Source organism: Balaenoptera acutorostrata, chromosome 3 (assembly GCF_949987535.1).
Source record: "Balaenoptera acutorostrata chromosome 3, mBalAcu1.1, whole genome shotgun sequence".
In the NCBI taxonomy this organism is placed as follows: domain Eukaryota; kingdom Metazoa; phylum Chordata; class Mammalia; order Artiodactyla; family Balaenopteridae; genus Balaenoptera; species Balaenoptera acutorostrata.
In genome coordinates, this window is record NC_080066.1 from 144,067,110 (window position 1) to 144,354,477 (window position 287,368).

Here is a 287,368-nt window from a genome sequence, read left to right on the forward strand (position 1 = left end):
TTTCGGTTTGAGTGTGGGAGTAGCTTTTATTGATAGCCATGGATTTATTCAGCAGGACTGTAAATCTAGAAGGTCTTGTCTGTGCCCTTCACCACTATCTTCCCAGCAAGAGGCATCAGAACGGCACTGCCAGGGGGAGGTCCCCACGAAAGTTTCATCAATGAAAAGAGAATATCAACTCCATGAGTTCAAGAGGCTTTGCTGTTTTGTTTACTGCTTTATCCTCGGTGCTTGTCACAAGGTAAGCACGAAATAAATATTTGTTTACTGAGTGGATGATGAGTGAATGGATGAATTGGGTATTTAAAAATCACCCGATCAAGGCAGGAAGCCTTTTTAGAAGGTTGTAATTGGGGTAGAAATTAGGCAAAGCCTGAATTCAAGATCCATTCATTCTCTTATTGAGCACTACTGTATGCCAGGTACAATGACAGATGTTTGAGGGACAGAAATGAATCATACATGACCTCTGTCTTCAAGAGGGTCACAAGAGACTCACAGGCCCAAAATGCCACTGGAATTTAACCTCACAACAAGCCAATGAGGTCAGTACTATTATTTGACCCATTTTATAATTGAGAAAACAGGGGCATAGAGAGGTTAAGTAATTTGCCTGAGATCACACAGCTAGGAAATGGTCAAGGTAGGCTTCAAACCCAGGCATTCTGGTCCAGAGTTGGAGTTCTTAGCTACCACTCTATGTTAGAGACATAAGGAAGGGTAGAGAATTGCCATCTTTACTGTTTATAAAAACCCCAGAAGTTTGCTTCGTCAGGAGAAGCAGAGACCTGCAGACAGCAAAACCTTTTCAGTTCCAGGGTCCTGAAGACTTTGAAAATCTGAAGACTGTCTGGACACTCTTTCTAGAAAAACACACAGTTGCAAATGTAGTCCTGGGGTTTTGTGGGTACCCAGAAACCTATCCATAGACCCATCAGGCCTGTGAACTTCAGATTAATGGGTCGAAGTTTCTCAATTTGGCCTGGAGGTGGGGATGGGGATGGGAGGTGGGTTTGAAGAATGGGATCAAGGTTTTTGTTCTGAGGTCGGGGCCAGACTCAGCTGAGCAGGGCGACAGGCTGCTCAGGCCACCATGACTGCCTGCTGCCTTGCTCAGTGCTCCAGGGATGAAAGCACCCGCTTCAAACTCTGAGTCATCTGGTGCTATTTCTTTGCATATTTTTACAAGAAAAGAGACTTTATTTGGAATGATTTGCCAATGTATTATAAATCAAGAGACAAACAAAACAGACTTCAAGGCACTACAGAAACTTAGTTTCAGGAGCTATAAAAATAAACTACTTCCAATGTCCTCATAGGACATATAAATTCAACTCCAGAGAAAAGAACAGATGAAATCAATTCACTTTTCAAGATGTTATAAATCTAGCTAATACAATGCATAGTTATTTTCTTCTTTAAAAAATTACATCAAGGTAATACATGACCAGGATTAAAAAGTAAAACCGGGACTTCCCAGGTGGTGCAGTGGTTAAAAATCTGCCTGCCAATGCAGGGGACACGAGTTCGAGCCCTGGGAGGGGAGGATCCCACATGCCGCGGAGCAACTAAGCCTGTGCGCTGCAACTACTGAGCCTGCGTGCCACAACTACTGAAGCCCGCACACCTAGAGCCCGTGCTCCACAACAAGAGGAGCCACCGTACTGAGAAGCCCGTGAACCGCAACAAAGAGTGGCCCTTGCTCGCTACAACTTGACAAAGCCTGTGCGCAGCAACGAAGACCCAGCGCAGCCAAAAAATAAAAATAAATAAATAAATAAAAAGCAAAACCTTTGGAAAATCTGGCAATGAAAAGCTACAGCTACATCTCTCCCCATCATGAATCCCAAACCCTAAAGGTGAGTACTTTTACCTGTTATGTTTTTACTGCCTCTGGGGGCTACCTCTTGATCTCTAAATAATATGCTTGACGTCTGATGTTCTGCTGTCATAGCAAGGATTTAGATTATGTCACCACTTCTATGACACCCCTCCCATGTCTTTAGAGTTAAATTACTATTTTCCCCTGTATTGCATTGGTTAACATTGTAACTTTGACAAATACATACTTAAATCTCTACCTCTTGCTCATTCAAATTCTGACATCTCCCTTGTTCCCCTGTTTTACAGATGAGAAAATGGAGGCTTGGACAAAAACAGAAATATAGATCAGTGGAGCAGGATAGAAAGCCCAGAGATAAACCCTGCACATATGGTCACCTTATTTTTGATAAAGAGGCAAGAATATACAATGGAGAAAAGACAGCCTCTTCAACAAGTGGTGCTGGGAAAACTGGACAGCTACATGTAAAAGAATGAAATTAGAACACTCCCTAACACCATACACAAAAGTAAACTCAAAATGGATTAAAGACCTAAATGTAAGGCCAAACACTTTAAAACTCTTAGAGGAAACCATGGGCAGAACACCCTATGACATAAATCACAGCAAGATCCTTTTTGACCCAGCTCCTAGAGAAATGGAAATAAAAACAAAAATAAACAAATGGGAACTAATGAAACTTAAAAGCTTTTGCACAGCAAAGGAAACCATAAGCAAGACGAAAAGACAACCCTCAGAATGGGAGAAAATATTTGCAAACGAAGCAACTGACAAAAGATTAATCTCCAAAATATACAAGCAGCTCATGCAGCTCAATATCAAAAAAACAAACAACCCAATCCAAAAATGGGCAGAAGACCTAAATAGACATTTCTCCAAAGAAGATATACAGATTGCCAACAAACACATGAAAGAATGCTCAACATCACTAATCATTAGAGAAATGCAAATCAAAACTACAATGAGATATCACCTCACACCCCTCAGAATGGCCATCATCAAAAAAATCTACAAACAATAAATGTTGGAGAAGGTGTGGAGAAAAGGGAACCCTCTTGCACTGTTGGTGGGAATGTAAATTGATACAGCCACTATGGAGAACAGTATGGAGGTTCCTTAAAGAACTAAAAATAGAACTACCATACGACACAGCAATCCCACTACTGGGCATATACTCTGAGAAAACCATAATTCAAAAAGAGACATGTACCACAATGTTCATTGCAGCACTATTTACAATCGCCAGGACATGGAAGCAACCTAAGTGTCCAACAACAGATGAATGGATAAAGATGTGGTACATATATACAATGGAATGTTACTCAGCCATAAAAAGAAACGAAATTGAGTTATTTGTAGTGAGGTGGATGGACCTAGAGTCTGTCATACAGAGTGAAGTAAGTCAGAAAGAGAAAAACAAATACCGTATGCTAACACATATATATGGAATCTAAAAAAAAAAAAAAAAAAAAGGTTCTGATGAACCTAGGAGCAGGGCAGGAATGAAGATGCAGACGTAGAGAATGGACTTGAGGACACAGGGAGGGGGAAGGGTAAGCTGAGACGAAGTGAGAGAGTGGCAAGGACATATATACACTACCAAATGTAAAATAGATAGCTAGTGGGAAGCAGCTGCATAGCACAGGGAGATCAGCTCGGTGCTTTGTGACCACCTAGAGGGGTGGGATAGGGAGGGAGGGAGGGAGGGTGGGAGGGAGATGCAAGAGGGAGGGGATATGGGGATATATGTATACGTATAGCTGATTCACTTTGTTATACAGCAGAAACTAACACAACATTGTAAAGCAATTATACTCCAATAAAGATGTTAAAAAAAGAAAAAGAAAATGGAGGCTTGAGAGGATCATCACTTGCCCAAGGCCACACAGTTTGTAAGCAGAGGAGCTAAGTACAAGCCCAGGTCAGCCCCCATGCCTGGCTATGGTACTGTGGTCCTAGAAACACTTTTGCCTGGCACCTGTCACTGAAGTGGGGTCACCTGCTATTTTTACACCTATTACTATGCAAAGAGAGCTGAATCCCCAAGGACTCAGCTCGCTGGCTAGTTAAAATACAGTATTAGCTAGTGGAGGAGAGGTGTTTATAGAGAAGATTGCAGAGTCCAGTGATTCAGTCCTGGAGATATGGGGCCCTTTGAGTTCCCTTGTTCTCTTGCTTCAGGGAAGCAGGATTAGACGAGTTAGTCCTGATATTTTACAGTGATAGGGATGGTTAGGTAGAAGCCAGCTCAGAGGTTCCCAGTTCAGCAGTGTTCTTCAACAGGTATTGAGGTCAGTAGCTATTTGTTTAGTGCCCCACCCAAAATCTGGGAACACACAGGTGGTCTCAATGGGGTCACACTTATTTGAGTGTCTCTCTCTGTTGCACTGTGGAAGGCTGGATTTGTTCTCCTTGCTCCTGGATAGTTTAAAGCACAAAGTAGATCTGGGCACACCTGATAATAGTTATTGCTTCAGGTATCTCAGTTGATGCACTACTTTATCAGAACAAAGAGCCCGAGGCCCACGCCAGCATCTACGCAATGGTGTGTGCGCTGGTAAACGCCTAACAACTGTCTCTCCTGGGGTTGGGGGGGGGGGCACTGATATGTAGCCAATTTCTGTGGTGTAAACACTCCCACCATAGTTGATTTCAATGTGATTTCACTGAACATGGAGCTGGAAAGAGATGCACAGTAGCAATTCAAAGTATTTCCTTAGAGACGTAATAGATACAAGTAACCTCAGAAGCATACATAATAGTAAAATATAATAAAATATTAGGAAGTGAGGATTTTTGAGTATTACTTTTGAAAACATATAATCGACTTGATTGTAAGTTTTTAAATCTAATTTTTAATAATGGCTATGTTTAATGACTGGCTCACAAAATTCCTGAAAATTCAACAGCCGGCTCTTGTGAGCTGGTACAAACCAGCTCCAGCACGACACTGCTCCTCACACAGCTTAGGGGTCTGCTCCCTGCACTAAAGCAAGGAGTGAGGAGGCTGGGACCTATTATAAGACTATGATATCATACGTGACCAGCTTGGAAACCATAAAATACCTGGGAGGTGGGCTCTGGTCACACGCAGAGAGAGGCCAGGGTAGGCTGAAATCTCAGAGATTTGAGACTAGTTGGGCTGATATTCAGTACACTCCGATGTGCAAAAAAAGCCAGGCTTCTATGTCTGTGACTACGCTTATCTTCCTCGAAGGCCCCTGTTTTCTCTGCTGCGGGCAGAGGACTTCCACTGGTCCATGAAACGTAATTCAAGGGAACTCACATTCTTTTAGTTTAGAACAGTCTCTTCCAGGTTCTCCCAGCCCCTCTTGAATTTAAGGTCTAGTCTTTCAGATTTCTCCCCATCTACCTTGCATCTTTAGCAAAGATGGTATTAGTTTGCTAGTGCTGCTGTAACAAAATACCACAGACTGGGTGGCGTAAACAGCAGAAATTTCTTGTCTCATAGTTCTGGAGGCTAGAAGTACCAGGTCAGGTGTCAGCAAAGTTGGTTCCTTTCAAGGGCCGGGAGGGAATGATCTGTTCCAGGCCCCTCTCCTTGACTAGTAAAAGGCCACGTTTTCCCTGTGTCTCTTCACATGGTGTTCTCCCTGTGTGCATCTGTCTCCAAATGTCCCCTTTCTATAAGGATCCAAGTCATATGGGCTAGTGGCTCACTCTCCCCCAGTATGACCTCATCCTAACTAATTATATCTGCAACCACCCTGTTTCCAAATAAGGTCACATTCTGAGGTCCTAGGGGTTAGGAATTCAATGTATGAATGGGGGGGGGGCGGGGGTGGGAAGACAATTCAACCCATAACAAATTGTGTTTGGCTGTAGAAGCATCTGAGTGGAAGGGGAGATGCACATGACCTCATGGGGGTGGAGGGGCTGGGAGCAGTCCTCCATGTCCTTCTTGGTCTTCACTGCAGAGTGGCTGGTTGGGTGTGGTTTCTGAACATCCAGTGTCTCCCAAGTGCTCATTCAGGAGAAGCTGGTCTCACTGGGTTCTTTTGCCTCCTGTGTCTATAGTCTCTCTAGTCACTTGGTTCTCACATTTTGTGGCCTCTCGTTGTCCCTCAACGTTCTGTAATCCAATGGCCTGTGTCCTTACTCAACCCTTGGCTGCCTCTGTAGTCCCACTGCAAGGCTCAGGGCTCTGTGAGACCACCTTGCAGCCCACCTACCTCACCACCATCTTCAGCCTGGGAGGCCCATGTTGGACGTGGACCTTTCCTAAGGTGCCTGAGGAAAGGAGGCGTAGCCCCATTGCCCTGGGAGCCTCCTAGATCTACCCAACAGGGTTTCAGGCCTGAAACCTAAGTGGGGAGTGGGACATGTCCCCACACACACCCTATTTGCCTTTCTTCCTCCTCTTACTACCACTTTCCCACACTGAAGGTGCTATCTACTTTTCCCCTAGATGAGTTGGTACTTAAGTATTCTTTTCTTACATTTTGTAGTAAAAGTCAATGTAGAGAACTCCAAGCACTACTTTTGATAGTTAAAGGCAGCTCTTAAAATTTAGTGGAAAAATGATCTCCTAAAACAAACTCTTTCAAAATCAGTGGCCTCAGTTTTTTTTTAAATTAATTAATTAATTAATCTATTGGCTGAGTTGGGTCTTTGTTGCTGCACACGGGCTTTTCTCTAGTTGCAGCGAGCAGGGGCTACTCTTTGTTGCAGTGTGCAGTCTTCTTATTGCAGTGACTTCTCTTGTTGCGGAGCATGGGCTCTAGGCGCATGGGCTTCAGTAGTTGTGGCGCATGGGCTCAGTAGCTGTGGCATGCAGGCTCTAGAGCATAGGCTCAGTAATTGTGGCTCACGGGCTTAGTTGCTCCACGGCATGTGGAATCTTCCCGGACCAGGGCTGGAACCCGTGTCCCCTGCATTGGCAGGCGGATTCTTAACCACTGCACCACCAGGGAAGCCCGAAGCAGGCAGATTCTTAACCGCTGTGCCACCAGGGAAGTCCTGGCCTCAGTTTTTTGATCATGCATTCCCCCCCATAGCAATAAAAAAACCCCGAATATGTACATATATATATATATATATATATATATATATATATATATGTTTGGTATATATGTGTGTCATATGTGTATGTCTTAAAATTATATACACTTAATACTGTACTAATTAATACATTACATGCTTTATAAAGCATCCATCCAAAAACAGACATTTTAAAAGATAAGATAAAAATGAAAATAGAAGTAAGCACTAATATTCTTTCTGCAACGTGGCCACACCCCACTTTGGAAGCCACTGTTGCCTTGCAAGGGATTAAAAAGCAAACAAACAAGAATTTGGCGGCCAAAGCTGAGCAATGACCTGGTTGTCTTCACTGGCATCTCTTTCCCTGAAGCATGGAAACCCGTTGATTAAATGGGTGGAGAGCCACAGAACATCATGATTTAAGTGGAAAGAAAAACATACCAGTTTAATATATATTCAGAAGTATCATTCCCATTACATGGAACCATGGACTGGCACTGATCACCAAGGCCTGAGAGCCAAACAAACTGCCTCTTTGTTGCATACAACATTCCCTTTGTCATCACTCGAAGACCGACGAGTTAACGTCTCCTACCCTCCCTGGAGCCACTGGACAGCCAAGTGCTTGTCAGCAAACGTGTGGGCACCCAAACCTGTATATGCATGTTGGGGGATGGGAGCTGCCAGGAGTGCTAAATTGCATGTGCTGAGAACAAAAAAAGGGCGTGGAATCTGAATCAGAGCTTAGTGATGACTATGCGTCCCAGAGGCTGGCCAAATCACCCTTTTGAATAATGTATTGCATTACGTGGAAGTCTCCAAGTCAGAATACTAGTCCTGATTGTAGGGACAGAAACATACAATCCTTCCAAGTATAGCATTTCTCACGGGGACCGTTTGACAACTCAGGAAGTCAGGGGAATGGATTAAAATAATGGTGTCCTTGCACTTCAATAAAAACCTGAGACAAATATTATGGGTACTTTTGGAGATTTCTAGTCACTGGTCACTTCTCCACGGTTTGCGATGTTGGGTTACGCTGGCATAACTGCAGTGGGGTCAGGTAGGAAGGGCAGAAAGGTCTTGAATTTGGGCTTGAATTCTAGTTTGAATCCTGGCTAGTGTTTATAAGTTTGGTGACCTTGGACAAGTTAACTTTGTGAAGCCTATCCATAAAATGGTCCAATACTAAACAAAATGATGTATACAAAGTGTCTATTATACCACATGGCATACAGTAGGCATTTAACAATCTAGATAACAGTTAGCTGATAATAGGTAAAGGCTAGACATTAAAAGTTTTCCCCCCAAATTTCCTAGCATCTTCTGCCTGGCTGATGCCTGTCCCTCCAACCAAAACTCTGAGGTTTTCTTTCTTCCCTCCTCCCTCCCTCCTTCCTTTCTCTCTTTCTTTCTTTCTTTCCTTCATTCCTTCTTTCTTTCTTTCCTAACAACTTCAACTTTTAATAATGGAAACAACTTGCTGTTTCAGAAACAATTTTAGGGAAGAAAAATCTTCCCCATAAAAATAAACTTAAATTCATCATAATTATAAATATTATAATTTTTTACTTCTGCAATTTAAAATGCTCCCCTGCAATACTACACCTTCATTTAACCTCATTCTTTAACCATCATATATTGAAGAGAAGACAGTATTATAGCAAAGCTTAGATAGTTTAACATAAGAATTTGTACAATGATTTTTTTTAAAAAACTTTGGCCTCTGAAGCATCATTTAAAGTGGCCTGTTATTTAAAAACAAAATTTCTCGGGCTGTTTAGCTTTCTAATTAACTTTAAAATTAATTCAGCTTTTGCATATAAAAATGTTCTACATTGTCATTAGGAAAATTACCAAAGAGTTTCTTGCCATATTTATCTACACTCTTGTCAATTACCAATTCCCATGAGGCAGCCCCTCTCCACTGCCATAGCATTTATACCCCAGTTTGATGCCCTCCCTGCTACATTTACATTTTTAATAGGAAGCTCTTGAAAACCAGACCATTGTCAAAATCAAAAGTATGTCTCCAGTACTGAGACTTCAGGCTGTGTGACAGATGGTAGAAAGAAATATTTATATGGAGGCTGTGGGCAGGAGAGGAGACACTTCCCATTGTTGATTGTAGTTGGACTTGCGGTAGCTGCCAGTGGGCCATGCAGGCACGGACCTGGCAAAGTCTCCATCAGTCCTGACGGGTCTTCCTTACAGCCAACAGCTGTGGCCATTAGTTACTCCTTTGGGTCCCAGGATTTTTCTCAGACAGCTTGGTCTCCCTCACAGCCTCCCCCAGGAAGTGTGCTTGGTTCTCCCCGGAGACTCACAGCTAAGAAGGACAGTGCTGAATGGTGGGAGCTGGCTTTCAAGGAAGTGGGGCAGCAAACTGGCAGTAGATGCTGGGGTGGCAGGATAGGAGGAGGAAGTTGAGGATTTGAAATAATCTTCCTGGGTGTTTCTAGAAGGACAGCTCCACTGGGAACATCACAGTGAGGGGCTTAGACAGCCAAGGGCATCTGGTGACATGAGAAAGGAGGCACCTGCTCTTAATTCTGCCATCTTCACGAAAGCCTACCTTGCTTATTTTTACTAAAATGTTTCAAAAGTAAAATGTAGAAAAAGACAAATTAAAAAAAAAAAAAAATCCGGGCAGGTGGTATGGTCTGCCCCTACAAATTTGTCTTCAGGTCTCTTCCTGAGCTCTCAGAGTAGACCCCGGTCGGCTCTGCTGGTGTGGGAAACACTGCCACCTGCTGGACCGTTTGAGAATGTCAGTGGGCCTTGCCCTTCGAACTCAGTCCCAAACTTTACTGGTGCCGGAACTTGGGCACCTCAGCAGGGGCACCCAGGACCCAAGACCTGTGGCTGCCTTTTCGAGGGGCTCCAGGGAGGAATTACTCAACTGGCCAGAATATAGAGATAATTAGTTAGACCTTGTTTTTAACCTTTAAGAGGACTGTATTAAATTAAATTCCAATACTTGCCTCCTGAAAAAATCCCTGCAATTATGTTACCTCCATGGAAATGATAACAATCAAATAACATTGGAGTAGATGAACAAAACTGTCCTTTTCCCTAGCTTCACCCTTAACCGGCTATGACACATGGGTGAAAGCCTCAATTCAATAGTAATATCTACCCTACCCCATAAGGTTGTTATAAGGATGAAAAAATCCTGGCATGTAGTAAATGCTCAATAAATGGTGACTCTTACTATTCTTAATTTGGTTCCAAAATTCTATGAAATCTAGAAAAGTGGTAACATATTTATTAACCCATTATTAGCCCAATGCTTTTGTCAGAGCATGTGTTTTAGATAAGCCACTTTGCTCCCTTCAGCTGGGTCCAGCCCTAAGTGAGACAAGGATCATGGGAGTATTCTGTCCTAGTCCTACCCTCTCTGTTATTCCAAGGTTACCCTGCCCCACCATCCTGGTTTTCCTGAAAAACAAAACAAAACAAACACTCCCCAACACACATGCACACCAAGAATTCTGACCAGAATGTGCCCAGAAGAACTTCAGTTGACACAGCGGAGGAGGAGAAAGGCTACAAGGATTTTTGGGGGGAGGTGGGTGTCTTTGGAGGCTACTTTGTCTTCAGCACTTCCATCCCCTATTTCTGGCCTTAGAATTTTAATTTAAGCCACTGATTAAAGCTCAGATGTGATTCAGCAACACATGGGGAGGAAACACCTTTTAAACATATTGAAGCAAAACAAAACGAAGAATAGGAAGGCCATCTAAGGGAAAAGCCCTCTGTCTTGGGGGCGCGAGTGGGGAGTAGAGCAAGGAGTATGAGAAGTGAGAAGACCTTCTGTAGGAAACTCTTAGCTAAGCACCTGCTATGACAGTGGGAGTGAGGAACAGAGGAGAGGAGAGAGAAGGAAGAAGAGAGAAAGTGAGAATAAAGTTCCGTAGGGCTTGTTAATGACCCCTGAGCCCGTTTTTCCTTCCACAAACACTTCCTACCCCCCAACTCTGAGCTAGACTTGAGGTTGGGGTCGTGAGGCATAGCCAGACGCGGCTCCTCTGGAAGGGACACCCAGGGCCTGTGACTGCTCCTTGGAGGTCCAAAGCTTTGCAGGATTGCTTCTGAGCCTCAGACCTTGATGGTAGACTTCATCAAACACCCTCCTGGCCTCGGTGAGAATGGGCAATGCTCCATTCACACTCAGGTTTCTCCTTTGTTGACACCAGCACGATCTACACAGAACATGTGACAGAATTGTTCATGTGTTTCCAGCTGCTGTCGGGGGTGGGGGGGGACATTTTGTTTTGGAGCATCCCAGCCTTAGAATCGATTGACCTAAACATTGTCAGATGTGTACTCAGAACAAATAAAATTGTATTCTGTGTAAATATAAGAGCACAACTGATCACTACAGAATCCATTAACCGTATCTTGTATTCATGGTTGATAGACTAAAGACCACCCTCAGATTCAACCAATCAAGACTCAGCAATGCCCAACACAGGTCGTCAGAGCTCAGTGACTGAGTCGTGGGCTTAGCGGCTGTGCCATTTTATAACCAAATAAGATTAATTGAGCAAGTCAATCATTTGTATCTGGTAACAGCAGTTAAAACGTGAGATCACAACCTTATGAGAGCAAAAATTGAACCAAGTCATTCAAAAGATAAAGCAATTTGCTTATGTGTAATTTCTTCCTTGGGTAGTTATACTAAAAGTGAGCGGTGGGGTAGGGAGTATGGTCTGCAGGTTCATTAGGTGTGTGACATGTGCTTTATTTCTATGCCAATCTAGAACCATAGAAACATAAGCATAAATTGGATGATCTTTATGTCCACTGTGGAGCAGGATCCTGCCATGTGATTTTAAGGCAATTTTTTGTATGCTGTTTATGATCACCTTGGGGCCACACAATTATCCAAAGTAATAGAGTGTAACTAGTAAAGCAGTCTTTTTCCAAGTAGAGCATTCTGAAGGACTCTGCAAGTTATAAATTAGCCAAAACACTGTCTTCAGACTTGGAGAGCTTTAGAGTTCCTTGTAGCATAATGACAGAATAAACCCATGGATGTCAAAATCTCAATGTAGAGTATGGAAGAATCTGCTGTGTTCCCTAAAATTCCTTTTCCTGGCCTCCATTGTATTTAGGTGTGGCCATGTGACTGGATTCTGGTCAATGAACTGTGTGAGTGGGAGAGACCAAAGTAGTTAAGAAATGGGTCAATATCACTGGATACAAGGTCAGTATACAAAAGTCACTTGTAGTATAACTGATTCACTTTGTTATAAAGCAGAAACTGACACACCATTGTAAAGCAATTATACTCTAATAAAGATGTTAAAGAAAAAAAGTCACTTGTATTTCTTTATACTAGCACCAAAAAATTTGAAAGCAAAATTTCAAAAAAACAATTCCATTATCAATAACACAAAAAACATCACCTAGGAATAAACATAACAAAAGATGTGCAAGACCTCTACACACAAAACTATAAAACATTACCAAGATAAATTGAAGAAGGAAGAAAGAGGAGTTATATACCATGTTCATAGATTGGAAGAATATTGTAAAGTTGTTAACTCTTCCCAGTTTTACCTGTAGATTCAATTCAATCCCAAGCAAAATCCCCACAGATTTATATGTGTGTGTGAAAACTGGCAAGCAAATTGTGAAATGCAAAGTACCAAGAACAGCAAAGACAATCTTGAGTAAGAACAAAGTTAGAGGATGTAAATTACTGATTTGTAAACTATCACATCATAATTAAAACTATGTGTGATGAATTGGGTGATTGGGATTGACATGTATACACTGATGTGTATAAAATTGATGACTAGTAAGAACCTGCTGTATAAAAAAATAAAATAAAATTCAAAAATTAAAAAAAATAAAACTATGTGGTATCAGTAAAAGGATACACAAAGGGACTAAAATAATAAAATAGAGTCCCCCAAATTGACCCACACTTGTGTAATTAACTGATTTGCAACAAAGATACACTGTAATACAGCAGGGGAATGATGGTCTTTTCAGTAAATAGTGCTGACCCCCTGGGTATTCAAATGAGAAAAACCTTGACTCCTATATCATACCAAACACAGAAATAAATTACAGCTAAATTATAGACATAAATGTGAAAAGTAAAACAATAAAGTTTCCAAAAGATAACAAAGGAAACATGGAAGAATATCTTTGTGACCCTGGGATAGGCAATGATTTCTTTTTTTTTTTTTTTTTTTTTTATTTTATAAATTTATTTATTTATTTATTTATTTTGGGGTGTGTTGGGTCCTCGTTGCTGTGCGTGGGCTTTCTCTAGTTGCGGCGAGCGGGGGCCACTCTTCATCGCGGTGCGCGGGCCTCTCACTGTCGCGGCCTCTCTTGTTGCGGAGCACAGGCTCCAGACGCGCAGGCTCAGTAGTTGTGGCTCACGGGCCTAGTTGCTCCGCGGCATGTGGGATCTTCCCAGACCAGGGCTCGAACCCGTGTCCCCTGCATTGGCAGGCAGATTCTCAACCACTGCGCCACCAGGGAAGCCCGGCAATGATTTCTTTAACAGGACACAAAAAGTCCCGCCCATTAAAGAAAAGATTGTACTCCATATTTCATTACAATTTTTTTATTAAAAAAAAACAAATACCGTATGTTAACACATATATATGGAATCTAAATTTAAAAAAAAATGGTTCTGATGAAACTAGGGACAGGACAGGAATAAAGACGCAGATGAAGAGAATGGACTTGAGGACACAGGGAGGGGGAAGGGTAAGCTGGGACAAAGTGAGAGAGTGGCATGGACATATATACACTACCAAATGTAAAATAGATGGCTAGTGGGAAGTAGCTGCATAGCACAGGGAGATCAGCTCTGTGCTTTGTGACCACCTAGAGGGGTGGGATAGGGAGGGTGGGAGGGAGATGCAAGAGGGTGGGGATATGGGGGTATATGTATATGTATAGCTGATTCACTTTGTTATAAAGCAGAAACTAACACACCATTGTAAAGCAATTATATTCCAATAAAGATGTTAAAAAAAAAACCATGAAGCGAGTGAAAAGGCAAGCCACAGAGTGTGAGAATATAATTGCAATCCATATAACTGACAAAGAATTCATATCCAGAATAAGAAAAAGACAGAATACCCAAAAGAGAAGTTGACCAAAGACTTGAACAGGAAGTTCTCAAAAGAGAATACTGAAGAGGCCAATGAGCCTTTAAAAGGTGTTCAATACCATTAGTTTTTAGGAAAATGCAAATTAAAACCACAATGAGATACCGCTGCACTCACACCAGAATGGCTAAATGAGAAAGACAAGACAGTACCAAGTGGTGACGGGTATATGGAGCAGCTGGAAGTCTCATGAAATGCTGATGGGCGTGTAAATTTGTATAACCACTTTGGAAAACTGGCAATACCTCGTGAAGTTTAATGTGTGCATGCTTTCTGACCCAGCAATTTTACTGCTAGGTATATACCCAACAGAAACGTATAGATAGGGACTTCCCTGGTGGTCCAGTAGCTAAGACTCCACACTCCCAATGTGGGGGACCTGGGTTTGATCCCTGGTCAGGGAACTAGATCCCACATGCATGCTGCAACTAAGAGTTTGCACGTTTCAATGAAGATCCCGCATGCCACAACTAAGACCCGGCACAGCCAAATAAATAAATAAATATTTTTTAAAAAGAAATGTATAGATATGTACACCAAAAGACACTTCATAATAGCTTGTTGATAATAGTCCAAAACTGAAAACAATCCAAATGCCCATCAGCAGTAGAATGTATAAATTGTGGTATATTCGTGAATGGAATATTATACAGTAACAAAAGAGAATGAACTACTGCTTCAAGCCACAATGTGGATGAATCTCACAGACATGATATTGTATAAAAGAAGTAAGTGGAACTTCCCTATGCTCTCTTTCCTCATCTGCCAAGTAAACAGCAAAGACTCCAAGGACCAGAAGAGGGTGGAGCCACAGAATAGAGGGGGCTTGGGGAACCCTGAATGATCATGTGAAAGCTTACCTGGTCAGGAACACCCACTTAACACCTACTTTTTGTGTTAAGTCACTGAGAATTTGGGGTTCATCCAGTTCAGCAGCCAGCATTACTTCTCCTCGGTGGTACACAGAGCAATACAATTAAGTGATAACAGGTGGTACCATCAGAATGTACTGGAGAAGCTCATTAGGAGAGGCCACCAGGAGCTGGTGCTGTTGGGAAAGACCTTTTCCCAACTACAAGAGCTGCAAGTGGAGGGTGGGGCTTGGGTAAATCAAGGGAGAAATCATTCTGGGTAGGGGCAGAGGCTCAGGGGCTGATACTGACGGAGGACAGATGGAGAGCATTCTGTTCCTGCAGGTGGAAGATAGGGCCAGCTTTTGCAGGTGCCCCTGTCATCCGCTGAAGGATCTGGGAACAAAAGGGTCAAGGGCTCCTCTTTCCTCAGTAGATCGTCAGCCCCTGATTTGAAATGACGTTATGTGCTCAGCCTACACATTCAAAGCAGTTACAAGTGAGATGTATGTAATTCCTTTCCTCTGACAACATGCTTCACTGTGTTCTGTCTGTTTCATAATTATCTACTTTTAAAAGAATTTATGGAGGCTGAGGAATAGCTGAACACTTCTTTCTTTGAACTCCCAGATGTTCTGACCAGATTCCACCCTCCGGTCCATGTTCCCAGCCATTCACCAGATCTGTCTGGTAATTTTCTAATCCTCCCCGGGACATTCCTATTTCCTTCTGAGAAATAAGAAAACAACAATGCTTCCCTAAGGGTGATGTGCTTCGGCCCGGAGGCCTGGAATCTCCATTTTAGGAAAAATGTTTACAAGGGTATAAAAGCTCTGAAAGGAAACGGCCTGTGGTTCTCCTGGGAAAGAATATGAGACCCCATCATGAGGATTTGCCATAGAATTCCGCTGCATTCCTCATCAGGACGGGGCTGTCTAGGAAGTTCATTTTGATTAAAAAATACATCAGAGCGGAAGCATGTGTGTGCATGGGCGTGTGAAACAGATCTGAGAAAAAGACAGGCAAAAATAAAGTGGAGGAGATAAGTAGAGAGGTCAAAGGCAAACACTTCTCTTTCCTTCCAAAAAGATCTCTTCAGGGTGCTTGAATTTTTTATTATGGAAATATTCAAAATAGAGAAAATAGAGAAAATAGTGTAATGAACCACCATGTACTCTTCATCCAACTTCAACAATTATCAACATTTTGTTAATCTTTTTCACTTATCTGCTCCTCTCCTTTCCTTGCATTAGAGCTGGGATTGGCGAAAACCATGGGCCAAATCCAACTTGCCTCCTCTTTTTGTAAAAAAAGTTTTATTGGAACACAGCCATGCCCATTCGTTTCTGTATTGTCTATACCTGCTTTTGCATCACACCAGCAAGGGTGAGTAGTTGTGACAGAAATCATGTGGGCCACATGCTTAAAATATTTGCTATCTGGCCTTTCACAGAAAAAATTTGCTGACCCCACGGTAAAGCATTTTAAAGCAAATACTAGTCAGCATATCATTTCATCTGTAAATGCTTCAATATGAACCTCTAACAGATAAGAGCTTTATTAAAGCCATATCTATAATAGAATTATCATATCTAACAAAATTAATAACTCTTTAATTTCACCTAATACCCAATCTGTGTTTAAAATTCCTCTGTTATCTTAAAAAAAAGGCTTTTTACAGTTGGATTTTTCACATCATAATCTAAATAAGTTCACACACTGCATTTGGTTAATATGTCTCTTAAGTATCTTTTAATCCATTGTCAGTTTTCCCTTACACCCCTCCCTTGTCTTCTTCACATTTATTTGTTGAAGAAACCAGACCACTTGTCCTATAAAATCCCCACTTTCCGGATATGGCTGGTTAAATCCTCAATGCATCATTTAACATGAACACAGTGCAGTTTTTTAAATAGGGAAGACCTTTTTAAAAACAAAAATTGAAGAAGAAGAAAAAAAAAATGAAAAAAAAAAACAAAAATTGAAGTATAGTTGAGTTACAATGTTGTGTTAGTTTCAGGTATACAGCTAAGTGATTCAGTTATATATATCTCTATCTCTATATTTCTTTTTTCACATTTTTTTCCATTGCAGGTTATTACAAAATATTGAATATAGTTCCCTGTGCTATACAGTAGGTCCTTGTTGTTTATCTATTTTATATATAGTAGTATGTATCTGTTAATCCCTAACTCCTAATTTATGCCTCCCTACACTTTCCCCTTCAGTAATCATAAGTTTGTTTTCCATGCCTGTGAATCTGTTTCTGTTTTTTTTTTTTTAATTAATTAATTAATTAATTATTTTTGGCTGTGTTGGGTCTTCGTTGCTGCTCGCGGGCTTTCTCTATTTGCGGCGAGTGGGGGCTACTCTTTGTTGCGGTGCACAGGCTTCTCATTGCGGTGGCTTCTGTTGATGCTGAGCAGCGGCTCTAGGCACACGGGCTTCAGTAGTTGTGGCACATGGGCTCAGTAGTCGTGGCTCGTGGGCTCTAGTACGCAGGCTCAGTAGTTGTGGCGCATGGGCTTAGTTGCTCTGTGGCATGTGGGATCTTCCCAGACCAGGGCTCAAACCCATGTTCCCTGCACTGGCAGGCAGATTCTTAACCACTGCGCCACCAGGGAAGTCCCTCTGTTTCTGTTTTGTAAATAAGTTCATTTGTATCATTTTTTTTTAGATTCCCCATAGAAGTGATATCATATGATATTTGTCTTTTTCTGTGTGACTTACTTCACTTAGTATGATAATCCCTAGGTCCATCCATGTTGCTGCAAATGGCATTATTTCATTCTTTTTCATGGCTGAGTAGTACGACCACAGTGCATTTTTGTGTCAGGCTACATGAGGTAGTCGAGCTTTTGGCCGTCCTCTGGTTTCCAGACCTGGCTAGGCATCCCGGTCTGACCTCCAGCAGTGGAACCACTGCTTTGAGGGTAAGAGTGTGCCTCCTTCCTTCCGCAAGCTCCACGTGTTCCTGGTGAAGCTGCTGTTTTAGTCCATTTGGGCTGCTGTATGTATATGTATAGCTGATTCACTTTGTTATACGGCAGAAACTAACACACCATTGTAAAGCAATCATACTCCAGTAAAGATGTTAAGACAAGAAAATATTAACACCATCATCAGATGGTGCTGGTTGGTTAAAAAAAAAAAAAAAAAAAACCCACAGACTAGGTGGATTATAAACAACAGAAATGTATTTCTCATACTTCTGGAGGCTGGAAGTCCAGGATCAGGGTGCCAGCACGGTCGTGTTTGGGTGCGAGCCCTCTTCCTTGTTCGTATCTGATGCCTTCTTGCTGTGTCCTCACAGGGTGGAAGCAGGCAAGGGATCTCTGTGGGATAGCTTTTATAAGGCACTAATCCCATTTATGAGGGCTCCTTATTCATGACTTAAACACCTCCCAAAGGCCCCACTTCCTAATACCATCATCTTGGGGGGTCAGGATGGGAACGTATGAACTTTGAGGAGACACAAACATTCAGACCCTGGCAGCTGCCTGTCACAGCTCCCTGGCTTCCCCCTCACTACAGCCCAAGAGGTGGTCATGAGACCCCGCCCAGCCAACTAGAGCCCTTTCCTGGGAAGTTCTTTTCTTCCTTAGCATTGCCAAACTGGCATGATCTCAGCCTAGAGCTACCCGTAGCCATGCTGAGCTTGGCCTAGTAACAAAGTCTGAATCACTAAAGGATGGTGAGGCTCCTGATAACAGCAGTCACTTGATTCTGTCCCCATCCAACCCATGGATACATGTCTGAGACCTAAGGAGAGAGAGGGTTGGGAGTAAAAATAGAATTATTTTAGTAAAATCTCTGTAAAACTGTAGCTCAAGGGCAGCACAGTGAAGAGGAGAGAATTATCTTCCTGCCACTTCATCACAGAGCATCTCCCAGCTTTGGTCCAGTGAGTTCTTCAGAAGCAATACTTGGAAAGTAGAGGTGATGCCATGTGGGAGACTTTGGTGCTTGGCCAGGGGCACTGACCCCTGGTGACATAGTGGTACCTAGCAGGAGACATGGTATCTTAACATCCATAAGCAGTACCCAGTGAAAGACAGCCAAACAGCACATAGGGAAGTTCTTAAACGCACGCGAGAACTATCCCTCTTCTCCCAATTCACAAACATACTCTTTATTTTCCTATGGGAGAGGGAAACAGCTAATTTACAGAATTGCAAGTCCAGGTCTTTGGCAGAAGAGGCAAGAGAGCAGCGAAATCCAAGTATCCCTGTTGCTGTGTCCCCTTTTGTACTCATGGGCTGAGGTGGGAAACTCAGGTGTACTTGCGTAACCTCAATAAAGCTGGGCCACCTCACCCTCAGTGTTTTAGTTATCTATTGCTGCAAAACAAATTACCCCAGAACTTAGACATTTAAAATTAACAGTCAGGGCTTCCCTGGTGGCACAGTGGTTGAGAATCTGCCTGCCAATGCAGGGGACACGGGTTTGAGCCCTGGTCTGGGAAGATCCCACGTGCCGCGGAGCAGCTGGGCCCGTGAGCCACAATTACTGAGCCTGCGCGTCTGGAGCCTGTGCTCCACAAGGAGAGGCCGCGATAGTGAGAGGCCTGCGCACTGCGATGAAGAGTGGTCCCCGCTTGCCGCAACTAGAGAAAGCCCTCGCACAGAAACGAAGACCCAACACAGCCATAAATAAAAAAAAAAATAAAAAAATAACAGTCAATGTTTACTATCTCACACAGGTCAAGAATTTGGGAGTGGCTTAGCTGAGTGGTTCTGGCCTGGGGGTCTCTCATGAGGTTGCTGCAAACAGTCAGCCAAGGCTATAGGCTCCACTTCTTGGCTGTGGCTGGGGGATGCACTTCCAGGAAGTCTCACTCACGTGTTGGCTCTTGGTGGGGTGGGAGTGGGAGCTGGTTCTTGCCCACATGGACTTCCTCATAGGACTGCTTGAGTATCCTCACAACATGGCAGCTGACTTACCTGGGGTAAGTGACCCACAGAGTGAAGTAGAAGCTACAATGTCTTTTTTTTTTTTTTAAAGAGCTCCTGACTTATTTTATTTATTCTTTTGGCTGTGTTGGGTCTTCGTTTCTATGCGAGGGCTTTCTCTAGTTGTGGCAAGCGGGGACCACTCTTCATCGCGGTGCGCGGGCCCCTCACTGTCGCGGCCTCTCTCGTTGCGGGGCACAGGCTCCAGACGCGCAGGCTCAGTAGTTGTGGCTCACGGGCCCAGCTGCTCCGCGGCATGTGGGATCCTCCCAGACCAGGGCTCGAACCGTGTGCCCTGCATTGGCAGGCAGACTCTCAACCACTGCGCCACCGGGGAAGCCCCTACAATGTCTTTTAGGATACAACCTCATATGGTCCACTCTTTCCTTTCTACAATATCCTACTGTTACACAGTTTATCCCTATTCAGTGTGGGAGGGAACGATACAAGAGCTTGAATACCAGGAGACAAGGCTCACTGGGGACCTTCTCAGAAGCTGGCTAGTGCAGCCAGCCTTGGTATGGTACCATATTCAAAAGAAGTACCAGTTTCACATCCAAAAGCACTGAAAAGCAATTAGAGTCTTGACTGAAGTCTCTAGAAGAGGCAAGGAAAAAGGACTTACATTGCCCAGTGCCCAGCAAAAGTTCTAAAGTTCCTCTTCACTCATCTATTTCCCCAAAGTTATCACTCATCACACCAAAATCTCTCTTCTTCCAAACTCACTCAAATCCTCCCATCTCTCCTGTCACCCCCTCCCCACCTCAACTATGTAGCTTAAGTCAACTTCTCTCAAGTCTCAACTCTCCTCTTTGCCTTGAAGCCCCAGGAACCAGATAGGCAGCCGCAAAGACTCTCGAAGCCCCAGGAACCAGATAGGCAGCCGCAAAGACTCTCGAGTGGGGCCCAGAGGGTGGAGGAAGAGGGAAGGCTGGGAAGAATGGTGCGTTAACATTTTGTGTCTGTATCACATTTATACCCTAAGTGCCTAATACAGTGCCTAGAACATAGTAGATGCTCAATGTGCAGATGAATTAAAGGATGGTGGCATTTAAAAATTCTAAATGAAAATTATTTATTCAGTGGTATTCAAAGCTAATGCTATAGCAACACATTACCATATGGAACACAAAAATGACATAGTATTACCTTCTGTAAAAATGTTCATGATAGCGCTTCCTGGTGGTGCAGTGGTTAGGAATCCACCTGCCAATGCAGGGGACATGGGTTCGAGCCCTGGTCCGGGAAGATCCCGCATGCCGCAGAGCAACTAAGCCCGCGCGCCACAACTACTGAGCCTGTGCTCTAGAGCCTGCATGCCACAACTACTGAAGCCCGCACGCTTAGAGCCTGTGCTCTGCAATAAGAGAAGCCACCTCAATGAGAAGCCCGCACACCGCAATGAATAGTAGCCCCCACCTGCTGCAACTAGAGAAAGCCTGCGCACAGCAACAAAAACCCAAAGCAGCCAAAAATAAAAGTAAATAAATAAATTTTTAAAAATGTTCATGATAAGGGTATGAAATGTTGCTATTGATATTTTTCTATGTATGTATTTTTTTTGGTTCTCCTCTGAATAATCCTCTTGAAATCAGAATCTGTGTTTTATTCATCTTTATGTCCCCAAAACCTGGCAATGCCTGGCTTGGGGTTGTCAGGAGTTTTGTCAATAATTTGTTTAACACTTACAATGTATACCAGACATTTTTTCAGAACCAATACATGTATTAACTCAATTAATTCTCATAGTTACCTAATGAGGTAGGTTATATTATTATCATCCCCATTTTTCAGATGAGAAAAATGAGATACAAAGAGGTTAGGTAACTTGCTGGAGGGCAAAGACAAGAGCTGGGATGTGGACCAGAGCAGTCTCGTTCTAGAGTCTGGGACCACCCTCCCTACTACATCTACAGGGTTTGTGGAATTGAATTCAAGTTGAGTGAAGAGATCAGTTAGACCTCTTCCAGGAAAGCCTGTACATTTTCATCAGACACATCTAGAAAAACACTGGGGAAGTCCTGGAAACCACTAGTGTGCTTTAAGGTGACTTATGGATGGAAGAGAGGAAGTTGCAATGCCTCTGAGGGTGGTTGGTTTAGAGAAGGATGAACTATGTCCAAAAAAAAAAAACCAAAACAAAACAAAAAAAGCAATGAACACACAGAGGATTTTTTAGGGCCATGAAGATACTCTGCATGATACTATAATGATGGATACATGTTATTATACATTTGTCCAAACCCATAGGATGTGCAACACCAATGGACTTTGTGTAATTATGTTGTGTCAATGTGGGTTCATCACTTGTAACAAATACACCACTCTGGTGGGGGGGCTGTTGATAATGGGGGAGGCTATGCATTTGTGGAGGCAGGAGGTATATGGGAACTCTCTGTACCATCCTTCCAATTTGGCTGTGAACCTAAAACTGCCCTTAAAAATAAAATAAAATTTAAAAAACATGATCAGCAGAAAAAACTCAATGACTACGAATAAAACCAAGCAGCTGCGTTCATGTTAACCCCAAAACGGAAACCCAGGTGGATCTGGAGCCTTTTGATCTGTGGCCCTGGTCAGCTGTGATGGAGAGCTGGGCAAGTACTTGGTGGATGCAGGGTCCATCACAAGCTGTAATAGCTCTGGTCATCACAAACCTCTGGTTTTTTGAATTTGTGTTCGGTCTCATACGGATATTAATGTTTGAGCAAAATTTTAGAAATCACCACAGAAACCAGGAAGCAACACTCTTATTTGGGAAACCAGCTAATGGAAAGTTTTATAAAATAAGAAAGAAGCTTATGTTTCAGCAGTGGGATTTGTGGCATCTCTCCCATGTTACGCAGTTAATGTCTACCTCATTTGGTACCACATAATAATTTTAGCCTTCAGAATTGGAAACTGCAGAACTATTGGAGAAGTTTAAAAAGAATGGGAACATAATGATTTCCCAAATAAGTAAAGACTGCGCAGCTGAAGCAAAAGGAAGCCGACTTATGGAAATGAGAGGCGGTGTGACACCAGGGAGGGGCTAGGCTGGCATCAGGACACATGGGTTTGAATTTCAGTTCTGCTATTTACTCACTCAGTGTCTTTCCACGGGGCACTTAACCTCACTGAGTCCTACTTTCCTCATCTGGAAGTTGAGAGGGTTGCCCTAGATAATCCTTAAGGACCTGCCCAGCCAGAAGTCTGAATCCACAAGAAACATGGTGTGGTGAAGGTCGTGGCGTTAGTTTCCATGTGGTTCATATACATAGTGAAGCCCACACGAAGTGTTCAGTTTGGAGAGGCAGCTTGCACACTCGGCGACATGGAATCATCTGCAAAGGAAGTGGCCTTTTGATGTGCGCCACAGCATGCCGTTTCTGGGTATATATCCCAAAGAACTGCAGGCAGAGGCTCGAGCAGATATTTGCACACCCATGTTCACAGCAGCATTAGTCATAATGGCCAAAAGGTGGAAGCAACCCAAATATCCATCAACAGATGAATGGAGAAACAAAATGTGACTATATATATATATACACACACACATATATATATGTGATTCAGCCATAAAAAGGAATGAAATTTTGATATATGCTAAAACTCAGATGAGACGAAAGCATTACACCAGAAAAAATAATCCAGACACAAAAGGGCAAATATTGTATGATTCCACTTATATGAGGTACCGAAGACAGGCTAATTCATAGACAGAAAGTAGAATAGAGGTTACCAGGGGCTGGGGGTGGGGGGGGGAAGAAAAAAGTGGGATTTATTGTTTAATAGATACAGAGTTTTTGTTGGAGACAATGAAAAGTTGTAGGTATGGCCAGTCCTGATGTCTGAGTGATTCCCTGGGCCCAGCAAAGGGACCTAGTTTCTGGAGCCTTGAAGACAAAGGGTTACACCCCAAAATATGGTCTCGTTTTCCACTCTGTCTTCATCGGCCGAGCAGCTGCCAAGAACAAAGGCCGCATGTCCCGATACCTGGCAACGAAATGCGGTATTGCCTCACGAATTGGTGCCCACGAGTGTATTTGGGGAAGAGCTTCCAGAACAAGTGGAGGGAGAACAGTATGGAGGTTCCTTAAAAAACTACAAATAGAACTACCATACGACCCAGCAATCCCACTACTGGGCATATACCCTGAGAAAACCATCATTCAAAAAGAGTCGTGTACCACAATGTTCACTGCAGCTCTATTTACAATAGCCAGGACATGGAAGCAACCTAAGTGTCCATCATAGGATGAATGGATAAAGAAGATGTGGCACATGTATACAATGGAATATTACTCAGCCATAAAAAGAAACGAAATGGAGTTATTTGTAGTGAGGTGGATGGACCTAGAGTCTGTCATACAGAGTGAAGTAAGTCAGAAAGAGAAAAACAAATACAGTATGCTAATGCACATATATGGAATCTAAGGGAAAAAAACAAAGGTCATGAAGAACCTAGTGGCAAGACGGGAATAAAGACACAGACCTACTAGAGAATGGACTTGAGGATATGGGGAGGGGGAAGGGTAAGATGTGACAAAGTGAGAGAGTGGCATGGACATATATACACTACCAAACGTAAAATAGATAGCTAGTGGGAAGCAACCGCACAGCACAGGGAGATCAGCTCTGTGCTTTGTGACCACCTAGAGGGGTGGGATAGGGAGGGTGGGAGGGAGGGAGACGCAAGAGAGAAGAGATATGGGAACATATGTATATGTATAACTGATTCACTTTGTTATAAAGCAGAAACTAACACACCATTTAAAGCAATTATACTCCAATAAAGATGTTAAAAAAAAAAAAAAAAAAGAACAAGTGGAGGAGCAGCTGTCTTTCTATGAGACTGGAGAGAGTCCATGAGAGAATCTGGATACCGTGAAGGAGGCAATGGTTCAGGCAGAGGGAGCAGCTGCTAAGATTACTAGGAAGCTAGTCAGGAGAAGAAATGCTTGAAGAAGGAAGGGACGACTGGCCGCCATGGCCCTGGCATCTTCAGAAAACAGTAGTGGTATCCAGGGGGAGTGTGAGGGGACAAGTGAAAGACACAAAAAGAAGACAAAGCAAAAGCCCCAGAAGACTCCTCAGGAGGATGAGATGGAACATCCGTCTGTCTCTTTCTCCAAACCCAAGAAAAAGAAATGTTTTTTCAAGGAGGAAGTGCTCAGGAGTGATCTTGAAGAGACAGCTGGCAGTGGAAGTCTTCCCAAGAGGAAGAAATCTTTCCCCAAAAAGGAACCAGTTAGCGACCGACCCTGAAGGGTCAGGAAACAAGAGTGCCCCCAAGAAAAAGAAGACATTCTCTTCCAGGGAGGAGCCACTCAGCCGCTGAAGAGGCTGCTGGCAGCAAGGGCAGCAGCTCCAAGAAAAAGAAAACATTCCAAAAGCTATCCCAGGGAGATGAGGATGGACATTTCCCTGCTGGGGCATAACCCACAGAGGTATCTCCCAACCCATCCCCTATATCCCAATAAAAACAAATACACAAGAGTAAAAAAAGAAAAAGTTTTAGATATATATAGTGATGATGGTTACACAACCTTGGGAATGTATTTAATGCTACTGAATTGTATGCTTACAAATGTTTAAAGAGAGGGACTTCCCTGGTGGTCCAGTGGCTAAGACTCCATGCTCCCAATGCAGGGGGCCCGGGTTTGATCCCTGGTCAGGGAACTAGATCCCACATGCCACAACTAAGAGTTTGCATACCGCAACTAAGAGTTCACGTGTCGCAACTAAGACCCAGCTCAGCCAAACAAATAAAAAACAACAAAGAAACAAAAGCAAAACCAAAAAAAACCCCCCACAAATGTTTAAAAAGATAAATATTGTGTTATGTATTGGTTTGGCCAAAAAGTTCGTTCGGATTTTTCCATACGATGGTAGGGAAAACCCAGCGAACTTTTTGGCCAACCCAATATATTTTACCACAATAAAAATAAATGTTTTAAGTGAGTGCTCTGTGTGCTTCTGTTAAAAACATTTTTTTTGCATGTAAATTGGCTCTCTGTAAAGTGCAAGAGAAAGGTGAGAAAATGGAAAGGGTGGTAGCTGCTTAGTATCGTAATCCGACTGGAAAGCATGATGACTGAAATGTTTATGTGTGTGCCAGTGCTTGTGTGCGTTTGGGAAGGTGTGAGGAGGAACCAGATTTAAGAAAGGCATGGATTTAAGAGAAAGTCAGAAAGGCAAGAGGGAGCCAAAGACTGAATGCAGGGAGCAAATTTTCCCCCAACAGGATCGCTATCTCCAGACTCCCCAGATCACACAGAGGCCCAGTTTGCTCCTGACTCAGCAGCTGTGGCTGAGAAAAAGTTTGTCTGTAATCCTTCTCCAAGGGAAGCTTCACGACTATTCTTCCAGAGCTCTTCTGCTTTCATCAGCCAAGTCAGGTTTTCAGATGGGCACGTTTCCTTCCACAGGTAACAGAGTCTGAACAGAATTGGGAGGTGACCTCCCTTCTCTGCTTAGGGCCACCATTGCTCACCTGTGCTCTGTGACTTAGTTCCCACTCTGTAATACACAGCTCACACTCACTGTTACCTTCAAGAGCAGGAATTCCTTAACTGTGCATAGTGCTCGATAGTTTAGAGAACACTCTGGAAGCCTGCCCCCGAGAACGACAGCTTCTTGGAGGCACGCATTCTTTTCTGTTTTGTTCTCTGCTGCATTCCCAGCCCAAGAAACAGTGGGGCCACACAGCAGATGCACCATCAACAGTGCCTGAATATGTGACGAGGTGGGGGGGTCTCAGTGCAATGCTGGGAGGTATTTTCTCCAGATGAGAAAACTGAGAAACAGCAAGACTGAGTAAATGACCCAACGATCTGGGATTAACACAGGTTTTTTGGCTCCAAGTCTAGTGAATAAGAAGTACATCAAAAAAAAATGTATGTTTTTATTTATTTATTTTTAATTTTTTAAATTGAAGTATAGTTGATTTACAATGTTGTATTAGTTGCAGGTGTACAGCAAAGTGGCTCAGTTATACATTCATATATATATTTTTTTTTCAGATTCTTTTCGCTTACAGTTTATTACAAAATGCTGAGTATAGTACCCTGTGCTATACAGTAGGTCCTTGTTGGTTGTCTATTTTATATACAGTGGCATGTATATGTTAATCCCAAACTCCTAATTTATCCCTCCCCACCCCTTTCCCCTTTGGTAACCATAAGTTCGTTTTCTATGTCTGTGGGTCTATTTCTGTTTTGTATGTACATTTACTTGTATCATTTCTGGGGGTGGGGGAGGGCTGCGTTAGGTCTTCGTTGCTGTGCGCGGGCTTTCTCTAGTTGCAGCGAGCGGGGGCTACTCTTCGTTGCGGTGCGCGGGCTTCTAATTGTGGTGGCTTCTCTTTGTTGTGGAGCACAGGCTCTAGGCGCCCAGCTTCAGTAGTTGCGGCACACAGGCTTAGTTGCTCCGCGGCATGTGGGATCTTCCCGGACCAGGGCTCGAACCCGTGTCCCCTGCATTGGCAGGCGGATTCTTAACCACTGCGCCACCAGGGAAGTCCCTGTATCAATTTTTTTTTAGATTCCACATATAAGCAATATCATATGATATTTGTCTTTCTCTGGCTTACTTCACTTAGTATGATAATTTCTAAGTCCCTCCATGTTGCTGCAAATGGCATAATTTCATTCCTTTTTATGGCTGAGTAGTATCCTGTTTTATAAATATATATGTGTGTGGGTGTATATATATATATATATCTCACATCTTTATCCATTCATCTGTCAATGGACATTTAGGCTGCTTCTGTGTCTTGGCTATTGCAAATAGTTCTGCTATGAACATTGGAGTGCATGTATCTTTTTGAATTATGGTTTTCTCCTAAATATATGTTTTTAAATGCTCATGAAGGTGCATGAAGCAAATACTTTGAGCCCTTTGGATGATGCTGTTTTCTCCCATTATTCTCCTCCTTCCCATTTTTCCTTGCTTCCTGTTTTCCTTCCCCCTATTATATCAGCTTCATTCTTATTCTTACCCAGCATCCAGCTCTTGGCTCTTCCAACTGTGTGAGAATACCTCGTGGGGCCTTACCCTCCTCTCCAAATGGCTTGTTGGAGAATTCCTTCCAACCACTCACGTTCCTGCCCTAGGAGGAGTGGAGTCCTGGCCAACACAACCTGCTCTGTCCTAATAGCTTCCCAGCAATTCTGTTGCTCCCCTTAGAGACCAGGTCTGGCCTCTGCCCGGCTGGCCCGCTGGTCAGAGTAATTAAAGCATTCGTTGTGTGGGGCAGAATTCCAGGCTCTTGCAGTCTTTCTTCTCATATAGGACTCCAAGTCCTTAGTAAAAATCCCTGTGTGTTTACCAGTAACAGGACAAATCGATGTCATGTGCCTCCTAATATAATGCTCTGAAAAGAGCACGGCATCCTTTTTGTGGTATTCCTGCCTCAAATACATAAATCATGAGGAAGCATCAGACAAACCCAAATTGAGGGGCATGCCCTAATGAGACTGGCCTGTGCTCTTCAAAAATGTCAAGGTCATGAAAGACATGGAAAGCCTGAGGAGCTGCCCTAGACTGAAAGAGACTAAAGGGACATGGCAAGTGAATGCAACCATGATTCTAAATAGGGTCTGTGGAGTAGTTGGTATTCTTTTTTTAAAAAATAAATTTATTTATTTTATTTATTTTTTTATTTTTGGCTGCGCTGGGTCTTCATTGTTGCGCGTGGGCCCTCTCCAGTTGCAGGGAGCGGGGACCACTCCTCGCTGGGTATGTGGGCCTCTCATTGGGGTGGCCTCTCTCTCTGCGGTGCCCGGGCTCCAGGCACGCAGGCTTCAGCAGTTGTGGCTCACCAGCTCCAGAGTGCAGGCTCAACAGCTGTGGCGCACAGACCCAGCTGCTCCGCGGCATGTGGGGTCCTCCCGGACCAGGGCTCGAACCCGTGTCCCCTGCATTGGCAGGCGGACTCTCAACCACTGAACCACCAGGAAAGTCCTAGATTGTATTCTTGAATCAGTGTCAATTTCCTGATTGTCATGGTTGTACTGTGGTTATGTTGGAGTGTGTCCTTGAACTTGGGAAACACACACTCAAGTCGTTAAGTGGAGAACAGTCACTCTGCCTCTGAAAGCAGGATAACAGCAAAGTGGGTGGGAGGTTGGGTTTTAAAATCCAACATACCTGACCTCCATCGCAGGCCAAGTCTCAGTTTCTTCATTTGTAAAGTGGAACTAATACTATACTTACTTCAGAGGATATTTTAAGAATTCGATGAGATAATGTTGGTAAAGAGCTTACCTTGATACCTGGCACAAGGAAGCCCTCCATAACCTCTAGCTATCTTTATTGCCAGCACATGTTTCAAGGGGATGATGAACTGTCATTGCACTAAACACTGGCTGTCCAGCTTTGTGGCTGAGACTCTCTCGGGTTCCCTCCTGGCTGCTCTGCTTTGAGACCATGTCACCGTCATCATAGGCATTGTTGTCTTTGGGACCAGCCACTAGCTGGAATTATTTTCTTAGGCCTGAATTCAGATTCCCAAGCTAAAGTGTTGAAGTCTGAAGGAAAGCTCTGGCACAGAGCCCTTGCTTCACAATCAGGGTTTCCTGTTCCTTGTGGCAGCAGGCTGGGGCGAGCTTCTATCTCTTCCTGAACAGCCTGGGGCTTGATTGAATTTCCTCTCGGCCTCCAGAGGGCATGACTCTGGATCCGGAGGTGGCCCATCTAAATCTTCTCATTTCAGAAGTTCTGGAAAGCAGCCAGGTAATCCGGCCAGTGTCCCTTAAATGTAGGCAGGTGGGGATTGAAGGTGCATGTGGGTGGCCAGACCCTGAGGGTCAGGTGTGTAGCTGCTGGGAGGGGAAGTGGCTTCTCTCTAAGCCGGACATTGGAGGGTGTGGTTTGGGCCCTACTCTGCCTCATGGCTTAAAGCACCTGCTCAGGAAGTCACTGGGGGTGGGGGTGTCCGTCGATTAGGGAGGGTGTGCTCAGCTTTCACAGACTTGATAGCAAAGCCTTCCTTGCAATTTTAGTCTTCACCCTCTTTAGAGACCCTATCCATCTTGGTCTTTCAAGTATTGAATCGTTTAGATTAAAATTTTGAACTAAGTCTTGAAGCAAATATATTTATTTATTATCTCAAGATTTCTGATGGTTAGGAATTCAGACCAAACACAGGATGACTATTCTCTGCCCCATGATATCAGGGGCTTCAGATGGCAGATGTTGATGAAGGCTGGGGGTTGGAGTCATTCAAAGGCGCCTGCAGTCACATGTCTGATGATTGACACTGGTTGCCAGCTGGGAACCTCACTGAGGCCATTGGTGGGCTTCCTCACAACATGGTGGCTCCTTTCCAAAGGCAAGTACCCAGAGAAAAAGGGAGAGCAAGGTGAAAGCCGCATTGCCTTTTATGACCTGGTGTGTTAGTCAGAGTACTTGAGAGAAAAATAAAATAAAACAGTAGGAGAGATATATATACAATTGACCCCTGAACAACATGGGTTTGAACTGCAAGGGTCCAAGGATTTATACAAGGATTTTTTTCAAGAGTAAATACTACAGTACGACACCATCCTCAGTTGATTGAATCCTTGGATGCGGAACCGTGGATACAGAGGAACTGCAGATTTTCAACTATGTGGAAGATCAGCACCCCTAATCCGTGCATTGTTCAAGGGTCAACTGTATATATATATTTATTTTTAGGAACAGGTTCATGTGATTATGGAGGCTGCAAGTCCAAATCTGCAAAGTGGGCCAGTAGACTGGAGACCCAGAGAAGAGCCAATGCCACAGTTCAAGGCCAAAAGTCGTCTGCTGCAGAATTCCCCCTTGCTTGGAGGAGGTCCGTCTTTTGTTCCATTCAAGCCTTCAACTGATTGGATGAGGCCCACCCATGGAGGGCAATCTGCTTTACTCAAAGTCTACAGACTTAAATGTTAATCTCATCCCCCAAAAATCCTCACAGAAACATCCATAATAGTGTTTGACCAAATATCTGGGCACTGTTGCCCAGCCAATTTGACACATAGAATTAACCATTACACCTAATTTCAGAAGTCACATAGCATACTTCTACCACATTCTGTTGGTCAAGGCAGTTACAAAGGTCTAGCCAAATACAAGGGAAGGGAACACCAAACACCCCCCTCTGCCAACTCAATAGAGTAATATCAATGTCATGTTGTAAAAAGCATATGCATGTGGCATGTGGTATACACTGGTGTGGCATCTTTGGAAAATATGATGTAACAAATGCCCAACTGTGATGTAAGGGAAAAGGAAACCAATTTATAATAAAATATTATGTCTTTCAAAATGTAAATTCTCAGTTGTGGCTGCACTCAGAGTTATAGTAGAGAAGTCAGGTGTCCTGCACCTGTACACAGCATCACTTTGAATGTGAGCACCACAGTTACAGACTGCTACAGTTATGTCCCATGGGAAACTCAAAAAACATGAGTGGAGCTGCTGTGGGTGGTGTGATTTTCCAAAATGGTGAATGCTCTAAAATTCTACACAAGGCAAAATGCAATTTTCCCTCTGTTTACATGGTAGTTGTATTCCTGGGGCAGGGGGGTGGGTGGTGGGAAATTTAGGCATATAAAAGTTTGCAAAAATCCCATTGTGTTTATATGTAGAGTAGGGTTAGGTTTCAAGGCTCAAAACACTATAAATAGATTGTTTTGCCTATAGGAATGTGTCAGGGGACACTCAGACATCATGGGGAATATAAGACAATTCCTGTAGAACTTTCCAGCACATTGCAGGAGGACTTCTGGCCTCCCTGATCTTTCCCTACTAAAAGCCAATAGTGCCCTCTCCAGCACTGAGACCACCAAAAACAGCCACTGTGCCTTTTTAAAACTCCTCCTGGAGGGCAGTAGCAACCCTATTGAGAAGCAGTGCTATAAAGGAAGGGAACAGAGAAATTCCAAAGATTCCTGTGGAGAAAGTCTGGGGAGTATAGAAATGAATCAACCCGTGACAAAATGGAGGCTGGAAGGCAAAAAGCCTCATGCCACATCTGATAGGTAAGACCACCCTGTGTGTGTGTATGTGAGCGTAGGTGGGTGGAAGGATCCCAACCCGTCCCAGAGACCACAGTGGAGGCCCCACCCTGCTCCTCCAGGGATCCAGCACCAGCCAGGTTCAGCCAGAAGAGAGTCCTTTTCTACATGTCCACTGTCATCTGCATCAAGGGACCCTAAGCTTGTAGGACGTTTCCCACACTTGGAGTGAAGCAAGGGAAAAAGGAACTGAATGGCCAACAGTGTTCTCTTTTTGATCACTACACCCCAATAGTTGGGTCTCTCCTTGGTTAGGCATGAAAGAGAAACCTTAGACCTTGCTGGGACTATCTGATAAAAACAAGAAACTTCAAGGTGTCCTCATTTTTTTTTTTTTTAACAAACAAAGCATCATTCAGGAACCCCTATGTTATACCTAGTGTATCTTTTAAAGTCCTACCCCTGGGCCTTTGCACCTGTCAGGTGCCCGGTTGCAAAGTCATCTTCCCTTCTGGAAGCCCATGTAAAGCCTGTTTATCCTCAGTCTCACTTCCTTCATGAAGCCTGGGGTTCCCAACCCAACCCAAGGAGACCTCTTGTCCTCCCCCACATCACTCTGTCTCTTATGGACCCGTCAGACTCACGGGACTCACATGTGCTACATGCATGTTTCATTAGGCTCTTCTCTCTCACTGGATACTTTCTTAAGGACAGGACTGAGGCCGATGCCCCTGTTTCTTTGTATCTCCCCAGAGCACCTAACCCAGTGCCTTGATCAAAGTACAAATATTTTAGACTAATTCAACAGGAATGAAACTTTATAAATCCTGCCACTTGAAATATGGTGGCTTTAACCTCCTGAGGTCAAACTAAACTTTCACATCCCTGGGAATTAATTGCTGACATTTTCAGAGCTTCCCATCTTCCTGTGAGAGGCTGAACTTTAATGGCTACTTGAAACAATAGGGCATTGATTTTGTTTAAGTGGCTGTTGAGAAGGGCTGCAGGGAAGGGAAAGCTGCAAAGGTCTGAGTCGGGAAGGCAGGGGCAGCTGAGGAAGGGAGTAAATTGTCCTTGGCCTTTAAGAGGTGTGGCCCTGAATCCCTCTCAATGAGGGAAGGCAGCGTGAGAGTCTCTTCAATCATCATCCTCAAACTTTATGACCTGTTCTCTTGTCACACTTCATGTCTAAATAGTCCTGTAAGTCATTTCAGACACTCCCAGGGCCCCTGTATGGAGCTTCTCTGCCCCCAAACGGTGAGAATTTTCAGAAACCCACTGAATTACAAGAACTTCTTCATTTTAGTTTTCAGTTGATTGGGAGGTTTTTTGGTATCACAGGTTTTGGATTTGCTGTTTCTAGAGTGTCTGTGTTCTTGTCCTGCGACCTCATTCAATCCTCAGGTCAGGCCTCCCTGCATTACAGTCTCATAGCAGCCTGAACTTCCCCTTCTTAGCATTTGTACAAGTGTGCTAAAAACTCTGTTTTTAATGATCTGTTTAATGCCTCCTTCTCCTGCTGAGCTGCATGCCCTATGAGGGCAAGTGGCCAGGACTTTCAGGTCCACCACTGTGCTGTTGGTTCCTGGCACAGAGCATAGTGGGGCTCGGTTAGTATGCATTGAGTGGGGAAAGAATCTGGCAGTTCCTCAAAAAGTTAAACACAGAGTTGCCATACGATGCAGCAATTCCACTCCTAGGTATTAACCCAAGAGAATTGAAAACACGTGTCCACACAGAAACTTGTATACAAATGTTCATAAAGGCAATATTCATAATAGCCCCAAAGTGGAAATACCCAAATGTCCATCAACTCATGCACACATGAATAGAACGTGGTCCATCCATACCGTGGAATATCATTCAACCATAAAAAGCAATGAAGTACTATTACAACCTTGAAAACATTATGCTAAGTGAAATAAGCCAAACACACATAAGGCCAAAACACACAAGGCCAAGCCAAAAGGCCACATATTATATGAATTCACTTGTATGAAATGTCCAGAATAGGCAAATCCATAAAGACAGAAGGTAGATTAATGGCTGCTAGGGGCGGGGGGAGGAGGTAATGGGCAGAGACTTCGCATGAGGTTTCTTTTTGTCATGATGGAAATCCTTTGGAATTAGAGAGGGGTGATAGTTGCACAGTACAGGAAATATACTAAAAAACATTGAATTGTAAACTTTCAAGGGGTGAATTTCATGTTTTTTATGTTGTGTGAATTATATCCCAATTTTTAAAAATACCGCCTTAAAATAGACATATTTATTTATTTTGGCCGCACCTTGAAGGACCTTAGTTCCCCAACCAGGGATCGAACCCACGTCCCCTGCAATGGAAGCGCGGAGTCCTAACCATTGCACCGCCAGGGAAGTCCCAATATACATATGTATTGAGTGAACAATTCATCCCTGAAACAAACTCAAGGGGCTCTGGATCAACTGTACGCCTTTCTGGACTTTCCTGCTGGCTGTGGTTCCCAAGGAAAGTTGGTCTCTAAGGGGTGAGATATTGGCACTCTGTGTGAGAAAAGGGTGTGGCTGTGGTTTATCTGTGTGCATTGGCTGCCAGCACTCTTGTTGGATATTGTCCATCACTGACATTTTTATTAACTTCAAGAGAGGAAGTTGGAGAGGGAGGCTTCCACCCTTTTTTCTTGTAACTGATTTCCTAGGTGTGTCAGATGAACAAAAACATTCTCGATATCGAGGCCAAGTACATCAGCTTCATCGCAGGGGGGCAGGGGCAGGTGGCAAATACTCCAGTTAGACTTCGGATGCATTTTATTGCAGGCTGTGGAAGTTTACTTAAGAGGTGAGAGAAAACCAATTGGTGCCACGTGGGGTCATGGTTTAGAGCTGTCACGGATCCAGAGAAATGTGCTATGTCTGTAGTTCAAACCCTGGTGGAGTGGGCGTAAGGAGAGGGACAGACATTCCGCGTGTGAATATACTCAGGGGCCCTTCAGTTTGGATGAACAAGGGAAATTTTCAGGGTTTGTTCTTGCAGATGGATTTCCTCTGAATGAGAAGGGGGGACGGATCCTTTACCAGGTTATTCCTTCTTATCGAGAAGCAAAAACATCCTGAGAAAAATCAATGTGGAAAAGGGAAAAACCATTTTTGCAGGAGAGACACAGGAATTCTTTGCTCTCAACAGGCCCTGGCCGGGGCCTCTTAGAGGTCAAGACTGACCTGCAGTTATGTGCTTTTTTTAAGGTTCCTAGTATATTAAAATGTGAAGAAATGCCCCCCTCAAAAGGTTGCTGAGAACTGCGGTATATTTTAAATGTTTACATTTGACAGATTAATACTTTTACTGCAGAAAAATAGAATAAAAGTAATTATGCTTTTGCAAGATAATGCCAGGACATATTTTAAATATATGACATGAAGTGCTCTATAGGCAGTGATGGAACTCGGATTTAGAGTTTTACCCCGAACGTCAACTTCTCTCAACCCTGTCATCTAGAGATAACATCCAAAGCCAGAGTAGGGGGCCCTTTGTGAATCATGAGACCACAGCCCAGTGCCCTCTATACTCCACCCTCACCCCTAAATAGGCCCCATGGGCCCCAGCAGCTACTGTAGTTCACTTGGGTTGGAGTGAGATGGTACATACTCAAAAGCTGTGTTTGTGCTGAAGCCAGTTCTTATTAAGACCTTTCTCTTCAGTCAATAAGCAGTTTGCTCTTGAGACCTTAGTATTCTTTCTGGCCAATTCCATATGCTTGTTGGCTGCTGCCCTGCAGTGCCTGGGATTTTGTGGATTTTATTTTTGTTTAATTTGAGTCAAAAGCAGTAGCTTATTACAAGGGCAAAGGCAATAATTATTCATTTTCCAACTATAAACAACCAAGTGTCAAGCAGGGTCACACTTCAGCCCCCCTAGGTCTCACTTGTTGACCTGGCTCCTGTGAAGGACGTCTTTGAGGCCTCAGTCTGCTCTGGACCCCTCATGCACATCTTTTCCTGAAGCCTCAAACCCAGATGGCCACAGCCGCCAGTGACTTGGTAGTGACACTGTGAGCTCAAGGACCCACTGGGGACTCACCTGGAGAAATTTGGGAAAGAGAATTTGGCTTCATTAGAACATCTTTAAACAAGGTGGCTGGGTGGGGAGGGGGGTGGAATTCCCTGGTGATCCAGTGGTTAGGACTTGGCGCTTTCACTGCTGGGGCCCGGATTTGATCTCTGGTCAGGGAACTAAGATCCCGCAAGCCATGTGTTATGCTCACCACCCCCCCAAAAAAAGAGTGAGGGGACACATGGCATTTCGGATCATTGTAGAGAGCAAGCTCCCTGAAGGAGTCACTTGGATACTAAATCTCTGTGTGGGGTACCAGTTGTGAACTACCTTGCCATTCCCCAGTTGTGGCAGTCAGGGAACATTCCAGAACACCTATCACGTACCAGGTATGAATCAAACACTTGTCATGGCATCATCTCTTTTCATCTTCACCATAATCCAATGATATCAGTACTACTCTCATGCCCATTTTACAGATGAGGAAACGAAGGGTAGATTGGCTAAGCAACTTGCCCCAAATCACACAGCTAATGAGTAGCAGAGCTAGGGTGTGAAGACTGGTCCGTCTCACTCCAGAGGTCAGGCTCTCAGAAGCTCTATTTCTGGGTTTCTAGAGAACTTTCCTTTTCCAAGCCAACTTTATGTTCTCCAGGGCCTTTGTGTGAACAGAGAGCCAACTTTACACCCCACAGGGCAGTGAAAAGGAGAATCCTACAGCGTGACTGTGAATTCAAACAACAAGGACACACGAAGCTCTGAACCTTGGGAGGAGGGAGACCACAAGCCTCTCTGGGAAGAGTTGTGAGCAGGAAGAGGTGTCTGCGCCCTGTGGAGACCAGCCTCCTCAGCAGGTCACCCAAGGTTTCCTCTCAACAGAGACAGAAAGAGATTCAGGAGTCTTGCAGCAGGAAGGAAGCTTGATGAGTATTCACCCTCTCCTGTTCCTCAAAGGGAAACAGGTCTGGAAGATTAAGTAAGGCACACCCTTTCTGCAAGCACAACCTGGGTCTCCTGGCTCCCACACCATCTAGAAGATGGGCCACTTTCTACATTAGGAAGCCCAGGGCCTGAGAGGTGATGTAATTGACCATGACAGGGACCCAGCCTTGAGCCCCTTGAGGTCTGCCACCTGCTAAAGTAACAGTGGACTGTGGATGGGGGGAGGTCTTCAACCCTTTTTAGGATGAATGAATCATATGCATTTTTGTGAGAATAAGAATTATCTGGGGGCACATGTTAAAAATGACTCCAATCTGACTGCAGGTCTTGCCCTTGATATAGTGTTCTCACTGCTGATCCAGAAAGTTCCCAGTCTATTATCACCAACTTTTCATGGACTAAATGGTGTTCTTTTTAGATATGTTTCCTGCAGGTCCGGACCTGTCTGGATTTTGAGCACACTTTTACCCACTGCCTTCTTGCCTTTATTTTCTATGGTGTAGGCTGTGTCCTCTAGGGGGCAGAAATGAGCCACTTGTTCTTTGGGGCTGAGCCTAGAGATGTCTCAGAACTTTAAAAGTAAAAATACCCAAAGGTGTTTAGAAAGGAAGCAGATCGTACACATGCTTTTCTCACTAGATTGAAGTGTGATCTAGAGTCCTCTAGGAGACAGAATACTGGTAGGAACTCAGGCTCTGAATTCAAACAGACTCAAGTTCATGGATCTAACGTACTACACCATGACTACAATTCACAATACTGTACTGTGTATTTGAAATTTGCCAAGAGAGTAGATCTTAAATGTTCTCAACACACACACACACACACACACACACACACACACACACACGGGAACTATGTGAGGTGATGGATGCATTAACTAACCTTATTGTGGTAATTATTTCATGATATATATGAATATCAAATAACGCACCAAACACCTTAAATTTCCAGTGTTATTTGTCAATTATATCTCACTAAAACACAAAAAAAAGAGAAAAAACACAAAAAACAAAAAACCAGACCCAAGTTTACATCCAGTGGTCAGCCATCTACTGTCTTTGTAACCACAGCAGGCTATTTAAATTCATCAAGCCTCAGTTTCCTGTTTTGTAAAATAGGAATAATAATAATACCCTCTTAATAGGATTGCTGTGAGCTTTATATCACAACTGCTAAAAAAAGTTTGCTCTCATTATTACCTCAACTGTTACTGCTGCTTTCTTACCAGCATATGATTTTTAAGTCTGACGGGAAGGTGAAACCCACTTTCTTCAATAGTTGGCTAAAGCTCCCTAAGGAGGCATTCAGCCCATTCTTTTCCAGGTTCTGTCCTAGGATGACATTTTCACATCCTGGAAACCAATAATATGAACAACACAGAGGCCACACTGGACAGAAGGAAACATGTTGGCTTCCTCAATAAAATCAAACCAGCTTCCTCCAAGAGGGGACATGGACACTGTCTGCATAGGAAGGGTGGCTGGCTCTCTTGTTTCTATCCCCCAAGATTCACCTTCCCCCAGAGATTTCTCCGTAATCTCACTGGGCCCACCACAGGCAAGGAAAGCTGCACCCCTTCTCCACCCCCATGAGAATTTTGCCTCTACCGCCCACCTCAGTGGATCTGAGTTTGATTTTATTGAGGGTGTCAGTAAGTTCCTTTACCCTGAGACTTGGGGATTCTCTCCTTTTTAGCTTCATCCTGAGATTTCAGGATCCTTAGTGCCTAATTGGAAATAACAATGATAATGATCATAGCAGCTACCATTTTATGTGCCAAGTGCATATGGATTCTCTCATTCTGCTACAGCCCAGGGGGTTAGTTCCTGTGACCACCTCATTTTACAAATGGAGAACCTGAGGTACTGGGACATTAGGTAACTTCCTCAAATCCTCTTTTTTTCTTTTCTTTTTTAAAAATATTTATTTATGTACTTGGCTGTGCTGGGTCTTAGTTGCGGCACGCGAGATCTTCCTTACTGCATGCAAGATCTTCATTGCGGCATGCGGGATCTTTTAGTTGTGGCATGTGGGATCTTTTAGTTGCGGCATGCAGGATCTAGTTCCCTGACCAGGGATCGAACCCGGGCCCCCTGAATTGGGAATGCGGAGTCTTAACCACTGAACCACCAGGGAAGTCCCTTTTTTTTCTTTTTTTAATTGAAGTATAGTTGATTTACAATGTTGTGTTTGTTTCAGATGTACAGCAAAGTGATTCAGTTTTATGTATATATTATTTTTCAGATTCTTTTCCATTATAGGTTATTATAAAATATTGAATATAGTCCCCTGTGCTATACAGTAGGATCTTGTTGCTTATCTATTTTATATATAGTAGTGTATATCTGTTAATCTCAAACTCCTAATTTATCTCTCTCCCACTTCTTTCCCCTTTGATACCATAAGTTTATTTTCTATGTCTGTGAATCTATTTCTGTTTTGTAAATAAGTTCATTTGTATCATTTTTTTTAGATTCCACATATAAGTGATATCATATGATATTTGTCTTTCTCTGTCTGACTTACTTCACTTAGTATGATAATCTCTAGGTCCATCCATGTTGCTGCAAATGGCATCATTTCATTCTTTTTTTATGGCTGAGTAATATTCCATTGCATATATGTACCGCATCTTCTTTATCCATTCATCCATTGATGGACATTTAAGTTGCTTCCATGTCTTGGCTATTGTAAATAGTGCTGCTGTGAACATTGGGGTGCATGTATATTTTTGAATTAGAGTTTTCTCTGGATATATGCTGAGGAATGGGACTGCTGGATCACACGGTAACTCTGTTTTTAGTTTTTAAAGGAACATCTATACTATTTTCTATAGTGGCTGCACCAATTTATATTACTACCAACAGGGTAGGTGGGTTCCTTTTTCTCCACACCCTCTCCAGCATTTATTATTTGTAGACTTTTTGACGATGGCTATTCTGACCGGTGTGAGGTGATATCTCATTGCAGTTTTGATTTGCATTTCTCTAATAATTAGCAATGTTGAGCATCTTTTCATGTGCCTATTGGCCATCTGTATTTCTTCTCTGGAGAAATGTCTATTTAGGTCTTCTGCCCATCTCAAAGCCTCTTGGGTAGTCTGACTACAGAGCTGAATTCCAAGTCACTTGACCATGAAGGGAATTGAATAAACACAGAAACTGCGTCCCCACCCCTGATGACACCAGTTTCATCAGAAAGTTTGACTGCAGCCTGGGCTCCCTCTGGCTGGCCCCTGAGTCAGGTCAAAGTGTCAGTGACATCAAGGAAGAGTTGTCCTGAAGGGAGAGAGCCAGCATCGCACAGCCATACTCTCTTCTGGCACATACTCTCCCATATACTTCCCTCACCCACCCCCAACAGCAAGTTCCCTCCCTGCTTGAGACCCTGGGAGACATCCAGTTCCATGACACCTTGCAAAGGCTCGTAGAGGAGGAAGAAGGAGTGTGTAGCTCCCTTCACGTGCAGTCAGCTTGCAAATGTCTGACACAGGCGGGAAGAGGAACACCTCTGAGGTCCTCCCTTGTCAGGCAAACTGAGCCCTGGGCCTAAGCACAAATGCTGTTCCCTTCTGTCTTACCTTTTCACCTCCCTATTTTTTCACCACTGTGAAAGCAACACTCACCAGGGCATGTAAAGACACCGTCCCTGCCCTGGAGACTCAGAATCTGTCGCCATCGCTATGAGGTGAGAAGGAAATTGCAGTGTTGAGGTTTCTTGCTCCTTCCTCACTGAGAGAGAAGAACCCCAACTGTCAACAAACCCCAAACCAATCAACCAAATGATGCTGAGAGGTTGCTGGGCAGCAGGGCTGTGTCTGTGGCAAAAAAGATCACGAGATGGCCTGGTCAGAGAAACCAAGGTGACAAAGGACAGAGGATGAAAAGAAGAGGAGAAAGCTTGAGAAGGGGGATGCTTGCAACTCAAAGGGAGTGAGGCCAGGGTGTGTAGATTCCCCAGGTCCCCAGGCTACTAGGGCAGGCAGGGCCAGCCAGTGAGGAGGAAAGAAAAATGGTGGGTGGGGAGGGATCAGAAAAGAGGGCTTCTATGACCCAACAGGCAAAAAGGAGGACCTTGGAAAGAAAAGTAAAAGTTCCAGAGGACCAACAGGATTAGGACATTAAATATCCAGTCCCGCTGACAGAACTGTATGTATATAAATTGTGCCTCATAAACCTGACTTAAAAATAAGCTGAGGGGTGCTTCCCTGGTGGCGCAGTGGTTGAGAGTCTGCCTGCCAATGCAGGGGACATGGGTTCGAGCCCTGGTCTGGGAAGATCCCACATGCCGCGGAGCAACTGGGCCCGTGAGCCACAATTACTGAGCCTGCGCGTCTGGAGCCTGTGCTCCGCAACAAGAGAGGCCGCGATAGTGAGAGGCCCGCGCACCGCGATGAAGAGTGGTCCCTGCTTGCTGCAACTAGAGAAAGCCCTCGCGGAGAAACGAAGACCCAACACAGCCATAAATAAAATAAATAAATTTTTAATAAATAAATAAATAAAATGTACACATTAAAAAAAACCGCTGGGGAAGGTGTCAAAAATTATATACTACAACTCAGCCACATTAAAAAAAGAGAACAATTTAGGCTCTTTATTTCTTAGAACCAATATAAGCTTCTTCACAAACTCTTATTCCCATTAATATTAGGTGGGAGAATTTAAACTTGCCAGTTAAAGGAAAATGAGTCTCTTCCACTTTAAAATCATTTTATTAAATTTGTTCAGCCACTTTTGGATAAATATTCAGTCCAGTCCCTGCCTGGACTATTACACACTCTCCAGGTGTGCCCCCTCCTGCCCCTCCCCCATCTGTCCCCACTCTGTGTGTAACTCTCGGACAATGGAGAGGGTGACTGGTCTGGGTGCTGGACCCTGTGTTGTGCTCTGGTCCTCAGTGACCTCTACAGAGATGCCGTTCACCCACCAGGTCTGCTGACATCCATGGTTGAGGTCCTGGCTGGCAGGGCCTGCTGGTTCACCCGGCTCAAGGGTCCTGTCTCAGTTCTGCTGGTTCTGTGCATACAAACCTGCACCTGTTCGATGTCTCTGCATGTTTTCCATTTCCCAAGGCAGGTCCACAGGATCGCAACTCTCAAGGTCCTCTGCGTTCCCTAGCAGCCTTAGGAGCTTCCGGGTTTCTCCCACACTCAAGCTAAGGGGAATTGGGGTAAGGCAGGGCGGGGGGCAGGGGACATCTCAAGTCCCTCTCCCAGACTAAACATATCATGCAGTCGTCTCTGCTGCACTGGAGCTGCCCTAGGTGGACATAGGGCCACACCCTATGGGACGTGGGTGACTGCCCCAGGGCTCCAGTGGAGGAGCGGGGCATAAATCTTTTGTGTTTCTGGCCTGTTCTCAACCTCTGTGGAGGTTTTCTACCGTTGGCACCAAGGTTTGACAAGGGTGGAAGAGCACGGGCTTCTGGCCTCCCATCCCTCCTGTTCCCCCTCCAAGCACCAGAACGCTTTGTACTTCCTCTTTCTGTTTTTCAGGGACTTCCTTTTCGTTGTATCTTCCTTCTTCCCTGCCCTCTGGGTTTTGTTCTAGACGGTATCCACCTTTCTCCTTCCCTAGGACAGTAAGCCCCGTGGTGTAGTGAGAGAATTTTGCTCACTCATAAGGAAAGTGCCTTGGAAAATGTTTCAAAAACAGTACCTCCATTACTGTAGGATTTTAGGAACAAGGTAGTCATTTCCAAGGGAGGGTTTTTTTTTTTTGGCCGTGATGCACGTCTTTCGGGATCTTAGTTCCCTAACCAGGGATTGAACCTACGCCCTTCGCAATGAAAGAGCTGAGTCTTAACCACTGGACTGCCAGGGAATTCCCACCAAGGGAGTGTTTTTGCCGGCATGTTAAGGGACAGTGTTTTTTTTTTTAATTAATTAATCAATTAATATTTATTTATTTATTTGGCTGTGTTGGGTCTTAGTTGCGGCACTCAGGATCTTCACTGCAGCTCATGGGCTTCTCTCTAGTTGTGGCGCACATGCTCCAGAGCATGCAGGCTTAGTTGCCCCATGGCATGTGGGATCTTATTTCCCCCACCAGGGGTCGAACCCACGTCCCCTGCATTGGAAGGCGCATTCTTAACCACCGGACCACCAGGGAAGTCCCAAGGGATGGTGTTTTAAATGATACACGCTTTCTAAAAATGGGGGAATTCTCATCCACTCAGATAAACAACACACAGTTATCTTTCCCAAAGTCACCTCCTTCTGTTTTCCCCCAAGCCTGTTCCTCCTTCTATGTTTCTAATCTACCCAGACACCCAAGTCGGAGATTGAGAGACTCGTAGACCCTTTGTTTCACATCCAGTCTATCACTGTACCTTCTTCCTCCTTCAACTGGAAGAATGGCTGTTTCTGTCCTCTCTCCCATCCCCACCGCTACTGCTGACGTTCAGGCCCTTGTGTTTCTCACCTGGGTTGTTGGAAGGATTCTGATCAATCTTTCTATGCCCAGACTTGTTTACTTGCTTTCCTCTACCCATCCTTCTTGCCACTGGCATGAGCTTTCCCAGTACATATCAGACTGTGTCATGCCTCCACTTAAAACACTTCTGTGGTTCCCCATGCCTGTATCACATGGCCCCTGCCCATCTCTCAAGACTCATCTCCTTCTGCTAAGTACACAACCTCTGTTTCAGCCACACCAAACAGCTTGAAGTGGACTGGCTATGCCGTGCTGGTCAAAAGCTGTGTGACTTTGCACATGCTGTTCCCTCTGGCAGGAACGTCTCTTCCCACCTTCTTATCACGCAACATTCAGCTCAAAGATTTCCTTCTCCTTGAAGACTTTCTGGTTCCCCAAGCAAGAACTCTATGCTTTCAATCATCATGGTACCGACTTGCCTCTCTTAGGACACTTGCCACACAGAATTGTATCACAGCGCTAGGCTGTGAACTCCTTGGGGCCAGTGATGGGTTATAGTAATCTTTGTTTCTCCAGCATGTAGCACAGTGTCTGGCCCAAGCTAGTTGAATGAATGAATAACACTGAGCATCAGCCCTGGAGTGGGAAGAGACCTTGAAGGTCACTAGGTTCAATGTTTGCATTTTCCAGATGATTCTCAGAGAGGTTAAGTCACCAGGTTGACCTCACACAGCTCACTGATAACATAACCAGACCTGGTCCTTTGAATCCGAAAATTGAATTTTCTTACTATTTTGCAGGGCCTCTAGACACAGCAGGCTGTGGGTAGGGGCTGGTGAGAAGACAGCAGAAGCAAAAAATTAACTCAGGGCCTGGTATAACTTATTCTCGAGCAAGAAAAGGGGTCAATCCCACAAAGGGTTTTTGTAAAACCCTTGTTACTCTCACTTGTGCAATTGGAGCGACGTACACAATATCTGCATGAGCAGCTGGCACCTGAGGTTACAATAACAATGCTGTGGAAGAAATTTAAATAGAATCCTCACTTGTTCACTACTGATTTGTTTGAGGCCCAGACAATTTATCTAGCCTGATTACACTACCATCATCACAGGGATTTCTTTTTTTTTTTTTTTTTGCTTTATTTCTTTCAAAACAGAGTCTGAATTTTATGGTTAAAAAAACCCAGAAAAACAGCCATATAACCCTCACCTTGTTTCCTCCCAGAGACAGCGGGGGTGATAGAGTGTGGGCTTTTTGAGCCCAGGTTGAAGCTTGAATCTGGGGTTTATTTACGGCATGACTTAGGACAAGCCACTTAACTGCTCTGCGCCTCAGCTTTTATGTTTGTGAAAATAGAGGTCATGCTAGTTCTCCCCATGGTTGTCATGGGAATGGAAAAAAGGCACTAGGGCAGCAGCCAGCAGAGTGGGTGAAGCCTGGCCCTAGAGCCAGAGCACGTGGGTTGGAATTCTGGCTCCACCCTTGCAAGGTGTGCGACCTCTGACAGGTGACTGTCCTCTCTGTGACTCAGTTTCCTCTCTTTGTGAGTCGTTAGGACCCGTGTGGTGCTTGACAGTACCTGGCACATAGTAAGCACCAGGTAAGTGCAAGCTGGTGAAAGCGCTGGGCCCGGTGCCCGGCATTTAATACATGGGAGCAGCTCCTTCCTCCTCGCACACCCAGAGGGACCCCGGTCTGTGCATCCATCTGGGGGTGCACAGGACCTTGGCCCTGCTCTTCAGCCCACCCTGTATCAACTCATGATAAATCTGGAGGAACCAAGCCCTCCGTTTTCTCTGTTGAGCCAGTGACAAGTGACTCTTTCTCCTGGTCACTGGAGTCTCCACATGTGAACCCCCGGCCCAGATATAGGGAGTCTGCTCACCCCCATCCCCACCACAACAGGCGCAAGCCCAGTCTTGGGCCGAAGTCCCTGCTCCCAGGTCAGGACAGCATGGTCGCCTGCCCAGCTTGACACAGGGTGCTTTGTTCAGTTCTGCGGCCTGGGCCCCAGCTCCCGAAACCTCCCTGAGACCTGTTTGTACCTGTTGTCTCTTGGGTTTATTAGTCTCAGCTCACTTGCTAGACTCTCAGCTCTGCGTGCCAACCCACTCATCTCTCCCATGCGGACACACCCCTGGGCCCTGACAGGGAAGCTCAGCCCCAGGCCCCAGTCACAGCCCGGGAGCCAGTGGAGGGAGGCCGGTGGGACAGGGGCTAGAACCTGAATTCAGAAGAGAAGGAGCCTGAATCCTGCTGCTGCTGGGAAGTTGGAAACACAGACAGCAAAGGTCTGCAGGTCCGGCTTCTGTGTCTCTGAGAAATCCCTCCGCCCTGTGATAGTTCTAGGCCCAGCACCCCAGAAACGGAAGAGACCGTAGAACTCTTCTGGGCCCGCTCTTTTTTTTTTTTTTTTTTTAATTTATTATTTATTTATTTTTGGCTGTGTTGGGTTTTCGTTTCTGTGCGAGGGCTTTCTCCAGTTGCGGCGAGTGGGGGCCACTCTTCATCGCGGTGCGCGGGCCTCTCACTATTGCGGCCTCTCTTGTTGCGGAGCACAGGCTCCAGACGCGCAGGCTCAGTAATTGTGGCTCACGGGCCCAGCTGCTCCGCGGCATGTGGGATCTTCCCGGACCAGGGCTCGAACCCGCGTCCCCTGCATTGGCAGGCAGACTCTCAACCACTGCGCCACCAGGGAAGCCCCCTGGGCCCGCTCTTGACTTACCTGAAGCAGGAGCCCGCGCTATGGCACCCAGGCAGGTGGTCTTCCAGGCCCTGCGTGAACGTGCTCCGTGACAGAGCGCTCACTCCCTTTCCACCTGCACGTGCCATGGCTCAGCCCGCCGCTGGCTGGAAATGTGGCTTCTGGAATTTTGACCCAGGGCTCCTAGTCTCTCTTCTGTGTGATGGTTGGTTTGAGCAGTTATCCTACCCACTCCATCCCCCCAGCTTCTCCAGGCTCAACACCCTGATGGTTCCTCACATAACATGATTTCCAGACCCCTCCCCATCCTGCCTGTGATCACTGGACTTCTCTCATGCCCACAGAAAAGCATCGTAACAATAACAAGGAAGAGAGCAAATATTTCGGGCCCTATTGTGTGGCAGGTATGGTGCGGAGGTGGGGCGCACAGGTATCACATCTGGCTTCTGTCCTCAGGGAGCTGACCATAGAGGTGAGAAAGAGATAACCTACCCTCACGTTTGCAGGCCAGTGGAGGGCACCTGCCATATGCCTACATATGAAACATTTAACGGTTGGGGGAGGGGGGTGGGTACCTTAAAGATACAAAGTTTCTTTTTGAGGTAATGAAAATGTGTAAAAATGATTGTGGTGAAGGCTGCACACATCTGTGAAGCTACTAAAAACCATTGAATTGTACACTTTCAATGGGTGATTTGTATGGTATGGGAATTACCTCTCAATAAAGTTAAGATTTTAAAAGTTTAACAGTTAAATAAAATGTGTCCTATCTTTCTACCTGGAAAGGTATTCCTTCATAAGGACCAGACCCAGAAGGCCAGCTTTGAAGTTAGAGTTCCTGGCATCCTTGGATCCTGCGTGGGAATGTGACCGCACAGGGAGAGCCGGTCTGGCCCTCACGTCTCCCCCCACCCCTCCTTCCTACCTCAGCTCTTCCCGCACCTTGAGAGGCTTCATGAGCACGCAGGTGACTCTTCAGCTCACAAGTTCCAGCTCCATCCACAGTCCCCTGTCAGCCACCCTTGCAGCTAGGGGTGTGCACACTGGTGGTGGCATCTGCTCTAGGGAGGCCAGACCCAGGGAAGACGTCATCACACGCCCAAGTTGGCTGGTGGCCTTTTTTTTTTAATTTTTATTACAGAATAGTTGATTTACAATGTTGTGTTCGTTTCAGGTGCACAGCAAAGTGAATCAGCTATACATATACATATATCCACTCTTTTTTAGATTCTTTTCCCCTATAGGCCATTACAGAGTATTGAGTAGAGTTCCCTGTGCTATACAGTAGGTTCTTATTAGTTACTTATTTTATGTATAGTAGTGTGGACCTAGAGATTGTCATACTGAGTGAAGTATGTCAGACAGAGAAAGACAAATATCATATGATACCGCTTATATGTGGAATATAAAAAAATGGTACAAAGGACTTGTTTACAAAACAGAAATGGAGTTACAGATGTAGACAACAAACTTATGATTACCAGGGGGGCAAGAGGGGAGGGATAAATTGGGAGATTGGGGCTGGCGGCCTTTGGACCAGGGGATTCCAGAGCCTGGTCCAGAGCAGTGCTATACAATAGATCATTCTGTGAAGTTGGAAATGCTCTGTATCTGTACCGTCTGATATGGCAGTCACTAGCCTCGGGTGGCAGTTGAGCACTTGAAATGTGGCTAGTGCACCTGAGGAACGGAATTATTTATTTAAAAAAATTTTTTTTTAATTTATGTATTTATCTTTAAAAATTTATTTATTTTTGGCCGCTTTGGGTCTTTGTTGCTGTGCGCTGGCTTTCTCTCTAGTTGTGCTGAGCGGGGGCTAATCTTCGTTGTGGTGCGTGGGCTTCTCATTGTGGTGGCTTCTCTTGTTGTGGAGCACGGGTTCTAGGCGCGCGGGCTTCAGTAGTTGTGGCACGTGGGCTCAGTAGTTGTGGTTCACAGGCTCTAGAGCGCAGGCTCAGTAGTTGTGGCGCACGGGCTTAGTTGCTCCGCGGCATGTGGGATCTTCCCGGACCAGGGCTGGAACCTGTGTCCCCTGCATTGGCAGGTGGATTCTTAACCACTGCGCCACCAGGGACGTCCCAGGAATGGAATTTTCCAATTGAAAAATTGTCATTAAGTAACATTTAAATTGCCATACGTGCCTAACGGCTACCATAGGTCTAGAAAGTATGTGGAGGTGGGACTCTGAATGGACTTGTCCTGTTGTCTCCATCCCACAGGGAGGGGGCAGGCAGGAGGAGCATCAGAATCGGGCTCTCAGGTCTCAGGAAGATACTGGAGAAAGAGATGAGATTTGTTCTGAGAAGGAGGGGACTTCCCTGGTGGTCCAGTGGTTAAGAATCCGCCTTCCAATGCAGGGGACGGGGGTTCGATCCCTGGTCGGGGAACTAAGATCCCACAGGCCGTGGGGCAACTAAGCCTGTGTTCTCTAGAGCCTGCACGCCACAACTAGAGAGCCCCGCACACCGCAATGAAGATCCTGCGAGCCACAACTAAGACCCAACACAGCCAAATAAATAAATAAATAAATAAAAGAAACCGCCATATAAGGCCACTTATCCCTGGCCAGCGAGCTCTCCAGATCTCTGAGGAGAGAGGCAGATGGCTGTGGGCTGGGGGAAGGGGAGTGACTCAAGGGCACCCCCAGACAAGTCCTGAGATTTTTGCGGGGACCTGTTTCACATGAGAGGCCTGCTTTGGTAGTTCAGGCCTGCTAGGACTGTGGGTATTGGCAGACGGAGAAGACTCTGTTATTTTTTTCTTGCAAGGCCATGTGAACAGGGCAGGCCGTGTGCATAGTTTCCATGGCATAATGGGACTAGAAAGCCCTGTGTGTCTGTGGGGGAGGGGTGAGGAGGGGCCCTCAGCCGGGCCTCAGTCAGAACTGGGCACAAGCCCAGGAGGCACGTTCCCTCGAAATTCCTGCAGGGAGGGTCCTGAGACATGAGGCGGGGAGCACCACGCCTGGCTGCTGAGCCTTTGGAAGCTTGTTCGGTTGCTGATGGGGGTGAGAGTGTTGGCTCTTCCAGATGCCTGGACATGAGGTAGAGGAAAGATAATGGCCGAGAACTGGGCCAGGCGGAGGCTCAGGCAGAACACAGGAGCCGGATTCACTGGGAGGCAAAGCAGAGGCAGGCGAAGGAGGGCAGCCTGTCTGCACTTGGCTGCGGGGCTCCCACCTGCAGAACAGAAGCTGCCTGCAGGCTGGCTGGGGCCCAGCCCTGGGGAGGAAGTGAATAGGATCATTTGCCCAGAGCGATTCTAGGCAGGTTCCCTGAACACTTTCGCTGCTGGAGAAAGGATGTCTCTAAAGAAAAGAGGCCACCCTGCCAGCCCTCGAAAACTGGGGATGCAGAGAAGTCAGGGATGCAGAGCATGGGCTGGCATTAATTAAGCATCTCTGTACTAGGTACCAGGCTCTGTGCTAAGCGTTGTGCACTTCTGATCTCATTTGGAACAATATAGATTAATAATCATTGTGATAGCTGATATTTCTTGAGTGCTTACCAAGGGACCAGACATCAGTCCATTTAATCTTTACAACCCCTTGTCTCTGGAGTGAGGGAAGATATGCCTCATCTATAATTTTGCCCCAAGTCGCTCAGCCAGAAAATGTCCCAGTTGGAATTTGAACCCAGACACTGACCTCACACCCCTGCTCTTAAACCACTGACTTTCCTGACAGTTGTTCTGGATGTAATGTAGATTTGGGGATGCTCTATCCTGGGGCCTTTGAAATGATCCCTTAGCTCTGAATTATCCAGCTTGTCCCAAAGCTCCTGCTTCCTTCTCTCTCCTGGCTCTTTGGGGTCTCAAAGCCTGGAGTCTCAAAGGTTCCCTGTCCTTAGACAGTGGCTGTCCCTTCACTTGCTCTGGGTTTGTTGTGACGTGCAGGCCGGCTGCCCTGGGCCACGGAGGTTGCCCTAGACAATCCCGCCTTTCTGAGGGGCGAGCTGGCCTCGGGTCTCAGGCCGCAGCCGGCACACACAATGCCCTCTCTCTCCGCCAGGGCAGAAAGGCGTATTATTGCGGTCGGGTGACTTGGGCCCCGCTGGGGTGATGTTTATGGTCTGTACATCCCCCACCAGGCGCCTCCCCACGCCAGCCAGCTGGCCAGAAGCTCCAGGGAGGGGGCACGGGGCACTCAGGGCCTGGGGAGTCCCTTCCTCTTGAGGCTCCTGCCTTGCCTCCCAGATCAGACTTGTCCCTTGCCCTCCATCCCCTCCTGTAGATCCTTTCCCAGACTATGTCTCACACTCCCAAGTCTGTGATGCTCTAATTTCAGTTACTTCTGGGAAAGCACATAGCATCGTGCCTGGTACCACAGGCCCCCACAAATGTGACTTTCTTTTCTGTGTTCCTTTTCTGGCTTTTCACGTTTGCACTTTATGCAGGTTGGAGATCACTTTGTCATCAGGAATTTTGACAAAGACCCTGAAAACAAGTGTGTTCTTAATAGCAGTAGCAGCCACAGTTTACAAAGCCATCAACATGTGCCAGGCACGGGGCCAAACCCATATCCTCATGACAGCCCTGGGAGGCTGTGCTCTTTCCAGTCCCACGTGAAGTGTGAGAAGAGGAGGCTCAGGGGACTGGAGTGACTTGCCCAAGGTGGCAAAGCTAGTATGTGGTGCCCCTGGGAGTGAAGCTCAGCACTGAGTTCAAGCACGAGCAATTGACCATTGTTACAGCGCCTGGATTTGTTTCCCAGGGCTCCAAAAACTAGGTGGCCTAGAACAACAGACATTTATTGTCTCACCGTTGTGGAGGCTAGAAGTCGGAGATCAAGGCACCGATAGGGTTGGCTCCTTCTGAGGGCTGTGAGGGAGATTCTGCTCCCCTCCTCTCCCCCAGCTGCTGGTGGCTTGCTGGCAACCTCTGGTGCTCCTTGGCTTGGAGATGCATCAGCCCAATGTCTGCCTTCATCTTAACCTGGTGTCCTCCTCATGTGTGTGTCTGTCTCTGCATCCAAATTTTCTCTTATTGTTAGGACACCAGTTGTGTTAGATTAGGGCCCACCTTAAAGACATTTTTATTTGACCATATGCAAAGACCTTGTTTCCAGGGCTTCCCTGGTGGCGCAGTGGTTAAGAATCCGCCTGCAGGGGACACGGGTTCGAGCCCTGGTCCGGGAAGATCCCACATGCCGCGGAGCAACTAAGCCCGTGTGCCACAACTACTGAGCCTGCACTCTAGAGCCCGTGAGCCACAACTACTGAGCCCAAGTGCTGCAGCACTGAAGCCTGTGTGCCTAGAACCCATGCTCCACAGCAAGAGAAGCCACCGCAATGAGAAGCCCGCACACTGCAACGAAGAGTAGCCCCTGCTCACCACAACTAGAGAAAGCCCGTGCACAGCAACGAAGACGCAACGCAGCCAAAAATAAATAAATAACTAAATAATTAAAAAAAAAAAAAAGACCTTGTTTCCAGATGAAGTCACATTCACAGGTACAGGGGGTTAGGACTTCAATACCTTTTGGAAGGACACAATTCAACTCATAACAGTGTCTTTCCCTGCTCAGTACCTTGGTGGCTCAGACTTTCTTCAGAGGAGGTAATGCTTCCCTCAGCTCCATGGGCATGAGAAGCCTCTTTCTAGGACCACTTTCACTTGCTCACACGGTGTACACACACACACACACACACACACACACAGATGGCAATTGTCATGTCGACTAAAAAAAATGTACAACCTAGAAGTTGAGAATTGCATCTTTTCTTTTCAGCTGATAGAACAGTGGCTGGACTGCCACATTAATATCTGGATCCCATGGAGAGATGGGCACATCCAGCCAAGGCACGGCATGGAGGGCGCCAGGTGCCGCAGCAGGATGGACAGGAGACAGCCAGCAGTGCAGACACTCAGCTCTCTGAGTCCAGCAGATCTGTTCTGAAAACATCCCCCATTTCCCCAACAACCCCTCCCAGACTCATCCCCCTTCGCCTCCCTTTGCTTGGCCTCCAGTCTCCCTGTAGAACAGGGGCAGAGACAGGGGCCCATCTCTGAGCTCTAGCATTTGGCCCAGAAGCGATTATTTATGGAGCACCGAGGGCAGAGGGAGGCAGCTGGCCAGCTTGCGAGCTGTGATGTGAATTCTTCCATCTGTACCTCCATCTCCACCCAAGTTTTCCCACCTGGTTAGCTCCTACTCCTGCTGGGTCTCAGGTAATAAGCCCCCACTCATCAGGTATAGGTGGGGCAAGGGGAGGCCCCAGCTGGGGGTGGGATGGTGCTTCCTGGGCCCCTGGCGTGGGGAATACTGTCTCTGCAGACTTTTGGCCCCCGGGGGCTCTTCTAGTACCTGAGCCTTCTCTCCCAGCTCCTCCCCGGGCTCCACCCCGGCTTGCCCCAGCCTTCAACCCTCCTCCTCCTCCTCCCACTCCCCATGGAGGCTCCACTTTCTGTCTCCTCAGTGTCTCACCCACCTCCATGATCGATTTCCTCCTGTCAGGCCTCCCAGGCCACAGTGAACACACTCACACACGCTTTGCACAGTTGTACACGCACATGCTCACACCCACCCACATGCTCACACCCACCCACACAAGCTCACACAGTTCACACATACCCAGACACACTTACACACCCACATGTGCACACACACTCTCACACAGGCTTGCATACTCACACATGTGCACATCTTCACATATGCCCACACATTCACACACACCTATACTTTCCCTCACACACACTCACACACTCACATACACACACGGCCTCCTGCATTCTCCTAGAACCTCCCTGCTAAGGGCTCTGCTACGCCCTGAGCAGGGGCTTCCTTGAGTCTGCTCCTTAGTGGCTGCTTATAAATGGGTCCCCTGGGATAAAGCACCCATCGGTCTCACTGGAAGAAAGAAAACTGAGACAGAAAGAGAGGTTCAGCCTTCAGATCAAACCTAGAAGTCTGCTTGACTTTTGGGTTAAATCCCAGCTCCACCATTTCACGGCTGTGTGGACTGAGGTACTTATTTCTCTGAGTCTCAATTTTTTTATTTGGAAAATGGGGATAATGTTCTCCATTTCACAGAGTTGTGCTAAAACTAGAAAATGAATTAGAAAGATATAGCCTGGCATAAAAGAAGCATTTGTTATTATTTATTTCAAAATTCAGTTGTATTTACCTTTAAAAATAAGTATGTCACATGATTCAAAATTCAAAAGGCAGAAAAGGATATACATCAAAGTCCCCCTCTCATCCTATTTCCGAACCACTTAGCCTCCTTCCACACAACCACAGAATCATTGTTCTGTGCCTCACTTTTCTCACTTAACAATATATCTTGGAGAATGTTCCATATCAGTACATAAAGGGCTTCCCCATTGTTTTACGGCTGCATTGAATTACATTATGTGGAGGTACCATGATTTATTTAACCACTTCTCAATGGAGGAGACATTTAGGTTGTTTCCAATCTTTTCCTATTTCAAACAAACCTGCAGTGAAGAATCTTGTACAGACATCATTTCCCACAGGTGTGAGTGTATCCATTAATACAGCAAATATCGTCAAATTGACAATAAAAGCCACTTTTCCTGGCACGTGGGTCACTCCTCCTCTTTCACAGGCTCTCACTTCTATAACCAAAAAGTCTTTTTTTTTTTTTTAAATTAATTTATTTTCTTTATTTTTTTGGTTGCATAGGGTCTTAGTTGCGGCACATGGGGTCCCTTTGTTGAGGCATGCGGGATCTTTTGTTGTGGCGCATAGGAGTACAAGTGACATAAGTTGGGGGTGGAAGGGGACATATTGGTGGAAAGATAGGTAAGGGCCCTAGTAAACTCATTTTAAGGAGCTAGGAGACTATTGAAAATTGACCTGACCAGCAATCAAGTGAGCTTTAAGTACATTGTTTAAGGTTACAAAGATAACCGGTAGAATAACTGAAAATTGTCATGACTAAAAACAAGAGGATTGGGGAGAAGGGTGGCGGTTGGTTAGTGGGTTAAATCCTCATCTTTCTTAGGCAGTAGTCAGAGATATCTGAGGTTGAGAAATCAAAGTTGAGCAGCAAATTCCTTGGTGGTAGGGTGATGACCATCTAAAAGCAGAGAAGTGTAAAGCCAGCTGTCCTGGAAAGGAAGACCAGAGTAGGGCAGGGAAGTGTTGCTATTCCCTATAATCCCTATTATACCACATTAAAATGATGGGCAGGTTTTACTTTCACAAAACTTACAAGAAATTCTTTCTCAGTTTTCCACCTTTTCTGTAAAGGGCATGAATGATGACGATAATGAATGATAAGAGAATATAGGAAAAGCTTAATTAATTGATTAATTAATTGTAAATTTTTGGTTGTGGTAGAAACACATGACAAAACCTACCATCTTAACCATTTTTAAGTTTACAGCTCAATAGTGTTAATTATAGTCACATTGTTGTGCAATAGACCTCTAGAACACTTTCCTCTTGTGAAACTGAAACTCTATACCTCTTGTACAACAGCTGCTCATTTCCCCTCCCCCAACCCCCAGCAACCACCATTTTTTCTGTTTTTATGAATTTGACTACTTCAGATATCTCATATAAGTGAAATCATACAATATTTGTCTTATTTCACTTAGCATAATGTCCTCAAATTTCATCCATGCTGTAGTATGTGACGGGGTTTCCCTCATTTTTAAGGCTGAATAATATTCCATTGTATGTATGTATCACATTTTCTTTATCTATCATCTGTGGATGAACCCTTGAGTTGCTTCCACCTTTTAGATATTGCAGATAATGCTGCAATGAACATGGATGGATGTGTGAGCTTGATTTATTTCTAAAAAAGGATACCCCAACTAGATGCAGAAACTATGGTCAGAGAAGACCCATAAATTGTTTAAGTCCCTCTTGGACTAGAGCAAGCCCAGGGCATGCACTCTTGGGTTCCTGCCTTCACTCTCCTGACAGCTAAGGAGTTGGTCAAAGCTCGACTTCTTGAGATGGTCTGTAAGCTAGAGGAAGCATGAATGGCATGACAGGTACATGGAAAGGAGCCAAGTTGGCATCAGTCTGGCACATAGTCCTCTTTGCCACCCATCCACCTCTACGGTACTTCTCACTGTTGGTGTTCTCCCGGCCCCACCCATACCTACCCAGTGCCCTAATCTGGCTTCTGGTGCCTGTGAGCAGATGTGATCAGAGTTCATTTCAAAAGCATTTGATTAATTATCTTACTTTCCCACAAGCTCACTTTTTTTCTTTGAGTCTTAGGCCTGTGTCTTGATGTAAATTTGCAGGGCTGGTTGAGGGCTCTCCTGGGTTATCAGGACCCATTCACCTAGTCCCTTGACCGTCCTGGGAGAGCAGATCCCTTTCTGGGCTGGAGGCTGTGGGTGGAGCCGTGTCACTGGTGCTGGCTAGCTTGGATGGTTTCCCACTGTGTTAGGTGACAGATTGTTCTTGGACAGGAAATTATTTAAGTTCAGCTTTTCCTCTGATGACCTGGGAGGCACTCAGTCAACACATGTGGAACTGAAATCCCGCAGGGACCTGGCCATTAATGGAGATGTGAGCTGGGGTCCTCAGGCAGGGCATGAGATACTTCCTACAGTGGGAGAAGAGTGTGGGGTATGGGGTATGGGGTCTCCAAAATCATGGAGTGGAGGCAGGGAGTTCCCTATGGGGCTACTGGGAGGCGTGGAAGTAATTTCCTTCCTCACTGGACTGTGGTGTTGGGGCCACCTGGTAGCCTCAGATGACCTTTCGTGAGGTCCTTTTCCGAAACAGTGGCTCTCAGACGGGGAGGCTGGGTGACAGTTGCCAGAGTTCAGGCAGCTGATGTCTGTGCCTAGGAAAGAAGTTGACACCAGGGGCCTTCCCCATTTCCCATTCTACACCATCTGCCTTTCCTGACGTAGATCGTTGATTGGGATGTTCTGTTCCAATTTATCCTGCCTTTTCTCTTCCAAGCCCTGGAGGTGGGTGAAGGAAGGATGTTCTCTAAGGCTTCTGGTCTAACACGTAGCCTCTAGCCACATGTGGCTATTGAAATTCAAATTCATTTCAATTAAATAAAATTAAAAATTCAGTTCCTCAGTTGCATTAGCCACATTGCCAGTGGCTACCGTGATGGACACTCCAGACATAAAACATTTCCATCATCACAGAAAGCTCTGTTGACAGGCTGTACTAAGCCTCCTCTCTTTTCTCCTCTATGATTCTGATCTGGAGTGACTGGAAACTGCTGCTTCCTTAAGCTGGGGCCCCCAGAGAATGCTGCCTATTGAGAATTTAAAAGCAGAGAATTAGCAGCATGGAAATGCCCTCAGTCCCCCACTCAGTATTGAGTCCAAGGCAGCCTTGGGCTCTGAAATCTTGCTCTTCCTGAGTGTGGCACCTACAGTCCTGAAAGCTGCCACCCAAACCCTTTAAGTGAGTTCTGGCCTGCAGCAGGGATTCTGTTCTACTCGCCACCAAATCCTTTTCATGAATTTTCCAGGGTATGAGGCTGTTCCTGACTAACCTGGTCTTCTGATCCAGATCCCTTTCCTAAAACACCACACCTCCTTGGGTGTTTATCCAGTTACTAACCCTGCTGCAGTGTCCTCTGATAGATAGCTGTTGTCTGTAGGTGAGCTCTCCTGGCAATTAACCATTTGTTTCCCTGTGAAAAGAGTCTGGCCATTAGGGTTGGAAGGAAGTGGGGACATGTGTCTATCTGGGAAGTAATAGGGGATGAGGTTTTTCCACAATAATGCAACACAGCATTGCCTTCTTCCCCATATCTGTCCAAGGTTGTCCTTTTTGTCTTTCAAATCCACCCCTCAGTACCACGTATTCCCCACATGACAGCCAGGTTTGGGACTCCATCAGTGAACCTCTTTTACCTGCTTTGTCAGGGACCCTGACAAGAGGCCAAGAAGAGGCCTAGGAGGGATACTTCCTCTCTTTCCACTGGCGTTGATAAGCTCAGAGAATATGGATCTAGTGTTGCTAGCAGCCAGCTTTCCTGCCTCCCAACGAGAGCCAGCCTGTGAGGTGGATCCCAGTAGCGTAGAAAAGAGAGAGACAACAGAGTCCTGCAATATTATTAGAGCCAACTGTGCCTCATTATTTTGCAAACTAATGTACTTCCATACCTGGACTTTTCCAGTTATAAGAGACAATTAAAGCTGAAGACAATATAAAAGACAATTTTCTACTGGAGTTAGCTTGTGTTGAGTCTCTGTCACTTGCAACCAAAAAAAAAAAAAAAAAACCTAACTAATACAGAGTCATTAGGTCCAAATATTTGGGAGGAGGAAGCATCTGCTGGAAGACCAAGGTCAGGTCCTTGCCAAGATACCTGCGAGGAATGACCAGACTGAAATAACAAATGAACCAGAGGTGGGTCACACATACACCAGGGTCACACACAGACCAATCTTGACCATAGGCTTTCCTTCCCAGCACTGTCTTCTGCTCTTGATATTTCCTTTCCTCTTCAACTCCCCGCAGACCTCCTTATCTCCGAAGACCTTATGAAAGCCCACGTCTTCTAAGAAGCCTTCCCTGACCACCTCAGCCTCTACCCTCTGGCTTCTAGTATTAATTGTAATTATCAAAGAACTGTGAACCATCTTATACTAATGTCTGCTTTCATTGTCTAGAATGGTACTTTAAAGATTTTACTGTTATATATTTACAGTTGTCATTCTCTCTCACCTGGTCAAAGTCAGAGATGGGTCTGATGCTTTTGTGTCCCTGACAGGATCCAGCATAAGGCCTGGCACATAATTGCACCTCAGTGAATATTTGTGGCTTAGAAACTTGTGGGTACAATTGTGAGAGCCACAAGAGTCCAGTCTGTATGCAGCTCTCCTCAGTGGGAAATAAACTCCACTTGTGTCCAGGATGACAGTAGGTTACATTCCTCTAGCAAAGCTAGAGTGAGTGGGGATAAAAGAGGAGGAGGGGCAGAGGAAGAGAATGGAGACGAGGTGAGAATGTAGATCTTTGCTGATGGCTGAGACCTTCCAGGGAACGTCTCCTAGGTCCCCTGGGAGAGTGGAGAAGAGAAATGTCCCTGTGCCTCAGATTCCTCTGAACTTCCTGGGGGAGGAGTGTAGACTAGAAGGGTGGGTGTGGGGTGGGAAAAGGCGCAGGTCAGAATCAGCTCCTCTTTGGAAATGTCTTCAGAGATGGGGCAGGAGCCACGTGGGAGAAACCAGTGTTCTCACTCCATAGTCATTCCTCATTCTGGATCTATTTTAATGCAGCTGGAGATTATATTTTCCACCAGGCCTATGTCCAAATGGCATTTGACTATATCCCAAACATCCTACCCCAACCTTTAAAGCCCAGGATTTTTCAACACTGAGGCTAATATAATAATTTAAAGGTCTTTTGAGTGATGAGAAGATCTTTAACATATGCATATATCCTCATTCTTTGAAAGCTAACACTATTTGAATATATGAATTCTGATTCATTCCTAAAAAGGGAGGGAATCTCTTTCCTCCCTTCAGGTGTGATAATAGTCACATCTGAGAGCATAGAAAATACTGCACAGTTAGGCCCTCAACTGTTCTCTAATTGTTTTCTGGCTCTTCTCCTTTTTGATTTGGTTATACATTTCCCTCCTGGGGCAATGCTATGTCTTATTCTAAGTGTACATCTCCCAGCAACCAGGACACCCAATAAGTGACTATTGGATGGATGGATAGATGAGTGGATACTGAGTAAATACCTATCTACACAAACAAATAAACAACAACAAAATCTGTATTAGTCAGGGTTCTCCACACAAACAGAACCAATAGGATGGAGATGGATACATACGTGAAAGGATTTAATATAAGGTGTTGGCTTATGAGATTATGGAGGCTGAGAAATCCCAAGATCTGCCATCTCCAAGCTGGAGACCCAGGAAAGCTGGTGGTGTGGTTGGAAGGCCTGAGAGCCAGAGCACCAATGGTGTCGGTTCCAGTCCAAGTCTGAAGGCCTAAGACCCAGGAGTGCCGAGGACAGGAGAAGATCAATGTCCTAGCTCAGCAGTCAGGCAGAGAGAGAATTCAAACTTCCTTCACCTTTTTGTTCTATGCAGGCCCCACATTGGGGAGGGCAATACACTTTACTCAGTCCACCAGTTCAAATGCTAATCTCTTTTGGAAACATCCTCACAGACAACCAAAAACAACATTTAACCAGATGTCTGGGCATCCTGTAATCCAGTCAAGTTGACACATAAAATTAACTCTCACGAACCCAAACATTTACCAAGCATTTATTATATCCCAGGCACATGCTAAGTACTTTACTGATATTATCTCATTCTTAGAGATATATATGTGCGAGAATTTCCTAGAGGAAAAAACACTTATGTTAGGTGACTTCTAGGATCTCTTCCAGTTATAAGATTCTTTGACATGATGTGGCATTAGGGAAAGTAGGATATTGAGGTGTGGGGCTTGGGAACCTAACACCTAGAAGCAGAAATAAAAATAACGTTAATAGTTACCCCTTTCTGTAGACTAGGAACTGTGCTAAGTACCTTACAGATATTTTCTCACTTATTCCTGAGTAACACCCTATGAGATAGGAACTACTACTCACTCTATTTTCAGATGAGGAAACTAAGGCACAGAGAGGTTAAATGGCTTGCCTAAGAAGCAGAGTTAGCGTTCAGGTCTGTTGACCCCAAAGTCAGTGCTCTTAACCATCCTGCTTCCAGAGGGACTGCAAAGCCCTCATTCTTGGTCTGGTTGTCTGAGAAGGTACCCTTCCCTGGGGCCACAGGGATGCAGGTGAGCCGGGGGAAGGAGAGCATTGTGGTAGGACCTGTGAGATTTAGTGAGGAGGGGTGGCATGCAGGACAGCTGGGACTGAGGAAGGTTCTGGAGTCAATTCTGCAGGAGTCACTGAGCCCAGCAGGAAGGAGACGAACTCTCCAGTCCCTTCAGCAGCACTTGGTAAAGCTCAGTTTTCCTCCCTCTGTCTCTCCCCGGGACAGACAGGACAGGATGTTCTGGAGTTTTAGCAGCGGGACCATTTCTTGGGAACAGGCAGCAGAGCTATGATTAGGGCTTAAAAGTCTGTGGTTGCCAGGCAAAGGCCCTGCCTCACCTTTTATAGCCGGCTAGCCTGAGACGTCACGTCACAAGTATTTAGAGACTTTTTGCTTCCCCCCCCCCATTTGCTTTATGACCCTGAACGCATTCCTCCTTTTCCTCCCGTCATTCAATTTTCCAGCCCCTGGAACAAGTCTGTAACTCACTTATGAGCCTAGAGGCTCTCTGGTGAATTGTAAGGCAATTCATACCGCTTTGGTTGGGCAAAACAGGGTGGGGGCATTTCTTTCTTTCTTTCTTTTTAATTTTATAAATTTATTTATTTATTTTTGTCTGTTTTCGGTGTTTGTTGCTGCACACGGGCTTTCTCTAGTTGCGGTGAGCAGGGGCTACTCTTCGTTGCAGTGCACGGGCTTCTCATTGCTGTGGCTTCTCCTGTTGCGGAAGACCGGCTCTAGGTGCGCGGGCTTCAGTAGTTGTGGCGCACGGGCTTAGTTGCTCCGCAGCATGTGAGGTCTTCCCAGACCAGGGCTCAAACCTGTGTCCCCTGCATTGGCAGGCGGATTCTTAACCACTGTGCCACCAGGGAAGTCTGCATATCTTATCTTGGGTTTAATTTGCTTAAGTTACTTCCACCTTCTCTGCTTGGGTCTAGTGACTCCTTGGGAGCTGGGGTGAGGTATTTGGTAGCCCGATGGTGGTTAAGAGCATGAGTTTAGGGCAGAGGGGCCTGGGAATATGTCCTAGGTCTGCCATTAAGGACCACATGACCTGGGACCTGGGACTTGACCTCTCTGAGCCTCAATGTTCTCATCTGTAAAATGGGGGAGAACTACTACCTGCCTCAAAGGGTTGTTGGGCAATCCTCAAAGGATGGCTGACTACTCCTAGCGTTATGTTATTCCCATAACAACCACAGGCTGAGGACACCCACAGGTCTGAGATAAGGGTATTTGGATCATAGAATCAGGAGTTATGAAGCCAGGTTTCTCTCCCTAGACAAGCTTGGAGGTGAAGGGAAAAGAGAGCTTGTTGTAGCTGAATGATCCAGTATGGTGTTCCTTAAGATTGTAGAATCCAAGATTTTCAGGATTGGAAGAAACCCTGGAAATCCTTTAAGACTGATAGGAAGGCAGTTATATAGCAGGAAAGTAGAAAAGAGAGCAGGCAAGGCTGACCTCCACAAAGCACTGCTTATGAAGGGATTTGAGATTCTGATGGGAGTGCCTGGCAGCCAATAATAGGATAGGACCAAGTGGGGTCTGGGAGCCTGGTCACTGCTCAGGTGGAGAAACAAAGTTATTCCATCCACCCTTGGGTCAATTCTTCATTGCCTCTGGAGGAGATACCGGTGGTTTAGGAAACTAGGTGGACCTGGTCCCATTTGTCCTAATCTGGTTATAACCCATGTTTCCTCTATGGTCTGGCACAGAAACCAGAGGAAGGGTATACAGATCTGGGCTCCACTGTTGCCTTGGCACAGCTGCTCTGTGCTCTTTGGATAAGACGGAGAAGCCAGGGAACCCATAAGGCCCTGTCTAGGAGGAAAACATCAATAACCAAAATTACAGTCAGGAAGAACTGCCTCCATCTGCAAGTAACTGGGCAATGACCTCCTAATTAAGCTCTTATTAATTTGCTTTCTGAAAGTTACAGTATAGTACTTGGTGGGTGCACCCCGCCCTGCTTGTCACCAAGGTGTTGAAGATTAAGCATTTCACGTGGAATCAAGGTGGAACTCTTTCATCTGATTAAATATAATAGCCTGATTTATTCCAACATCATGAAGTCTTAAAAGCCATACCCTTTTATCTTTGGAGCACTGGGAGGGATTGCAGGGTTTTTATCTTGAGTCCTGTGTCTCAGGGGAGGAAGAGGAAGCACCGGGAGGGGAAAAGACACAAAGCAGAATTCAGACCAATGTTTTTTTTTTTTTTTTTTTTTTTAAAGGATTTTCTTATTTATTTATTTATTTATTTATTTATTTTTGGCTGTGTTGGGTCTTCGGTTCGTGCGAGGGCTTTCTCCAGTTGCGGCAAGCGGGGGCCACTCTTCATCGCGGTGCGGGGACCGCTCTTCATCGCGGTGCGCGGGCCTTTCTCTATCGCGGCCCCTCCCGTCACGGGGCACAGGCTCCAGACGCGCAGGCTCAGCAATTGTGGCTCACGGGCCCAGCTGCTCCGTGGCATGTGGGATCTTCCCAGACCAGGGCTCGAACCCGTGTCCCCTGCATTAGCAGGCAGATTCTCAACCACTGCGCCACCAGGGAAGCCCCAGACCAATGTTTTTTAAAGTGTGGTCTATGGATCTCTCTTGCATCTGACTCACTTGCTTGTTAAAAAAAATGCAGATTCCTGGGGTCTGTTTCTGAGTCGGAAACTTTCCAGGTGATTTTTATGAACACCCAGGTCTGAAAAATCTCAGGTAGAAGTGGCAAGTCTTCTAGGACATTAACCACATGGATAAATGAAGTACTCAGACAACTTAAAACACCATCTCAGCTAATAGTTTCTTAACCCACCTCAGAAAATCTTTCACTTTAACATTAGACTGGGTAAAGCTTGACTGTTCCATGTTTACACTTCATTCACCTACAGGTAGTGATGTGATGCAAACAGAAAAACTTCTGGCCTTTGGGACAGAGAAGGAATAGCACGTTTGTGTATAAATCACCCCTAGTTCATCAAAGACTGATGTCTTAGTTCCAGCTCTCAGGTCTCAGGTGTTGTAAATGCTGACTTACAGCTCCTTTATCTACTGATAACAAAGGTGAACATAAGTGATCTCCAGAAATAGTTCACATGCACTCCCGGGTTCTTGAAACACCACAGGTGATTGGCAAATGTTTCTGTTGCAGACACAAACTCAAATAAACAGCTCATTCCCTTCAAGAGCTCCCCACAGCAGTGGCTACGAGCCTGAATGTAGTAAGGCGGGGACAAGCCTTCCTCTCCCTTGCCCCATACTTTCTTCCCCTTTCCGATGTCAGATTTTTCTGACACTTAAGGAGTCCAGACTGAGGGAAAGAAGTTATTGATAAAGAACTTCAGGAAGCAACTCCCATCCCCCCAACTGCCCCTTGCCCAGGCCACTGCCCTTTCAGAGTTAGTTACAGACTCTCCATTCTACTCATTTCAGGAAGCCTGGGGGCCACATGGCTTTGAATCACTGTCTTGTAAGGCACAGTGAACTTCATTCAGTGGGCTCTGGGGAAATGCAGAGTTGGGTCCTGCCCGCCAAAGATTCTGGTAGGATTCTGATAGGTTCTGATTATAGGTAGCCTGGGTAACTCTGGAACATGTATTAATGGCACACGTAAAAAAAAATTAACAAATTTAGTGAGATATATTTCATATACCACATAATTCACCCATTTAAAGTATACAATTCAATGATTCTTAGTATATTAGATATTTTTAGTATTTGGATCACTATTAAAAGAAGCCCCTGGGCTTCCCTGGTGGCACAGTGGTTGAGAATCTGCCTGCCAATGCAGGGGACACAGGTTCGAGCCCTGGTCTGGGAGGATCCCACATGCCGCGGAGCAACTGGGCCCATGAGCCGCGATTACTGAGCCTGCGCGGCCTGGAGCCTGTGCTCCGCAGCAAGAGAGGCCGTGATAGTGAGAGGCCCGCGCACCGCGATGAAGAGTGGCCCCCGCTTGCCACAACTAGAGAAAGCCCTCGCACAGAAACGAAGACCCAGCACAGCCATAAATAAATAAAAATAAATTTTAAAAAAATTATTAAAAAAAAAAAGCCCCTAACCTGTTCACAGTCACGCCCCGCCCCCCCCATTTCCTCCAACCTCCCTTTACCCCCAACTCCACCTCTAGGCAACCACTAATCTACTTTCTGTAGATTTGCCTATTCTGGACAGTTCATATAAATGGAATTACATATATGTGTCCTAGTGACTGGCTAATTTCACCTAGCATAATCTTTTCAAAATTCATCCATGTTGTTGCATGAATCAGTACTTCATTCATTTTTATGACTGAATAATATTCCATTGTATGGATATAAATTTTGTTTATCCATTCATCAGTTGATGGACATTTGGGTTGTTTCTACCTTTTGGCTATTATGAATAATGCTGCTATGAACATTTGTGCACAAGGTTTTGTGTGGACAGATGTTTTCCTTCCTCTTGGGTATATACCTAGGAGTAGAATTGTTAGGTCATATGGTAACTCCACGTGTATCCTTTCGAGGAACTGCCAGACTGTTTTCCAAAGTGGCTGCACCATTTTACATTCACAAACAGTGTATAAGAATTCTAATTTCACCACATCTTCCTTAACACTTATTATTATGTGTTTTTGATTTTAGCTATCCTAAAAAGTATGAAGTGATATTTCACTGTTTTTCTGATTTGCATTCCCATGATGGCTAATGACATTGAGTATCTTTTCATGTGCTTATTGGCCATTTGTATCTCTTCTTTGGAGAAATGTCTGTTTAGGTCCTTTGCCCATTTTACAATTGGGGTTATTTGCCTTCTTATTCTTGAGTTGTAGGAATTCTTTACATATTCTAGATACAGTCTTTTATCAGATGTTATGATTGCAAAATCTTTCTCCCATCCTTTGCATTTTTTCACTTTCTTAATGTCCTTTGAGGCATAACAGTTTTATGTTTTGATGATGTCCAATTTATCTGTTTTGTTGTTGTTGTGGCTTGTGACTCACACTTTGGGAAGTGTTGCTAAAATGCACCTTGAAACTCTGGAAGCTTTGAGACCTCTAAGTTTGGCGGTGGTTTACAGGTTGACTTTGAGGTCGCCTTTGACAGGGATTTCCTCCAAGTTTGGGATTTCATTCCCCACCCAGCCAGCTAGCTCTTGCTCCTTCTCTGGGCTGGAAGCACAGAGCCCCAGGGGACCTTCACCATGTTTACATCCCCTCCCTCTCCTGAGGTCTACCACAATAGAGCAGCTGAGATGACAGTTTGGAAATGTCCTTTATTGTGAAAACTCAATGGCCTTTGTCTCTGGGATTTGAAATTTTGATGCAAATGTTGGCAGCCAAGAGTTCGGAAGGAGGAGGGGAAGGGCTGGGAGAAGAAACCCTGCCATTGATTTCCATAGTGAGTCATTTCAACTCTGTGTTGTCTTGGTTTTCTCACCCATAAAATGGGGGAAAATATGTCCATCTCCCCAACTCAGTGGGGGTACTTTGAAGATGAGTTAGAATACTTTTGAGATCTTGGATTAAAGGCATTACTGAGGCACAAGGTGTTATTATAATAATAAATGACTTAATAGAAGAGAGGGTGAGGCCGCTAAAGCAAAGGGTGGAAGGAGAGGCTCTGCACTGTGGAGTGGCTTCGGTCTAGAGCTCCTGGGCCCAGACAGAGTTTTATTCTTAGGAGTGAGATTGTGTAATTTCTCACAAACTGTTTGGGTTATTTTATTTGAGTTCAGCATTGCTCTGCTGAGTACATCCTATATGACTTCTGCCACAAGGAAAGATTACACTCTTTTTAGGAAATAAGATATACGTTAAAACAAATAGAAACAGAGCAAGATATTATAATCAAGCCGTGAACTGAATAACAAGTGTCAAAAAGAAAGCAGAATAGATAATGGTGAAGAGAAGCATTCCCCTATTATGAATCTGAGATCTACCATACACTAGCTGTGTGACTTTGCCTCCTTTTCTTCTTCTGTGACAGCAATTGTTCATATAAAGGACTTGGAATAATGGCCAGCACATAGTAAGCCCTCAAATGTTGGACTTATCTGGGATCTTGTCAGGTTCGGCTTTTGCTGGTTATGTGATCTTGGCCAAGTGGCTAGATCCTTCTTATCCTCAGTTATCCCATCTGTAAAATGGGGATAAGGATACTTACTAGTGAAACGGAGCAAGACCCTGTGGGGCCCTCCTGGGTACAAACCCTTTCCGTGTTCCCCATTTCTTGTTTGCGGGAAATAGGCTTCATGCAGCGTCCTGGATCTTCCTTGAGGTCCAAAGGGCAGATTGAAAGAGCTGCTAATCAGGGAAGGGAGTGCAGAAACACAGGAGGAGCACTCAAGAAACAATAGTGCAGCCATGGGGCAGCGTCCGGGTTCCAACTCAAGGAACACACATAACAATATTTTTGAGTTCTTCTGCAGGAACTAAGGCCCCCATCCAGGTGGAGGATGGTAACTTCAGGCCGAGCACAAGATTCCTGGAACACTGCCCTGTTACCTCATCACCAACCAATCAGAAGAAAGTCTGCACACAGTGGAAGGTAAGAAAGAATCTGACCCCCTCCCCTGATGATTCTCCCTTTAAAAACTTTCCTGGGCGAGCAGAATCTCTAGAGTTGGTTTTTGGGCAGGAGCGTGCCATCTCCCCAGGTTGCCGGCCTCTTGAATAAAGCAACGTTTCCTTTCCAACCAACACTAGTCTCTGGAGTATTGGCTTTCCAGCGGCAAGCAGATGAATCTGATTTCCGTTAACACTAGCTCACAAGGCAGAGGTGAGGATGGAGGGAGACAATGTTTGTAAATAGCATAGCAGGAGCCCGACGAATGGTAAGCATTCACTAAATTAGTTATTATTACTGTCAGTAACGCGATTACCTGCCCTGGCTGAGGGGTGCTGCTCACCGATGGCTTAGTTAAGTCAGAGGCCTTCTTTGGAAGCTGGAATTTGAGATGGGCAGGAAGGGATTGATAGGATTCGGGTGATGAGAGAAGAAAGCAGGATTAAAGAAAGGCAGAAGCCTGAGGCTGAACTGGCTCTGGAAGGAAGGAGGAGACTGGGGCTTCTCACTTTCCGGCCCCCCAGCCCGGAGCCTGGCGGGCTGTATCTGGCAGAGCCCGTGGCGGCTGTTTACCTCCGACCCCCCCGCCCCCACCCGCCTTCGCAATCTCTTTTTTCACCTTCGCAGTCGGCGAGGGCAGTGCTCTGCTAGGCTGGAGCAGGCTCTCCCTCCCTGAGGAATGTGCGACCCTCCCTCTCTGAGGAATGTGCGTCTAGCTTCCCGGGCCGATCCGGCCCAGCGCCTACCTCTTTCCCCCGCCGCGGGTAGCTAGGGGAGCCCCGCTGTCTTCACCCCACCCTCCGCCAGGATCCAGTTTCAAAGTCACCTGAAAGCCATTTCCTTCCGCGCACGCCCCTCCCCTCCCTGTAAATCACCTGGGGCTTGCATTTGCCTGGAGTAGCTTATTTTTCTTTTCCTTTTTGGCTTATTTTGTTTTTTAACGTGAATATTAGGCGTTTACTATACACACTTACCTCTACTGGATGTCAAGTATACCCAGTGGTTCTGATGTCAGTGTCCCATCCCTCCTCCCATCCTGGGCTTCTCTTCTCCTGTCCTGTGCTGGGACAGCATCTATTTTTCAGCACATTTATTGATGAATTACTTCGGGTTTTTAAGTTTATGCCCTTGCGCAGAACGCAGCCGATCCTTATTGAGTGTCCCTGTCGCGCCCTCAGCCCCTCACTTTCCAGGTGTGCACCTTTCGATGCCCACATGATTACATACAGACATTAAAAACAGGAGACAGGTTCTCTTCGTTTTACCAAAATGGATCCTTTATTACACGGGTTTCTGCCTCTTGCTCTTCCCACCTAACAGTCTCGTGGTGGACTCCCTCCAAGTTATCGGCTTCTTCATCTCTTTCTTGTCAGCTTCTCGGAGGTTTGGATTTACATCTGTAAAGGGTCACGGGAACCGAATTTCGGTGAGGAATTCAAGACGTGAGTTTCTGACTAAGAAAAGCCGAGGTGACCTGCTCTGGTAGGATCAGGACTCCCAAGTCCGATCCCAACTAAGGACTCACTTGGAAGCCCCCTTTGCTGTCCGTACAATGGGGGCTGTTTTGGCCGTCCGGTGACCTCTTGGGAGGCAGTGATATCAGGTCTGTGACACCACTGTGAGTGTCCCCCCTCCCGCCCCCCAGGTGCGTCTTTGTGTCTTAGCGCATCTAGGTTGCTCGGGGGCGGCTAGCGTTCGGCCGGGCGGACACCGCCGGGGCCGCGCGCTCGCCCCACCCGCGGGCGTTAATCATTAGCGGCGCGCAAGCCCCCCTCCCGCCGCCGCAGCCTTTACCCCGGGTTCCAGCTCGCAGCGCCGCGAGGTTGCCCCCGTCCCCCGCTGAGCCGCCAATCGCGGGATTCCAGTCGCTGGCCCGAGTCTCCACCCACTGGAAAAATTCCTGGTCCGCCCTCCCTGTCCCCTCCCGCGGCTGCTGCCGCTCTGCTCGGCCCCGACTTCCTGCCGGGCGCTGGAAGGCGCGCGCGGGCTGGGGTCCCCGGGGGCCGCGCTCGCAGCTGGCCGCGCCCCGGCCGCCAAGGGGCTGGCGGTGGGCGGGAGTAGCCGGCAGCCTCGGCCCCTTCCCGGAGCGACATTCAAACTCGCGCCCGCGTTGCGGCGGCACCTGGGTGGCTTCGCGCGCCGTGCGTTCTGGATCCAGCCGGGCGGCCGCTGCTCGGTGAGTGTCCGTCGGTTCTCCCCGCGTCCTCTGCGGGCGCAGCGGGCCGAGCGGCAGTGCCTGGAGTGGTTTTGAAGCCCCCGCCCTCCCGGGCACCCGCCCCAGCCGCCTGCGGAGTGAGGACTCGGCGCGGCAGAGGGGGGCCCGGGGCCACGTGGGCTCCTCCCAGGGCGACCTTCCAGGCCGAGGGCTGGAGCGCGGGAGGCTCGTGCAAGGAGACATTTTTCTGTCCTTTAGCCCCCACCCCGGAAACGAAAGGAGCGAATGCGCCCGGTGACTCCCAAGAGGCGCAGTTTGAAACTCGGGAAGCCCTCGAGGCGGCGCCCACCCGCGCCCACTGCGCGCTCTTTTGCCCGAGGGCTGGTACTTGCCTCGGACTGTGGGCCCGGGAGGGGTGGACTCTTTTGGGGAAGGACCCGAGCCTCTGGTCCCGGGAGCCCAAAGGCGCCAGCAGCCTGTTCCGGGTTGGTGTCACACAGTACTCGCTCTGGGAATCTCAGCTCGCGTCCTGGAGGGATTAGAGTGGGTGCCAGCAATGGGGTGTCGGGGAGCCGAAAGCACAGAAGCCACTGCCTACCACTGCCTCCCTCGACCTCACCCACTCCCGAAACCGGTTTGGTTGATTTTCTCCTTATTCGCAGCCCTTTGGTCTGGAACGCTAGGAGGAGGCGTGCAAACTCGAAAATTTCAAGACGTTTTTAGGTAGCTACTTTTACTCTTTGGAGCTGCTTTTGAAAACAAAAGGAAGAACGGAGTGGGAAACGTAATGGTGGGAGGCTGGAGGGGTGTGGCCTGGGGTGGGGCGGTGTTATAGCGGCCACTGTAAGAGTTTCACCCTCGAAGTCACTTGCCTGTCTCCTGCTCTGGGGCCCCCAGGAGGCGGTCCGGATTGCATCGCCCTACAGGGAACCCTGGACTGGGGGTTCCCAGAGTCTCCTCAGCCCTGCCTCTGCAAGCAGCTCAGTCACACCAACCTTGCTCAAAGAAATAATGAGGGAGAGTAATGACAGCCCCGAGGGCTCCCCACTGAGCACGTTGCCGGCCTCCCTTAAGGAAAGTGCCTTTCTAGCCTCGCCGTTGCTGGACTGGGAATGGAATCCTGAGTGACGTAGCTGGGAGTGACTTCACCCTAACCATTTCCAGCAGAAAACCTAGGGAGTAAGAACCGAAAAAAGGTGTACCCCTTCCCTCTGTTGTTCACCCTCTTCCCTGTGGTCCTGGGATGCCTCATCTCATCTCCTGCTGTTAATACTCCTCTGTCTCTGCTGCCCCCACTCCCTTCCCAGAAGGCTGGGCAGCCCCTTAGATCCCTGGATGTCTTGCTCTGGGGATGGGACAGGGAGTCTGCGTGGGGTACCAAGTCCTAGAAGCAGAGGAAGTGATTTGCTTAAGAGCTGCCTTGGGCTTTTCTACTGCATTTTATTAGAAGTGGCACATTGGGGAGAGTGGGAAGAGCACTGGCATGGGAGCCCAGCACAGGATTTTGCCTCCGCTTTAGTCCTGGCTCTACTGTATGGCATCAAAGATTGCTAGGGTCATTTGGGCTGGAAGGCACCTCCCATGTGCCTACGCCATTTACACATGAAGGCAGCAGAGCCCAGAGATGTGACGTGACTGGAGCCTGGCTCCTGTTGGCCAAACAGGGACCAGAACTCAGATTTCCTCATGGTCTAATCCATGCTTTTCCCAACATGACCTGAGCAAGTCACATATTTTTTTCTGACTCAGTTTCCACATGAGTAGAGTTGGGGACTTGCCTGCTTTTCTTCACAGAGGCTGTGGTAAGGATCAAAGGAAGCCACGTACGTGGAAAGTGCTGCATAAACTCCTATACAAAATGAAGGGCTCACTGTGGCTAGGAGGGGCCCTCAAGAGCTTTACAATTTACTGGATACGTCCCATGTGTGCCACAAGGAGACGGTAGATACCAGGAGCCAATGGTGGATGTTTACACCCCTGGCCTGTAATAGCTCCAGGGTAAACATTTGCCTTACCAAATCCACAGCTATCCCAGGGTCACCGTGTGTACCCTGGAGGTGGCCAAAGGCCATGGCCTGAGGGATGACCAGGGCAGGAAGGGAAAAGGAACTGTGTTCCAGATGTATGGCTTGCCCCTTCACCTCCACTGTCCTCTCAGAACCTTGTGAAGGCTCTGGTTCCAAGTCTGGGGGTCGCTACAAGCCCAGGCTGAGCACTGACTTTGGAGGATTAATCGGGAAACCAACTAGCTATTCCATGTTGTGTTGAGGGTTGAGGGGACTCTGGGCGTTGGAAGGGTGCTGCCTTTGCAGCTGCACTGACGGCTGTCTTCAACTCCTCATTTGCCCCCCTCTCCGCATCCCAGGCTGCCCCTCTGGCCCAGGCCGCTGCTCAGTCCTGCCTCTCTGGCCAGCTGCATGTCCATAGGCCTTTGTTTCAGGGTTGCAAGCCCGCCCTCCCCAGCAGAAGCCCTCAGGTTGGGGCCCTGGCAGCTGGAAATCACTACTGCCAGCAGGAAGGCTTTACTGGAGTCCACAAGGGACCTGGCAGACCTTCATTTCCTCTTGTAGGTCCCATCTGGAGCCCCCAACTTGCCCCTGGCCAGATTCTCTCACCATCTTTTCTCATCTTTCCTCCCCTGAATGGATGGATCATGCTCTTTTTCTTCCTACACTCACACTTCTTAGTTCTATTTTAAAGGATTCATTCACTCATTCAACAGTTTTTTTGGCATCTACTATATATGAATGCTGGACGCAGAGGACACAGCTATGAACAAAATATATGACCGTCATTGACTTCATGGAGCTGGCTTCTAGTGGGGGGAAGCTGTCAATAAGCAAGATAGATAGTGGAAAGCAAGTTAATGATAAGCAGAGCTATACGATAGGGAAGGTGGATGTGAATTGTCATGGCGGGGGTGAGATGGCATTTTAGATGGGGTGGCCTGGGAGGCATCCCGAGGAAGGCCTATTTGATAATACCTGAAGGAGGAGTTTCCCTTCGTCTCTGGTTTCCTTTTCTTGAAACCCAGTTCAAGCAACTCACTGCAGGGCTTGACAGCTTACTAGCCCTGCGGTGCTAAACTCCTTTGAGCCTGTGTTTCTCACCAGTAAAATGGAGTTAGTCATCATACCTACCACATATGGTTTTGTGAGACTGAACAATGAGCTAACGTGTGTTAAAGGCTTAGCAGAGCCTATAGAGGTCATCAGTAAGTGACAGTCTTTTATTTTGTTATTTCTCCAACCAAATTCTGAGGGGTAGCCCAAGATATTTAATGCCATTGCTAAATGAAAAGCTTTCCGTTTCAAGAATTAGGCAAGTGGGGAATTAGAGGTAGGTGAAAACAGAAACCCTAGTTAGTGCAGACTTTCTAGTTGGTGAGACTTTTCAACCATATCCTAGATTCTGGGGGGGTTGAGGATGTGGGCCTCCCAGGTGTGTGTGCTGTTTCCCCTGCTGACAGGGTGAGCTGGGGGCAGCCCTGACTCTCTTCCCTTGCTCTGGAATTCCCCCTCGCTTCCAAGCAGCCCTGATGAATCACACCTTCGTTCCTGGCCTCTCTACTCTGCCTCACAGCTGGGAAGGCTATCTGCCCCTCCCCCAACGTCCTGTAGATAAATTACGCTCAGAGAGGGAGAGAAAGGGATGGTGAAAACGAGGGAGGGGCAGGAGAAAGGCGGGCAGATGGTGGGTGGAGCTGTTTTAGGAGAGGCTGCAGAGGTGCAAGAGGATTCTGATGGAGGCTTAGACGCAGCCCCAGAAAAAGTTTCAAGAAGTGTCCACCATGGACCAGAATTTTGAGTAACAGAATGGACAGGCATTATGAGTGCTCAGAGTCTGGCTGGACTCTACTCAGCTCTGCACTGCTTCCACCCAGGCAATCTGAGGAGTCTCTTCCCCTCTCCGCTGGAACCAGGACCTTAAAGGGAGGGGCCTGATCTCAAAGCCTGCTGTCAAAAGCTGCGGTGAGCGGTTTCCTGGGGGCCTGGCCCTGGCTCAGGAAGCAGGGATGGGCGGTGGAGGGCGGGTCCCGGGGGGAGTGGTCATCAGCCAGACCACTCCCTCTAAGAGCCCTGCTGCAAGAGCTGGACAGCCAAGCGTGCCCTGTGGTGAAGGAGCTTTCCGGGCTTGCCGGTTGGTGCCTGGAAACCAGGTAAAGCTAGATATAATATGGCTTCAGAGGAAGTGGTTGGGAAGGCCCAAACAGCCTCAGGCATTTTTATGATGTTGGGTGACCTCAAGTCAGAGGAGAATGAAAACTGGGTGGGGTCAACTAACCTGTGAACAGAAGGAGGAGGTACATCCAGAGATGCTGGAAGCCCTCTGGGTGTTGGCTGTCTGGGATAAAGGCTGGCCTTGTTAACAGGGTCTCTGCTCTATTCTTATTTTGATTAGCAGCTCTCTGAAGGCAGGGACTCTGTTTGAGTCATCTTTGTTCCCACATAGCATGGAGAACAGTGTAAAGTGTAATCAACAGGGCACGATGAGCTTGTGCTGGGGTCCCACCCTGAGGGCAGTCTGGGCTCCGTGATCTCATCTGCTCCAGTTTTTGTTCCATGGAGTTAGAGGAAGAAGTCAGTGGTGGGGGTCAAGCCTAGCCCTTGGTGGGCTGTTGCCATCTGGGAATGCCAGCCAAGGGAGAATGGGGCTTTTTATAGTTCTCTTGCTGGCCTTTGGGGAGGGAGGCCTCCTGGCTTAAGCTCAAGGAATGGATTTTTAAGGACTCAAATTCTGTTTCATGCTGAGCAGAGTCTGGGCCAACCACAGGACCTGCATGAGATACTAATGGGCACAATGGTAACTGTGCATGTAGCCTTTTGGGAGATAGAGTTTGAGGGTACTAGGGGTTGCTCTGATTGTTGCTGGAGTTTGGCTGAGACTGGAGGGAGAGATGCTACAGGAGTGAAGTCTATTTCACTATGGTAATGGGATCTTAGGAGGAAAGATGGGTTCTACAGGTACTGGAAGCTCTTAAAAAGTCATATCCTTTACTCCCCAGGCCACAAGACTCTGTGTGTGTGTGTGTGTGTGTGTGTGTGTGTGTGTGCGCACACACAAAAATCAGAGGTTCTTGACCAATAGATGGCAAGTGTTTATTGAAAGGAAAAGAGAACCAGTATTCTTGTGGTCTCTATCCTGTGCATCGCTACATCCCCAGTGCTTGATGCATAGTAGGATTCCAATAAATATTTGTTGAATAAGTAAAACCCTACTGTGTGATGAACCTTTAGGAATTAGAGAAATTTTCACGCTCTTCACAAATGTTCTAATCCTTGTCTGGAAGTATCTAGGATAGAGTATAAGATTCTAAGAAGTTGAACCTGTGGTCAGCTGCTCTGGCACAGGGGCAGGCAGCTCTGTATTCCTCCAGCCTGGGCAAGTGAAAGGGTGCCTGGGATCACTGGGTCCAGTCCTCCCGGGCCTGCTGAGAGTTTGCCCCCATGCATGTTGTGTCCAAAGTGGATGGTAGGGTGTACTTATAGTCTTGAATATAGTTCATCCCATAATATGTCCTATAATATCCCATAACACCTCTCCTACCCTATTCAGGACATGGCCACCCAGTAGCCTTGCTTATCTGCATGTAGCCAAGAAGGTCCCCAGATCAGCCAGGACTCAAGTTCCTGCATTTTTTTCACACCAGCTCCCTAAGACCCTGTTTAACTCTTATATAGGAGTTGTGTCATCCTATTTCCAAGCCCACAACTGGAAGGAAGCAGCAAAGGAGAGTGTAAAGAGACCAGCATAGGGAGGAAAAATGACCACAGTGCAACTGAGAGTTGACACTGATTGTGGACAGAGATCAAGACACTATGCAAAGCAAGCACGAGCATAAGAGCCGGGGGTCATTTATTTAGGAGGAATGGCTTGGCACGCCTTGGCCCTTGGGGGGATCATTATTTTGATAATTGATGCTTTGCTGGTAATCGTGACGCTGAGTCATCAAGAAAAGGTTAAATGATGTTCCCTTGACTGTTTAGGAAGGCAGGGAAGGAAGCGTGTAACATGTTTTTAAAAGATGTCCCAGTCAGATTGACTAAAAATTTTTTTTTTTTTTGGCTGTGTTGGGTCTTCGTTGATGTATGCGGGCTTTCTCTAGATGCGGTGAGTGGGGGCTACTCTTTGTTGAGGTGCACAGGCTTCTCATTGCGGTGGTTTCTCTTGTTGCGGAGCACAGGCTCTGGGCGCACAGGCTTCATTAGCTGTGGCACGTGGGTTCAGTAGTTGTGGTTTGTGGGCTCTAGAGCACAGGCTCAGTAGTTGTGGTGCATAGGCTTAGTTGCTCCATGGCATGTGGGATCTTCCTGGACCAGGGCTTGAACCCGTGTCCCCTGCATTGGCAGGCGGATTCTTAACCACTGCGCCACCAGGGAAGACCTAAAATTTTTATAAGTGTTGACTCTTAGGTAGTATCAGTAGTCCTCTCAACAAGGCAAAAAATAAGTGGTGGTAACCCTCAACTACAGATAAGGAAACAGTCCACCCACACAAGGTAGGTAACTTTTCTGAGATCTCTCAGCTAAGACTTGGCAGGGATGAGGTCTGAACTTCTAAATGACTCTGGAGCACGCACACTGAGCTCTACCCCAGACTGTTTGGAAACCGGGCACACTCTTGAAAACATGGCTTTTGGACAGCTCTCTCTGCAGGGGTTCCGACTAGTCAAGGTTTTACTGTGTTACTGTGGAGCCAGGATGGGCCCAAACTTAATTCAGCTCCACCCATAGCAGACTGCCAGTTATCCTAAAGGGCGCTTGCCTCAGTGGAAACAAGAACGCCTTTAATACATTTACATTTTAAGCACCTACCTGGGTGCCACACAACACTTTCTGAGGCCAGAAAATGTTAGGGAGGAGCTGCAATTTCAAAAATCCCAGGCCTCTCTCCGTCAGGAGCTTTTGTTCCTTTGTTTCGGTTCTGGATGCTGCTGAGAGATGCTGTGCTGTGCAGTCTCGGTGCTGGTTGTTCCGGTCTGTCTCCAGGGTGGTGGGCCCGCCCCTGTGTCGGAACCCCTACCCCCATGTTCCCACCATCCAGATCTGGCAAATGGTAATTTTATCCTATTTACTTCTCTCATTTATTATAGAGATAGAACGTTACAGATGCAACTGAAGCTTTCTCTTTCTTCCTAATAGCTTTCTCTTCCCTCCCTCCCGCCCCAGAAGTAACATTCTTTTGAATATGGTGTTTATCATTTCTATGAATGTTTTTATACTTTTTACTGTTGTCTGTAAGTAATTTATAGTTTCATGTTGTTTCAATTTTGACTTGTATAGCATCATGTTGAATGAACATTGTTGTCTAGATTGACCCATGTTGAAATATTTAAATCTAGTTTATTCGGTGAACTGTTATATGGTTTCTATTGCATATTACAGTTCCCTTATGGACAGACATTTAGGTTGATTCCATTTTCTCACCACTATAAGTAATAACTGTATTTATTATCCATGCACCAATCTTCTCTACCATGTATATCAGTGGTGGGATTACTGGGTTATAAATTTTGCTTTTCAAGTTACGGTCAAATAATGTCCCTGAGTGATTTGTAACCAATTTATGTTCTTACCAGAAACATGAGAGCCCCTATTTCACTAACATTTGGATTGTGTCTTGCAATCTAGTAGATGTAAAATGGTATTTTAAAATTATTTTATAAATTGGTATTTTAAATAAGTGCTTTTGATTAAAGATAGGGATGAGCACTTTTCATGTTTATTGGCTAGCCGTGTTATTCTGTGAGGCTTTGCCCTTTACGTTAAAAAAATAATTTTTAACCAGGTAATGTATCCACATGATTCAAAACTTGAAAGGTAATACAGTGAAAAGTCTCCAACATCTGTTCCCTTGCTCCCAGCTCCCCACCCTGTGACAAGTTAGAGGTTCTTGGTACTTTTTCAGAGCTTTAATTGCCATGTTCTTTTTCTTGTTGATTTTTAGGAGTTAAAAAGTATATGTATATATTTATGTATGCTAAATAAATGATAATAAATAATCTTTTTAGGTTATATTCATTACATATAGCTCTGGATTGTCTTAACTTTATTAATGTCATTTTTCATAGGGAAGTTTTAATTTTAATGTTGTCAGATTTGCCAGTCTTTTGTTCATACTTTCTGTGTCTTGTTCAAGAAATCTTTTCCTACTCTGATTTTACAGAAACATATTTAGTATATTTTCTTTTTAAGTTTTGCTTCCACACTTACACTTTAAATTCACCTGGAATGTATTTCTTTTATGTGGCAATGGTTCTCAACTCTGGCTACATATTAAAGCCTCATGAGGAGCTTTTTAAAAAAGTACTATTGTCTGAGCCTCATTTCAGATCAGACCAATAAAATTAAAATATCTCAGGGTGGAGCCTAGGAGTGGCTATGAAATGCCCCAGGTGACTTTTATGTCCAGCCAAGGTTGAGAACCACTCAACCTTGTAAGATGGAACTGATTTTATTTTTTCCAGAGGACTAGCCAGTTTTTCCAGTACTAGTTATTGAACAGTCTATGCTTTTCCTGCTGACTTGTTACTGTTAAGATTTGATTGATAACTTTATTGAGATATATTTCACATATCTTAAAATTCATCCATGTAGAGTGGTTTTTAGTATATATTCACAGAGCTGTGCAACAACCCCTGCTATCCCTGCATCTTTTTTTTTTTTGGCCCGGGGGCCCTGCTGCTCGGCGGCTTGTGGAATCCTCGTTCCCCAGCCGGGGATCAAACCTGGGCCCTCAGCAGTGAGAGCTCGGAGTCCTAACCCCTGGACCACCAGGGAATTCTCTCCACTATGTAATCTTAAACCATTTTTATTACCCCTAAAAGAAGCCCTGTATCTTTAGCAATCATTTCCTATTTCCTCCATCCCCTAGCCCCAGGCGATCACTAATCTACTTTTCTCTCTCTAGATTTGCCTATTCTGGACATTTTACATAATGAGTTCATACAATATATAGTTCTGTTGACTAGCCTTTTTCATTTAACGTAATGTTTTCGAGTCATCCGTGTCGTGGCATGTTATCAGTTCTTCATTTTTTATTGCCAGATAATATTCCATTGTATGGGTATACTACATTTTGTTTATCCATTCATCAGTTGCTTTTCAAGATACGGTCAAATAATGTCCCTGAGTGATTTGTAACCAATTTATGTTCTTACCAGAAACATGAGAGCCCCTATTTCACTAACATTTGGACATTCTAGCTGTTTCCACTTTTTGGTATTATAAATAATGCTGCTATGAACAGTTGTGTACAACTTTTTGTATGCAGCATATAGATCCCCTAGCTTCTATATGGCCTACTGGGAGATGATTATTTACAAGTTAACTTTTTGAGGAATTGCTAAATTGTTTTCCAAATAGGCTACACTATTTTACACTCTTACCAGCAATGTGCAAGGGTTCTAATTTCTCCTCATCCTCACCATTACTTGTTATTGAACATGCTTTTGATTTTAGCCATCCTAGAGTGAGTAGGAAGTAGATTTAGTTGTGGTCTTGGTTTGCATTTCCCTAATGATTAACGATATTGAGCATCTTTTCTTGTGCTTATTGGCCTTTTGTATATCTTTTTTGGAGAAATATCTATTCAAATTTTTGCCCATTTTAAAATTAGTTTTTTTTTTTTATTGTTGAGTTGTAAGGGTTCTTTATATAGTCTGGATACAAGTCTATTATCAGATTTACAAATATTTTCTCCCATTCTGTGATTTGTCTTTTCACTTTTTTTTTCTCTCTTCTTTTTTTTTTTTTTAAAGAAATTCACGGTCTTTTATTTATTTATTTATTTATTTATGACTGTGTTGAGTCTTCGTTTCTGTGCGAGGGCTTTCTCTAGTTGCAGCAAGTGGGGACCACTCTTCATCGCGGTGCGCGGGCCTCTCACCATCGCGGCCTCTCTTGTTGTGGAGCACAGGGTCCAGACGCGCAGGCTCAGTAATTGTGGCTCACGGGCCCAGTTGCTCCGTGTCATGTGGGATCTTCCCAGACCAGGGCTCGAACCCGTGTCCCCTGCATTGGCAGGCAGATTCTCAACCACTGTACCACCAGGGAAGCCCTTTTTTTTCTCTCTTTTAAACATTTTAATTTAAAAATTTTTAAAAATTGAGGTGTAATTGATATGTCATTATTGGTTTCAGGTGTACAACTTAATGATTCAATATTTGTATACATTGTGAAATGATCTAGTCCACTTTCTTTATAGTGCCCTTTGAAACACAAGTTTTAAATTTTGATGAAGTCCAATTATCTATTTTTGTTTTGTTGCTTGTGCTTTTGCTATTGTATCTGAGAAACCATTGCTCACCCAAGTTCACAAAAATTTACCCCTATATTTTCTTCTAAGAGTTTTATAGTTTTAGCTCTTACATTCAGGTCTATGATCCATTTTGACTTAATTTTTGTGTATGTTATGAACGAGATGTCCAAATTCATTCTTTTGCACGTGAATATACAGTTGTCCTAGCACCATTTGTTGAAAAGATGATCCTTTTCCTATTGAATGGTTTTGGTACCCTTAATGAAAATCAATTGACTGTAAATGTGAGGTTTTATTTCTGTACTCTCAATTCTGTTGCATTAATCTATATGTCTCTATGCCTTGGTAACTATAGCTTTGTAGTTGGTTTTAAAATTGGGAACTGTGAGTCTTCCAACTTTGTTCTTTTTCAAGATTGTTTTTCTGGCTCCCTTGCTTTTCCATACAAATTTTAGGATTAGCTTGTCAGTTTCTACAAAAATACCAGCTAGAATTTTGAAAGAGATTGGATTGAGTCTGTAGATCAATTTTGCTAACCTTAAGAATGTTAAGTGTTCTGCTTCATGAACATGGGATGTCCTTCCATTTATTCAGGTCTTTAGTTTCTTTCAATAGTTTCCAGTATACAAGTCTTACACTCCTTTTGTTAACTATATTCCAAAGTTTTTAATGCTTTTGCTGTTGTTATAAATGGGATTGTTTTGTTTCTTAATTGCATTTGGGGGGTGGGGTGGGCTGTACCATGCAGTTTGCAGGATCCTAGTTCCCCAACCAGGGATTGAACCTGCTCCCTTGGCAGTGAAATTGTGGAGTCCCAACTACTGGACTGCCAGAGAATTCCCCTTAATTGCATTTTTGGATTGTGCACTACTAGTATATAGGAGTAGAAATGATTTTTTGTGTATTGATCTTGTATCCTGCCATCTTACTGGACTTTTTCTTTAGTTCTAATCATTTTGTTAGTGGATTCCTTAGGATTTGCTATATATAAGATCATGTCATTTATGCATAGAGATAGTTTTACTTCTTTTTTTTCAATCTGAATGTCTTTTCTTTTTCTTGCCTAATTTTCGTGGCTAGAATCCAGTACGGTGTTGAATAGAAGTATCATGAGGGGACATTCTTGTCTTATTCCTAATCTTAGGGGGAAAGCATTCCTTCTTTCTCCATTAAGATGAAACGCCTGTGGGGTTTTTTGTAGATGTTCTTTGTAAGACTGGGGATGTTCCCTCCTGTTCCTAGTTTGTGTGGTGTTTTTATCATGAAAGGGTGTCAGATTTTGTCAAATGTTTTTTCTGGGTCTATTGAGGTGATCAGGTGGTTTTTATATTTTATTCTATTAATATTTAAAATTATATTAATTGATTTTTGGATGTTAACCCAATCTTGTATTTCTGGGATAAATTCACATGGTCATAGTGTATACTCCTTTTTATATGTTGCTGGATTCAGTTTGTTAGTATTTTGTTGAGGATTTTTACAGCCATACTTACAAGGGATGTTGGACTGTAGCTGTTTTTTTTTCTTGTGATATCTTGTTTGGTCTTGATAACAGGCCTCATAGAATGAGTTAAGTGTCCCTTTGTTTTTTGGAGGAGTTTGTGAAGAATTGCTATTAATTCTTTAAATGTTTGGTAAATTCACCAGTGAAGCCATCTAGTCCTGGGCTTTTCTTTATTGGAAGTTTAAAAATTATTAATTCAGTCTCTTTACTTATTAACAGGTCTCTTCAGATTTCTTCCTGAGTCAATCATTGGATTATGTCATTCTAGGAATTTGTCTAGGAATTTCATCTAACTTATCTAATTCATTGGCATATAGTTGTTCATGGTATTTCCTTATAATCCTTTAAGATGTTCTTTTTTGTCTTTGATGTTCTGCGTTTATACTATGGATGATGTGTCTAAATGTGAACTTCTTTTAAATTTAACTTAGTTGTGCTTTCAATATGAGGACAAATGTTCTATGTTCAGTTCTGGAAAATTCATATACATTCTATCTTTGAAAATTGCCGCTCCCCTATTCTTTCCTTTTTCTTCCTATGGAACTCTATGGACCTCTGTCTCTTAATGTTTATATTTTCTGTCTTATTCTTTGCATCTACTTCAGGATAATTTCCTCAGTTTTTTTTTTTTTCCATTTCACTAATTCTTTCTTTAGCTGTATTTAATTTTCTGTTTAACGTACCTATTGGCTTTGAAATGTCAATATTGTATACAATTCACCCGTGAAAAATCTGGGTTTGAACTGCATGGGTCCACTTATATGTGGATCTTTTTCAATAAATATGTACTACAATACTACACAATCTGCAGCTTGTTGAATCCGCGGATGCGGAACTGTGGATACAGAGGGCTGACTGTAAAGTTATATGCAGATTTTCTACTGTGTGGGGGGTTGGTGCCCCTAAGCCCCATGTTGTTCAAAGTTCAACTGTATTTTATTTCCATTCAGTACTTTTTCAAAGTCTTTTTCAGATTTTTCTTTTATTTCTAGCTTTTGGAGTACCAGTTTGTTCCATCTTCTGATTCACTTGTCATGGTTTGTTTTATTGTGTGGTTTGTAATTTTTATACTGATCTCCTCTTCATTGGGTTGCAAAGAGTGGGATGCTTAAAAGCAAGGTATTTTGGAAGTCTGCACTTATTGTGGTGATGAGGTCTAGGACATATCAAATGTGTGGGTGAGTGGCTGAGGTGGGGTAGAGGAAAAGACTGGCAGAGGAACTTTGCATGTCTGGCTGCTTCCTGTCATACAGGTCTCTGCCTAAGAGTCACCTTTTCAGAGCCTTCCCAGGCCTCCCTAAATGTCTCCACCCCCCAGTCCTACTGTCTTTCTTCTGTTTTATCTTATCACTGTTAACACATCACTATTCAGAAATATATTAGCTATTTGTCTACCTTTTGTGACCTTCCTCCATATTGGAATGTAAGCTCCATGATCGTAAGGATTTGTCTTTTTTTTGGGGGCCACCCCACGTGGCATGTGGGATCCTAGTTCCCTAACCAGGGATTGAACCCGTGCCCTCTGCATTGGAAGCACCAGAGTCTTAACCACTGGACTGCTGGGGAAGTCCCCAGTAAGGAGTTGTCTTATTCAAGGCTACATCCCCAGCACCTGGCATGTGGTTTATACTGTGCATAAATTTGAGTGAGTTTGAGTAGTCCTGTTTTTAGATGGAAGTCATCTGAGCCCCGATGCTGCAACTTTCAGCTGGGCTGAGTCTGACCAGGTAGCAGAGGTGAACAGTTTGCCTCTCCATCCCCAAACCTTTTTCTGGACCACCACTGGAGATATCTTTTTCTCCCATTATAAGAGCCCAGAAAATACTATCCATCCTGTGTGCTTCAGCCTTCTTCTGGCATGAGTTCCACAGCTGCTAAAATCTGTAGTAGGGATTTGAGTGCCAGAAGCCCTGGGGGAAGAAAATGCACAAAACCCTGGGAAGATCTGGTCCTTACCTTTCGGAGGCTGTGACTGAGTTAAGAAGACAGCACACACAGAAAATAGGTTAGGACGCTTGCCCACTCAGTGAGTCTGCTGTGTAGATTAGCGCTCCTTTCGGTAGAGAAGGCAATCTGTGTGCTGGCCCCTGGGTCACATGCCGTCACATAAGTGGTTTCTGGAGGGATCTATGGGCAAGTTATGAATTCCCAGGTGACTCCATTTTGGCCTCCTTCTGAGGTTGCCCCACGCTGTAGGAACTTGTTCTGAGCATAGTGTTACTTGTAAAAGGGCAGAAAGTGCCTGTGGGCGTTCCCATGATGTGGGCTAAGGATGGCACCTTTCCATTCGTCTTTGGCTGTATCTCTTGGCCCCATGGGTTTTGGGGTAGGGGAATGGTGACAAGCACTGGAATTCCAGCAAACCCTGGCTTTCCCGCTTGCCTTGCTGCACAGCTTTCGGTGAGTGAGTAAATGGCTCTGCCTCATATGGTTATGGTAAGGAGAGTTCCTAGAGAATGTGTTTATTAGCACAATGCCTGCTACACCCTAATAAAATGCTAGTTGATATTATTCCAGTCCGGCACCTTGGGAGCCACTTGTGCCTCAGTTTCCTGATCTGTAAAATGGGGAAATAATACCCAATCCTTGCCTGCCGCCCCTCCCCTCTGCCCCTGGCTGTTGTAAGGGTTAATATCCTCAGGCTTTGAGGTCCTGGGGTGGGGGAGGAGCTGCATAAATGGGTTATTGTTGTGCTGCTGAATGATCTGGCTTTGTTCAAGTGTCTTCAGTATTTGACTTCCTGCAGTTAGTGTCCCCTGACTTTAATTGCTATAGATATTTGCATGTCCTCAGCGGCTGGCGGCGCTCACCTGCCCGGCTGTGACCTGGGTCCTCACCCAGCCAGGGACCTGCTGAGTTAGGGTGGGAAGCTCCATTTCCTCTGTTAGGGGCCCCCCAGGAGTCAGGAATGAAAGAAATGCAGAAAGTATGACCCACACGCGCAACTGATTCTGAATAGGACATTTATTGAAGAGGTTTTGCAGGAGGTGGCGGGTGCTTTAATTCCCAAGGCTGTTGGTGGCAGCTCTCTGCTCGCCCCAAGCCTGTTAACTGCTTGGCTGCTGGTGCTTAGGGAGAATGCGGCCCCCCGGCCCCACGCGGCTCTCCTGGTGCTCGGATGGGAGCCCTTTTGAGAAAAGCGGTAGGTGCCGGGCTGGGCCAGGCCAGGGGGTGTGAGTGGGGCATGACCAGGACTATCCCAACTCCAGACCTCCAAGTCTTGCCAAACTCTCCTGTGAAAAATCTGGCCGGCCACAGGCTTTGGGGCAAAAGGTAAATCTCTCCCTTGGGGCTTCAGAAACTAAGGATGGGTGTAGGAGAGTTGGTCCCTTTTTAATCCTGTCCTGGCTTCTTCCAGTGGATTTGTCCATCAAGGCCAGATGAGAGCAAGATAATCCTGTGTTCCTCTTAGAGGCGACTGCAAGTGGTTCTGCGAGGGGCTTCGGAGGGTCTTCTGATCTCTGAACACTTAGAGTTGTGTGATGAGAGAACGGGGCTGTTCCTAGAGGGACACAGCACATACTGGGAAAAGCAGAGTTGATCTCCCACTTCTTCCTGAAGTTTCCTTTTCTCCGAATCCACAGAGGGTGGTTATTTTGAATAAAATCAAGGGGTGGCAGTGGAGCAGGTGAAAGGAAGTTCTTCCCCACCCAGGCTGTCTTTTCCCTGGTGCCCAGGCCGGGGCAGTGCCCACCACTTCCAGAGCTCTGGGCTGCAGGAGCAGGGAGGTCAGGGGGCAGATTGCCACTCTGCTTTGGCTTGACTTTCAACCCTGAATCAAGGCCTTGATTTTCCAGGAGCAGGACTCTGCTGCCTGGGCCATGCCACTCCATGCCCTGTGTGTACCCGCTCGTCCCAGAATCTGGGGTTTGGTGACAGCTGCCCGCCCTGTCTGAAGTCTGGTCTGTGTGACCTCTCAGCTGAGGGAGAAAGCTGCTCTCCTCCCACCAGGGAACTGGTTGGATGAGTTTTCTCGGGCCTCCCTGGTTGAGGCCCCTTAGAAGGGAAGGCAGGGACCTGGGGGCTGGGGGCAGGTGCTGTGGGGCGGGGAGGGGCCCTCTCCTCCCCCTCTCTCCTGCAGTGGGATAGCGATCCCTGGGGGACAGGTGGTGCAGGAGGCCCTGCTCTCCAAAGGGCTGGCTGCCTTTGAGAATTGACCTTGTTGTGTGAGGCTATAAGCTCTGCCTTGGAAAATCCACTTTCCTAACACGTCTGGGTCAGGTGCCAGGCCCAAGGTCAGCGTCCAGGGCAAAGAGGAGGTGTTGGTTGGAGCTCTTCTCTTGCTGTTGTGCCCGAGGGCCAGGGAGGACCAGGGTGCATGACTGATGGTAGCAGTTCATGAAAAGGGGGCTGCTCACATTTACACACTTTTCCGGGTCTGGGTGCTCTTGCTTGGAATTGGAGACCAAGGTGCGTTTGGGGGAGCCTCCCTAATTCTAATTTGCTTGGCGAGGGAAAGTGAGAATTTGGGGAAGGGAAAAACCCTCAGGTGGTAAGATGTACACTGACTGCTCCCCCAGGCCAGCTGGGAGCTGCTGTTCTGGAATCACAGTGGGAGATTCCCTTCTGGTTAAGCCCTGGTATCTCAGTTTCTAGACTTGGCGTTCTCCCCCTGCTTTTAGCAGCATTTCATTTATGTGTAGGTTCATATCTCCACATTTATTGGGGGCCTCGTTTCTTCCGCCTTCACAGGGGTTGGGATAGGTGTCATTCTTCTTTCTAGCATATGCTCCCTGACTGTCTCTTTCCTCCTTGAAGCTCTCTGTAAACAGTCAGCACCTTCTTGGGCCTCTGGATTCTTCAAGAACACTCTGGCTGTATAGATCCCTGAGGGCATAGCCCCACCTGGCGGTCTGTACCTTTTTAGGGCAGTTTCTCACACCTTGTCTCCTGGAGTCTCGGTGGTGGTTCTTCCAGGCCTGGCCCGGGTGTGCCCTTCCCCACAGTTCTTTCGGTCTGTCCTCGGCCTGCCTTCCAGCCTCGCCACTTGCTGCCAGACGCCCCAGGTCCTCGAGTGGTCCAGGTCCTTTCGGGACTCCACTGTCTCATGCTGCCACCCAGATGCCCTCAGAGCTCTTCTTCATCTGGCAGAAGCTTACTCATCATTCAAGACTCAGCTAAAACTTCACCTCCTTTAAAGCTGCCGGATCCCCCAGGTGGCACTTGCTACTCCCTCTTCTGTCAGCAGAGTTTATGTGTACTCCTGTACCAGCACTTGAGGCACTGCTTTGTGGATAATCTGTTGCTATAACTATTTTTTTAGTTATTATTTTGTTATTATTATTATTACTTTTTTTGGCCGTACTGTGTGCCTTGTGGGATTTTAGTTCCCTGACCAGGGATTGAACCTGGGCAGTGAGAGTGCGGAGTCCTAACCACTGGACTGCCAGGGAATTCCCCAGATATGACTATTTTTCCTTCTAGAATTCTGTTCCTCAAAGACAGGGACAGTGTCTTATTCCTTTCAGTATCCCTAGGGCCTAGCATCATGCTCGGAAGTGTTGAGTGATTCCCAGACTGGAGGCTGTCTTGCCCTCTCATATGGCTCCAACACCACCCTCTACTTCCTTTTGTTATTATTATTATTATTATTTTTTCTGGCTGCACCATGGCATGCGGGATCTTAGTTCCCCAGCCGTGGATTGAACCCGTGCCCACTGCAGTGGAAGCGCGGAGTCTTAACCACTGGACCAGCAGGGAAGTCCCTGCTTCCTTTTGTTATTGATGTGCTTGTCTTGTTTCTCCTGATAGAATACCAGCTCTCGGGAGCGGGCTCTATGGGTGATTCATCTTTGTGTCACCCACAAGGCTGCAATGTCCTTGTGCAAAGTAGATGCTTGAATATATTGTCCAGTGAATTCTGAAGCTCATGACTTGGGAAGGTCCAGTAGTGTTAATCCCTAAATGAGCGGTAGACCCTGTGGTACAGATGGCTCACTGCCCTGCTCCCTATCGTCCAGCGGGTTAGGAGCAGAGCTAGCGCTGGTTTTGAGCCGTGCTGGCTGGAGTCCCAGGGCTGTTCATACACATTCTGCTGCTTTCCCCTCTTTGATATTCCCTGTGACTTAGGAAATGGGGCTTTCCCCAGTACCTTATGTCTTTGTTACATGCTGGCTCTCCCATATGTCCACCCTGGAGAAGGATTGTGTTTTTTCTTTAAAACCCAAGGACCAGTGTCAAGGATGGTTTCTACCGATCACTTCTTTGTGCTTTTGTGCTGCCTCACATCACCTTCAATTCTGTTCCTCCTCAGGCCTGTTGTCCCCCATGGCTTTGTTCCTCTCCAGCTCCTAGCTGAACATGCCGGTCTCTACCTGTGGAACCCTGAGGAATGTGCCCTGCCTGCCACAGCAAAGGATTGTGACTCATTCATACTTCGTTTTCTGGTTTGACCTTCTGTGGGGCACAGATATCAGACTTTTTCCTTTCCAGCCGAATTGCTTTATGTTTGCCCTTATGATATCATGGTCCGAATATATGTTGGGATCGTAGATGATGGATGATTGGTGGGGTGAGTGTGGAGTGGGGAGGGGAGGGTTAGGTCATGCTGGTTCACCAGGTTTAACCCATATCTTTATTATTGATTTGAGATGTAGGTCACCTTTTCTAGGCACACATCAGAAAAATCTCTTGTCCTGGTGCTGTGGAGCAGATAGTAATTCATCCATCCTCCTCGTCGCTACCCTTTATGGAGGGTTTACTGTGTGTCAGTTGTACAAATTGCTCTACTTGTATCATCTCAATCTTGGAGACCAGTGAGGTTGGTAGTATTGCTGTGCTCATTTTACAGGTGAGGAACTTGAAGCTTGGTCAGGTCAAGTGACCTGCCCAAGGCCACACACAGCCAGCAAAACAGAGGAGCTGGGGTTCAAACCACGTCTGCCTGACTCCAATGCCTGTGAATCCGTTTAGTGCATTTAACCTCTGCTCTGTGGACTCCCACGTACTCACGTACTTGCTCATTCTCTCCTTCTCTTCTGACAACTCAGCTCTAGTGGGCCCCTCTGTTGCCACTTGCTTCCAGCTGAGATTCTCCAATGCCTTTGAACCTGTTGCAATAGTAAGTGCTGCAACTCTTGAAAGTGTGGTTCAAGCCAAGAGGACTCAAAAGAAGCAGCCCCTATAGTGGGCATAGGGGGGCAACTAGATGGCTAATTTGTAGCGCTGGGTCCCTGAATTTTGCTGATAAGGAGGGGTGGTCCTGTGAGCCTTTTTGACCTAGAGATGAGAGAGGTAGGGCCTCTGGGAACACTGGAGGTGTCTGATTTCTAGCATAGCCTTTAGCTCCTCCATCTTCTGGGGATATTCTGTCTGTCATTTTCCTGCTTAGTTACAAGTTGTGCTGGGAGCAAGCTGACCTACCCTGGCTGTGAGCAACAACAATTTCTAATCAACAGTAATTATTCTCATTTGCCTTCAGTACGTGTTTCTGTGAAACCTCCTGGTGGACTGCTTTTCCTGGGGTATTTGTAGGGCCATTTTATTGTAGTCCCTTCTCCAAACTGCAAAGTGGTCCCTTGGCCACTTTCCCCTTCTCCCAGTTTTTGTGGCTGGTCACTTAATATGTGGCATGGCAGGGCAGCTGTACCCCTGCTCCAGTCCCTTGTCTGGGGCGTAGGGTACGGGACTGCTGGGGTGAATGAGCAGTCACTGCTCCTGTGTGCCTCTTGGTGGGTCGGAAACTTGCTGGCAGTGACTAACGTGGAAACTCATTAGACTAGGAGGAACTGGGTCAGGTCTTGACTTTGACTACTGTTTATCTTTCACCTGACTGTGGGAGTGCTCTAGGCACAATCCCGCAGGAATTTATTGAGCACCTAGTGTGTGCATTGCCTTCTGGGGGGTGAAAGAAGGCCCAGCCCACTGGGTTTTATTATCTAGTCTGGAAGGAAAACTTGCACATAAGAACCCCCTAGGACCAGTGCTTTATGTGATACTCAGACTCATTAGAGTTCAAAGAAGTGCATGTGTATTAGTGTCCCATGGCTGCTGTAACAAACTGCAAACTTAGTGGCTTAAAACAGCACATATTTATTATCTTATAGTTCTAGAGGTCAGACGTCAGTCTGGGCCTGCATGGCTATGTTCCTTCTGGAGGTTCCAGGGAAAAATTTGTTCTCTTGTCCTTTCCAGCTTACTGAGGACGCCTAGATCTTTTGACTTGGGGTCCCTTTTCTCCATCTACAAAGCCAGCAGCCTAGCATCTACCAAACTCTCACTCTCTGTCCCTCTGCTTTTGCTGTCACATCAGCTTCTGACTCCTGCTGCCTCCCTCTCATAAGGACCCTTGTGATTACATCAGACCTACCCACATAATCTAGGACAATCTTCCCCATCTCAAGATCCTTAACTTGATCACATCTGCAAAGTCTCATTTGCCATATAAGGTAACGTGCATAGGCTCCTTATATCCAGGGATTAGGATGTGGATATTCTTGGGGGAGAAGCATTATTCAGTCTGCAACAGTGCGTGTGTTGGATGGGTTGGGGAGACCTTTCTGAGGGAGATGATTTGACCAAATTTGTGTAGGGAGAGAATGTCTGGGACACCTTCCAGGTTTGAGAAGCAACATGAGCAGCTGTTGAGCTTATGGGTGGTGGGGACAGTGAGGTGTGGGTGGTGGGGACAGTGAGGTGTGGGTGGTGGGGACAGTGAGGTGTGGGTCAGTGGTCCTCCCACTGAAACGAGATGCCAGGGGCTTTCCTTTCCTTCCAAGGCTAGGCCGAGGGAGTTTTTTGGACTTCAGTCTGTATGTCCAGACTCCCTCCCAGAATTCAGGTGGGAAGGCTGCATTGGCAACCAGAGCCTTTCCTTCCTAGCAGCTGGCTCAGCCACACTTGGTGGCCCCTGCTATTCCTCGGTGGTGGGAAAAGGAATTCACGAGGGAAAAGGAATTTGAGCCAGCTGGCCTGGGTTTGGGTGGCCCAGAAACCCTGGTCACACTGTTCGCACAGCCTCCGTGGCAGTCACGTTGCTCACATTGAACACAGTCCGTCCCTAGGGAGCCTTTCCTTGTCCTCCCTTAGGGTGCTTAGGGTCCCTGAGTCTCTGGGGAGGGACAGGAGGGTCAGAAGGAGAGGGGCAAAGGCCAGACCCTCTCAGGGATCCTCCCCATCCTCAGGAAAGCCTCGATGATGTGGTGAGAGGTGTCCTCAGCTGGTATGACCTCACCCAGCTCTGCTCACCATCTGCTGGCCGGGGGAGCCGTAGGAACAGACCCGAGAGAGCCCAGCTTCTGTGGGGACAGCGCTGGGCAGCAGCGTGTCTGGAGTGGTGCTGAGCTGGGGGGGGTGGGGGTGGGTGTGTGTGTGTGTGTGTGTGTGTGTGTGTGTGTGTGTGTAGAACACAGCTGGGCTCAGGATCTCAGGGTGAGATCTCTGTGGAAGTTCACCTTGCTCCCGCCTTGTTTGTCTGGAAAACCTGTGGCTTTTCTCTGTTGCTTCCTTCTGGTGCCTCTCTGAGCAGATCCGGACAGTGCAGTTGAGGGGTTAGGGGGAAAGGCAAAGGCCTGTGGCTGCCCGTTTGGAGAGCCTTTGGAATATCTAGCAGGTGTCGGTAGTTGGGAGATGAAAGAAGGTCAGGAAGGAGGGTCGCGCAGCGTGCAGCCCCCCAAGGAGGGAAGGACTTGGCCCGCTTGCCGGTACCCGCTGACTCCCTGGACTTTGGAGCAGCTGCCTTTGGGGGAGACCCCTCTCGGTTCCCGCCCGCCTCCAGAGCAGGTGTGGCGCTCCGCCTCTCGGGTGTGGGGCAAAGCGGGGTAGGTGAAAGGATGACGTCAGCCGCCTCCGCACCTGGACCCAGCCTCTCCGAACCAAAATGTTTTCTGGGCCGTCTCCAGAGCGCCGGCCTGCACAGCCTCCTCCCTGTCTCCTGCCTTCTCAGCCCACTAGACCCCGAGGGAGGGCCGGAAGGGAGTGTTGCTGAGTCCTGGGGACTCCCTAGGACCAGAGAAGCAGAGGTTCTCCAGAAGGTTCCAGGTGAGTTCCCCTCTGGGACCGTTCTTTCTGAAGCTGGCGGTGGGCTCAGGGAGCAGGGTCCTACTGCCTTAGTGACAAGAGGCCTGAAGACAGAACCTGGGGGCTATGGTGGGGTTTGGATGGTCACTTTTTTCTTTTGGAGGCAGGAGGCTAGATCAGATCTGGGGCACGGTGCTGAGGCCTCGCAGGGAGGAGGGGGATGTGGGACTTGGCTCCGGTCAGCTGTGCTGGGAATCCAAGGGGCCTGCTGCAGCCTGCTTGCGTTCCTGCCCGGGGATGTTCAGGGAAGGTCCCCGTTGGTGGAGCCAATAACCTGGAGAGGTGTGGGTGGAGGAAGGGTGTGGATTAAACTTAGAAAAAGTTAAAAAAAAAAAAAAAAAAAAAGGAAACTGATCTCCCTTCCTCTCCTGCGCTGCGACCCTTAAAGGTGCATGTCTCAGCAGCTTATTGGGCCCATCAGAAAGATTTTACGAGACCCTATCAAAGAGAGCTTCCCAGGTGTAGGAGATACAGTGTTTTCTAGAAGACTGACTCACTGACTGATGATTGACTGGATTGATTTGTGTTGAAAGATAGAAGAGGTCACTGCGGAGCGATACTTAGGGAACTGGAGACTAGTGTGACAGAATGGGGTGGGCGTGGACATCTGACTTGGGGTTTGGCTGCTGTCTGTTAACTTTCTCTAGGCGCCCACTGCCCCAGCGGACAGTGTCTTCCAAGATGAGTTTGAAGACCTGAGTTCTAATCTTTGGGGCTATGGGGTGATGCTCCGTGGAGAGGAAGGAAAGATTGCCTCCGCCCAGGAACACGTGGGCCGGTGCTTCTGCCGTCTCTGTGGGAGCCTGAACTACACACACAGTAATGGTTGGATTGGGCTTTTAGGACCAGAGTGCACTCACATTAGGTGTGATGTCTCTTTTCCCTCTCTATCAAATGGTGTCTGCTAACAGTGCCACTTAGACTCTGCCTTGTCTGCTCTCACTGCCCCATTTGCTGTTCATCCCTCCCTTTCTGGGTCTCTGTGTTCTTTTCCAGCGAGTCCTCCTGCCCAGGAGACAGAGAGAGAGAGCCTCGTGATCCTAGGTCTCCTGGTCACTGTAGGGCTTCTGTTATCATCCGAGCAGTTACAGTCCGATCCCGATGCCCTCGTGCTTCTTCCCCTCTCCGTGACCTGCAGTCCTTTGACCTGGAATCTGTATTTTTCTACATTGTTCCAAGGAAAGGGTAAATGGGCAAATGTCACATAGTAGGAGGTCTAGAAATAGCCTTAAGGAATCTTAACTCTCTCTCTTTTTTTTACCTCCATTGGCCTTTGTGGGATAAGTGAAATGTCATGTTAAAAGCCCTGACCTTTATGTCTTAATATGTCCCCCGTGGCTTATGCTGAGGCAAAGCCACGGCATCCAGGGCTGTGACTAATCCTTTGCTGTGGTTCTAGCTGGTGTGAAATCCATCAGGGAGGCAGCCAGCAGCGGGCAGGGGCAGGAGAGCATGCACACTGAAGCCTGAGTGCCTGAGTCCAAATCCAGGCTCTACTGCATGCTACTTCTGTGGCCTCAGTTTCTGCATCTGTAAAATGGGGATAATAATAGTACTGACCTCATAGAAATGTTATGAGATTAAAAGGTCTTGTTATGTCTACAGCACTTGGAACATTTTTAGCTGTTAGTCATTATGCTTTCTTTTAACCCCAGGAGGATTTGAGCATGGACACTACTTTGAAAACATGAGCTTGGTTTGCAGGCAGATGTCTGTGTGCAACCAGAGAAAATTTCTCCAAGTAGAAAAGATGTTTTAGTTCCTGGGCTTTTGAAGTGTGCTTATGTTGCACCCTATGGCAACGGGGCCCCTAAAGAGTGACCCTCAGAAGGTACCCTTTAGAGATAAATCTCCCTGAGAGTGTGTGTGTGTGTGTGTGTGTGTGTGTGTGTGTGTGTGTGTTGGGGGGGGGCTGTGACTAATCCTTCACTTTAAGGCCGCGACCTGGCCAGCTGTGAAATCCATTAGGGACTTGGGCCTTTTCCGTTTAGCATCCCCATAGGGGCTGACTGATCCCAGGTTTGATCTGGGAAAGGTCTTAGGCCGTTAAGTCCCTACCCCATTGTTCTAGCTGGGATTGACAGGCCTGGGGGGCTGAGGGGGAGAAGGGGTGGAGGGGCTGGGGTGTGCCTGACAGTGCATGTGCTTTGAAGGACAGCAGAGTCCCACAGGGCTGGGCTTAAGGGCTGAGGCGGAGTTTGGGTCTTTGTCTCTCTTTGTGCTGAAATGACACGCCGCTGGTGGGTAGAAATGACTAGCTGGTTAATCTTAAAGGCTCTTTTGAGGAGGTAGGAAAAAGCAGCGGTGCTGCATTTCCCAAGGGGCTCTCCTCTGAGATGCTCAGTTTCACCAAGATGATCCTGTTAATTAATCCTTTCAATGCACCTGGAGGGAGGGAGAACGCTGGACTGGCCCCAGTGCTGCCACTGTGTCCTCATCTGCAAAATGAGAGGCTCACATAGAGCACCTCGGAGGTGACCCCGTCCCCCAGCTGAGACATGCAGTGGGAAATTGCTGTGCTTGAGAGGGTCCTTGCTGGGCTAGCGTGCATGGCAAACAGGTCTCAACGCTCCTGACTTTAGCTCAGTAGTAGTACATTATCCATTTGCCAGATCACCTTTTAAGGCCCCTGCCCTTAGGTCATTTATAGCCTAGGGCAGGGGGTCTCACACAGTGAGTGCTACAATAGGGGTACCCCTGGGGTGCTGTAAGAGTACATAGAAGGGGCCCCCAGGTTTGGTTTCTGGGGATGTATGGGGGGTGGCTTCTGAGACCCAAGGGTTGGTATAAGTGACACAGGTTGGGGGGCCATATGGCATGGGGTGGATGGGGAGGAAGTAATGGCCAGGCAGAGAGAACATTTGCCAAAGCCAGAGCCCAGGGGTGCTGGCACAGGTAGGGACACTGGTTCCAGGTCGGGGCACAGGCACAGAAAACCAGGGGGCAAATTCAAGGCTGCCAGAGTGATGGTACCTTCTAGACCCTTCTCCTCATAGCTCTAGCCTGCGATCTAGTAGCTTCTGATCCTTAGAACTAGGGGTGGAAGTCTTTGGGGCAGTAGAGGTGAGAGGGATGCTCTAGAACATTTTTCCTGTGAAAACAGCAATCAAATGAACATTCTGGAATCTGGTGTTGGTAAGCTCTGGTGCTCTGGGATGGGGTTGGAGCGTCCTTGACCTTCCCAAAGCCCACAGCCACCACCCCACCTCCACAGACTTGCTGCTCCAGGCTGGCCTACCTGTGAGCCACAACATCTGCTTAGGGAATAAAGTCCACCTGAGGCTATGTTTGCCTTACCTGGGAGCAGTTTCCTGCTTGCTGTGCTGCCCTGATCTAGATCTAGCTGTGCTGAAGGGAACTTAGGGAGACTCATCCGTGGCTCAGCCCTGGGGAATTTCCTGTGCCCCTGGAGCCAGGGTGAGTCAGGGACCTGTACAAGGGGCTGGAGCTGGGGGCAGGGGCGGTAATGTGGGTTCAGCCTTTGTATCATCTCCTCTGCCTTCTCCGTCAGTATCCAGAAGGTTTCAGGTTCATGGTGAAGCCCCTGGTGGCCCCAGAGATTTTGCAATCCTGGGGAGCATCTTACCCTCTGGCACGTCGACTGTTAAGAGCCGGATCCTTGACAGGTGGACACTTGGGAAGTGCTTTTTGACAACTGCCATTATTATCACTGTTTTGATGGTTTATGGAGCCGTTGCTCTGTGCTGGGCACCAGGCTCAGAGCTGTACATCCAGCAGGTCACTGCATCTTCGGGGGCACAGCCCCGGGGTAGGTGGCAAGGAGCTGAGGCTCTGGGAAGCTCGGTACTTTGCTGGAGCAGAGGCCCTGGGCTTCGGATTCCATCACAAGGCACCCCGGACTGCTGCTCTGGCAGAGATGCCCTCTCTGCTTTTCTGGGGCCTCAGCTTTCTGAGCCCTTTATTGTTACTGGATGTGGTCCACCTTTCGTCCACCGTGGGAAAGACTGAGGTGGAGCTGTTGCAGTCAGGCAGGAATGTGGCTTGGGTATCCTTGCAGATGCTCATACAGTCTGAAGGCAGGGACCTCCTTGAGATTCAGAGCTGTTGCTTTTATAATTGTGGTAAAATACACATAACATAAAATTCTCATTTTTAAGTGTTCAGAGGTATTAAGTACATTCCCATTGTTGTGCATCCATCGCCGCCATCCATCCGTAGAACTTTCATTATCTTGCAAAACTGAAACCCTGTATCCCTTAAACAGTAACTCCCCATTCCCTCCTCCCTCAGCCCCTGGCAGCCACCCTTTTGCTTTCTGTTTCTGCAAGGATTCCAGAGGTTTGCCCTTTGTCTGTCCCGCCCAGAACCTCCCCGGAGCGCCCCCACCAGGCAGCAATGCCAGAATGCCCGTCTCTGCCTCGCTCCACCAAGATGGCAGCCAGGAGCGGCCGGTGAGCCTGACCTCCACCACCTCCTCGTCGGGCTCCTCCCGTGACAGCCGCGGGACCATGGAGGAGCCCAGCGGCTCCGAGGCTTCGGCCGAGAACGGGGCGGGCTCCCCGCGCGGCCGGCGTCTCCCCAACAGCAACAACTCCAGCAGCTGGCGGAGCATGAGGGGGCCCCTGTCCCCTTTCAACAGCCGGGCGTCGGTGGCGCCTGCGCACAAGCTCAGCTACGTGGGTCGAGTAGTGCGGGAAATCGTGGAAACGGAGCGCACGTACGTGCAGGACCTGCGCAGCATCGTGGAGGTGAGGCTCGCCCCTCGCCCCCCGCGGGGCTTTGGAGCTAAGGTTGGGAGGGGACCCCCCTCTCCTTTGCGGCTGGGGCTGGCCTCTGGCTTCGGGTGGCCCAGATCTCGCGCATAAACCTACTTCCATCCAGGGAAGGAAAGTTGTCCCTGACATGTTTGTCTCCAGGAGCTGCTTCCCATGGAGTAGTGGGGAGGCCTCACGGCTCTGGCCCCGGGAAGCCGCTGGCTGCTCACGCTGCCTTATGACTTGGGGTCCGATCAGTAGCTTGGGCCAGCAGAACTTCCTGCAGATGCTCGGGGCGTACGCACCCTTGATAGGGAGCTGCGACAACTGTGCTTAGCGGAGACTGAACCGCAGTGAAGAAACTGGCTCTGGACCCCACCCAGCCCACGCCCAGATTCCTGCCCTGTTGTTTCCTGCTTACGGGGTCTTGGGCACCTGCGTAAACCACCCCCACAGCCCCCAGCCTCAGGTTCCTCATCCATAAATTGAAGATGCAGGGCCTCTCAGGGCCATGTACGTGTGTTTCACACTGGGAGGCACACTGGAGGAGGTGACTGTGTGAGGGAGCTCTCTGCCCTTCGGAGGGAGGTGTATTCATTTCCTAGGCCTGCCTAGCAGACAACCACAAACTGTGGCTTAAGGCGCATTAGTTTATCCTGTCCTAGTTTATGAGGCCAGAAGTCAAAAATCAAGATGCTGGCAGGGTTGGTTCCTTCCAGAAGCTCTGAGGGGGGGAGCGCGTTCCAGGGCTCTCTCCTAGCTCCCGGAGGTTGCTGGCAATCCTTGGTGTTCCTTGGCCTGTAGATGTATCACCCCAATTTCCGCCTCCGTCTTCACATGACCTTCTCTGTGTCTCTCTGTGTTCTCCTCTTATAAGGGCACCAGTCACTGAATTTAGGACCCACCCTACATCCAGTATGGTATCATCTCAAGGTCCTTAATCGTTACATCTGCAAAGACCCTATTTCCAAATAAGGTCACATTCTGAGGTTCCAAGTGGATATTAATTTTGAGGGGGAACTCTCCAACCCAGTACAGTAGGTGATGTCTGTGGAATTGTGTCATAGCTGTAACATGCAGTACAGAAATGAGATGTGGCTGGGGGAGGAGAGGGAAGACGGGAAGGGACAGGATCGTGCCTGGGGGGCTGGGCCCTGACGCCTCACTCCACGCAGGACTACCTCTTGAGGATCATTGACACGCCTGGGCTGCTGAACCCGGAGCAAGTCAGTGCCCTCTTTGGGAACATAGAAAGCATCTACGCACTGAACAGGTATGGAGCGGGCCTGACACGCACCATGTTCTGCCTGTGAGGCCCATCTCAGGGCCTAGGGAGGAGCCCCGGATGTCCCTGGTCTCATGGGCTGTGACACGTGGGCCAGGGTCTGATCTCTGAGGGTGGGGAAGGGTGGTCCATCCCTGTACAGTGGTATAGTTAGCTCCCTGCAGGAGAGAGGGCCTGTGGGACCGTGTGCCCTGGGGCTGATGTGCTTCCTGTCAGACAGGGGAGCTCATTTGAGGCCGTGTTCATGTTGGGTCCAGCCTGGGCCAGCGCCCCTCAGAGGACTGCTGAACCCTTGCACGTGATGCTCTCCCCCCTGTCCCTTCGTGGCCCCTTTGTCCCTCTCATCTTGGTCCCCCAGTGCAGATGTCTTCGTTTCTTCTCCACCTTCCCACTGATTCCGTGGGAAGTCGGGGCTCCCTGGAGGTGATCTGACCCATTAGGGGAACACACAAGCCAGGCAAGGCACGATGAGGGAGGCCGAGCGAGGGGCTGCTTCAGGGCAAAGGGGCTCCACGAAGATCACACATGAGTGGCTCCCGGGGCTCCCAGACTCCCCAGAGAGAGGGCACTGGTCCGGAGAAGCAGAGCTTGTGGGGACAGCATTGATAGGACAGGAGGAACCTTACCCCAGGTGCCTTAAGATGGGCAGAGGGACTTCCTGCTGGGCAAGCTGGGAGGGCAGACAGAGGCGAGACTTAGGCCGGGGGAGGGGGCGGGGGGGGGTTGGGCAAAGAGGAGCACAGGAGGGGAAGGCAGGGTGAGCACTGGGGTTTCCTGTAGAGCCCCCATTTAAGAACAAGCAGTGCTGGGAGACTCGCCCTGTCTCTCCCCTTTCCTGAATCCTTCTGAACTGGGGGCCTTGGTTTCTTTGCGAGTTCCCCCTCTCTCCTTCCCCCTTTAATGTCTGCTTTTGTGTGTTTGACCCCTGCCTGCAGAGGAGCTGTGTCCCCTCCCGAGGTGGGTACTGGTGTCCCTTCTCCCTCTACTGCTTGTGGAGCGCATGGCTCTTTTTTGTCCCCCACCTTTGCAGGGGTGCTGGATACTTTCTGTGTTGGCTGCCCCGGGCAGGGCTCGCTGACACCAGGGCTGGCGTGTGTGTGGGCACCAGGAGGGTGGGGAGGGGGTGTAGTGGTGACTGGAGGCTGCGAGCGGTCCGGGGTCTGACGACCATTCTCCCGTTACCCAGCCAGCTACTCAGAGACCTGGACAGCTGCAATAGTGACCCGGTGGCTGTGGCCAGCTGCTTTGTGGAAAGGGTAAGAGGGGCGGGGTCCTTGCCGCCATCCTGCCTTGCTGGGGGCCTCTCTCCACGGGAAGTGCTGAGTGCCCGGCCTCAGATAGGAAGGGCATTTGGGGTGGAGCCGGGGGCTGCTGGGTGGATGGCATGTCCAAGACAGATGGGTACAGAGATGGATCTGCAGATGCTCAGCGAGAGTGTGCTCTGGAGGCCAGGGGCATGTGTCTGATACACCCAGGTTTATAGTCAAATGGGAGTCTCCCTGAAATTACTATTTTTGGTCTTTCTTTAGAGCCAAGAGTTTGATATCTACACCCAGTATTGCAACAACTACCCCAAGTGAGTAATTAGGGTGGAGAGGGGAAGCAGAGCCATTTGGCGAGTCCAGAGCACCCCACCTCCCCACTCAGGCCTTCCCCTGGTGATGGCCCCTTCCTCCACTCCCAGCTCAGTGGCCGCCCTGACTGAGTGCATGCAGGACAAGCAGCAGGCCAAGTTCTTTCGGGACCGGCAGGAGCTGCTGCAGCACTCACTGCCCTTGGGCTCCTACCTCCTAAAGCCAGTCCAGCGCATCCTCAAGTACCACCTGCTACTCCAGGTAACCCAAGGGTCCTCCCGAGTACACAGGGGCCTGAGGAAGGGGCAGGGCCTTTGAGTCTGGGCTGCCTTGAGCCCCTGTCTCCCTCACAGGAAATCGCCAAACATTTTGATGAAGAAGAGGACGGCTTTGAGGTGGTAGAGGACGCCATTGACACCATGACTTGTGTGGCCTGGTACATCAACGACATGAAGAGGAGACATGAGCACGCAGTCCGGCTCCAGGTGCTCTGGGGCTGGTAGCTGGAGGGACAGGCAGGGGTGGGGTGGGGTTTGGAAGAGGGAGTACGAACTGAGGGGTGGTGTCAGTGAGGATGGGCTTCTCTGGGGGGAGCCCTTGGTGCAGCATGTCTCTGCAGAACCCAGGCGGCGGCTCCTGGGGCCCTGTGTGGTCCCCAGCAGGGTCTCGAGCACCCTGACCCTGGGGGTCGGGGATTCGCTGCTGCAGGAGATTCAGTCTCTGCTCATCAACTGGAAGGGGCCAGACCTGACCACCTATGGGGAGCTCGTCCTGGAGGGCACATTCCGCGTGCACCGTGTGCGCAGCGAGAAGACCTTTTTCCTCTTTGACAAAGCACTGCTCATCACCAAGAAGCGGGGAGATCACTTTGTCTACAAGGGTCACATCCCGGTAACGAGGCCACCGCCATCTCCTCTGCCCCCTTCCCACCTTCCCGACGGCCAGGCTCCACTCCGTGTCGTCTTCAGTGGGCCCCGGGTTGGTGTGGACGCAGCTCCACCCTTAAAGATTACTCTCCCTGCCTCCCCAGATGGTCTTGAGGGGCTGGGGCCCCAGGTCAGCTCCCCGCCTCGTGCTTGACTGCCCTCTCCCTCTGCCCCAGTGCTCCTCCCTGATGCTGATTGAGAGCACCAGAGAATCCCCGTGCTTCACCGTCACACACTACAAGCACAGCAAGCAGCAGTACAACATCCAGGTGAGTGGTGGGCTGGGGCGCGGCTGGGGACAGATCCCGCCCCCTCGCTCGGCGGCGCGAGCCTCAGGGTCTCCCTCTGGAAGGTAGAGGTCGTTGTGGGCACCTCTCAGGCTCGTGCTGAGGAGTCAAGGTAACCTCACAGAGCCCCCAGCACAGGCCCTCTTTTGCCTCTGCCCTCCTCGGCGGAAGCCCAGCCCGCGCTGGATGGCTTCAGGCCTGTCGTGATAACCCGCGCTCCCTCTCCCTTGGGTCCTCCCAGGCCAAAACGGTGGAGGAGAAACGGAGCTGGACTCACCACATCAAGAGGCTCATCCTGGAGAACCACCATACCACCATCCCCCAGAAGGTGAGTTCCCAGGGCTCCTGATGGGGTACAGGGAGAGGGTCCCTCAGGACCAGCTCCGGGGTCCACTGGGGCCTCACCTTCTGGACGTTGGCCCCGCTGGACAGTGGGGATCAGTTCAGCGGATGCCACGGTCCTCAGTGCCGCAAGAGTGAGTCTGGGCCGAGGCAGAAACGGCACGTAGCAAGGTAGCAACGAGGTGGGTTTCCTTTCCCTTCCAGGCCAAAGAAGCCATCTTGGAAATGGATTCCTATTGTAAGTGTACCCTTTCTGCCTGCTTTGTCCCTAATGGTGCACATCTCTGGGTCAGACCTGGGGAAGCTTTGCCTGATACTTACATTCCAGAGAGCAGGGAGGATGGGGAGGCTCCTTCTGTCAAGACTGGGGGTCCACTGCAAGACTAGGGCTCAGTGCTGCTGGTGGCTGGGACTCTGTGCCTCGTGCTCTGAGATAGAAGAGGATGGAAGATGGAAGAGGAGGGAGCTCTGGAGTCTTGTGGCCCCTGGAGCTGGGCTGGGTGGCAGAGTTGTGGTCAGGAATGGGCAGAGTCCACGCCAAGGCTGATGGTATCCCAAAGGCCTGGTTGTCTCTCTTGGGTGCAGATCCCAATCGGTACCGCCATAGCCCAGAGCGCCTGAAGAAGGCCTCCCAGGATGAGGTGTCCAGCGATGTGCACCAGGGGCGCCGGCAGTCTGGTAAGGCAGGGGCTTTGTGGGCAGAGAGGCTTCTTTTCAGGACCCTTGACCAGGTGGGGAACCTTCTGCAGCAGCATTTGGGGCTGGCTCTCACCCTCCGGAAATCCTGGGAAAGGGCAGGAGGGAGGGTAAATGGGCGTGTCTGTAGCATCCTGCCTTCCACGAGGCCCCTCTGGGCCCTTCCTGCCCACCCAGAGCTGCCCACCCAGGACAGCCCTCCTTTTCCAAGGCCCCCCTTCTTAGCTCCTCTGCGATCAAAACCTCCCTCCTTTGCCACTTAGAATACTGGGAGTCAGCCAGAGTAACGCTCAGACGTCATGGATGGTCCCCAGCCCAGTTCTGGAACAGAGCAGAGGCAGGACGTGGGGAAAATGAGTTAGATTTTAAGTGGCACCAAATCCAGACAGGAAATATTTACTTTGAGTCTCAGGGAAAAGTTCTGCTTTCCTGGGTTTTCTTTCATGACTGGGCTTGCTGCTACGTACTTGGAGGTATTGGAATGAATCGTCTATTGAAAAGAGAAAACCTTGCTTTTATTCTCGGCTCTTGTAGTGATGAATGTGTGTGTTTTCTGCCTCGGTTTTTACCCTCGCCTTCAGTGGAGGCCCAGGGATGGATTTGGCTTCCGCCAGGCACTTGTCAAACTTACACATGAGGTGGGAGTTGGGGTGAGAACCATCTCAGAGACCCCTAGAGAGAAAGATTGAGGAGTGATGGGAGATATGTCCTGACTGGGATCCCCACAGTGAGTTGGGTTTGATTGGCATGACTCACGGGTCCTCTGAACAGCTGTGTGGATTGATGTGTGGGCTCTGGTCTTCTGGAGGGTGGAGCCGAGCAGTCTTTGGAAAGCTTTTGTGTTTTCGTTTTGTTTGGTATTGCTCCTGATGGATCTCGAACCCTAGGCAAACTTGCCATGGTTGCAAAAGTTCTAAGGTGCCATGTGTTAAAAGCCCCAAATTGGCTCGCAGGGTCTTAGTTCCCCGACCAGGGATCAAACCCAGTCCCTTGGCAGTGAAAGCACGGAGTCCTAGCCACTGGACCACCAGGGAATTCCCCTCCTTTCCTTTCTTCTCCTATAATTCTCCTGTCCGACATTCCCCCTTAACTTGCCATAGCTTTGAACTGGAAGCTTCTGACACGTGGAGGTAGTCAGTAAGTGACTGTGGTGATGGTGGTAATAGTAATACTACCTGTCGTAACATCAGCTTCCAAACTGCAGCAAGCAAGGCACTCAGGAAAGGAGCCGTTTCAGAGCTGAAGTTTCGACAAGGCTGAGATTTTAGCCTGTAAACACTAAGAGTTGGGTTTTGTTTGTTTTCGTGTCTTAGTTTTAATCGTTATGAAACAGACATCTTTCTAAAACATGCTTCATACGCTTGAGCCTTTTAAAATAGAGGAGGCCGATGCAGTTGAACTTTTCCCTTTCTGGAGTCGGTGTAGCAGCATCTTCGTGGCGTGTGAACAGCTCCATTCTCCGGGGCTGCGGGGGGAGGCGGGGCTGTGGGTTGCCATAGAGACAGCTGGCATTGAGGTGTTGTGTCCATCTTTACACTGAAGAGTGCTCCTTATCAGTCTTGGCATGCTTTTCTGTAGTAGCCCTTCCTTCTTTCCTCTTCTGTTAGAAATTAATCGATTTAATGTGCGAGAAACATGTGTAAAAGCAGGCCAGTGAGTCAATGAGAGGGAGGATTCAGGCCAGTGGAAGTGCTTTAGGGCCTGCTCTCAGCCATCTACTCTGACTGCCTCTGGGCCTTTTCTGCTTCCTACTTCCAGAGAGCTGGGATGGACAGATAAGTACACTATATGGATAAGTAAGGTGTTGTCATCATTTGTCAATTATTAAATATTCTTTTATTTAAAAAAAAATTTTTTTTTTAATGCTATTCTTGTCTGCTTACATTCTTTTTTATGTATGTATGTATGTATGGCTGTGTTGGGTCTTCGTTTCTGTGCGAGGGCTTTCTCTAGTTGTGGCAAGCGGGGGCCACTCTTCATTGCGGTGCGGGGGCCACTCTTCATCGCGGTGCGCGGGCCTCTCACTATCGCGGCCTCTCGTTGCCGAGCACAGGCTCCAGACGCGCAGGCTCAGTAATTGTGGCTCACGGGCCGAGTTGCTCCGCGGCATGTGGGAATCTTCCCAGACCAGGGCTCGAACCCGCGTCCCCTGCATTGGCAGGCAGATTCTCAACCACTGCGCCACCAGGGAAGCCCCTCTTTTATTTATTATTTTATTTTTGGCTGCGTTGGGTCTTCGTTGCTGCACGCGGGCTTTCTCTAGTTGTGGCAAGTGGGGGCTACTCTTCGTTGTGGTGCGCGGGCTTTTCATGGCTTCTCATTGCAGAGCACAGGCTCTAGGCACGCGGGCTCAGTAGCTGTGGCGCACGGGCTTAGTTGCTCCGCGACATGTGGGATCTTCCTGGACCAGGGCTCGAACCCATGTCCCCTGCATTGGCAGGCGGATTCTTTTTTTCCCTACTTTATTTATTTATTTATTTATTTTTGGCTGTGTTGGGTCTTCGGTTCGTGCGAGGGCTTTCTCCAGTTGCGGCAAGCGGGGGCCACTCTTCATTGCGGTGCGGGGACCGCTCTTCATCGCGGTGCGCGGGCCTTTCACTATCGCGGCCCCTCCCGTTGCGGGGCACAGGCTCCAGACGCGCAGGCTCAGCAGCTGTGGCTCACGGGCCCAGCCGCTCCGCGGCATGTGGGATCTTCCCAGACCAGGGCTCGAACCCGTGTCCCCTGCATTAGCAGGCAGACTCTCAACCACTGCGCCACCAGGGAAGCCCGGCAGGCGGATTCTTAACCACTGTGCCACCAGGGAAGTCCGCTTATTAAATATTCTTGATTACAAGTTTTAAAATGAAAGAGAAGAGCATTTTGTATTTCTCACTTTAAAAACAATTGGATATCTACTTACCTCGATGCAGATAGAGTGTAGGTATGTGTGTGCCCATGCACATTTAGAAAAAAGGTTCTTCAGTTTGCTCTCCTGTCCAGGAATAGCTGAGAGACCTCAGTAGACTTTCCTTCTGGCTCCAAGTTTATAGTGGGCCTCCCACTGAATGCCAGTTGGTCAAGGGCAATATGGGCTAAGGGCAAGGTTCTGTAGAGAGGTTCCTTGAGACATGCCTCCCTATCTCAGGTCTGTCCCCAAAAAGGCGGGGTGCGAGGTGCTGATAGCATCAGCCTAATGAATGTGTTTTGTATTCTGTCCTCAGAGCCTGGTCAGCTCCTGTACAACTGGGCAACACTCCCCAGCAGGCAGCGAGGCTTCACGGTGCCAGGCCTTAAGGGCCATAGAAAGTCGGGTGCGACCTCTGCTTTCCAGCTGGGGTGCTGTGAAGGGGCTTGGCGTTGGGTGTAGCTAAGGCGCTGATGTGCTCCATGCAGGGAAGGAAGGTGGGGCTTGCGGTGGAGCCAGGGCCCTCAAGAGAGGCTGGTCATTCTGAAGGGGGCAGCATGGGGCTGTGGCCCTGGAGCTGAGGGCCCCGGGCTGTGTGCTAATGCAAGGATGGGGGGGCAGGGCTGCTTCTTGGCTGTGGGTCACAGCAGAGTCCCCAGGTGGGTGGGGGCAGTGGCCCGGGCCCTGTCTCCCTGTGGGCTGGTTGCGAGGGCAGCCTCCTTCAGGCCCTCGGGCCGTGGGGGCCCCCGCTGGAGTGGACTTTGAGCTGGTGATGGGCGTGTGGCGCTGTTAGCGTGGGACCAGGGCCAGGCAGGGCTGCTTCAGGCCTGCTCTGACTCTGCCTGTTCGCTTTCCTCATCAGAGCCATCCAGACATCTGCTCAGGCAACTCAGCGAGAAAGGTGAGCGAGTGAGGGGTGGACAGGCACCCCCTTTAAGGTGCGCTCCAGGGCGGGGGTGAGAGGGTGAAGCAGGCGACCAGCAGGGTGTGGGCCTCGCGGACAGTTCAGAGGGTATTCTGCCTTGTTCTTCTCTGGAAGTGGGCCTCACCCCTTGCTGTCTGGGCTCCCCCTGCACACCTTGCACCCTGTCTCTCTGCCCTTGGGTGACAGCAGGAGCGAGTGACCGTGCCATTCTGCACCCCGGGCTCCCGGTCTGTCAGTCATTCCTTTGAAAGCCCGGGAGACCTGGTGAAGGTTCTGGGAGCAGGAGCCCCTGACGCGGTCTTCCCCGGGGGCTCTGGGCCTCAGGCCTCTGTGAGGGGGCTCTTCCTCCGGGTTACTGATCTCCGCTCCCCCTCCCCCTCGCCGCTGTGCCGGGACCCGGTGGTGGCGGAGCAGCCAGAGCAGCAGGGATGAAGGTAAGGCCAGGGGCACACGGGACTGTCTGGGCAGGTTGGGGGGCACCCCATCATCTTCATTCACTCAAACACCTGTCAAGCACCTACTGTGCGCCAGGCTCTGTCATGAGGGTCACGGAGATGAATAAGCCGTGGCCCTTGCCCAGGGGACCCTTCTGTACCCTTTCCCTGGAGTGGCACCCTGGTGGTGGCCGACCCAGCCGGGATCCTCTCATTTTGCCCTCTCCCTGGGGCAGGCAGGCCTCTCTGGATCCTGAGTTCCTGACCAGACCCCAGTCCCAGCTTCCCACCTCGAGAACCCCCTGCTTCGCGTGGGAGCCTAGTGGAGACCAGGGGTTGGGTGTCTAGATGTGGCTTTCTCTGGGAAGCCTCCCCAGCCCCAGCTGCTGCAGGAGGAGGGGGGTTGCCCAGAGGCCTGTCACGAGGGGGCCTTGTGCTCTGAACAGCATGCGGGCAGTGTTGGCACGCTCCTGGACTTTGGACAGCCCCCCTGTGCTCGGGGCCTGCGGTCGGAGGCTGAAGGGGCTGCCCGGGAGGAGCAGGAGGAGGAGGAGGAGGAGGTGGTGGAGGAGGAGGAGGAGGAGGAGGAGGAAGAGCAGGCCTTTCAGGTCGCTCTGGAGGACCTGGCAGGGCGTGAAGGCAGCGAGAAGGGGGCCAGGCCAGAGCCCCCAGGCGAGGAGGAGGAGGAGGAGGAGGAGGAGGAGAGCCTGGCAGTGGCGGAGCAGGTAGCCGACTTTGCCAGCTCCCTGCTGGCCGCCCTCCACTGCTGGCACTATCGGGCCAACGCTTTACTTTTCTCCCGGGGCGCTATGGTGAGGTGTCTCTTTGATCTCCCCCTCCTCCTTGCATGCTCCCTGGCACGCGCATGCCCATCCGAGAGTCCCCTCCCCTGCCCTTCTCATCCCTCCGTCCTTGTTCCTTCCTGCCTGCCGTCAGCACTTCTTAACACCTTGCTCACTGTCACGCCCTGCTGAGCCCCTGGCATTCGTTGTTCCAGCACTGGGTGCGAACCAGCATGCTACTCAATGGGCATGACTAATGGGGCGGGGTGGGGGGCGGGGGAGAGGCCCGCACACAGGGAGCCGCATGCCTGGCAGGGATTTCTGAGTCCCCAGACCTGGCAGTTCAGGCTGACTCTGGAATGGCTCAGGTCCAACGCTGGATCTCAACGCAGCCCAGCCCCTTTGGGGCTCAGGAGGTGCTGCCAGGGTTGGGATGCAGAAGGGACCAGCTCCCCGTTGTCCTGGGAGCTGACGACTACCCTCTGCTTGCTGCAGGGGAAGGGGCGCAGGGAGCCCGAAGACCCCAAGAGCTGCAGAAGGCCCAGCAGCCAATCTCCAACCACCGCTGAGAAGTGCCTGAGCTTTGAGTCTGTGTCTTCCCTGCCGGAGGTGAGTGGCCAGCAGGCGGAAGGGGGATAGTGCAGAGGCGCCTGAGCCCAGATCTCCAGCTCTGCAGATGGGGCTTTCAGGCATGGGCTGTCCCGTTGGGCCCATGGGGACAGGGAATCCCACTCCCTAGGACTCTCGTGCCCTCAGGAAGCCTGTCTGGCCTGTGGGCATGCGGCTTGGTGACCAACAGCCACTTACTCTGAATTAGAAAAGGTGCCCCTTCCTTTGGGCAGATGCAGTCTCTGGCCAAGGGGCACAGTTATTGGAAGTGACCAGATTATAGGTCCCCTTGGCCGGGCCTCCTTGCATAGAGCATAAAGCTCTGCCCTGCTAGTGTGCCAGACATTTAAATCATGCCTGTCCCACCTGGCAAAGGAGTAAGGTGTTTATCTACTGGACACCTCCTATGTGCCTGATGTTTTATTTCTTCCTTCTGTTTCCTGACCCAGCTCTACCAGGGAGAACGAGACTCAGGTTAGGTTGACGTGCCTGACATTGCGCAGCTTCTAAGGGACAGAGCTCAGATTAGACTTGGGTCTGTGACCCAGAAGCCTGCACTCTTTTTCCTGCCACCCCACACTATCTGGGGGTTATGTGGAATGGAGTCCTTTGCTTTTGCAGAGTTACAAGGAAAAGTTCATGAGGCTTAGACCCCGGGGTGGGCCTCACAGCCAGGACATTGAGAAGCCTGGGTGACATTGGAAAAGAGTTCAGAATGGTGATGTCCAGTGATAATAGAATGTGAGCCTCATGTGTAATTTTATTTATTTATAAAATTTTTATTTATTTATTTAAAAATTTATTTATTTATTTATTTTGGCTGCGTTGGGTCTTCATTGCTGTGCGCGGGCTTTCTCTAGTTGTGGCAAGCAGGGGCTTCTCTTCGTTGCGGTGCGTGGGCTTCTCATAGCAGTGGCTTCTCTTATTGTGGAGTACGGGCTCTAGGTGCACGGGCTTCAGTAGTTGTGGCTCCCGGGCTCTAGAGCACAGGCTCAGTAGCTGTGGCGCACGGGCTTAGTTGCTCTGCAGCATGTGGGATCTTCCTGGACCAGGGCTGGAACCCATGTTCCCTGCATTGGCAGGCAGATGCCTAATCACTGCGCCACCAGGGAAGTCCCCTCATGTGTAATTTTAAATATTCTAATAGTCACACTAAAGAATTATTTAACCCAGTTTTTCCAAACTACGATCATGTCAACATGTAGTGTTTTAAAAAGCTACTAATGAGGTATTCTGTACTTTTTTGGTATGCGGTTTTTGCAACGTGGACTGGCTACATTTCAGATGCCCAGGAGCCACGTGTGGCTGGCAGCCACTGTGTTGGACGTTACAGGCCTAGCTCCTGGGCCCCACTGTGCAGATTCTAGACTAGAACGATTGGAATCAGGTCTGATTCCTCGGGCTATAGAGTGTTATCTTGTGTTCTCCCTAAAGATTCCTCTGGAAAGCTGCCTGTACTGGCTGGTTTTATGATTCAAATGACCTTCAAGGTGGTCAAGAGGGAGTTGCCAACTTTGCTTCCTTCCTTGCCATCCGCTGCGCACATGCAGAGTCCTGCACAGGGGCGGAGGCTGGCTGGCAGGAGCCAGATCCCCATCTTTACCCTCTGACAGGATTCCAGCATGTGGTCCTACTGCCCTCTGGATCCTGATCCACACGGAAGACCCTGACCCCCTCAGGGAAGTTGTTTAGGTCCGGGTTTCAACCCAGAACAACCTCCATGTGGGGAGCTACTGGGGCTTGAGGGAGCCGCCTCCCATCAGGCAGGGGAGTCCTGGTGCCGTGGCTCTGACCCCATGCTGCATGTTCCCACCTTGTCCCTGTACTTTCCAGGCAGGCTGCCACTGAGAGGTGCCACCACTTTACCCCATCTGTGTTCCTAGAATCTTTCTTGGGTTTGAGAATGTGGACCCAGCACCCCAGCTGCAGGGTGACTAAGGGACATCCTCTCCCTAAGGACCTGCTGCCCACTCCTGAGTCATGCTCATTCTGATTGCCCGCAGTCCGAAACCGCAGCCCCTCTCACTAGGCTGTGAGCAGGCTGTGCTGTCCCCACATCCCCCCAGGTCACGTGAGGGAGGCTTTTGGCTCATATGAGCTCTTTGTGCCCTCCCAGGTTGAGCCAGACCCTGAGTCTGGGACAGAGCAGGAGGTGTTGGCTGCCGTGGAAGGTCCCAGGACCGAGGAGATGCCCTCAGACACAGAGGCTCCAGAAGTCCTAGAAATGCAGCTTGACACCCACCAGCTGCTGCTGGGACTGGACCCCCCGGGTGACATGGTGGACTTCATGGTGGCCGAGAGTACCGAGGACCCTAAGGTCCTGAGCAGTGAGGACGAGGAGGAAGAGATGGGGGCCGCCCACGAGCCCGAGAGCCTCCTGCCTCCCTCTGTGCTGGACCAGGCCAGCGTCATTGCCGAGCGGTTCGTCAGCAGCTTCTCTCGGCGGAGCAGCCTGGCACTGGAGGACGGCAAGTCCAGCGGCTTCGGGACCCCGAGGCTGACCAGCCGGAGCAGCAGTGTGATCAGCCTAGAGGACAGTGAGAAGGGCCTGGCCCCCCGTGGGAGCACCACAGACTCCCTGGGCTCTCAGCTCCCTCCAGAAGCGGACATCAGTATGGGGGTGGCCGCAGAGAGTGACCCTTCTGTCAACGGGACAGAGCCCCAGAGCCCAGGCTGCCCAGCGGAGCCAGACAGGCCTTCCTGCACGAAGGAATCGAAGCTTTCTTCCCGAGACCGGCTGTTGTTGGACAAAATCAAGAGCTACTATGAAAGTGCAGAGCACCACGATGCAGGCTTTAGTGTCCGGCGCCGGGAGAGCCTCTCCTTCATCCCCAAAGGACTGGTGAGAAACTCAGTCTCCAGAATCAACAGCCTTCCCAGGCCAGACCCGGAGCCACTGGCTCCGCTGGGGCATAAGAGACAGGTGGGCTCGCGGGCAGCCTCATGGGCCCTCTTTGACTACCCAGGACCAGGCCAGGCTCGTGCTGGGGACCCAGCTCCCATCACAGATGCTGAGTTCCGCCCGTCTTCGGAAATTGTGAAGATCTGGGAGGAAATGGCGTCTCCTGAGGGGAGCCCTCGGAAAGGAGCAGGCCAAGGCCAGGCCAATAGCTTTGACCTGCATGAGCCCCTCTTCATCCTGGAGGAGCGTGAGCTGGGGGCCATCACTGAGGAGTCGGCCGCTGCCTCGCCGGAGAGTGCCTCCCCCACTGAGCCACCCAGCCCGGCCCACCTGGCCCAGGAGCTGAAGGAGCTGGTGAAGGAGCTGAGCAGCGGCGCCCAGGGGGAGCTGGTGAGCCCGCTACACCCCCGCATCCTGCAGCTCTCCCACGTGATGGACAGCCACGTGAGCGAGCGAGTCAAGAGCAAGGTCTACCAGCTGGCTCGCCAGTACAGCCTCCGGATCAAGGGCAAGTCGGTGACAGCCAGGCCACCGCAGCCGTGGGAAAAGGTGGCTGCCACCACCCCACACCTGCAGCAGGAGGCTGGAGCACCATCTGGTGGTAGAGGTATGAAGGGGGTGGGGCGGAGGGCCCTGCCTGCAAGCCAGGGATGGAAGCACCTTTTAGGAGCCAGTTGGATTCTGGGAAAGTGACCCCTTAAAGGACCTCTACCAAAAAGAGGGCTGGGGCGAGTCCTGGAGCTGGTCTAACGCTCAAGGCCAAGCTCCTCCTGTGGAGCAGAGGGCCTGGGGCCACGGGCCTCTGTTTTCCAGGAGAGCAGAAGCTCTCGTCTCTTCCTTTGACCCCTGACCCCACCCCACCCCCTTTTCTTCATTCTTCCCGTTTCCCTTTGGTAAGGGCGCCGTGGATGGTCAGTGAGGTTTCTCTCCCATCACACGCAAAACGCCAGCAACCAGCCTCGCCTGGAAGGGGAGTTGAGGTCAGCCCAGAGCCCTCATGTCCTCTTGCTCCCTCCTGCACGGGGATTCAGGCGGCTCGCTGTCTCCTCACAGGTAAGAGGAAACCAGTGCTGTCTCTCTTCAACCACGAGCAGCCCACGGCCCAGGAACACAGCCCGCCCAAGCCCGGCTCTGCCAGGGAGATATCGCCACGGCGTTTCTCCTTCAGCCCCTCGGCCACCAGCCCGAGGACCACCTCGCCTGGGGCCTGGCACATCCCCCGAAGCCCGCTCAGCCCCTTGGACACTGAGACTTTCAACTGGCCCGATGTCCGAGAGCTCTGCTCCAAATACGCCTCCCAGGACGAGGCGCTCCAGGCCAAGGGCAGCCGGCCGCGCAACCTGCCCGTCAACCGGAGCCACTCGCTGCCGGAGAACATGATGCAGCCGCAGCCGCCCCTGTCGGGGAAGGTGGGCCGCTGCTGCAGCCTGAACGCCAGGAGGGCCCCGGCAGGCCCAGGGGTCGCCCAGCCTCAGCCTCTGGCGGGGCCACCCCCAAGCGCGCCGGACGGAGGGGAGGCCCTGTACGTCACCGCAGACCTCACACTGGAGGACAACCGGCGGATGGTTGTCATGGAGAAGGGACCTCTGTCCGGCCCCAGCGCGGGACTGGAGGCAGCCAGCGAGCGGGGACCGAGCTCACCAGCAGCCCAGGCGGGGCAGGGCCTGGAGTTCCAGGAGTGTGCAGAGTATCGGCCTAAAGAAGAGGGTCCCAGGGACCCGGCAGACCCAAGCCAGCAGGGCAGAGTGAGGAGCCTGCGGGAGAAATTCCAGGCCTTGAACTCCACAGGTTGACACTGAGTCCTGGGGGAGGGAGCCGCTGTGCCGAGGGACGGGGAGGAACGGTGGCATCCTCGTTCACAGCCTGGGCTCACCCTGCTCACCCGAGCCCCGCCCGGGGCCCTCAGAAAGGCCGCCCCTGGGAGAGCGCCCTGGGGCACCGGGCAAGGGCCTTCACCTGCCGTGGGCGCGCCAGTGACTTGCGAGCCCCTTTGCCCTCCGAGGCCGGTGTGGCCGCTTCCCTTGTATATATAGTTCTTCTCTAGTAAGAGGCCAAATAGTTAAGCTCATCTCTTCCCAGGGAGAGCGAGCCCTGCTCAGGCCTCCAGTGTCGCCTGGCCGCTGCCAGACTGAGGGCCCACCCAGGGGACACACAGGAGGGTGGCCTGGGGAGGCTTTGCTCTTTAACTGTGCCTTTTCTTAGGATCCGGGCAGGAACGAGGCCCATAATTTATTGCTTTCTACCCTGTGGTATGTTGGTGTGCTCGCGCGCGTGTGTGTGAGTGTGCTGTTGTTGATTTCCCTCCTGGGAGGAATGTCGTGGACTCTGTTCAGGTACTTTTGTGGGTTGTCTTGCTGGCCCCGTGGTTGTCACTAATGTACACATGTTTCGTTATTTGCCAATGGTGTAATAACCACTGCTGACCAACCAACCTGTGAGTGGTCTCCTTACTGGCGTCTGGCCGGGCTGGGGAGAAGCGATCGTGCCCAGGCCTGTCTCAGGGGAAGCGGGACGTGGGCTTGTTGCTTCCACTGGCGCTCATTTGCAGCCATGCTCACGAAGCACAAGGCCCCAGGTGCTGGCCGGGGAGGCTGGGGCAGCAGGATGTGTGGGAGGGGACTTGTTCTGCTACTTCTATTCCCACGGGCTTCTGTCTACCCACAGCCTGGCGTCCTGTCTGGGGTAAGGTCAGGGGGCACCGTGCCAGCCTTTAGCTCTTTTCCCCAGGTGCCAACGTTGGACTGAAAGGGGTAGGGTGGGGGTGGAACATTTTTCTAACAGGCAGATATTTCCACGTCTGGTGCCTTTTGTTCTCTCCCTCGCTAGCTCCCCGGAGACATCCTAGGGGGCAAGGATTCTTAACTTGGAGCCTAGAAATATCTTCAGTGGCTGGCAGTGTTGGGCGAGGGGTGCATTTTTTCTGGGTTGGAGCCTCATTCTTCATTCTTATTCTCAAAAGTGTCTTTGATTCAAAAGGCGTAGGTCTGCCCCCTACTTCTGACTGGGTTTTTTGCCTTTTTTTTCCCTTGGTGGACCGACCTTGTTTCACCCTGTTTCTTCTGGATGGGGCCTGGGAGGAGTGGGGCTGCAGGGCCAGGTGGTAGAGCTGTCTTGCAGGTCTCCTGACCTAGGAGGATGGACTCAGCCTGAAGATGGGTCTGCTGAGTCTAATGAGGTCAAGGGACTATCAGAGGCAAGTAGAGGCGTTTCCTGAGCAGGAGCAGAGCAGGGCTGGCCCATGTTCTGCCAGCTGGTCAGAATGGTCTGTGGGCACTTGCACAGTCGCTGAGAGAGCTGGCTCCTACTAGACAAGTCTCTGATTGTCATGAGTAGCCACACACTAGAGAGTGAGAGTCAGGAGATCCAGCCCTGCATTTAACTGGCTGGGTCACCTAAACTCATGGTTTTTCCTCCTCTGTAAATCGAAGGAGATGGATGAGTTGTTGCTTCTCAAACTCTCTGTCTCAGACTCTTCGAGAGGTGAGGCCTGGGGAGTAAGTAGTCAACACCTTCCCCAGGTGATCCTTACACAGCCCTCTAGGTTATACCTGGGAACCCTGGACCAGCTCAGTGGTTCCTACTGGCTGCCCACTGGAATCATCAGGGGAGGGAACTTTTTGAAAAATGCTGATGTCTAGGTTTCACCCACCCAGACCAATTGAAACTGCACCTCCAGAGATGAACCCCAGGTGTGTGGATTCTGATTTTCAGATCTCTGTCCCGAGCTCCATGGGGAAAGGCCTGCAGCAGGCCCTCAAGATGGTTGAATGCGTGAATAAGCGAGCTTCTCTCAGGGTCTCAAGTGAAGCACAGAACCTAGGTGCCAGCAGAGTTGTTCCCATAAGACTCCAAGGACAAGCCAGAGTCTGGCTGTGCCTCTTGTCTCCATGGTGGTCCTGTGTTCACAGATTCCACCTTGCTCAATCAACCAGCCCCCTTTGGTCCAGTTCAAAGGGAAATAGGTGAGTCAAATAAGAAACGGAAATATGGAGCGTTATTGATTTATTAGAAAAACTAGTAAATGGGTTTTCTCTGGTTGGTGGAAGCACATTTGAGCAGGTGGAGGACAAGGCCGAGCCGGCCCCAGGGCCAGCCCCAGATTGCATGGTCTGTGCCCAGCAGGGCTGCCGTCCTCTGCAGCCACCTCCTCTCTTGCATCCTCCCTGAGCTGACTTGTCCAAGAGACCGAGCCACGGGGTCCTCTGGATCTCTGCCCCCTCCTACTGAAGGGAGGAGGGCGATCCAGGGCCAGCCTTGGGGACTCTCTGTGCTCTCCGGGGGGAGGAAGCTCGAGGACCCTCCTTACCTCCCTCAGCCACAGTCAGTTGAGGCCAGGGGACAAAGGGGAAGGAGAGAGGGAAGGAGGACCACTTGACCATGCCCAGAAGGAGCTTCCTCTAAACTGCCCTGGGGAGGACTCCTGGTTTGCTGGTGTGGACTGGAGCTGTTGGGGGATACTGTTAAAGAAAAGAACTACAAAATAGAAAATGTAAGGAGGGAAAAAAGAAACCTTGCCAGGGCACCAGGAGCTTAGCCCCCCCATGTGGCACAGAGTCCCAAAGCTGGGCCCCTGCAGTTTCAGGCCAGTGAGTTGAGTGTCTTGGGGCCTGTGTGATGTGGGGGGAGGGATGCGTGGGGAGCTGGCAGTAGATGGTGGGTCACATGCAGCCGGCTGCTGCCCTTGCCCAGTCTGGGGGCCCAGGGGTGGTGAAATCCTAGCTTTTCCTTGAGGCCCTTTCATTCTTGGGACTGTGGAGTTGCTTGCTGAAATTCTTCACTTCAGGTGCTGCTTTGGCACACGTGGAGGGGAGAGGGTGGCCTCTAGTCTCTTGGCTCCCTGAAGACTGGCCCATGGGAACAGTTGAGGGAGACTCTTGCCGCTATCTGCCCGGGAGCAGGACATGCCCTCAGATGCACCAGAGGCCTTCTTTATTGCCAGGTGAGTGTCATCACCTCACTGCCTCCTGCCTTGGTTTCCCTAGGTATAGAAAGAGGCTGGTGGGTGGTATAGATTAGGTTCCCTGTGGATGCACAGGGGGCCATAGGGTTAGGTGCATAGAGGCCAAATGAAGACCCTGGCTCCAGAGGTGGGACCACCTGTCAGGCTCCAGCAGAGAACTTTCCTCCTGTGGTTCTTGTCTGCTGAAATTGCCTTCCCTTGACATGGTGGTGTTGATCTCCAGCACTAAGGGCTCCTGGGAAGGCCTAGTAACTCCAGATGCCTATGCCTGTGGTTTCTACCTGAGCTTCACCCGCTTCCGGGGGATCATCTCAGTGTGTCTAAGGCTCCTTCCCATGGGGAAGGTGATGGAAACAGCGACTGCTGGCCCCAGGGACCTTTGTGGTCCCTGGGGAAATGCCTGCTGCCTGCAACTTAACCCCTCTTTTGGACCTAACCCCAGTTAAGATGCTGGGCTGGAGCTGCATTGCTTTCAGAGTGGCGGAGAAAAATCCCTATGGAACTAGCGGTCTCTTCCGTCTGGAAGTCTGACCTCAGCAGCACAGGGAAAGCTATCCCTGGGGATAGAGGTTGCAGGGCCCCTTTTGGCTGTGCTTGGGATTGTGGGGTAGATACCCATGTGGCCCCCTGACTCAAGGCCAGGACCTTCTGGAGGAGCTAAGCAAGGGTGCCTGCCACACCTTAATGGCTTTGGCCCCAGCATTTGTCCCAGCCATCTGGGGTTGTTCCGTGGGTCGTAATAAATACCCAGGTGTGGCCACATTTGCCACCCCAGGGTGACGGGTCATGAAATTTGCTGTTGGTCCAGCCAGCACCCTCAGGTGGTACCAGCTGCAGACAGAACACATGGGGTATTTGGCTTTGGGATGCTCTACTCCAGGCATTGCGGTGTCCATCTTGTACCTGGGGACCTGCGCTGTCTCCCTTAAGGGCCCTGTGTCTGGGATGTTGCTGGTTTGGCAGCTACTGGGAGTGCGGGAGGACCCCAGAGTGGAGAGGCAGTGCCTTAGGCAGTGTGGAGACCTATCTACCTCCTTCTGGCCTGAGCCCTAACCTCTAACTGTAGTTTTAAAAGAGGGCTGGCTTGAGAGCTTCCTGGTCCTCCCTACCACCATCGGGGGTGGCAGCAAGGGGTGCCGGAGGCCGCGGGAGCCCCTTTGCACTTAGGACCCATCAATCTTATAGGGTGCCCCCCTCTTTCAGTGGGAGGAGGAGCGAGGAGGGGACGCGGTGGCCCCTGAGGTGAGAGTCCCCGTTCTGAGGAAGCCCAGTGGGGAGGAGGCCGTCGTGTCCCCTCAGTCCCCAGCAGCCCCTGGCCCAGAGCTCCCTGAAGCCTCCTTCCTCACGCCCCTAAGGGGCAGGTCGGGCATTTCCGGTGTCCTCTTCCCTTTCTCTTTCCCTGGCTGCGACTGAGCGGGAGGTGACCCCAAGCAAGACTTGCTCTGGGAGTGGGCAGCGTCTGAGGAACCCCGTCAGGCTTCTTCTCCAGCTTATGTTTGAATCGGGGGACGGGCTGGCGCCCCTCAGCCCGAGAGGGGGGCGGGGAGAGGAGGGCGTGGGCCTCGAAACCCGTCTCCTGCCCCCAGCCCCGGAGGCACCGAGGGCCGGCGGAGCTGGGAGCTCCGTCCCTGGAGCCCGCGCTCGCCGTGTGCGGGGCGCCGGGGCTGCGGGCAGAGGGCGCGGAGGCAGGCGTGGGCCGGGCCGGGCCGGGCCGGTGGCGCGAAGGCAGCTATTGCAGCGCAGCGGGGCCCGGGGCCCGGCCGGCGACTCGGAGCAGGCAGGCGGCAGGCAGCGGCGGCCGGGCCGTGGGCAGGAGGAAGACCCTGCCAAGGAGGGAAGCGCTTGTCCCCGCTCGTCTCTTGTCCCGACGCACTGGCTTCACCCGCGGGGTGCCCGAGAGGCTACTTCTTTTTGGGGAAGAAGCTGAATCTCTTCTCCTTGTCTTTCTTGCCGAGGCTGGCGTCGGGGCCGGTGATGGAGGGTAGGGGCAGGCTCTGTGCCTTGACACGGATGCTCTGGGACTCGTTGATGGCGGTGCTCACGCCCTGCAGCCAGGACAGCATCTCCTCCTACAGGGCAGGAGGGTCAGGGCCCCGCAAAGGACGGGGTGCCTCTAGATCAACCCCTTCTGAGGGAGCCTTGAGGCCAAGTGGCATGCGTCCCTTCCACCTGCCCCTTTGTTGGTGGGGGTCTGGGCTAGGCAGCCCTGCACTTACCTCATCCTTGCCATGGAAAAGCCACTCGCTGCCATTGCTCAGCCTAGGAGGACAGAGGGTTTCCTGCATGGCCACCTCTGGATCTGATCCCCCAGCCCCCTGAGCTTTCCCATGGCCAGAACCCCGTCAGGCAGCACAGCACCTTCTGAGAGAGGCAAAAATCAGGACCACCAGCCTCTCTGATTTGAAAAATCCCTGAAGGGCAACTCAGGCCTGAAGCTGGTCCCAAAGAGTGGGCCCCTGTCCAGCCACTTACGCCAAACCAGGGAAGGGGCAGTGGACAGGCAGGGCCTCACCTCAGCTTGAAGACGTGCTTCTTCTTCTTGTAGCTGGCAGCAATCTCACAGATGGCATGTCGCAGGGCCAGGGGCTCCTCCCCATGGTAGGGCACCCCCAGGGCCAGGTTCTTGGCATCCTTGTAGAAAGTCAGCTCGCTATTCCTGAGCACACAGTACAGGTTGTTCCAGGACCTGTAAGGGTACAGAGAGGCAGGTCACCTACAGTCCTGATACAGCATCTCTATAATAGTTCCTATAGCTTTACCATTTTTCTTAATTATACCAATTTTACCCTGATCAATAGTAACACATTTTACTGTTTAAAAAATTGCAAATAAAAATCATCTGCACGTAATTCCACTACCAAAAGTTAACTATTGTTAACATTTGATGTATTTCCTTCTAGTCTTTATTCACATATATAGCTAAAATTGGATTATACTGTATATTCAATTTTATGTCCTGCTTTTAAGTTTAACACTATATCATGAATATTTCCCCATCCTTAAATATTTGAATTCTCAAATATTTCTTGAAAATAATTTTGAATAGTTATATGGTATTCTGTCACACATATAAATAATCCCTTTATTGATGGACCTTTTAATACTGGAAATTTTATCCGTGATTTAAACAGCAATATGATAAACATCCTTGCCTGTAACTCTGATCTTACCCTGAGATATATTTCTAGAAGTAGAATTATTGAGTCTAAGACCAATAGTATAAACAACTTTTCAAAGCATTTCCATAGCCACCAGCATATTTGAGTCTCACTACAGAACTGTAACGTGAACAGAGCAGGGTTTTGTTTTGCTGGTAGTGATATTTTGTTTTGTTGATGATATACGCCTGGTATACTGTACTAGCACTTTTTTTTTTTAATTAATTTTTTTATTTTTTGGCTGCGTTGGATCTTCGTTGCTGCGTGGGCTTTCTCTAGCTGCAGCGAGCGGGGGCAACCCTTCGTTGCGGTGCACGGGCTTCTCATTGCAGTGGCTTCTCTTGTTGTGGAGCAGGGGCTCTAGGCACGCAGGCTTCAGTAGTTGTGGCATGTGGGCTCAGCAGTTGTAGCTTGCAGGCTCTACAGCGCAGGCTCGGTAGTTGTGGCGCACGGGCTTAGTTGCTCCGCGGCATGTGGGATCTTCCCGAACCAGGGCTCAAACCTGTGTCCCCTACATTGGCATGCAGATTCTTAACCACTGTGCCACTAGGGAAGCCCTGTACTAGCACTTTTTAAAGAAATGTATTTGTGTAAATCAAGGCTCATCTCAGCTGAAATGTTTGAGAACAGCAGGCTCATGGGCTCATGTGTGGGCTCACCTGAGCTCCTTCCCTGACAAATGGGGAACATGTTGCCCTTTCACAGTAATGAGTACTGAGAAACATTAAGCTTTTCTTCCTCCTCTTCCTCCTTTCCTCCTCCCTCCCTTTTGAGGGCAGAAAAGTGGAGAACTAGCAGGGCACGTAGGGAGGAAGGACTGAAAGGTCAAAGAGAGAACCTGACCTGTACAAAGCTGGCTGCAGAGCCATTCCACAAAGCCCAGATTTCTGACACCAGCTCAGGGATCGTTCCTCTGGCCCTCACCACCTTCTCTGAGCTTGTAGCCCAAGTAAGGCAGTTGCAAAGGAGGAGCTGGTCTTGGAGTATATGGACAAATGATTTAACCTCTCTCAGACTGTTTCCCCATCTGGAAAATGGAAACCTCAATATCATAGGAGGTTTGAGAAGCTATTATCAGTCCTAACATAATGCCCGGCACACAGTAGGTACTTTATAAATGCTAGTTTCCCTTTCCCTGCAGACTCGCCATATAAGCAATAAACCTCTTCAGGTTGGCTGGGCCCCCCAATTCATTTTTGGAATTTGAATTAACTTTGGCGTGTCCCCCAGGCCAGGCTCTCTGTATGCTGCCAGTTGGCCCTGGGAATGTGGCTGGCTTCAACCTCTTGATGCTGCCCTGTTTCTCTGGGACCCTGGACTGCTACCTGAAGGCAGGAGCCTCCAGAGACTTTGGGTCTAGGCATCCCTGGGTAGACCACACCCAAGGACATGACTGCCTCAGGGTCAGGAAATGACACAGCCTCTGAATGAATTCCTCAGGGTCATATGGTTGCTAGGAGGGACCATAGCAACTCTTTCTCCTCTCCTATTTTATTTTATTTTATTGTTTGTTTTTTTTTTTTGCATTTTCTATTTTTTAAAAATTTATTTATTTATTTATTTATTTTTGGCTGTGTTGGGTCTTCGTTTCTGTGCGAGGGCTTTCTCTAGTTGCGGCAAGCGGGGGCCACTCTTCATCGCGGTGCGTGGGCCTCTCACTATCGCGGCCTCTCTTGTTGCGGAGCACAGGCTCCAGACGTGCAGGCTCAGTAATTGTGGCTCACGGGCCTAGTTGCTCCGCAGCATGTGGGATCTTCCCAGACCAGGGCTCGAACCCATGTCCCCTGCATTGGCAGGCGGATTCTCAACCACTGCGCCACCAGGGAAGCCCTCCTCTCTTATTTTATAGCTGGGGAAACTGGGGCCCAGATTGGGTAAAAAGTGGGACTTGGTCAAGGACGTGTTGTTAGTGCCAAGGCCTACCTGTTACCCCGCCCTGGGATAATAACAGCTAGTGTTCACCGAGTTCCTGCTCTGCGCCAGGCATGGCATCTGCACTGAAGAGGCAGTTTGCCCCCGTCATCCCCATTTTACAAGTGAGAGGCTGAGTAACTAGTACATGGTCATAGGACCACAACGGAAGACAGGCTTTTCCTATCATGCCAAGCAGCCCCCGGGCTGTCCCAGAGGATGCCCAGGAGCTCTCAGACTAGAGGCAGAGGGCACCCTCGCCCACAAGCATACCCATGTTGCTCTGTTGAAGTCCCTGGGAGCTGCCCACCCCTCCTACCCCGCGGCCCTCCCCCACACACCTGTTGGACGCCTTCTTGTTGGGCCCCTCCAGGTCGTGCTTGCGGCCCAAGTAGCCCTCCATCTGCACGCTGTGCCCGTGGTCCACCTGGGCCGGCAGCGTTGTAGGCTCATCACCCTCGCTCAGAGGCGTGTCCAGGGCCTTAAAGAGGGGCTCTGTGGTGGGCCTCTCATCTGTGCTGGATTTCTCCTCCTGCCCTTCCTTGTGCGGCCCTGGCGGCAGTGGCGGCTGCAGGTCCTGGGGCCACTGCCTCTCTTCTTCCCCCTGCTCAGGGGCATATGGGAGGAGCACACCTTGCTGGGGGTTCAGAGCCAGGGGTGGCTACTCTCGGCAGAACTGGGAGGTCAGCAGGCCCCACCTGAGTCTGGTTCCTCTCTCCTGTGCCCTTCCTGGCCCACCCTGGCCCTCCCTCAGCCTGCTGTGGGTTTCCACCTGGCCTGCTTCCCTAGACTGTGCCCATGTCTCTGGCTCCACTCCCACTCTCCCCCTCTCCAATCTAACATAGGGGCAGAGGTTCTTAGAGTGAGCTGAAGGGGCTCATCCGGGGGTTTCCAACGCTGCTTGCTGCCCGGCTCCAGGGCCCACCCCTGCTTCAGAGAGACACTCCAGCTCCTACTGAGTCATGCGTGGGCTCTGGCAAGACTTCAAATGAAGAAAGGGTTCTGCTGCTAAGACAGGATAGAAGAACATTTGTGGTAGGATATTGTATGGGAACCCTTCTGTTACCTTCCACTTGTGTCTAAAACCCCAAAGCTAAGGGAACCAGGCCCTAAGCCTCCCCCACCACCTTCTAAAGAGAGACCCAGACCTTCCCGGGTCATTGTGCAGGACCGTGACCTGCTCCCCAGGTCCTGCCCCCGTCATTTGGTGGGAATTTGTTGGAGTAGGGCAGTGGTTCCTAACCCTGGCTGCCTTTTACAATCACCTCGGGAGCTTTAACAAAGGATGCCGGGACCCATCCTCAGGATGCTGAGTTAACTAGCCTGGAGTGGGGTCAGCACACTGGAATTTCTTAATCAGCTTTTCATGCACTCGAATGTGCTGCAGGGGTAGAGAATCACCACCTAAGGAGTCACTGCTCCAGGGAAAGTCGTCGGCTTTTACCTCCCTGCTCCTCCCCGTGGAGGGCAGGATCCTCCCAGCCCCTGCCCAAGCCAAGTGAGGGGCTTCCAGTGGAGCCACGTGCTGGTATATCAGGTGCCCATGAGAAGGGGAAGCAGACCTCTTATTCCCCAGCTGGGTACCTCCTTACGCAGAGGCCTTGCTGATCCGCCTTTGTGCCACTGCAGCAGGAGAGAGGGCAGGACAGATTGCGGCAGCAAGGGACAGCCAGCCTCCGAGTGCAGCGCAAGAATGCCGGCTGGGGCAAGAATGGGTGGGTCTCCTACGTGCCCAGCACCAAGGAAGTCCACCCTAGCTTGAGACATCTGGCCAGAACCCTGTCTCAAAGGCCTGACTGCTGGAGACCTTACAGCACCAGGTGGGAAGGGTCTTGTAGGCCCCCAAGCAGGTGGTCTCTGGACACCTGAAGGACCAAGGGTGTTGACAGCCCAAGAGGACCAGAGCCAACCCAGGCAGTAAAGAGACACTGCCCCCTTTTCTACTCCCTGTCCCAACTGAAGATGGAGACCCAGGAGAGTGTTGGGGAGGAGCCAGGAAACAGCAGACCCTGTACTCCCCATTGTGGGTCCTTCAGACCTTGGGTCAAAGCCAAAATAGAGAAATGGAGAATGAGAGGATCTGGGCACCATACTGGACATCAGATTGAAGCTTCAAACTGAAACAGACTGGTTAGACTTTTTAACAGCTAAAAGTGACCAAGGTCTGCCTGAGCTGGCACTAAGGAATGGGAAGCGGAGGCTCAACGGAGATGTCTGAAGGCAGTGGTTGGAAGAAAGGTAAAGCTGGTCATGGCTGTATCCCATCAAATTAGGGCTGGTCAATAAACAGGTTGGGGTTCCCTAAGATCTCATTTAAAGAAAGGATAATATGGCTGGAAAAGTTTGAAAACACTACCCTAGTCTAACACCTTCAATCTATGAGAAAACCTGTGCTCAGAGAGGTTAAGTGACTTACCCAAGGTCACACAGCTAATAGATACCAGAAGCAATCAAGAGCATGCACTCCAGAATTGGACAGGCCTGAGTTTTTACCACATCTTTAGGGCTCTTATCTTCTCCTGTCTTAGAGTCCCTTGAGAGTTGTGGCTGGGCCATGCCCATCTTTATGCATCTTGCAGTATTTATATCTTTGAGTGTCAGCAATGAGCCAGAATTGACCACAAGGATCTGAAGGCTCTAAAGCCCTGCCTGGATCCTCCTCCAGCAGGGAGGAAGGGCAGGAGTGGCAGGGTTGGATCTGGGAGCCTGCGTTTGGGCTCCTTCTATGGACCCAGTCAGGCCAGCCCTCTGACTTAGGCATAACTGTTGGGGAGGTAGTGAAGCCTTTCATCCTCTCTCTCTCCAGCTGGCTGTGCTGCTCCTCCTGGTGATGGGCCAGGCCCTCCCCACACCTGCTCTGGGGGGGCTCAGGGAAGATGCGTGGCAGATGCTGGGATGAAAGCCCAGCAGACCCTCACAACCATGTTCACCCCTCTCACCCAGCCTCTCCCCTCCTGGGACTGGTTTTACTAGAGCCCTGTGTGTCCATATTTTCTTCCTGTACTTTTCATTTCCATGCTCCTTCCTTTCGGGAAGTCTCCTCTGAAAATAGAGATGATTTTTCCAGGACTGCCTCCTAATTTAACCTCACCTTTCTTCTGTTTCTTCCTAATGGATGCCTGACCCATGTTCCCTGGCAGGGCCAGTCAGAGGCCATGGCCAGTGTGATCGAAAGTTAAATGGCCAGGTCATGGGTGGGCTTTGGGAAATGGGGGTTTTCCAATGTATGCAAAGATTTCTTCTGTTCTCTTGACTGTTCATGTGGAGACAATTTAAAACACACCCTCTCCCCTCTACCCTGAAGGCCAAGGCCTGAGGAGAAGGAGTCGAGAATGAGGGTGGGAGGTGGAGGGGTCTGGTGGCAGCCGCTCCTCCCAGGCCCAGGGCTGGCGGGGCTTCTCTCCCTCCTGGGTTAGGGGAGGGGACACACAGGAGAAAGATGGGGGCATGGTTTGGGCAAAAGGGCCCTCCTTTTATAGGCCCCAGGGGTAAATATGCTTTGCACCATCTTCTAAGAGAGCTGGGGGTTGAGGGGCAGTTCTCCTGCTGCCCCTGGAACCATACCATGCTCTGATAGAGATTCTGCCTTGCCCGACAGGCAGAGGGATCTGTGGACAGCAGAGCACCAGGAGGGGCTGCTGGCTACTCGTTGGCTGTAGGGACAGATAGGTTCTGCCAAAAGGCCCTGGATAGCTAAGATGATCCAAGACTCCCTTCTATCCTCCGTGATATAAGGCAGAAGGCCAGCTGCTTTAGCCCTTGGGTCATCAGGAAGATGCAGAGATTACACCTACACTGCTGAGGGGTAACCCAGCCTAGAGCAATCACTCAGAGGAGCTGGGGGACACTCTGAAAAAAAGAGGATCCAGCTACTTGGAAGAAACTCTGGGCGTCAGGTTGGGGCTGCTGGAGAGTTTAGACCATAAGTGGGTGAAACAGAAGGAGGGAGAATGGCCCAGGGATGGGGGCCTGTAATAAGCATGGAGCTTCTGTTCTCTGATGTGAGGGTCTGGGTGACAGGTGCGTGGGTGGGACACATCTGAGGTAGGTGTGTGCGCTGGCTGCTGGGATCACGATGTCAGAGGAGGGTAGGGGACGGGCAGCATTGGATGCTGGGGGGAACATCAGGGGAGGAAAGGGCACAGACAGGAGAGCCTTTTAGGATCTCACAGGATTGTAGTCAAACAGGGAGAGGCCTGAGCCCCTGATGGGCAGGGGATGGCCACATCAGAGTCTTTGCAGAGTCTTGTAAGCTTGACTTTTTAGGGTCCTGCCTTGTTAGGAAACTGACTTGGGTGGGGGGAAGCAGGCAGATGTCTCTTCCCCAAAGGAGGTTCAAGAAGATGAAGGGAAGAGGGGCAGGATGGGTACATTTCTTACCTGGACTAAAGGTGTTGAAGGTGTATTTCCAGGCCAAGCCAGCAGGTGGCGCAGGGGGACAGCACACAGACAACTAACTCCAGCTCCAGGGAGAAAAATAACCAGGGGTGCGACCACAGGGTCTTTGGGAGGTTCTAGAAGATGCTCAGTGAACCCAGACACATCAACAAACAAGGAAACACAAGTGAGCTTCTCTCTAAAGGAAATGCCGATAAGTGAGAACGAGGGCAAGAGGATGCACCCCAGAGACTGTTGTTTGACTTTAGCCATGCAATGGTCTTACCTGCCTACCTCACAGCAAGGACTGAGCCTAGAGTGTGTATGTAGGGGGCTTCCAGGGAGGGACACTCCAGGAAGATTGGTTTGGGAGGGTGTTGGCAATGCATGTTAGAATTCATATGGAGGATGTTTCTCTTAAGAGATGAAGGACTGCAGTGAGAAAAAAATGAAGGGAAAAATGAACACAATCACCTACTAGGTGTTCTACCTATATTCTCTTTTTCTATCCTCACATCCTTTCTGTGAGGCAAGTATCACTACCCCTATTTTACAGATGAGGGAAACTGAGGGTCAGGGAAAATAAGTAACTTGCCCACAGTCACACAGCTAGTGAGTGGAAATCTGAAGATGCAAATCTCTCTGGTCCCAAACCCTGTGCTCTTCCTGCTAAATCCTGCTGCAAGAGAAGACGGTGGTACTATTGCTCCAGAGAAAAGAGCCTATCCGATGGGGCTTATGGTCTAAAGGGGAATGAGTCTGGCTTATGTAAGACACGTGGCTGATTGGCTGAGGCAGTGTGATCGTGTCACGGCCACCTTGGAAAGGGACAGAAGAGGGGCTTGAGGCCAGACAAGATCTATTGTTGAATACCTTAGGCAACCAAATAGCCCTGTGAGATGGTGGGGTGGGGGAAGCTGGCCACTTCTGCAGCCGAGAACTTTTTCCCTCCCCCAGTGTCTGAGGTCTGGGCTCTCATCCTCTGGGTGAGAAGGCTGTCAGCAGACAGGTTGAGAAGGTTGTTCAGAAGACAGTTGTTTGCAAGAGAAGAAGAAGAGATGGTTGAGTTGAGAGCAGCCAAAGAGATGAAGAGATGGGAACTTAGGGTGAACAGAGACAAATGCCTAAAGGGAGAACAGAGACGTTGTTGCTGAACAGAGGAAAGAGCATGGGAGGAGCTGAGGCTGGAGCAGTGAGGGGTCCACCGGGTTGGTGGCAGGGATGGTGAGGGGCTCTCATGAGGAGTGGGATGGGCAGCAGAGGGGCTCAGCACTGTGTCCCAGGGGCCATCTGTCTGTCTGAGATGACCACTGGGAAGCAGGGAAGACAACAGGAGGGGACACAGAGCAGAAGTCCACCACATAAGGTGAGGGGGAAAGGAGAGGGGAGTGTGCAGGGTCCCCTTGGACAGGGAGGGGAGACCTGGTCCAGGGCCATCCCGGGGGAGAGAACGACTCTTCCTCAGCAGCTGTCTTTGCCATTCCCACCACCAGTGTGCGCTCTTCGGGTCCCTGCCCTGGAGGAGCTGGCAGCTGCTTGATGCCTTGGTGACTCTGAGCCAGCCACTCAGAAAGACTCAAAAGACACTGACTTCCCCCATCCAGATCTGACACCCAACAGTCAAGCTGGCAGCTTCAAGCCTCATTTCTGAGATGCCTACGATGTTAACTGAGTCCCATCCTGGGTTCATCAGTATCGGGGATGCTCTAAAACACAGATTGGAAGATGAACTTAGGAGTTGCCTTTGAGCAGCGGGGCCAGGAAGATCACGTCCGACCATAGCACAGAGAGCTGGGCGCACTGAGCGGCGGACAGATGTCCACAAAGAGCCTAGAGCCAGCTTCTCCACGGAGCCTGGAGTGCCAGGGCGCAGTGCCAGACTGTAGGCAGACACAGCCCCGCCACGCTGATTCAGGCATCCTGGGAAGACAGACACGCCCAGGTTCACGGGAAAACTGACGTTCTTTCCAGGCTGGGTCTGCTCATTATGGACAAACACCATTTGCCTTCACTGTGAAACGCCTGAATCAGCAGCTCAGTTCAGCCTCACAGGGGGAGGGGAGGGAGGATGGGGAAAGCTCGCTCAGGCAAGAAGAAACACAGCTGCTGCCTCCACACCCACATCCCTTCCCTCCAAGAACGTCAGAGCCAGGCCTCTGGCCGCTGATTAGAGCCCTAGGCTGCCTGCTGGGCAGGCTGCTGCTGTGGGCAGTTGCCAAGGGAGTGACAGCAGCTAGAGCCAGCCAGCCACTGGCTAAGAGGTGACCTGCTGCAACCCAGTGCCTGCTCAGCCTGGGGCACCATCCCTCACGTTCTCAAGTGCCGGTTATTTCCCTGAAGCCACGTCAACCTCTAAGACGCTGGAAGGGAGAGGCAAGGGACCTGGAGTCCGGACTCCTCCTGTGCATTCCTAAGGAGATGCCCAGTCCTCTCTCGGGGAAGCCAGCTGCAGGCGGTCTTGGAAGGTCACGGGAAGAGTGACGTCTGTGAGCTGCTGTTGGGTAAGAGAGTTTTCCCTGACAACCTGATGAAGGCCTGATAATGACAGGCACCCAGACATCTGCTCCCCCGAGCGGCCTCACCCCAGAATCCCTGCACCACAGAGGAATGTAGCCTTGAGGCTTGGAGGCAGATGGGGCAGGACTGCCCCAAACAGGGAACCCCGAAGGCAGACTCTTGCTTGTTGTCACAGCCCCTCGCAGCACCAATCCCTCTCAGGGGTATCCCTCTCGTCGTCACAGCAGCCCCACTGGGAGAGTTCCTAGAGCAGGGCCTGCTTCCCACCCGCGGCCAGGAAACAGGCACAGTGCACAGAAGAGGTTCTGCAGCCGTTGGCTGGGAGCCCATAAGCCTGGGTTGACTCAGATCCTCCGCAATACCATTGCTTCTCCAGGAAATCAACCTCACCATCTCGGCAATCAGCATCTCATCGCAAATGTTACACCGAGGGTTCTGGGGCACTCAGAGCCTAGAAGATGAGGACTCTTAGCAGGACCCTCAAGCCCTCCCCAGAGCTGCACCCAGGATGAAGGGGGGACACATAAGGTGGAGGGTGGCGGGGTGAGAGGAAGGGGAACGGCTCAGCCCGCTGCCCGGCCCCAGCCTGGGACCCCGGGACCACCTTTGGGGCACTGGCCTTGGCAGGAGCAGAGATCCAACCCTGCCTTCCTCTCTTCCCCAAAGGAAACACCCTGGCCCCTTGCCATCTCTTTCTCACCTCCAGCCTCACACCAGCTGGCACCTGACCACAGGACCAGGTTCCTCAGAGTTGAGAACGAGACAAAAGTGGGGAAACCCATCTCTTCCAACCCTCCATTTAGGTACATTGTTCACATACAGGAATGTTCTGGACTTTCTGTAACCCCACAGAGTTTTATGAGGGCAGGGAGACCCAGGAGGATTAGGGGGTTTGCCTAAAATCATGCACGAAGTTTCTACAATTAAGAACCCAATGTCCTGACTTCCACTCCAGGAATTTTGCCATTTGTGAAAGCTTGTTTCTTCTGCTTGGCCTCATTCACTCTTACACACTTACCCGTATAATGGATTGGGTTTTTTTTTTCTTTTTGTTTTTATTAGAACATGCTCTAATGTGGAAAGGTAAGAGGTGATAGAGGCAATGGATGTGCTTGAAGAAAAGCTGAATGCGTGGAACGGTACTCCAGTCCCTGCGTGTGCATACGTGTGTGCGTGCACACACCCGGGAAGGGGAGGACCAGGCGGGACTGGCAGGGTGGCCACCGTGTGCTGTGCAGCAGTCAACACAGGGATTCAGGTGCCTGGTCCACTCCCATGCAGGAAGCCGGCATGCACTAGTGATGGGTTTCACGTGAAGCCACAGCGCACGGATCTATCCTATAGGGCACCGACACCAGACCACACAGCACGGATCTATCCAATAGGGCACCGACACCAGACCACACATGGGACAGCAGGAGAGCCACTGGACCCAGGCCTACCCCATAGAGAAGGCTCAGCGGACAGCCGCCTTCCTGGGAGAGGCCTGAGGTTTCTGGAAAGGTTTTGAACCCTGCATGTGACCCATTCTCCTCTCTTCTCATATCAAAGACCAATGGGGTATCCCACCCTCCCTCGGAGTCCCATAGATCCTCATGAAAACTCAACAAAGTGCTCGGGAAGGAGAAGCAGCAGGAAATCTGTTTCCATGAGGCCTCAGGCCTGGTGTTCATTTGATTCGCCATCTGGTTTCTTCCTGGTACCGGGCACAGGCCAGTTTCCCCATCTGGTGGGGTGGCTGGCTCTCTGGGAAGGGTCTCAAATGTGGGCTCACTCCCTCCTTCCAGAGACGCTCAGGTCCAAGCAGGTTATACTCCCCCCCCAAATCCAGCGACATTCAGGCGGTGGATGGAGGCGGCTCTGATGCACATGTAATTACGTTGCACAGACGTACACGACACAGACAGTGGATGGATCGCGCAGGTGGGCACAAAGGAACCCGTAGACCCAGGCCACCACCGCGCACAGACACACAGGGACGCACAGCTGAAGCACAGGTGGCAGGAACAGTCCCAGCCCCAGTGTCCACAGTCCATGCCAGCCCCCAGAGTTCTCTCTCCTTCCAGTGGGGGCTGTCCCTGAGAAATGGGGGCTGGGGCAAAGTCCACCAGAGACTCCCACATGTGCCGATGGGATCTTCAGAGGGAAGTCCTGGGAGAGACCCTCCAGCGGGAGCCCAGGAGTGCCCTCTGCTGGACATGAAGGGCTGGTGCAGCTCAGGACACCTCTGGCCGGTTGGAGGTGTCAGAGGGAGCTCAGAGAGTGTGTGTGTGTGAGTGTGTGTGTGTGTGTCTCAGAAGGGTGGGAAGGGCTGAAATCTAGACCTGACACGGATTCTGCACAGGAAATGCTCAGTGTTGTGCATTTTTCTGGGGTGGCTGGTGTACCAGAAATTTCCACCAAGAACTCCTAAAGGTTCAGGCAAGCTTACCTGGGCACCTGGAGAGGTGGTGGACATGCAGTGGCAAAGCCATGCAAGGCACATGCTGGATTCTTGCTTTCTTCTCAGTCAGCTGCTCCCAGGACATTTCCCCAAAACCTGGATCACAGCCTCCCAGACTTCCTGAATAGACCTCCTGGGTCCTTTTAGCTAAAGGATCTATTCCAGGCCAGGTCCTGAAGCCATCTGTCCAGGCCTCTGGCAGCGGGAGTGTTTGCGTCCCTCCCTCACCTCCTCCACGCATCCTCTTTTTGTAGAAGTTGGAGGCCTGTGACCCAGAAGCCCTGGGGCTCTCCCTCACTCCTGAAGGGCTCCGTCAAGTCTGTTCTTGCCTCAGAGCCAGCTCTATCTCCAACTCACTGACCCACAAGCATCAGGCCAGAAAGGTGCAAGGGGGGAGGGGCTCTGCTTAGGAGGAAGGAATCTGCTAGAGGGTGGGTATGCCCACTTCACTGCCCCAAATGCCATGGCCGGGGCAGGAAGACCAAATGGTCCATTTGTGAGTATATTTGTGTGTGTGTGTGGGTGTAGAGGGTAGAGTTAAGGATGGTGTTAGAGGGAAAATGGGTAAAAGGACAGTGTATAAAAAGGAATCATTCCTGCCTGTATAAAGTGCTTCCCCTGATGTAGATGGTAATGTATTTATATAATAAAATTTATTAGACCAGATAAAACCAAACTAAGAGGGTCATGTCAGTGGGCTGGCATGTCAGTTTCTTCTTGGTTGAAGGGAGAAGGGGAATTATTCTCGGAATTAAGAAAAGCTAAGTAAACAAGGAAGACTGATTGAAGGAGTCTGGCGGGTAGGGGCAGTGTGTGCCCATCCTGGCCTCCTGCCCCAGCTGAGCCTAGTCGGGATGAGGGGGCTCTGGCAGCAACGACTCCCAGGAACTAGACAAATGGGACAGGGAACTGACCGGGGACGTTCTCTCGGTGGCTGCTCGGTGGGGACCTCGGGGAGCCTCCCCTGCCGTCTCGCCTTCCTCCTCTTGAGGCCTATGGAAGACACAGTCCCGCTTGAGAAACAAACACCTCTCAGAGGCCAGAGACTACCTCCAAGGCCTGGCTTCCCACCCCGGCCCCAGAGAACACAAGCCAAGTCAGCAGCCTGGCAGACACTTAGCAAGGAGCTGCTCAATCTGCCTCAGCCTGAAAGGTTAGGCAGATGCTTCAGAAACGCCATGGCTCCGTGCAGCATGGCCTCTGGGACTCGTGTTCAGCTGGTTCCCAGAGCAGGGGGGCAGTGGTGCAGCAGAAACCGCCCTCCACCCATTTTCTTCCTGCACGAGGCCTTCAGGCCACCCAGGATTGGGGGGGAATGAAAGCTCTTCTCCGTCTTTAAGCTCCAGACACTCTGTATTTCTCTGACTACTGGCCCAGGTGTGAGAGGTCACGTGTGGACTGTCAAGGCATCAGGGGGCGGTTTCTGATTAGAAGGACCCTCCTCCACCCTTCTCAGCAGAGGGCTCCAGCCAAGTCGTCCCCGCACTCACCCAGTCTCCTCCTCAGTTCTCTCCGGGGTCTGGTGTTCCTTGAGCTCCAGCTAGGGGAGGCAAAGGCAGGGAGGGGGGGGGGTGGGTGTCGGGTCAGAGCAGCCACAGACGGGAGGGAGCCTGTTCTCAGACATCCTTCCTCGAAAGAGGCGCCCTATACCCGACACACCTGGTGTTTGTTCCTGTTGGAATTAGCCCCTTTTGTCTTTCGGGTTCAAAAGTCAGTACTTTCTCCCACTCCTATTTCCTTCCCACTCTCCCGCCTTGCCCAGCCTTTACGCTGTCCGCAGGTCCCCAGTAACCGCCGAAGACTTCTTGACTTGAGGAACCCCCAAGGCGCAGCTGCCCACCTCCCCGAGCCTCCCGGCTCACCGTGGTGGGCTTCTCCAGGGCGGCGAAGCGCTCTGCCCAGCCTGCCGTGGATTTCTCAAAAGCCTCATGCCTCTTGATGAGCTTTTCCACGCTGTCCACCGTGTGTCCAAAGTCCCGGCTGGCCAGGTAGGGCTCCTGGGCGATCAGCCACGCTTCAGCCACCGAGGCGTCCCGAGAGAACTGGCACACTTCCAGCCCTGCCACGGACAACACGGCCCGGGGGCCTGTCAGCACCCAGCGGTCCGATCCTGCCGGGACCCCGGGGCCCCTCACAGACAGACGTGGAGCTGGCGGGCAGGCCAAGGCCCACATAGGTGTCCCTGAACCGCGTGGACATCCTGCTCAGTGGTGACCTGCTGCCCGAGGCTGCTCTGTCCCCGTGCTGGGCCCCTACCTCATCGCCACCGGTAGCGATATTGGAAAAACACATTAATGAGAACAAACTCTAAAACAAAATGGTTTCGACATGGCCCTTTGAGAACAGTCTTCTGCCCTGAGTGTTCCCTTCCCGGCCCCTGGCTGTCTCACGCCCACAGTCGTGCACAAGCAGCCACGGGACAGTCCAGGTCTTCGTGGCTTGCGGCTCCTACCTGGGTGGTGGAATTTCCCTACCTCTCCTCTTTCCAGCTGCGGAGAACAGAGCTCTTTCTGTGCCCCACACGCCTCAGATCAAACCTTTGGGATGCGCTAGAGCCTTACCCTGACCCCTGGAGAGGCCACAGCTCTACGGGGACACCGGCCAAGCAGGAGGCGGGGGACAGGTGGGGCAGAGGGTGGACAGGGGGCAGGTGCTGGCTGGTCAGAGGCAGGCTTCCAGCAGCGTGTCTGCTGGGTCTTCTCCCCCAAGGCCCTTGGCCCTGAACTTTGCTGATGAGTGGTGCTGTGGAGGCTCTTCTCCAGCAGGGGGGGGAAATCCACCGCGTTGTGACATCACCCTCCCTGGCCCCTCCCCCCACCCCGCCCCACCACCCCCAGGTTCCCTGGCTCCCAGGCTGCACTCACACATGTGGAGCTGCTCCTGGCGGGCCTTCCACTTCTCCTTCATCTCCTTCCTCCTGGACACCACCTGCTGCAGTTTCTCCCTGATCTGTGGGGAGGAAGGGAAGACGGCTCAGGCTTTGGTAACCCTTCCCCCTGTCTGAGGTGGTGTGCGGAGGGGCCCTGCACAGCCTGTTGGGCTTTGTCACGCCGACCTGGCTTCAAGTCTTGGCCCTGCCACTTGCCAGCTGTGCAGCCTTGGGTAAATTACTTAACCTCTCTGAGGTTACCACAGGCCTCACCCAGGAAGTGGGTGTCATCAAGACCAAAGCACACACACATGCGAGGGTTAGGTGGGTTATGAGCCCACTCTCCCTACAGAGAAGTGGCCAGTTCCTCGAATAGGTTTGGTGGAGCTATAATCCCCGGACCTACACACAGCCCCAGCCCTCCCCGGGGTGAAAGAAAGCTAAGCCTCCTCAGAGAAACCACGGCCCACGGGTTCCCTCCCAGGAAGCTGTCTGGCCCAGCAGGAGCGGAGGCGAGGACAGGAGAGGGCCCGTCTCTGTCCCTCCTTCCCCTCACACCTCATCCGAGGCTTGGTGTTGCCGCTGCAGCAGGGACTCGCCCAGCTCCAGGCAGGCGCTGAAGTTCTTGCTTCGCGTTTCCATCTCCGCCAGAATGCCCTTGTGATACTTCATGAGCAGTTCCACCGAGGAGACGTCCCTGCGCGGGCGGGCGTTTGGTGAAAAAGGAAACTCTGGGTGACTCTGGCCCATCTGACACCAAGTCCCAATCAGAGGGGGGCCCCTACCTGCCTGGGAGTCTGACTCTCTCCTCTCTCTCTGGACAGCCAGGGAGCCCTCTGCCTGCTGCCCAGCCCCAGCAGGAACACTGATGCCCTAGTGTCCTCCCTTGGTCAGTGGTCAGGACATGGACGGGGGTGCAGTGACCACAAAAAAAGCCCGGGAATGTTAAATTTGGCAATAAAAAGGAATGAGGTACTGATACATGCTACATGGATGAACCTTGGAAAGATTGTGGTAAGTGAAAGAAGCCAGTCACAAAGGACCACATGTTATACGATTCCACTCATATGAAAAGTCTACAACAGGCAAATTTAGAGACAGAAAGCAGATTAGTGGTTGCCAGAGGAGCAGGGGGTGATGACTGCTAAGGGGTACAGGGTTTCTTTTTGGGGTGATGAAAATGTTCTAAACATGCTGTGGTGATGGTTGTACAACTGTGACTATGCAAAACAAACATTGAATGGTACATTTTAAATGGCTGAATTGTATGGTATGTGGATTATAGCTCAATAATGATGTTAAATACAAAAGCTTGACCACCAGGACAGGCACCCTAGGGGCAGAGGGACAGAGGTGGGCACAAAGTGTGTAGAGAGCTCTGATCCCGGCCGACTGCCCACATGCCTGCCCCCACCTCTCATGCACAAATGAGCTCCTTTCCTGAGTTTTAGGGAAATGGCCCCCGTATGCCCGTGCTGGGGGAAGAGCAGGACCACTTCTGGACCTGCCCAGCTCTGAATGTGTAAACTGCTTATGTTCACTGACAACCACGGCCACTGCCCCCACTGTAGAATCTGAACGACAGATGTCTTTCTCGCCACTCTCAGGATTCCCTTTACTCTGGAATAGTCGGTTCTCCTGGTGGCAGCTGAGCCACTCAGGTTCTCCCCGGACCCAGCCTCAGGTGCCCCTTGGGGATTCTTGCGCACCCACAGTCCAGGACGTCCCTCCGGGGTAGACCCTCGGAGCGGCGCCCTGCTCTGCCAGCCTCTGGGACAAAGTGGGCCAGGAGCGGGGCTGCCTTGAGGACGCTGCCCTCACCTGGGCTTCTCCTGGGTCTCGATTTGCCGGATGATGCTCTCCATCCAGGAGAGGAGGTCTCGGACCATGCTGAAGAAGCGGAATTTGTCCGCTGTGTCCACCAGCTGGGTGCGGCGCCCCGCGCAGGCATCGAGCAGTGCCTGCCACGCAGCAGACACCTCCTGCTCCTTGTTCTGGATGGCGTCTGCCTTCTCTCCAGCGTACGCTGTCTGCAGGCGGGTGGCCACGTCCTGGAACTGCTGTACCTGTGATGGGGCAAAACTGAACACTGTTTTCCAGGCAGACACGACTTGGGCCTAGGATGGGCAAGGGCGTCTGCCTCTTCCCAGTCTCCCTCCCGAGGACAGTGCTGGAAGCAGGATCCACCCACTGGGTGCTGGAGAGAAGGCTCCTTGCTTTGGCACCTCTGCTGACCCAAAGCATCCCTTGGGCTCTGATGAGGATTTGGGAGTGAGAGGGGCTCTGTGCCCTTTGATATATGATTATGAGAGTAATTATGTACCAGGCACTGCTCTAAACACTTTTTGTTACTCTCTTCATCTTTACAACAACACCATCAAAGAGGTACTATTATTATCCCTGCTTTTGAGATGAGGAAACTGAGGCACAGGGAGGCTAAGTGACTGGCCCGAGGTCACTCACGCTCAGAGAGGGTGCAACTGGGATTGGAGGCGTGCTCTCAACTCCCTGTTCCTAACCGTTCTGCATGGTACCATCCTCTGTTTGAGGACGGCCCCAGGGCAGTGAAGCCTCATTCCTGAGACCTCGGTGGGGCTGTACCTGCCACAGGGGCTCCAGTACCCCCAAAGCACCTCCAGCTGGAGGACAAATCTTTAGGCTGTCCCCTTCTTGGTAAACCAGGGGCCCAACCTACTTTGGTGTTCTTTCCCGAAACCCTACTGGGTCGGTGCAGGACTGCACAGCCGGCCAAGCTCTCCCTCCCTGCTCCACTGGAAGCCTGGGGAGTCCCCACAGCTGAGCCCCTTGCCCTCACCCTTTCCATCATGCTGAACTCTGCAGAACACTAGAGGCCTGTGGAGGTACCTCAGGGGGCACCCCATGATGAGAGGAGGGAGTCTAGGCTGGTCTTGGGCCCCCCTCCAGCTCCCATGGGGAAAGGCTGAACAGCTCAGTGGCTAAGGGTGTGGAGTCTATAGCCAGACTGCCAGGATCTCAATTCTGGCTCCACTGCTTAGCTGCATGTTTCTGGACAACTTAGTTACCCTTCTGTGCCTTGCTTTCCTCATCTAGAAAAGGCAGATAACATTATTCCCTTCCTCAGAGGGAGGCTGAGGATTCAGTGACCACGTATATTGCTTAGAACAGTACCTGGTGCTAGAAAAGTGCTACATGTATGTTCACTAATGATACTGTAATACTTTGACAACCAGAGAAATTGCATTTGAAGGTATTTTTGCATCGGGTTTTGGGAAAGGTTCAGTTTAAAGAACTAGTTCTGAAGCTAAAGAACATCTGAAAGCCTCTGCTTCCTGCCCGGAGCTGTTGCTTCTCTAAGGAGATGCCTGTTCGAGAAGTCTCCCCTCTAGAAGCCAGGAGAGGACCTGACACTGCGCCCCAGGGAAGCCAGTCATGGGGAAGGCGTGGAGGGACAGCCAGGGATGAGAGGCACCTGCACACCCAGCAGGTGGAGCTCCCGCTCGAAGGCTGTGTGCACGCGGTGGAAGGACTCGGCGGTGCTGGCGTCCAGCCCCACATCCTCAGGCAGCTCGCGGTGCTTCTCATCAATGAGGCCCAGGATCTCGGCGCCAGTGTAGAAGTAGCGCTGCAGGTCATAGGAGGCGGCCAGCAGCTGCATACGCGTGTCAATGAGCTCCAGCAGGTCCGCCCACATCTCGTTCAGCCCGTCCTTCCACTCGGCGATGGTGGCCGCCTCTGAGTGGCCTGCGTCGATGAGCCGCTCAATGATGGCATTCACGTTGTCCACCCGCTCCTGCCCAATCGCCCCGGTCTCCCGGGCAAAGTCCCGGAACTTGTCCCGGAGCAGCTGGACGGGGGTAGACAGAAAAGCGGTTACCAGTTATCAGGGCTCAGGGGTGCGGTGGTGTCATCACCCTAGCTGCCGACTCTCCCAGCGGCACCTGCCACTGCCTGGAGCTGGGCTCTCATGTCTTCCCCAGGGCACCTGAGCTCACACCAGGGGAGCCCGCATCTCTGCGGCACTTTGCACCTGGTGGGTGTGTGTATGTGTCTGGTATGACAGCTCCTAGGTCTACTGCATTAGAGGGAGACAAAGCAAGTGGTGGCCATGGGTACTCACAGTCACGTGGTCAAAGTCTTGCCCCATTTCTGGGGAGGAGGCCACCAGCTCCTTCTCCGTGATCCACTGCTCCAGGTCTTCCACCTCCCTCTTCAGCTGGAACAGGTGGCACATGTTCTCCAGCTTCCGCCTGCGCTCCTCTGCCATGTCCTTCAGCCCCGCGTACTGCTTGTCCACCTGCCCCTGAAGTCTGATGATCTGTTCCCTGGAATTCAAAACAAGAAAGCCCTCAGAGATGGCAACAGAGAGCCCAGAGCAGCCAGATGAGAGGAGCCAGCCTCCTCCTCCCCAGCCCCGAGGCAGGGACGAGTGGCGGAGCACAGCTTCGGAGAAACGGCAGAGCAAGTTTTCAAGGGGAAGAGTTGGGGAGAGAAGGAACCATCCCTTAGACCATGATGCTTCAGGGGATAGTGAAATGTGTTCCCCTAGAGGGGGTGCCTCCCGCCCCTGTCCCTGACTCTGGGAAGCTCAGAGAGACAAGGGCAAATGGAGAACTCCTCCGCTATTCTTCCAGGGAGGCTGAGGCGTGGGCTGTCTGAGCCTGGCTCCACCAGCAGCAGACCCTGCTCAGCTCTTCCGGGAGGGACCTGCCATACCAGGGGCTCGATCCCTGGGGCTCCTTGGGAGATGCTGAGGCGGCTGCTGGGGGTGCCCTGAAGGTGACTGAGGACAGGGCCATGACTGGGGGTGGCCTGAGGTGTCTGGCCCAGTGGGCTCCCATTTATGCAAAACCCACGCAACTGAACAGTTTAGATGGGTATATAATGATTTCGCTGAGACACTGTGAGATCCTGAGGTACCTTCCAGACCACAAAAAGAAAAGCAAATTTAGGCTATGCTGAAAGATGCTGAAGACTAACTCTTGAAAAGACTGGAGCTCTCTGTTCACCAAGAGGGTAGTTTTGCTGTTCCATTTCCTAATCTATTTGCAAACCAGGCCTCAGTCAGCCCTGTGTGAAGTTACACAAAACCACAACATAAAAGGGAATTGGGCCAATCAGCAGGCCAGAAGGCAGTTTTCTCAAACCCACAGTTTTCGGGAAAACTGTTCCTGTTTTCCGCCTTGGACCTGAAGGGATCCTGGTTGGTGAGGCCCCTGGCCTGACGCCCGGGATCTGACCAAGTTGTCCCAGGAGGCACACGCACCCCTCGGGGTGGCCCGCAGACAGCAGGCCCTGGGCCCGGCCGGCCAGCTGCTTGATGTTCCGCCCGTACTCCTCTACTGTGCGTTGCTGCCGCAAGTGCCGCTTCAACATCACGATGGCGCCCTCTTCATCCTAGGAGGCAGCGGACTGTCAGGGCACGAACTCACCTGGCCCAGGTTACAGCCCAGCTCCTGGAGGTGCCCGAGATGGGGGAGGGCCAGGCTCGCGGGACACACATAGGAGAACTGCGCATGGTCCCCTCCCCTCTCCTCCCGTTGCCCGGCAACACCCGCACCCTACCCTCCATTCGTCGCCCTCAATTCTCGTCTGACATCCACCCTTCCCTGCCCAGATCCAACCTCTGTCCCCATGGAAACTTCCTGTATCACCCCAGCTTTTAGAGACCCCCTCACCTCACCTCTCACCCCCTCCCGCAGCAGTTCATCTGCACAGAATCCATGGCACAAAAGAGGTGAAGAACCCCTGGGTTACAGCAAATCTAATTGGCAAACAGGGCGCCTGGCTGCAGTACGTGCACTGTATGTTCTTGAGAGGAGGGGCGTCCTGAGAAGGAGGGCACCTCGTACACCCTCTCCCTGCCCTCACTCTTCACACATCTGGCCTTACAGGTTCCCCACTGACTGCCCACCCCCACCCAGCTCTTCCTCTGGGCTGGTCTCGACGCCCAGCCTGGCACCCTGCCCGAGCCGACCTGGGGGGTCTCGTCGGAGAAGACGTAGAACTCCTGCTCACTGATCCAGGCCTCGGCCTCGCCCGCGTCCAGGTAGTACTGCTGCGCCTCGCTGGCGTCCCGCAGGCGCTGCAGCCGGCCGGCCGCCGTCTCCCGCAGTGTGTCCCACGAGCCCTGCAGATGCCCCAGGCGCTCCTCCACGTCCCGGCAGTCGATCTCGGCCGCGGCCACCAGCTGCTGCCCTCTGTGCAGCACGTCCTCCACCCGCGGCGCGTGGCCCAGGATCTCGTTCTGCAGCGTCTGCGGCCAGAGGGGAAGGGCTCAGGGGCTGGTCTTCCCACCGTGCAGGGCAGCCCAGGGTCCTACCCTGGCACCTCTCGCCCTGAACCCCTTGGGGAAGCTTAGACTGCTAGTGACCAGGTGCCCAGCACGGTGCTGGGCCTGCCACCTCGTTCTCCTCTGGCCCCCACCATGACCTCCTGAGGTCAGCACTGGACACCAGCGCGCAGCAGTTAGGTGACTGTGGGCAGCGAGTGGCAGGGTGGGATTTGAACACGGCTCTCTCGGAGCCCAGAGCCTGTGCTCTTGAGGGCCCCCTACACTTGCTGTTTCAGCAGAGCTTGATTTCTTAGCTGTACATGGTGGAGGAGAGGAAAACGATTCTTAAATGGCCTTTTGAGATCTGATTTTAGCAGCTTTTTTACTCTGTATAAAACAATAGTTGACAGTTGCTCCTTGTTCAGAGTTTAGGATTTCGTTTTGTTTTCCCCTGTTTCTATTTCTCAAATCATTTTTGAGCTTTGTATTATTTCCTGCTTGAGCCTTTGGTCACCAAAATGGCATTTTCTTTCCACTTGATGGGTCACCTTTATCTTCAGGGGGCCGTGACATGTTGTCACTCGCTTTCTGGGTCCTAGAGGCCCCAGCCTGGTTGCTCCTTGCATGTGGGCTTTTGGCTCCTTACCCCCCATCTCCTCCCTTTTTACAATTTCCCATGGCCTTGAAAACTGTCTAGAGGGCGGGGGGTAAGAGCAGTACACACAGGCTGTGCTATGACCGTCAGCATTTAAAACACATAGAACTAGCAATACCCACAAGTCACCTAACTTGCTGAAATGCATCTTTACACTTGATGCTCAGAATCTCGATTCTGACAATTTCCCGTGGTCTCTGCAATTGTATTCAAACAACCCGTGATGTCAGCTCCGTTTGCCTCTTTACTTTCCCTGAGATCTTACAACCTCTCCCTGAGATCTTATATCCTAAAAAGGTATTTCTTTCTCTCCTTTCTAGGCTCCTGTGCAGTATGCTTACTTAGGACATCTTCTTCCCTGACTTCCTTCATTCAACCCATAGTTATTATTTCTGATGTATCAGGCCCTGTTCTAGGTTCTAGGGACAGTATGGGAACAAGATAAACAAAACCCCTGCCCTCATAAAGCTTACACTCTAGAAGAGGAAATGATAAGCATGTAAATAAATGAATGAATGTAGATAACAGGTGCTACGAGGAACAGACACCACTGAGATGAGGATTGTCTTCCAAGGTATGGTGGTGGCCACTTTAACTGGGGGAGTCAGGAAGGGTTTTCTGTGCAGATGACATCTGAATAAGACATGAATGATGAGGAGACGGCAACCCCACAAAGATCTGGGGGATGAGTGTTGCTGGCAGGAGGGAAGAGCGAGTGCCAAGAAAGTCCCTGGGGTGGAAGCAAGCCTGGACGGTCCAAAGGGCCAGGCAAGCTAGAATACTGTGAAGGAGGGCGAAAGTGATAAGGGAGGAGATTCAGGAGGAGGCAGGGGCCAGACCAGGCAGGACAGTGGTTCTTAACCCTGGTTGCAGGTTGAGTCATTGGGGAAAACAGACACAGCCAGGGCCCCATCCCCAGAGATCCTTATTAATTGATCTGAGGTGGGACCTGGGCACTCGTATGTTTTTAGGTTCCCCCAGGTGATTCTAATGTGCAGCCAGAGTTGAGAACCCTTCGTGTGGCACCTTGCAGGTTCTGTTCTAGTTGCAATGACAGCCACTAAAGTGGTGGTTCTCAAAGTGGGGTTCCAGGCCAGCAGCATCAGCATCGCCTAGGATCTTGATAGAAATGCAAATTATCAGGCTCTGCTCCCAGAGTTTGATGCAGTAAATCTAGGGTGGAGCCTGGTCAACTGTGTTTTAACAAGCCCTCCGTGTGAGTCTGATGCACACTGACCACTGCAGTAGAAGAAATGATAAAATGGGATTTCGGCTTCAGCAAGTCTAGCCTAAAAGAGTCTTTACTGGGGCAGCCGTGCTCTCCCAAGAGATTATCTTTCCCTTCTTGTTAAGAGGAACACCATCCATATTAGTCTTGCCCTTCTCCTGAAATAGCAACCTTCAGCCAGGGGAGTTGAAAATCATTTGGCAATAACACTTATTGAGGCTAAAGTCTTGAGTACTGGAAGGACTAGAGTTGGCTCGATTTATAGTTGAGGAAGCTGAGGCCCCGAGAATAGTCTTCTACCAGTCTTCCCCACTTTAACTGGAGGGTGTGACGTTAGCAGAGCCCCCGCCTCCACCGCCTTCTAATTCAGGTCCCTACGTGTTGCCACCGGAACCTCTGTGATTTGATCATGCCAACTAGAAGCAAAGCGTTCGAAGGAGCTTTTAAGGAACCTCTTTGAATATAATTCATTCAGGCCTTTGCACAGTTGCTGGGTTCTGTGAGCAGATGTTGGCTGCTGATATCTGGGGGGAACGACGTACTGTCTGCCATGACCTTCCTTCCCCAGTGAGCTGCAGTACCGACTGGCACTCTGGGACACACTGCTCTTCTCTGGGATAAGTTCCCAGACTCTCCTTGCTCAAGGCTGCGGCTGCCCCCACTTCCTGAGCCAGAGAGCACACCAGGCAGGAGGGACTCTCTGCCCAAGAGCAGGGCTACGGCCAGCCCCTGGCTAGACCACGTGGCCAGACCATGACCCCATGCAGCTGGCCTTCCTGGAGGATGCAGGCTTCCCCTGCAGCCCTGACACAGAGGAAGTGCATCTGCTCACTTCCAGGATTCTGACCAGGGCCGCAGAGATTCCCAATCCAGCCTGAGAAAGCAGAACAGCCAATGGATGTTTGCTCCAATGGCTCAGAGTCCAAGTTTAGCGGCTTCCTCATGGCGTTGCAGCCCCACAAATATCCTCATGTGTCCAGAGAACAGGGGCCTACTTACCCTGAGGAGACTCAATAGGCCAAGCTTAGCCCTGGAAGAGGGACAAGGCAGTGATGGGAGAGACGCCAGGAGCTAAGAGCCTCCTCTCAGGGAGGTCACAGAATACAGAAGCTGTAAAGCACAGGAAACCCAAGGCCAGGGCCTCCAGGTCCTGCACGCACCTGTGCCCTGATGGGTCTGAATGGCCCCAAATCCCAAAGCACCTGGACCCCCCAGTCCCATTCACCTCCGCCCCACTCTGTGGTCCTCCCAGAATTCTCTCTGCCATCACCAAAGCTGCTCCTTCTGCTATGAGAATACAAACACAGACTGGGGACCCTGTAGCTATCAACAAGAACAATAACCTGGGGCTTCCCTGGTGGTGCAGTGGTTAAGAATCTGCCTGCCAATGCAGGGGACACGGGTTCGAGCCCTGGTCCGGGAAGATCCCACATGCCGTGGAGCAACTAAGCCTGTACGCCATAACTACTGAGCTTGCGCTCTAGAGCCCATGAGCCACAACTACTGAGCCTGCATGCCACAACTACTGAAGCCTGCACACCTAGAGCCCATGCTCCACAACAAGAGAAGCCACCGCAATGAGAAGCCTGCGCACCGCAACGAAGAGTAGCCCCCGCTCACCGCAACTAGAGAAAGCCCGCATGCAGCAAGGAAGACCCAACACAGCCAAAAATAAATAAATAAATAAAATAAATTTTTTTAAAAAGGAACATAATCTGTTATCTGCTGCTGGGGACCTTGTGCAGATCAGGGCTGGGGCTTCCTCCGTGGGGCAGGTGGGACTGACGAGGTGGCAGGACTCACCTGGTTCTTCTTCATGAACAGCTGCACCGTTTGCAGGTTCGTGCCATAGTCGGTCGACTGGGCCAGAGGCAGCCTCTCCTCCACCCAGAGCTGCGGAGACCAGAAGGCGGGGGACAGCTGACGACAATCACAGCCACCCTTTCCCCATCACTCACCGTGGGCCAGACAGGGCTCTGCTTACTGGGTCTCCCCAGCTCTTCCCAACACCCCATCAGGGTTTTGTAAAATGGGGGCATTTTGCTATTTTGAACTGAGGTTCCAAATAACTTGCGCCTGGTCACTTGGAGGGAAGGCAACGTAGCTGGATCTCGAGCCCAAGTCTGCCTGGCCCCAGAGTCCACGAGCGAGCTACCATTCAAAAGGCACTGGCTTACACTGACGCTTAATGTAGTCATCACGACCACCCAATGAGACAAGGTGGTGAGATGACCGGACGTCTGCTACCGAGAACTGGCCTGGGCCGCAGCCAGCTATCCCGATGACAGCTGCCGGCTCAGCCGCTGGGGGAGGGGGGGAGCTGCGGCCCACCCACCGTCTCATCCTCTAAGTCCCGGCTGATCTGCAGCTTGGCTCTGGATGATTCCAGCTGCTTCTTCCTCCTCCCCAAGGGCTCCAGAAGGTCCAGGAACCGCTTCTCGATGCTCAAGTCTTCATGCCCTGCCTCCTCTCCCAGCGAGGGCATCTGGGCAAACAGCTCCTCCAGCTCCACCTTCCGCACGTTCACTTGGTCCTCCACACGCTGGGGCACAAGGGGACAGCGTCGGCACCAGCCCTGGCACCTGGGCAGCCCCTCGTCCACTTCATCATGCAAATCCCGCCCATCCTCAAAGGCCTGGTTTGAGCTCAGCCTCCCCTAAGAAGTCTCCTTGGATTGCCCCCACCTCATCTTTTGCCCCTCTGAGCATCTGTCCTATACTTCTCATGGACACTTTTATTATTACCCCGCCTGGATCCCTCCCTGTCTTACCCATTGCAAAAGGGTAGGAGCTGGGCTGTGAACCGGGAGACCTGATGAAAGCCAGCCCAGCTAAGGGCACAGGAGGGTACTCCCTTTCAGGTTGCAGATTTGCTTCCAAGACCCTCTCCATTCCAACACCCTCAGTCTACAACCTGCTCACTTGCCTTCAGCTTAGCCAGCATCCTGTTGACGCTGGTCAGGTCCTTGCCCAGGTCGTCCGACCGTAGCTGGTCCTCCATGGCCCTGATCCACTTGTTGAGGTCGGTGTGGGTCTGCGAGCGCAGGTCAGAGCTCCTGGCGGCTGAGAGGTGCTGGGCCGTCTCCTGTGTGGTGGCCTGAAGCTCATCCCAGAGCCGGTGCAAGGCTTCCAGCCTCTGGGACACCAGGGCCGCAAACTGGGGCTTCTCCTCCATCAGCTGCTTTCCTTCCTGTGTGCGGAAGGAGGAGAGTTCACCCTCTGACCCTGGAGAGCCGCCTTGTTCCCGGTGGTTGCAAAGGGCTAACCGAGGGGAGGTCAGTGAGGCAAAGCATCTGCCTAGAATTCGGGTGAGGCTCGGCTGAAAGACTCTGCACCCCCAGAGTTATTTGCAGTAGAAGGTGGGACAGGGAGAGCGTGTCTGTGGCAAATCACTCAGGGAGATTGTAGCATAGGGAGCTGCAGACAAGAGCCAGCTAGTACTAAAATTTTTTTTTTAATTAAAAAAAAAAAAGATTCAATATCCACCCAGGTACAACAACCATGGAAACCTCCCTGTGAGTTTGTTTGTTTGTTTATTTATCGTGCCGCGCAGCTTGCGGGATCTTAGCTCCTAGACCAGGGATTGAACCTGGGCCCTCAGCAGTGAAAGGGCAGAGTCCTAACCACAGGACTGCCAGGGAATTCCTTCACCCTCTCTTAATTGTCTTGCCAGAAGCTGTGCACTGACCTTCAGTGATATCTTTTAGCTGCTGAGTTTGTCTTATCTGGTTTTCACCCACATAAATGCATCTTTTTCAGAAGGTTACAGTATGAGATGATTTGGGCCTAGGAATACATACTTGCTAATAATACTTAATATTTATTGAGTGCCTAATAATTGCCAAGTAATATTCTAAGTGCTTTAATGCTCATAACTCCCTCGGGTAGGTACTGTTATTATCCTCATTTTACAGATGAAGAAACTGAGGCGCAGGGAGGTTGAGGAGTCAGACAGCCTGGCTCGGAGCCTGCACCCTTAGCCACTATGGACACAGCCTTGTGTGGCCCCTAGGCCCACTTTCTCCATATAGCCACAGCACGGGGGGGCAGAGGTACCTCCCTTTCTATTCCCAGATCTAACTCCAGCCACATTTTGACTTGGGCCCCTGGGCAAGCTTGTCACAGAGGGGACCCTTGCTATGAATGACCACTCCCTGGTGGTTCTGCCCATCCAAACAGTGAGGGTCAGTAGTCCCCGGCCCATTCTGCTCATCTCACATATTCCCCTGCCCCTGGCCAGGACAGCGCGGGGCCCTGGTGTGGATGATGGAAGGCAGACAGAGGTTACTGCCATCCTGGCACTGAAAGCTGAGGCTCTGACTCTGTGTCCTCCATGTCCTGGACTGTCCCCAGACTCAGGTGACCCAGCGGAGGCACCCATTCTGACCGGGCTTTATAAGACTGGACGTATCAGGAGCTCTGAAGGTTTAACTACTATTTGCAGAAGTTTTTCACGTCCAGGTTCTACACCGTCCAGCAAGCTGCGGGCCAGCGTCCATGCCCTGCGTGAAGCACTGCTCAGGGAAGCATCCCGAGCAGAGAGCCCAACTGCTCGCTCTACTCACTGCGTCAATGTTCTCTAGCCACCCCTGGTGGGAAGCCAGCTCTGCCACGAACGCCTGGTGCTTCAGCCATTTGTTGTGAAGGTTTCGAGCGTCATCGTAGGAGACATCCTGAGATGTCAGCAGCTTGTCATTGATCCAGAGAGTGAGCTGTGGGCAGAAAGAATGGGTTCAATGGTCCCCGAGTGTCCTTCTTCGGCCAGGGGCTCAGGGCAGGACTGCCGCCCACCTCTGGCTGCGGAAGAAGAGGGCCAAGGGGAGGAAGTAGGAACACAGCAGAGTACTCCCCTCCAACTCTGGATCCTTAACTCCCAGCACAGGAAACTTAACCTGCGTTGTCTCAGGGCTAAAATACAGGCACTACTGTGTCTTCCCCTCTAGAGTGTGTGCAGTATGACACCAGGTTTATTTATACTTCTCTCCACATTTCCAGGACCGAGGACAGGGCCTGGCCTACTGCAGGAACTCAACAAGTGTTTACTGAATGGATGGATAAATCCACCCTTTGGCAGTAGGGGGAGAAATCATTAATAAACATGGAGAAAATGTTCTCTGAGGAAAAAGCCAAGGGCAGATCCTATCATTAACAATGAAGGAAGAACTGTGATGAGACTCTGATATTTCCAAGATGTCCTGACACCATACCAAGCCTGGGTGGTACCAAGGGCAGAGGTGGGTGAAGACAAAGTCATTTGGGTTGAGAGGAAAGGGCTATGAGGATGGAAGCAAGAAAGAAGTCAGGGAAAGCCCCATTCCACATGGAAGTCCTGTTCACGGAAGGACCCAGGAGTGCAGGTTAAAGACCTTCCTGCACAGCTCTCCCCAGGCTGAGCGAGGACCTTCTGAGTCAGCAGTTCTCCAACCAGAAGCTTGGTTGAGAATGCTGTTCTTTCTCACCCCCTAAGTTCTGATTCATCTGGGCCCAAGTGGGGCCCAGGAGTCTGCATCTAACCAGAGCCAAGACTGGCTCCATAATTTGCAGGGCCTGGTGCAAAATGGAAATGTTCAAAATTATTAAGAATTTCTCAGTGCTCTGTGACCACCTAGAGGGGTGGGATAGGGAGGGTGGGAGGGAGGCGCGAGAGGGAGGGGATATGGAGATATATGTATACATATAGCTGATTCACTTTGTTATACAGCAGAAACTAACACAACATTGTAAAGCAACTATACTCCAAGAAAGATGTAAAAAAATTTTTTTTTGAAAGTAGAATCTGCTAAAGGAAAACTATATATATAAAAAAAAAAGAATTTCAAGATGGCAACAGGAGAGCATTAAACTAAGCATGGGGCCCTTGTAAGCACGGGGCCCCGTATGAATGCACAGGTCACGTGACTTTCAGGCCGACCCTGACCAGGGCCCTAGGTGACTCTAATACAGATAGTCCTCAGGCCACTTTTTTTTTTTTTCATTCAATAATAAATATTTATTGAGAATCTGTTATTTGCCAGACACTGTGCTTTACCCTAAGGACAGCCCCTGGACTTCAGTTTGTAGGTTGGCACTGAGAAGGGAACAGACTGTCATAATAGAGTGTGAAATGTGCTCTTCACAGGGATAACCACATGTGCTAAGGGAAGCACCGAACACACGTCCCATTTTGGACTTTATCTAGAAGGCAGTGAGAAGCTACTGGAAGGTTTTAAGCAGGGGAGTAACATGCTCTGACTTAGATTTGGAGAACAGACTGTAGGGGAGCAAGGGTTGTAAGCAGGAGTTCAGTTAGCAAAATTGTTCCCTCATTCCTTCTCCCTCTCCTCCCTCCCACTCTCCCTCTCTAAGGGTGGGGAGCTGGGGCATGTATCCACTGATCCCTGCCCCAGTTGGCTGAAGGTTGCCCTTGAAGGCAGTAACTCCTCCTTTGCACTTTGAGGTTGCTGTAGTAAACAAACTGAGATTGTGGAGCAAAAAACTTTGAGACTGCAAGGTATGCTTGAAGTGGGACACTGGTAGGGTGACTGGAGCTGTCCACCGGAGGTGTGCTGGAGTCTGGAAGGCTGACAGATCGTGGCATGGGACGCACAAGTGTCTGCTACATGTAGGAGGCTGTTGTCAGGCCACTTTTTGAGAAAGCCTGCCCTGGACTTGACAAATTAGAAGATATCTTTACAGATTTGAAAAAAAAAAATTGTGGAACCAATGATTCTAGAGGATGAAGGACTTAAGCTGTCAAGTGCCCAGAGCTCCCCACTTATGGAATCCAGACTCCTGAGTTAGAAAGGACTTCCCACCTCTAGGACACTCTGCTTCTAGAAGGAATCTCCTGCAAAGTGGCCAGCCTGGCTGGAACCTCACCTCCTGGCAGTTCTGCAGGAAGTTCTGGAGCTCCAGGTTGTCTCTCAGAAGGACCGAGGCCTCCTGGGCCTTCTCGTCATTCTTCCTGTGCCTGGAAGGGAAGCCAGAGCCACAGTCACAATGGTGCTGAGCGCTGTACCACCACCCTACCTGGCCCCGTGACCCTAGGGGCGGAGGATACCTGTCCTCAATCAGCTGCACCTTCTCCTTGATCTTGTCTGAGTAGAGGTTCCCTTCAGCTACCAGCTTGTTTCCAGAGTCCACAGGACTCAAAACCTTATCCCGGTTGTTCTCCATAGACACCAAGAATTCCTCAAACTTCCGGATCCTGGCCTCTGCAGCTTCTAGGGAGTCTGGGGGCTCCAAGTGAGCCAGAGTATATTCCTGTTGAAGCAAGTTTCCAGAACAGGCATGAAGACAAGCTGAGGAGGCGGGGAGGGCACCTGCCAGCCAGGAGCACCGTGTGCAGCCGTGCACGTTACAGCGTGAATGGCACCCCCTGGAGCTGTGCGAGGAAGAAGCTCCCTCGGTCTTGTTCCCCACCCCCACTCGGGGGCACCTGATCAACAGGGTGCCTAAAGCCACATGGAAGGGTAACCACCCAGGGAAAAATTCACTTCTCTAGCCTCTAACTGGCCCAAGAACAAGACGTAGTCTGGGACACGGGGCTGGAAAGCGCACACGATAAGGAACGAAGAGGACCGCTCCCCGAACTAGTGGCTAGAGAGAGTCCAAGAAAAGCATAATTTGGTCCCTGAGCCCTGTAGCACTGTTGCCGACTTACAACATAAATTCCCTGTTGCCCTGAGAGATGCCCCCTGGCCCCTGGCCCTGAACGCCTCGCCCTACCTGGTTGCTGAGGATGGCTTCAGCCTGCTTGGCATCTTTCTGGAACTCCTGGAAGCCGAGGCACTGGGTGAGGGCATGGCTGCGGCTCTCGCACATCCGGTGCAGGGCATCCCAGCCCTTATCCAGGCCAGCCAGCCGCTGGCCCAGGAGCAGGTACTCCGGGTCCGTCTGGCCATGGATCACCTTCTCCCCGGATGCCTTGACCTGCTCGTAGCTCTTCTGGTGCCTGTCAATGTCGTCCTTGATGGCCACGTGCTGCTGCAGGAGCTGCTCGGCCTCTGGGAGGGACTCGGGCATGTCCTTGGAGGCCACATCCTTCTGGGCCGTGGACAGCCAGGCCTGGAAGGCATCCAGATCCTGCAGGAAGGCCTGCAGCTGGCTGGCTTCCCCCAGCGAGGCCTCCTGGCTCTTCAGGGCTTGCTGCAGGGCCTGCCACAGCTCCTCCACGTACGCCTGCCGCTGGCCAATGTCCTTCTTCAGCTCAGGGTGTGACTCCATCAGCCGCCGCGACTCCTGCTCCAGGGCATCCACGCGGGCATGGATGGCGGCCACGTCACGCTCCAGCCCCGACAACTTGCGCTGGATGGCGATGACGCCCGCCAGGTCGCGGCCCAGGTCCCTTGTAGACTCCACCACCTTCGTCTTGTCCACCACCCACTTGCTGGTCTCCTCGCAGTCCACGCAGTAGCTGTGCACCCGGAGGGCCGAGTCCACAGCCTCCCGCCGTTCCAACACCATGGTCTGGAATTCCTGCCACCTGCCGGGGGAGACGGGGGACACAGAGACACCCTCTTCCTTAACGCTTCCCACAGGATGTCCCTTCCAGATTTGGAAGGGACACCAAATTTCCCTTCCAGAGTCTCCCCTGACAGGCCTTGCACGCTGAAAAAAGTCATCTATCCAACCAGCTGTCATGTGTCAAATACGTTTATCCAATTTTACTCAAGACAACATAACTGCCAATCAGAGCTTTCCATCAGCAGGAGGTGAGCTGTGATGTTATTCCAACCATTGGTAAAGGAACATGATGCTCTGTACATAAGCTCTATATGCAGTTGAATTTCAGGCAAACGTACAGTTTCCCCAGAGTTTGAAAGCTATAAGCATACCTTGTTTTATCGTGCTTCGCTTTACTGTGCTTCACAGATATTACAGGGTTTTTTTGTTTTTGTTTTTTTACAAATTGAAGGTCTGTAGCGACCCTTTGTTGAAAAATCTATCACTGGCATTTTTCCAACAACATTTGCTCACCTCATGTCTCTGTACTACTTTTTGGTAGTTATTGCAATATCAAACTTTTGCATAATTATATTTGTATGGTGATTTGTGGGCAGTGATCTTTGATGTTACTATTGCAAAAAGATTATGACTCATTGAAAGTTCAGATGATGATTAGCATTTTTTAGCGATAAAGTATTTTTAAATTAAGGTATGTACATTGTTTTTCTAGGCATAATGCTGTTGCACACTTAATAGACTACAGTATACTGTAAACAACTTTTATATGCACTGGGAAACCCCCCAAATTTGTGTGACTCGCTTTATTTTGCTATTTGCTTTATTGGGGTGATCTGCAACTGGACCCACAATATCTCCGAGGTACACCTGTAATGAAAATAATTAGAAACCTCCCATTATAAACCTCAAGAATGCTTTAGGACATAGGGTCCCAGCTCAGCTTCCCCAGAGGGACCACACAGATGCCTAAGACCAAGTTCCAAGTGCCCAGGGCCTAAGAAAAGCCACCATGGTTCTAAAACAAAAGAGTCCTGGTGAAGAGAAGGAAAAGGAAGAGAAAGGGGGAAGGAGAAGCTGGGATTATAATTAAAACATCATCTTAACCTTCATGTGCAGTCTGGAATGAAACTGGGGAGGGTGCAAATGTCAGGCAGATGTCCTGGGGTTGGTCTGCAGCCCACAGTAAGCTTCTTCTAAAGAGCTGCCCATTAGCCTGGGCCCAGACCACCAGGGACACCTCCCGTGGACCCAGGTTTACTCATCCTGCATCACCATGATCTAGATGCACATAAGAGTATACTGAACACACATTCGTTAATTGAGCCAGACTCTCTTGAATATCCACAGTGTATAAGCATTATGTTAGCCTTTGGGAGGATACAGTCATAGCTAGACTTTGCTCCACGGAGTGTACAGTTTAGAGAGAAATTAAGACAAACTCACCGAAAAACAATAGTATAAAATACTACGTACATAGCGCATACCAGGCAGAGAGGACTAAGGGAGCTGTGAGGAGGGATAATAGCAATCTCATGGTGGTCATCTGAGCTGTATGTCAACGGGCAAACCTCCAGTGCCTCCACGGGAGTGATCTATTTAAGGATGGGGCCCCGAGTAGCTCGCTCAGCTTTGCAGTCCCAGCACCGGGGGATGGAGGTGGAGGCAGGAGGCAGATGGGCTGGGCAGAGCACACTGCGGGCATTCCCAGGGTGACCATGGCCGCTAGTCTGGGGGTGGAAGACAGGCCTGCAAACAGAAGTGGGAGATGGGCTGGGAAGGGTTGGGAATTCCGAGAGAGAGAGAGAGAGAGAGAGAGAGAGAGAGAGAGAGAGGAGAAAGAGCCCAGAGGAAGGATCGGGAATTCCAGGAAGGAGAGGAGGGAGAGTCCAGGCGTGAAGTTCCTCAACTCTGGGTAGTTCTGTGCCTGGTGCACGGATGCTGCTGAGGTTGGACCTCAAGGGAAGGGAGCAGAAGGTTTCCTCCAAGGTGGTCTGAAACCACTGTGAAAGGATAGCGAGGCACTCCAGGGCTGTGAGATCTCCTGGCTCCGTCCAGAAGCCACAGGAGAGGGTCTGGCGGTGCCCCTGGGCAAGTGGCTCCACGGCGATTTTCCAGACTTTTCCTGGTGTGGCCTCACTGCAGCCACCAGGCAGAGCCCACACAGGGGACAGGGTGAGGTTTGGGTCTAGTCTGCCTCCGAAACCCACCTTCCCCTCCACTGCACCATCTCCAAAAAGGAGGCAGTTGATAGAACTGCTCTAGGCAGCACTGGCCAGACCATGTCAGGAGTCCATGTTTGGTCCTGGGCCCAAGACTGTTAAGAAAATGTTGGTCAACTAGAATGCATGTGGTGGGAGGTAATCACACATTCAGTAAGTGTTTGAATGACTCATAGGTGTCAAGCCTGGCAGAAGATATTTCAGTTTTGTCCCCGCTCACTCATTCACTGTGTTATATCACACAACTACCAAGTGCCTTGTGCCAGGCCCCGTTCAAGGCTCTGGGCATGTAGCAACGAACAAAGCAAAGTGCTCTCATTTGAGTGGGCAGAGACAAATAAGTCTTTAATCCATCAGGTGGTGACAAGTACAATGGAAAAAACGAAAGCAAGATAACAGGATCGAGGCAGAGGAGCTGGATGGGGAGGAGGTAGTGATATTTTGAATGGGGTGGACAGTGTGGGCTGATCCAAGAAGCTGACATGTGAGCTGAGATCTGAGCGAGGGACTAAGGCAAGTGGATATTGGGGAAAAGAATACTCTGAACAGAGGGAACCTCAGACAGCAAAATGCTTGGTGCTCAGAGCACTGTGGACAATATATAAAGATACTGCTCTTCATTCGCTTACAGTCTAGTAGAAAAGTTCTTCAGGACAAAAGTAATTATAATACAAGGTAGAATGTGAAGCTCTAAGCCAGTCAAGGGAGGGAAAGATACTTTTTCATCCTGGAAACTGGGAAGGAGAGGAACCTGGACTCGCCTAAAAACAAGCATGATTTAGACTACGTAGTTGGAGGAGGATGCATTCTGTAGAGAGAACAGCAGCGACTTGGAGGCAGGACTGTGGATGGGGTGAAGAATGACAACTATCTTTAAAAATACTTGAAGAGCTATCATGTGGAAGAAGAATCAGGGTAAGTTTCGTTGTCTCTAACGGGCAGAGCCCGAATTTCAAGGAGGCAGATTTCCACTCACGATGAGATCAAACTTTCTACCCAAAAGGGGCTGCTCCCAAATGGGATGGGCTACACGGGGACGGGGCGAGCTCCCTATGCTTGGAATGTTTGTGCAGGATGCAGGCTGTCTGGGGTACACGGCTCAGGTACCTTTCAACACTCAGATGTCATGGAAAACCATTTTACCTTTTCACACCTCGGGTTCTCTCTCACCTGAGGATGACAAGTATCTTGGTGTGTTCCACTTAGGATGGTGTATGGCTTAGAGGTCTGTGAGATCATTCTCTGCCTATAACTCATCAAAGCAGCAGATGTGCTAGCTGACAAGTTCTTCCTGTGTGTCGTGCACACGCACACACATACATGCACGCACACGCATCCCGTTACCTCCAAACCTAAAGAAGAACAAGGAGGCATGCTCCTCCTCTGCATAAACCTTAGATTACAGAGGACCCTCCTGGACTACAGTCCCCTTCTTTGGATGCTGAGATAATCTAGTGGCTCCAAAGTCACCCCGTGCCTCCTCTTAAGCCCCCACTGTGCTGCTCCTTTTCTTTACAGCTGAGTCTTCCCTAACCCCACCTCCCAGGTTGCCTCGGGCAGAGCAGGGCTCAGGCACAAGTGTGGGGAGAGGGACCGGGGTAGTGGGGAGACGGTGAACACGTCCCACTGTGCGTGTAGGACCCAGGGTAACAAACAGAACACAGGCGCATGCTCTGTCCTCAGAGATCCTCAAGGAACTCGTGGCAATTACACCCTGTACTGAAAGCAGCCCCTCTCCAAAGGCTCCTTAGGGCCTGTTTTTTGTTCTGGCCACGAAGCGTGCTCAAGGCTTCCTGCTAATTCTCCTCTTCATTCAAGCCAGTCTCATTACCAATGCTACATTTTGGTGCAAGCAGGAGCTTTTTTTAATGGACAGTACTTAAGAGCTCTCAGAAAGCAATTTTCCCTGCCTAAGAACGTCCGGGGAAATGTGACATGAGTACCACATGGCCTGATTCTAACTATGGATGCACTCAGGACATTCGCTCCATCACTCAGCACATGCCCGCCCCAGGCACAGCATTCGCAGCTCTGTGAACAGGTCTCTCTCCCTCCCTGGGCTGGTCACCACACAGGTCTCTCCTCCTTGCTGCTAAAGCTCCAGCGTCAGAAGGAGACTTTGGCTGAGCGAGGCAAGAGCTCTGAGGGTACAAACCTGGCAGTGCATAGCAGGCATCCTGACTTCTGGGCCACACCCCCAAGGCTGTGTCAGGTGTCAGGAAAAGAAGCCCCTAGCCCCAAGCCCTACCCACACCCCACCTGGTATTCAGGTGGTCCTGGCACTTCTTCACTTCCCCACTGCGTGGGTGGCTACTCTCTACCAGGCTGTTGGCAGCAAGGTTCACGCCATCAATCTGAGCCATCAAAGTCTTCATCTCCTGGTCCAGGATATCAAACCTGATGTGGACAGAGAAAATGAGGATTGGTAAGGCAGCAGTGGCCGGTCTCCAGAACGTGTAGCTCTTGCTTTCTCCTTCCACCTCCTAAATACATTGACCAGGTAAGAGGGGAGAAAGGTGTGCTGACACACCCTATTTTCTGGTTCATGGGTCCAGTTTCATGGTTTAGCATTTCCTGGGTCAGGCTGGGAGAGAACTGGTTACTTATAAGACAATTGGCTAAACAGAGAGGTTTATGGGAAAATGAGGTGTAGGCGGTGTTAATTGCCACAGAGACTACCTGCCATGCCTCCAATGCCCCAGCTGCTGCTCATGGACCCTAATTCCACTGCCTTGACACCTGGACCTGAAGGATACCTCCCCAGCCAGGTGCTCAGTCCCTGGGTAGGAGAAGGCAGAGCTGCCGAGGGGAGGGTCACTGTGTGGTTATGAAAGCTGACTCTTCTGAGATAAGAGCCCAGGTCCCTCCAGCATCGGTGTGGGACCACCTTGGCATGATTGAGGAGTGACTTCTTTTCCTCAGCTCCTTGGATTCTATACTCAGGATGACGGGATGCCACACAGACTGGGGGCACACCCTCCCATGCCAGAGTGCTGATGGAATCGGAATAATGGAAATGAGAGGGGCCTTGCAGACTGGTGATTTACAAACTGGTCTCTGTGGCCCCTCGGGGTTCTGTGGTTTAGGGACTGCCAAAGAAAGCTAGAGCTTGTGGGGTCCAGCCTCTCGCACCCCCTTCACCACAACCACTCCACTTTCCACTGTGTTATATGTCAGGGGTTCCATATACCATTCATTTGAACAAAGGCTGCTGTAGCTGAAAAGTCCTCCAACACCTGGACCAGAAAGAGCCCCTTTGTCTTATTTTGAGGAAGGTCCCAGGGGGTGAAGTACCAAGCGCCACAGAGCCAGATTAGAACTCGTGACTCTCAGTGCCTGGCCTCTGTGATCAAGGGCATCTTATGGCCTCTCAAAGAGACCCTTGTTGATCTGGAGGCTGTTCCAGCACTAGGAGCACAGACTGCGTAGGGGGAGGCTACAGGGAAGGGCCGGCCCTGACCTGTGCTGCACGACCTCCAGGTCCTCCAGCGTGTCTGGGATGTCCATCTGGGCCAGCCACTTCCCCTTCTCGCCCATCCACAGTTCACAGGCATCCGTCTCCCCAAACACCGTGTACAGGTCCAGGGCATCCTGCAGCCTCTGCCGACGTATGTCCGCTTGGGCCACCACCTGCTGGTAGAGATCCCGGAGGGCCTGCAGCCGGTTGGTCACATCTGGGGAATCCCGAAACTCTTGGGGGAACCCCTGGGCCTGCTGTTCCAGATGCTCCATCACCCCGTGGCTCTCCTCTAGCTCCTCCAGAAAGTCCTTGTGCTTCTTCCCCAGGGCCTGTGTGGCCCCTTCATCCTGCCCCACGTCTTCTCCCGAGAGCAGCCGGTGGGCATCTTGCAGCCAGGCCTTCAGGTCGTCCGCATCGCCCTGGAACTGAAAGAAGTTCTCAGCGTCCTGGAGGTTCTTCTTGCGGAAGGCAGCCAGCTCCTTCAGCTGGTTCCACTGGGCAGACACCTCCTTGATCTGGGCCTCGATCTGCGGGTGCCCGAACTGCTTGCGTGCAACCATGCCCTCGGCCTCCTGGAAGATCTGGTCCAGGTGGGCGTCCAGCCCGCGCAGCTCGTCCTCGAAGGCCTTGTGCTTGCGCTGCAGGATGAGCACGCTGGTCAGGTCCTTGCCATAGTCCAGGGAGGAGTAAATCTGCTCCTTCTCCTTGATCCAGCTCTCGGCCTCATCCATCTCCCAGAAGAACTTCCAGAGCCGCTTGGACTGCTCCAGCTGGGCCTTGCGTCCGGCTGCCATGTTGCTCAGCTCCTCGAAGCACTGCTCCAGGTGGCTGACACGGTCCCGGATGACCTGGGGGTCGCAAGGCTGGTACCCTGGGAGGAATGGGAGGAGGGAGGACAAAAAGGGTAAGGCCTTCATCTGAAGGGCAACCTTCAGATCAGGTGCCAGGCTAGGACCATGTCGTCTAGAACCTGCCATCTCACTGGGGCTTTGGGATTGGACGCAGGGGGTCCCAGTTCCCAGTTGCTTAGAGGACAGGCTTTTAATTAGTTCTTTTTAATGAATTCCCACTAAAACTTCAGGAATAGGAGAGGTTAAAAGTTGGGTCAACTCTCAGTAGAAATGCACAATGTAAAATTATTTTAAAAAAGAATCAGGCACAGGGGGGTTCCCTGGTGGCGCAGTGGTTGAGAATCTGCCTGCCAATGCAGGGGACACGGGTTCGAGCCCTGGTCTGGGAAGATCCCACATGCCGTGGAGCAACTAAGCCCGTGAGCCACAACTACTGAGCCTGCGCGTCTGGAGCTTGTGCTCCGCAACAAGAGAGGCCGCGACAGTGAGAGGCCCGCGCACCGCGATGAAGAGTGGTCCCCGCTCACCGCAACTAGAGAAAGCCCTCGCACAGAAACGAAGACCCAACACACCCAAAAATAAAAAAAAAAAAAAAAAAAAAAGATCTCACCTCCATGTTCATACAGTACTATTAAAAAAAAAAAAAAAAAAAAGAACCAGGCACAAATTTCAAGATGATTCTTCAAAGAGGCAGTGGGGGTCACCTATCTAAGACCAGAAGCTATAAACCTAAATTGTCTCTGCCATAACTTGAACTAGCAGAGAGAATGAAAGACGGAGCATGCCTTCTTGGTTCTTATAAACCCTTCTGATTATAGATGGCCAAAGCAGTTGCCTGCCCTCTGGAGAATTTTGCTATCCCTCAAACTTCTTTCTTGCACCATTAGTTGATGAAAGAGGCAGAATTCTACAACTAGATTTATCCAAGCTGGGGTGCTGGAGTGCTGAGCCAGAGGCCTCAACAGGAAAACACCTGTGGCCTCACCTGGCTCCTCAGTGAACTGAAGAGTGGCTGTGGTGATGGCCTTCGCTTTGTCCCCTTGGATGGCGATGTCAGCCTCCATCAACTTGTGTTTTTGTAGCAAGTCCTCGACCTCCAACAAGTGCTTCCCGAACTCGGCAGACAAGAGGTGAGCCTGGCAAAGAGGACAGATAAGGTAGAGGGAGCGAGGAGAGGTGAAGAAACCCACACGCTAGGAGAAGACCCCTCTGAAGGGAGCGTCCGTGGCGTGTTGGGACCAGGATGAGTCAGATGCAGCTGGAAAACGGCTGCTGCTCAGCGGGAAAGCAGCTACAGAGCAGGAGTTCCCACTGGGGGTGCCCATTAAAATCATTCAGGGAGCACCTTTCAGGAGCTCAAGCCCTACAGTCAATCTCCTATGTGTGTCCCTGACTTGGGGCCTGGGCATGTGTATTTTTAGAAAGCTCCGTGGTCAGTCTGATGTGCATCCTCAGTTGAGAGCCACTGCGGTAGAGGGAGAGGAGATAGACTTCTTGGTGGCTCTGTGCCGGGAGGTCTGGGTTCCCACCAGAGTCAAATTGTGATTACCCAGAGCCTGATTCTCCAGGCTCCCAATGGATGTCTGTGTCTTCTAGGCCCTGCAGGTTGGCACCTGTGCTACTATGAACCCCAGATTTCTTGATCACGGGGAATACAGAAGATCTGCGCTGGAGCAGTGTGAGCTAAGCCGTTGAGAGGCGGATGCAGCCTGACGCTGTGCTGCCTCGGATTCTCCACTCTGACTCAGGGAGGTGGGGCTGGGAGGTGCCTATGGAAGCACACTCCCATTGCAGGGCGGGTGCTGAAGCCCCAGGTGGACACGGGGGTGGGGGAGGGGGGTGTCTGAGCCCACCTTGATCTCGTCCATCCAGTCGATGCTGTGCAGCATGTCCTGGAAGAGCTTCTGCAGGGCCAGCGTCTTCTCAAGCCTCTGGCGCCGGGACTGCAGCAGCTCCTGCAGGTAGTTCCACAGGCGCAGGACGTTGTCCTTGCGGGCCGTGATGCGCTTCTGGTCGTGGTAATTCTCCCGCTCCAGCTCCTGGGCCAGATCCTCCAGGGCCCTCACCCGCTCCTCGTAGGCAGCTGTGTCCGTCTCAATGGCCTCGTGCTTCTTCTTGGCGGCCTCCACAGCTGCCAGGTCGTACCCGAAATTATCCTGTCCCCCAGGGAGGAAAACAGGCAGCTCAATCAGGCTCCCCTTGGCTGGTCCCCAAACGCAGAGAAACAGAGGGTCCCTTCGGAACAACTGCTGGCCGGGAAAGCCCTTTCCCAACGAGTTACTTCTGCCACCTTTTCCAGCCTATCTTATCAGAGCCAAGTTCCAAAGACTAAATGAACCTTTACAAGAAGCTTGTGATTTTACTCACTGTGCCATCCTTGTGGGTAACACTGGGTGAATATTACTAACAGAGCTCCTTCACCACCTGCTGGCACTCACCACCCTGCCTTGCGTGGACCTGCCCGATTCTGGGCAGGAAGGGGCTTCTCACTAGGAAACCATGTTTACCCCCATGCTATCTGGGGTGCATGCACACTCTCCGATTCTCTCAGAATGCTTGCTTTCCCCTTTCTGGATGAAAGGGGAAATTTGATTCCAAGCTCCAAGTGGGAAGGAACAGATGCTCTCATGGAGAATCAGTCCCGGGGTCAATTTTCAGCCAGTGAAATGTGACACAGCCCCAGAGGCCAGAGTCCAAGGGGCATGTCTGACACATACGAGGTGCACTGCTTTCATCACATCCCCGGAGGACCACTGAAATGTCAGCCTGAACTCTGGCTCCAGGTGATGCCACTGGCCCACGTGAGACAACTTTTGGGGCCATTTTTGGATTGTGTAGCTCTTTCCTAAAAATGAGGTTTTGTCAATCTGGGAGAGTTCCTTTTCGGATGTGAATCTTGATCCACCCAGTCAGAGGGAGCAGGGCTTCAAGACCTGTGGAGAGGCTTATCCTGCTGCCGCCACCGAGAGACCAGCGTGGGCTCCAGCCCTGCTGTCTACTGGGGGTTCTGGAAAGCTCCCCCTCTCCTGCAACCCCAAGTGCGGCCCCCTTTACCTGGGCCACAAGCCGCTGGTTTTCATTGAGCCACGTCTCTCTCATGGCAGCCTTTCGGTCAAAGCGCCGGGCCAACTGCTCTAGCTTCTCCTGCCGGATGAGCTCCTCCCTCAGAGCCAGCTCCCGCCGGTACTCAGCTTCCTCCAGGCTTTCCCAGGCCTGCACGAGGGGCAGAGGAGAGATCTTGGGATTTGGGGGTCCCGACTCTTTCACCCAACACTGAGCGATTTTAGGAATCTAGGCAGAGCCTAGATTAAAGCTCAGTGACAGCCTTCTGGCTTTCCTGTCTGGGCAGACGAAAGATTCAGGGAGCACTGGTCATGACCCCCCAGTTCCCTCTCCTCCTAAATCTGCCTCAGACTCTTGGTTTAGTACAGTGTTATTTGCCTCTGTGGGTGCTCAGTAAATTCCTATTGGCTAAATGGCTACCTCCTTTCCACTGGAACTTCCAGGTGGTGGTAGGCCTCCAAACCTCCGAAATGTCATAAGGCATTTCCCTTCTGTTAAAAGTAGTCAGTATTCTCCAAAAAACCTCAAGGTTCTACAGAGAATAGGCTATAAAACTGGCTCTAAAAAATGGACTCTGGGCATCTGAACAGGGGGCTGAACCGGTGGACCGTGGGTAGAGTCTGACCTATCAGGGCTAGACTTAGCACCCTCAACAGCCAGATGTGTCATTAATAACACCACAGGAAGTGGCTTGGTTTAACCCTGTCCAGGGACCATTCCCTGTGCCCTTATCAGGAGCTCAATCAACACACTGGCAACGTGAAATGGAAAACGTTGCTGTACCCGGTTGATGTCAGACACGAGTTTCCCATCGTGGGGCGTGTACACTTTCTGATTGTTGGCTCTCATCCGTGACTGGATGGTAAAAAGTAGGACTTCTAGATTCCCCTTCTCCTGAAACCTGTCAAGAAAAAAGAGGTAGGGAGATGAGTGTCGAGATTCACACAGCCAGTTTTTTTTTTTCTTTTCTAATTTTCTGGTCGGCCATGCGGCATGTGGGATCTTAGTTCCGCGACCAAGGATCGAACCCGTGTCCCCTGCATTGGAAGCGTGGAGTCTTAACCACTGGACCACCAGGGGAGTCCCAGCCAGTTGTTCTTTTTTAAGTGAACATGGAACCCTGGCATCTTGGAGCTTGGATAGCAAAACACATTTCTCTTAAAAAAGTAAAGAGGATCTACATAGGTTTACTTACTTACCTGTTAAAAGATCTATCAATCTATCATACTCGCCAACTGAGATCTAATAGGGGTTGAGTCTTTGCAACATAAACCAGAGAAAACAACTACTGCAGTGTTTGCTTGTCATTTGCTTCCACGGAGGAATGGCTAACTGGACTGTTCTGGTAATTCCTATAGGTATCAAGTTTTACCAATCTGTACAAAGAAACTCTTCCCTGTTCTGCAAACAGTTGAAGGCTTTTGACTAGCTCTTTACTCAGTTTTTTGCTGAGTGAGTCAATAAAACCATGTATGTTCTTATGTGGAAGCAGCATTATCCACGTAAGAACACATCGCACCGAGAGCAACTTTCACCTGAGTACTAATAAGTCAGCTCTCCTGACAACGATGCAAAAGCCCAGATGCTTCTGAGAGGGGAGGAAAGGCTAGGCTCCGGGAGGACCTTAGGTGTAGGAGGTGAGAACTGGCAGCAGGATGGATTTCTGGAACCCAGGGTCCAAGCTCCAGGTAACTGGGTACTTTCCCATTTCTGCCCGTAGCCAAGTATTTACCCACTTCTACCTCCACCACGCAGTAGTCAAAGATCAGCTGGTAAGCAAGGTCCCCACCCTGAGGCCAGCCTAATTCATCTGCCTGCTCACAGGCACTGCAGGAGGGCTGTGGCCTTGAGCACTGTCTACGCAGCCAGGAGATGCTACCCCGGTGTGCAGTGCCTGGTAGACTCATGGGGCATGTTATCTGTATTGGATTTAGGACTTTAAAAGTGGGTTAGTGTCAGGCCAGAAATCAGATACTTGTTTATAGTACATTCTAGACTCCGTGTCTCGCCTTTCCCTGTTTGCCAGTCATGAATGAATGAGCGGGGGAGGAACAAGGCAGAGGGTACAACTGATGAGCTAGAAATCTGTTTCTGGGGAGCCGGCCAAGCTAAGGGCGGGTGAGCTGGAATGCCCTGTGTCTGTGTGGGTGTGCGTGTGCACGCATGTGCACAGTTGTGTTTGCATGTGCATATGTGCACGTAGGCCCTGCACACACTGGAGTGGAGCAGAGGTCCCGAGAGGCAGACTAAGTGCTCTGCTAATGGATGAGCAGTGACAGATGGGAGAGAAAGAAGGATGTGCTTGATGATCAACAAGGCCTCATGTGGAGAGCTCTGGGGCTGTGGATGCAGAGGTCATTACCAAAGAACAAACCCGCAGCTCAGTGCACAGAAGAGAGAGGAACTTCCCAGCACATTCTTTAAAGAGACTCTGAAGTCTGAGATTTCACTGCTGCTCCCCTTCAGGGATCTGGGGAAGTATTTCTTTGTCTATGAGTCAGGGGTTACTCAATGCCCACTGCCTGTAGGCTGACGGCTTGGGAGCAGGGAGACAAAACGGGATGAAGTAGGTGACAGATGGGCAGCTCTCTAACCTCCAGGAGCCACCTCCTGGATTCCATCTCCAGGCCCTCCAACCTTCTGGAGGTGGTTTCTCGGCCGTGATGCCCGCCCTCCCGAGTGCCCAGGCCCTTACTTGGGCGGCTTCTCCACGGTGCGGTAGGTACTGAAGGCCTGCAGCTGCTGCTGGACACCGGTCAGGGAGTTGGCGAACTTGCGGCTGTTCAGGACAGTGATAGTCTGCTCGATCCAGGTGAGCAGGTCTGAGGCCAGCCCGCTGTACTTTTCAATCATCTTCTCGGTCTCAATGGCGTGGTCAATTACCTAGGGAATCACCTTGTGACTCATCCTTGTCAGAAGGGCGAGGACGCCAATGAGGATGCCCACGGGGACCGCAATCGAGGTGGTCCTCCTCCTCGCAAGCCCTGGAGCATTTACGTTGGGTTTGTTCCCTGAGCCCAAGACCACTGCTGAGCAGGGGGCCGGACTGGAAGTGCGCCGGCAATGTCAGGAGGGATCTGGCTGTGCTTGGGATCGGGAGCAGCTCCCCCCCTCCCTAACCCTGTAAAAGACTGGAAAGCTGTCTGTGCTTTCCAATCCAGCCGCCAGAGAGGCCAAGGTCCTGTTTATTTAAGAGTGGGTATTAGGGATCGAGAGCTTCCTGGCATTGTCTTTGCTAAACACCGGTGCACGAAGATGAATGAGAAATGGTCCCTACCCTGGAGGGGCAAAAGACCCAGCCGGGGAAAGGACTCTGGCACGAGGGTCTGTACAGTGGGGTGGCTCCTCTGTACAGTAGGCTGCGGGAGCCTAAGAGGCATGAAAACACAATAAACTAACAAGTAAAAAGCCTGTTTTGTTCCTGTGGGAATGCTCACGAGACATGGGTCTGCAGGTAGAAGGTCGGCTCAGAGCTACGGGCTATGACCTTGTTTGGGACAGACCATCAACCTGTGTTGGAATTCAGCTTGGGAGCCATTAACCTGGCAATGCTTGGCTTCAGAGGAAGTTGGTGGGGGGTGATCTGCACCCTCTCCCACAGCTGGGGTCCAGACACAAAGCTCTTAGGGTAGAAAGGGAGCATCTCAGTCAAGGCCTGTGCGTGGCAAGCGGGGAAACAGTGACACTCTGGTTACGCAGCAGATCAGTACCTTGCCAACGCGCTTGCCCTCCACTGCCAGCACCTTCATCTTGGAGAAGTAGTGGTAAAACGCCACCACGTAGGTAATGATGGATTTCTCGTCAGGGTTTTCTGTGAAGACATCTGCAAGGGGAAAGGGTGGGCTCTCAGGACCAATTGGAAGTTGGAAATGTCAGGCTCAAGGGGTTCATCTCCCTGTGTCTCCAGCACAAAGTTCAACTACAGGCACCAAGTGACAGGCGAGAGTGGAAGAGGAATAGGCTGCGATTTCAGTGAGAGGATGAAATCCATATTAGGACCACAAAGAATGAAAGAAGGGAAAAGGATGGAAAGACTACAGTGGGCCCCCAATCAGGCAGGGGAGGTGTCAGGAACCAGCTTGGGTCTGAAGAGCAGGCCGGAGCGGAGCCCTGGCCCTGCCACCGTGCCCACGGCTCTCCCAGCACGGCCCACGCTCCTCCCAGCGCCCTGACGGTCTCGTGGGCGCTGGCTCACCTTCAGGGTCGAGGAGCGGGATGATGCCCAGCTGCCGCTCGGCCACGTCGAACGCGCACTCCAGGTTGTGCCGGGCGTTGGAGTCCTTCAGCTTATCGAAGTCAATCAGGTCGGGCCTGGGGACGAAGCCAGCCTGTTAGAGGGCAGGGGGCATGGCATCCCCACCAAAAGGGCAAAGACTCTGGGCAGACACATGGAGATGGCTGAACCGGAGAAGTGAGGAGGAGGAGACCGGACAGAGGAGGGAGCTGTGAGCACCAGCGTGTGAGGAAGGGGGATTTAAGGGAGGCAGGATGCCGAGGGTGAGAGGAGAAGGCGCCACGGCTGTACCATTCCTGTGACGCTTGAACAGTAGCCTACATGGTAAGTGCAAGGTGTCCCAATCCCCCCAGGGCTCCCTGGCTCCCACAGGGGTTCCTGCTCCGCTCCCCCTCTTACCGGTGCTTGTGGATCAGGGCGTTAAAGGCTAGGCCATCCTTCCAGCTGGAGGTGAAGTTGGTGACATTGACATGGGGGTAGCTGCATCCAAGAAAAGCATTAAGATCTAAGAAACAGATTCTTCTGGGGTCCCTACAAGTGTGTGAACCGAGGGCCAACACCTCAGGAGAGGAGTGGACCGGACCCTTCTTGAACCCCTTCAACAAGAGGGCAGCCGTTAAGTCACACAAAGAGGCTCCCTCATCAGGTGGGCCCAAGAGACTCTCGCCCCCAACAGACCCCATGGTCTGACCCAGGCAATTTTGGGATAGAATCCTGTATTCCGGGCCTCTAAGAATCAGGTCAGGATAGACTGTGCATCAACTACGCCCAAGCCAATGTAGTTCTGGGTGATGGCGTCTATGTCCCTTGGGGACGGCAGTGCTTGGGAGGCACAGCGGGTGGTGAGGAACGTGGTAGTGCCTGGTCCCCAGGGCATACCCTGCCGTCTTCATCTGACACCATAACAGCAAAGCGTCCTTGGCTGAGCGCGTCTCACGACCTTCCTGAGTTTGGACAACGATGTCCTGAATCTGTGGGCACAGGAACAAGAGAGGGAAGACTTAGATTTGCATCTGGCCCAGAGCCTCCCTGCTCTCCCTGGAAGGCCCCCTCCATCCTTCCTCCTCTGTAGACGTCCATCCCATTGCCAGCCCTGCAGCTGCCCCGCAGCCTGAGGCCCCGGGTCCTGGAGGCCTGTTTCCCTGCCTTGGTCAGCTTCTCCACATCAGAGGAGACCGCTCCAACTTGAAACTCTAAGGGGAGGCCAAGAATAAACAGCAGGATGCCCCCATTCCTCCCCACGAGGTACGCTGCCACCTGGGCCATGGAACAGCGTGAACGCTGGAAGGTACTGTACTTTGATCAGCAGCTCCTCTTGCCTTTTCATCCTCCCCAATTCTGCTGTTATTACCGTTTCGTCGTACACACCCTCAGAGAGTGAGATTGGACACCAAAGACCCCTTGGGTGAGACCTTCAGGCCAGGAGTTGTGTGTTACCTTCCTTCTCCCTGCCCTTCCCTCCTCCAACTAGGTTCTTTCTGTCCCCAGACCAGCAGGTGAAAGGCCCTGCTTTCCTCCCCTCGTGCTTTCTAAATTCCTTACAAATAAGCGACCTTGAATTTCAGGGTGGGAAGAGAAAAGCTTCTGAGGGAAAAACATAAAAGCAGATCTTCTGCACTCTTGCGATTTCTGAATCAAACTACTTAAAAAACCAAAAAGTAACACCTGTGGAGGGAAGGGGACGAAAGTAGGTCTTCCAGTCAGATCTCAGCCCAGCCACTAATTTCTATCCTCTCTCTCAAAAGACTATGCTATTGGCTGAACAGCTCGCCCTGAGCTTCAGCAACTTGGCGATGCCCAGGATGGTTTCTCCTTCCTACAAGCATTGTCCCCCAGGACGGGCTTCTAGCCTCCCAGAACGTGCAAACACTCGCACTTATTCACCATTTTATAAGATTCCCAAACGCAGTTTGGCCCAGAGAAGCTCCCTCCACCCCCTCTGCCCCCCGGGAACCCACCTGGAAGCGGAGGATGATGGTCCAGATGAGGCCCAGGACCAGGCGGTGGTTGCCGTCCACGATGTCGTGGGAGCCCATGTTCTCCAGGTGCACACGCTGCTCCTTCAAGAACTGCAGGGCCTTGTCCACGTTCTCCAGGCAGTGGATGCGCATCTTCCCCTTCGTGGGCTTTGGCTGAGGGACAGTATTGCCCCGTGGGCGTGGAAGAACCTCATGGTCATGCCTGGACCAGCTCCGGTCACCAGCATCCACCCTCCATGCCAAACTCCAACTCCCATGCTCACTCCTTGACACTTTTCAACCCCATCCTTTCAGCAAAGTTCAGGGGCTCCCTCTCTTGAGCACCCAGAGCTCTGCAAGTGGGCTGCATCAGTACTGTTCCTGGGTCTAAACAAAGGCTTCTGAGTGGGTGATAAGTGGCATTCAAATATAGTAACACAACAGGTAGTTAGTTGAGCACTTACTATGTGCTAGGCACAGTTCTAGGAACTGTTTACTGTTGATTGGTGATAAGAGTGGCTTTTAGTGTGGTAACTGATAATGGGTCCATTCTGCCATCCAACCTCCTCCCTCCCCACCCCGAAACGGCCTCAGCCAAAGCTCAAGGGGACCACCATTGATGAGTAACTGCATCATCTGAAGGGTTCTTAGTGGTAACTCTCTCTAGTGGGGTAAGAGGCATTCTTTAACTTCAGCCTGGAGTTGAAAAGGCAACAGATGAATGTGGTACCTTCCATTCAAACCCTGAGGTCTTAGGCTACTACATCAGGTACAGGTATCGGTCTACACATGGGGGAAATGAGGCAAAGAAGGTCCTGCCTGATAGGCCCAAGGTCATAATGGAAGTAACTGAGCAAAACATGAGCCTTGATCTGGTTCTCCTGCAGGGGCAACATTACCACTGGGTGGGTTACAACTGAGAGGGCCTGTGATAAATTTCCACTTGTTAGAGTGATGGATACACAGGAAAATATCTGTCACACTTTCCTCCTTGTTCCAAGAAGGAGGCAAATTTTTCCAGCTGGGTAATGGGATATGTCTTAGCCTGTGCAAGGAGGCTGAGGGTGGGCCCACTGCAGGCCAGTCACAGATAACCAGATCCCAAGAGGAGAAAGTCAAGAGCTCTGTATGGCATCTGGGAGGAGCATGAAGGGGTGGGAGTGGCCAGAAGGAGGAAAGAAATTCTGAAATGCTTCAGCAAAATTAACAAAAGTTTTGATGATATATTAGATGGAAAGCCAGGCATTTATGCTGGGACATATTTAGATGAACACGTTCAGAGAACCCAGTCAGCCACACGGACACCTCACATCATTAGTACTGAAACCTCCCAAAAGAATAGGGAGAAACCTTGGAAAGCCATGTGAACTGGAGAGGCCCCCAGACCATGTCTTTCCTGAAGAGGGGACAGAGCACCAGCCACAGGGCCTGGGGAAAGGGGCTTTACCAGCATCTCTCCAGAGAGCACTTCCAGCAGCTTGATGAGCATCTTCCCATCCCGCAGGTCCTTGTAGAGGTCAGTGATGCGGCAGGACACACGCGCCAGGTGCGAGTTCACCCATTTTGTGAAGGTTTTCTTCTGAACAACTTCCCGCTCATCTGGGTGGGGAGAAGAGCCTTGGGTGAGGTGCCTGAGGTTGGCAGGGTCCATTTGCAATGTGACATGGGGCTGAAGGGTTTTTCACCTTAACCCCAGAGTTGCCCCATCCCTGGCAGAGGAGGTCAATGTATCTATTCCATCCCCTTCTGAGGAGCATTTCTGACCAGAGCATAGCCTTTTGGCTTCACAGGTCCACGTGCCATGACTGGGGCAATGAAGAGGTAACTTCCACCACCACGGTATCAAGACACCCCTAATCCAGTCACCTGCTTCCCTGTGCGCATCAGAATGCTCTGGACTACTGGGCCAGTGAGCTCAGAATTCAATGCCAGGTTCACCTGTCCACCCATCCAACAAATATTCTCTCTGCCTGGAATGCTCTCTCTCGGTCCCTCCACCCCTCACCCCATTCACCTAACTCCTAGTCATCCTTTAGGAGTCAGTGGAAACAGCGCTTCTCCGGGAAGCTTTTGTGACCTCTCGCCTAGGTTCTGTCTCTCCTTGTGTGAATCTGCATTTCTCATTTCTCTCTCCTCATACTCAGATTAGTTGAAAGTCTGTCTTTCCTGCAAGACTGCAGGCTCCTTGAGCCCAGTAAAATCTGTCTGTCTTGTTCACTTCTAAATCCCCAAGGCCTGGAGTCTGGCACATAGTAGGTCTCCAGAGCTGTACTGTAGCTGACTGTGCAGAGGTTTATTCAGCTCCTACACCAGGCCTGCTGATACATAAAAGTAAAACAAACTGCCTGCCCTCAAGGAGCTGCTGGTAGGTAGAGGAGAAGGATGAGCATGGAAACAGTGAGATCATGTGGAACGTGTGATCTACGTAGGGTGAAGGGTAGTGGGGGCTTGGGCTGGGGGCTGTGCATGGCACTAAGCTCTCCTTCTCGCCCGCAGAATGGCAGGCAGGATTTTCCATCTTCAGACCTGGGAAGCTGACATGCCACCCCCAGCTTAAATCAGCCTCAGCCCAAACCAAGCTTCCAGCCCAGGCTGTACCAGTTCAGGTGGGCTACCTTTGAACACCTCTGTTAAAATAAATACAGGGTACTGTAAAATAAATGCTGGTACCTGTAGGGTTAGGGCTGGGAAGCTTGATCAAGATGCTGGAGAGAGGACAGAGGCTGGGATAGCAGAAAGAATGGGGACAGGGTGAAAGAGAGAGAGAAGAGGGGCAGAAAAGGTAGAAACAGGAAGAGAAGTTTGCTTGAGTGAACAGTCTGTGGCAACCTGCTTCTGGGCACTCTGGCGGAGGATTCTAGGCAGGAGATGACCCGGCCATGTGGCTGGGCCTAGGGCCATGGAGGGTCCCTGGGGAGAGTGTGTTCAGGTTGGTCACAGCCAGGGCAGACTCCGAGCAGTCCAGCCAGGAGGGACTGTCAGTGCCGTGGGAACAGGCTAAACGTCTGCTCAGCTGAGCCCAAACTGTGGAAGGGTTGGCTTCTTAAATTATTAAATGTCTGACTTAATAACAACAGAAAGAGGAGCCCAGCCAGCATGGCCTCGAGGGTATAAGCCTGGCAGTTTCTGAGGCTCACAGCATCAAATCCTTCCTACTTCATGGCTATTTTGGTGTTAGGAACTCAGACCCTTTATTCGTGTCTTCATTCATTCAGCAATTGTTCACTGTACAGCCGTTAGGTGCCAGGCTCCGGGTGGAGGGGGAGGCAGCCAAGGACAGGAAGGAGCCCCCATCCTTGACGCAAACTCCATTATAAATATGATGAGTGCTGGAGTCACATGTAAAGAATTCTATGGAAGCCATCTAAATAAGACTTCCAAGGGGCTTCCCTGGTGGCACAGTGGTTAAGAATCTGCCTGCCAATTCAGGGGACACGGGTTCGAGCCCTGGTCTGGGAGGATCCCACATGCCGCGGAGCAACTGGGCCCGTGAGCCACAACTACTGAGCCTGCGCGTCTGGAGCTGTGCTCCGCAATGGGAGAGGCCGCGATAGTGAGAGGCCCGCGCACCGCGATGAAGAGTGGTCCCTGCTCTCCACAGCTGGAGAAAGCCCTCGCACAGAAACGAAGACCCAACACAGCCAAAAATAAATAAATAAATTAATTTAAAAAAAAAAAAGACTTCCAAGAAGAGCAAAAATACTACTAGTGACTATACAAATCTGTAATAAATATAAAATTAAAATGGCACTTGTTTGTTCTGGGCCTCTGGGCAAAGTTTCAGGGGGAAAAGCCCCCTTACTCTATTGGACCACTTCCCTGATTTCAAGGACTGCTTCAGCAAAATGTAACTAAAGTTCTGATGATATATTGGACGGAAAGCAATTGCGCTTATGCTGGAGCATGTTTAGATTCAACAGAGCCAGCCTCAGTCCCACAATGCCCTCCCTAGAGATTGGATCTGTTCTGTAAGAGGCTAACCCTTCCAACCGGTGGCAGAGCTCTGTCTAAGGGGCTGAAATTTGTTGCCCCTTTAGAGGTAAGTGTCTCATCTCCTTTTCTTGTCTTTAAGAATCTAAAGAGTTCATTATGTGGGTGCTGAGACCTGTTTATTTGTGCTCAGCAAAGTGCAAGGAAGAGCTGGGCCGTGGAATTTAATTCCAGGCTGCTGGGCTGGCACACACATCAGTGCAGATGTAAATCACCCTTAGATCTCTCCAGTTCTCAACACACAAAATAATGCTCCCTGGGCCCCAAAATGCTGGAACTGCAGGTTTAGAGCTCAGGTGGGAGGCCTTCTGGCTGCATTTTACTTGAAGGCTGGGGTGCAATTGCCCAGGAACCCCAGTACCCTAAAACAGTCTGCAGTGTTGAGACAAGGGAAAGATTCTGAGAGGCTCATGATGGTCATCAGGAGAGGAAGGCCCAGGGGTGGGGATTAATTTCCACCAGCTCATAGCCCTGGCTGCTCTGCATCGGCTCGCTCAGTGCATCCACTCCCAGCAGGCACTCAGTGGAGCCTTCTGAGTGCAGGAGAGGCGGGAGGCCCGGAGTGTGTGGACAGGCCGCGGAGGCAGCTGAGCATTGGGCCTGCTGTCCGCAGGAGACCTGGGCCATCCTGCAGGGAACCACTGTGGAAAAGAGGCCTCAGCAAGGCCCTGCCACGGGCCAGGCCTTATTTCCAGAGCCCTAACCCTGCCAGTGAAGGGGAAGTGGGCAAGTCCACCAGCACGGCCTGAATCAAAGCTACCAGAACCTCAGAAAATACTCATGTCTCTGCAACCATCAAGCTCAGGGCCTCTCCATTGCTGCCTGTTCCTCTCCCCTTTCCTTCTTAGGCTGTGGCCAGCCTCCTTCTTCCCTACAAAACTCCCCTTCCTCTCTGACCAGCTAGCTAGAATCACTGTCTGGATATTGTGACCAAGTGCCCTTTCTTCTATGTCCCCCTTCAAAGGTTTAATTTAAGGTCAAATAAACCCAACAAAACTCAAGTGTTTACCCACTAATGAGTTCATACATGGAAAGTGCTTAAAACAGTACCCAGCACACAGAAAGAAAGCTTGAGGTAAACATTAACTACCATTGTTATCATTGCTGCTACTATCGTTACTGCCTATAGGGCCCAGATGCTGCAGGGAGCACGAGGCAAGCTCAGTCTCCCCAAGGGCCTCGCAATCTAGTTGAGGAAACGAGACACAGACCCACAAATAGTTTTGCAACCACACAAGAGATAAAGGGCAGTTCATTTAATGATACAAAAGCTGTCGCAAGGTAATATTGGATTGGTTACCAGATAAATGGCACATACAATAAATGGTCAGGGGTGAAAGAGGAGAGAGGTCATTTCTAATTGGAGCACTCAAGGCGGGGCTCGTGAAGAAAACCACTTTGCACAGGCAGAAGAGGAAGGAGAGGAGCCACAAGACGGAATGCATGAAAGGATGGAGCTTGTTCAGGGGTTGCTGACTAGCTACAGGTAAGAAGAAAACATGTGGAAAACACGTTTTAAATCGGATGTGGAAAGCCTTGAAGGAAAAGCTAAGAAGTTCAGATTTAATCCTAGAGGTAAAAGGAGACACTAAAGGGGTGGCAGGATCCTTTCCTGAAATAGGAATTTGGAAAACCCCCAATGATAATAAAAAGACAAAACATTTCAGCTTAAATTTTAAAACAATTGTGTAAAATCCATATAAATCTATAAAGTCTCCCAAGGCACACCAAAGATATGAACAATTGGAAAACTCACACCCAATTCTTGAACAGGAAAACTCAATATCATAAAGATGTCAGTTTACCCTAAAGTTCTATATTTAATATTATTTTTAAAATATTTATATTATATAATTTAAATTTGGGGGGAAACTAGACAAATGATTAGAAAACTCATTATAAAAATAAACAAAAATAGGCTTCCCTGCTGGTGCAGTGGATAAGAATCTGCTTGCCAATGCAGGGGATATGGGTTCGATCCCTGGTCTGGGAAGATCCCACATGCCACAGAGCAACAAAGCCCGTGCGCCACAACTACTGAGCCTGCGTGCTGCAACTACTGAAGCCCACGTGCCTAGAGCCTGTGCTCCACAACAAGAGAAGCCACCACAATGAAAAGCACACACACTGCAACAAAGAGTAGCCCCCTCTCGCTGCAACTAGAGAAAGCCTGCGCACAACAACGAAGATCCAACACAGCCAAAAATAAATGAAATAAAAAAATTTATTAAATAAATAAATAAAATAAACAAAAATAGCTAGAAAAGTTTCAGAAAAGAAGAGTAATAAAGGGTAACCCACGTTCCCAGGTGTTTTTTCTAACAAATATTAAAGTATAGTATAAAGTTATAATAATGAAACAGTGTGGTACTAGCCTATGAATATATAGACTCATCAATGGAAGAGAAATAGTCCCAAGTATATATAGGCATTTAATATCTGATAAAGGTGGCACTTCAAATATGAAGGGGAAAGATGGATTATTGGGTACAGGGTGTTGACAAAACTAGAAGACCATCCAGGAAAAATTAAGTTAAATTCATATCTCATACTCCAGGATAAATTTCACTGCGGTCAAAAATTGTAATGTAAAAAATAAAACCATAAAAATACCAAAATCAAAAATGATAGAATGTTTTTTATAATGTTAGTGTAGGGAAGGGCCTTCTAACTCTGAAACAAAATCCAAAAGCCATAAAATAAAAGATTCAAAGTTCAACTGCATCAAATAAAGTTCTGTGTGAGATAAAATACCATAAGCAAAGTCAAACAAACAAGGAAAAGTATCTGTAACTCACATCACAAAGGGCTAACTTACCTAGTATGTAAAGAACATCTACAAATTAATGAGGAAAAAAACCAATAATCCAATAGCAAAATGGACTAAGAATGTGAACAAAGAGTTAATAGAAAAAAATTATAAAAGTCTCTTAAATGTATAAAAAGTTGTCCAAGCTATTCATAATAGAAGTACAAATTACAAGTATACACATACACACAAACTTAATACATAGTCCTTAATTAGTTTGAACAAACTAATCATAAAAGACATCTTTGAGACAACTGGGAAAATTTGAATAATAAATTGTATCATGGAATTCTTAATTATATTAGGTGTAATAACAGAATTATAGCTAGGTGGGAATTGCTCTTGTTATTCAGATATTCATACTAAAGTATTATGATAAATTAAGTATTATAGTAAAATGTCATAATAATCTTCAATTTACTTTAAAAATACTTCTACCCCAAAATGGACAAGCAAATATGGCCAAATATTAACAGTTAAATCAAGGTGATGATTCTTTGTACTTTTTCTCTACTTTCTTGCATGTTTTAAAATTTTGATACTAAAAGTCCAAAAGCGAAATGAAAGTACATCAAGACACTATGTTTCACTTATCAGATGCACAAAGATCCAAAAGTGTGATAAAATACCACATTGGCAAGGATGCAGGGGAAAAAACATTCATATGTTGCTGGAGAGGGTATAAAAGGCAATTTGGCAAGACGGATCAGAATTACAACTACACATACTTTTGGACCCAGTAATTCCACTTCTAGGAATTTATCCTTCAGATAGACATGCATTTACAAAATGATCTACATACGAGTTTATTCATTGCATTTTTGGAAATAGCAGGAGATTGGAAACAGCCTAAATGTCCACCAATAGAAGACTGGTTAAATTAAAATTGTATGTCCATACAATGGAATACTATATCTGTAAAAAGAATGAGAAGCCTACTTGTGTACTAATATAAAACAATCTTCAAGATACATTGGGTGGGGGGACTTTCCTGGTGGCGCAGTGGTTAAGAATGCAGGGGACACGGGTCGAGCCCTGGCCCAGGAAAATCCCATATGCCGTGGAGCAACTAAGCCCCTGCGCCACTACTACTGAGCCTGTGCTCTAGAGCCTGCAAGCCACAACTACTGAAGCCCACGGGCCTAGAGCCCGTGCTCAGCAACAAGAGAAGCCACTGCAATGAGAAGCCCACATACCGCAACAAAGAGTAGCCCCCGCTCGCCACAACTAGAGAAAGCTCGCGTGCAGCGACGAAGACCCAATACAGCCAAAAATAAATAAAATTTAAAAAAATAAAAAGATACATTGGATGGGGAAAAAAGAACAATAAGGGACAATGTATGGTGGGAAAAAAAAAAGCTGAGAAAAACAATATAGACCATTTGCTAATATATGCATAAAACATTCCTGGAAAGATACATGAAAAACTGGTAACACTGGCTGTGGGCAAAGAACTGGGTCTGGAGGACTGAGATGGGAATGAAACTTATTATTTGCCCTTTTGTATCTTTTGAGTTTTACCTACTGGGTGTCTATATTACTTATTCAATACAGAAATACACTTTTCTTTTCTTTTTTTAAAATGAGCCAGTTTTCCAAGGCTTTATCCGTTTGTAGAACACATGGAAATATATTAACAATCATCATTTTTTTTTTTGGCTGCGCTGCACAGCTTGCGGGATCTTAGTGCCCCGACCGGGGATCGAATCTGGGCCCCTTGCAGTGGAAGCACAGAGTCCTAGCTACTGGACCGCCAGGGAATTCCCACACTTTTCTTTTTGTAAAGAAAATATTAAACTTTTTCTCACCCCCTTCTCCAAGATAGTTTAGTTCCTTTGTGCACCCCTGCGTCAAGGACTTTTCACCAGACAAAAATCATAAGCATAGTTAACCACGTGAGCCCACGAGAGAGGTGGAAGGAGAGGGAGAAGGTTTATGAGCTGAGAACACTCCTGTGACACCCTCCCCGCCCTGGGACAGAGCCTGGGAGTGAGGTCTGTGGGTCTTAAGGGCAGCGAGGTACACTCTGCCCCACTGCGGCCACACAGCCACTCTAAGGACTTGCCCTCTAGAATATTCCCTACAGGGGTATCAAAGCGCACACCTCCCCTGAGGGTCAAGGCTCTTTCCTTCTCTTATGTTACACTTCTCCAGACTTCTTCTTGGTTCTTCCTTCAACCTCCCTCCACCATTCTTGCCAGTAGCACAGTAGCTGCTGGCCCCGCCCACTCTGGTACCTGCTCTACCTCCTGAAGTCATGGACATCCTGGAAGTTTGTCATTAAAAGTCCCCAGTGGGGCTGTTATAAAAATAAGAGCCTTTTACCCATTGGCTGGTAAAGCTAAAATTCCTTGACTGTTTCATGCCTCTCCCTCTTTTCTCTGTTAAAAATCTGCTCTCAAAAGGAGAGAATAGCAGCCTATATATGAAGAAGGTGGGAGAAGACCTTTCAATGGCAAGAAAGGATATTATAATACATTTTGAGGGAAAATTCAGATTATAAAACCACATGCACAATATGAACCCAATATTGCAGACCTATATGCATAGATTCATAGAAAAAAGTTAATGTTGGGCTATGTTATAGCTGGGTATTAAGACTATGGGTGACATTTTTTTGCTTATCTATGTTTACTAAAATATCTGCAATGAACATGTATTACTTTTAGAGTAAGAAACAACAGATGTCATGAAGAAAAATAGGGTATAAAACTCAAACCCCGAGGAATAAATGACTGATGAAAATTGAATAGGTATCCTTCTTGAGCAAGTCTGTATTTTTACCAGCACATGGTTTTAAGCTATCAGTAAAGCTAGGTGGTCAGAAAGGCAAGTGGGAGAAAAGGCACCATGGGAGGCCATGGACCACTAGCCTGGGCCTGGAAACAAGCATTTAATGTTGAGCCCTTTGCAGGTTTACAACTTGGGATTTCCCTCCTTCTCATGCCAGGAAGCCAAGAGCTTAGGGAACCTGAGCAAGGGATACTTTAACTCCCATGAACTTGTGACAAACCTCAATGATACAGATGCCAATCCATTATAAAGCCTAGCATGGGGCAGACCCTCAGGGACACATCGTAAATGATGATGCTGGCACAAATTCTACTCTTCCTGTTTAGTTTGGAGAGGAATTTTTCTTTCAACCAATCAACTTTCATTACACTGGTATTGTGAACAGCAAGAACATAGTTCTCCTGCCCATAAGGATTTAAGATCCAACTAGGGTTGACTCTAAGAGAGAACTTTAAGATGCTTACTACATATGCAAATGCATATTTGAATATATACATACTCTTTTATGTGCAAGAATGAAGCACACAAGACTGACTCTAAAAGTGATCAGAGTTGAACATTAAGATGCTGGTTAACTAGATCTGGGTACATTAATACAAAGGAAGACTATACAGCCATGAAAATTATAATCTGCATGTTTACAGACATGAAAAAATATGCATAATATATTGCTCAGTGAAAAACATTCTAAGATTATAGACAGTGTTAATATTTATACATATACATGCACAGTCATATATCCGTAGGCATTACAATATCTATATGGGATATTAACAATGTCTCTAGTTTTCTCTTTTTTATCTGCTTTTCTAATCTTTTCTACACTAAATATATATCCTTGTGTATTAAAATGTTTAAAGATACAAAAGCAATCACCCTATATTTTTAAAAAATAGTTTTTATATATTATAGGAAAAGAGAAGTTATCATAGAACAGTTTAAAAAATTTTTTTTTGAAGAAGGCTAGTTTTGATCTGGGGCTTGAAGATGTTAATGGTTTTAGAATGGCAGGGAAGGAAAGAGGGGTCTTGTTCAAAGCCTCTGGTGGAAACTGGCAAATGTGTATTTGTGTGTTCATGTGTGCATGTAGGTATGCGGGTGCATGTTTTGGGGGTGAGGGAGAGAAGCAGTTAACGTATCAGAGCAAAGAAGTCAAAGGACAGTCTAGGGAATCTGAATTTTATACTCTGGGAAAAGAAGAGCCAGATAAAGTGACATTTCACTAAAAATTTGTTGGAGGATAAAGATTCTAAGTGCCCTGCACAAATGGGATTGGACAGGGGAGAGGCTGCAGCCCGGGAAGCCAGCTTGGAGGCGGCTGCAGAAGTCTGTTTGAGGTGCCGTGGCCCCATTAACATGTGAACTATGGAAATGAAATGACAGGAGCTGATCTGGACAGCATCACAGAACAAGGGTCAGCTGGCCCTGGCAGGTGACAGCATTTGGAGGCTGTAATACAGAAGTAAAAATGAGCTCAGGGTTTTGATCAAAGAGGCTCTAGAGGCTGCTGGTGAAAGCAAAACTTTCCCATTCCGATGTATCAGGTGGGGTGTGGAGGGGGAGATAATGCAGGTCTGAAGGACATTCAAGAAAGCTCAAGTGCTGTAGCCTCAACAGCACAGGACTGATTTTAACACCCTGGGATTCCAGTCTTGTCCTGGCACTTCCTGCCATGTGACCCCCCTCATCTATAAAGGGGATGGTGATAGCTATACCTTGCCTACTTCAGAGTGGCTGAAGGGTCAGTGAGATCATCTGGTTAAAAAGCACCTAGAACACTAAGCAGCTGTATAAACACCAAGCACTGCTGTCCTGCATGCAGGTGGTGGCTGCGTGGAGAGATGACACTCGCTGAGAACACAAGGCTGCAGAAGTCAAGATGGTCCAGGAACTCAGCCTCAGCCTAGCCTTTAATAAACAGAGAGAATTTCTGGAGAACCCACTGATTTACTGAAAAGGATCAATTCCCTTCCCCAAAGCCAGGAGCCAAAGCTCCTCGGTTCAGGGTAAAGGCATGTGGTCACCGCTACCTCAAGGGAGCTTCTTCCCAGGCTACGAGCTGGGAAGACCTCCGGCGTCAAGCCCCTTGTGTTACAGGTGAGGAAACTGAGGCCCAGAGGAGCAGAAAAGTAAGTTGGCCAAGGTCACCTCACTGGGGAAACTCCGTGATAGCTGCAGGAGGACGGACAGAAGAAGGACGTGACGGGGATGGACCACTTTCTGCTCCCTGTGGCCACCAAGCTGACCCTCATTGCCATCTTCTCTTTCCTGGACTTTTGTGCAGCCTCTCCACAACCTGTTCTCCCCACTGAGGCCAGAGTGATCTTTCAAAGCTAAACATAACCATGTCACTTCTTTGTGAAAAGCACTTTGATGGGTTGGGAGCAGTGCCATTCATCCAGCCCTTTACTAAAGGCCACAGCCCCTGTCCTGAGAGCCTATAGCTCTCCCTGCTAAAGGCTCCCACCCTTTGACCCTTCAACTCTGCCACTCCTTTGCAAATAACCCCCTCATTAAACTCCTCAGCCACTGCTTTTGAGTTTCCTGCTGCTCGGCCAGGATACCCATGGCCTTTAAGGCCCCCATGATATGGCTCCTGTCTGCCCCTCCTGTCTCCACCCACCAGTCCACATTCTCACTAAGACAAGCCCCTACTCATCCTTGGGTGAGTTATAAGCTGCGGGTTATGTTATAAACGCACAGGTCCCAGTTAATAGCATTTATCATCATTTGTCATGACATACATGTCTATATGTACAAAGACACATGTGTGATTATCTGATCTATTTCTCATTAGACTGTAGAACAAGATGCCCTGGTTGATCCAGTTTCCAGAGTCTGAAGGCCAAAGGGTTTGGAGGCAAAATTCTCCCAGAGACTCAGCTGCTACCAACCTCCCTGTCATTCTTTCTCAGTGACATGATAAAAAGCGAAAACGAACAATTGCCACAGATGCTCTGCAAATGACACTCTTGGCATCTCTTCAGCCAAGCAGCACGCAGGGGGGGACCCCATGGGGGGAGAAGGGAGGGAGTGCTGGCTGCTCCCAGGAGCCAAAAGCACAGTCCAGGCCTGAGTGTCAGGTCCTGCCCTTGGGAATGAAGCTGACAGCCCAAAGGAATGTCCCAAAGACGGAGGAGGCTATTAACATGGCTCACTCAGACTGTGCCGCATGGGGAGGGAGCAGAGTCTCATTATTAACCTCGGTGTATTAATATTTGATAAAGCATCTTCATGATGATAGATAGCAGTCACCCAGAACAGGGGAACAGCTGTGGTTCTGCAAAGCATTCTCAAAGAGGAGGAACAGCTTTTATCAAGAGGGGACAATGGGAGAAAGTGTTATGTCCTGGGCAGGGGAAACTGCCCTGGACCACACAGGGCAGGTGGCACACTGGCCTCCCTCGTAGGTTGGTCTGCACAGGTAACTGGCAGATTTCTCTGCCCAGTGGCCTGTCTCAGGGGAAGAAGGAGAACTCACAATGGCTGACCTCCAAGAGAGAGCTGCTGAGCCAATTATTTTTGTCTTCTGACAGCACATTAAAATGATTGCTGATGATTAAAGATATTTCTGTGAATAGTACACTTTCCCAATATCTAGTCTCTAAATAGAACTCCACTCCATGTTTTGAAATCTGAGAAGAAAACATTTAAAAAATTTCTCGTTAATGACACCATCTTTGTTCTCACAGGTAGCTTAAGAGAGACATTTGGGCCAGGCACACCTGATGCCTTGGTCTCCAGCAGCTGTGTTTGAAACTGTCAACTTAACAGGCTGCCAAGAAGCTGCTGACCCCTCCTGGCACAACTGTGATGGAATCCTGCTCTCTGAAAGAAATCATTCACCCTTTGGACACAGAGCCCTTCTCACACAACTGGGGCACCTGGGCTCAGAGTCATCCTGGTGCAGGTGGGGTGAGACTAAGCATCACTTTTTGCCACCAGAGTCAGGAAGGAGTCCATACCACCCTCTCTGGGGAGTTTCCGGAGGGTCCAGTCTGGTGGGCAGGGAGTGCCAGGGTCTGAGGACCACTGTCCTAAGGCTCTGATGGAATACCTGCCGGTCAGAGCACTTAACCTTGGGGCCTGGGCACAGTGGGTCTGGAAGACATTCAAGGTTCAGAGTGGCAGCAACCATGTGCCTCAGGGCACAGGGACACGGCCTGCAGTGCACCCGCCGCCCTGTTGCGTTCTCTGAATTGTCCTAAAGCAACCTCACCTCTGGCCTCACCTCACTTCTGGTAAGAAGGCTACAAAGAGAGAATGTGAAAAGGAAGCACATCTCTAGTTTGAAACATGACTTGGATTCTGATTTAAAGGCAAAAGCAGAGTGGGCTACACAATTTTGTGCATTTTGTCTTAAAAGGGAGGCTCTGTGTAGTCTGTCCCTTAGTAATTTTCAATGAGCCAAAAAAGGGGAGAAAGGACATGTCGGGTCCTCCCCTCCTCACAGCCTCCTCAGGAGGCCCCAGCCTGCTTTCTGCGCTGCAACCTTCCAGATGCCTCTGCACCAATGAGCTGGAAATCACGCAGCGGGCGGCACTTGGGATGCGGGGATGCTGAGCTGCGTGCATGCATAAGGCAGGCAGGGGACGTGGGCTGGAGGCTAATGCACAGGGCTCCTCTTTTCAGGGCATCTTTCTGTCACCTTCCTCCAAACCCCCACCGCCACCCCCGCCCAGTGCGGCCACATCTGCCCCGAGGCAGCATCCTCACGCAAATCACAGTGGGGCACAACCAGGTGTGAGGGTGTGTGCAGGCAGAGCCTCCTCTGGGATGAGGAAAGAGGGCACAAAGGGCAGGCATTCTGGCCGAAAATTCCCCGCAGCCTGCAGTGCTTCGTTCCTCATTCAGACCCGCAAACGTTTACCTAATGGCGCCCCGTATGAAGGACAGGAAATGGGGTGAGTGACAATGAGGATGGCTCGAGGAGACACTGGGAGCTTTTTTTTACTGAAACACGAAGGCTGGAACCTCTTGGAGGGATAGGAACTTGGGCTTTCCAGCTGCTCCCCTTCCTCTAACTTTCAAAGCAATTCTGAAAATTAGGAGGGTGCCAGAGGCAGTCATCCAAGCAGAGAATGGCCTCCCGCTCAGGAAGAAGCCTCAGGACTTAGCCACCACTGAAACTCAGGAAGCGCTGCCAGCTCTAGAGGCTGACACTGAGAGCAACATCTGCCCAGGGACCTACCTGCAAATATTCCTGCTGGGCCCCCAACCCTCCCCTTGGCATGCCAAGGTCAAATCCATCCCCATCCAGGAGCCTCCCGCAGTGTTTTCTTACCCACCTCCCCTTTCAGTTTAGTCAGGCTGATCCAGTTTCGAATCCAGAGTAATTCATTCTGGAGAGGAGTCAGGTATTTGTATACCAACGTGGCAGCTTCCAGGCAGAATAACCAGATGGCTTGTTTATTTCGGCCCCGGAGGAAGAGCCGGGAATGGTTTGAAAGGCTGAATAGGGAGTGCTTCCTTTGGAGCTGAGAGGAAGATGACTTAAGAGGCAGAATCGATGGAGTCCAGTTAACCAAATACACGTCCTCTAACCACAGGTCACTAAGCAGAGAAGGACCAGGAGGAGCTGCCACACTAGGAAGAGCATCTAACAAGGCCTCATCGTCCTCTGGTTTCTTGGGCCTTCCTGTCACCCAGCTGATGGCAGAGACACACCTGGGATCTAGGCTGGATGCCTTTGGAGAAAGATCTGCACAGCAGCGGGCTTCATCCCCATGGCCATTGGGTCCCTGGGGACCAAGCCAAGAGCTCGAAGTGCAAGCATTAGCCTAATCTCGCTTGTCCCTGGCTCTTTTTTTCCAACCCAAGCCTTCTAAGATGAAGGAGGGTGGGGGTTAAGAGGGAAGAAACTGGCGCTGGAACACGCCAAGGTAACTGGGACATTGACTGAGCTGGTGAACTTGAATATCTGGAGTTGGGAGAAGAGAAGGGACAGAAAGATACTATTCCTAGGAGTTCCTTGGCAGTCCAGTGGTTAGGACTCAGCACTTCCACTGCCAAGGGTCCAGGTTCAATCCCTGGTGGGGGAACTAAGATCCCACAAGCCGCAAGGCCAAAAAAAAAAAAAAGAAAGATACTATTCCTAAGTAGATTTCCTATAAATACTAACATTCACCTAGTATTTTATTAATAAAATAACTTTCATAAACCTTATCTTACTTGATCTTCACAACAACCTTGGGAAAATACTACTGTCTTCATTGTGTAAAACAGGAGATTGGGGGCTTCCCTGGTGGCACAGTGGTTAAGAATCTGCCTGCCAAGGCAGGGGACACAGGTTCGAGCCCTGGTCCGGGAAGCTCCCACATGCCGCAGAACAACTAAGCCCGTGTGCCACTACTACTGAGCCTGTGCTCTAGAGCCCATGAACCGCAACTACTGAGCCCCTGTGCCACAACTACTGAAGCCCGCGTGCCTAGAGCCAGTGCTCCCAACAAGAGAAGCCACCGCAATGAGAAGCTCGTGCACCGCAACGAAGCGTAGCCCCCGCTCGCCGCAACTAGAGAAAGCTTGCGCGCAGCAACGAAGACCCAACGCAGCCAAAAATAAATACATTTATTTTTTAAAAAATCTAATTCCAGTTTGATAAGAGGTTTAGTCCAGAAAATCCTCCTTTCTGAGGCAGTGTGGGGAAGATGTTATCTGTTCTCAGTTTCCTATCGAATCACCCTTTCCTTTCGGGGCCACAGAGAAGATGACGACAATTCCTCTATCCAGGACCAGGCAGGGCATCGAGGTACATAATGAGGTCCACGCACCTCTGCCTGGCTGTCCCGCCCATCACACACTCCTTCGCCCAGACCTTCTTTCACTTCTGACTTTGGACACAGGTCATTCAGGACAGAGGCTGAGGCCAAGGGCCCACCTGGCACCACCTCACACCTGGGAGGAAGTGGGGGACATGTGGGAGGAGACGCTGCCTGATCTGTGCTCCCTCCCGAGGGGCCCTGGCCTCTGGGCCACGCAGCCATGTCTCCACCACCGCCCTGCTAGGGCTCACGCCAACGCACACAAAGGATTCACCACAGGCGGGAAGGGCAGTGAACCTCGGGATTAGGAGAGCGGCTCCCCTAACCGCCACGGCCCCAAAGAGTACCTGCCAAGGCCTTGATCCGGGACCTCTCAAAGAGCCTGGCTGAGCTGCTGTCATTATCCAGCTCATCGTCCGGGGCATCCCAGCGGGCATTGATCCGGCTGTACGGTGGCTGGTTGCCCACGTTTTCAAACTCCGTGGCCGATGTCATGTCAGCAGGCTCTCAGCAGCTACGCCTGCCTCAGTCTTCATGGAAGGGTCCCTGGGGGCGGACAGCAACATAGTCAGAGGGTTAGTGCCCACCCCCTTGGACTTTGTCTCAGGGGAAGCTTATTTGGGGCGTCCAACAGGAGTAGATCCTTGCGGCAGCAGCACACGGTGCCCTCTGCCTGGCCATGCCTCCTACCCAGGGTCTCCAGGTTGTCAGGTATAAAATAATGCAGCAGCAGCAGCAGAAACGGCGGCAGTGGCGGCGGGGATGGAGAGCTGCATGCAGCAAGGGTCAGGACAACCAGCAGGTGGAGACGTCAGTCGCAGGCAGGCCCGCTGCCTCCAAACCCGCCGCCGTGGCCACGGAGGGGGCTGGCTCTCCTGGGAGTCAGAGGCTGGCATGGACGAGCTGGGAATAGCAGCCCCACCCTGTGGACTGGGGCCAGGACCCAACCTGGCAGGGAGGTGGGGACAGGGCAGGAGAGGGGAGAAGCTGGGAGTTGGCTGAGTCTGACTCAAACATGAATCAGTGGGGAGAGAGGAGAGCATGAGCTTTAAGATGCCACTGGTGCCACCAGCCCCGGCAGCTGCACTGGGGGAAGTTAACCCCTCCCAGTGGCTGCCCAAGAGCCCTCCGAGTTCTTTCCCTGCAGCAAACATTCAGAAAGCTGGGCTCTTGGTTTTGCCTTCTCTGAAGTACACCCAGGTGCTTGGACAGGTTCTCCTGTTGCATCCCAGGCATGATGGTGGTGTGGGGTGGTGAGGGGATCCCACCCAGAGCGGAGCTGTGTGTTCATCTGCGCCATGAACATGGGCACCGGGAGCACTGGCTTCCTCACTTGCCTGTCATTCATTCACGATACTCATTCATTCATGATTATTTCAAATACGCGCCAAGCCCCTACGAGGTGGCAGGCACTGCGCCAGGCAATTATGAGGAAGACAGGGAGGGCCCTGTCCTTGTGGAGCTTATGCTCTGGCAGCAAGACAGATGATTGAAGAAGTAGTTACAATAAGGTGTGATGCTGTGCCACAACTAGGCAAGGATGAGGGGGCGTGAGGGACTCGTGCTAGAGGCTGGGTATCCGGGGAAGGAGAGTTTGAGTTGATTCCTAGAGGAAGCTTGGAGGCATCCTATAAAGGGATAGGTGGAAAGGAACGGGTCCAAACAGAAGGAATAAAGAGCAGGTGCAATGTTCTGAAGGTAAGAAAGGGCGTGGCAAAATTTAGGAACCTTACGATATAACTGGAGGTGAGGGCAAGGTCAGAGAGAAAAGCGGGACAGGAGGCTAGAGAGGCCAGGCTGGGTCCTGAATGTCCTGGGCCTTTGGAACAAGACTGGCTTCCCTTCAGTCTTAACTTCCTCCCCTGTACCTGCCCTTCAGTCCTCTCCCCAGGGAGCTTACGGGACTCCAGGATCAAGTCTGTGACACAGAACAGGGAGCCCAGAGCCTTCCTATCCAAGAGAACAAAAGGGGTGGGAGTAGGGGAGGCTGTGAAGCGGACAAATGACAAGTGTCGACAGCGAGTGAGCTGTGAGGTAAGCCACTCTCTCCCGGAGCCGTGCATACACATGCACATCACACACGCACTCAGTCCAGCACACGCACTCACCCACCCAAGCAGGCACACGCTTGAGGAAGAAGTGAAGCCAGCTCACCAATCTAAGCGTGACTGCAGCGCCAGAGCCCTTATTTTTCAGACAGAATCACTTCAGGCTCTTTTTCCCCCATCTGATTAATCAATCCCACTGCAGGCCTTTGAGGTAAGACAGGAGGAGCCGGAATTATCCACCCTAACTGCATAAGGGAGGAAACCAAGGCCTCTTAGGATGAGGTCTCCCCAAGGTCATCTCGGGAATTACTGCTACAGCTGGGAAGAGGCCAAACTGGGAAGAGGCCACTTTATGAAAGCAGGTGGGGAAAGAACATGGCACACGGGGACAGAGGGCATTCCCGGCTTCCAGGGCTTGGCCAAGGTGTTTGCTACTCATGCGGCGGGCATGGGGTGGGGTGGGGGAGGGATGGGGGGGAGGCAGGATGAAGGCAGGGGAGCCAGCCATCACCCCAGCGGGTACCCGCCGTGATTCCAGGCCTGGGATCCAGCACAACCTCGTCCCTTATGACAGCCTGTCGTCTTGCACAGACGCGCTGCTTCCAGGGCTGAGATTTCCCACTCGGCTGGCCCCGGCAGAGGTGGCTGGGAGGGCCCTCCCCCCTCCACCACGCCCTTCCCTACTTCCCTTAAGGGAAACCACCACCAGCTTGGAGCTGTGAGTGGGGAGGGGCTGACAGGCTGACCGCTGGCCCCCGAGCAGGGCCGAGCTGCCAGATGCAGAAGGCGAGGTGAGATCAGATCGTGCGTGCAGGAGGTAACCAGACCCTGGCTCTCCTTCTCGTCTCAGGCTATTTTTAAGAGTGGCTGAGAGGGGCCCAGGCCGCGGGGCCCAGGGAGTGAGATTACCTTTGCCGCGGCTCCGTAAATAAGTCTGCCCCAGAAAGATGAGCCTGAGCGGGCAGACCAGCAGGACCGGGCGTTCAAGACAAGACTGATGGCCCCGGGAGCAGAAGAGCAGCCACTCGACAGCAATTCACCCTGCTTAAAAACGCCCGTGCCTCCTGCGACTGCAGCTCGGAGGAGGCTGCAGCGAGGCAGCGGCTCTGCCGGAACGCGAAAAAAACACACGTGCGCGTCTAAACACACAGCGCGAGGTGTTTTTTCTTTCTTTCTTTCTTTTTTTTTAGAAGGGTCAGGTCCCTGAAGACAAACACCAAGGAAAGAGATTCAGAAACTAAGGAGAGGCCCTCTTCCTCCTGCCCCCTCCCCCAGCCATGCCCACCCCAGCGGCGTGCCCAGATGGCATCCCATCAGGGCCAAGGGGCTGGGGGCTGGGCCAGTGTGCTCAGCAGCAAGGGGAGAATCAGGTATGAGAGGCAGAAGAGAAGAAAATAAGAAAATAGGAAAGCTACAGATGGTTATTCCAGGAAAATAAAACAAAACAAAATATGCCTAAAACCAAATTCAACCCAGGGTCACCCATAACTGTCACAACGGCCCTTCAAAGGCATGGCAATAAAGAAACCACCATGACTGAAAAGAACAGCATAGGCTGGGGACACATGGTGGGGACACCTAACCAAATGGGGGGGGTCATGGAAATGACATTTAAGTTGATATCGGAGGGGAACTTGGAGCCAAGGTGATTCAGTCACGTTTTTAAGGATATAAGTCATCTATGCAGCCAGACTGGTCTTCCATGAGTACGGCAGACAGCAATTCCATGGCTAAAAATAGGCCCCAAATTGCACCTCACTTCCCTGCCAGCCCACCCAGGAAAAAAGGTATAAGAAGTAGTTCCACGTCCATTTACTCCCCAGTTCACCCTGAAGCCCCCTAGAAGCCCTTCTCGCAACCCACCAGACCCTCGTCAGACTGTAGGTGGGTCTTCTGTGGTCTGTGGGACTCCGCGCCCAGGAGAGCCCACTTTCCCTGTCCATCAACTTGCCTGTCCAGCAGCGGGGCAGGCCCGTCTCCAAAAGCACAGTCCGGGGCTCAGCCTCACATGGCGAGCTTCTGCCGCCCCCTGACCCCAGGTTACACTTTGAGTGGGATGGGTCCCTAGAAGACTTGCCCACAGCTCAGTACTGAAAAGCTCATGTGATTGCACAGCGCACTCACTTGTAGAAGGAGCGCCTGCCTGGGAAATGGATTTCACAACATCACTGATGCAACCCACAGCTCTGCCCTTCGCTCACGTGCCCAGGGACCTGTCCACTTCTGAGATCAGGTGTTAGGCCTCGGAATTTCAAGCCCACGTGCTATGCTCAGTGAATTCCCGGGGTGGGTAGGAACCCAGGAGGTGGCTGCCACGGCAGCTCCTTTCCCCGCCTGCAGGGTGCTGCCAGAGTCCTAGGTAGAGCTCACTTCAGCCCTTCCCATAGCGCTGAGCAGCAGAGGATGGATGTTCTTTTCTTTCCCGCCCAACCGTATCCCCTCTTTCCTGTACCGCACAAACGTGAGCAGCAACAAAGTCCAAGAGTGAGAAATGGGGGAAATACAGGCTGATGCTGTGTTTCCTTAACAGGGTCACCAGTGCAGGCTACTGCAGTAGCTTAAATTCAGTCTTCCTTAAACAGAGAATTTAGACCTTCTCTATCTTTATTTTCTCTTTAGCTGTAAGGTTTGACCCCCTCACTTGCTTCCTATTTTGTTCTGCCCCTTTATGCTACCCCAAACCTGCTTTTAACATGTTTTGGTAGTATGGCAACCCAGGTCAAAAGATTAAATCCTAAAGTCTCCCTGGAAATTTTCTGCCAATGCTTTTACCAAAACAGAACATTCTTCTACTCCCTTTGATCATAATCTCATTGCATATTCACAGACACCTTAAAGAATAGTTAAATACATAAACACTCACTAAAACAGCAGGAGAACCAGTGAGTTGCCCAGTGCAGGGTACTCTAAATCTAGAGCCAGCCCCAACTTCCTCCCCATCCCCCATCTCCAGCCTGGCACCTCCATCCGTCTAGCAGACGTCTCCACCTACAAATTACGGCTCAGTCTCATTACGGCTAAGACTGAGCACACGGCTTGCAGCGCAGCAGAGTAGGGGAGTTTCAGGACCATAGGGTGACAATGAGGCCCGGGCAAGCATACCACCTGTGGGTGACCTTTCCAGCAGATGGACGTCACCAGCAGTGCCTGGGCCAAGCTGCTGCCTCTCCCCAGAGCACACTCTGCTTTCCCACACTCTACCGTTCCCATTCTGACCCAGCCTGGCTTCCAGTCCATCATTAGGAGGGTGTGGTTTGGGGGTTCTTAAAGTCTCAAGACTCCTCTCCATGGTTGCCACCATCAAGGATGCCCATACGTTTGCAACATCCTGGTCACTCTAGTCCGCTGCTGTTTGGTCATTTTAATCCTTCTGCTCCAGCTTCTGTCACCAGGCAGGGACTTCAGGCCCACATGTCACAACTCGTCTGCCCTCATCATGGAAAAATCTCCTACTAAGAAATGGCTTCAGTCATGCTGCAGCTGCTTGGATGGGGGAGGAGGGGAGGGATCATGGCCCCAACAGTTCTTACAGGGATTTGAATGGGGAACAGGTGCTGCTCAGCTCTGATATAGGGATTGGCCCATCAGCCCTCTATCTTAACACCACCTATCAGCACCTCACGTCCAACACAGAGGCAAATGTCCACTGGGAATGATGAAAGGAGAGGGGAGAGATGGTCCTCTTAATATACGTAATTTTCAAAGATTATCTTCTATTGGGATTCTTGGGCTCCATAGCTACACGTACAGAAAGCTATTACAACCCTGTCCTACTTCTTATCCCTCCCAACTCATTTCTTTCAAGATAGTCGCTGGCCTCCTCCCCCAAAATAAGTAGTAATTCTACGATAGTTGAATTGAAAAGCTGAATGCCCGTTTTCCGTTCTTCCAAGAAGACTTTTCTAGAACACCCACAGTTACCTCTCTCTTCTCTGATGAAAACTGCACAGGGAGGTAGTGTGGCCTCAACATTTGAAGTGGTCAAGAATAGGCTGAAATACCTATGGACTGGGAGAAAATATTTGCAAATGATGCAACTGACAAGGGCTTAATTTTCAAAATATACAAACAGCTCATACAACTCAACAACAAAAAAACAAACAACCCAATCATAAAATGGACAAAAGACCTAAATAGACATTTCTCCAAAGAAGACATACAGATGGCCAACAGGCGCATGAAAAGATGTTCAACATCGCTAATTATTAGAGAAATGCAAATCAAAACTACAATGAGGTACCACCTCACACCAGTCAGAATGGCCATCATTAAAAAGTCTACAAATAACAAATGCTGGAGAGGGTGTGGAGAAAAGGGAATCCTCCTACACTGCTGCTGGGAATGTAAATTGGTGCAGCCACTATGGAGAACAGTATGGAAGTTCCTCAAAATACTAAAAATAGAGTTGCCATATGATCCAGCAATCCCACTCCTGGGCATATATCTGGACAAAGCTATAATTCAAAAAGATGCATGCAGTATTCACAATAGCCAAGGCATGGAAACAGCCTAAATGTCCATCGACAGATGAATGGATAAAGATGTGTTACATATATACAATGGAGTACTACCCAGCCATAAAAAAGAATGAAATAATGCCATTTGCAGCAACATGGATGGACCTAGAGATTATCATACTAAGTGAAGTAAGTTAGACAGAGAAAGACAAATATATGATATCACTTATATGTGGAGTCTGAAATATGACACAAATGAACTTATCTACAAAACAGAAACAGACTCACTGACATAGAAAACAAACTTATGGTTATCAAAGGGGAAAGGGGTGGGGGAGGGGTAAATTAAGAGTTTAGGATTAACAAATACAAACTACTATATATAAAATAGATAAACAACAAGGTCTTACTGTATAGCACAGGGAACTGTATTCAATATCCTGCAATAAACCATAATGGAAAAGAATATGAAAAAGAATATATATATGTATATGTATAATTGAATCACTTTGCTGTACACCAGAAACTAGCACAACATTGTAAAATCAACTATACTTCAATAAAATAAATTCTAACAAAAGAATAGGTTGAAATAATTAATTTGAAATAAAAGGTGAGATATTTCTCATGAAACAATTGATTCAGAAAAGATAATCAAAAAATAAAACCATTAGATAACAGATTGATGGAGAATTACACAATGGAATCAAGTTCCCAACACCTGAATTCACTGATGAGTTTTAGCATCACTAAGAATAGGGCAATGAGATACTGTGTGTTTCCAGATATGATGCAATATGACGGACATCATGGCCTATGACATTCTTGCCAAAAAAGTTGAACCTCAATCTGATCAAGTCTGTAGAGCTAATTTCCCATTTACAGGAATTATAGGAGATTGATAGACAAGTTAAATGACAACATGAGGAAGCAAAGAGGCAGACCCAGAAGGCGGGTCATTTTACAGACAACCGACTCCACTTCTTCAAGAAGTCAACAGCATTAAAACAAACAGACTGAAAAAGAGGCAGAGGGTAGGGACTGCTGTAGATGAAAAGGGACTTAGGAGATATAATAGCGAATGTAACATGTATTTTGTTTGGAATTTGAATCAAACAACACCAAAATACATTTTTTAGACAACCAGGGGTATCTGAATTATAGACTCAATAGTGGATAATGACCAGAAATTATAGTCAATTACGTTAGGTGTGATCATGGCTTTGAGGTTATGTTACCATGGCCCTAGCGCCTAGTATGGTCTGGCTTCTTCCTCCCAGTCCAAGCTCATCCCTCACCACATGCCCTACATGCAACCTGCAAGTCTCCTTTCAGTTCTCAACCGGCATCCACGCCCCAGGCCGCCCCCTCCCCACCCTGCCCCGGCTCTTGTGCACACTGTGCCCTTGGCCTGGAACACTTCCTGGAGCATCTTTGCATGTCTGGTTCCTCCTCCTTCCTCAGGTCTCCTCTTAGGTATCACTTCCTGTGGAAGTCCTCCCCAAGTGCCACATCTAAGCTAAATTCTTTGTCATCCTCAGTCTGGGCACTTTGCTTGACCCCTTCATAGCCCTCATCATAATTGCAATTACTCATACATCTGTTGGTTCACTTTTGTTTTTGCCTCTCCCTGCCTAGACTGTAGAGGTTCTCTGCAGGCAGCTGCAAGCCTGTCTTATTCATTATTGTATTCCAGTGCCTAGCACCATGCTTGGGACATAGAGGTGCTCAGTAAATATTCTCCTCCTCCTAGAGACCTAAGCTCAAACTCTGGAGCCTCTATCCCACCTTATTCCTTGATCCATGCAGTACTCATTCACATAGCCCACTTATGTGCATTGAGCACTTACTTATTCAATATTGATTCATCACCATGGCCAGTCATTAAGCCTCTGTAAAGTGTCTTCCATCCATCGCTCCTTTATGTTCTAAGGCTTCCACTTCACTCCAGGCCCTTACCGTTTCCTGCCTGGACTTGGGTAATGGTCCAACTTTGTCTGTTTTGGGCCTCTTCAACCATCCTACACAGCCTTCCTCATAATGACTCGCCTCTACTCCATAGCTTTCAGCAACTCTCTAACGCACAGTCTAATCCAGGGTCCTACACCAGTCAGTGCTGAGCTCATACTCTCTCTTATGCCAACTCTGCTCCAACCAAGAGGGTCCATGTGTCCTGCACCCCCCACCTTTGTACCATGTGCCTCTATAACTTTATTTGTGCCACATCCCATATGCTGAAATTTAGGCACCTCTCCTTGCAATTTAAAACAAATATAACTTTCAAACATTTAGAAACACAATATAACATTTTCCTAGAATAGGAAGGAGGTCACCTTACCCCTCCTATTCAACTCCATGGATCCTCCACTGCTTCTATGACCAGCAAGTGGAGGGGGCAGTCACGGTGGGCTCAGGGAAAGCTGCTGATGATCTGTGCACCGACTCTCCCTCCTCAGTCCTGCTCCCTCCCCCAGTCTCATTTTTATTGCTGGGTGAGGCCAGATCCTCACTATCCTTCCTTCTGGCCATCCTTCCAATCCTGGGAAGAAGATGAATCTTTAGCTTTTTCTCCCTTCCATCTTCATTTTAATATGTTCAAGTCTTTCTCATCTTAAGTAAAACTCCTCCTTTCCATCCTTTCTTTCCTCCCTTTCAAAGCCAAATTTCTTGACAAAGTTGCCAAGAATAAGAACAGGTGATTTACAGAAGAGGAAATCCAAAAGGCTAAGACCCTAAAAAGAGATACTCAAGTTCATTAGCTAACCAAGAAATGCTGATTAAAATAAGGAGAAACCAGAGGCAAACATTATCAAGCTGGATAACATGAGGTGTAGATGGTGGCGTGCAGCACAGACACTTTGTGTGCTACTGGTGGGAGTGCAGAGTGACCCAGCCATTCTGAAAGGCAGTCTGCAGTTCTCAGGCAGGTTACATATCTACAACCCTGTTCCTAGGCATACAGACCAAAGAAATTCTCACACAGGTCAAAAAGGGGACATATGCAAGGAAGTTCACTGCAGCATTGACTGTGGTGGTGGGGAGGTGAAGATAACCTGTGTGTCCATCGCTGGGGGATGGACAGTAAAATGTGGTGAATGTACACATGGAGGACACATGGCAGCATTGGAGGATCTTAAAAAATAGTGGATAAAATAAAGAAACAGAATGAGATCTATAACACACCACTGAATAATTTCAAAACATATGCACATAAAACAGTATACATATCATAAGGATGTAAACAAAAGAAAAACTCTTAAACACATGAAAATGGTTGTCTCTAGGTGGACTTAGGGAGATGGAAAAGGGAAATGGAGATAAAAGGAAACCAACCAACCAACCAGGGGAGGTGCCCTGCCTAGAAAATGATGACGATGAACTGAGAGGTATGATGAGGCCTTTGCTCCTAAAGTAAAAATAGATACAGTGTATTTAACTATATTCATGAGAACTTCCTCGTCCTATAACAACTCACTCTTTACTGCACTGAAAGCTGGCTTCCCTATTAGTTCATGAAGCTATTCTTGAACTATTCTTGAAGCTATTCACTGACACCTCCCTTCCTTGTTCCTTAAAACAATAGATGCTTTTCAGGTCTTATCTTGACTTCTCAGAAGCTTAAGCTCTGTTAGCCATTCCAAAATTTCCTGAAACCACTTCCTTTGTCTTCCAGGACGTGCTCCTTGTTCTCCTTTAACTCTCTGGCCTTTCTCCTTGGCCTGCTCTGGGGGCTACTCTTCCTCTACCTGTCCCTTGAATGGTGATGTTCCCCAGAGTTCTGTCCTGGGCCCCTTCCATTCTTCCTCTGTCTACTCGCTCTTTTTAGACAATCTCCTGCACTCCCATGACCTGAATGACCACCTCGCGTGAATGACTTCGTGACCTTCACCTTGCGTGACCTCTCTGCAACACCCATCCATCACATCCAACTGCCTTCTGAACATCCACCTGGAAGGCCCACAGGCCTCTCACACCCAGCATTATTCCCAGTTGACTCTATGACCAACCCAGTCCCAGCCCTTCCTGCCATGTTCCTAGTCCACCAATATCCCAATGGCCCAAACCCAAACCTGGGGTGATAGAACCCAGTATCTCATCAACTCAGTCCCCTCGATGTCTCTCAAATCTCCATTCTTCTCTGTCTCCACTGCTCCCCTTCACTTCTCAGCACTGTCATCTCAAGTCTAGTGGTTTCCTGCTGATTTCTTTGTACCCATATTTGCTCTTTTGCCTACCATCCTGACCTATCCTCTACACTGTGGCCAGAAAGATCATCTTAGAATATAAATATGAGGTCACTTCCATACTTTAATAGCTCCTCTCTATCTCAAAAGAAAGTTTAAAACCCATCATAACTCAGAGTCAAAGCCCTTTGTGATCTATCCCCTACCTGAACACTATTCTATCCAACCGTCCCTATTTCCGCAACCCTACTTTCCAGCCATAACGAACTCTATTCAGGTCCCCAGCTGTCTCTGGACACGCTCTTTGCACATGCTGTTCCCTAAGCCTGGAACACACTCCCTCTTTTTCAGAATAATTTCTTGTCCTTCAGAACTTGTCTTAGCCTTTGCTTTCTTCGAGAAAGCTCCCCATCTCCACCCCCATCCCCTGCAGTAGTGGGAGGTGGGAGCACTTCTTCCAGGCTCCCATCACACTCAGTGTTCATTGTCATCAAAGCACTTAGCCACAATGTAGGAGAATAATCTATTTTTCTGTCTTTCCCAATAGACCATAAGCTACTTGAAGCCAGGGACATCCTTAGTCATTCTTTTTGTCCCAATTGCCCAGCATAATGCCAGGTACACAAAATGGGGATAAAAAATACTGAACAGGGCTTCCCTGGTGGTGCAGTGGTTGAGAATCTGCCTGCCAATGCAGGGGACACAGGTTCGAGCCCTGGTCTGGGAAGGTCCCACATGCCGCGGAGCAACTGGGCCCGTGAGCCACAACTACTGAGCCTGAGCATCTGGAGCCTCTGCTCCGCAACAAGAGAGGCCGCGATAGTGAGAGGCCCGCGCACCGCGATGAAGAGTGGCCCCCACTCGCCGCAACTGGAGAAAGCCCTCACACAGAAATGAAGACCCAACACAGCCAAAAATAAACATAATAAATAAATAATAAATAAAAATTAAAAAAAAAAAAAACTGAACAAATGGGTGAGAACTGAGAAATGCAGAGCACTGCTCCCGAAGAGGACAAGAGCAGCTCCTGCAGAGGACACACTATTTGGAGGCCAGTTTGGAGGTCAAGGTGGTGAAGGGGCTGGAAACGTGGCACGTAGCAGGAGTGCTGTGGATGCAGGCTGGTCATCGATGCCCTGACAGTGTCACTGTTGCCCTTGTGCCTCAATCTCACACTCCCGCTGTCTCTTCCTCTTTTGCTGGACTGTGGTGGCAAAAGAACAGGCAGTGGCAACAGGGCCCAACGCCTACGATCCAATCTTGAAACCTTTCAGAGCAGCTCCGACTCAACCCACACCTCAATTTTCTCACCCGAAACATTGATGAAAGCAGCCGTTCTCACCCAGAAGTCTTCTAGACAGGGAAGCCCCACTCCACTTAGCTGAGAAGTCTTTTATATATTCTTTCTTGTGTCACAGAAACATCAGTCATAGAATGGTTTCTATCCGTACAGCTCTGCTACACAAACAAAGAGATCTATTTTAAAAGTTGAACCTATAAATAATATATGTATGGGTGCCAATTTGGTATTCATTCATGTTAGAGCTTTTAAAATAATTCAGTTAAAATTAATCTCTTAAAAGTTGCTCAGGCCCACAAGGACTCCTGAGGGGAAGGGCACCGGCTGGAGGATTTTCCCACCTTTGGCCAGGGCGTGAGCCTGGCGCAGCAGGGCTGTCCTCTGGACACATACAGAAAGCTGCCTGCAAGGCTCCAGTCTCGCAGCAAAGGCAAGTGCAGCCTTTCCAGGCTTGGCAGAGCCGGTCCTCCTGTGCACAACCTCCCAGGCTCAGAGAGCACCTCTCGGCCACTAGAATCCGTTTCAGTCTCCTTCCCTGGACTCTGCTGATGGGGACGCACCAGCTGCTGGCTCATGCAGTCACTCTGCCGCCCACGGTCCTCAGGAAAAAGACTTGGCTCTTTACACAACTGTGAGCAAAGCCCAAGGCTCGGAAGGGAACCTGGAATTTACTAAGAGTGTTATATACATTGCCCCATTTAACACACACCTATACTCACAGACTATTAGATATTATTACTGTTATTACTGCTATTAGTTTTATTGTCCCTGTTCTATCAAAACAGCAGACCTGGGTTGAAATCCTAACTCCTGTACTTAACTTAGTAGTCGTGTGCTCTTCTATAAGTCACTCAACCACTCTGTACCTCAGTTTCTCCACCTGTAAAATGAGGGAAATACCCTGTGCTTCCATGGCACAGGACAGGGCCTACCAATGTCCGAATTCTACCCTTTCTACATCCAGCTTGGAGGCATCTTCCAGTCGCCCCTATGGTTAGGTGTGGCTGTGTGACTGAATGAGCACAAGGGACACCACTTCGAGGCCTTAGCCATAAAAATCTTCCCCATAATTCCTCATTCTTTCCCCTAAACTCCTAGGACCTAAAGGGCCAGGATGAGAGGAACCTGATTTCCTGGATGACTGTGGGGAACAAAGTCTCCCCCTCAATTTATACCCATTGACTCATCTATGATGTGAGCCAGAAATAAAATTTATTTTACAGTTCCTTATTAGAGCAGTTAGGATACCGAAATCAACACACCCACCACTTACCACATAAAGCTGTTGTACAGATTATAGGAAGTTATATGAAAATGATGTATAAACCATAGAGTACCCTATAACCCCAAGGTATAGTTATTTACAAAGAAAATGCAGTATTTCTTAGTATCAAGTTTGTGGGTGTGCTCAATACACACACTCTCACAGCAAAAAGGAAAGTACACAGTAGGAGTCTATTGTCATCACCCCATTGCCCCTTCTGCAACTGTCTTTCCCTTTTACCCCTGCCTCAAGCTTCCAAGCTCTCTCAACCTCCCTTGATGCCAGGTTCCTCCACTGAGTTGAATGACCCAAGTGGAACTCTTCCTTCAGACCTACTTCCATCCCTACTTCAAAACAAAATTGACTTTGACAACCTAATTCCCTATCATAGTCAACTCCTCAAAGGGAAGGATGCCATTTTCACCTCAGAGGTCTCTGCACATGGTAGGCACTCAATTTTAGTACATGCTAATTGGATGAAACGGATGTATCTACTTTCCCAAGGGGCAGAGTATCTCTCCCAGGGAACACATCTTAATAAGCACCTTACAGAAATAGACCACCTTATTCAAAGGATGGATATGAAAGAGACAGTGTAGGAGCCAAGCCAGACAAATAGGTGAGAAATGGTTGGTCAGACAGGTTACTCAGCATGCTCAAATTCTGTGAGGGAGGGAACTGTGTGTGGCACCTACAGGGAAAGCCAACTTTGCCTAGAGAGTCCTTGAAAAGTATAGCCTTAACTTAATGTACAACCTGTGCTAGGAGGTAAACCCTGGGTGGGAGAAGGAACTGTCCAAAGTTAAAGAATGTGGCAAGAAGGGTGCAGAATGAGGCCCTATTCCCTGCCTTCTAGAGTTACACTCAGACCTCTTAGCCTCACTGCTGGCCTAACCATAACCAAGGACTTTGATGAATTTTCCAACACTATTCTAGTACCCTGTATCTGACTACAGAATCAAGACAAGCATTCACAAGTAGGTTGACACTGTTTATTCATTAATTCAACAATTTTTTATTGAACAAAGCACCCCCCACAAAACTCATGAAATATTTAGATATAAATAGAACAAAATATGTGCAAAATCAGTAGGCTGAAAACTACAAAACACTGATGAAAGAATTTGAAAGTCTAATAAATGGAGAGATGTACCATGCCCATGGAATAGAAGATTCAATATTATTAAGATGTCAATTTTCCTGAAACTGATCTACAAATTCAGTGCAATGCCAATCAAGATACCCACAGGGCTTTTTTTTTTTTTTTTAGAAATCAACAAGTTGATTCTAAATTTTCTATTGAAATATGAAGAAAATAGAATATCAAAACCATTTTGTAAAAAGAACAAAACTGGAGGATTCACATTGCCTGATTTCAAGACTTACCATAAAGCTACAGCCATCATGATAGCATATATGGCAAAAGGATAGACATACAGATCAATGGACTAAAGTCCAGAAATAGACTGACATATATATATAGTCAAACAATTATTGTCAAAGGTGTAAAAACAATGTAACAGAGAAAGGGTAGTCTTTTTCAACAAATGGGTGCTGAACAACTAGACATCAAATGAAAAATAAAGTGAACTTCTACCTATACCTTACACCACATACAGAATTTAAGCTAAAATGGATTATAGACCTAAATGTAAAACCTGAAACTTCTAGAAAAAAAAACAGAAGAAAATCTTTGTAAAGTTGGGTTAAGCAAAATATTTTAGAAACAGCACCAAAAGTATGATCCATAGAAGATCGAGTATTATAAAAGAAAAAATTGATTAATCTGACCACCAAAAATAAAAATGTCTGCTCTTTGAAAGGTATTAAAAATACAAGCTGCAGACTGGGAGTAAATACTTGTAAAACACGTGTCTGATAAAGGACTTATATCTAGAATATATAAAGAACTCTCAAAACTCATTAATTTTTTAAAAAAGGAAAAAACTCATTAATTTTAAAAAAGCCTCAATTTAAAATGAGGAAAAGTTTTTTTTTAATTTAATAAATGTATTTATTTATTTATTTATTTTTGGCTGTGTTGGGTCTTCGTTGCTGTGCGCGGGCTTTCTCTAGTTGCAGTGAGCAGGGGCTACTCTTCGTTGCGGTGCGCGGGCTTCTCATTGCGGTGGCTTCTCTTGTTGCAGAGTACGGGCTCTAGGCACGCAGGCTTCAGTAGTTGTGGCAGGCGGGCTCAGTAGTTGTGGCTCGCAGGCTCTAGAGTGCAGACTCAGTAGTTGTGGTGCACGTATTTAGTTGCTCTGCGGCATGTGGGATCTTCCCGGACCAGGGCTTGAACCCGTGTCCCCTGCATTGGCAGGCGGATTCTTAACCACTGCACCACCAGGGAAGCCCGAGCAAAAGTTTTATACAGGTGTTTCATCAAAAGATATGTGGATGGGGGCTCCCCTGGGCTTCCCTGGTGGCGCAGTGGTTGAGAATCTGCCTGCCAATGCAGGGGACACAGGTTCGAGCCCTGGTCTGGGAAGATCCCACATGCCGCGGAGCAACTAGGCCCGTGAGCCACAACTGCTGAGCCTGCGCGTCTGGAGCCTGTGCTCCGTAACAAGAGAGGCCGCGATGATGAGAGGCCCGCGCACCATGATGAAGAGTGGCCCCCACTTGCCACAACTGGAGAAAGCCCTCGCACAGAAACGAAGACCCAACACAGCCATAAATAAATAAATAAATTTAAAATTTTTTTTAATTAAAAAAAAAAGATATGCGGATGGCAAATAAGCACATGAAGAGCTCAATTTCATTCATCATTAGGGAAATGCAAATTAAAACTACAATAAGATATCACTACGTGCCTATTAGAATGGCTTTAAAAAAAACTGACAACAAGTGCTGGTCAGGATGCAGAGCAACTAGAACTCTCAAACATTGCTGGTGGGAATGCAAAATAGTACAGCCACTCTGGAAAAGAATTTGGCAGTTTCTTACAAAATTAAACATACATTTACCATATGACCCAGCAATCCTATTCCTGGGTATTTTTACCCTAGAGAACTAAAAACTTAGGTTCACACAAAATGTAAATGTTTATAGCAGCTTTACTCATAATGACCCCAAATTAGAAACAACTTGTTTATTAACTGGTGAATGGATAAACCAACTGTGGTACCTCCACACAATGAAATACTACTCAGTGATAAAAAAGGAACTGATAAATTAGACACAACATGAATGAATCACAAATGCATTATGCTAAGTGAAAGAAGCTGGACACAAAAAGCTGCATACTGTATGATTTAATTTATATGAAGTTTTGGAAAAGGCAAATCTATAAGGACAGAAAACAAACCCGTGGTTAACAACGGTTAGGGTTGAAGAAAGGGGCTGACAAAAAAGGGGCATGAGGGAATTTTGGAGGGTGATTGTGGTGGTGGTTATACCACTGTGTGTATTTGTCAACACCTATAATAATGTACACTGAAAAGTGTAAATTTTACTGTACGTAAATTATTCCTCAATAAATTTAAAAACAAAATACTGAAACTAAAAACATAAACATAAATAAGAAGACTAAAAACAAATATTTATTGAATACCTACTATGTGCAGGTGCATTGTTATGAACTGCTTTGACAATAGTGATATAGAATAATTATTACAATTTATTTTAAAATAATGAGAGGGTTTTCTCCAGCACGGTACTATAATGGAGGATATAAATGTGGTAGAGGCACAGATTCTGCCCTCAGGTTGCCTAAGACGTGGATATAAGTAATGATACAACAAGATATAATTAGGTAAGTGTGAAGAGAGAGACATAAATAAAATACCACAGGAATTCAGAGACAGGAGAGAATACTGAATGCTGGAGAAACCAGAGAAGGCTTCACAGAAGAGATGCCATTTGAGTTGGGTGCTGTTGACAGGAAGTGGTGATTTTATTGTCCAGGTAAACAGTGTTTATCAGAAAGTTTTCTCACATAATTTCTCTTTGATCCTTCTAACAACCTGGGAGACAGGGTAGGAGTGGGGGAGATACTATTAATCGCAGTTTCAGTTAAACAAACTAAGACTTTGAGATGAGTTCCTTGCCCAACACTTGGGCGGCATAGCTAAGGCTTAAACTCAGGTCTTCTGAGAGTTCGGTTCACTCTCTGTTCCCAGATGGTACACCCATCTAGAAGAAAAGTTCTTCCTTCTCATAATATCGAGAGTGACTGCTAACGGTGCCATTTCCACCTTTGGATCTCTCCAAGAGAATGGGTTACTTCTAGCCGTTCTGGCCACTGAGAACACCCTACAAGGCTAAAATGTTTATCTGAATCTTTCCTGCATGTGGAATGAGAGCCAGCAGAGGGGAGATTTTCTGTGGCATTCGTTTAAACTCAAGGTTTAAATGTCTCAAAGTATCTTTTATAAATACTAATAAAACCAAAAGCCTTGAAAGTTACAAGGATAATATGGACTGCTTCAAATGTATGGTCATATATGTAACCATGAAATTATTTAAGACACGACCCCAGACCTTATAGGGCAAATTACTCTTGGAGGGGATCAGCTCCCCTAAAGAACTCTGAAGCTATTCCAAGAAGCTTTCTTGTGACCTGAAGAAGGACACCTGTTCACATGCCTCATCTGGCTGAGCCTCTTATCCGTCATTCCTTCACGCGTGTGAGAGTTTATCTGGCACACATTGAGCTCCTTGGTCTGGAGCCTGTCTACATGCCAACCACTAGGCTAGCAATCACATTTCTCTGGGGAAGAAACAATACCAGGGAGATGTAAATGGCTTCTACATTTTGCTGCTGCTATCTCAATCCTTTTTGTTCACTGCTAACTTAAAAAAATAATGAGACAGTGCCATTATGAGTGGAAATTAATTTAACCAAATATTTCCTGAATGGATACTATATATGTGTTCATAATGAGATGGTCCATGTCCTCAAGGATCTTACAGTCAGGCAGGTTATTCAAACATTTCTCATTGGCAAAACTGGAGAAACTTCTTTCTCCTTTCTGAGTTCTAGTTTTCTCATCTGGATACTAGGGGGTAAATTTCTCTAGCTATTAAGCAGTTGTCATCAAAAACATTTACTGAGAATTTAAGTCGCGCTAGACACTGCACCTTATAAACACCATCACATGAAATCCTCAGAACAACCCTGTGAGACAGCCACTCCTTTTTTTGATTGAAGCATAGTTGGTATACAATATTATACAAGTTACAGGTATACAATATAGTGATTCACAATTTTTAAAGGTTATACTCCATTTATAGCTATTATAAAATATTGGCTATATTCCCCATGTTGTACAATATATCCTTGTAGTTTATTTTATACCTAATAGTTTGTACTTCTTACTTCCCTACTCCTATATTGCCCCTCCCCCTTCCCTCTCCCCACTGGTAATCACTAGTTTGCTCTCTATCTCTGTGTCTGTTTCTTTTTTGTTATATTCACTAGTTTGCTGTATTTTTAAGATTCCACATATAAGTGATATCATACAGTATTTGTCTTTCTCTGTCTGACTTATTTCACTTAGCACAATACCCTCCAAGGCCATCCATGTTGTTGCAAATGGCAAAATTCCATTCTTTTTTTATGGTTGGGTAGTAGTCTATTGTGTATACACACCACATCTTCTTTATCCATTCACCTGTTGATGGACACCTAGGTTGCCTACATTTTGGTAACTGTAAATAATGCTGCTATGAACATTGGGGTACATGTGTCTTTTCAAATTAGTGTTTTTATTCCTTTTGGATATATACCCAGGAGTGGAATTGCTGGGTCATATTTTTAGGTTTTTGAGAAACATCTATACTGTTTTCCACAATGGCTGTACCAATTTACATTCCCAGCAACAGTGTAGGAGGGTTACCTTTTCTCCACATCCTCACCAACATTTGTTATTTGTGTTTTTTGATGATGGCCATTCTGACAGGTGTGAGGTGATACCTCACTGTGGTTTTGATTTGCATTTCCCTGATGATTAGCGATGTTGAGCATCTTTTCATGTGCCTGTTGGCCATCTGCATGTCCTCTTTGGAAAAATGTCTATTCAGGTCTTCTGCCCATTTTTTAATTGAGTTGTTTGGTTTTTTTTATGTTGAGTTGTATGAGCTGTTAATATATGTTGGATATTAATCCCTTACTGGTCATGTCATTCGCAAAATTTTCTCCCATTCAGCAGGTTGCCTTTTTGTTTTGTCAATGGTTTCTTTTGCTGTGCAAAAGATTTTAAGTTTACTTCGGTCCGTTTGTTTATAACTCTTATTATCCCCATTTTATATGTGAGGACACTGAGGCTTAGAGAGTTCGGTGATTTGCCCCGTCCATTGGCCAGTAAGTGACGGAGCCAGGATTCAAGCTCAGGCAGTCAGGCTCAGAGCCCCTGCCCTTAACCACTGTGATCATAGCCCTGCCTGACCCGAGCCCTATGCAGGGAGGAATGAGAGATCAAAGGAGCAGGGTGCCTATAAACAGTTTTTAAATCATCTGGGACAGATTCGTCCACATCCAGCTCAACACCAGGCAACAAGAACATCAAGCAAAGCAACAGGAAAGAAAGATGATCTACATTGGGAGGCCAAGAGGCCCTTTAATGTCACAGTTAATCCAACCCTGAGATTGCAGAACACAAATACACTGGGTCTCTAGCAGGCATCAGACCCACATTTCCTCTGAGGATCTCCAAGCACCTTTTCCCCCAGAGTCGTCGCAGACACAGAGAGGACAGGAAAGCAAGGTGGGGTAACTTTCCCAGGAGAAACAAGTGGCAGCGTCAGAAGGGAAATGTCTGTGTTTAACCCCCCAGCTCTTCACTGAAGCCACAGTCTATTTTTAGGGTCCCTCTTTAACATAACACACATCTATCTATTTTCAGAAGAAGGGAAACCCCAATGTGTGGAACCAGTGGAGGGTTTCTGCAGGTTTTCCAAGGTGCCACAGTTTGATAACACTCTCCGCCTATCTGTTAAAGAGCGCAGCAAATGTTATCACCTGAAAGCACCCGAGGCCAGGGTACCCCTGGTTCTGAGCACTGGAAATGGGCTACCCAGAACTGGACAGCATGTCAGAGCCTCACCCTGTAATCAGACTGAGCTGCTTGCAAAGGAACTGCTACCACATTCCTCTCTTAAAGAGGCCTGACACCAAATAGCTTGGCTGGGGCCAGGGCAGCCAGAGGTGCCAAGTGCCTGCCGTTGCCAGGGAGGCGTGTGTGTGTGGCCAGGGTGGTGGACACGTAAGCCACGGTAGGTCATCTGAAGAGTGTGGAGAAGTGAGTGATCACCGCTAAAACAGTCTGCAAGCAACTCCAGAAAGCTTGCCATGCCTCGACATTCTCAAGTACATGGTAGCAATACTCGACCATTCAGCAAAGGCTTGAGCCAGCTTCCAGAAAGAACCAGAGGGTAGCACACAGGGGATTTAGTGCCAGAAATAGTAGACTAAGGCGACTTTGACCTGGGGACATGAACCAGGCAGTGCTGCGCAGTGGTTGGGGGCATCTGGAGTTAGACAGCCCCGGGATGACTCTGGCCTTAGGCACTCACTAGCTGTGTGGCCTTGGGCCATTTCTTTAAACTCTTTAAGCCTCCGTTTCTTCATCTATATATAAGGTGGAGTTAATAGTCATCACCAGGGCTTCCCTGGTGGCCCTGTGGTTAAGAATCCGCCTGCCAATGCAGGGGACACAGGTTCAATCCCTGGTCCGGGACGATCCCACGTGCTGCGGAGCAACTAAGCCCATGTGTCACAACTACTGAGCCTGCGCTCTAGAGCTCACGAGCCACAGCTACTGAAGCCCGTGTGCCTAGAGCCCGTGCTCCGCAACAAGAGAAGCCACCGCAACGAGAAGCCCGTCCACCGCAATGAAGAGTAGCCCCCACTCGCCGCAACTAGAGAAAGCCCGCATGCAGCAACAAAGACCCAGTGCAGCCAAAAATAAATAAATTAAAATAAATAAATTAAAAAAATAAAGTATCTGTATCATGTGATATGATATATATAAAAATACCCAGTCATCACCTCACAGCACTGCTGTTTGGATCAGATAAGATGATGTATTTAAGAGTCCTTCACAGAATGCCTGGCACGGAGTGCAGCCCTGAATACATGTGGGCCACCAAGCACTGCACCAGGTCTGTGGCCGCTCCCACAACTCAGAAGAATGAACTGTTGCCCCTCTTTGTACCTCAGTTTCTCCAGTAATAAAACAGCAACTATTCTTCCCCTCTCCTCTGTTTATGGCACTTAAAAGCTGGGGAGGGCTTCCCTGGTGGCGCAGTGGTTGAGAATCTGCCTGCCAATGCAGGGGACACGGGTTCAAGCCCTGGTCTGGGAAGATCCCACATGCCACGGAGCAACTAGGCCCGTGAGCCACAACTACTGAGCCTGCCCGTCTGGAGCCTGTGCTCTGCAACAAGAGAGGCCATGATAGTGAGAGGCCCGCGCACCGCGATGAAGAGTGGCCCCCGCTTGCCACAACTAGAGAAAGCCCTCGCACAGAAACGAAGACCCAACACAGCCAAAACTAAATAAATAAATAAATAAATTTATTTAAAAAAAAAAAAAAAAAAAAAGCTGGGGATATGCAGAAGTTGAGGGTTTCTTTAATCATCAGAAATGTTATCCAGTGTTTACACAGCATCTACTCAGGGACTGGCCATCTCTCCCTTTTTGGGTACCTGTGCAGATCCTCTAAATATTGGATGACAGATTTCTGATTAAAACAAGCTGTCTATACTTTTGCACTTCTTGAGGTTTTTATGGTGCCAGGAGCAGACATGAAGAAGCAACCATCTCCCATGATGTCAGAGACTCGTCTACAGAAGAGATGCTAGGGGAAGGATGCAGAGCAAGCCAGGTGTCGCCACTCAAGATTTGTCATGTGACACCCCCTCTTTCCCTCCAATGAAAGGAGAAAGATGTCTTTATTCCATTGGGGGAAAATAAAATCACTGTTTGAATATTTGCCACAATTCTTCACAACAAACACAGCAGTAACTTCCTTACTTTCTCATTTCTACTTGGTCATGGCCCCATCACAATGCCCTCATTCCATCACCATCCCTACTTCTCATGCTAGAAAAAGGGATGGAAGTGACATTCTGTTGAGAGTTAGTACAGCTTTCTGGCTTGCTCAAGCTGCCTTCTCTGGATAAAGGCCATCAGCTGTCAAACCAATCCGAAGAGCTGAGCTCTGAGAGGAGAGTGGGTTTGCATAGAGGGGAGCGATGCCTGCCTCACCTCGGCAGCTTTCCCACCCCAGGTCAGTCAGCAGGCTTGGGAAGCATCAACATTAACCTTCTTCTCTTAGCATTAGCTCCTGTGCCTTGGCCTGAACCATTCTCCTACCACCAGCAGCCAGCTTACTAAGCCAGAACAGCCTAGACAGGACCACTATTAATTGGATGTATTTCCTTGTAGCCAACCTAATATGTTTTATTAGATTGTTTTTAATTATAAAAGTGCTGTACTCCAGGCCTTTAGAAAATCCAACAAAACAGGTTGCGGTGGAGAGCCAACAATAGCAGTGTATCCATCCTCAAAATGGTGCCCCTAAGCCAAGTAGACTGTCCTCACGTGCATGTGTGACAGCTGTGCCTCCCAAGAGCTGCTTAGCAGGAGTCCCCGTGTAAAAGTGATGGGCTAGAAGAGCCAAACTTCCTTTATTTTTACAGTTACCCTTGATTACCAGTGAATGAATGCCCTCAGTTGTGAACTGTCCACAGCTATTCCCATCCAAACCCTTTCCCTGCACTTCAGGCAGCCAGACCTCTGGCTACTCACGTGAAGGGAACAGGTCCCAACACACAATAGGAATGTGCATCTCCAACAACAAACATCTGTAGAATACCATCACAGGACAGCAACGATAATAACAATAACAAAAGTAGGAACAAGCATATTCAGCGAGGACTCAGTACATGGGACGCATATACTAAGTGCCTGGCATACACAGGAGTGTATTGATAATGAAATGAGCTGTGAGCGCTTTTCACTTTCTCCATTTTATAAAGGAAGAAAGTGAAGCTTACAGAAGTTTAGGAACTTCCCCAGGTCACACTACCGTGAGAAGCAAGGGGTGAAGTACAACCTACACCTGGTCTGACAGCATAACTTTTGGATGAGTTGCTGCTAATAATAAATTTTAACTGTGTTAACCATCCAGTAATCCATATTAACACTTAGCAGGGCTTCAGTTGAAAAGAAACGTGAAGATGGTGCTAGGGCTCCCCATAAACACCTCCTATGTGTATAAGTCAGATTTACTATTCTCCTCCCAGATGCTGCATCCCATTTCTACCCAAAATATACAGACATTACCAAAATACATTCAAACCACATTCCAGGGATCCCACCTGCTCTAAGACTTCCCTTGGTGTTTAGAAATCTGTCTGGCTCCTGTTTCCTTTGTGACCACAGCATGCCACCGTAGAGATGGCAAGCACACTGCTGTTTCTAAAGGCCTGAGCATTTCAGGTCACTAACCCCACCAGAAATGAGACCCAGAAGTTCAGAGTTCTCGAGCTATTGTTCTGTCTACATATAATACTCCCTTGTTCAAGAGAGAGACAGAGGGACGGACAGACATGCAAAAATACTGGAAAACGAAAGATCCAAAGTAGTCCGTAACCAAACCAGCCCAGGGCTGCCTTTATAAAATGAACTCCTCTAAGCCCCGGCCCATTATCTGGGCTTGGCAGAACTGGCCTGCTCCCCTGACTTATCTCTCTTCGTGCCTACACAGTTTGCTACACCCACTGCATGTGGGTACCCTTATCAGAAAATATCCACATGACAAGCGTTTGCCTTTGAACAGAAGTAGCTCTTTTGCCTGCCAAACATCAATAACTCTGTATACTTGTTGGTACATATATTGTGAGCACGTACATAAAGCTCGCAAATACAGAACAGACACCCACTACAGGGCACAAGTGGCCATGTGTCTTTGGAAACTGCCAACCTATTACAAAATACCTGCCACTCTCCTCTTCCCCATCAACCAGGAAATGAGATGAACAAAACTTGCAGCTCTCTGAATAATTCATTTGTTCCACAAATATTTTCTGAGCATTGTGTTGTGCTCTCAAACTGAAAGTTTTACCAAACTATAGGATTCTAGAGATGAGAAGAAGGTTGTCCTCTGTTCCTTTTATGACACTAGTTTCACCAGACAGCAGGATCATCCAGCATCAGACTTGCCAAGAGGTAACAGCCTTTGACAATATGAAAATATCACTTTTCAGGGGTCAGGGGGTCCCATGTGTGTCTCCAACGTTGGGAAATAATGACTCAGCGACAACCTCATCTACTCCATTTCTGAGTCAAATTATTTTTGACTCTTTTTAAAGTTTATCATTTTGGTTTTCAGTGTGTACTTGTTATTTGTTAAGTATATTTCGTGGTCAGGCATTTGGGGCCAATATTGATTTTTTTAAAATACAGACTACATTTTATGCATAGAGTTGGTAGATCATGGAGTTGAGATAAAATGTTTACTGGCTGCATGGTTCTTAAATGAAACCACCCCCGGAAAGCACTGTTGCAGCCACAGCCTAAAGCACCTAGTGAAATGCGAGATGCTTCGTTCCTGTATCACCTGCTGTGATCAAAATGAAAGCAGAGAACTGTTACTCCTGACTTGTGGTAAGTAATTTGATTATAATGCATCAGGATGACTGGAATTCCCTTCTCCCTACACTGAGAAGCCTGATCTCAACAACAGAACAAAAGCCTACACAGTAATTAAAAACTCTGTCCCAGAAGTGGAGTAGGGGGTGGACCTCATTCTCCTTAAAACCCTTGGAAGGGTCAGGAAACATTGGGGGTGGGAGAGAAAAGGGGGAGCTGTAAAGACCCTCAAAGCTGGTGTATGTATTACATGAGCTGTGTGTAAAAGGACTGGCGGGGCCTCACACTTTGTAGAACATGTTTGGCTACAGGGGTCTAGATGCCCAGCGGCAGAAAGCCCGTGCAGATACGGGGGTGGGGGGAACCCATGCTCCTAGGGTTGCTGAATGCACACGTTGTATTTGTAGCAGAATGAAATCACAAAGGAGATAAATGTGTGCACCTGTGTTGTGGCGGCTGATTAATTCAATTAATATTTATTGAGCACCTGCAGGGCTCATGACAGCTTACTGTGGGGAAAGAAAAACAGTATATCCTGCTTTCAAGGAACTCATGATCTCCTTACAATAAGACAATGACAAGGAGATGATATAACTGTATACTCAGGTACTGTGTGAGCCATATACATGCATGGCTTGTTTAAATTGGGTCTAAATATCTGTCGGAAAAGGGCTTTGTCTCACTGATCCTTCACATTCTTGATGGCTGACAGCAAGAAAGAAGTCATCTCAACAATCAAATTCCAATCTGCTCAAGTTTTGTTGATAAGGTGAAAGAGGACATCTGGAGGTCTGGCCACAGCCTCTGGGCAGAGGAAGTGCATGCGTGTGTGTGTGTGTGTGTGTGTAGAAACACTCGTCGAAAGCATGGCTATCAAGATCCAGGGTGGTCTGCAGCAGGCCATTAAGCTACCAGGAACCCATCATCCATCAGCAGCTCCTCATCGCCATATGTCTTAACAGCCATAAAAGCCACTTGTCTATGTGTAGAATCACCTCAAGGTGTGATTTCCCCAGTTTTCCACCAGCTTTGCAGCATCAAGCCTAGTTACTTTTTGGATAGCCATTTAGTCCTCAGAGCCCCAGGAAACTGAAAGAGAATTTCACTAGAAAACAATGATTCAACAGGCCTGTTTAGAGAACCCAACTTGGCTGCTGATCTTCTCCCAAAAAACATCAAAGACCAAAATCCTGGCCACATAAGAAGGAGTGGTCTATCCAGATGAAGGAGAATGGGCAGAACATATCTGCAGACAGCTCTCTTCCAAGTAGAGACCAGAGCTCAGGCTAAGACGACCCTCATGTGGGCATCTAGGGAGACTTTTCCAAGCTGGGTCCAGTGGGCATTGGGGGATGGGTGGACGAGAGGGAAAAGCCTATTCATCTACCCTTCAGGTACCTTGACAGATCGGCTTGGCTCCTTCAAGCCACACTGGCTTTGAATCAGAACATCAACTCAGAAGTGTAAATCCTGGGCTGGGAGGAACCACTGGACTCCTAAGTTAAAACAGCAAGCAGGACTCAGAGTCTGAAGTGAGAGCATTTACTACCATGAGACACCGCGCCAGCTGTTGGGAAATGCTTACCTGTATATTCCCTTCCTTTTCCAGCCAGAGTCTAGAACCGCTTGAAATTCACTGTGGAGATCATGCATAACAAAGCATCTACCCTTTGCTGCTGTGTTGGCCAGCACAGACCAGCTCTTGAAAAGAAGCTGCTTTGCACTATTTACAATAGCCAAAACATGGAAACAACCTAAATGTCCATCGACAGATGAATGGATAAAGAAGACATGGTACATACATACAATGGAATATTACTCAGCCATAAAAAAGAATGAAATAATGCCATTTGCAGCAACATGGATAGACCTAGAGATTATCATACTAAGTGAAGTAAGTCAAAGACAAATACCATATGATATCACTTACATGTGGTATCTAAAATATGATACAAATGAACTTATCTACGAAACAGAAACAGACTCACTGACATAGAAAACAAACTTATGGTTATCAAAGGGGAAAGGGGGTAGGGGAGGGACAATCAGGAGTTTGGGATTAGCAAATACAAACTACCAAATATAGAACAGATAAACAACAAGGTCTTACTGTATAGCACAGAGAACTATATTCAATATCCTTAATAAACTGTAATGGAAAAAATATTTAAAAGAATATATATATATGTATATGTATATGTATAATTGAATCACTTTGTACACCAGAAACTAACACAACATTGTAAATCAACTACACTTAAATTATAAAAAAGTGAAAAAAAAGAAAAGAAGCTGCCCCTTTCCCTCAACACCACCCTGTCAGTGGGTGAGACAAAAGGAGGCACTCCACATCAACCCACACCTCCACTTCCTCTGTAATTTCTGACCAGGTGACCGCACACGCCTTTCCCTGTAAAGTGCTGTCATCCCTCTCATCTGTGTCCTCATACTGATACTGATCAAGATAGCTAAGGCCACCCTTAAATATCCTCTGAGAATAGAGGCATCCATGATGCTTTTTGATGATCTCTTCTAATGCTTCACAACCATCACATTTATAAGTTTTATGCTTTGCTTTAATTCTTTTACTATCATTTAAATCTACCTTTAAAAAAAAAAAACCGAATGATGGTTCCTATTTCACCTTCAATACAGAGATAGAAATCTGATTATAGACACACACTCAAAGAAAAGTCACTATCACTCTGCTTGTTTTCTAATATCATGATCTAAATCCCTTCCACCTTTAATTGAAGAGCCTTAAAAATCACATTCATTTTCTTTGCTCTCGTTAATACCCACTCCAATTCCCCCCATTTTTCTCTCACTAGGAGCTCCCCAACGAGACTCAGCCCTGTGTGAAGAGCTGGCCAGATGTTCTGAGAGTATGACCTCATCGCTCCTCTCCTGTTGATGACAACTTTTCAGTATTGTTAGTACATCACAGTCATTTTCAGTTCATGGTTTAGATAAGTAGTTTAGGCCACAGCCCAATAAGCCTTCTCTGATATTCAGTTTTCATCAATACTATTAATAAGTCGATTCTTGTGCATATTACAGTTACTGAATTACGAAACTGCAAGACACCTCCACAAATTAGCCAATCTATCACCAACTCACCCACCAACACACAGAGTCCATTTGCTTTTACTTTACTACTTTTCAATCTATGATCCACCAGGGCAGCTTTCAGTTTAGTTACAGCTTATAGGGGAATTCCAACATTTTGGAAAATACATTTTGAAATTAGAAAAATAAATAAGGGCTGGTTGTTTAACAGCAGCATGACACTCTTGACTTACATCATTATGCTTATGGTACTAAGAAAATCAACTGACTTTTAATGAGTACCTACCATGTACATGAACCATGCCAGGACACACCCCCTACACTCACAAAGCTTCCAGTCTGACTTAAGAGACGTCACACAGATCATAATCCCTCATCCACAACAATTCTGAAATTCAAAAAGCTCTGAAAGCAGAAAGAATTTTGTAATTCATTTGATGGCAAAATCTGCCCTGAAGTTAGCTAATTTATATTCTTTATTTATCTGCTTTCATGTAAAAATAAGTTTTGCTGCCAAAATAACATGCTCAATTATAGGATGCCACCCCACACATGGTATAATGTTCCTAAATCTAAGAAATTCTGAATTCCAGGTTAATTCTAAACCCATGCTCTTAAGGGCTCTACCATACTTCTTCCCACATGATTGGGAAGAAGAAGAAAAAAAAAAGAAGAAGGAGGAGGAGGAGAAGGGGGAGGAGGAGGGGAAGGGGAGGGGAAGGGGAAGGGGAAGGGGGAGAGGAAGAGGAAGGGGAAGAAGAAAAAAAAGAAGAAAAAATCTGAATTCCAAATACATATCTCTTACCAGCTTCAAATAAGTTGGCTATGGACCCAAAGATTGACATGAAAAAGAAAACAACACAAACCAAAGTTACCCCATCCACTGAGTGGGGTTTAGGCAAAAGGTGGGTTAGCCCTGTTACTCTCTTCATTCTCAATAATTCTAAAAAATCTACTCTATAAGTGACGAATGAGTGTCACAGCAATATTTAAATTACCTTAGTCCCTTGAAAAAAGATAAGGACAATGGCAACAATATAATTGGAATTTTTGGCCCCATTTTATTAAAACTTGGACACTTAAACCTAACTCAATCTTGACAAAGCAATATTTGTGCATCTCCTCTCTAAGAGCAGAACATTTTGCATTGTTGGCTACTGAATGGAACCTTCCTCATTTCAGGTCCTTCTCCAGCTCCAATGTCAGGGATTCCCATCATAGTCATTAAGATGAGGGTCATTCCTAGTACGAAGTCACCCTCAGAATAGAGTCAGACATTTGCCCTTTTCCTTTACCAAAACTCTCCTCTGTTGCCCTTGTCATCAGGGGCCCTGGTAGAGGGGCTTTGTGGTCAACACCCTCCTGCACACCTTCAGCAATAACCAGAAACCCCTAACTGAGTTCTAGATTGGACCCATGGTGTGGAGTTTGCAGACCCCTGGTGTAGAGTATTAACCCGTCTCCTGCCATGACGGCTCACTACTCAAAGACAAAGTTTATTTAGCATATCCTGGGATCTCTGGGGCACTCACTCTGCCCGTGGCAGAGCCTGAAGCTACAGCTGGGTTACGCGCTAGACAGGAGAAATCCAACGACAGCCTCAGCCTGTTTTTGTACAGCCCATGAACTGAGTAGACTGTACATTTTTAAAGGATTGTAAAACAAACAAAAGTATGCAACAGAGACTTATGTGGCCCCCAAAGTAAAAAATGTTTACAGAAAAATGTTGCCATTTACAGAAAAAGTTTGCCAACTCCTGCTTTCTCACCTGTGAAGAGGGCAGGGCAAAGGATGTGTGACAAGATAAAGGCCTCCCCAGACCCTGGCCACATATACCTGTGGATGATTTCTTTCCAATCCCACCTTGGAACTTTCCAGCAGGATTTTAGAACTAATTGATTCCACCTCAGTTTTATTTTTAAAAAGGCCCACTGTTCCCTTAATTTCCCCCAAATAACCAAAATAGACACATTGGCAAACTCCTTCAGGTTTCAGGCCCCTCACCCAGGGCCCACTCACAAACCCAGCCCCTCACAAGCCCAGACCTGCACTGTCACCTGGGCTAAGGCACTTGCATCCCCTCCCCTAAACATAGGTTCCAATCTGGGGGGGAAGCCAAACAGGTAGAACACCAGCAATTCGTATTTTCTTTTCATTCTTTAAGTTGCCTGTCTGTGTGAGAACTGTGAAGCAAATGAAGTTATTTTATGGGAACCTCAGCTTTCCCTATTCTCCATGACTCCTTTCCCAATGACGCCATAATTCTTTCTCTCTCTCCTCTCCTTTCCTCTTGTCAGACTCTGCTCTGTGGTACTGACCATGCCAGAGTTTAATATGTTCCCAACCTTACTCAACACGGTGACAGTCAGAGCACCAGAGGGTTGAAGGTGGTCTTTGAGACATGAGAGATAGAAGTGTTAAACGTGGGTCTAAGCTGGCCCAATCTGGTCTGTTTCCTGTCTACCTACCTGTCATACTATTCATTAACCTGACACTACTTCCATGGTAATAACCCACTTCTCATAGAAATGCTCATAGAGACCCATTCCTTGCCCTGTCAGCCCCCTTTGGATTCTTTTTTACCCTCCAAGGACAGAGACCCATATCAAACTCACCAAGCAACACAACAAGTTAGATGCATAGTTTTAAAAAGTCCATGGATGTTATCTCTGCTAGTGGAAAGGCAGTACAAGGACAGGATTAAGAGCCAGGGCTCTGGAGCAGACTGCAGGAATTCAAATTCCAGCTCTGCCACTTATTAGCTGTGTAACCGTGGACAAAATAACTTAACCTCTCTGTGCTTTGGTTTCTTCATCTATAAAATGAGGATACTAACATTATCTACTATATGAGGTGATTGTAAAGATTAAGGACTTCAAATACATAAAATACCTAGAACAATGCTTGGCACCTAGAAAGAGTGTAAAAAAATACCTATTAATATCAGTAGTAGTAGTAGTCTGTTCCTCAACCCCATTGTTTTGAGTTCATTCATTCTTTCCTTTAAAAGGCATGCTATGTGCCAGGCAATTCGCTAGGCATGGAGGTTACAGAGATGATTAATACCTGGTTTTTGCCCTCAGGAGCTGGCAGATGAGTATGTGAGACAGTCATAAAAACAGGCTAGGTCTTAATATAATGTGGAGAGAGAGAAATACCCAAGGCTTTATGGGAGCACAGTAGGAGCGTACAGGAGGCCTCTGCAAGGGTGGGTGGGTAGGGATCAGAGCTGAATCCTTAAGGAGGAACAGGAGTTATCCAGGCACAGTTGAGGGAGATGGAGAAGAGTCATGCATGGCAGGCAAAGGCATTCCAAGAAAGAGGAAGGCGTACTCCATGCGTGAGGGCAGTAAGAAACAGCCTGGAGTTGATGGGAAACCGCCAGGAGCCTGGTGAAGAATGAGAGACAGACAAGGGCCCTATCACTGTAGGCCTTTATTGCCATGCTAAGGAACTTGAGTAACGGGGAGTTAATAAAGGGTTCTAAGTGGATGGAATGGCTAGATTTGCCTTCTAGAAAGATCCCTTTGGTAGGTGCATGGAGGGATCGATTTAAAGGGGCAGAGACAAGATTACGGGCAGGGAAAGTGATTAGGATGTTGACTGCAGCGGTTGAGACAAGAGATGCCTTGGGTCAAGAACTAGGGTTTTGGTAGTCAAGGTGCTGAGGAGCGATCAGGTTACAAACTATTTAGGATATTGATGGGTGAGTGGAAACCACAAGTTAGAAGAAGCAAAGAGTCAAGAATGACTCCTCCACCTTGAAAGACTAAGTGGATAGTGGGTCTATCAATCTGGAGGGTGATCACAAGAGGAAGAGGAAGAGGAAGTTTAGGGGAAGGAGTGAAGATTTCAATGGGTCAGAAATACGTATCAAGGGACTTCCCTGGGGGTGCAGTGGTTAAGAATCCGCCTGCCAATGCAGGGGATACGGGTTCCAGCCCTGGCTGGGGGAGATCCCACATGCCGCGGAGCAACTAAGCCCGTGCGCCACAACTACTGAGCCCACGTGCTGCAACTACTGAAGCCCGCTCACCTAGAGCCCGTGCTCCACAACAAGAGAAGCCGCCGCAATGAGAAGCCCGCACACCACAACGAAGAGTAGCCTCCACTTGCCGCAACTAGAGAAAGCCCGCGCGCAGCAACAAAGACCCAACGCAGCCCAAAATAAATAAATAAATAAATAAATAAATAAATAAATAAATAAGAAAGAAATACGTATCAAGCCCTTATTCTGTGTTAGCCATGGTGTTAGGTATTGGATATGTGATAATGAAACAAAATAGAGAGGCTTTCTGCTCTCATGGTGCTTTCAGTCCAGTAGAGGAGGCAAATAGCCAATGAATTATTACAAATAATTAATTTATAATTTACAAATTGCAGAATGCTGCAGAGGAAAGTGCAGAGTACTAGGCAAAGTTTAACAGGGAAGCCTCACCTAGCCCGGGGGAACGTGGGATGGCTTCCCCGAGCAAGTGGCCCTTACGTTGGTAGTTATGGGACAAATAAGACTTAGGCAACAAATGGGGAAAGAGCTTGTGCAACACCTGCAGTAGGAGTCTCAGACATCCTGTGAGACGTCCCGTGGAAACACGTAACCTGAGGCTGGGTATTCAAGTCCTAGGGAAATTGTCTGGGCTGGAGTTATTTTAGAATCATCAGCAATAAATAGGTAGCAGCAGAAACACCGAAAGTGGGCAAGATTACCCCAAAAGAGAGTACAGGTGTCCAGAATGGAAGCTGAGGATGGGCCCTGGGGAACTCCTTTCTTGGGGTACGCTGAGGAAGAGGAGCCAGCAAAGAACAAAGGGAGTAAGGAGATAACCACATCAAGAAGCCTTGGGGGAGCAAACAACAGCATCCAGTACCCCAGAGAGCTTTAGTTATCCACAACTGGTGATCACAGTAAGAACAGTTTCTGTAAAGTCGTGGGGATGGAAGTCCAGGAAAGTGGGGACTGGAAAAAACGACAGCAAAATCATGAGTATAGTCCATTCCTTCAAAATGTTTGCAGAGGGAGGGTATGTAGTTTTGAGGGTGGGTAGACAGAGATGCAGGGCCAAAGGACAGTTTATCCAATGAGAGAAACCTGGGTGTGTCTAGAGGCTCTAGGACAACAGCAAGAGAGAGGGAAAGATTGATGACTCAGAAGAGCTTGGGATCACCCACAGTGCAAACTTTACCACTTATCATTGGGCCAAAACTTTCCAGACTCTTGACTGGATACTGCTTTTTCTTCTTCCACCACACGGTCCAACTCTGGACTCGCTATATCATTTAGGCCTCCGCTGATTTTGTAGGTTTCCCACTAGCTGGCCCAGGCCCAGAAAGCCACATGGGTGAGAGGAAAGCTCCTCAAATCACCCCCCACCCATCCCATCCTCCAGGATGCTGGGAGACTCAATCCCTATTCCAGGCCAAGGCTCTGCCCTTCATTAAGGGGAAAACTGAGAAACTTGGGATTATTTCCTGGTGAACAAAATAATAGCGCTACCACACCCCAGAAACTTTCCTACAAATGAGCTTTCTGTGCACAGAGAGAGGCTGGCTGAGAAGCGTTGCTGATTTTCCTCAGATGGGCCTGGCTCCGTGATCACCCCTTTCAGGAAGTGGCGCCTGCATGAGCGCATCCTTGGGGCCCTGGTCCTTCGCTGACGGCAACTCGCCAGAAAGCAGGCGCCTCTCGCCACCACTCTGTGGCCAAGCGACAGCAGGGACTCCTGGAATCAATGTGCTCCGTGGAAGAGAAGGGTGGCCCCAGTGAGCCACTAACCGGGCAAAGGGCTTTCCAAAGGGTTTTCCAAAGCAGAACGCTTTGAGGAGCAATGAATAAAACAAAAAAAGCTGCAGCAGCAGCTTGGAAAAAGCAATAAGAGAAGGAGAGAACATGTGAGAGACAGACAGACAGACCGACAGACTGACCAACCATCAAGGAAGTGCCCAGGAGAAAAGTCTGGGTGGTTCAATAAGGGTGCACTGACCCACCTCCCGCAAACACTATTCTTTATGAAATATGAAAACAACCCCCTAAAAAGTTATTCTTTATAGTTCAGGGAGATGAAAAAGAGAGAAAGAGATTGTGCTAAAGTACTTCATCATCACAAGTATCAGTATCACAAGACATCGTCGCCCCTTATGTGCTAACACAATGTAACTGGCTGAAGAGAAATGTAAGCTCTTCTTAGTAAGTGGCCTCCAAACTTGGATCTTCCACACAATTCATCTTGTAGTCACTGGGACCACGAAACCCAAAACACACACACACACACACACACACACACACACACACACACACACACACCCAGAGCAAGCAACCAAGGGACTGTGGTGAGCGAACACCAGCAGGGGAGAAAACTCAGGAACTCCTCCTTCCCCACCCCTGCCCCACCCCTTCCCATCTTCTCCCAGCCACACTGCCCCACAGGGCTGGAGCGGGACCCCAGTGGGACACCTGTGCAGTGCCTCCAAGAGGCTCACAGGGCTGGACGCTGGGCAGAGCTGTGGAAGCCCTGGCCGAAGCCCAGGCTCTGGCCCGAGGAGTGAGGCCTGGCAGATGGCAAGGACACACACAGCCCAGCTGGCTTCAGAGCCTCCTTGCCTGGTTCAGGGGAGGGAAGAAAAAGCAATGTGCTAATGCCGGGTCTATAGCTTCCACTGGCTTAAGCAGGCAAAGGCAGTAAAGCCCAGGAGGCTGTCTCTCCAGGCACCTTGCTTCTGAAGCAGACAGGCCTGCTGTTGTTTTACAAGGCAGCTCACCTCCAGAGACAGGAGCTTCCTGAAGCTCAGGTTACAAGGTCAGGCCAGGAGCCCTCCCTGGGCCTCCTCCCCAGGACTCTCTGCAACTGCCACCTGAGAGGGAAGATCCGGTGGGCGGGAGGGAGGGAGGAGCCCACCGCCAAGTTCTTTCCCTCTGCATCAGACCAACAAACTTTGTCAGCTCCGCAGACCTGCCTCTGAGCCATCTGCCCAGCGAGCTCAGCATGACGCCCCTCAAGTCTCGGCCAAGTTCAGCGAGGGGGCAAGAGGTGCCGGGTTTTAATGGGGAAATTCAGTCCTGCTGATGGTAACTTTTGGATGCTCTGGGCAAGTCATTTCTCTTACTCACAAAGCCTTCTTCCATTTGAAAAGAAAGAGACTGTACTAGCCAACCTGCCCCAAAAGGATTAGGAGCAAACTTTACAAAGAGAATAGTTTGAGTTTTCTAATCCCTCCATCCAGGGCAATGAAAGGTTCCCAGGCTTTATGGAATGCCTGTCCATACAAGAGCTCAAAACACCTCAAAAGAGATGGGCTCTGCCTAAAGAACAGGAGTCCTCAAAATTTGTTCCTTAGTGGGCATGAGAGGAGGGACAACTCAACCCAAGTGTGGGAGAGGCCAGAAGCCTTGCTGGCACAAGAGATAAAAAGCAAGCTTGTAACTCCTACTGATCTGCTATGGGATCTTGGACCAGTTCACTACCTCTGTGTGCAGGGAACAAAGTGCTTGGTGTTCCTTGGGAACCTGAAGAAAGTTTGAGTCTGTGTTTTAATTTCCTTACCATTTGTCCTTGTGGTCCAGTGCTTCACCTTGGGGGATTAGCAACAGAAACCAGTAGATGAAGAATAGACTCCAAACCAAGTGACTCTAGAATGCTGAGTATGAAACCCAAAAATGCAGCTTGCCTTCTGCAAGCAACCAGAGTAAGCCAATTTCTGAGGGTACCAGAAAACCACTGTCATTCTTAATCTATGACAAACTCCCAAATGAACTGGCAAAGTCTTTGCTAAGAAACTCTTCATGCACTTTTGTGGCAATGATTAAACCACAAAGAGCATCCCTTAACTCAAGTTGCTGGACCTCAGAGGAAAAAAAAAAAAAAATCCAGATTCTGGGAACCATTTGGGATAAATGGAAACAGCCATTCTCTTGGAAATACAAATGATTTCTAGCACAAGGAACTTCAAAGAGATATCTAAATTCTTGTCCTAAATTTTTATTTTATTAATTATTTTATTTACTATTGCCAAGAATACTGGCAAAAATATTTATGTTCAAAATTTTACATCACTATAGGATCCGTTTCTAGTAAGACCTTGGATGCATTGGTTCTTTGACCCCTTATAACACATAATGAGATTCACTAAAAATTAACAAATTCGCTAAAGAGAAACCAAGCTATAATAACAATAGTAGCTATCATTTTTGTTCACTTACCACGTGCCAGACCTCTGACACACATTTTTATCCAGTCCATAGTGCAACCCTATCTGAAAAGTGGGTATCATTATTCCCCATTTTACTGAAGAGGAAAATGAAGATCAAAAAGATTAAATTACCTGCTGAGGTAAGTGTTAAAACCTGGATTCGAAGCCAGGTCAGACCATAGCCAAAGAATGTACTCGCTCTGCCACAACACAGGGCAGGAGTTTCCACTAGAAATGAAGTCACCTCAAGAGGAATGGAAATTTACTATTCACAGTACAGTGAACAGAGGGTGAGGGTAAGTACCAGGCACATGGGGCAAAGGGGCAGTTGTGTTAAGCTTGATTTGTATTTAAATCCTTTAAAGGGTAGGCCAAGTGACTTGGGGAACAGTAGATTTAAAATATTTTGCAGATGAGACTACAGGGGAAGCCAGCGGACACTAACAAGGGCACCATCTAGAGAAACTGGAAACACTAGCAGGGCATAAAACAAGATCAAAGTCAGGAATGGTGGGAGGCCCGCTGTGGGAGAGGAAGGCATGCAGAGCCCGGACACTCATGGGTGACTGGAATAGAGGAGAACTAGGGGGGGCGCTGCAACCGGACACCAAGTTAAAAAGAGGAAGGAAGGCGTGAGGGAGAGAGGAAGGAAGGAAAGGGGAGAAGCAAAACAAAATGGCAGTGTGATTTGGTCTAAGTACGTTTCATAACAAAAGGTCTGTGCCTGGGTCCTGCCTGGGAGAAGGGACAGGAGACTCCCCTGGGCTGCAGGAGAGGTCTTTCCCTACTTTGAGAATGGAGAGAATGGAGGGAATCAAGGAGACAGCCTTATACATCCCCACTAAACTTGGCCTCATTTTTCTAGCCCCTTTAGTTTAAACAGGCCATCCATTCCCAGCAGTTTAAAACTAGCCCCATATTATTGGTTAGAGCCAAAACAAAATGAAAACACACAAAAATTAAGACAACCTAATTTGGCATCATTTAAAAATTGGTTAAATAAGTACGGTTTTTCCATACAATGGAACCATTTTGAAGGAGGAAAATCTACAGGTATACATATGTGGAAAGACGATCTTGTGTACTGATGAGTAAAACAATGTAAATGGTCAAATAGTATAGTATCCATAATAGAAATCCTTTTCTGTAAAAATAAATAGCAACCATATATTTTATTAGCATATGTATAAAAAATGTTGGCAGAATATGCGTCAAATTGTAGTGAATGATTATCTAGGGGATAAGGAAGGTGGATGATGAGGAACTTTCGTTTTCTATGGTCTGTATTTCTGCAATATTTTACATTAGTAAAACTCTATATTATAATTGTAAATAGAAAGGGAAAAAAATTAAGTGTTCCTGAAAAGAAGTTAAGTCTCCCAGCTCATCTCAACCAGGAAATGTGAAATTGCCAAAACATAAGTCAGACTCTTCCCATTGAATAAAACTCTTCATACTCTTAGAATCTGAGAGAATTACAGCAAATGTGGCCTGATCCTTGGGTTTCTGCCTTTCCGCAAAATAGAGTTTGGGGTGGCAGGAGCACTTCCTAGCAAAGATCCCTCTTGTTCATTGGCCATCAAGGAAATCCCCCAGTGACATGAACCAAGCAAAGAAAGCGCATTCACACCCAGAGAGCTTTCAGGAAACCAGATCCTCTCTTATCTCCATCAACAAAGGAGACTCATCTTTCACCAACTCACTGAATGAGCCCCTTTGTTTCCCCTAAAGGATCATCATATATTCTTTCCCAGCTTCTACAGAAAGTCCAGGTGCCCCAGAATTCAGCACTGAGAGGCACAGAAGGAGTCCCAGTACAAACTTACTTGTCCACATTTTCAAGAGAGACAGGACCTGAGATGGCAGGGAACTGAGAAAAGGGGAGGGGCACGCAGGTAGGTGTAAAGTGTGAATGTGAGAATGTTTGCTTTATAACCAAGCTTCCAAACTTACATGAGCGGCACCTACATCATATGTCCCACAATAGAACAGGAGAAAAGAGAAGGGATGGAGCCTGCTTCAGGATGTTGTGGGACAGGAACCCGAAGTCCACCAGAGCGCTGACAAATACGCACTGATGCATCGTCCTGTGCCAGGTACTACTCAAGGCATAGAGAGCAGGCAGTCAACATAAAGTCCCTGTTCTTGAGGAGCCTAGAGTCACCTCACAGCCTCATTGAAGGGTGGGATGCCCCTGGAATACCCATCATGGTGCCTTGTATGCAGAATTGCTTGACAACTGTTTGCAAGCTTACACTTCATCAATGTCAGGGCACAGGTGTGACTGGGCTGGTCGGCTACCCTACTACTCGGTGATTTCCAGCCTCCCAGAGACTTCCACCATCCACCAATCCTTTCTCAGCCCAGCTTCCTTTCCAAGGGCTCCTTACCCTCTCAGCCCAAAAATCATGTCCTGCCAAACTTCCTTTGACCTTTCTCAACCCACCCTTTTTCTATCAAGTTCTCAGAAAAGCGGTCTGCATTCACTGCCTTCTCCTCCGCACCATGGCTTCACTGTAACTCCAGATAATTGAATGGGACCCTCCACTAAAACTACTTTCTTTTTTTTTTTTTTTTTTTTTTTTTTATAAATTTATTTATTTTTATTTTTGGCTGTGTTGGGTCTTAGTTTCTGTGCAAGGGCTTTCTCTGGTTGCGGCGAGCGGGGCCACTCTTCATCGCAGTGCGCGGGCCTCTCACTGTCGCGGCCTCTCTTGTTGCGGAGCACAGGCTCCAGACAGAAAACTACTTTCTTGAAGGTGACTTGAGCCTCTTACAGGCTAACGGCGTCCTCCTATCCTTTCCTCTCATCCCTCTCCAGCATCAGACATTATTAACCATCCTTTTCTTGAAGCTGGATTTGGATGGCTTTGGATTCCCTTGGTTCTTCGTCCTCAGTATGTTGTTACACAGCCATCACGTTCTCTAGGTCCTCTTCCTCCGCCCATCCCTTAAATGTGGGCATTACCCAAAGTTAAAGTCTATTCTCTTCCCTCATGTGATCCTCTCCCTTTCTGTGCTGACTGAGGGCTGTCACATCAACACTCCCAACCCCAGCGCCTCCTGGTCTCCAGATTCACTGCAGAGCTCCACCGAAACATGCCGCTAACACTTCCCACTCTACATGGTCAACTGAACTCTTTGTACCTCCTCCCCACCCTCAGAGCTGCTCCTTCTTTTAAGACTTAAATCTCAGGAAATTAGTAACACCAACATCCCAGACACCTGAGCTAAAAAATGCTAAGTCGTATTCAACAGCTCCCCTTCCCCCCCACCTTAGTGCCACTGAATTTTAAGGACTGGCGAATATATTCTAAGACTCGAAAAAAACTGACTGGTGCCAAAGTATAAAATTAACACCATAAAATCAAAATTAAAAATAACTCCAAGAGGGGGAGGGATGAATATACACGCTACTATATATAAAATAGATAACCAATAAGGACCTACTGTGTAGCACAGGGAACTACACGCAATATTGTATAATAACCTGTAAGTGAAAAGAATCTGAAAAAGAATATATATATATATACACACACATATATATGTATAACTGAATCATTGTGCTGTTTATCTGAAGCTAACACATTATACATCAACTATACTCCAATTAAAAAAAAAACTAATATAACCCCCCAAAATCCCTTCAAATATTTTTGACAGCAAAACATTATATTTAATATAGGATACTGGTAATTTTTAATTTAATTTAATTTTTTAATTGAAGTACAGTTGATTTACGACATTGTGCCACGCTCTGCTGTACAGCAAAGTGACTCAGTTATACACATATAGACATTCTTTTTTTATATTCTTTTCCATTACAGTTTATCACAGGATGTTGAAAATAGTTCCCTGTGCTATACATTAGAACCTTTCTGTTTATCCATTCTATATATAATAGTTTACATCTGCCAATCCCAAGCTCCCAGTCCATCCCTCTCCCTCCCCACTCCCCCTTGGCAACCACAAGTCTGTTCTCTATGTCTATGAGTCTGTTTCTGTTTTGTAGATAAGCTCATTTGTGCCATATTTTAGACTCCACATATAAGTGATATCATATGGTATTTGTCTTTCTCTTTCTGACTTACTTCACTTAGTATGATAATCTCTAGTTGCATCTGGATACTGGTCAATTTTAATACGTTGGGTCCTTTATGTGGCAGGGCCCACAAAAATCAACAATGGGTCTGACCTCACACATAAAGTCCAGATACTTGGACTTCATAGAATCTCTTGGATTCACCTCTTCCCTTCCATTCCCATTGCCCTGGTTTAGACCCTCTTGAGCCCTTCATTACATTTCTGCAGGATGTCCTAAAACACAGCTGACAGCACATCACTCCCCTGTTCAAAAATTTGGATAGTGCCCCCAGGACCTAAAATATAAACTACAAGCTCTTTACATGGCATTCAAGGCTGCTACAATCTAGCCCCATCCTAACTGTTAGGCCCCTCGGTCACTACATCCTCCCACTCATCCTCTGCTGTAGCCACACGTGTCGCACGTGCCCCCATTTGCTCTATGGAATGCCCTCTCCCCTACTCGGCCAGTGGGAAACTTGCACTTGTCTCCAGGGTCAGTTCAGATAGCTGCTCCTCAGTGAAGGCTGCATTCCCAGGACCCCTGGCCCAAACCAATCTTAGCTTCCTGGAGACCCTGGGGCAGTTTGTGATACAGTCAGTCCCACATGAGTCTTTCCCATCGCCAAACCAGAAGCTTCCCAAGAGTGGAGAGCTGTGTCTCAGTCAATCCCTCTGTGTTTCCCGCACAGCCTAGCACATAACAGACAATAATGTGTCCTGAAGTGCAGCCACCTCTTGTCCCTCCTCCTCACATCACTCTCTCTCTGCTCCACTGCTACTTGGTCCTCCATATCATTGCTGGTGTGTGTAGTGGACCCTTAGCTGGGTCTATACCAACAAAACTTGGAAGATATGAAAAACGCTGAGCTTTAAACCCATCATAACCATTCTTCATAGTGTCCTAGATTTCAGACAATGAAAAAGGCTTTGGAGTCAAGCAAATCTGGGTTCAAATCTGAAGCCTGGCACTTGATTGACTGTGTGGCCTTAAGCAAAGCTGGCTTGACTAGCCTCAACCTCCTCATCAGTAAAATAGGAATTATATCTAACTCAATGGACTGTTGTGAGAATTAAATGAGTTAAAGCATTTAAAGTCCCAAGCATGGCACCTGGCATATGACAGGGGCCCACAAGTAAGTAGCAGCAGGAAACAGAAGCAAGGTCTCAGATTTCTCAAACCATCTGACCTTGACAGAAGTTGTTCCCCTCCCCAGATGCTAATATAAAATATTCTTACATCAGTAACATGAATTCAAGACTCAAACTCCAAACTAATGAGACCTACTGTGGTGACCTAAATGGGAAGGAAATCCAAAAAAGAGGGGATATGGGCATACATATAGCTGATTCACTTTGCTGTGCAGTAGAAACTAACAACATTGTAAAGCAACTATACTCTAATAAAAATTAATTATAAAAAAAAAGATTCAAACTCCATGATGCTGCTTGTACATATTAAAGTCATCATGGAGAAAGAGAAGGAGCATAAGATACTATACACCTGTTAAGAATGAAAGAGGGGGCTTTCCTGGTGGCACAGTGGTTAAGAATCCGCCTGTCAATGCAGGGGACACGGGTTCGATCCCTGGTCCGGGAAGATCCCACATGCCGCGGAGCAACTAAACCCGTGAGCCACAACTACTGAGCCTGTGCTCTAGAGCTCTCGAGCCACAACTACTGAACCCGCGTGCCACAACTACTGAACCCGCGTACCACAACTACTGAAGCCCGCGCACCTAAAGCCTGTGCTCCGCAACAAGAGAAGCCACCGCAGTGAGAAGCCCGCGCACCACAACGAAGAGTAGCCCCCCATCCTGCAACTAGAGAAAGCCCACGCGCAGCAACGAAGACCCAACGCAGCCAAAAAAAAAAAAAAGAGAGAATGAAAGAGGGCAATCTAATAATCTGATATAGATAGACATCCAAAGTGTCTCATCGTTAAATGAAAAGGGCAAGTTGTAGTATAGTACAAAAAATAATCACAACATACATATATATAGATACATATGAGGGGGAGAGGCAGAGAGAGAGGTAGGACTAGGCCATGGATCAAGAGCCCCGGGTTCTACCTGGAGCCCTGCAACTAACTAACTTTGCAACCTCAGGCAAATCAGCTCCCCTCTGCGGATCTCCCTTATTGGTTCAAAATAAAAAGGCGAGTTGAATCAGATACTCTTCGGAGAAAATTTCTAGGTTTTTAGATGATGTCTGCAAGGTGCTCAGAGAGTACCTTTTATCCATAGAGCGTCTCTCTTTGAGTTGTTCTGATGCTTTAAGCATCAGGTTTTTAAAAAGGAAAATGCATACACTATTTCATTTTGACCTCCTTTACATTTCAACGAGAAAGCATTCCCACCATTTCACAGGCAGAGAAACCAAGTATAGACTGTGATGATTACTTGCCAGCCAAATACGCTGCTCACTAGACTGCTGCTTTTGCAAAGATTTATGACGCCAGGAGTTTTATAGCTCCCAGTTCATTCCCTGCCTCTTCCGCAGAGGAGGTGCAAGGCTTATGCAAAACAAGCAGAAGGCACTCTTTGCTGGTGGAAACAGGGCGAGATGTAAAGTGACTTCCCCTGGGTCAGAGCATAAACAAAGCTCACTCCCAGCACATTTAGGAGGTAAGTATTGAACCCTTGGGATCAACTCCGCATCCCTCCCCAACCTGGACTGAAAGCTTCACCTTGAAGATGTGTTTCACTGCAGTCATTTTCTGAGTGTTTTCTGGGTCAGAAGCAGTGAGAGCAGCTAAACCGAGGCTGCCGTTGGAGTTGCTACACTGAGGGCACGGTACTGACTTACCTGCTCTACTCCGCACCCACCAGCTCACCCAACGACCTGCTGCTGGTCGAGTATTTTTCCAGTCTCCTGGGCAAAGTGGTTTCACACAGCTTTGAATGCAAGTGACCTTGTTTGTCCTCACGGGTGTGGGTCCCCGCCTTGCAGAGGGTACCTACTTCCTACCCCAGAGCAGTTTGCTTTGGTTCTAACACAGGGTCTCACTCTCTGTGTCTGTAAACACATCCATTCTTCTGATAACTTTCCACCGTGAGGGACTCTCCTGCTTCAGACTTTAAATGTCTGGGCATCGAGATTCCCAACAGATGCAGAAAGCACGTACAGAATGTAACATCCACCTTGCAGAGAAAGGAAGAGCCTGAGCCACTGACCCCACCAGCAACAGCCTAGATTTTAAATGGGAAAACCGAGACCAGACCACAGCTAACATAATACAAAGTAAATCATTCCTGAAAATAAAATAAAAAGGCTTGTTCACTCAAAAAGCACGCAGCCAGGCCACTTAACCAGTAGTCAGCCTGCTGGTAACCTTTACAATGGCAACTAGTAATCCTTGAGATGGGATAGTGACCACTGGCATCCATGGCATTCTACCTAGACCTTCTAGAAGCCGCTATTAGTTGACCCCACGCTCACTGTCACCTCTGGATCAAGTTTGCTGACTGCTGTCTGCTCATCACTGGCCTCCTTATGCCCCTCAGGACTCTCTGGGGCCTTCAGTTATCTTGGCTGAGTCCCTTCCTTTGTTTCTTTCCCCTCAGGTCCCCCGCTGGAGACCTAACGTTGTCCGCTGCCCCTCTTTTTACCGGGCACATCCGTCCACGGCCTTTTGAGGGCCTTCCATTTATCAGTTCATCTCAGAACCCCTGCACATGTTTATAAAGGCCTAGCAGCCCTGCTCACCGCCTTTGGAAGCGAAAAACCAGCTCCTATCAACCACTGAACGCACAGAACGCAGCAAAAGAAGAGAGCGGTTGGATTGCAGTGGGAGTGTGTCCGTGACAGAGAGTTTTGTTGAAAGAAACAAAACACTCTCAAAGGCCTGAGCAAGCAGTATGCTGGGGAGTCCAGCCACTGGTGAAACTCACATTTTGTCCGGGTAAGGCAAAAAGCAGGGCAGAACATACCAAGAAACAAGCGCTGTAATATTTTACAAGGTAGTCTCTATTTTGACATGCCTTAAGGACAAACAAACAAAAAAGGTTAAATGCACCTAGAAAAAATAAAACCTCTCTACAGGAATTTGAGGGTCTTTTCTTCTGAAATGTTTTTCGAACTCTTCACTATTATAAAGCAAATCTTGTGTATATTGCTCTGACAACACTCACTCAAAGAGCCTTTCATAGCTGCATTCTGAGGGTCAGCCTCAAACATTCACTGAAAAATGAGGTGGGAGTGACTGTATTCTCGATGAATACCTAATTTTTCTAGCACTAGACATATTCTGATGATGTAAATTAAGTCAGCAGTTACTGTCCCCTCTGCTAAACGGAAAGCAGTTGGGGAATACAGAGGTGGGAAGATAGCCTCCTCAGGTCTAAAGCGTGCCTCTCCACTCCTTACCCCGAACCCGTCAACAGCGTGTGTCTCCCATTAACCCTTCTTCATAATTGTCTATGGGTCAGAATGTGGGGATTATTTTCAGTGTTGAATATTCTTGAAACTTCCCCTATCACCCAATTCAACCAACACTTCTTGAGCACCGCCCATGAGCCAGACCCGGAGTTAGGCACCAGCTCCCCCGTGGGCACCAGACAAGTGTCCCTTCTTCGAGGAACTCATAATCTGAAGGAGAGTCACGCCTGTATACGGCCAGCCAGGGTACCACGTGAAAAGTGACAGCATAAGAACTCAGAGGAGAGCGTAGTGTCCTCCTGGGTTAGGGAAGAGGGAAAGCATCAAAGCAGTTATGTTTGATCAGGGCCTTTAGGGACATTTGTGTAAGAGTTCACGGCTGAGGAAAGGCAAAAAGATATTCCAGCCCTAGAAAACAACAGAAGCAAAGTCATGGAGGCATGAAAACGCACCCCAAGTTTAAACAGTCATAAGCATCCAATGTGGGGTAAACAGAGAGGGAATGAAGCCTGGAAAGGAGGTTGAAACAGGTTGTGAAGGTCCCTGCCTACCTGTTTAAAGTTTATTTTGGGGCAACGGGGAATGATTAAAGGGTTTTAAAGCAGTTGAATGACTCAGTCAGACTCATGTTTTTAAAAATAATTCTGAGATCAGGGAGTAAGATGGGTTAGAAAGACAGAGACTGAAGGCCAATTATTCAAACATAGGATAAGAATAGGGACAGTGGAAATTGAAAGAAAATGAAACTTCACTTTTGGGGGTGAAGAAGGGGGCCAAGAGGTCCTATTGCTACATGGTGAGTTTGAGACCTCTTGTTACAACCAAATGAAGACAGCTAGTACACAGCTCTAAAGCAGCCTGGAACTGAGAGGGGAGACTGGGGCTAGAGATAAGGATTTAGATGCATTGGCAACCTCAACAATTAAAAACTGGTAGCGAGGAAGGAACAAAAAAAGCAGAAGGAAGCAATGGTAAGCAAGCTGGGAGGAGAAAAAGGAAGCCAAGGGAGGGCATAGTTTCAAAGCAAGAGTGGTTAACAGTCAAATATTGCAGCGAACCTGGGACTTGGGTCTAGATGGAGGCCATCACATTTGACAGTATCAGACCCCTTCGAAAGCAGTTTTAGTACAGCGATATGGGGAGCTGCCTTATGACAGTGGGTATATGGTACAGTACTCATTAGCACCTTCATCCTCAGATGTCAAAGAACTGTTTCAGAAATAGGATTCAGAACATCAATTATTTATTAACAGCTAATCAGGGGATTCAAGCCTATTAGGTTAAATCAGAAAATATAAAGCAACATATAAAGGTATACAAATAATTACCTCTCTAATTTCAGATCATTAAAGATGCATGATAAAAGAACAAAAGAAACTCTTAGAATTGAGAGCCATGGAATATTGATGTCCACACAAATATGGTAGGCATGGTGATTCCAAGCAAGCACTCTAGAATATACACCAGGGTTCAAGTCCAGCTTTGATCTTCTAGGTATGTAATTTTGGGTAATTAAACTTCTCTAAGCCTGATTTTTTTATCTCTCTAATTAGGATAATAGAAATAACAAATACATATAAAAGCTCTCAGCATAGTGCCATCACATAATAAATGTTGACTTATTATAATAACTCATTATTCTAATTATGCAATTATTATAATAATGTTTCATTTAGTCTTTAATTTTTTAATCAATAACTATTTTTGAGCCACTCCCCTCTACGTACCAAGCATGACTCTAGGTGCTGGGAATATTAATTAAAAAAAAAAAAAGAGTAAGACCCAGCTCCCCATCACAAGAAGCACAGCCTAAAGGTTTAGAAGGCAAATGGACAATTACAAAACAAGATGATCCTTGCTGTAACAAAGGAATGAGAAAGGTGCTCAAAAATATTCAAGAGGAAGCACTCGGTGCTACCCCAGGACCTGGAGAAGGAGAGGGGCTGTCAGGCCAGGCTACAAAGGTGAAGTAACAGTCATTACAAGGAAATCTGTGAAGAAATTTTAAGGATAATAATAAATATTAAGGTGCCATCACACTCACACACACACACACACACACACACACACACCTGAAAAAGTCAGAAAAAGAAGGTTCTTTGCCCAAGGGCAAACAGCAAGAGAAAAGGAGCTGGAAGCAACCCAAACTCTTGTCATCTAGCTCAAGGAGTTATTTTGGCTGAAATAATCATCATGTAATATTTACACTCTTCCCACCTGAGTTTGGGCTACATGTCCTACAAAGCAAATTAAACATCTCTTGCCTGTCCTCTAAAAGTCTACAGTTTAAAAATAGGTAACTAACACAGGGACAAATTCAAGAACTTTGATGACAAACTACCCCCTCAAGATAGTGTTCTCAAATGAACAATTTTCAAGTTCAGTTTGGTCCCAAAGGTGAGGATGTTAATAGATTTTGCCCTTCCCTTTGAAAACAACAAATATCAGGGAGAAATTTTAAAATTGCATGGTTTGGTTTCTCAAAAAGTCAAAAATAGAATGATCCAGCAATATAGTGGAGTATACTTCTGAGTATATACCCAAAGGAAGTGAAAGCAGGATGTTGAAGAGATGTTTGTGTATCCATATCCATAGCTTCATTATTCCCAACAGCCAAGAGTGGAAGCAGCCCAGGTGCCCATCAGTGGATGAACGGATAAACAAAATGTGAAAAATACATACAATGGAATATTATCCAGCCTTAACAAGGAGGGAAATTCTGACACATGCTACAACATGGATGAACCTTGAAAACATTACGCTAAGTGAAATAAGCCAGTCACTAAAGACAAATATGATATGATTCTGCTTATCTGAGGTACCTAGAGTGGTCAGATACATAGAGACAGAAAGTAGAGTGGTGGTTGCCAGGTGCTGCGGAGTGTTAGTGGGAGTTAGTGCTCGGTGGGCACAGAGTTTGAGCTTTGGAAGATGAAAAATGTTCTGGACATGGCAGTGATGATGTGGCTATGCAACAATGAGCACATACTTGTGCCACCAAACTGAGCACTTCAAATAGTTAAAAAGGAAACTTTTATGTTGCATATGCTTATCATAATTTAAAACAATTTTTCAAACTCGAATGGTTGCCATGCTCATTAAATGCCTGTTCTTCATCGCTTAGGGGCAAATAAAAACACCCCGTTTCTGACATTTAGATGCAATGCCGTCTGAGGAAGGGACAAGAGACCGAGGCCAGGCGTATCAGAAAGTTCTTTATCCAAAGGAGCAGCGTCCAGTTACCATTCCCTGGGAACGGACATCTTTGTAACCCACTAAGAAGGTGGCCTTTTTGGCAGCCATCATCTGACAAGTTTTTATTAAAATAATCCCCGTGTAACAGCATCACCCCACTAGGGAATGACTGTCAAAAGTGCACATTCCAAAAATTACTAGTTGAACTTCTATGTGCAAAAGCACTAGGCCGAGCTTTATGCAAGATCTGTGACTGCAATTCATAAATCAGTTCTTGCTCTTAAGAGATGTCTAGTTGAACAAATAATAGACACAAGAAAAGTTAAATAACAGTAAAAGAAGTCTATGATTATGTTCAATTAAGTAGTATATGTAACTAGCCCTTTAACAAACTTGGAGAAGGGAGAGATGACTGGGGGCTGGAGTGTTCCAGGAAGACTGATGCAAAAGACTCTGGATGAAATGTTCAGGACTCAGTAAGTAGAAGCAGATGAACCTGGTTCAAGTAGTGGGTTTGTGATGGGAAGTGGTAAGAGAGAAGGGTAGAAAGAGATGGGAGCCAGATTACAATAGCTCTTAAAAAGTCACTTTCTGAGTTTGGATTTCCGCCTCTACCCACAGAGGAACCACTGTAGGTTTCTGAGAAGGGGCACTGTATGATGAACACGATGTTCCCATGTGGGGTGGCTTAATTGGTAGAAAGTTGGATTCCAGCCCATTGAAGTATATACCTGAGGGCCACTGAGTCACAAAAAATGAAACCAAACACATGCTTTTGTTAGGTTAAAGTTAGGGCTTTAAAATGTGTCAGGCCATATGCTTATAGATGCACTGAATTTTTCTTGAAGGATACACAGGAAACTGCTGACATTGGTAACTTTTTAGGAGTAGGACTGGAGGTAGGGGAAGGAAGACTTTGACCTTTCATTGTGTACCTTGTACAATGTGGATACACTTCTCAACCATGTGCATGAATTCATTTTATAATTTTAAAAGTTCTTTTTAAAATGACAACCAGGTAGTATTAAAAAGTGGGCTCTAATCAGCAAATTCAAAACATTTCTAATTACAAAAAGTGACATGTATCTTAATCTTGTTTGTACCATATCTTAATCTCTATCACATATAGTGGAGATGTTGTGAGAATGACCTAAAAGGAATGGTACAAAGCACAGAGAACTAACTGCACATCTGAGGCTTTACCTCAAAACAAACAGATGAGCCACTCATAATAAAACACCTTTTTGGTATATCTGCCTGAGTCTATTCCAAATCAACTCCCCACTGAAAACAAAAATCAAAAATAGTAGCCCACAGTATATTTGATAAGACATATCCCCATCTCAGTAAGTGGCTTTTTCATCTTTCTAGTAGCTCGGAGCAAAACCAGTTGAATCATCCTTGACTTATTCTTTTTCTCCCATCTTCTATATCCAAGTTCCATCAACTCTACCTTAAAGATTTATCCAGAAGCCAGCTGCATGTCACCAAACCTACCACCCTCACCCTGGTCCACCATCTCTAACTGGACCACTTACAGTAGCTTTCATTCTACTCCCTGCTTCCACTCTTGTCCCATACAATCAATCTTCCACAGGACAGCCAGAAAGATCCTCCTAAAACACCAATCTGAACAAGTCACTCCCCTGCCCACAACTTCCTGTGACTTCCTATTGTATGGCTAAGACCCAAAGTTGTCGCCTGGCCTCAAAGCCTGCATGATCCAGACCCAGTTTCCTCCCCAACATCACATCCTGTGCTCCCCCCTGGCTCCCAACACGCCAGTCACACTGGCTTCCTGCCCACTCCTTGGACACAGCAGCGACCCCATCTTTGGGCCTTCATCTCAACCAATTCAGGTTGAGAAATCCCCTCAACCTGAATCTCTTCCCCCAAACGTCCCTGTTCCCTTGCCTCGCTTCATTTGGGTCTCTAGTCAAATGAAAACTCATCAGAGAGGCCTTTCCCGGCCATCCTACATCAACTTCTAGAACCACCTCCCTCTCTTTCCCTTTGCACTATTTTTTCTTTATATCACCTGAAAGTATGACACTCGTCTGTCATTTGTCGTTGTTTAGTACCCGCCTCACCCAACTAGAATGTGCTCCATGATGTCAGCCCTTTTTTTTGCCATCTTCACTGCTATATCCCCTAGGCCTAGAATATGCCTGGCAAATAAATGAGAGCTCAATAAATATTTGTTGAAGACTGAAGTAAGCACAAATCAAGGCACCCAAGATCACTGGACAAAAAGAGGTTTTTGAAGCCCCAAATGAGGCATATGCATAACAATGCCCAGTAAATTTGGGGTAAGAGAATGAAAAAGCCAAAACATCAATTGACAGCCATATAAGTCCATCGCTTATCTACAGCATGCTGGGAATCCACATGTATGCTTGACATTAAGTCATACTTTGCAACATCATCTGTGTACAGGCTGGAGGGCCATCCTTAAGGTTTTGTGGCTAAAGAGTAAATACGGTAACAACTTTCCTCCTCCTTTTCTCCAGGACCAATGAGCTTGGACTGAAAATTCTGCTGAAGAAAGAAAGCAATCACTGTCTCACCCAGAAGGCCCAGAATATTCAATTATTCCATGGAGAAGGTCTAGACAAAGCCCCAGCCTTGGAACTAGGAAACTAGGTCAAAGTCAAGTTCTACCACAAATTCAGGGACCTTGGGCAAATCATTGTATGTTTCTGATCCTGTTTCTTTGACTGTAAAGCATGAATGATGACATGTTCCCTGTTTCTTCACATGGTCATTGTAGAATAAAATGAGATGATGCACTTACAAAGGTCTCCTGCAAACTAAGTGGACCATACATCATGTGTGGTCATCAACTTGTACTGGCTGATCTCTAGTTCACATTCCCTTCTCTTTTGCTGGTGAGCTTTGTCTAAACAAGGATCTGATCAGGTCCCTCCTCTGCTCAAAGCATTCACTGATTTCAACTTGAAACTTCAATGGTTCAAACTTCTTCACAAACTGAACCCAAACCATTTTTAGGGTCACACCTCCAGTCCATTCCTGTGCTGTGGCCTGTACTCCAGCCACAGAGAACTACTCCTCACCCTCTAATCTAATCATGATCTATTGCACGTCTATGCCAGGCTATGTGCCTAGGGCCCCACCCTCACCCATCCTCCCTTCTTCCATCAGGCTTTTTCTCAGGCACCCTGTTGAATCACTGCTTGTTTGCAAGTCCTTTCTCCCACCAGACCAGTGGGTCTCCATCGGATGTTGTGTGTCCTCAACATATAACAGGGTAATGCATACAGTAGGTGGCCAGTGTTTGTTCTTTCCAAATATGGCTCTCTCAGGCCTCTCCAGTTCTAGCTCCCTATGACTTACGGCTTGGAGTAAGTGTTATGAAAGACCTTTTCTTACTCTTCTACCCCTGAGGAAATATTCTTGAAGGTGAAACTGATTGAACACTCCTAGGGGGCTTCTAGAAACAGGCATGAACTGAGCAGAGGGACAGAATGAAGCTAGTGGCCTCTTTCCAGTCCTCATAAGTTATGTGTTTAAGGTGTGCTTCATTTTATTTGAGGTGCTTTGAATTCTCTAGTGAGACACACCCATATTTAAATTTGGTATAAATGGAAATGATTGTCAACTTATTCATTTTCAGGATTATCCAAGTTTCTCCTTTTCATGCTGGAGGAAACTCTTTTATTTATTTATTTATTTATGGCTGAGTTGGGTCTTTGTTGTTGCACGCGTGCTTTCTCTAGTTGCTGCGAGCGGGGGCTACTCTTCGTTGTGGTGCGCGGGCTTCTCATTGCAGTGGCTTCCCTTGTTGCAGAGCACGGGCTCTAGGTGCGCGGGCTTCAGTAGTTGTGGCAGGTGGGCTCAGCAGTTGTGGCTCGTGGGCTCTAGGTGCGCAGGCTCAGTAGTTGTGGCGCACGGGCTTAATTGCTCCACGGCATGTGGGATCTTCCCGGACCAGGGCTCGAACCCGTGTCCCCTGCCTTGGTTAAGGTGGATTCTTAACCACTGTGCCACCAGGGAAGCCCCTGGAGGAAACTCTTGAATTGACTATAATTCAAAGCAATTATTGTTCTTTAGCTGTCGAGGTGCCCTGTTATTCTTTTCATAAATATCCTGGATGATCTGAGCCCAGTTCAATGCAAACTCTATTTTTTTTTCCCTAGCATTGTACCTTTTCAGTTGCTAAATTTACAGCATTAAAATGAAAGGAAGAAAGGAAGCCCCACTTTTGCCCCCACTGCTAACACGACATATGTCTGGATTTTAATTGCCCTTGTAATTATACTCTTGGCCAGGTCTGCACGGGCATAATGTAGAAATTAAACACTATGGCCCAGCCTGAAAAGGCCTCGCTGAGGTATGAAGACACGACGGCTTTGTAATATCTCCAGCCACCAGGAGAAGGAAAGAGAAAGATGAAAAGGAGGCCTGGGAATGTCATAAGCTAGCTAGCAATCCACTGAAGAAGCATTTTCTGTCTATGACCACCTCGAAGACTGTGTGAGCTGGAAGGCTGTGCGAATCCCCTGGTGGTTTGATAGTCAGCTAAGGCTAGATGAAAATGGAAGAACGTGGATTGCTTGACTGTGAGTTAAGAAATAAGCACAGCAACAAAGGGAAACATGCTATGAGATTTTCTAAATATTTACCAAGGGGAGTTGACAATTCAGTGAGTGGAGCCAGACCTGACAGTGAGCTCTCCTGACTGCCTCCGACACCTTCCCTCGATCACCATCTCCATCTCTAAACACAGGTGATCCTCACCTCTGGGGTTGTCAGAGGAAAAACCGCCTCTCTGTGATAAACCCGGCAAATGCTCCATGATGATCCTAGCACACAGACCACTGCATTTACTCTTCCTCCCCAGATTTCTTATCTAAAGTAGAGGAGTAACCAAACAGCGGTCTGTAAAACACTGAGTCGATATAAACTACGTTTAAGGTAAAATACTTCCACAGTAATTTTCAACTAGTGATAGCCACATGATTTCAGAACCCAGTATCCATGAACCTCCCTGCCAGTCCCCATTCCAAAGTCAAATTTCTCATCAGCCCACACAGCAGTTATTTTCATTCTTGATCTTCCCAAGTCAATTGATAATTGTTAATCTGCAGGTCAAGGTTATTAATTTTTTAAAATTATTTCTATCACTTTAAACTTCCCACTGGTTATGTTTCCTACCATTTCAGGTCTCGAATGGAGGGTATAATTTTGCTTTTGAATTTGAAATTTGGAATAATATACTTCAAGAGCAATTTAGTGACTGGGCTTAGATTAAAACAGGTATTTGACAGTCCCAATAATTCCCTAAAGTCTTTTCCTTCTCCATTGCTCCAGAAATGCTACATGATTATTTGTCTTAAAATCTGTATTGTCTCAAGATACCTGTTGTGTAAAAATGCATACATCTGTACACCTAACAGGCAATGGGGAGGTTATGGAACAGTTTAGAGTTGAATGCTCCTTATGTCTTCTCTCCTATCTCCAATACCTTTTTAAGATTTCACTAGGATGAAAGTATTGGATATTAAAATATATCCTCTCACAATCTCCCTCAAAGGAAAGAAAATGTCAGCGGTTTAATATTAGGCAGAACTTCAGGAAATAAACCCAATACTGGCCTTGAGAGAGAGACAGGAAAGAAATGGTCTAGAATGGTAAGAAGCATGGAAGGCACGTACCACCACTGCACATAAATGACCAGGTAAATTACAGTTAGGTCTCACCTTCAAGCAAGTAGCTATGCAAATAGAAGGCTAGACTCAATGACCTCCAAGGTCCCTTCCCAGTCCAATAGCGTTTGCCTCATGAATTTTTTATAGTCATCCTCCGTCCTATCACGCTGTCCCTATGCATCATCAAGCTCTCCTGGCCAATTCCATGACTGAAAGGAAAATCTGTTTTCAAAAAATCCATGCTTTGAATACTGCCAAAATTACAGTTCTGTCCTTGAAACAATGACCTGCACATAATGGGCACGGCTAAGTACCTCTGAGCAAGGAAGTGTCCAATACCTTTAGCAATATTTTTAAAGCTTCTTTGATATATGCAGAATTATTACCTGAGGCCTTGAGAGTGAAAGACTGTGAAGCTAAGAGACAATCCTATAACCAAACTTTCCAACTTATACTTCTATATCCTCTGCCGACTTCTGAACCTTAAAAGAGGGTGGAACTGAACAGCTGAGTTTGAATCCCAGCCTCACCTCTCATCAACTGAGTGATGTGAGGGAAATTACTTAATCTCCTTGAACCTGTTTCCTCACTTGTAAAATGTTGATTCTATGAGCAACCTTGAAGAGTTATTGTGACTGAATAGGACAATATAAAGAAAACTCTGAGCATTCATTTACTCGTTCCCTCATTCATTCAACAAAGATTAACTGAGTGTGCACCACCAGCCAGGCACCGGGCTAGACACTGGTATGTAAAAGACAGAAAAAAAAAAAAAAAGAAGGAAAGCTACTGTTATTTTTACTTACCAAAAACAAGCCTGTTTCCAGAATTGTGGCAGAACCATCAGATTTTGACTCTAGTTCAAAACTTTCATTCACAGCTAGTTTGCCTAAAATAGTCATTTTTAGTTTGTCATATAGGAGAGTCTGCCTCCTGCCACACCTTTACCTACCCCGAAGCTAACCATCTAGCAGGTATTTTGCTAAAAGACACCTTCAGAACACTTGGGAGAAGCAATGACCAGAGCAAAAAGTGGTATCCCAGCTCTCAGCTGGGCAAGCCACTCAGGAAAACTTGATATGCCTGTGCTACAAGGCCCATCCTGGATGCCTGGGAGGTCTGGGGTGCTTTCAATTCCATGAGCAGACTGAGTCTTCTGAGAATTTGGGATTAACAGGACTGGCTCATCCCCAATCATTGTGACTGGACCACCGATAAAGAGAAGGGCAACAGCTAAAGGGGTCTAATGGCCACGTTTTTGTAATGTAGGGCTTATGTCTTTCAGCTGTACTTTATGCTAGGATTTGATAAAGTTCTGTATAAATGACCCACTTCTGAGGAGTCAGTTTCAAGGCTGGTGGGCTCTTCTTCAGTGTGAGCCTAATATTCCTTTTTCTAACTAGCCCACAGCCTCCAGGCAAGTAAAAGCCTAGCTGTGTTGGGTATTGAGCATTCAGTACACTTAAACATTTTGCACTTACAAAAATGAGCTTCCCAAGACATTCTGGTACCCACAGCTCCTAGCAAAAGAGTTAAAGTCTGATACTGGAATAGGAAATGACCTGCCCTAGGTCATAGGATCAGAGGGTGGTCAAAGAGGGAATTCTAGAATAAAATTTGGTACCATCTTTGAAATTAAGAATCGGTTAGTGGATAGTACAGAGGTGCCTAAAATTTTTGATTTGCACACTCCTCTCATTCAAGAGCCGCCTGAATCACTTTCCTTAGGAATTCAATATAGATCGTGACTAACTCAAGGCTGTGGACTTTGCAGGGCTGCCTGCTACCTGGAAGTGACAGCCTAGCCTCCCCTCACAGGAGTTCTGGGTGCAAAAATACTGTCACTATATATCCACCCCCCTCCACCATCTGATGCATACAAAACTGTGGTTTCTTTTCATTTTCCTTCAGTGAGTTAAGCGTATTACTATTAACTCCTGGCGCCTCTAATTCCTCACTGAAAATAGTGGTTTGGATATTAATAGGCTGTAAATCAAGACCCTGCCTGGGGCTCGTTGTCACGGAAACGGTACTCAAGCCTACCGCTACTTCCCCACCTTTGGACGTCTGGGCGACTTGGTGGGAGTTGGGGATTGTTTTAAAGTTCCTGTTATTTCTCCCACTTTCTGCTATTTCTCAGGGCCAAGTTGTTGGAGAAAGAGGAACCCGTGAGGCAAGGGAGAGTAGAGTGGACCGTAGCAGCTTGGAGAAGCGGAACTCTTTGGGAGAGGAAGGGTGGGGGTCCTTGGAGGATGGCTTGGGGCACGCTGATCTCTCCTTCTTGGGGCTGCACCCGGCCACTCTCCGCGTCGTTCTCAACGCTCGGAGACCCGGCCCCTCCGCCGCCCTGCCCTCCCTGCCTGGGCGCTGGGCTACTGGGGAGCGCGCAGACAAGTTCCCCAGAAGAGAATCTGAGTGGCCCCAGGGCTGAGGAACCCGGCAGAGAGGGCAGCGCGGAGGTCCGACAGGCTTGAGGCAGAACCCCCTTCGTCCCCACGCCGGGGTCCTGGAGGAGGCAGCCCGAGACCAGAACACGCACCCCCCTCACCGCCCTCCCAGCGCCCCCGGGCGACGCTCCAGGATCCGGCTCTCCAAAGCAAGCGCCCAGCTTGCCAAGCGCCGCCGAAGCCCACGAGGATTCCCGCGCCCCGGGGAGATAGCTGCCGCAGCCACCAGGGCCTCCCACGGGCTCTACTCCCGGCACCCAGGGCTGGGTCCCCACCCGGTCCCCTGGGCCCCGTGCGTCACGCGCCCCCTGGGCCCAGCGCCTCCGCTGCGCTCGCGCCGCGCGCCCCAGCCTCGCGCATCCGCACCCGCACCCAGCTCCCTCGGGCGGCCGGGCCCTCCCGGGACTCACCTGCGCTGGGGCTGTAGCGGCGGCCACCCCGAGCCCGGGGGTGGCAGCGGCGGCGGCGCAGGGGGAGGAGGGCAGCGCGGGGCTCCTGGCACAGCGGCCGCCGGGCGCCTGGTGCTGCCGAGCCGCGGACCCGCCCAGAGATATAAATAACATTATCTGAGGAGGGACATTCCTGCCGGGGGACATCGCTGCTGCCGGGACCAGATAGTCCCGCGGCGGGGGCGGGGAGGCGGGGCCGCAGCCTCCCGCAGAGCCAGGCCCAGCCCCCGCCTTCCCCACCCACTCCCGCACCTGCCAATCAGCCTCCAAGCCCGGGGCCACCTGCCCGGCCTCCGCCCGGCTCCCCGGGCCGGCCTCCGCCCCCCTGCGGACTGCATGAGCCCGACCCGCCAGAGGCCAGAGTCGGCCGCAGCGCCCCCCATCGCTGCTCACCGCCCCTCACCGCGCGCTACCCCGAGCCCCCTGCAGCGGCGAAAGGATTTGGCTCGGCAGCTCCGGCCTAATTCGTGCGCCCGGAGCGGCGAGTCTGGCCACGAAAATGAGCCCTCCAGTCTTTCCCGCCCTGCGTTCCCACTGTATACGGTCAGGTTTTTTAAATATATTAAAAGACACGCTTAGGCCGTAGGGTAGGCAAAGCGGGCGCCCCGGCAGTGCGCCCCCGCTGCGGCGGATTTGGGAGGGACAGATTGTTCCTGGGGGCTGGTATGTTAGAAAGCGTCCTCCGGGCGGGCTTCTCCTGGATGGTAGTAAGAACAGACGCTGGGAGGGCTCGGGTGGGCACTGGGCCCGAGACCCGCGCCCCCAGCCTGAGGGCTCGGTGTCTCCGTTTCTGTTTGCAGTCCTGGTGTGGTCCAGGCGGACCGGGCAATGCTGGCGGGGCGCAGCCCGCAGTCCCATGGCTCGCACGTTACAGGGACTGTAATCAACAGGCAAGCTGCCACCCCAGCCCACCGACACCTCCTGGCCAGACCCGGTTTCCAGGCGAGCGGAGGCTTCCGCACGCTGGGTGGAGTGGGATGCTGTAGGCCAGAGAAAACACTAGAAGCGATGGTGCCAGAGAGGAAAGACAAAGCATCTCCGAGTCACCTCGGGAGAGAGACACAGAAGTGGCAGCTTGCAAGGCTGTCCACTTTGTTGACTTTCTTACTATACAAGGTCATTGTTCAGTAAGGCTTGGTGGTACACCTTGCTGCAGCTTTCATCTCTTCTCTCCATCAGCCGTGCTGGACAGTTTCTCACCAGACATCAGCCCAGGTAATCTCAGGTGTTTTGGAGATGACAGTGGAGATTTAAAGCGCAAAGATGTTAAAAGAGTTTTAACTTTGATGATGCCTAGTGTTCTTAACAACGAAACAGTCTTATGCCTCGTTATTTGCTTAGGAGTATAATTATGCTGTTTTCCAGGGTTCACCAGGAAAAGGGCGTTTAAGTGCCAGATGTGTGTGCTTAGTTTATATATTGAACATATGCAAAGACACTTCACTTCCTGCTGCAGTCACACTTCTTGAGAGTGGGCATTTAGACATTGAGGTGTTCCAGGTGGCGCAAACTCCACAGACGTTACAAAGCCACAGAACTCGCCACACTACCACCTTGTTGTCTGGGCCCTTATTAAGCTCAAGTTCCCAAGACACACTAGTAATAGAGGGAAGACAATAGAAGAGTATTTGTGGTCACCCATTAGATTAGCAGTGATCCACCCTTCCCCCTTTCTGATAACATTTAAGAATCCATTTGTTTTTTTACTGAGTTAGAAACAACAAGGTCTTTTCCATTTAAAAATTAAGAACCAAATTCTGGCGAGGAAAACTCAAGAAAAACAGGCCAACTTCAAAGGCTGAGACTATCATATATCTCAAGTAGAAATCTTTGTTCTATTTTTGAAATTAAAAAATGGAGAGAAATTATGTATTTGTGTTTTTAAAAAGCCTTGTGTGGATAAACTTATTAAATAAATTCATGATTCCCTAGAATTGCAGCTCTGCAGCTACATAATTATATACTACATAAAACAGACAATTCCTTAGCTTTAGGTTTGTGGCTCTGAACTGAAAAGTTGTACACATATATTTCTTTGTAGCCTTAAAATTTATAATTTTCAACCACGAGAAAAAATTAATATGGTAAAAGCACCAGATCAGTGGACAGATTACCCCAGGATTTTACAAACCTGTTCAGCTGCTTTACTTATTTCCACTTTAGCTGAAATCTAAATAATTCAATACAACCTCATTTGCTACAGAGCCTGTAATCCTGACAGCATCCCCACATGCTTTACAGCTAATAGAGTTACAGTGAAATGATAAATTAGGACTGAGGGAGAGAGGAAGTTTAGAAGTACAGAGGAAAAGGGTATTGTCAAATAAGGAGGGAGGAAAATGGCAGATCCCAGGGAGTGGGAATGAGAAACTGGGGAGAGTGAAATAGGTAAGAAGGAAAAGCTCATATAAGGGTTCATATTTGAAGTCATTGCTGTGGGCAGCAGGGATTAATTCTGCAGGGACCTCCTGAGAAGAGTTCATAAAGCCTCCCTGAATTGTCTATCAGAAAGGTAGGAGATTGGTCCTCATCCTGGTTGGTCAAGGGACTGCCCCCCTAACCCCCTATTCCATGTTGTCAGCCCACACTTCCAAGCTACTAAGCAAGCTCCTAACTGAAAATCTGCAGTTCTAGGGCCACAGAGAAGGTGTGCATTTGAAACTAGATGCTGTCAGCCAGGAACTGAGGCTTCTACTTAACCAGGAAGTGAGAGGAAGCCCTCACAGAACTGTCAACCCAGCTCCAACTAAAATCAATAGGTGAGAAGGGGATATAAGTCAGGACATTAGAGGAATCTGACACAAGAAGGAACTTTCATTTTCTATTTCTATATTCTCTGAATTCTTCACATTGAGCTTGTATTATTTGATAATTAATTAGAGATAATAAAGAAAATAATGAGTAGAGATTGGGTCAAGATGGTGGGTTGAGCCCATGTGTTTACCTTCTCTTCTATCCTAAATCTCATAAAAAGATATGTCTTACAGAGAATAGAAATCTAACAGCACAGGGAAATAAGAAAAAAGTGTGATCAATTTTCCAGGAATTTTTAGGAAATCCTGAAATATAGGAGAGGCAGGACCTGATCTAGAGAAAAACAAAGTTAGAGGAAATCAAAACAGGTTCAGGAGAAGGAATAGTTTAGGGAAATTCCAAGCAAGAGTCAAAGGATACAAGAGGAGGTGGGGGGGGGGGAACCTAGGATAGAATAATTCATTGAGGAGTCCCCTCCCCTGCTGGCCTTAGGTACCAAATGTTTGCCTGTGGGATAAAGTTAGTGGGAATCCTGGGACCAGAGGGGCAGAGCCCAAGTATATACTGACCGTGAACTTTCACTCTCTGGATAGCATGTTGTGCCCTTCCTTCACAGTTCCTGAAGACAGGCTATGATTAACAGAACAGACAGGCAAACCGATCCTCAAATAAAAGATGATCAGACAATCAAAATCACCAAAGACTTTGTCAGCGGAGGGGAACCAATACCATGAAAGAAAAGCACAAAACACAACTAACAAAGAAGTAATATCAGAGGAAACTAAGTTAATAAAGGAAACAGAAGATAAAATTTAAATGAATTTAAATTTTATTCAACAAGATTTGAAAGGATATTGTATCCATGAAAAATAATCAGTGAGAAAACGTGAGATTTAAAAAGTAGTTTCTGAAGTTTAAAATTCATTAGTTGATCAGCAGAACTGATTAAGTTAAGAGCAGATTAGTGGAAACAGAAATTCTCCCTAAACAGAGGGCAAAAAACAAGCAGATGGAAAGTTTGTAAGAATGGTTGAAAGTCATGGAGGTGAGATCCCCAAGTTCCAATATCTGTTCCAATAGAAGTTACAAAAGGAGAGAAAAGAGAGAGCAGGTGAGATGATAATAAGGAGAAAGTAGAATAAAATTTCTCAGAGTTGAAGAAAAATATGAATTTTCAGATTCAATAAAAGCATTTTAAAGCAGGATAAAGATTTTTAAATACAGTTTACAGTTTTATGTACAGTTTAAAGTTTATGATTTGATTCTAAGACCCAAGAACTTGAAAAAATTAAATCATAAACCAAAAATATAGACTAGACTAGCTTCCTGTGCCTTGAATTAAATTAATCCTAAAAACTATTTTTACTGAATCACAGAACCAGTTATTTGTTTGAAATTTTAAGACTACTGTGACTTAGAAATGAACATGTATCAGAAAGCTACTTAAAAACAGAAATACGAAACCAAATAAACCCAACCCTACCCAATGTTCCCCTCATTCAAATCTCTGCTAACAATGGAAAAATCAAGAACTCATGGTTATGAACAGAAAACTTCAAAATAGTGCCTAGAGCTCAAAAAACATTAGTTCCCTTCATCTTTACCTTGTCACCAAGAGATGTATTTCATAAAACTAAACTGAAATTTCTGTTCCATTTCTGGGAGCATCTAGGGGAACCACAGTCTCCACAACTTCCAAAGACAAAGCAGCAGGAGGACCCATTTGAAAAGCCCACCATTTACAATATAGAGGCACTGAGGACAAAGGACTAAACTTCACCTTCAGACGCCTCAAACAGAATGGTCCTTGCAAGGAATCTGAAAACTGGCAGTGAGTGTGTAAATACCAAACTGACCTCCCTCTAAAGGAGCAAGTGACACCAATTTCAAATTTCCCTCCACAGATAATGGAAAGGAGCAGACGAGCAAGGCTTACATCCTGTCATCCACCAGTGCATGGAAGCACTAACCAGGCTTTGGAATAAATGGGCATCTTTCCTTCTATAGCTGTGCCTGAGCTTTCCTTCCTTTCCAGGATTAGATTTTCCATTACCTAAGAGATGTGAGCTTGTGCAGATGTAATAGCAGGCTTATACTGGGGTGTGATGATAAACTGGTGTCTGAAGGCGCTTATGTTCTGCTGCAGTTGCCTTGTTCAGTCTGTATTAGTTTGCATGGGCTTCCATGACAAATACCATAGACTGGGTGGCTTAAACAACAAAATTAGTTTTCTCACAATTCTGGAGGATAGAAGTCCGAGATCAAGTTACCGGCAGGGTTGTTTCTTCTGAGGCCCCTCTCTTTGGCTTTTAGGTGGCCATCTTTTCCCTCTGTCTTCACATGGTCTTTCCTTTGTGTCTGTGTCCTAATCTCCTCTTGTGAGGACACTAGTCATATTGGATTAGGGCCAGCCACATGACTTCGTTTTACCTTAATTACCTCTTTAAAGGCTCTATCTCCAAATCTGGTCACTTTCCGAGGTACTTGGGGCTAGCATTTTAACATATGAATTTGGAGGGCAGGCCACAATTCAGTCCATAACCCAGGCCTCATCTTTTCTCACATGAATTGCTTCTTATAAACCTCCTAACTGCTGTCCCATTCTCCAGTTTCACTCTCCTTCAATTCTTCCCTCACATAGTAGCCAAAGTACACTTTCTAAAAAAGAAATCTGATCGTGTCACTCCGCTACTTTAAATCATCCAGTGGCTCCCTGTTGCTTTCGGGATACAGTTTTAAGTTTCCCAGCACTTAGCACAGCCCCTGACACACAAGATGTACTTAATAAAGGCCTGATGAGTAAGTGAGTGAATAAGTGAATTAATGAACAAATAAATCATGCAAACTAAAAGAGAGTTGCTGTTCTGGAGGCCAACCAAAGAAGTAGGTAATTGAAAGTCATTTCTACTTGGCTTAAAAATATATATTTGTGATTTTTTTTCAGGAGAATCACTTTCCTATTTATGTTTGAGTAAATTTATTTAAATAAATTCACATTCCCAGAGACATAATTGGCAATATTTGTGTCTGAATTTCACCAGCTCCTCGGCCACCTTGGCACATTCATACCTAACTTACTGTCTGTGGATGAGAAATGAAGTCAATTAAGTAGGTTTTATGTTCACACCCACTACCAAGTTCACCTGCCGTCTTCCAATGTTTCATTCATAATGAGGTACAGCAAATACAATAGTGATGGTTCAGCTCTGTGGACTTTGTCTGCTCCACCCTCTCAGTGCCGTTTTCAGACTTCATCATGGGGCAGTGGCCCCACTCCAAACCCCACGCTCCAGTATGCCAAAGCCTTGAGCACGTAGGATTAAGAACATAGGAAGGTGGATCACAAAGCATTATAAGCAGTGAGTTGGTGTTGACATTAACACTCTGTCTTGAGTACTCCACAAAGTGGATAGTCTGTATGTGAATAATCAAAAGTGCCTAAACCTGAAGCCTTTGTTCTCTTATAAATATTTATCAAGCCAGGAACTCAAATCAAGGAGAGAAAATATAATTTAGAACTTGAGTTTGTTAACAAGGAACGACAGCTAGAGTGCTAACAATTCAACCAATTAAACAATTTTGTGTTCATGTGATAATTATTGCCAGCATAAATGATCTTGTTAATTGCTTTAATTTGTTAGTGAGCAGTTTCCAAACTTACAATTTTTTTTTAATAGTATTAACCAAAACCTTTGGGAAATTTTCAATAACGTTTGGAAAGATACTGCAATGAAAGATTCCATTACCTTTGCAAATTCATCTCATTTTCTATTCTGTGGGATATTTCTGCAGCTGCTCAACTTCTGTTGAATATTTCTTGAATGCTTTAAAGACTACAAGAGACTCAAACATGATTTATTTTGTAGAATAACTGGTTCTTATCAAAAACACCATTCTTCATTTTCCTTTGTGTATGGCAAATTTTATTTTTAAAAGATTTATCATTTTCTTTTTGCCAAATGCCATATAATCATTTTTATTCAATTTCATGAAGTAAATTGCTATCATTATCCTTATTGCCAGATAAAGAAACCAAGAAACTCAGAGTTCAAGTAATTGTCCAAAAATCACATAGAACTCCAAATCCCTTCCTTATGAAAGAGTTATTTATCTAGGAAGCAGTATCTCGTGGGTTTTTTTTTTTTTATTTATTTTTGGCTGCGTTGGGTCTTTGTTGCTGCATGCGGGCTTTCTCTAGTTGCGGCAACGGGGGCTACTCTTCATTGTGCTGCGTGGGCTTCTCATTGCGGTGGCTTGTCTTTGTTGCCGTACTCGGGCTCTAGGGGCACGGGCTTCAGTAGTTGTGGTGTGCAGGCTCAGTAGTTGTGGCTAGCGGGCTCTAGAGCACAGGCTCTGTTGTTGTGGCAGGAGGGCTTAGTTGCTACATGGCATGTGGGATCTTCCCAGACCAGGGCTCGAACCCGTGTCCTCTGCATTGGCAGGAGGATTCTTAACCACTGTGCCACCAAGGAAGTCCCTCTCATGGGTTTTTAAATTAACAGATCCCATGATATTTAATGTAGATGATCTACATTATGGACTAATTTTTTAAGTCAATAATTAGATCAAGAATTAAGCCCCCAATTATGCTGAGTGTGTACAAGTAACAACTCAGTGCTGCTAGTTCTACTCCATCATCATCTTAATCATCAAAATACACTTAATTAAGCATCTAGCTCTGGACCTTCCATAGCAGAAACTGAAATAAGCCAAAGCTTTAGACCCTTCTTTTAGAAGTGTTTCAAAGCTGTGAGTGAGCATCAGTATTCTGTTACAGACCCCAACTACTGCCTAAACCTATTTCTCAACTCCCACTCCTCACCTCTACCAAACATGGCCAGAAATTGAAGTAGGAGCTTGCCACATACGATTTCAAGTACTTGAGGTATTCCCTGACCTCATTCTAAAGGTTTTATAGACTATATATATATATATATATATATATATATATATCAACCAATATTAAAATGCAAATAACCCTGGGAAGAGTTAAGTTTTAAGGCACAGGCTTTTGGCTACTGGAGTAAACAAAAGGCAGTGCCACTTAGTGACATTTTAATAGCCAAGCAATATTTTAGAAAGATGGTAGTAGGGTAGACTGAAAAGATTAATAGACGTAAAGTCAAAAGACCTGGCTTCTACTCCCCTTTATCCTCTCTATGCCTTTGTTTTTCTTCTGCAAAATGGTGGCATTGAACTAGCTAGTCTCTAAGGACCCTTTCAGCTCTAGCTTTCTATTATTTTACACTTACAGTAAGAACATACTAGATGTTCGTTACAATAATGTTCTTTAAAAGGAAAAATTGGAAATTAGTTCAATGTTCATCACAATGGAATTGATGAAATCAAGTATAGTGGGTATACACACACGTATAAATTCTATGTAGCCAGTTAAGTGATGATATGGTTTTATATTTATTGATAGAGAAAGACGTCATGACATACTGTTGTTGTTTTTTTTAAAGTAGCCATCAAATAATTTCCATTTGACTAAGGAATAAAGTATTTTATATAAGGAAGGATACTCCTAAAAATCTCAAGTTATTTCTAGATGGTGGGATTAAGAGTAATTCTTACTTCCTTCTCTATTTTTCTATGATGTTTGGGTATTTATACGTATAGAACATTTTCATAATAAGCAACAAAGTTATTTCATTTTGGGGGAAATATAGTTAAATATAAGCAGCAAATATTAATTCCTTTCCTGTGAGCAAGTTTTGGTAGAGAAGAGGGCCAGGGCAAGGACAAAACAGCAGTGAACTAAAGGAAAACAATGCCTGAATATTTTCATCAATAACTCAGATAATGAAATAAATATGTGCCATGAAGGTAAAAAAACAGCTCTTGTTACACAAATTGGGCACAGCTGATCTGTTTTTCTCCATCATCTCAGTCATCACGTGTTGGAGGCGGATTTGCCTGACCCATGCTCCCTCCCTTACCAGTCCATCCCATGCACAATGGGAAGATTTATCAAGCCATCCCACTGGCCCAATCCAAGGCTAACCGTCTTATGACAAGATTAATCCCATAACTTTGTGTTCTTTACTACCCGTGCTTTAATTATCTGAGTTTCCTAAGGTTGCCTAATCAATCTTGATACTTATCAATTATCACTCAACTTTGAAAAAATGCAGAATTATTAGAAAGTAGATTAAATCAAAGAGGGATCCATACATACTGAGTCAGCAAAGGAGGAAGAATAAGCTTCCTAAATACAAAGTGGTAACTAACAGTTTTGACCCAAGTTGAAAACAGGTAGGAAAATAAAATCTTGTGGGAGATCCTAAATTAAATACAGGTCAACACTGAAGTTGTCATTGAAAAAGTATGGAGTGTGGCTGCCACACCCAGCAGGAGGATCTCACCAAGAGCTAAGCTTCTGATGCACTCTACTTGAGGGATCCTTCTCTTGCCAACTTGAATTTATTAGTTCCATATTATTTGCTTGTCACCAATTGCATCATGCCTTCTGTGCTAAAATTAAATTCCTTGATTCAATTTGGGGTCAATGGCTATGTAGCTTAACTATCCAGAAGCTAGAGGGGGCACCTGAGAGGAGCTACGCTCACAAGGAAGACAATTTCTAAGGTTCAGACCACAAGCAGCTCAGGAAGTCAACTGGTCTTTGCCTGCTAGAAGTTCTGGAGGTATGTAGGGACCATGGTGGGAAACTGTAAGTGGAATCACTTTAAGTCAAAGACAGCCTATATAGAATTAAGGATAGTATTTTTTATGAATGTATTTATTATTTCTTTTATTTATCGTATTCTGGGGGCTTCCCTGGTGGCGCAGTGGTTGAGAATCTGCCTGCTAATGCAGGGGACACGGGTTCGAGCCCTGGTCTGGGAAGATCCCACATGCCGCGGAGCAGCTGGGCCCGTGAGCCACAACTACTGAGCCTGCGCGTCTGGAGCCTGTGCCCCGCAACGGGAGGGGCCGCGATAGTGAAAGGCCCGCGCACCGCGATGAAGAGCGGTCCCCGCACCGCGATGAAGAGTGGCCCCCGCTTGCCGCAACTAGAGAAAGCCCTCGCACGAACCGAAGACCCAACACAGCCAAAAATAAATAAATAAATAAAGTAGCTATATCGTATTCTGCTTCTTGAAAGAATTTTTTTTAAGTCCTAATCAGATTAGATTTTTTTTTTTTTTTTTTGCTGCACCACTCTGCATATGGGATCTTAGTTCCCACACCAGGGATCAAACCCATGCCCCCTCCAGTGGAAGCGCTAAGTCTTAACAACTGGACTGCCGGGGAAGTCACCCTGAAAGAATTTTTGAGGACGTTCTTGCATTTTATTTACTAAAGCAGCTTCAGGTATTAATCTCTTCCCAAGCAGACTGTATAATTCCTGATACCTAAAAGCACGTCCTTAGTTTCTTTTCAATTGTCCAAGGTGCCTAAACAGTGATAGATGAACATACATAAAAATAATACTGAAAGGCTTCCCTGGTGGCGCAGTGGTTGAGAATCTGCCTGCCAATGCAGGGGACACGGGCTCGAGCCCTGGCCTGGGAAGATCCCACATGGCGCGGAGCAACTAGGCCCGTGAGCCACAACTACTGAGCCTGCGCGTCTGGAGCCTGTGCTCCTCAACAAGAGAGGCCGCGATAGTGAGAGGCCAACGCACCGCGATGAAGAGTGGCCCCCGCTTGCTGCAACTGGAGAAAGCCCTCGCACAGAAACGAAGACCCAACACAGCCAAAAATTAATTAATTAATTAATTAATTTTAAAAAAAACCCAATGAGTTTTTTAAAAAATAATAATAATAATACTGAAGACAGTAATAATCAGCTTAAGTACATAATTACTACTGGTAACTTTAATTCGTAAAGCCATGTTCAGATTCTAGCTCTTCTCCTGGATCCCACAGAAGACGTGGTGACCATAGGGTGACCATATGTCCCACCTTACCTAAGACAATCTTGGTTTACACTTGTCCTGGCAGAATCATTAATAGTGTTACTTTGCACTCTCAAAAATGCACAAATTATGTAATAACACTATTGATCACGCATCACCAAGGGGCTTCCCAGTAAATTCCAACATACAAAAAGTAATCTGGGGCTTCCCTGGTGGCGCAGTGGTTGAGAATCTGCCTGCTAATGCAGGGGACATGGGTTCGAGCCCTGGTCTGGGAGGATCCCACATGCCGCGGAGCAACTAGGCCCGTGAGCCACAGCTGCTGAGCCTGCGCGTCTGGAGCCTGTGCTCCGCAATGAAAGGCAACGATGGAGGCCTGCGCACCGTGATGAAGAGTGGCCCCCACTTGCCGCAGCTGGGGGAAGCCCTCGCACAGAAGCGAAGACCCAACACAGCCAAAAATAAATAAATAAATAATAATTAAAAAAAAAAAAAAAGTAATCTGTCTTTAGCAGTAAGTGAAAGCTTTGTGACAAAAGATGACCACAGAGTACAATGTTTACGTTAGATTACCTAAATATTACATTACTAATTGCTATTTCCTAAGACAGTTTATCTCTATATAAATTTGTCAACTCTGCCCTCTACTGTCTTACAATAGAATTATGACATCATGCAGACAGCACTATTTTGGCTTCATTGATTGAAACTGATTGTGTTAGTCCTGTTGATTACTTTAGACGGCTGGTCCTCAACTTTGCCTGTCGCTATATTAGCTTTTAAAGATCCGCACTGCCTAAACCCCACCCCCAACCAATTAAATCAGAACCTTCAGGGATGAGACCCAAGTGTCAATTTTTTTAAGACTCCCCAGTTGCTACCAACATACAGTATAGGTTGATAAACATTACTTACAATGTCAGATTAAATCGTCTGTGTGATTCATTTAGTTTTTTGATTCCATAACCCAGATGCTGCTATACTCCTAATCATGTCTGGAGAAGCCTTGGAGATTGGGAGAAAAAGATGAGCATATCAGGACAAATCTATAACATGATTTGAAAAATGGCTTAAAAAAACATTCTAGGGCTTCCCTGGTGGCGCAGTGGTTGAGAATCTGCCTGCCAATGCAGAGGACACGGGTTCAAGCCCTGGTCTGGGAGGATCCCACATGCCGCGGAGCAACTAGGCCCGTGAGCCACAATTACTGAGCCTGCGCATCTGGAGGCTGTGCTCCGCAGCAGGAGAGGCCGCGATAGTGAGAGGCCCGCGCACCGCGATGAAGAGTGGCCCCCGCTCGCCGCAACTAGAGAAAGCCCTCGCACAGAAACGAAGACCCAACACAGCCATAAATAAATAAATTAAAAAAAAAAAGAAATACAACCAAATTAATTTAAAAAAAAACATTCTAAGGAATTATGTCGTCCTTGGGTCTAAAAATATTTTTTTACTGATAGCGATGACGTATATGGACAGTACCTGCTAGGAAATGAGTCTGTTCAGCCATCAGTTTTGATGCCACAGCTCAGCCCTAATTTTCTGCTGATGGAATTATCCGCTGAAGAAGCTCCAAGATAGCCAAGAAAATGAGGTAGATCCCATAGTACTGAATGACTGCTTCCTTATTCCTGAATGTTCAGAGTTGTTAATGGAGTTTATCATACGGAAACGCAATGATGTGAAAGCCCAGGAAATCTGCTGGAGTAGAAGTTGCACTAATGAGAACATTAACTAAATTAAGTCACTGGTGGGGAAGTGAATCCCAAAGGGAATAAGAGAGAAAGGAGAAAGATACAGGAAAAAAATTATTAACAATCAGCAAGAGAGAGACAGCTTTTGCAAAAACTTAAAGAAGCAGGTTTTTAATAATAAGCTCAATGTTTACTTTCCACTTCCTTTTTCTAAAGTTCATCAGAAAAAGCTAATGATCTAATGTTGAGATTGGCCCTGTTAGAAGAGGTTTTATTCCCCTTAAACTTTTAACCAAAACTGTGGGATGAGCCAGAAGTGTTGGCATGAGAAAAAAGGGATCATTTGGGAACTTTGATAGTGTGCGCCAGAGTAAAAATTCCTTGTGAAAACAGCAGAAGCCACCTAATAATAAAAGGAAAGGAAAGGAAGATGCATGTGACAGATGGTGAGGTTCTTGTACACCATGTCTGGGACTACATTATTCAGTACTTCAATCCAGCCAAAGCAAGACACTTAGCATAAGTGAGGACAGTAGAGGTTTGGAAGAAGCATTAGGAATTATTCTAAGTGATTCTATCTGTGTTGGTTCTATTGTCTGTAGAACTACTGATACTTAAAAAAATTCTTTTGTAAGAAATGAATAGGGACAAAGTAAAAACATTTCCATAGATATATTAACTCATAAAAATGGTTCTTACTCTTTTCTCTGTAATAGACACCTGTGAGTATCTGATGGAAGCTATGGACCCTCTCCCCAGAGAAAAATGAACATTTTTTTTTTAAAGATTGATTGATTGATTGATTGATTGATTGATTGCTATGTTGGGTCTTCGTTTCTGTGCTAGGGCTTTCTATAGTTGCGGCAAGCGGGGGCCACTCTTCATCACGGTGCGCGGGCCTCTCGCTATCGTGGCCTCTCTTGTTGTGGAGTACAGGCTCCAGACGCACAGGCTCAGTAGTTGTGGCTCACGGGCCTAGTTGCTCCGCGGCATGTGGGATCCTCCCAGACCAGGACGCGAACCCGTGTCTCCTGCATTGGCAGGCGGATTCTCAACCACTGCGCCACCAGGGAAGCCCAAAAATGAACATTTTTATACATAATTTTACATACAGTTCCACCCTAGTTTAAGAACCCTAGACATACAGATGGCCAACAGGTACATGAAAAGATGCTCAACATCACCAATCATCAGAAAAATGCAAATCAAAACCACAATGAGAGATCACTCACATCTGTTAAAATGGTTATTAGCAAAAAGACAAGAAATAACAAGTGTTGGTGAGGATGTAGAGAAAAGAGAACACTTGTGCTCTGTTTGTGGGAATGTAAATTGGTGTAGCCATATGAAAAACAGTATGAAGATTCTTCAAAAAGTTAAAAATAGAACTACCATATGATCCAGCAATTTTGCTTTTTAGTATCACTGGATATTTATCCAAAGAAAATGAAAACACTAACTCAAAAAGATATTTGCACTCCCATGCACAATAGCCAAGATATGGAAACAATATAACAGTGTCCATCAATGGATGAATGGATAAAGAAATATGGAATATTTTTCAGCCATAAAAAAGAATGAAATCCATTTGTGACAATATGGATGGACCTTGAGGGCATTATGCTAAGTGAAATAAGTCAGACAAAGAAGATAACTACTGTGTGATCTCATATGTGGAATCTTAAAACAAAGAAACAGAAAAAACAAGATCATAGATACAGAGAACAGATTGGCTGCCAGAGGTGGAGGTAGGGGGTGGGACAAATGGGTGAACATGATCAAAAGGTACAAACTTTCAGTTATAAAGTAAATAAGTCCTGGGGATGTAATGTACAGCATGGTGACTATAGTTAATAATACTGTTTTGCATATTTGAAAGTTGCTAAGAGAGTAGATCTTTTTTAATTTTAATTTTTATTTTACTTCTGGCTGCATTGGGTCTTTGTTGCTGTGCATGGGCTTTCTCTAGTTGTGGCGACTGGGGGCTATTCTTCATTGTGGTGTGTGGGCTTCTCATTGCGGTGGCTTCTCTTGTTGCAGAGCATTGGCTCTAGGTGCACAGGCTTCAGTAGTTGTGGCACACGGGCTCAGTAGTTGTGGTGCACAGGCTTAGTTGCTGCTTGGCATGTGGGATCGCCCTGGACCAGGGCTCAAACCTGTGTCCCCTGCATTGGCAGGTGGGTTCTTAACCACTGTGCCACCATGGAAGCCCTGAGAGTAGATCTTAAAAGTTCTCATCACAAGAAAAACATTTGGGGGAGACCTTCAAGATGGCGGAGGAGTAGGAGGTGGAGATCACCTTCCTCCCCACAAATACATCAGAAATACATCTACATGTGGAACAACTCCTACAGAACACCTACTGAATGCTGGCAGAAGACCTCAGACTTCCCAAAAGGCAAGAAACTCCCCCACGTACCTGGCCATGTGGCTGACAGGGTCTTGGTGCTCCGGCCGGGTGTCAGGCCTGTGCCTCTGAGGTGGGAGAGCGGAGTTCAGGACATTGGTCCACCAGAGAACTCCCAGCTCTCCATAATATCAAACAGTGAAAGGTCTCCCAGAGATCTCCATCTCAACGCTAAGACCCAGCTCCACTCAATGACCAGCAAGCTACAGTGCTGGACACCCTAAGCCAAACAACTAGCAAGACAGGAACACAACCCTACCCATTAGCAGAGAGGCTGCCTAAAATCATAATAAGGTCACAGACACCCCAAAACACACCAACGGACATGATCCTGCCCACCAGAAAGACAAGATCCAGCCTCATCCACCAGAACACAGGCAGCAGTCCCCTCCACCAGGAAGCCTACACAACACACTGAACCAACCTTACCCACTGAGGGCAGACACCAAAAACAACAGGAACTACGAACCTGAAGCCTGTGAAAAGGAGACCCCAAACACAGTAAGTTAAGCAAAATGAGAAGACAAAGAAACATACAGCAGATGAAGGAGCAAGGTAAAAACCCACCAGACCAAACAAATGAAGAGGAAATAGGCAGTCTACCTGAAAAAGAATTCAGAGTAATGATAGTAAAGATGATCCAAAATCTTGGAAACAGAATGGAGAAAATACAAGAAACGTTTAACAAGGACCTAGAAGAACTAAAGAGCAAACAAACAATGATGAACAACACAATAAATGAAATTAAAAATTCTCTAGAAGGAATCAATAGCAGAATAACTGAGGCAGAAGAACGGATAAGTTACCTGGAAGATAAAATAGTGGAAATAACTACCACAGATCAGAATAAAGAAAAAAGAATGAAAAGAATTGAGGACAGCCTCAGAGACCTCTGGGACAACATTAAATGCACCAACATTCGGATTATAGGGGTCCCAGAAGAAGAAGAGAAAAAGAAAGGGTCTGAGAAAATATTTGAAGAGATTATAGTTGAAAACTTCCCTAATATGAGAAAGGAAATAGACAATCAAGTCCAGGAAGTGCAGAGAGTCCCATACAGGATAAATCCAAGGAGAAACATGCCAAGACACATATTAATCAAACTATCAAAAATTAAATACAAAGAAAAAACACTAAAAGAAGCAAGGGAAAAGCAACAAATAACATACAAGGGAATCCCCATAAGGTTAACAGCTGATCCATCAGCAGAAACTCTGCAAGCCAGAAGGGAGTGATAGGACATATTTAAAGTGATGAAACGGAAAAACCTACAACCAAGAATACTCTACCCAGCAAGGATCTCATTCAGATTTGAAGGAGAAATCAAAAGCTTTACAGACAAGCAAAAGCTAAGAGAATTCAGCACCACCAAACCAGCTTTACAACAAATGCTAAGGGAACTTCTCTAGGCAGGAAACACAAAAGAAGGAAAAGGCCTACAATAACAAACCCAAAACAATTAAGAAAATGGTAATAGGAACATACATATCGATAACTACCTTAAATGTAAATGGATTAAATGCTCCAACCAAAAGGCATAGACTGGCTGAATGGATACAAAAACAAAACCTGTATGTATGCTGTCTATAAGAGAACCCACTTCAGACCTAGGGGCACATACAGACTGAAAGTGAGGGGATGAAAAAAGATATTCCATGCAAATGGAAATCAAAAGAAAGCTGGAGTAGCAATTCTCATATCAGACAAACTAGACTTTAAAATAAAGACTATTACAAGAGACAAAGAAGGACACTATATAATGATCAAGGGATCAATCCAAGAAGAAGATATAACAATTATAAATATATATGCACAGAACATAGGAGCACCTCAATACATAAGGCAAATGCTAACAGCCATAAAAGGGGAAATCGAGAGTAACACAATCATAGTAGGGGACTTTAACGCCCCACTTTCACCACTGGACAGATCATCCAAAAAATAAATAAATAAGGAAACACAAGCTTTAAATGATACATTAAACAAGGTGGACTTAATTGATATTTATAGGACATTCCATCCAAAAACAACAGAATACACTTTCTTCTCAAGTGCTCATGGAACATTCTCCAGGATAGATCATATCTTGGGTCACAAATCAAGCCTTGGTAAATTTAAGAAAATTGAAATCATATCAAGTGTCTTTTCCAACCACAACGTTATGAGACTAGATATCAATTACAGGAAAAAAATCTGTAAAAAATACAAACACATGGATGCTAAACAATACACTACTAAATAACAAGAGATCACTGAAGAAATCAAAGTGGAAATCAAAAAATACCTAGAAACAAATGACAATGAAAACATGACGACCCAAAACCTATAAGATACAGCAAAAGCAGTTATAAGAGGGAAGTTTATAGCAATACAATCCTACCTCAAGAAACAAGAAACATCTCAAGTAAACCACCTAACCTTACACCTAAAGCAATTAGAGAAAGAAAAACAAAAAAACCCCAAAGTTAACAGAAGGAAAGAAATCATAAAGATCAGATCAGAAATAAATGAAAAAGAAATGAAGGAAACAATAGCAAAGATCAATAAAACTAAATCTGGTTCTTTGAGGAGATAAGCAAAATTGATATACCATTAGCCAGACTCATCAAGAAAAAAAGGGAGAAGACTCAAATCAATAGAATTAGAAATGAAAAAGGAGAAGTAACAATTGACACTGCAGAAATACAAAGGATCATGAGAGATTACTACAAGCAACTACACGCCAATAAAATAGACAACCTGGAAGAAATGGACAAATTCTTAGAAAAGCACAACCTTCCAAGACTGAACCAGGAAGAAATAGAAAATATAAACAGACCAATCACAAGCACTGAAATTGAAACTGTGATTAAAAATCTTCCAACAAACAAAAGATCAGGACCAGATGGCTTCACAGGCGAATTCTATCAAACATTTAGAGAGGAGCTAACACCTATCCTTCTCAAACTCTTCCAAAATATAGCAGAGGGAGGAACATTCCCAAACTCATTCTATGAGGCCACCATCACCCTGATACCAAAACCAGACAAAGAAGTCACAAAGAAGAAAACTACAGACCAATTTCACTGATGAACATAGATGCAAAACTCCTCAACAAAATACTAGCAAACAGAATCCAGCAGCACATTAAAAGCATCATACACCATGATCAAGTGGGGTTTATCCCAGGAATGCAAGGATTCTTCAATAGACACAAAGCAATCATTGTGATACACCATATTAACAAACTGAAGAGAAAAACCATATGATCGTCTCAGTAGACACAGAAAAAGCTTTTGACAAAATTCAACACCCATTTATGATAAAAACCCTCCAGAAGGTAGGCATAGAGGGAACTTACCTCAACATAATAAAGGCCATATATGACAAACCCACAGCCAACATCATTCTCAGTGGTGAAAAACTGAAAGCATTTCCTCTAAGATCAGAAGCAAGACAAGGTTGTCCATTTTCACCACTATTATTCAACATAGTTTTGGAAGTCCTAGTCACAGCAATCAGAGAAGAAAAAGAAATAAAAGGAATCCAAATTGGAAAAGAAGAAGTAAAGCTGTCACTGTTTGCAGATGACATGAAACTATACATAGAGAATCCTAAAGATGCTATCTGAAAACTACTAGAGCTAATCAATGAATTTGGTAAAGTAGCAGGATACAAAATTAATGCACAGAAATCTCTTGCATTCCTATACACTAATGATGAAAAATCTGAAAGAGAAATTAAGGAAACACTCCCATCTACCATTGTAACAGAAAGAATAGAATACCTAGGAATAAACCTACCTAAGGAGACAAAAGACCTGTATGCAGAAAACTATAAGACACTGATGAAAGTAATTAAAGATGATACAAACCGATGGAGAGATATACCATGTTCTTGAATTGGAAGAATCAACATTGTGAAAATGACTATACTACCCAAAGCAATCTACAGATTCAATGTAATCCCTATCAACTACCCATCAAACTAATCCCATCAAACTACCAATGGCATTTTTCACAGAACTAGAACAAAAAATTTCACAATTTGTATGGAAACACAAAAGACCCGGAATAGCCAAAGCAATCTTGAGAAAGAAAAACGGAGCTGGAGGAATCACACTCTCTGACTTCAGACTATACTACAAAGCTACAGTAATCAAGACAGTATGGTACTGGCACAAAACCAGAAATATCAATGGAACAGGATAGAAAGCCCAGAGATAAACCCACGCACCTATGGTCCCCTTATGTTTGATAAAGGAGGCAAGAATATACAATGGAGAAAAGAGAGCCTCTTCAATAACTGGTGCTGGGAAAACTGGACAGCTACATGTAAAAGAATGAAATTAGAACACTCCCTAACACCATACACAAAAATAAACTCCAAATGGATGAAAGACCTAAATGTAAGGCCAGACACTATCAAACTCTTAGAGGAAAACATAGGCAGAACACTCTATGACATAAATCACAGCAAGATCCTTTTTGACTCACCTCCTAAAGAAGTGGAAATAAAAGCAAAAATAAACAAATGGGACCTAATGAAACTTAAAAGCTTTTGCACAGCAAAGGAAACCATAAACAAGACGAAAAGACAACCCTCAGAATGGGAGAAAATATTTGCAAATGAAGCAACTGACAAAGGATTAATCTCCAAAATTTACAAGCAGCTCATGCAGCTCAATATCAAAAAAACAAACAACGCAATCCAATAAAGGGCAGAAGACCTAAATAGACATTTCTCCAAAGAACATATACAGATTGCCAACAAACACATGAAAGGATGCTCAACATCACTAATCATTAGAGAAATGCAAATCAAAACTACAATGAAGTATCACCTCACACCAGGCAGAATGGCCATCATCAAAAAATCTACAAACAATAAATGCTGGAGAGAGTGTGGAGAAAAGGGAACCCTGTTGCACTGTTGGTGGGAATGTAAATTGATACAGCCACTATGGAGAACAGTATGGAGGTTCCTTAAAAAACTAAAAATAGAACTGCCATACGACCCAGCAATCCCACTACTGGGCACATACCCTGAGAAAACCATAATTCAAAAAGAGTCATGCAGGGACTTCCCTGGTGGCACAGTGGTTAAGAATCTGCCTGCCAATGCAGGGGACACGGGTTCGAGCCCTGGTCTGGGAAGATCCCACATGCTGCGGAGCAACTAGGCCCGTGAGCCACAACTAATGAGCCTGCGCGTCTGGAGCCTGTGCTCCGCAACAAGAGAGGCCACAACAGTGAGAGGCCTGCGCACCGCGATGAAGACTGGCCCCCACTCGCTGCGACTAGAGAAAGCCCTCGCACAGAAACGAAGACCCAACACAGCCAAAAATAAATAAATAAATTAAAAAAAAAAAAAAAAGAGTCATGTACCACAATGTTCATTGCAGCTCTATTTACAATAGCCAGGACATGGAAGCAACCTAAATGTCCATCGACAGATGAATGGATAAAGAAGATGTGGCACATATGTACAATGGAGTATTACTCAGCCATAAAAAGAAACGAAATTGAGTTATTTGTAGTGAGGTGGATGGACCTAGAGTCTGTCATACAGAGTGAAGTAAGTCAGAAAGAGAAAAACAAATACCGTATGCTAACACATATATATGGAATCAAAAAAAAAAAATGGTTCTGAAGACCTAAGGGCAGGACAGGAATAAAGACGCAGATGTAGAGAATGGACTTGAGGACATGGGGAGGGGGAAGGGCAAGCTGGGACAAAGTGAGAGAGGGCAAGGACATATATACACTACCAAATGTAAAATAGATAGCTAGTGGGAAGAAGCCACATAGCACAGGGAGATCAGCTCGGTGCTTTGTGACCACCTAGAGCGGTGGGATAGGGAGGATGGGAGGGAGATGCAAGAGGGAGGAGATATGGGGATATATGTATATGTATAGCTGATTCACTTTGTTATAAAGCAGAAACTAACATACCATTGTAAAGCAATTATACTCCAATAAAGATATTAAAAAAATAATAAATAAAAAATTTGGTAACTATATATGGTGACAGATTTTAACTAGACTTATTGTGGTGATCATTTCACAATATATACAAATATTGTTATACAAATATATACCAATATATATATTTGTATATATGTATATGTGATATGCAAATATCAAAACATTGTTATACACCTGAAACTGATAGAATGTTATATGTCAATTATACCTCAATTTTAAACAAGAACATGATTTGTAAAACAACCCTCTGCAAATGTATTTATCATTAAAATTATTATTTTAAAACATTTATCAAGAGCTATGTACATAAATCCTTAAGTTGTACATGACGTACACACTAGGTTAAACAATAGAAAGTTTCTGTCTTTATAATTAATAATTATAATCTTTATAATTTATTTATAATTCAACGTATAATGTCATGATAGCCATGTAAAGGACATGCAGTTGCTTCATGAAAAATAAAAACATTTGCATCTTCATGGGATCAGGTAAGGACATGCTGAGAGGTGGTGGGCAAAGGCAGAGTTATTTAAGGGTCCATGACCTCTTTTCAATACAGTCAGGGAATTTTTTTTTTAATGTATTGAATGCCCCAAGTGCAAGGCATAGTACTAGACCCTGGAGAGGATCAAAGATGAGGACATATGATTTTTGTCCTAGGACTGCATTCACTCTCGTAGGGTGGAGATAGGAAAAGCACACAAATGACTCTAATGTAATGCAGACTCTGGTAAATGCCCTATACAAATTACAAACAAAATATTTTGGGGAAGGGTTCAGATAGCAAGATCACATTGAACAGGACATGGAAAATGACCCCACACCTTCTTGTACCTTCCTTTCTGTGGGAAGCCCCTGTTGTTTTCACAGAGAAATTTCACGTGGCCACTCCAGATAGAAAGACAAAGTGACTCTCTCTTTTTCATGGCTGTAAATCAGTTTGAATATAAGGAAATTGTGACTATTAAGACAGAAAAGGGAAGCCAACGCCATACTGTGGCTGGCTTTAAAAGCCAGGGTGAGGAGCCTATACCTAATTCAGTTGCCAATGGGAATTTGTTGAAGGCTGAAGGTTTTTAACTGGGGGTTGACCGGGGGATTTAGAGAACCCTCAAAAACACAAAACAAAACAAAACAAAACCTCCTTGGTATTTTAGAGCTATCCTCTCCTAACTTAAATGTCTGCCCCAGCTACAGATACATATAGTTTCTGCCTGAACAGAAAGGGGTCCCGTCTATGTGGAAGGGATTAGGTCCATTTTCATCACCTGTTGATGACTAACTGTTGAATTCTTACTAGTTCTCTTCCTATCTATATTTTCTTCCTCCCTTGCTCTAGTAAGCTTCTTGCTTGGAATTCAGAGGAAGAAAGGTACTATGAGCAGTTTTTAAAAATCAGAATGTATTCTAAGCAAATAAAGTGCTATCTACAGTCTAACACAGAACATAAATTCCTTATCATATTCTTTTAAAAAATCCTTCCTTAATCCTGGCTTATCCTTGAACTTTCGTCATAGTTTTTTCCTCCCTTTACTGCCAAATTTCTCACAAGATCAACCTTAATTTATTATGTCCCTTGAATCATCATCTCTCATGCCTTAACCCTTATAACATGGAGCCCATTTCCACAATTACAATAAAATCATAAACTCCAAAGAACCATTTAATCCTCACCACCAAAAACTATGAATTTTCTCAGTCTTAGTCCTCCTTGACCTCCTCCTTGACCAACGTTTGGTTCTGTAAATCAACCTCTCAAGCTTGAAACTTTCTTTTCCTTTGGTCCTCTTGACTACACACTGTTCTGTTTCCTTCCACCTCTGGGATCTCTATTCTGCAATCTTGGCAAGTTGTATTCCTTCCTACTCTACAAAATATAATTGCAACCCAAGTGATAATTTGGGCTGTCTGCTATTTCTGATCTTGAAGGAGAAAACTTTTTCATTCAATTATTCAACACTCCACAGAGTTCCTAAATCCATATCTCTAGCCATCACTACCTGTCTCAGCTCCAATTTAATACTTCCTGTTGGGCACTTCCAAATGGATATCTCAAACTCACCATGTCTGGAGGAGAGCTCCTCTATCCCCACAAAAAGCTCCCCAAAAAGCTAACTTCTCTCAACTCTGCCACATTCATCAATGATCCTATCATTTTCTCAGTACTCAGGTTCTAAATCTTGAGTCACTCTTGATTGTTCCCTCTCCTTGCATCATTACCCAGTTACCAACACACTATCAATCCTGTCTTTGCAAACTCTCTCAAATCCGTCTCCTCATATTCCTTTCTACTGCCGCCACTATATACTCTTATCACGTCTCTCTTGGGTGTTTCCAACACTTCTGAAACAAGTTCTTCTCCTTCTTTCTTCTCCTTTCAGTACACTGAACATTTTACTTGGGAATATTAATCTTCCAAAACCATTTTGTTGTAGGTATTATTTCCTGCTCAAAACTCTTCAGTTAAATTCCAACCCACCACAGGATAAAACTTAAATTTCTTGATCTAGCATTTAATATTCTCCACACTCTGTTTTTTGTTTGCTTCTATTCTTACCTCACACAAATCCTCTACACAAATTCTCTTCTCCAACTACAGCAATCTTCCAATTGCTCCCCAAATAAGACATATCCTTAGAGCCAACACTTGCACAACCCAGAGGGCACCATTCACAGAAACATAATGTGAATGGTATCCCCGGAATCTGGGCCATGGCTGTCTTTATTCCCACATCCGTGGTGGTACCTTTGTTCTTGATATTCTCCTGTAGAACGCTCTCTTCTTGCCTCTGCCCTAACTCTTCCTTCAAGGCCCAGCTCGGGTTCTGCCAGTTCCATGAACTCCCCACCAAGTTCCTTAGCCATAGACATAATGACTCCCTCCCCTTAGTTCTTAGACCACTGGTCTATACACAGTTTAATTTACCATCTAAACTGTGATGTTTGAGAGTTACAGGGGACACAATTACTCTGGAACAACAGGCATAAACTGGGACAAACTGAGGCATATGATCAGCTACTTATATATTACTCATTCGGCACTCAGTATGTATTGTTTGGAAGGTTTTGTTTCTTTGTTTGTTAAAGTGAATGTATGTATTTAAGTGCACATGCCTTATCTCCTCAAGACAGTAAATCCTCTGAGTAAAAATCATGTATTCTCCCTCTTTGTTCACCTGGTGCCTGGCCAGTGTCTTACATATAATATACTCTAAAAATTGTTTGTTCATCATGATGATGTCTTCACTGTTATTTAGCAGTGAAACTTGGGCTAGGAGTGAACTGACAAAAGCTATAAATTCATCCAATTATGATTCTGGCAGGAAGACAAAATTCTCTGTGACCCTAGAAAGAGATATTTACATCAAAAAATTTCCTCAAGGTTTTGGTGAGGGTTAGGTCGTGGCCTCTGGCATACGATTCTGCCTTGTTGCCTGTTACTTAGGAATGTCCTTGCCCTCTATCTTGACTGCATCCTCTTTCCATTGTTCTGTCATAACGCCACACAGAAGAAAGCTGACAGCTCCAACCAGAGGCTTTATATAACTCACATCAAAGTAAAACCACATCTAAGAAGATGCTGCTGGGACTAACTAACCTGAAACAAAATATTTGGAAGTTCTGATTTGCTTGACTTGCTTTGCTTAATTAATATCTGCCTCCCGTTTAGTATCATCCCTGCTAAACTACCAATAACCAAAGGAGGAAAAGGAAGAAGGGCTAAGAACAGAAAAAGGCAGCAGGCAGTCATGATAGCTTAGGCTCCAAAAATAAACTAAAACACAAACTGAAAAATGAAAGACATGTGGGAAAGAAATAATTAGGACAGAATCATCTCTCAGGAGTAAATATGTAATGAAGAGTCATATTACCAAAGAGCATCAAGTCAAAATCACATGGGGGTATGGGGGCATATTGAAAAGTTCCTGGAAGGAAAACCATTTCATTCAAACTACTGATGGTTTGGGGCTTACTAAAATGCCTCCTGCCAAGTAGGTGACCAGCGTCAGGCAGCATTTATCTGTTTTTGCACGGAATAATGCAAGGAAGTTTGCCCTGGATTACTTTTCTAAAATTTGGTTCTCAGGCAGATTTCATCTGTACACCTTTGTCCTAGCATTTCCCCTTCTATCAGGTAGCAATCTCTCAGCCCCTCCTGACATCAGCAGTCTTACTAAACATAGTAATCTATCTAGGGAGTCTCTAAATGTTCTCCAGAGTTTGAGGAAGAGCTCCTTGGAAAAGATGACTCCGAAACATTCCCAGAGATGCCCTTCTTCCTTCTACTTAGGATATTTTTATACCTAGACCTCTCTGGGAGTATTGAATATATTACCTCGTAGAGTTCCCAAACCTTTCATTTCATTATCTCAAATAGAGTCACCATCTGTTTCGGAAAATTTAAGCCAGAAATAGGCAGCTAATGGCAGATGTGCTACTGAAATGTATTTCCCATCCCCTTTGTCCAATCATTTGGCTTCCTTTTCCCTTTCTCACTCATTCCCCTCTTTCTGCTTGAGGTTTTATTTATTCTATTCTCCCACCCCATCTTTCCTCAAATATATTTAGGGCCTTTGATACCAGGCAGGGCCCAATACTGTTGATTTAAGCATTGATCTTCTTAGATGCAGAGTTCTATATTAGATAACTTCTTGAGAGTCCTTCTACCTCTGGGGTTCTCTGGGGCTCCAGTTAATTACGATACCTTGATTACCACCCACTTGTTCTTATATCTTTATTAGATTCTCTGGACTCATTTTCATCGATATAGCTAACATGTATTGAATACTTAGTACATATATCAGACCCTGTGCTAAGTAGATTATCTCCTTTAATTCACTCAGCAACTAGATGAGGTAGATGTATTCCCAGTTTGCAGATGAGGAAAAAGGCAAAGAGAAGTTAAGTACCTTGCTCAATGTGTCACAGCTAATAAGGGCCAGAGCTAGGATGTGAATCCACATCTGTATGTCTTCACACAACCACATTGGTGGAAAACATGATGCTGATATATATTAGGAAAAATGGTAAGCAATTTAAAAATTCATTACAGGGACTTCCCTGGCGGGCCAGTGGTTAAGACTCCACACTTCCACTGCAGGGGGCGAGGGTTTGATCCATGGTGGGGGAACTAAGATCCCGCATGTCGCGGAACACGGCCAAGAAATAAGAAAAAAAATTCTTTTTATTACATGTTAACTTCCACCAGGGCTGTGTTATGCATAATTATAAAGTCAGCCGCCCCTGACTTAAGGGTTAAAACTTTATCCTTCACTTGAATGCTACCTACTTTATACACCAGCCTTCCAAACTTGTTTTCCCATTCCTCTGTATCTTTGCACATGTTTTTCCCCCTGTCTTGAGAACACCCTGCCCAACAGCTGCTAATGTCCACCAATGCTTAAGTCTGATGAAATATCAACTCTTCTGGAAAATCTTTGCTGACACTGTGTCCCTTCTCTCTCCAACCTCTCCCATGTTGAAATGCTTGCCCTTTCTCTGGGCCCTAATAGCATCCCTAAGAGCAATTATTACACTATATTGTGATAATTGGGATTTCTTTCCCCCCAGATTGTAAGCTGTTTGAAGGCAGGTAGGAACGGGTACGCCAAACATTATATGAATTGAATCAAATTGAATCCCTGAGCTTTAATGTTATAATATTACTTCTTCCAGGTGTATTTACATTTTGAACACCATTTAAAATTTTGTGATGGAAGATTCTTTGATGTAAGCATCTCAAGTATTAACTGAATTAGTGAGAAAGGACAAAGAAACCACACTGGTAGAAGAGTCACCTACTCCCTTCAACCCAAATCAACCAACCATTATGGATCAAATTACCTATAACAGAAAAAGTAGTGTATAGAATCAACTGAAGTCAGAAAAGACATTGTTAAATCTCTAGGAATGAGGTGACAAACTGAACTCTAAGTTTACAGATCATTTCCTAGAGAACAATGAGGTGTTAAATTGAATGATATTAGGGTAGTTTGCTCTCTTTGTTGAGGCATCTGCTCCTTAGGCGGAATCTTCCTTTTGGTGGGCACAGCATGAACATATGACTTAGCAATAAATTCTTGGTGAGTAACTGAAGAAGAGGATATTGGATTTAATTTTTTTTTAAACCAAAGCTCCTTCTCCTAAAAAAAATTTGTTTTCCTTCTCACTTTTTAAAATCTTTGAAAGCAAATGACCTGGAGTGAACAGAGTGAAGTCTAAATGAGACAGGTGAAATGGTGGCTGCTTTGGGCCATGAAATTGGGGGTAAGGTAGGTTGGGTGAAACTGTGTGTTCAGCTTTTGCAACCAATCAGAAAACATTACTGAGTACCTACTATCTGTCAGGCACAATGCTAGGAGCTGGGAAACAGGCATCATTCTCAAGAAGTTCAGAGTCAAGTGGTGACTGTGCCTTCTATAATAGAAGAATGAATTAAGTGTGATTATAGGAAACTAATAGCCAGTCTTGGAAGAGGTGATGTTTGAACCATGTCTGAGAGACTGAATATAACTTCAACAGGCAGAGAAAGGGCCATTCTGGGCAGAGGGAGCAGCATACAAAAAGCTCGAAAGGAGACTAGGAAGAATTTGGTACGGTAGGGCCATGAGAAATTTGGGGAGGGAATTCCTTGGTGGTCCAGTGGTTAGGACTCTGAGCTTCCAATGGTGGGGCCCCGGGTTAGATCCCTGCTCAGGATCCCACAAGCGAAAAAAAAAATTGGGGGAGGCTACAAATAGGAAATGTGTGACAACAAAGAATGGACAGCAAAAGGAGATGTGGGAAGTAGCAGGACATGAAGTGAGAGAAGTAGACTGGGACCAAATTTTAAAAGGTTTTGAATGTTGTAGTAAGGAACTTGGTCTTTATCCTGAAGGCAATAGGGAATCTCAGAGCTTTTAAAGTGACATGAGATTGATTCTAACTGTTACATTCTTCGCACTGTCTTACATAGTTGTTTAATAATATGCCTCAAGGGACTTGCCTCGTGGTGCAGTGGTTAAGAATCCGCCTGCCAATTCTGGGGACACGGGTTCGAGCCCTGGTCTGGGAAGATCTCATATGCCACGGAGCAACTAAGCCTGTGTGCCACAACTACTGAGCCTGCACTCTGGAGCCCACGCGCCACAACTACTGAGCCCGTGTGCCTAGAGCCAGTGCTCTGCAACAAGAAAAGCCACCGCAATGAAGAGTAGCCTCCGCTCCCCACAACTAGAAAAAGCCTGCGCGCAGCAATGAAGACCCAGTGCAGCCAAAAATAAATAAATTTTTAAAAAATATATGCCTCAGTTCTCTCAGATGTTGGTATACACTTTCTCATTAATTCTCAAAGAAGATTTTGTCAAGAGAAAAAAGTACAAGGAACCAGCAATAGGGTTGGGAATTGTTGATTAGGTATGAACCCAAAGTAGCACTTACACAGAAGGCTCCTGCCTCTTTGTGCCTTTAGGTAACTTTCTAAGACTGGAGGAGCCTTTCTAGCTCTTTCTAACTTCCTGGAAGAGCCTTTTTGCTCTCTCCCCATCTCCTGTGGTTTCCCTCCCTCCCTAGCACAATTCTTCCCCCACGGTGTCCTCTCCAACATGTTCCCTCAGTCTTTTCAAGTGCACACAAACCACCTTGTACAAATTAGTCAAAGTACACAGTCTCATATTACCTGATTCAGCTAGACACAGATTCACACATTGGGCAGGCTATTAGTCATTACCAATCCCCTCTTCCTAATTTAATATCCTCTCTTCTACAACCTCGTGCTTATGGCCAGAGTTCTTTTTCTTAGCACCCTTGAGTCATATGTATATACTCATATATCTAAAACATTTGTGTATCATTTTATAAAGTAACCCTGTAAGGTGGTTATATTCATTATTGTCATTATTTTACAGATGAGAACATCGAAGCCCAGCCAATAAGTGGACTTGCTTATGGTCCTACTTTTATTAAGATACAATTAGGGGCTTCCCTGGTGGCGCAGTGGTTGAGAATCTGCCTGCCAATGCAGGGGACACGGGTTCGAGCCCTGGTCTGGGAAGATCCCACATGCCGTGGAGCGACTAGGCCCGTGAGCCACAATTGCTGAGCCTGCGCGTCTGGAGCCTGTGCTCTGCAACAAGAGGTCGCGATAGTGAGAGGCCCGCGCACCATGATGAAGAGTGGCCCCCACTTGCCGCAACTAGAGAAAGCCCTCGCACAGAAACGAAGACCCAACACAGCCATAAATAAATTAATTAAATTTTTTTAAAAAAGATACAATTAGGACTGGAATCTAACATTTTAACTTTATTTAATTTATTTTGATTTTTTTAAAGATTTTTTTTAATGTGGACCTTTTTTTAAAAGTCTTTATTGAATTTGTTACAGTATTACTTCTGTTTTATGTTTTGGTTTTTTGGCTGCGAGGCATGTGGGATCTTAGCTCCCCAACCAGGGATCGAACCGCACCCCCTGCATTGGAAGGCAAAGTCTTAACCACTCGACCACCAAGGAAGTCCCTAAAATTCTAACTTTATATCATCATGTTATTTCCCAAGTATACCATGCAGCATCTATGTACCCCTTCTCCATTCCAAGTCAAAATTACCCAAGCTTCTTGACTCCTGTGGATTTTGTGCCTGAATTTCCTTGAAGCAAACCCTTCCTCTGCTGGCCATTCTCCAGGACAAAACAGAAGTCTCTTGACTTCCCTTTCCTCACTCCCTTGACTTCTCTGGAAATTCCAAACTCCTTCATCTCTCAGAGTCGACATAGGTAAGAGAGAACAAAAGTCTGCTCTGAGTCTTACTATATCCTTGGGGCACACATTAGAAATAGAATAAGATAAAAGCATATCTAAAACCCTCTTACATTTTGATTATTAAATCCATCCCAATCCATGTAAGATTTGGCGGATAATATTTCCCCAAAGGCTACTACATCAGAGATTTTGACATAAATCATTAAAATTAATTATGGAAATGATCATTTGTATGTGAAAAGAAAGTGAGGAGAGCTGAAGAAAACAATAAAGTAAACAGTAGCTATTCTGTTGCTTTTTTTTTTTAACATCTTTATTGGAGTATAATTGCTTCACAGTGTTGTGTTAGTTTCTGCTGTATAACAAAGTGAATCAGCTATATTTATACATATATCCCCATATCCCCTCCCTCTTGCATCTCCCTCTCACCCCTCTAGGTGGTCACACAGCACAGATCTGATCTCCCTGTGCAATGCAGCTGCTTCCCACTAGCTATCTATTTTACATTTGGTAGTGTATATATGTCAATGCTACTCTCTCACTTCATCCTATTCCCTTTTTTTTTTTTTTTAATTTATTTATTTATTTATTTTTGGCTGCGTTGGGTCTTCGTTGTTGCGCGCGGGCTTTCTCTAGTTGCCGCCAGTGGAGGCTACTCTTCGTTGCAGTGCGCGGGCTTCTTATTGCCGTGGCTTCTCTTGTTGCAGAGCCTGGGCTCTAGGAGCCCAGGATTCAGTAGTTGTGGCGCACAGGCTTAGTTGCTCGGTGGCATGTGGGATCTTCCCAGACCAGGGCTCAAACCTGTGTCCCCTGCATTGGCAGGTGGATTCTTAACCACTGTGCCACCAGGGAAGTCCCTCCCTTGCTTTTTAATGCCATGTGTTTAGAAGCCGGGGTTTATAACCTGAATAGCTATGAGAACCATAAAGGGAAGAAAGTCCAACTTGGCTACTGAACTGAAAAAAAAAAAGGCCAGCCCTGAACTTTCAGAAGCTCTGTTGTACCTGCTTTCAGCCAGGCTCACGTGGGCTCACAGGGTCAACCCAGGATTGCTGCTAATTCATTCACCCCAGGCAGGTGAGGCCAGGTAAAGACACCACTCCTACTTCACACTTCCCTCGAGACAATGGAAGGAATGACACATACCCAGAGAACTTCACTGGGTGGATAGCCATTAGCTCTTGAATTTTTGTGCCTATGAATAAGATGACCTTTTTATTCACTTGCTCATTTTAGTAACAAGATACTATATCACTCTGGGAAGGTAAAAACGATGCTTGTAAATACATAGATTGTCTTTCATGCCTCAGAAAATTAAATCAGTTCATGCCAAAAACCTACTCTTTGAGATCTTTGACTACAGCGTAATTTTCTATTTGTTTAATTTTTTAAATTATGCATGTTTTCTATTAGTGATGAGGCAGAAAGCTATACATCTCCCCCTTGTGGTTCCTGTTAGGGTCTGCCTTTCCATGTCCAATTTCTTCCAGTTCCAATCAATCCCAATAAAATGCTGCTAAAATAATCTTCCTAAACCACAGTTCTGTTATTACTCTCCTGCTCAAACTCTCAGTGGCTCCCTGTTACATGCAGAGTAAAATCCAAACTCCTTGCATTTGTCCACCTGGAATTCGTATACTAAAACTCTCTGCTTTTTGAAATCCTACATATTCTTCAAGCCCCAAATTCCTCTTTCCCAATCCCCCACCTGGAAGTAGTCTTTTCATTTTGTGCTCTTATAACACAATCTGCCAGTAATTATAGGTATTTGTGCTCATTTTATCTCTCAGACTCTATTGTGAAGATCTGGAGAGTAGGAAAGGACAAAGTCTTTCTCATCTTTCTGTTGTTCCCACCGTTCCTTGCACAGTGAAGGCACTCAACAAATGTCTATAGAACTGAATAAAACAGATACAGTGGTTAGTAAAATTAAGTCTGCATTAGGCTTTAGAAACAGATGACACAGGACTTCCTTGGTGGCGTAGTGGCTGGGAGTCCGCCTGCCAATGCAGGGGATGCAGGTTCGATCCCTGGTCCGGGAGGATCCCACATGCAGAGCAACTAAGCCCATGCGCCACAACTACTGAGCCTGTGCACCACAACTACTGAAGCCCGTGCACCTAGAGCCCATGCTCCGCAACAAGAGAAGCCACTGCAATGAGAAGCCCATGCACTGCAACGAAGAGTAGGCCCCGCTCGCCGCAACTAGAAGAAAACCGCACGCAGCAACGAAGACCCAACGCAGCCAAAAATAAATTAATTAAAATTAAAATTAAATAAAATTGATGGAATAATTTTAAAAAAACAGATGACACATTTAAAAGTGGATCAAGAGAGAACTGCATAGACCAGCCCCATCCAGTAGAAATATAATTTGTGTAATTTTCAATTTTCTGGTAGCCAGATTAATGAAAGGAAACAGATGAAATTAATTTTAATAATATATTTTAGCCCAATTATTTCAACATGTATCAATATAAAAATTACTTTTGAAATAGTTTACCTTGTTTATACTAACTCTTACAAATCTAGCGTGCAGGATGTACTTACAACACATCTCAGTTCAATCTGCCACATTAAAAGTGCTTCATAGCCACACGTGGCTACTGGCTACTGTATTAAAAAGGTGCTGAGCCCACGGTAGGAACCGAGTCTAGTCCTGGCTGACTACTGAGTAATTTTGTTACCCTAGACAAGACCTTTAACCACTGTTTCCTTGGTTTCCTCATCTGAAAAGGAAGATACATAGAGAGATAGAAACACGTTTCCCGTTGCTTTGTCCTCCAGAGGCCTCTGGAATGGTCATTTATTATTAACATTTTGTGTTTTCAGGAGATTCTCTGCAGAACTATAAGTGCCTCTTCCCAAACACTTCATTTATTGCTTATTCCCCTGCCAAGATCTGAACTATCACTCTCACTGCCCTAAGAAACGGTATGGAAAGGTACCCAAATTGTAATTTCAGCTTTATATACGGAGTAAGCTGAATCAGCAAAAAACAATTCCCTTTCTTGTGTATTGTGACTTGGCTTTCTGTCAGCCTAGACTCAGGAAGGCGGCTATTGGAACTTTGCTCGGTCCAAGATCCCTTTCCCCTTCCTGCCATATGGCCCACGGTCCCTTCCTCTCTCTCGGAAGGTTTCTAAAGTCCTACCCTTTGCTGTCGGTTGTTGTCTGGGAGACCAGACCCTGCCCTAACAATAGTTGCTAAGGGGCGGAGACTTGGAATTAGTTCCCAAGACCCAACACTGCAAGGTGAGTACTCTGGACGCATGCGGCGACTTTCTCTGAGCTCTCGCGAGGTTTCCTCTTGCCGGAAGCAGCGGAGGGACTTCCCCGTTAACTGCGTCGCGATGTGTGGGGACTGTGTGGAGAAGGAATATCCCAACCGGGTGAGCGAGTGGGCGTCGAGAACTTCCCTCTCCCTTGGCCCATGGCCACCCCTGAGGCTTCTCATATCCCCGGCCGGCCTTCTCTGGGAGGCCGGGCGCGGGGCGGACTCAGCCGCTCCGCCCCATCCAGTGATGCGGCAGCTGTATGTAGGCACCTGACAGCGGGGATGGCCTGCAGCCGTCGGTTCCTGCTGATCCCCGCCCTGGCGACTGATAGCAGCCGTCACCCCATTTCTCTTGAGCTCCAAGGGGAAAACAAGTGAAACCCTACCACCACCAGCAACCCAGTCGACAACAGAGGGACACCCCCATCTCTACCCTGGTCTCATCCTCAAGCTTCATTTGATAACGTTCAGTGCTCTTCCTGAATTCTAGCGCTGGAAGGGACCTCTTAGGTCATCTGTTCTAACCCAATTTTGCAGATGAAACTAATGCCTAGAGGGGGAGAAAACACTTGGCGAAGTTCACATTCTAGTTTGTGTGAGAGCCAAGACTAGAACTCAGGTTTCCTGGCTGTTACTTTCTTTTACATCTCAGTTCCTTTAAAGCTCAGGAGATTGAGAAGTTTGTTTACTCTCATTCATTCAAGGTATACTTACTGAACGTTTGTATGCGTGTAACTAGATTACTTTGCTAGGCCAGAAAGGGATACCCAAGAAGAAATAAAAGGCAGCTTCCGTGCTGCCAAAGAGCTTACATTTTACGGGAGCACGTTATTAACAAAAAATGACTAGTACGGTCCATAAATGCTATTCCGGTTTAGAGAAAGGGGAGAGCAATAGGGGACAGCGCTGTTCTCCCAACAGAAAGGTGGACTTCAGTTGGGACTTGAAGGATAGTTGTGACTAGGGTAGAAAAGGAAAGGAGGAGCTGAGGCTGGGGGAAAATAACAAGAACAAGGATTCTCATATTGGTTGGGAGGTAGAAAATCTTTATAGTTGGTTCTGTCTCTTAATATTTTGAATAATACTTAGTCTTTTGGGAAGGTTTTATAACAACATGAGCACTCATATGGTACAACCTATTTGAAAAAGGTCTAGCATTATCAGAAAAAAAAAAAAAGTTAAAGGTATGCCTGCTGAATGACCCAGCAGTTCCCATTTTAGACAGATAAATGCATGTGCCTAGTGTGTTCCTGGAGACTGGTATAAGAATGTTCATAACAGCATTGTTTGTGGTAGTAGACTGGAAAAATGTGATATAGCCATAACATGGAACACCATGAGTGAATGAGTAATGAAAGTGAATGGAGCAGTGGCTCTCAACTGGGAGTGATTTTGCCTCCCAAGGGACATTTGACAATATCTGGAGACATTTTTGGTTGTCACACTGGGGTACTACTGATATTTAATAGGTAGAGGCATTATGCTGTACCTTTACGTTTCACATTTCTGTGTTGTGTTCTACTTCATACTTTTTTTTTTTAAGTTTAAAAAGAGATCTTTGTGAATCCAATAACGAAAACTGCACATTATAGGCACCATGAGGCAGATGTTTGCCGTGGATAGTGTTAAAGATATTAGGTTGGGGAATTCCCTGGCTCCATGCTTCCACTGCTGGGGAAACAGGTTTGATCCCAGGTCGGGGAACTAAGATCCCACATGCTGCGGTGTGGCCAAAAAAAAAAAAAAAAAAAAGGATATTAGGTTGGATTTTTAAGAGTTGAGCTAATCAAAAGACAAAAATTATATTGAGAAGTTTAGGCATTGGTCAACTATCAAAAAAAATTGAATAGGGAAATGATTCTGAAATCTTCTATTTAGGAAAATGAATCTTATGGTTGTATGTTGAGATGATGGGATGGGGGAAAATGTAAAAGGACAGCACTACAGAGCATTTGGGGAAGCATGAGATAATGAAGACCTCATTTATTTATTGATTGATTGATTGATTGCTGCGTTGGGTTTTCGTTGGTCTGCGGGGACTTTATCTAGCTGTGTCTTGCGTCGAGCGGGGACTACTCTTCCTTGCGGTGTGCGGGCTTCTCATTACGGTGGCTTGTGTTGCGGAGCACGGGCTTTAGGAGCGTGGGCTTCAGTAGTTGCAGCACGCGGGCTCAGTAGCTGTGGCTCGAGGGCTCTAGAGCGCAGGCTCAGTAGTTGTGGCATAGGGGCTTAGTTGCTCCGCGGCATGTGAAATCTTCCCGGACCAGGGCTTGAACCCGTGTCCCCTGCATTGGCAGGCGGATTCTTAACCAGTGCACCACCCGGGAAGTACCAGTCCTCATTTCAAAGAAAGAATTAACAGGACTCAACCAATTTCATGTAGGAAGGAAGAAGAGAAGAGCTGTCGATGATCTAAGGGTTCTCAATCTAGGCAGCTGGGAAATTTGGAAGTATTACAGAAATTGGAGCCATCTGGGAGGGAGGGAGAACCAAAATTGGGGGAGCAAATGATCAGATTTTTTTTTATCATGTTTCATCCGAGGTTGAGAATGTAACATGCCAGGAGTCAAGTGAAAATATAGGATGGCAGTTTGGGTAAGTGATTCAAACAGATGAGTCAGCCAAATAAAGGAGTCAAAATAGAAATAATTTGTTCTCTTAGGAAAAGAATGTAGAGAATCAACCAGAATCAAGAACTGCGCTTCAGGGAATAAATTAATTTAGGAAGTGAAAATAAAAGTATAGGAAGAAGAGTAGAGAAAAGCACTGAGGTGACTGGAAAACCAGGAAAGTACCTGAAGCAGTTTTCTCTGATTTTATTCTGTTTTCAAATAAATAAAGGGCTGTCATAAGGAAGAACTGAGCTTTTCTTTGAAATTTCAGAAGGCAGATTTAGAAATAATTAGTGGGTGGATGTTAGGGGGTTGTAGGCTTTGAATCAGAATAAAGAATTTTCTAACAGATTTTTTTTTTTAATAGAATGGGTAACCTTAGAGGAATTGAACTCTCTTCCTGTTGTTCTGTGGAGACTAAATGACTACTTGAAATCTCAAGGATCCTTCCAACTCTGGGATTTTTTTAAGTCATGAGATATTTTTAAGGGCGGTAAGAGCAGAAGCCACTCTGCTTGAGCCTAGCAAAGGAAAAGGTACTCAGGTGGTGGTAGCAAGTATAGTTCACTCATTGAGAAAGTTTGGCAGAGGAAAATAATGGATTAGCATGTTGGGTAGGTCTAAATGCAGAATGAGGAGGTAATAAATGTTTGATTATTTATCTTTGGTTTCATAAAATTTCTGGAGTTTTGTGGTGGATGTTTTCCACAGGCTAGAAAATTTCTAACAGAGCTCTGGCCCACTTGCTTGTAAAATTACGCCAAGAACTTGAACTCAAGCATGAATCAGATTGGAAATGAACCATAATAATTTTCTGAACTCAAATTTTTTTACTCAACTGTGAACCAAACTATTTTTTTTCATTCAGAAAAGCATTTAGCAAACCAGTTGGAACTAGAACTCTACTGCATTTTCTAAAATAACTGATCAGACCCAAAATTGTAATAAAACATTTCCACATCAAACTGGAAATGAAGCCTATATTTCGTATAGTTCAAGTTTCAGCTCTAAAATTCTTAGTAATTCAGCAGCAATACAGAAATATAGCTTAAATTTAGGTTAATCAGAAGGAAGTAATGAGTGTAAATTAGTTATATGTTTAAATTAGAAATTATGTTTTATATACCTCACTTAAAATTAAACTATAAAAGTTCACGTACTCAAATTGTTGCTTAGCATTAAACCATATTTAATTAAATGCTGAGTCTGATATATAATTGGTAAAACAATTGTATGGAAATGGATGCTTTAAAATGATGCATTTTAAAATGCCTATATTAAAAAAAAACAATCTGGAATCAATAACCTAACTTTCCACTTTAAGACAGTGAAAAAAACAAGAGCAGAGTAAACCCAAAGCGAGCAGAAGAAAGGAAATAATAAAGATTAGAGTAGAAATTATGAACTAGGAAATAGAAAAACAATAGAGAAAATCAGCAAAACTAGAATTTGGTTCTTTAAAAACTGTATTTTCTATTTTCAATTTTAAGTACTCCCTGACAAAACATATGCACTGTTAAGTTATACCATCTGAAGTAATAGTTTTTTGGAAGAAGCAAATTGGCCCAATCATTGTCAGTATAGTTGCGGATTTCTCAAATTTGTAAGAGTTTATCATAATATACTTTCATACTAATTATCATCATAGTATTCAACTATTCTTTTTTTTTTAAAATAAATTTATTTATTTATTTTTGGCTGCGTTGGATCTTCGTTGCTGTGCGCGGGCTTTCTCTAGTTGCAGCGAGCGGGGTCTACTCTTCGTTGCGGTGCGCGGGCTTCTCATTGCGGTGACTTCTCGTTGTGGAGAACGGGCTCTAGGCACGCAGGCTTCAGTAGTTGTGGCTCACGGGCTCTAGAGTGCAGGCTCAGTAGTTGTGGCTCACGGGCTTAGTTGCTCCACGGCATGTGGGATCTTCCCGGACCAGGGCTCGAACCCGTGTCCCCTGCATTGTCAGGCAGATTCTTAACCACTGAACCACCAAGGAGGTCCCTCAACCATTTCTTCTTGCACATTTGTATACCTTTATAGATCGTCAACCAGGATTTAGCTGAATCACATTTTCTAAGGATATTTAATGTTTGCCTTTTTTCCTGTCTTCTCGAAACTGTTATAGTTTACTGTTATTACTGTGGAATTGATTTAGATTTTATTCTTCTTTTTCCTCCCATTGTGAGAGCCTCAAAAGCTTCTCTGAATATTGTGTGCTTTAATTTACTTTCCCAAATTTGGACATTAATAATCTTGTTTCATCTAATAAAAGAATCATGCCTCACTGATGAAGGTTATCCTCACTTTCAAATGACCAAGTCCCTTAGAGGAAGCCCCATCAGTTTCTTATTTACTGTACTTGCATTTGCCATTTCAAGAATTTATTTCCCTACCTCCCAACTGATAACATAGATCCCTTTTCTCTTCCCTCAGTGTTTAGAGTTTACATTCTGCCTGCTTATATGGTCAGATTACAGAGGTTAGAGCATATTGTATAAGGTGCCTGTGTTTATGTGTGCAGTTCTGTTGAGAGTTCTGTTTATTTGAAAATGGTATTTAGATCTTTATTCTTTTAAGACTTTTTTTAAAATTACTTAATATCTTGGAGTCTTTGGCAGTCAGCTTTTATAGATTCAAGGCAGTCCCAGTTCAAACCCCAGCAGGAGGGGCTTCCCTGGTGGCGCAGTGGTTAAGAATCCTCCTGGCAATGGAGGGGACACGCGTTCAAGCCCTGGTCTGGGGAGATCCCACATGCCACGGAGCAACTAAGCCCGTGCGCCACAACTACTGAGCCTGTGCTCTAGAGCCTGTGAGCCACAACTACTGAGCCTGCGTGCCACAACTACTGAAGCCTGCGTGCCTAGAGCCCGTGCTCCGCAACAAGAGAAGTCACCGCAGTGAAAAGCCCGCGCGCCACAACGAAGAGTAACCCACGCGCAGCAACAAAGACCCAGTGCAGCCAAAAATAGACAAATAAATAAATTTTAAAAAAACAGGGGCTTCCCTGGTGGCGCAGTGGTTGAGAGTCTGCCTGCCAATGCAGGGGACACGGGTTCGAGCCCTGGTCTGGGAAGATCCCACATGACGCGGAGCAAGTGGGCCCGTGAGCCACAACTGCTGAGCCTGCGCGTCTGGAGCCTGTGCTCCGCAACAAGAGAGGCCGCGATGGTGAGAGACCCGCGCACCGCGATGAAGAGTGGCCGCCGCTTGCCACAACTAGAGAAAGCCCTTGCACAGAAACGAAGACCGAACACAACTAAAATAAATAAATAAATAAATAATTTTAAAAAAACAAAAAACAAACCCAGCAGGGTTTTTGTAAAAGTTTATAAGCTGATTCTAAAATTTATATGGAAATGAAAAGAACCTAGACTAGCCAAATTATAGGACGTAAACTACCTAATTTAAAAACTACTATAATGCTACAAAAATCAAAAGTGTGAGATTAGTGCAAAAGATAGACATATAAATCAAGGGAAGAGAATAGTCAAAAGTAGACCCACATATATAGGATGATTTGAGTTTTCCACAAAGTTGCCAATGTAATGCAGTGGGGAAAGGATAGTCTTTTCAACAAATGTTGATGGAACAACTGGATATTCATATAGAAATAAATGAAACTTGGTCCTTACCTCAGACCATATATAAAAGTTATTTCAAAATGGATCATAAACCTAAACCTACCAGCTAAAACTATAAAATTTCTAGAAGAAAACAAATAATATCTTTGCAACCTTGGGGTAGGCAGGATGTTTTAGAAGAAAAGCACAAACAATGAAAGAAATTTAATAAACTGGACTTCATAAAAATCAAAACTGTTTGCTCATCAAGAGACACCATTTAAAAAATGGCAAACCAAAGACAGAAATATTTGTAATACATATATCTGACAAAGGGTTTGTACCTAAGATACATAAAGAACTTTTATAACTCAATAAGAGGATAAACAATTTAACTTTTCAAAAAATGGGCAAAAGACTTGAATAGATATTTCACAAAATAAGATATATTAATAAGCACCATGAAAAGATGCTCAACATCACTAGTCATCAGGGAAATATGAATTAAAACTACAATGAGACAACACTTTACATCATTAGAATGGCTAAAATAAAAAAGACATAATACCTAGTGTTGATGAGAATGTGGGAAATCTGGAACTCACACATTGCTGGTGGGAATAGAAAATGGAAACTAATTGGCAGTTTCTTATAAAGTTTATATATATACCATATTTTTACTGTATGACTCAGCAATTCCACTTCTAGATATTTACTCAAGAGAAAGGCATATGTCTACACAAGACTTATACACGAATCTTTATAGCTACTTTATTCATAACAACCAAAAACTGGGAAGAACCCAAATGTCTTATCAACAGATAGATCCATGCAATGGGATACTACTTGGCATTAAAAAAGCAATGAACTACCAATACATACAACAACATAGATAATTAACATGGACATCATTTTAGGCAAAAGAAGCTGGGTGTAAAAGAGTATACTGTATGATTCTATTTATGTAAAACTTTAGAACAGGCAAAACTAATCTCTGGAGATAGAAATCAGGTCAGTGGGTGCCTGAGGTGAGATAGGGGTTGGAGATAGACTGCAAAGCAGGAAGGAGTTCCTGGGAAGACAGAAATTTTTGCATCTTGATTGGGGTAGTGATTACATTGGTATATACATTTGTTAAAATTCTTTCATGTATACCCTTACAATGTGTGGATTTTATTGTATGTAAATTATACCTCAGTAAAGTTTATTTTTTTAAAAAATCAAAGCACTTGTTCTTAATAGCTGGAAATTTATACTTTAATCCCAAGGCTTTTTTTCCCCTTTAGTAGTTATGTTGATGTGCCTATGTTTTAGTATCTCCAAACTGCATAGTTAATTTGATTTCCCCCCACCAGAGTTAACCTCTTAATACATAGCACTACGAAGGCACTTAGTTAATGGTGGTGCTGGGAATCCAGGAAGGCTTCACTGTGGCATTGGTTAAGACTGGTCTTAACTCCCTCATACTTCATAAGCTCCTTGAAGGTAGAAACGTATGTGACTCATCCTGGAGTCCTCGGAATCCTCCGCCATGCCTTGCACAGTATCAGGCACATAGCTGCATTGGAGAAATGCGTTAGTTTGAATGGTTTTTAGTCACATTAACTATTAAAAATACCTCAGTTTTTTTGTTGGTCAGAAATGAGGTTGAACTACTATCAAAAAAAAATAACCCAATTAAAAAATTGGTAGAGGACCTGAATAGGCATTTTTCCAAAGCAGACATGGCCAACAGGCACATGAAAAGATGCTCAACATCACTAATCATCAGGGAAATGCAAATCAAAACCACGAGATATCGCATCACACCTGTCAGAATGGCTATTATCAAAAAGACAACAAATAATAAGTGTTGGTGGGACTTCCCTGGCGGTCCAGTGGTTAAGACTCCATGCTTCCACTGCAGGGGGCATGGGTTCAATCCCTGGTCAGGGAACTAAGATCCCACATGCCATGTGGTGCGGCCAATAAATTAATTAATTAAATTAAATGCAAGTCTGGCTGATAGAAGCATGGTGGAAGCCCAGATGTGACCCATGCCACTTAAAAAATAAAGTGTTGGCCAGGATGTGAAGAAAAAGAAACCCCAGTACCCTGTTGGTGAGAATGTAAATTGGTACAGCCACTATGGAAAACAGTGTGGAGGTTCCTCAAAAAATTAAAAATACAACTACAATATGATCCAGCAGGTCCACTCCTGGGTATATATCTGAAGAAAATGAAAACACTAATTCAAAAAGATATATGGGGCTTCCCTGGTGGCGCAGTGGTTGAGAATCTGCCTGCCAGTGCAGGGGACACAGGTTCGAGCCCTGGTCTGGGAAGATCCCATATGCCGCGGAGCAACTAGGCCCGTGAGCCACAATTACTGAGCCTGCGCGTCTGGAGCCTGTGCTCCTCAACAAGAGAGGCCGCGATAATGAGAGGCCCGTGCACCGCGATGAAGAGTGGCCCCCACTTGCCGCAAGTAGAGAAAGCCCTCGCACAGAAACGAAGACCCAACACAGCCATAAATAATAAATAAATAAACTTTAAAAAAAAAAAAAAAAGATATATGCACCCCAGTATTCATAGCAGCATTATTTACAATAACCAAGATGTGAAAGCAACCTAAGTGTCCATCACAGATGAATGGATAAAGAAGATGTAGTATATATATACAATATATATTGCTCATCCATAAAAAAGAATGAAATTTTGCCATTTGCGACAACATGGATGGACCTGGAGAGTACTATGCTTATTAGCAAAATAAGTCCGAGAAGGACAGATACTGCATGTTTTCACTTATATGTGGAATCTAAAAAATCAAGCAGGGGCTTCCCTGGTGGCCCAGTGGGTAAGACTCCGCACTGCCAATACAGGGGGCCCAGGCTCCATCCCTGGTTGGCGATCGCACATGCATGCCGCAACTAAGAGTCCGCATGCTGCCGCTGAGAAGCCCACATGCCACAACTAAAGATCCCACATGCTGCAACGCAGATCCCATGTGCCTCAACTAAGACCCGGTGCAACCAAAATAAATTAATAACTATTTAAATAAATAAATATTAAAATAGATAAATAAATTTGTTCTATTGAAATAATCTAAAAATAAATAAATTTGTTTATTCAAACGAATGAACAAAACAAAACAGAAACAAATTCACAGATTCATGGAACAAACTAGTGGTTACCAGAGGGGCGAGGGGTGGGAGGATGTAAAGGAGATTAAGAGGTACAAACTACTAGGTATAAAATGAATAAGTTACAAAGATGTAATGTACAGCAGAAGGAATATAACCCATATTATATAATAACTTTATATGGAGTGTAATCTATAAAAATATTGAATCAGTAGGTTGCATGCCTGAAACTAATTATAATATTTTAAGTCAACCCTACTTTAATTTAAAAAAAAGAAATAACATTCTGTAATAACCTAAATGGGAAAAGAACTTGAAAAAGAATAGATACATGTGTAACTGAATCACTTTGCTGTACACCTGAAACTAATACAACATTGTTAATCAACTATACGCCAGTATAAAAATTTTTTTTTAAATGAGTAGAACTAGGTAGTTTATGAAGTGACTTTAAGTTCTGAACAATTATTAGTAAGCCTTTAGCAAAGACCTCCCTTGAGCCAGGAGCATATGTTGTTTACAGTTTCTTAATGACAAGTAAAACCCTTTCTCTTTTAAATGCCATGGTGTCAATCTGATGAATTGCAGAACTTACCTTTTCTGCCTGAATCGCACATATCCTAGGGACTGACATTTATAGAGCTGAGAGTTTATTTCTCTTTGTTTATTTTGTGGTATTTTTTTTAAAGATTTATTTTTTTATTGATTAATTGATTGATTGATTGATTGCTATGTTGGGTCTTCGTTTCTGTGCTAGGGCCTTCTCTAGTTGTGGCAAGCGGGGGCCACTCCTCATCACGGTGCGCGGGCCTCTCACCATCACGGCCCCTCCTGTTGCGGAGCACAGCTCCAGACGCGCAGGCTCAGTAATTGTGGCTCACGGGCCCAGCCGCTCCGCGGCATGTGGGATCTTCCCAGACCAGGGCTCGAACCCGCGTCCCCTGCATTAGCAGGCAGACTCCCAACCACTGCGCCACCAGGGAAGCCCTGTGGTATTTTTAAGGCTTGAAAAAATGCTGTTTCAACAGTCAACTGAGCATCACAGTGGATAAGATCATTTTTATCATTGGCTCAGTGTTTCCATTTTGATTGAATTTTCATTCTAGCTTTATAATATGATACCTCATTTAATAGTGTTGGCTATTAGATTTTTCTGATTTTTCCTTTTCACATGTTATATTAAGACTTCATTAAGTTGTTTCTAAATATCCATTTGCATTTAGTCCTCTTAAACACAGTTGCAGTCCTAAGCTCTAACACTTCTTCAGTTTTATTTACTATGAATAATACTTCTAGAGGAAAGCTAGTAATTTCAAAAATTACTTGGTGTACACTTCAAGCAAGTAAATTCTGGCCATGTTTTTTGCCTTTAGAGACTTTGTCTATTAATCATTTTCACCAAGGATTTTGAAATATAAGAAAATTAAAATCCCCTCAAAAAAGAAAATTAAATTCCTGTTTTTCTTATTTTAGGGTAACATCTGCCTGGAGAATGGATCTTTCTTGCTGAACTTTATAGGCTGTGCAGTGTGCAGTAAGCGGGATTTTATGCTGATCACAAACAAATCTTTGAAAGAGGAAGATGGAGAAGAAATAGTTACCTATGATCGTAAGTAGACTTTTTTTCCATCTGAGTCCGTTAGCAGGTATCAGCTTTTGGGAGTTAGGTTGCTCAGTCTTATGAGGCCTATTTCACTATCGTATTGCAACACAAAATCACTAGTTAGTTTTTTAAGAGGAAAATGTTGGTAACATCTCATTTATGTAGCATCATCAGATATTCCACATAAATGACTTTTGCAGACAACTGAAGCTTATGATTCAGGCACCAATTTTCTTTTGTTTATCTTTAAAGACTGTGTCTTCTGAAACAAGATACAGGGACTTTTTTTTTTTAACTTAGGGTCATCCATGTGAATTTTCACTTTCTACTATAATATAATACAGTGATGCGCTCCAACAGCTATTAAAGTGCTTAGGGCTGTTTGCCCTTATACTAAATGGCTCTGGGATGCTATGGTTTTTTTAGTCTTGTTTCTGCTTTTATAGCTTTTGTCTCTTTTGTTACTGTCAGTTTATAGTTTCTTTCTTTTGCTACTGTAAGTATGCTACTTTCATATGCTATTCCTCATCCTTGATACTGGGAAATCAAATAAATAACTATAATAAAAATAAATAAGTTCTGAGGTTGGCATTAAGAATCTCTACAAATAAATTAAGTATATGTGCACTTTCGTGCCCAGATATTATGGCAACTATTTAAATTGTTCACATTTCCTTTTTGCTTGTCTCCTGATTTTTTGGTATGTTCTGACTATATGAGGATTAAATGTGCAAATAATGATATTTTGAAAGAAAGGTGCAAAAGACACTAAGCCTTTAGAATAGAGTCAGACTATGGAAAAATGTTCTAAATTAGAAGAATCTTTTTCTTTCTTTGTAGCATGTACCCCTTTAAACTCTATTTTTTTCCAGGTAATAGAGGATAGTGGTCAAAAGCAAGGGCTCTGGAGCGAGAAAGCTTGGGTTTGAATTCTGGTTCCAACACTTCCTAGCTCAGCTGTGGTCTTCCTAGTTCTTATCCATAGTGTGCCTTTGTTTCCTTATCCCTACAAACATGATAACAATAGTATCTACCTCATTGGGTTTTTGAGAAGATTAAGTGAAAAACAGATACAAAGTATTTAAAACAGTATCTGGCACACATTAAGCACTCAATGTATCATAGTTATTATTACTATATTGTTTTTACTAGAGCCTTTTGTTACTGCTAAATTCACTTTAAAGTCTAGTGTTAGCTTTTTGTTTATGATTGGTTAGTAGCACAATTTCTATCATTCCTGAGAATAAAAGCTCCTACATAGTTAGACAGGTCCAGCTAGTTTCAAAAACACACTTACATATCCGTTAATTGATTACCTTAGAGAGCTTTCAATAGGAATGAATATATGCACATTAAATCTCTGAGTGCAGGCTCTTAATTATATAGTGTTGCTGTGTGACAGAGTCTGGATTTTTTATCAAGGTAGATATTATAATGGGTTTCCTGCTATGTTAAATATGACAGAGTTAAGATTCTTTCAAAGCAATACAATGCTAAGACTAGAAATTTTACTGTCTTAGGATACCTTCTAAGACTTAATTAAGTCTCTCTCTGTTTCAGCAGATCTTTGTAAGAATTGTCATCACGTAATAGCCAGGCATGAGTATACGTTCAGTATCATGGATGAATTTCAGGTAAATGTATAAATGTCGGTATGTTATTGCGGGGGAGGGGAACAATAAGAGTACCCTTGAAGAATCTAGGTATAGTCTTCATAAATGAAGTACTAGTGAATCTTAGAGGAGACCCTCTCTTCCACTTGTGTAAGTTGAGAGACACTTCAGATGTGGGTGGATCTGTTCAAATCTGTCTTCACAACAGTCACAAAGCAAAACACATGCCTTACAAATGATATCTCAGTCCTGTCATTTTGCTTATAAAGAACAGCACATTATGGCTTCATATGAGGTTACTATTGTGCCTCTTTTTTCTCTACCCAGTTACATGATTGCACAATTCTTGGCTTTAAGTGTTGGCCTGCCCACTGCCACCATACTTGCTGAGCATGGAAATCATGCTAACGAAATTATCTTTGTTTCCCTTATAGGCATGTAGAGTCAAGCAACTCTGTAGTCTCAATTGCAATATTTTAATATTATTTGATAAGTAAAATGACAAGATAGGTGTATCATGGTTGGAAGAGAGAAGCTGAATCATATAAGGATAGAGAATAGGGATGTAGTATAAGGATTAGTCCTTATACAATTGTGAGAGCATGTGAAGAATTCTACAGAATTCTGCAGGCTGGTGTAGGCCTGAAGTTGCTGAAGATTCACAGGTCTAATGGTCAGGAAGAAAAGCTGGACAGTGAGGGAGAGCCGAGGACAAACTGGAAAGCATGAGGACACACTTACCTGTATCTGCCCCTCACTGCCTCCGCTTTCAAGCCCTCAGATTGAGTTACTTATTTAGTGTGAACTACATGTTCATCCAGAGGATATAAATGTGAGATAAGAGTTTTAACAGGCAAGGGAATTTTTTTTAATCCTTTAAATTTGGGTGGTACTATATAATTAGGGGAAAAAAATCTTCTACAGCAGAATCTTATAAAATAGTATAACCACTTTCATTCATTCTTATTTCAGCGTGGAAGAAGGCACTTAGTCACCTGTCAGAATCTGGTCTAATATCTTGTGGTCTATCTTAACATCCTGACCACGTCTCCCCAGGATCCAAAAATTATGCCTCAAAGATACTTATATGATAGATGTCACTTAGGGCAAAATCGAGATCTCAGTGAATGAATAGTGGCCAAATAGGGGAATGAACATGTCGGGGGCTTAAAGAAGCAGCTCTGTCCATTCACGGGAGGAAAAGACTGCTTATAGCTATTTTGCAGCAGTTCCTGAAGCTCCGGTGAGCTTTTTAGAGTCTGTAAGTGGATATTGAGATTGCCTGTTTATACCCTAATTGAGCCATTGTGTGTCACTGCCTTGAGACCAAAGTCTAGCTGATTTTCCTTTATGACTGAGCACAGCCATTTTCAAAGCTCCCCAGAAGTTCCTTTGGGGTAGAAAGAAGGTAAAGGAAGATGGCTATAGTCACAACCCCTAGATAGTGTGGAATTCTCTTGGAAAAAACTCTTAAACTAGACTCTCCACCGCCAGTCCTTTCTCTCCCAACATCCACTCCCCCCCTCCCCCATATTCTATATTCTGCCACCAGCATATTTTTCTTAAAATAATGCTTTCAGACTACCTCATTGGCTTTTCTGTAGCTCACCTTCAGCTACAGTATAATATCCAAGCTCCCCATCCCAAGGTTCTTGCTGGGCTGGCCAGCCTCCCTTTCCCTCATTTCTCACTACTCTCCTTTTGCACACCATTCATAGCATTGCCCCAACTTTAGACTCTCTTCCTTCCCTCCTGTAGTAGAGATTTTTATTTCCTCCTCTCTGTGGCTACCCCCGCTGCGTTTCCTCAGGAATCTCACGTTATCTTCTCTCTTCCTAGCATCCTCTTTTCTCCGTGAGATTTAAAGCATTTTTACATTAAATATATTTACTTCTTCTTTATTTGTTAAAAATAAAATCCTTTTGTTTCACTCAGCTCCCTCTTTGATTCATCCTCTGATCATCTCTCCTTTTGCTTCTTTACTTGAATAGCTCTTTACCCTATTTTCCTTATTTCCCTGTGCTCCTCCCAACAACCTACAAACTGGTTTTCATTTTCACTTTACTAAAACTGTTCTCTCATAGATTTCCTATAAGGTGGCCAAATCCTGTGGCCTTGCCTCAGTTCTTATCTCTCTTAACATCTCTTCTGGATCTGGTTTTGATAACCATTGTCTTTTTTTTTTTTTTTTTTTTTTTTTATAATGAATGTATTTAATGGAACTTCATTTACAGTTCTTTTTTTTTTTTTTTTAACGCATTGTTTACTTTATTTATTTATTTATTTTTGGCTGTGTTGGGTCTTCGTTTCTGTGCGAGGGCTTTCTCTAGTTGTGGCAAGCGGGGGCCACTCTTCATCGCGGTGCGCGGGCCTCTCACTGTCGTGGCCTCTCTTGTTGCGGAGCACAGGCTCCAGACGCGCAGGCTCAGCAATTGTGGCTCACGGGCCCAGCTGCTCCGCGGCATGTGGGATCCTCCCAGACCAGGGCTCGAACCCGTGTGTCCCGCATTGGCAGGCAGACCCTCAACCACTGCGCCACCAGGGAAGCCCCTGATAACCATTGTCTTTTTGAAGCATTTCTTCCCCTGGGGTCCATAGATCTAGACTTTTTTCTTTCTTTTTAAATCATTTTGACTGTTCCTTTGCTTACACTCTGGTTTCCTCTCCTGTTTCTCCCTAACTGCTTTTCCCCTGAGCTTTGGTCTCTGGTCTAGGAACCTTCTCTGTACTCCCTCAGACATTGAGCACACGCACCCTCAGTGTCTGATGAAACCTATCGGATATCTCCCGGATCTCCTTCTTTAACCCTAACGCCCTCCCTGCCCTCCTTTCTTCCTTAGTTTCTCTTGCTTTTGTCTGTCTCCACTGCCACCCCCCCGTGTCAGGGACCACACTGCTGAAACCTAAATTACTGCAGCAGTCCCCACAGTATAGTTGTGCGCACTGCCCTCAAATTAATCTTCTGGAAACACATCATCCTGTCACTCCTCTGCTACTCCATACGCGATGTGCTTGCTCTGTTCCATATCACTGTCTTTATTCGTGCTTTTGCCTTGACTTAACGTGTCCCTTTCGCTACCTTCAAGCCAACTAAATCTTACCTCTTTCAAGCTGAACTTAAATTCTATCTCCTCCTTATTCTTTTTTTTTTTTTTATAATTTTTATTTTTATTTATTTATGGCTGTGTTGGGTCTTCGTTTCTGTGCGAGGGCTTTCTCCAGTTGCGGCAAGCGGGGGCCACTCTTCATCGCGGTGCGCGGGCCTCTCACCATCGCGGCCTCTCTTGTTGCGGAGCACAGGCTCCAGACGCGCAGGCTCAGTAATTGCGGCTCACGGGCCCAGTTGCTCTGCGGCATGTGGGATCTTCCCAGACCAGGGCTCGAACCCATGTCTCCTGCATTGGCAGGCAGATTCTCAACCACTGCGCCACCAGGGAAGCCCTCCTTATTCTTAATAGTTCAGCCCATACTGCTTTCTCGCTTTTCTGAGCTCTTCTTGTACCCACAGCAGGCCCCGACTCCTGTGACTGGCCAGCTGGTAACTTCCATCTTAGTCTGATGACCCCAAGAACTCTTCATGCTCAGCTGCTGTGACTTACTTTCCTCAGCCCCACCCCACTCCAGCCCCCATCTTATTCCAGCAGCCGTTCAGGTTCAAGATGGGATTCCCACCATTGGTAATATTTTGTTTTGTTTTAAATGTCTTATGGGAAATTTAAACATAATCAAAAGTAGGCAGAATAGTGTATTCATCTCCAGTACCCAGCTTCAGTTTGCTTTATTTGTACCTCACTATTTCCACATCTCCCCACAGGATTACTTTGAAGTAAATCCCAAGCATATTACTACTTCTGTAAATATTTCAATATGAATCTCTAAAAGATAAGGATTCTGTTTTTAAACAAATTCATTTTTAACAAAACCATTGTTAAACAAAGTAAGATTTTCTGATGGCAAGAGTAGAGGGGAAATAGAGACATAAGTACAGAGTTTAAACAGAAAATAAATTATAAATGATTACAGGTATCCGGTATTTTTTATATCACCCTAAAATCCATTAAAAGTACCATATATTTGCCTCAGGAAACAAGAGGGAAACTGTGAGACTGCACTCTGTTCCTCTGTGGACCAGGGAAGGAGAGGACTAAGGGTCAGAATTAGCAGGTAATAATAGAGGGAAAAGGCCCATGGGACCCTCAGCATAAAACAAGGATCTGATCTTGCCCAAAGGTGATTCCACCCACTCCACCTTTCCTTCCAAATCTCTACCCTCAGGCTTTGCCCAGGTGGAGCCTTTGAAGGTCTCCATGAATGACTGGGGGGAATTCTGATTCTCCTAACTTGGCCAGTTTGGGTGAAGGGTGTCCTGATCCAACCATATTCCTGGCATCCCAAGTGAGAATGTGTTCCTGGCATCCCAAGAGAGAATTCTAGACATATTTTCCCACAGAAGCACTGCTATATGTGGTTAGATTCTATAGTACTTGTGCAGTATAAATTTAAAAGACTCCCTGGATTTCCCTGGGAACCTAACTGCCATGTGCAATGTTACTTCTGTGGGAAACTGCTTCTGAATTCCAAATAATTGACCTACAATGAAATTTGGACTCCAGACTGCCTATAAATTAAAGATTACAGGTGTAATCAGTCTTACTGATTTAGCAGCCTTTCCATATTATACCATGTATTAGGTTTTTCCTTTCTCCCAAGTTAGACTTTAAGTTTTGCAAGGTCAGACTTTGTCCTTGCCTTCTCTCATGTCTGCCGGTGCACCTGGCACATTGCAGAGCCTTTAGGCACTTAATAAAAACTTGTCAATGGATAGATTGGTTGAAAACTCAAATAGTTGTCTAGCTTCACACATTTTCCCATTTTGACTTTATTACTTTTTTCTTCATTTCCAGTGAAAGGTTGACATCCTACTAGTAATGTCTGGTAGGTGAAAGTAGGATTTGAAAGCAGTAAAACCTTGGAGAGAGTAGATTTTAATTTTGTTTTTGATTCATGAGACTCATATTTGTTTGCTGAGCTCTAGCCTGTGTTTCTACTGTGTGTGTAGAATAGACTTTAAAATTAAATGTGGTCTTTAAGAAACAGTCTTTCCACTCCTACAACTAGGTCTCCCTGCTGAACTCTCTAGTAGGAAATGGAAAGGCAGTTGCCTGGTTCTGAGTCTTTGTACTGTAGTCACTGTTTATCTCCGTGACCCTCTCTCTAGTGAGAGACCCATGAAACACAAACTGCCTTGACTGATCAATTTCCAGGCAGCCAACAATCTCAAAGTCAGATGTGGAAATACTAATAGATTTAGTATAGATGCTTGTTTTCCTAAAGAAGATAAAAAGTTTTAGAGTAAAAGTTTTGAAAGAAATATGTTTCTGTAGTTTATGACCATATTAAATATTCTAGAAAGGAACAGTTATAAGAACAGGACTTTGCCCTAAGGATTTTTGCCTAAAACAAAATAACTTCTGTCACCAGTCTGGACATTTGTGAAACCCAAGAAACAAAAAACTCCTTAAATAGATCAAATTCTAGACAACTAGCTATCTAAATATGAGACATGACATACTAATGGATTTAACATAATTGTTTATTTTTTCTGGGGTAGATAAAAATAGCTTTTTGGGTTTGGAAATATTTTTCCTTTTTTTGTTGTTTTAAAAATCATTTCTGATGCTTATTAGTGTTGAATATTCTAGAAAGGAACAGATCTAAGAACAGGAATTTGTCCTCAGGGGCCCACACTCAAATTGCTTCATTACTTTAAATAGCAGCACTAAGTAAGCCCAGTATGTGTGTTTTCTAAGTCCAGGAAATAGCCATGCATTTCCAAGATGACATTCATGTATACATAGTAAATAGAGCGTCAGCATGTATTCAATTTATGTAAACAAAAGGCTCTGGGATACACAGACTAAGCCTAAGATATTGCTTATAGGTGTTGAAGAACTTGATCTAATGTACAGACACCATATCCATGACAATTTACAGAGAACAGTTTTACCAGAGAAAGTTATGAAGCATCTTTCTCCCAGTTCCTCAAGGTAATTGTGCACTTTATCTTGTTCTAGGAGTATACCATGCTGTGTCTGTTATGTGGTAAAGCTGAAGATACGATCAGTATTCTCCCTGACGACCCCCGACAAATGACTCTGTTATTCTAAGGATCCTTCTGCAGCTCTGTAATCACAATGTTGTGTTGGTTTACAATACAGCAAGCCTGATGGTTTGTCTGACTTAGTTTATAATGGAAGTTATTTGCATATTATTTTTTTCTGCTTAGGCTTACCTATTCTCTGAAAGAAAAAGTGGGACGTCCCTGGCGGTCCAGCGGTTAGGACTCGGCGCTTTCACTGCCATGGCCCGGGTTCAATCCCTGGTCCGGAAACTAAGATCCCATTAATTGAGTGGCACAGCCAAAAAAAAAAAAAGTAAGAAAGAAAAAGTAATTTAGGGGATTGCTGTTCTCTAGAGCTGAGCTCTTCTGCTAAAGTTCCCAGTGCACATCAGTGCAGCCAGAATGAAGCAT

The 287,368-nt window shown here is 47.1% G+C and overlaps 4 protein-coding genes, 1 long non-coding RNA gene and 1 pseudogene across 19 annotated transcripts in view; 4 read left to right on the forward strand and 2 right to left on the reverse strand.

The window, feature by feature from the left end:
* Nucleotides 1-19,731: 19,731 nt before the first annotated feature.
* LOC103017103 (nucleolar protein 56-like) lies at nucleotides 19,732-25,215 on the forward strand (annotated as a pseudogene).
* Nucleotides 25,216-67,315: 42,100 nt separating this feature from the next.
* Nucleotides 67,316-68,871, reverse strand: LOC103017375 (uncharacterized). Its single transcript, XM_057544015.1, has 2 exons — nucleotides 67,846-68,871; nucleotides 67,316-67,448 (listed from the first exon to the last, which is right to left on the reverse strand). The coding sequence occupies exons 1-2, from the start codon at nucleotides 68,447-68,449 to the stop codon at nucleotides 67,333-67,335; spliced, it is 720 nt and encodes a 239-aa protein (XP_057399998.1). The 5' UTR covers nucleotides 68,450-68,871; the 3' UTR covers nucleotides 67,316-67,332.
* PLEKHG3 (pleckstrin homology and RhoGEF domain containing G3) lies at nucleotides 68,096-110,782 on the forward strand. Of its 5 annotated transcripts, none has more exons than XM_057544011.1 (18): nucleotides 68,096-68,227; nucleotides 94,313-94,696; nucleotides 95,878-95,975; nucleotides 97,174-97,243; nucleotides 97,517-97,563; nucleotides 97,672-97,822; nucleotides 97,915-98,046; nucleotides 98,270-98,452; nucleotides 98,664-98,756; nucleotides 99,016-99,102; nucleotides 99,321-99,354; nucleotides 99,702-99,794; nucleotides 103,016-103,105; nucleotides 103,562-103,600; nucleotides 104,039-104,058; nucleotides 105,336-105,449; nucleotides 107,566-108,958; nucleotides 109,405-110,782. In XM_057544011.1, exons 2-18 carry the CDS (start codon nucleotides 94,352-94,354, stop codon nucleotides 110,142-110,144), a joined length of 3,729 nt encoding a protein of 1,242 aa, XP_057399994.1. In that variant the 5' UTR covers nucleotides 68,096-68,227; nucleotides 94,313-94,351; the 3' UTR covers nucleotides 110,145-110,782. The 5 variants fall into 5 exon arrangements, with proteins under 5 accessions (XP_057399994.1, XP_057399996.1, XP_028022869.2 ...); XM_057544013.1 differs by having other exon boundaries at nucleotides 98,300-98,452; XM_057544012.1 differs by having other exon boundaries at nucleotides 68,125-68,227; nucleotides 94,277-94,696.
* A 1,851-nt stretch (nucleotides 110,783-112,633) lies between these two features.
* On the reverse strand, nucleotides 112,634-235,682 carry SPTB (spectrin beta, erythrocytic). 5 transcript variants are annotated; one of them, XM_057543582.1, is made up of 37 exons: nucleotides 235,594-235,682; nucleotides 191,305-191,451; nucleotides 179,652-179,850; nucleotides 164,399-164,550; nucleotides 162,952-163,125; nucleotides 161,873-161,964; nucleotides 161,393-161,473; nucleotides 160,955-161,070; nucleotides 160,470-160,582; nucleotides 159,455-159,642; nucleotides 157,543-157,660; nucleotides 156,751-156,909; nucleotides 155,550-155,852; nucleotides 154,682-154,832; nucleotides 152,846-153,716; nucleotides 151,645-151,782; nucleotides 146,429-147,185; nucleotides 145,761-145,963; nucleotides 145,580-145,670; nucleotides 143,287-143,433; nucleotides 141,648-141,911; nucleotides 141,058-141,264; nucleotides 140,526-140,615; nucleotides 136,543-136,821; nucleotides 135,832-135,962; nucleotides 134,686-134,890; nucleotides 134,038-134,412; nucleotides 132,408-132,652; nucleotides 131,145-131,283; nucleotides 130,582-130,666; nucleotides 129,580-129,776; nucleotides 129,208-129,257; nucleotides 128,632-128,710; nucleotides 118,722-118,984; nucleotides 115,824-115,997; nucleotides 115,528-115,570; nucleotides 112,634-115,380 (listed from the first exon to the last, which is right to left on the reverse strand). In XM_057543582.1, the coding sequence occupies exons 3-37, from the start codon at nucleotides 179,797-179,799 to the stop codon at nucleotides 115,213-115,215; spliced, it is 6,996 nt and encodes a 2,331-aa protein (XP_057399565.1). In that variant the 5' UTR covers nucleotides 179,800-179,850; nucleotides 191,305-191,451; nucleotides 235,594-235,682; the 3' UTR covers nucleotides 112,634-115,212. The 5 variants fall into 5 exon arrangements, with proteins under 5 accessions (XP_057399565.1, XP_057399567.1, XP_057399566.1 ...); XM_057543584.1 differs by having other exon boundaries at nucleotides 191,305-191,448; nucleotides 235,594-235,643; XM_057543583.1 differs by lacking the exon at nucleotides 191,305-191,451 and having other exon boundaries at nucleotides 235,594-235,679.
* Nucleotides 235,683-235,918: 236 nt separating this feature from the next.
* LOC103019678 (uncharacterized) lies at nucleotides 235,919-240,388 on the forward strand. Its single transcript, XR_003623599.2, has 3 exons — nucleotides 235,919-236,175; nucleotides 236,433-236,847; nucleotides 240,059-240,388. It is a non-coding gene; the product is annotated as an uncharacterized LOC103019678 (long non-coding RNA).
* Nucleotides 240,389-268,317: 27,929 nt separating this feature from the next.
* CHURC1 (churchill domain containing 1) overlaps nucleotides 268,318-287,368 on the forward strand; it is a 29,702-nt gene continuing 10,651 nt past the window's right edge. For 3 of the 7 annotated variants that reach the window (XM_057544788.1, XM_007184292.3, XM_007184295.2), the window contains exons 1-3: nucleotides 268,318-268,446; nucleotides 279,094-279,229; nucleotides 280,784-280,857. In XM_057544788.1, the coding sequence (XP_057400771.1) occupies nucleotides 268,327-268,446; nucleotides 279,094-279,229; nucleotides 280,784-280,857 (330 nt within the window). In that variant the 5' untranslated portion in view covers nucleotides 268,318-268,326. Of the gene's footprint in view, nucleotides 268,447-279,093; nucleotides 279,230-280,783; nucleotides 280,858-284,344; nucleotides 284,514-286,910 lie in introns of all 7 variants that reach the window. The other 4 variants (XR_009007800.1, XR_009007801.1, XM_007184297.2 and 1 more) reach the window with 4 other exon arrangements.

What these genes read in the sequence shown, in the direction of transcription:
- LOC103017375 (XM_057544015.1), bottom strand. Translation starts at nt 68,449, where the DNA reads ATGTCTCCTTGCACGAGCCTCCCGCGCTCCAGCCCTCGGCCTGGAAGG. An exon ending in GCTGCGAGCTGGAACCCGGG is followed by an intron (nt 67,449 to 67,845) that starts GTAAAGGCTGCG and finishes GACCCTTTACAG; the next exon opens with ATGTAAATCCAAACCTCCGA.
- PLEKHG3 (XM_057544011.1), top strand. Translation starts at nt 94,352, where the DNA reads ATGCCCGTCTCTGCCTCGCTCCACCAAGATGGCAGCCAGGAGCGGCCG. An exon ending in AGCATCTACGCACTGAACAG is followed by an intron (nt 95,976 to 97,173) that starts GTATGGAGCGGG and finishes CCCGTTACCCAG; the next exon opens with CCAGCTACTCAGAGACCTGG. An exon ending in CAGGCAACTCAGCGAGAAAG is followed by an intron (nt 103,601 to 104,038) that starts GTGAGCGAGTGA and finishes GTGGCGGAGCAG; the next exon opens with CCAGAGCAGCAGGGATGAAG.
- SPTB (XM_057543582.1), bottom strand. Translation starts at nt 179,799, where the DNA reads ATGACATCGGCCACGGAGTTTGAAAACGTGGGCAACCAGCCACCGTAC. An exon ending in GTGCAGCTGATTGAGGACAG is followed by an intron (nt 145,671 to 145,760) that starts GTATCCTCCGCC and finishes CTTCCCTTCCAG; the next exon opens with GCACAGGAAGAATGACGAGA. An exon ending in CCAGGAGCAGCTCCACATGT is followed by an intron (nt 129,777 to 130,581) that starts GTGAGTGCAGCC and finishes TGTCCGTGGCAG; the next exon opens with GGCTGGAAGTGTGCCAGTTC.